Below are 288,358 nucleotides of genomic sequence, written 5' to 3'. Positions count from 1 at the left end.
ACCCATGGGCTGAGCTGAGCTGAAAGTTATTCAGTCATGCCTGACTCTTTGCAACCCCATGGACTGTAGCTCACCAGGACCCTCTGTCCATGGAATAATCCAGGCAAGAATACTGGAGTGAGTAGCCATTCCCTTCTCCAAGGGATCTTCCCAACCCAGGGATCAAACCCAAGTCTCCTGCATTGCAGGTGGATTCTTTACCATTTGAGCCATCAAGGAAGCCCCAGGGATAATAATTTTGCTACTGCCTAAGACAAGGTATGTATTTAACGGAGTATCTTTGTTGTTGTTGTTGTTGTTAGTTAATCACTAAATCCTGTCCAACTCTTTTGCAACCCCATGGACTGTAGCCAGTCTGGCTCCTCTGTCCATAGGACTTTCCAGGCAAAAATCCCGTTTCTCCAGGGGATCCTCCCAACCCAGGGATTGAACCCACATCTCCTGCATTGGCAGGTGGGTTCTTTACCACGGAGCCACAAGGGAAACATAACAGAATACCTAGCATATAGTAAATATTCAATTAACGTTCACAGCATTGTTAGCAGGAACACTGTTATAGCTAGATCAGTCGCTCATTTCCTACTTTGGTAACAGAAAACACTGATATTCAGGAAGATTAAGTGGCTGGCAAGCCAGGATTCCAACCCAGAGCCTCTAACGGCAGAACACATGCTGTTTCCATTCCCCTTGACTGCCTCCTTCCTTGGGAAACAGAGTCAGCGCAGTTCAGAAGGACACACTCACAGACCTAAGGAGGTAGTCTAACTGCCTCCATGCAAGGATCTCAAAACACAAGTCCGGGCACAGAAGAATGTATTCTTTCATCCTCAACAACATTATCATGGTCTCTCCTGTGGTGAGTACTGTGTCTGTCTCAATGCAGTGTAATAATACTCACTAGGATACTCTCAACTCTATTTTCTCAGCACCAAGGGCAGAAGTGAGAGCAAAAGTGATCATTCTTCTTCCCCTCCCCCCTTTTTTCTTTCTTTCTTTCAGTGGAAAATCCATGACCTCTGTGACCACCCCCTACCCCGCCCCGCCCAAAATCATAGCCCAAGGCTTGGTTATAGCTACGGGTGGAGGGGTGAGTGGAGGGCTCATAATGCTAGAGAAAGACGAACCAGGATCAGAAACAAAGGCCAGTAAACAAAGTGAAAGAAGCTCAGAAAGGGGGACAGGGAGGGGGGCCTGGAAGCAGAGAGCAAGACACAGAAAAAGGACTTGGAGAAAGATGGAATAAATTGTTTGCTTGTGCTGTTTAGCAAAATCAGCTAAACTTGGCTTTCAAAAAGTTTCACACAAAATCATTTTCACTGATTATTTTTTGGCACAAGAAATTTTGTAAGATTTGGAAATTCACAGTGACACAATTTGCTAAAAATGCCATTCAACACGATTTGATGTAAACTACAGAAATGTTATTATAATTCATTAGGAAAACTCAAAAATGTGATAGTGTCCTGAAAACTTGGATTGCTGCCCCGAGAATCACTGGCAGCTAAAAAGCAGCACAAGAACCAAAATGCTCAGTCGCTCTATTCACAGCGAATGTCATGTGTCTTTTATGTGGTTAGCTTCACTTTAATATCCTGGAGATATTTTGCAGCCATTTTTAGTCTTTCATTTTACTTTCTCCCAGGATTCAAATCCTAAAGCCCATTCCCATGTAGGCAGCTCTCTATAAAATCCATATGACCCATTTACCAGCAAGAAGCCGTGTTTACCGCGGCAGCTGAGACTTCAAATTCTCAGTTCCGAGTCTCCTACCCCATTGTTAGAAGCGGCCTGTGCCTTGTTTGTGTCTTTGTGTTCTGAATAGGATAACAGCGGCTAGTTGCCTAACAGAATCCAGGGCTCCTAACGTAATTCTGGGAAGCATATGTTATACAATGAAAAAAATCCTGAATGAACATCAGACAAACTAGAAGTCTACTGCCTCCTTGAGGAAAAGGATTTTGCTTTGATCATCTAAACCCAGACCCTAAGCAGATAGTAAATGCTCAATAAGTTATGGGAAAGAAGAAGGGAAGGCAAAGAGGAGGGAGAGAAAAGGGAAGAGAGGAACAGTAAAGTCAGCTTTGACAAATTGCTAATTTTAAAAACCTGTTTCCTCGAATACAAATAAGAACACCACCAGCTACCACCAGTCTCATTTATAGTCATGGCATCGAGAGTCATCAGAGGTTTTCACATGCATTATGTTATTAAATCTTCATATTATTATTTGTATTATCATCCCTATCATCATCTATGTCTATACAGCAATGAAACACAATTTATCTCTCTTCAGCACTCCGAGCCATTCTTTTAATAACTCTCCTAAGTTGATCTGCGCTTTAGGGCCCCATGTGCTCAATCTTCCCACTTCCAGTTACCAGCTTTCCTGCCAGGTGGGCTCCTTCGTACATCCTATTTTCTAGAATTCCCCTGAATTCAGTCTTCTTCCTGACCTGGACAGGGTATATCGATTTAATGGACCCATCCTTTAGAGTCTTGCTGTATACTTGATAATCTGATCAATGCATACCAAAGTGACTGAAATTGGGTTTAACCTCTTGACATCCATTGCTACCCCCACTTAGAGCTGGAAGTCCAGGTGCATACTGGATCTGGCCAAAGAGACGTGCTTGTGACAAATTTGAAACCCAGGTTAGGCAATGTTTCCATGGCAGTTGCACTTGACAAGCAAGTCATGCAGGCTGGCAGTGGCCAGGGTCCACGTTCTGCTCCCCTGGATGGAGGCTTGGATGGTAGCCTGAGATGCTACGCTGCTCTAACTGCTTAGTTGCTGTGGCAGGGGGCCCACCAGAAACCAGAAGTCAAGGGCAGCTCCCTGACCTCCTCTCCTCCATCCTCCCCCAGGGGTTTCATGAACGCATAATCCTCTGTATTAAGTTCCTTTCTGTTGGAAACACTCACAGCAGTTTCTTTTCTCTGCACTGAACTCTGACTGATACAGTGAGTTTAATGATAAAAACAGGTTACAGTCAATCATCCATCCTCCCGACTCCCTTATCGCTGTGTTTGTAACTATATACACATTATCCTGCTGTGTTTTAATTCTCTATTTACATGTTTGTATTTGTCTTCTACTCTATTATATGTCTTTATGTGAACATTAAACTTCCTCATCATTGCCACCAAACTGTGAATTTTTAGAGTCAAGTTTCAATGTCTCAGTCATTTTTCTATACCGAGTGCCAACAGCAATATTGCCTCGTAGGCAACTATGAACACCTTGAACCTCTTTTGGAGAATATGGATGCATTCCTCTTCTGCCTACAGGAAGGGCTGACCCTGTATGTTAAATCCATGAGTTGTTTGCATGATTTTATTTGTGCTCTAAGAAAAAGAGTCTTTTCAGAAATCTACATATATACACATACAAAATTTGTCTATCTTCATCCATAGCGGTGTGTGCAGGCAAAATGACATGAAACCCTAATGCAATTATCCCCCAATATCCAGTCTTTAGAGAAATTATTTTAAGTAAAAAGACAAACAACAAACTGGGGGAAAATATTTGCAATTTATTCTATTTACAATAGAGACAATGAACTAAACTCTCTAATCTATAAGGAGACCATAGAATTCACAAAAAAATTAGAAAGTGAGTAATAGTTCACAGAAAAGGAAATATAAATGACTCATAAACATATGAAAAGATGCTCAAATTACTCCTACATAGAAAAAAATGCAAATTAAGACTACATCAAGATACCATATTTCGCTATCATGTTGGTAAAAATCCAAAAATTTGACAACCCCTAGGGTTGGCAAGATACAGAGAAACGGGAACAGTGATTCATTGCTGGTGGGAGTGTAAATAGGTATAATCATTCTGGAAGGCAATTTGGCAATATTTATTGAAATTACAAATGCATATACTCTTTGACTCAGCAGTTCCAATTCTAGGAGTTTATTCTACAGATATATTCACACAGGCAAAATCATGAATGTGTAGGGTTATTTACTGCAGCAGTTCTTGTACTAGTCAAAGATTGGAACAATCTAAAAGCTTGTCAGAAACAAATATCGTGTATAATGCATACATGCAGGCTCTAGAAAAATGGTGCTGGTGAGCCTGTTTGTATGGCACAGTAGACTCAGACATGGAGAGTAGACTTGTGGACACAGGGCGGGAAGGAGAGGGAGGGGTGAATTGAGAGAGTAGCACTGAAACATATACATTGCCACGTGTAAACCAGCCAGCCAGTGGGAATTTGCTGTAGGACACAAGAGCTCAACCCGGGGCTCTGGGACAACCTAGAGGGGTGGGATGGGGAGGGAGCTGGGAGGCAGGTTCAAGAGGGAGGGGACATGGGTATACCTATGGCTGATTCATGCTGAGGTTTGGCAGAAACCAACACAACATTATAAAGCAATGATCCTCCAATTCAAAATAAATACATTTTAAAAATAAATAAATAAACAGAAGTTTGTCAGTAGAGAGCTGTTTAAATAAATCATGACATATGGAAATAATGAGATACTGTTCAGCCACAGTAAAAAATATTAAAGAATGGGGAAGTTCTATAGTGCTAATATGTAAAGATATGTAAGATGCATTGTTAAATAAGGGGGAGAACTCAAAGTACGTGTAGTATGCTACATTTGTTTTAAAAGTGGGGAAAGGAATGTGCTAGGCTTTGCTTATATATACTTTTTTTAAATATATGGAAATCTACACAAGAAATTAATAACAGAGGTCATCTATTTTGATGAAGTGTTGGAAACCAGCAGATAGGGGCATGAGGAGGATAATCTTATTGTGTTCATTTTTACTCTTTAAAGTTTACTCTTTAAACTTTACTCTTAACTTTTTAAACCACGTGAATCAACTACTTATTTTAAAAAATACATATATACCTGTGGCGGATTCATTTTGATATTTCGCAAAACTAATACAATTTTGTAAAGTTTAAAAATAAAATAAAATTTAAAAAAAAATAAAAAGATAAACATTAAAGACAACCACTATTAAGAAAAATTACTATTTCAGTCTTATTTACCCATTTCGGTCAATTTCTAGCATCTAAAGGCACAACCCTCCACCCTCACTAGATGTTTGCAAGGACAGGAAAGAGAGTCTGCAGAGTTTTAGGAGTAAAGATATTGCTTATTGAGCACTAATTTTTTTTTTTTTAATGTATTGGAAACACATGGATATCACAGTAGACATCAGAGCAGTGGAAATACCAGGAAGTCTTTTCCTACTTAGGAACATGCCCATATTAATTTTCCATTTGTTTGGTTTAATAATCTGGGTTTTTTTTTTTTTTAGTGCAAATTCAGAGTATATTTCATTACAAGTACCTTGAAACTCAGTATGCATTATTTAGGGACTTCCCTGGTGGTCCAGTGGCTGACTCAGTATGCATTATTTAAAATAATAATCTCTTAAAGAATAATCTGTATTTTCTGAGAGATGGGTATTTTCAATTGAAAGAAAGAGAAGGGGTGATGGGGAACAGGTATCTAAACGTGTAGAAAGGGAAGGTTGTGTGAAAGTAGCATGAGACAAGAAGACCGCTTAGGAGTCAGAGAAGGGAGGGGACCTGGTGGGACTTGGAGAGAGAAAGGGGCAAGGCAAGGGGGGTGAGAGGATGGCTCATCAACAGCCTGTTTGACTTTTGCCCGGAAACCTGCCGGTGGCAGCCACCTGGGTTCCAAGAAACTCACTGCTCCTGCAGTCTCTGATACACAGACCCTGCTCTGAAAATGCTCCAAATGATTAAGTCTGTGCTTAGTTGATGTAACAGGGAGTTAGCTTCTAGTTAGCCTCATGGGTTTCTTTTTCTACCTTTCTTTCTATCTTCCTTTTCTTTTCCTTCTTTAGCATACAAAAAGCTGTACCTATTTAAGATATACAATGTGATGAGTTTGGAGATAAGAATATACTTGATGGGGCTTCCCAGGTGGCTCAATGTTAAAGAATCCACCTACAAAAAGGGGACGTGGGTTCAATCCCTGGATCAGGAAGATCCTCTGGAGAAGGAAATGGCAACCCACACCAGTATTCTTCCCTAGGGAATCCCATGGACAGAGGGGCCTGCTGAGCTACCGTCCACAGAGTCACAAGAGAGTTAGACACGACTGAGTGACTAAAAAACAACCTCTATGATGGTTAAACCATCACCACAATCTGTGCCACAAACTGATACATCACCTCCAAAATGTCCTCCTGCCCTCTCTATTTTCTTTTCTGTGTGTGATAAGAACTGCTAATATACGTCCTCTTAGCAATTTTTAAAGAAATTTTTAATAATTCTTTAAGAGATTATTATCACAGTAACCCAAGTCTATGCCCCAACAAGTAATGCTGAAGAAGCTGAAGTTGAACGGTTCTATGAAGACTTACAAGACCTTCTAGAACTCACACCCAAAAAAGATGTCCTTTTCATTATAGGGGATGGAATGCAAAAGTAGGAAGTCAAGAGATGCCTGGAGTAACAGGCAAATTTAGCCTTTGAGTACAAAACGAAGAAGGTCAAAGGCTAACAGAATTTTGCCAAGAGAACACACTGGTCATAGCAAACCCTCCTTCCAACAACACAAGAGAAGACTCTACACATGGGCATCAGCAGATGGTCAATACTGAAATCAGATTGATTATATTATTTGCAGCCAAAGATGGAGAAACTCTATACAGTTAGCAAAAACAAGACCGGGAGCTGACTATGGCTCAGATAACAAATTCCTTATTGCAAATTCAGACTTAAATTGAAGAAAATAAAGAAAACCACTAGACCATTCAGGTATGATGTAAGCCAAATCCCTTATGATTTTACAGTGGAAGTGAGAAGTAGATTCAAGGGATTAGATCTGATAGACAGAATGCCTGAAGGACTATGGACAGAGGTTCATGACATTGTGCAGGAGGCAGGGATCAAGACCATCCCCATGGAAAAGAAATGCAAACAGACAAAATGGCTCTCTGAGGAGGCCTTGCAAATAGCTGAGAAAAGAAGGGAAGCTAAAGACAAAGGAGAAAAGGAAAGACATACCCATTTGAATGCAGAGTTCCAAAGAATAGCAAGGAGAGATAAGAAAGCCTTCCTCAGTGATCAATGCAAAGAAATAGAGGAAAATAATAGAATGGGAAAGACTAGAGATCTCTTCAAGAAAATTAGAGATACCAAGGGAACATTTCATGCAAAGATGGGCACAATAAAGGACAGAAATGACATGGACCTAAGAGAAGCAGAAGATATTAAGAAAAGGTGGCAAGAACCTACAGAAGAACTATACAAAAAAAGATCTTCTTGACCCAGATAACCACAATGGTGTGATCACTCACCTAGAGCCAGACATCCTGGAATGTGAAGTCAAGTGGGCCTTAGAAACCATCACTACGAACAAAGCTAGTGGAGGTGATCGAATTCCAGTAGATCTATTTCAAATCCTAAAAGATGATGCTGTGAAAGTGCTGCACTCAATATGCCAGAAATTTTGGAAAACTCAGCAGTGACCACAGGACTGGAAAAGGTCTGTTTTCCTTCTAATCCCAAAGAAAGGCAATGCCAAAGAATGTTTGAACTACCAAACAATTGCACTCATCTCACACACTAGCAAAGTAATGCTCAAAATTCTCCAAGCCAGGCTTCAACAGTATGTGAACCGTGAACTTCCAGATGTTCAAGCTGGATTTAGAAAAGGCAGAGGAACCAGAGATCAAATTGTCAACATCCGTTGGATCATCAATAAAGCAAGAGAGTTCCAGAAAAACATCTATTTCTTCTTTATTGACTACGCCAAAGCCTTTGACTGTGTGGATCACAATAAACTGTGGAAAATTCTGAAAGAGATGGGAATACCAGATCACCTTACCTGAATCCTGAGAAATCTGTATGTAGGTCAGGAAGCAACAGTTAGAACTGGACATGGAACAACAGACTGGTTTTGAATTGGGAAAGGAGTACATCAAGGCTGTATATTGTCACCCTGCTTATTTAACTTATATGCAGAGTACATCATGCAAAATGCTGGGCTGGATGAAGCACAAGCTGGATCACGATTGCTGGGAGAAATATCAATAACCTCAGATATGCAGATGATACCACCCTTATGGCAGAAAGCAAAGAAGAACTAAAGAGCCTCTTGATGAAAATGAAAGAGGAGAGTAAAAAAGTTAGCTTAAAACTCAACATTCAGAAAACTAAGATCATGGCATCTGGTCCCATCACTTTATGGCAAATAGATGGGGAAATAATGGAAATAGTGAGAGACTTTATTTTAGGGGGGGCTCCAAAATCACTGCAGATGGTGACTGCAACCATGAAATTAAAAGGCACTTGCTTCTTGAAAGAAAAGCTATGACCAACCTAGACAGCATATTAAAAAGCAGAGACATTACTTTGCCAACAAAAGTCCATCTAGTCAAAGCTATGGTTTTTCCAGTAGTCATGTATGGATGTGAAAGTTGGACTATAAAGAAAGCTGAGCGCTGAACAATTGATGCTTTTGAACTGTGTTGTTGGAGAAGACTTTTGAGAGTCCCTTGGACTGCAAGGAGATCCAACCAGTCAATCCTAAGGGAAATCAGTCCTGGATATTCATTAGAAGGACTCATGCTGAAGCTGAAACTCCAATACCTTGGCCACCTGATGTGAAGAACTGACCCATTAGAGAAGACCCTAATGCTGGGAAAGATTGAAGGTGGGAGGAGAAGGGGATGACAGAGGATGAGATGGTTGGAGGGCATCCCTGACTCAATGGACATGTATGAGTAAGCTCTGGGGGTTGGTGATGGACAGGGAACCCTGGTGTGGTGCCGTCCATGGGGTTGCAAAGAGTCAGGCACAGCTGAGTGACTGAACTGAACTAGCAAATTTTGATATATGCAGAACAGCACTGTTAGCTACATGCACCCTATGGTACAGTAGATCTCTAGGACTCATTCATTTTGCATAACTGAAACTTTACACCCTTTGGCCAATACCTCCCCATTTTCCCCTTCCTGCAGCAAATTGGTAACCACCATTCTACTTTCTGCTTCATAAGTTTGACAGTTTTGGATTCCTCATATAAATGGGCTAATAGGCTTCTAATATGTACTTGATTTCATGTGTGTTTGTGTTTAGTCGCTCAGTCATGTCCAACTCTGTGACCCCACGGACCATAGCCCACCAGGCTCCTCTGTCCACGAGACTCTCCAGGCAAGAATACTGGAGTGAGTGGCCATTTCCTTCTCTAATACTCGATTTCATAATAAGACCTAATACTGAACATTTGTTTTCTCTTAAATTCTACAGTAAAAAGGATAGCTATTTAGAGAGTAGAGAATGAGGTAAGGTTTTACATCCTGTTAAAATGTGTATTTTGGCCTTGGTTTGGTATCTCATAGAATGTACATGTATATAAACATGATTTCTGAACCAGCTGGTTCACTTCAAAGCCCAATTTCAAACTGTTCAGTGCTCCCATTAGTAGAAACTGCATATATTGTGACATCTGCTAAAGAAAACCAATGATAGTAAATAAAATGAGTAAAATCAGCTGTACTATTAGCATCTTAGGAATATCATGTATTTTCATTGTATTCTGAAACAGTCATTGTGCCTATATTAACCATACCAACAGTTATAGGGGATTGAACTTTTCTTTAGATGCTTTAAGAATAAATTGTCAGCTGTGGTGAATAGCACAAGGTCCTTGATATTACACCAGCAGGTGGGTATTTAGCCTGGTGGTAGAGAATAGATGATGCTGCCAGGGTTGAGACCTCACTTACAGTGGTCGCCAAAGTTCTTCATGTCTGTGTCAGTACAGATTTCATCATAACTTTAAAGTGTTCCATAGCATAGAGATTCTGTACTGCATGTGCTATGCGTATAGAAATACTCTTTCCAGCTTATTAAGATGATATGACGCAGTCACATTGGAGATGTATTTACGTTCGTTCATGCCAGGTTCCCATAACATTGTCGTTACCCAAATGCACGTGGTCTGGAATACAGGGTGGCTGGTTGGCCACCTGGCTAAAAAACAGGAGGTGTGTATCAGAAGGCCCTGACTCACAAAATTCGAGTATGTTAGAGATAGAGGGGACCTAGAGATTAGAGAGAACAAACTCAATTAGCCAAGGAGGAAACTCAGTCCATAATTACCATTATAAATGCTATTTATATTTTAAAAACTATCTTGAATTAAATCTCAGCTAAGCAGAGCCAGGTAAAAAATTATTACAGTAAAACTACGGCTGTAGGGGTGGGGGAAAGAAAACAAAGCAAGAAACAGGTGTTTCACAAGTGAAGAATGAAGGGTTTTGACAATAGGGAGATATCGACCTCTTTGTAGATCTGGAAGCGAGCAGACTTGTACTGTTTCCGGGAGCAGAAACCACGACAGGACAACATTGCCCTGTCTGGTGGAGGGAGGCAATTAACAGGCCGAAATGCCGGGCACTGAGCTCACTTGGTCCCACTGAGGCCAGAGCTGATCCTCTCTGCAGCCCATCCACAGCATTTACTTCCACACTCTGGTCTTCAGCCAGGCTGCCCTGTCCCTACCAAAGTCCCGAAGGGATGGTTGCGAGCAACAGTTGTTTCTACCGCTGATTCTTGAATTGATATGTTTGAGAATTCCCAAAGGTCCTCCAAGCAATGATTTCCTTCCTTGATAAGATTTTTCTAACAGTATAAGGTTTTTTAGCAAGAAATTTTTCTAGCATGTAATGTTACAAAAAAAAAAAAAAAGAATGTATACTGAAACCACTTCTCAAGGAGGGGTTTTAATAGATCTGAATCTACTGTTTGGCACTCCAGCCCTGATACTGAAGTGGTGGCCTTCCATTTCAGTCCGTACAGGAATTTCCTTTTACTTGCCATACTATAACCGCATAGTAACAGTAAAGCTACATTGCTTCTCCGAGGACTCATGCACGTTACAGAGCAAATCACTCAGCCTGCGTCGTGATGTGTTGTAGGGAAGAGGAGATCCTGTTTTCCAGGCTGGATTCTGCTTCTATCTTGCTCCATGAAATTGAGCAAATAACCTCACCTCTCTGAACCTTAAATTACTGAAGTATAAAACGAGGGGTTAGGCCAAACTATCTCTAACGTCTTCTGTAGTTTACAGACTCTGATGCCCTTTGGAGCCAATTCTATAAACATCCTATAAAATTATCACTGCGATTACCATTTTTATTACTTCAGGTTGAAATCTGAAACCTAGTTGTAGGGATCACACTCAGGCCCTTCAGTTTGGCAGAGTACCGTTAGCCTTCAGCGGTCTCTCTGGACGCGCACACTTGATGTAACCATCAAGATGTCTGAAGAAATACACAAAGTATTTTCTGGTTGATTTTGATAAGACAAAATGCTTTCTGCAGGGTGTGATTCAGATGAGCACACCAGGACACCCAGCCAAACTCATCTGAACTATCCACACCCCTTGATTCTGCAAACTGGGTTGCAGATCTTTCGAGAACAGTCTTCTTACAAGATTGCTGGCACCCTCTCTTCCAATCCCAGCCAGAAAAACAGTTAAGAACAGCCTTTCTCATATCATTTTGGCATTTCTGGTCTTGGTCCAGGCTGGAAAATTGAAGTGTAAAAGCACTTAACTGAACATTTCAGAAGGTAAAGAAATGTTCAGTTCAAGCTTAGCTCTCAAATGGACAAGGGGTTCTTCTTTTATTCACTTTATCAGAAGCCTGGATGGCAAAGAAATATCACAGTTTGCCTTCTGCTTTCAGTTATCTACTCTAAGTTCCACGTTAGAAGCAAATAAAACCCTTTATGTCTCTGTAAAGAGCTGGACAAGCTATTGTTTACAAGTGTTAGAATTTTGATTGGTATTCTCAATTCAGGTATTCCTACTTGAAGCCTTGAGTGACTAAATCATTGAAGAATTTTCATTAGGGAAATAACTTAATGAGCATTTGTTATGAGCCAGATGCTTTTTTTTTTTTTTTTAATTCCAAAGAAGCAGTAGTGAACAAAGTAAAACTCTGACCTTAAGAAATGTACAACTAATCAGGGAAGAGAGACAAATAGAGAAGCAGTTACCATATAGTATGACACCTGTCACCACAAGGGTATATGCAGAGTGCTACAGAAAAGCATAAAAGGGACATGATCAGACACAGAGGTTCAGACACAGCAATTCTTTTTTTTAAAATGGTATCAGGTGAGAAATAATAATCATAGCCACTAATGTTTATTGAGTGTCAACTAGAGCTCAGGCATCATTCTAAGGCTCACTCGTTTAATCTTTGTAATAACCCTGAAAAGTAGAAATTGTTACTAACATCACAGGAGAATTAAAGACTAGGAAATGGGGAGCCAGGATTCCAACCGAGGCAGTCTCACTTCAGAGCCTCTGCTCTTTACTATACACATATACTCTTCCTGAAGTGGAGAAAAGGGAATCACATGAGCAGATATCCAGAGAGCAGAGAGAAGCATATTCCATTTGAGAATTTGAAATCAGAAGTTCCATAAAACTCAGCAAAGAGCACTCATGAATTAGAGAGGGAGAGGAGACTGGAGAAGCAGTCAGGTCAAATCATGAAGTCATGTAAACCTCATTAAGGAGACTGGATTTAACCTGTTGCAGACTTTGTATTTCCATGGTCCCATTCAGTTTCAGTAACATAAGAGAAGTGATCTGTTGCCTATCTCAAACAGATATTGGTCAGGGAGGGATTAAAGAGTTTCAACGGGGAATTGATAAGGCCAGATTCACACTTCAGAAAATCACTGTAAGAGTGATTTGAAAAGTGGATTAAAGGGAAGCAAGACCCGAGGCAGGGAGATCCATTAAGACATTTTTGCACTAATCCACAAGAAAGGTGACAGTAGCCTAAGCAAGGAGTGATGATGATGGGCAGACAGAACGAAGAGATGTCCAAGGGAAAAAACTGATAAAAACTGGTGGTCAGTTGGCTGCAGGCACGAGAGAGGAGGCAGAATCGGGATGAGTCTGCTCTGTCGCTTGGCCACAGGGTCATGGGTGGTGCTCTTGAGAAGAGAGAACACAGACTGGGCAGAGTGAAGGGGCCAAAGCTCATGAGTTTGCGGATTCTGAGTGGCCTAGGAGAACCAAGCAGAAGGTCCAGTAGATCTTCTGATTGGAATGTTGGGGGTGAGAGCTGGATTAGAGATAGTGATCTGGGAATTATTGGTCTGTAGATGGTAACCTACGCTGTGAGTGAAGAGACCCAAAGGGAGTGGGTGTGGTAAGAGAAGAGGACCTAACACAGAACCCAGGTAGCATCAGCATTTAAGGGCCATGGTGCCACAGGGAATTTCACAAAGCTGAGCAGTCACCAGCAGAAGGGCAGCTGGAAGTCACAGCAAGTGTGATCACAGAACCCCAGGGAGGAGAGTACGGGGGAAAGATCTGTGAGACTTTTTTGTGGGAACCATCAAAACAGGCTATAATTTTCTTCCATCCCAGTAAATAAACTTTCTCATGCTCATAATTCACAGGAACCCATAGGCCTAAGATATTTTATAAAGCCATCTTATGAGTTACATTTGTAGGACAACTCAAGAGAATATTTGGTTCTATGAAGATGCTTCTGTTTGCTTAAGACATGATACTTCAGCCTTTGTTAATAAGAATTTTAACTCTTGCATTGTTCCTGACATTCATTCAGTAAACTGAAAAAGATTCTAAGTCAGTTCTAGACTTTCTATTTTCACGGTCCCATTTAATTGCAATAACTTGAGAGAAATGATCTGCTGCATATTTCTAATAGATTGATTATAATGCTATCCATATGAAACTAAAGAAAACTACTAATGATGTCTTATATATATATTTTAGACTTTTTCATTCTATTGTCAATGTTATTTTACTTGTTTCAGTCCCAAAGGATGACTGGTTAGGTTTAGCTGCATAAATTGTATCTCTGACGCTTTCAAACCTTCTAAAACAATGGAGGTGCTGTAGCAGCTGGATGGGGACGCATCTGGTTGATAATTCTGCCATTAAGTTACTGAACATTAAGACATTCTGTTGAGGTGTATTTTACACTAAAAATAGAAATATCAAACTGCATCAATTATACACCCCCATTCATAACTGTCATTGAATAACCCTGATGACTGTTTCATGGAGGAGGAAGAGAGATGATAAATACCTCTTCTTTTAATCACTAGAAATATAATTCACTATTTGAAAGAATAGGTAGTGTATTTTGTAAGTTGCGGGCCAAAAAAAAACAAAAAAAAAAGAATCATCCTTGTATTAAGATAAAAGTAAATCAAGACAGTTCAGTATAAACTTATTAATTTGTTAAAATATGTTGAAAAACTTTAAGATGGGTATGAGACAAGCATTTCAATACTTGATGATATGCTGGAATATTCTGAGCAGGAAGGGATGTGGGAAAACAGAAAGCTAAAAGATGTGGCTGACCTCTCTTTCTTCTACTTTTATGTTCAGCCTAATTCACTTCTCTTTGTTAAAAGTACCTATTTACCTGACTGAACTGCCATCCTTTTAAATAACATCCAATCTGTTGTAATGAACAGGGAATTTAATTCCAAACAGCAAAGTATGAAACAGTTGAGATAGACTAGAAAACGTAACTCAGAGAAACTACAAGGATGTCATGAAACAGCCAAGTTGCATAAGATAAAAGAGAAATGCTATAGGAAGGTAGAATATTAATTTGGTCTGTTATATGGAACAATTGTGCTTACTATAAAGTTAAACCTCTTTTAGCCGAGTGTTGAAATTAATGAACCTTTCTCTAATAAAACTACAACACATTTTTCCTTTAGTCTTGCACTTCCTGATCTTCCTTCAACTCTGACTTCCAAACTTATGCCTTCTTTTAGCCCTAATCTTCCTGTGACAGCAGTTTGTAAATTTCAGGCTCCGTCCCTTCATCTTTGCCACCCACCCTGCCATCAACACCTCACTCACTGATCCTTGGGTTTCCAGATCTGACCTGGAATAACCTTGAGGCAGCCTTCCATGATTGACAGCAGTTGCATTTATCATATTGTTTCTTAGAGACAGGAAAAGACCAGGAGATTTGCAGTGGCAACTGCCAAGGAATTTTATGTAAAGAATTGTGGGTTATAGGTGCTTTTCTGACTTGTACAGGAACCAAAATTCAGGTTATTCCTAATACCGATAAGCCACTCAGCATTCTGTGTGACCTTTCTGGGTCTGGGTTTTTTATTTCTTTCCCCAGCCTCTTCTCTTCAGACCATTATCATTTGATGTGGTGGGTGGTGAGCAGGAAGTTGTGGAGGTATGGGGAGACTTAACCGCACTCCCTTACTTCAACCCTCGACCCGAACTTACTGTTTCCCCTCCTGTCTTTTTCTTTCCATTCTTCCCAAATCCTTCTTTTGTCCTCCCCAAATACTGAAAGTCAGGGGACAAGGTCAGAGCCAGAAGATGCTATTAAATTGATGGGGACATTACTCCAGTTCTAACACACATAGACACACAAACCTTAATTTGTAAAGGGTACATCATAATTTCATGCTGAAAAAATTTTTTTTTACCTCTTCCTGGCATTTCAGCCAGGACAAAAGTCACTGAAATACAAACTTTTTCAAACCCAATTTGTTATCATTAACATTACCAGCAGTATCAGTTCAGCTTTCAACACAAATAAACGTTGCAACGAGTCCCATGTGTTTTCAGATATTCCATTGACAGGATGCTGCTGGGCTTTTTGGTAATGCAAAGAGCAGAGCTTACATCTGGGTAGACACAAATATTTTAGGTTATTCTCTTTTAAAATAAACATGTGACTGACAGCTCTAATTCTGACTGCATATATGCCTTAAACTCGAATGCTGACAGAAATTTTTAGACTGCTATTCGACTAGACTCATACTCTCCCATACTTTCTTGTGTGTTTCCTTTTGATCTAAGGAATCTTTTACAGTCTACAGAAGATGTCCTTCTCGGTGAAAAATCAGAAATACCAACAATCTCATCCTTAGACCCAAAGAATGGCTCCTGCTCAGTAATCAATAGAACTCAGCATTAGTAATTAGGTTCTCCTACGGGTGCTATTTTGTGTTAACAAGCAAAACTGCCAAAGTGAGAGGTGAAGCTGTATTTTCTCAGCACCACAATATGTTTACCATTTGTCCCTATCACAATCAAGGAAAAGAAAACTATTTTTATTTTTGTATATGTTTTAAGATTTTTCTCTTTGACTTCTAAGTGCTATCCTTCAGGTATTTTTTTGTTCCGCATTTCACAGAAGAAAAAGAAAGGGAATAGAAACGCATATCAAGACAGAAGGCAAACGGCATGAGAGGGACATGCCAAGCTGAGGGCTCTTCCTTCAGGTATTTTACACAATGCTCTGGCGAGATAAATCACTCTTCCTACTCCTGGACAACAAATCCTTTAAATCGAGTAGAGTTTGGATTTCTGTGCTGGATATACTATTTACTCCGAACCTTTTATATTGGTTTACCCAAATTTTACCTCTAATTACAAACCACCAGAGAAATACATTCTATTATTCTATCCCTGGAAGAGTGAATGACTGTTCCACTTCTGATTAGATCACTTTCTTCTGAATAAAACTCCTAGAGGGTTATGAAATCGGCTCACTCGATTTCAAAATTCTCTCTCATCTTCTTTCCCCTTCTCAGCATCATTTTAGGCTTCTCCATTTTGTCCCTCTCACTGGCAAAGCACCAGTGTGGCTTGGAATGAGGAGGCTGTGTGGTTGCCAGGGTGACCCCAAGGACCATGGTTCTGCAAATGGAAGCTCCTCAGTCAGACCCAATGGCATGAAAGAAGATTTGCAAATTCGCCCTGGGCAAAGCTGGTGTAAAGTTTCAGATAAATGTTCAGAATTAACCACCTCCTGTTACTCCGAAGGTATAAAAATAATTCCATGAAAAGAATTTAATTTTTTTATAATCTTGCTCAGTGATCTTTCTCTTCTTAAAGAAGAAAAAACACTCAAAAGAGGAAGAACATTTGCTTTGAGGGGCACTCATAACAGTTGATTAATACATGCAGGGAAGTACAGAGAGGCTTAACTACAAGAAGGTTTAAAAGTCCCCATTTTAATTATTGAAGAATTGGAATCAGCAACAAGTCAGCCTGGAGCTCAAAAGTCACCACTTCACATCGGGAGGTCCAAGACTGACTTGCAAAATCTTCTATTAATATTTGACTGTTTCTACAACTCTACATCTCCACAGATACCATATTTTTAAAACTCGATTGGGACAGTCTGGAGAAGGCAATGGCACCCCACTCCAGTACTCTTGCCTGGAAAATCCCATGGACGGAGGAGCCTGGAAGTCGCTGAGGGTTGGACACGACTGAGCGACTTCACTTTCACTTTTCACTTTCATGCATTGGAGAAGGAAATGGCAACCCACTCCAGTGTTCTTGCCTGGAGAATCCCAGGGACGGGGGAGCCTAGTGGGCTGCCATCTATGGGGTCGCATAGAGTCGGACACGACTGAAGTGACTTAGTAGCAGCAGCATTGGGATAGTCACTAGCTGGAAACACCAGGGAAAAGAGAGGTCAGATTACCACCATGCTGTGGGCAATCTGGGTCCCATGTTCCCTTTGAAGAACCACATGTTGCTTTGTGCTTTTTCTGGAATTTTTTACAGGTTGGCTGCAATTCTGTATTTCAGTAACAGAGGAGCAAAAGAAAAGCATTTGCCAGTTAGTATATATTGGGCTTTATTCATTGTTTATATTTGACAAGTAGTATTTCAATTTACACCGGGCTTCCCTGGTGGCTCAGTGCTAAAAACCAGCCTGCCAATGCAGGAGATGGGGGTTCAATCTTTGGGTCAGGAAGATCCCCTGGAGAAGGAAATGGCAACCCACTCCAGCATCCTTGCCCGGAAAATCCCATGGACAGATGAGCCTGGCGGGCTATAGTCTACAGAGTTGCAAAAGAGTCAGACACGACCTAGTGACTAAACAACAATAACAACAACTCCAATTTAAGGTGAACGGTTCTTTCACTATTACATGGATTAATGTTATAGAGTTATTTTGGTGAAACTTGGGCAATGCTTCTGTTTAAGAAAAACTTGAAACAGTCTATCAAATCACTGCAAGTTTTTAAACTCAACAAAAGACTACTTAACATGTCAAGATCTTTAAAAACCAATATGTTCAATTTTGTTATTTTTTATTTTATATGTTCAATAAACATTTTATTGATATATTAAATGTAAATTGATTATCAAACACATTTTAGCAAGGTGTTGATGGTCATTATTTCTCATTTGATGATTGGGTTTAAGATTAAATAGAAGAGATTCTTCAATTGATCAAGTACATCTGGTGTAATTTGCTTAGTAAATATATATTTCAAGGTCATTTTGATAAAAATCATTCATCATAGCCATTAAAAAATTATGCAGATAGTTTAGAGTGGTTACAGAAAGATTATCATCTGGAAATCCCCAATCATAATATCGGAACCCAAAATTAGTTGACTCCAAGCCCTACAGCAACTTCAAGAAGTCCAGTGTTCCTGGTGTTATATCAAGAATTTTCTTATTGACCTTCTGTCACATGGTGTTTGGAAAAAACCAAAGCAGAAAAAAATAGCTTTAAAAAGTAGAATGAAAATCATTTGACAGATGTTTCTAGTTTCAGTTTGGACAGTTGGTGTTCGAGATAAACATTCATAATCTATCTCATCTTGTTTGACAAATACCAAGATATGTTGCTTTAAATACCAAATTCTAGTATTTAGGAATTTTCAGAAGTGTGACTAATCTTTTGGTTCACATCAGACTAGAAACACACTTGTTCATTCTGTCCATTTTACTGGCAAAATACTGATAGATGGCAGATTCGCTATCACGTTATCCCCACTGAAGACTGGCCGTGTCACTGTCTCCTTTGCAACAGGCCTCCCATGGACCGCATCATCAGTCTACACCTGGGTATCTTCATTTGTAGAAACTACTACCAATTCTCTCCTAGATACCTACCCACCCCCCACAGTGTTCAGTGTGGAAAGTCTCCCTAAAATGATCAGATTCTGAAACCACCCACACTAATCGGATGAATTTCTTACCATCTAGGCACCAGTCAAATTTCCCCTCCAGGTTCCAAGATTTCAAGGTTACATTTATGTTTTAATAAATATTTGTATTTCAATTTACTGAAATTATCTGTCAGACATGCTAGGTTCCCTTGGTTTTGCTTCTCATCCAAGTTGTCACATTTTAATGTTCCTTCTGGAATATGTCTGTACTCTTTAATGTTCGTTCGAGCTCACATCTGGGCAGTAACCCTTTGTTTCCAATGCTACTTAATGCCTTCCATATTCATTAAGGCTAGACAGAACAAAGAAAAATTTGCACAGTACCGTTATGGCAGGGTGTCAGTATTTTCATTATCAATGACAATAATATTGGTTTTCTAGGAGGAAGCACTGGTAAACAAAAGATTAAGCTATTGGAGAACGTAAAATGGTATATATGTATATTATCAACATAATATACAGGTATTTGACATGAATCTCAATCACCAGCCTCTAAAGTCCACTTTCAAAAACAATTATTAGTGGTTCTACAAGAATAATAGCCAGTTCTCTTAATTTCATTATTCAGACCTATTTGTAATTCTTAAATATTTTTAAAAGAATTTCCTTATTCACCCATGGGAAATGGTTATTCTTGTCATATCACCAGTACCTCCTAGTTGACTAACTTCTTTTTGTTTACCTTTCTTGTTAGAGAAAGAAATTTTAAAGGAGTTATTTCATTTTTTCCTGCTTCATTTACAAGTGAAGTTATTTTTCTCTACAGTATCCTTTAAATGGATACATTGACCTTGCACGGATCTATCTTTTCCCTCTAGTTTTTTTCTGGAAACCACTCCTTTTTCCATACTTTTGTCTGTATGTCTTAGACAAATATGTATTTAAAATTTTATCACTTACAATTCTAGCATCCTTTTCTCTTGGATGTAGTTATAGAAGCCTCCTTTTATGAGAACCTATTCTTTCATTTTTATAGTATGCAAAAGGAGTTTCAGGGATAGGCTTCAAGAGATTCAGGAGCCCTCTGAAAGTTTTTGAAAAGCCTGTTAGGTGTTCATTTGTGGAGAAAACTCATCCACTTCAAAAATCCTCAGTGATCTAGGGGACAGATGAACATAAACAGCTGGTGTGGACAGTCCGTGGCACACAAGTACCCCATGTACACGGCCCGTCCGGCTCTGCCAGCCCTGGCTGTTCTGCTGCCTCCAGGCAGCAGCTCCATTTCCCTCTAAGAACTGGGAATAGACTGACACCAAGAGACACCTTCTCCTATGCAAGTGTCAATACGTAACAAGTTACTGATTCCAAGGTGTATCTAAAGTACTGAATTCCTATAGGAAGATGGGCTTTTCATGAACCATGACTGGTCTCAATTTTGCAGCCAGAGGAAGGGGAGGTAAGTTTTAGAATTGCAAATTAGAATTCAAATGAGCCTTCTCATTCTAAAAATTACAAAGAAAAAGTGATGTGGAGTCATTTTTATGCTTCCAGTGGCCTGAGAATCTACCAGTAGCTATTTCCAAGGAAAATGCACAAGTTCCAACCTGACTTCTACTTGGGTCCTGCCTATGTAGGTCATTTCTAAGAAAAGGCAAGGAAACATTTCATTTGGTTGCTTTTTAGCTTTTCCTCTTAAAGATCATCAGTTAGTCCAGCTCTATAACTCTAGGCCAAGTCTGTCTTCTGCTTTCCAGATTCATCTATTCAGCTATACGGTCTTTTTCCAACTCCATGCCCACAACGCCTCTGCTCTCACCTTGTATCACCGCCTAGCCCCACTCCACAAGGATAAGGACCCTCATGTTCATATTTGTTTTCCTCTCTAGCATCGTGCCTGCTCCATAATAGAGCTCTAAAAATGTTTGAGGATACATGAATAAATGAAACTAATTTTAAAACAGTTTTTATTTAGCCATTATTTATTATTAGACATGATTTTACTGCAGATGGTGACTGCAGCCATGAAATTAAAAGACGCTTACTCCTTGGAAGGAAAGTTATGACCAACCTAGATAGCATATTCAAAAGCAGAGACATTACTTTGCCAACAAAGGTCCATCTAGTCAAGGCTATGGTTTTTCCTGTGGTCATGTATGGATGTGAGAGTTGGACCGTGAAGAAGGCTGAGCACCGAAGAATTGGTGCTTTTGAACTGTGGTGTTGGAGAAGACTCCTGAGAGTCCCTTGGACTGCAAGGAGATCCAACCAGTCCATTCTGAAGGAGATCAGCCCTGGGATTTCTTTGGAAGGAATGATGCTAAAGCTGAAACTCCAGTACTTTGGCCACCTCATGCAAAGAGTTGACTCATTGGAAAAGACTCTGATGCTGGGAGGGATTGGGGGCAGGAGGAGAAGAGGACGACAGAGGATGAGATGGCTGGATGGCATCACCGAGTCAATGCACATGAGTTTGAGTGAACTCCAGGAGTTGGTGATGGACAGGGAGGCCTAGCTTGCTGCGATTCATGGGGTTGCAAAGAGTCGGACACGACTGAGCGACTGAACTGAACTGAACTGAACTGAACCTGAATTGTTAATACAGCAAGACATACAAACACAGTGTTAGGTCACTCTGTTCTGTTTTTGTTCTGTTGATGGATTTTAATACTTCTGAACACAATTTTTACTAAATCTACACATAGTGAACAGAAAATATGAATAATTATGCATTTCTTAGCTTGGTTCTACTTTATATACTAAAATGTTAAAAAGTGGACCATTTCACTTTCAGTCTCTGGTATGAATCAGAGAACACAGAGGGCATATATTCCAGGTTTCCAGGCTGAAATGTTGTGCTCCTTATGGGTGTAAGCAATATGCATTTTGACTTTATTACCCTTAGCCCACCCACTGAGAGTATAAAAATTTTGAGATTGAAAAGGTCATTAAAGAAAACATCTCTAGAGAAAGGCGTTGAAATTCAATGGACTTTTTCCTGCCACTGCCTGGGGGCAAGGGTGGGGACAGGAAGGAGGCTGCTTTCCTCTCCCTTTTGGTGGAGGAGCTTGGCCTGTCTCCTCCTAGAGCTTAGGGACTCAGTGAACTGCTAATTGAATCACACAGAAAAAAGCTCTACCAGGGAAAAATTGGCCAAAGTGGCTAATGGCAGCTGACAAAGAAAACTTTACTGGAAGTAAATTGTGATAACAAACAGGGCAGTAGAAGCAATGCTGTGTGCTTTACTTGAACCAGATGTTGGACATGAGGGAGAGAGCCAGCCCGGAACCATTTTAAGCTGTGTCCAAAAGGGCTTCATGAAAGGGTGTTACGACTCTCTCAGGGATGAAGGTGATGGACTACTGCATGCCCTGAGGCTGCGGTGAAAATTAAAAATAGTCAGCTAGAAAATGGAAGATTCATTGCCCAAATCACAGGAAGTTTACTCAGGTGTGCCAGAAGGGATGACTATCAAAGAGACACTTTAAAGCGCCCCCTTCAAGAGTCAGCCTCCAACAACCACTAAGCCCAGAGACCCCAGTACCCGGCCAAGGTATTTCCTGCCTATTCCCTCTCTCCCATCCCCCTCAAAACCCTGGAGGAAACAGAGGCAGCTAAATGGGGTAGGTTGGGAGAGAAGAAATAAACTATGAGAACACAGGGTGTTCTTCATACCTGCCCGCCCCTGCAAACGTCCAACCTAAACAAGTCCTAGCTGGAGGAGGACAGAAGATTTAATCTGATGGGAAATATAAAATTTTGCTATCACATGAGACTTGAAAAGAGAAATGGTTTTATGACTAAAGGGACTAGAAGGCTTTTGATTTTCTGGGAGTTACTGGGAAAATAATGGGACCTGCCCCATATTTCATCCAAAAGGCAGAGAAGATCTATTCAGGTTTGAATGAGCAATGGGAAGGGGAACACTTCTCAGTTTCACCATGCATTCGATGGATACTATTATTTTCACAAATAATTACCACCATAATCCAAAAGCATTCTTTGAATTTCAAAATGGTGATGCCTGTGATTTGGTAATGCTAGGATGCTTGAAATGTTGCCTCTGAAAGCCTGGTGGTTCACTCACATTACTGGAGTTTGCACTTCTAAACTACATTTTGCAATTATGGAGACAATTGATGAAAATATATCCACATTCATCCACAACTATCTTTTTCTTGACTTTAAAGAAATATTTTACAACAAGATAAATAAGTGTACCCTCCAAAATTTTTCACCAAAACATTTTAACATGTGACTCTTGAAAAAGTCTTATTTAAACTTGTTTTATTATTTAATTATTGTTGCTATTTAGTCACTAAGTCATTTTTGACTCCTTTGCGACCCCATGGACTGTAGCCTGCCAGGCTCCTCTGTCCGTGGAATTTTCCAGGCAAGAATATTGGAGTGGATTGCCATTTCCTTCTTCAGGGATTGAACCCTTCTTCCTACCCAGGGATTGAACCCATTTCTCCTACATTAGCAGGTAGATTCTTTACCACTGAGCCACCCAGGAAGCCCTTTATTATTTAATAGATTGCTTTAAATCAGATCAGATCAGATCAGATCAGTCGCTCAGTCGTGTCCGACTCTGCGACCCCATGAATCGCAGCACGCCAGGCCTCCCTGTCCATCACCAACTCCCGGAGTTCACTGAGACTCATGTCCATCAAGTCAGTGATGCCATCCAGCCATCTCATCCTCTGTCGTCCTCTTCTCCTCCTGCCCCCAATCCCTCCCAGCATCAGAGTCTTTTCCAATGAGTCAACTCTTTGCATGAGGTGGCCAAAGTACTGGAGTTTCAGCTTTAGCATCATTCCTTCCAAAGAAATCCCAGGGCTGATCTCCTTCAGAATGGACTGGTTGGATCTCCTTGCAGTCCTAGGGACTCTCAAGAGTCTTCTCCAACACCACAGTTCAAAAGCATCAATTCTTCGGCGCTCAGCCTTCTTCACAGTCCAACTCTCACATCCATACATGACCACAGGAAAAACCATAGCCTTGACTAGACGAACCTTTGTTGGCAAAGTAATGTCTCTGCTTTTGAATATGCTATCTAGGTTGGTCATAACTTTCCTTCCAAGGAGTAAGCATCTTTTAATTTCATGGCTGCAGTCACCATCTGCAGTGATTTTGGAGCCCAGAAAAATAAAGTCTGACACTGTTTCCCCATCTATTTCCCATGAAGTGATGGGACCGGATGCCACGATCTTCGTTTTCTGAATGTTGAGCTTTAAGCCAACTTTTTCACTCTCCACTTTCACTTTCATCAAGAGGCTTTTTAGTTCCTCTTCACTTTCTGCCATAAGGGTGGTGTCATCTGCATATCTGAGGTTATTGATATTTCTCCCGGCAATCTTGATTCCAGCTTGTGTTTCTTCCAGTCCAGTGTTTCTCATGATGTACTCTGCATATAAGTTAAATAAACAGGGTGACAATATACAGCCTTGACGTACTCCTTTTCCTATTTGGAACCAGTCTGTTGTTCCATGTCTAGTTCTAACTGTTGCTTCCTGACCTGTATACAAATTTCTCAAGAGGCAGATCAGGTGGTCTGGTATTCCCATCTCTTTCAGAATTTTCCACAGTTTATTGTGATCCACACAGTCAAAGGCTTTGGCATAGTCAATAAAGCAGAAATAGATGTTTTTCTGGAACTCTCTTGCTTTTTCCATGATCCAGCGGATGTTGGCAGTTTGATCTCTGGTTCCTCTGACTTTTCTAAAACCAGCTTGAACATCAGGAAGTTCACGGTTCACATATTGCTGAAGCCTGGCTTGGAGAATTTTGAGCATAGACTATTAAATTCACCAGTGGGCACAGGAACAAAACCATATTCTAAATTAGCTTCCACAAGCAGACCTATAATTCAGTAAGATAACATAGAATCTCAACATTTTATAGATTAATAATTAATAAGCATATTGGATGACAGTGATGGTTGGTAATTATCTAATACATGCTGAAAATATAAAAAAGATCTGAATAGAGAATTCAGAAATGGCATACAAGAAGGCCTGTCTTCCCATGACTAAACTTAGTCTCACCATCCACCTGGTTGGTCACATCCTAAGGTAGAAAGCAGACAGCCAAATGTAAAAATCTGAGAAATTTTCCAAAATTATTCTAAAAGGAGTGGGTCTTAAATCAAAGGATCCTTCCACTTACAACATTGCTTCCAAATATCATTCCTGGTATCAAATATGTCTACATGACAGAAACTAGACAGATAAAACAAAAATTTTCAGTTGGGTCAACCAGTAGACTGCCTTTTTAACAACACTACATTCATTATTAACTCTTCTCAATTTCCCCATGCTCTGACACCTCCACGTGTTACTTCTGATGGAGACTTTGTTCTTGATGATGGATGAGCCTTAAGAATCTCTTCCATTTCTTTAAGGTTCTAAGAAGACTTACATTTCTACAGATGAGGAGATGAAGAATATACACCAATTTAAGGAATCAATCATTAGAAATGAGTGTAAAAGAGAATAAGTGGAAATAGATCCTACACTTCTGTCCACTAAGACCCTGGGGAGGGCTGTGATAGCTGCCCCAATACCTATTTGAATTTTCCTTCGGCTACATCTTCTCAAGTTATTGCCACAGGTCAGCCGTCTCAAAAGGGTGCTCAAAGACCTCATATCAGAATAGCTGTTTCTCAGCTACACTTCTTCTAGTTTTATGCCAACAGTGCCACCCAGAAACTTTGACACTGAAATCTCCTTTGCTCCCATGCAAACATCTAAAGGCTTCTCAACTCTGATACAATTTGAGTTCCCCTTATAGGCTCTGTAACAAGCTCTTTTAGAGCGACAATATACCCTTCACTCTTCCATTTACTCATAGCCCTAGTTAATAGATCCCTGTTGGGAAATCAAACCCATGTATAACTTTGAATGTATCACTTGCACAAACACACACACACATGCACACACTCACACACTCCTTTCGCAGATATCCTAGTAACAAACCCAACTGAAGCACCTTTCATATCCTGCCTTCTCCCTCCAGCCACCTCCCCAAAGCTTCTGCTGCTTTTCTTGCTTTCTCCTAGGAGCTACCTTAGCAAAGGGATAGGCCATTCCTTTGGTGGAAAAGCAAAGGGAACCTCCAGGGACATCAACAATGGACAAGGAGAAACCTAGCTTTATCAACAGCTGTTCAGAAGTCTCCAGGAGTCAGTTTCTTTGATTTAGATAAATAAAATACAAGCGATGGGTAAGAGCTCAGATGAATGCCCACACCTCTGCAGAAGACTCTCCCAAGATACAGTGTTACACACAGCCTTTCCAGCATCATTCCACGTGACCTAAGGACCAAAATCCATTCCCTTTGTTGATGAATCACATTGGACTTCTTCTCCTTCCCTGCCTCCCTAATATATTCCCCTTACTCTTGCTTCCCTGAGATGCACCTTCCAATAATCCATTAGCAGTTACTCTTTTCTAAGGAATCTACGCAAAAAGACTATAAAATAGACTATTTGCCTTGGTCAATTTTTTTTTAATATCTAACAGTTTTTTTCTAGTAGTTAATGTCTCTATTTTATCACTAAATAAAGGGTAATTTTAGCATTTTACATATTTTACTTCATTCATAAATGTATATCCTATAATCTCAAGGTATCAGCGTAATATTTTATCACTGTAGCATATATTTTTAATCATTAAAAATTATTTTTCCAAGCTGACTTAATATCCTTGAATCTAACTAAATGAGCATGTTGGTTGGAGGATCAAGAAGAGGTTCTGAAATAATCAGAATCAAATCAAGACTGCATTTGCTAGAGCTAATGTCACTTCATAGTTTGGGATTTATTGTGTGAGGATTGAGCTGGACATTTCGCCTTTTTTTGTTGTTTTGAGTTGTTCTTTAAATTATAGAATTAAACGCTCAAAGATGAAATCTCTTGAGTTACAATGTCCCTGAATCAAATGCTGTGAAGATGAAGTAGCTTCGCTGTTATGTCTGTCAAAGCCTTCTAGCTATACTTCACATTTGGTGCCTTTATATTTGTTCTTCTATTTCTATTTTGTTAAATAAAATGTTGGAACATATACCAAGAAACACAGATTGTCCATAGCAGCATGAGACTTGGGCTGTGGTTGGAAATAATTTAAATTAAACATTACATGAACACTGAAGAAGTTTCCAACTTCCCAATTTAACTTGTGTATAAATTATACCCCCAAAAAATGTAATACAAGAATATTATATAAAGGAACCTAGGAATCTAAATATATGATTGATCCATAGTTTACATTTTTATATAAATTATATTTAAAATGTAAAAATTGAATATATTCTCATTTTTAACAAAAGATTACTAAATCCCACCAGAATAAAGTACTAAACGGAGAAAAGTCCCTAGAATCTAAATCTTACTTGAAAAAATTACCTTACCTAAAATAAATTATGCTCTTAAAGAGAATTCTTACCCAAAACATATATTCTATGACCAGATAAAGGGCATTCAATGTTCAGGATGTAAGTAATCATGCAAATGCTTTTCCAACTGGGCAACAAGAAACATTCATTTTATTCCACAATTCTCCAAAATGCTGTGTTGCTTATCAAGTTTTAAAATAACTGCTTCCGTGTCCACGTTTTGGCAGCCACAAACTATGGCGTGACTAGAACTTTGCTCATGTTGCTTTGGATTCACAGGCTGTGTCTAAATGCAGCCTCTGAGTTGGATAGCTGCACACAGAATCTAGCCAGATTGGTTGCAGAGATCATAATCAAATGTTAAGACATCAAAAAGATCCAATTATTAAAGACATTTGAAATCTATAGACACAGATAAAAAGAGTAGGCCAAGGCCCAAAGTATGCCAAAGAATGACTGATTGGAGGGTGATGTAATTCTTAAGAGTTGGTAACAGATGACCCTAACTATAGAGTAGCAGGTAGTAGAGCCCCCATGGACTGCAGCCTGCCCGGCTCCTCTGTCCATGGGGATTCTCCAGGCAAGAATACTGGAGTGGGTTGCCATGCCCTCCTCCAGGGGATCTTCCCAAACCAGGGACCGAACCCAGGTTTCCCTCGTTACAGGCAGATTCTTTACCAGCTGAGCTACCAGGGAAGCCCTTCTAAAAACCAGCCCTGACCTAATCACATATTGGGTTATCAGAAGTTTCCTGAAAAAATTATCTCCAGCCCAAAGTTGATTCACTCTATAGGGGCAAGATATCAAAAGAGAAAAACAGTAGATACACTAACAGGAAAATGCAATGAATCATTTTATGCCCATAAATTTGAAGACTTAGACTAAATGAACAAATTTCTAGAAAACAGTAACTTATCAAAACATACTCAAGAACATATTAACAACTGAGTACTACTGTAACCAGAAAGGACACTGCAGTAGAGTTTAAAATCTTCCCGCAAAGAGAAAAATGGGCCCAGACAATTTTACAGGCAATTTCTCCAAAACTTTCAGGGAAAAAATAATTCCAATCTTATACATACAATTCCAGAGTATAGAAAAAAAGCACAGAAAAGAGGACAACTCATTTTGGTGATTTGATAAAGCCTAGTTACTAAAAGTAAACACGGACAGCAAGAGAAAGGAAAATGACAGGCCAATCTCGTTCATGAGACTCTTCGATTCAAAAATCCCAAAATATTAATAAGCTTAATTAATCACTGCATACAAATACAGTATCGTTAATTCGGCTTCTATCAAGAATAATACGTTAAGACCTGTGATTTCAGCTCCAAGATATACGGAAGGAGCTTAGAAGTTGTCCCTCCCATCTTTACAACCAGGAAAAGGTGGACAAACTGAAAATGAAAAGAAAAAACAAATTGTTTCTCTCAGATAACTGAAAGATAAATGAAGTTGTCAGACAAACTGCTGCCCCCCAAATGTGGAGGGAGGCACATCAGAAAGATGATCGCATCCAAGACCCACCTCACTACCGCTGAGCTGTAAACCGATAGGATCAATTAAATGGTAATTTTGACAGAAGGCTGAGGGTGGACTGCTGTGAGAGTAAGAAACTTCTGAGACCACAGTCTTCAAACGGCCCCCCAGATTTTCACAGGCTTCCCCTCCAGGAACTCCAACAGGTTCTCACTTGAGGATCTGAGAACCAGAGGGAGTCCCTTGTGTCTCTGGTAAGGGGAGGGGAAGAGTTGTCCTTGTGAAACATTTTCAGAGACATCTCCACTAAAGAGGCTTACGCTTCAAGGCAAAGGACTTTGCCTTAGCATGATTCTGAAACCTTATCCTCAGTTCAGTCACTCAGTCGTGTCCAACTCTTTGCGACCCCATAGACTGCAGCACGCCAGGCCTCCCTGTCCATCACCAACTCCCAGAACTTACTCAAACTCATGTCCTTTGAGTCGGGGATGCCACCCAACCATCTCATCCTGTGTCATCCCCTTCTCCTCCTGCCTTCAATCTTTCCCAGCATCAGGGTCTTTTCAAATGAGTCAGTTCTCTGCATCAGGTGGCCAAAGTATTGGAGTTTCAGCTTCAGCATCAGTCCTTCCAATGAAAATTCAGGACTGATTTCTTTCGGGATGGACTGGTTGGACCTCCTTGCAGTCCAAGGGACTCTCAAGAGTTTTCTCCAACACCAACCTTATCTTAGGGGTCAAGAATTTCTCCCCATTCCAGCCACCTCCAGCCCTTCTGTCTCATTCGAGGGAATAAAAAACAAAAACTATAGTGAACAGGGAATAGGGCTTCAGGGAAGCAGTTTTTAAATGCTACCATGGGGGAAGGCAGGACAGGACAAGGAAAATGAGTGAAAACCACTGTAAGAAGGGCTGAAACAATTGTGAAGACCACAGCCACTAGACACAGGCTCACTAAAAGACTCGGAGTTAATCAGATTATGCAATGCTCTGCCTCTCTCACCCCTACCACCATACACACAGAGCTTCAGTATAATAATAATGGATTAGAGCTAAAAGAATTGTAAAACATTTACTATTGTAAAACATAGTAGTATGTAAAACATACTACACTGAGGAGCAGTACTTAGGGAAGACCCACAGCAAAGACAGGAGACAAAGGAAGGACGCTAGAGGAATCTGAAGCCTCTGGAGCCGTGTGTGCTCAGTCACTTCAGTCGTGTCCGAAGTGAACACGTGGACTGTAGGACCCCAGGCTCCTCTGTCCATGGAATCTTCCAGGTAAGAATACTGGAGTGAGTTGCCATTTTCTTCTCCAGGGAATCTTCCCGACCCAGGGATCAAACCCTTTTCTCCCACATTGCAGGCAGATTCTTTACTGCTGAGCCACCAGGGAAGCCCTCTGGAGCCAATAGCTACAGCGAACATTAAACACAGTCATCTTCTAGTAAGATAAGCATAAATCCTCACACTAAAGGCCTATTAAATTAGTTGCTATTACTGAATACAATATGTCCTGCTTACAACGGCAACAACAAATTATAAGGATGCCAAAAGACAAGGGAAAAAAAAAACAAAAACCTCCACCAGCCTACCACCACAATCTGAAGAGATAAAGTAATCATCAGAACCAGACACCAGAATCAGATATGCACAGCTGTTGGAATTATCAAACAAGGGATTTTAAATGCTAGGATTAATATGTTAAAGGCTCTAAAGTAAACAACATGGAGATTCAAATGGATAATGTAAGTAAAAAGATTGAAACCTTAAGTAAGAATAAAAAGGAAATGAAAGAAACCAAGAATGCCTTTGATGCATTCATCAGTAGACTTGATATGCATGAGCAAAGAATTAGCAAACCTGAGGAAAACAGGTCCATAGAAACTTCTCAAATTGAGATGCAAAGAGAAAACAGAAAGGAATAATAGAAGAGAACATCCAATAACCATGGAACAAACTTCAAAAGGTGTAACAAATACATAATAGAAGTACTGGAAAAAGTAAGTGAGAATGAAGCAGAAGAAATAGCTAAAGTGATAATAGCCAAGGACTTTTCATATTAATGACAGATAGACACCAAATCATAGAATCAAGAAGCTCAAAGACCACTAAGCCGAAACAAAACAAAAAGAAATAAAACTAAACAAAAACAAACAAATGAACAACAACAACAAAAAAACCACCTAGGCATATTATATTCAAGTTACAGAAAACCAAGCACAGAGAAAATCTTAACAGAAGTCCTCTTCATTTTTAACAGATGAAGAATAAGATAAAGCTTTCCACTATGACAGTTTCTACCTAAGAGCATATTGAGGTCTTGGGAAAAAATAAATAAAGGGGATTTGAAAGGAAAAAAGAAAACTACCATGATTCACAGATAATATGATAACACATATAGAAAACCCAAACTTTATTATATTAATTAAGATTTGCAATATTCCCATGGAGGAAATTATAATACTTGATTGGAAAACATCAAAGAATATTTTTTAAAAGTTGAGAAATATGCCATGTTCATGGATAGAATGACTGAATATTATAAAGATGTCATTTCTCCTCAAATTGATCAACAGACTGAAGGCAATTCTAATCAAATTTCTAAATATTTTTGGTGAAACTCAACAAGCTGATTCTAAACTTTGTGTGGAAAATCAAGGGTTGAGAATTGCCAAGTCTCCTTTCTTTTCTTCTTTTCTTTTTTTTTCTTCTTAATTGGAGGACAATTGTCCCACAATATTGTGTTAGCTTCTGCCATAGATCAACATGAATCAGGCATAGGCTGCAAAATAGACAGCCAGTGGGAATTTGCTGTATGGTTCAGGGAGCTCAAACCCGGTGCTCTGTGACAACCTAGAGGGTGGGAAGGGGTGGGAGGTGGGAGGGAGGTTCCAGAAGGAGGGGACATATATATACCAAGTCTCCTTTCTGACAAAGAATAACATGAGTGAATTGCCCTGTCTGACATCAAGAAATATTATAAAGTTACATTAATTAATACAGTGTAGGAAAGTGCACATAAAGAAAAATAAAGGAAAGGAATATAAAATCAAGAAATAAACACCTACATATAAACTTGAGTTATAAACAGTAGCATTGTAGATCAATGAGGAAACATTTCAATAAATGCTATCCAAACAATTGCTTATTCACCAACTCAATGGACATGGGTTTGGGTGAACTCCAGGAATTGGTGATGGACAGGGAGCCCTGGCGTGCTGCAGTTCATGGGGTCGCAAAGAGTTGGACACGACTGAGCGACTGATCTGAACTGAACTGAACTGATAGGGAAGAAAATAAAGTCAAAACTTGACATCACACAATAGACACAAATGAATTCCAAATGGATTGAAGACTGAAAGGAGAAAGACAAAATGATAAAACTTTTAAAATATAATCAACAGGTTGAGAAGACAGACATGGAAAATGTACTTTGAAGGCAAAATGTATTAATTAAGTCCAATGATGACATTAAAGGGGAGATCTCCCTGGAGTTGACAGGGTGGGAGAGTATTGTTCCAAGCAGAGGGAATAGCAAATGCAGAGGCACAAGGGCATATATTGGCAGGTGCTCTCAGGGACTGGTAAGCCAAACCATGTGGATGGCTCCATTAACATATGGGGGCAGGAGTAGCAGAAGCTAAACTGGAAAAATAGATGGAGGTCACATCCTAAAGGGTCTTGTTTACCCTGTAAAGGAATCTGAACTGTCAGTCGTATGGGCAATGAGGAGCCACTGAGGGACTGGAAATAGGAGTGATGTGATGTCATTTGCATACTAGAAAGATCTGTCTGATGTCAAGGTGGATGATAGGATGAAAAGGGGGTGAAACTGAGCTTTGGGAAATAAGCCGATGATGAAAGGAACGTAGGTACAACTAAGGCTGGCTTGAGTTAGGACAGCGGCCAAGGAGCTGAAGACAAGCAGAGGGAGTGTACTGGGATAAGGAGGAGTTGGAATCCACAGTGGTTCATGGATTTGTGGAGGAGGAGAGCCGATGAAGGTGACTCTCAGCCTTCCAGAATCACAATGGAGAACCGAATAGAGGGGAGTGTAAACTCATATTCCAAAAGAAGAACCAATGCAGGGGTTTGGGAGGGGAAGAAAGATAATGAGTTCAGTTCTGAACAAACTGAGTTTGGATAGTATTGTCATATCCAGCAGGTGATGCTCAGAACTTGTGGAAGACATCATAGATAGGTTAAAAAAAAAAAGTAGTTTTCATGGAGAAGGAACAAAATTAGAATATATTCTGATATTGTTAGAAAAAGTTTGGTGTCATTAATTTTGATGGTCAGGAATGATGACTGAAAAATGTGCTGTTTGGAAAAGAGAACGCTGAAAAACAAACTTCTGCTAAATATAAGTTTTAATTAAAAATAAAATAGTATTTACTGGTCTCAAAATAAGGAGATCCAAATGAGCTGGGGAACCCAAATTTGGAAAGATATTCTTTCACATTTAAATCATGGTGACTACTTTTTCTGACTCCAATGCATGTTTCTCTTTATTTGTTCTTTATGCTTAGAATGCAAAAATAAATTGTTAGAGTGGGTAATCTAGGGTCTCCCTGTATACAAGTGCTTCCTTAAAAACCAGAACAATCCAAACAATAGCAACAGTAACCTCAGATACAACGGCAAATACAGTCTAATGTTCCAGATTAATAGTATAGATTAAAACAACCCCATGTGGGCACTACCGGAGCTTTAGATCCCTCTGTAAATTCCTAATGAATTACAGTGATAAACACCGAATCAAGCTCGGGACCTGCTTCAGCTTCTCAGACTTCGGAATCCATACTGGAAACCATTGCCTCAGTGACCTAGACAAGCTTATACATTCAGAAAAATAAATACATTTAACTCAATAAATATTACAAAGAGCCTGAGAAACCCACCAAAGTGGAAAAAATAGGCTTTTAAATGAAGTAATTATAAAACTGGTATATTAATAGCTGAATTTGGTATTTTCTTGCTTTAACTTTTTTCTTGCTTTAACTTTTTCCCTGTCTCTAAACAGCAACATGCTTTTAAATGTGATAGGTAGTTTCCTTGGCACCTTTTGACATTAGCTGTTGTCTGTTCTGATTCCCTAAATTCTCTCTCTTTTCAGAGAAGTGAACTCATCACATCTATGCTATTCCCCCTGAAGCGTGTGCAGAAGTGAGAGACTCCCAGCCCAGGAAGAAAGATCTAAAGCTGTGTCCATATCGCTAAACACAGTACCTTGTATCCTGTGTTTTCTTCAGTTACAGAGACTCTTTAAGAAAATGCTCAAAACAATTATGCTTCATTTTATACAATAAAAATAGCTCTCTGTATTACATGAAAGCTTTCTGTGCAGCTTTCTCTGCACATGCTGAGGAGACAATGTTGGGTTTTCACTAGTATTTTTCTTGACTGAAACTCGGAATCTCATTCCCAAGATATTAAGAATCAGCTCTTTTTATTTTTCTCCTTTGCTTCCCTACACAGTATCAGTTAATTTCTCGTTGTTAGAAGATCTGAAATTTAGGAAGCCAAGGGCTGCTATTTCATTTCCCATGCTTCTCTAAAAGCCTAACGTTTAAAAACGCAAGAACCTTGACTAATGTAATGGAAGCTGTCCTTTGACTCAAACATGTACTTTTGCCCTGAAGGTGGATACACATCGTATTTATACAGTTAGTATGTACACTCCTATTAGGAATAAACTCTACCTCGTGATGTGGACATTCAAAGTGTGTATTCACATTAGTAGGTTTATAGGTTTGCACCCTTTACTACATATAATTTTAAATGAATAAATAAGCTTAAATGCTTGTGTTTGAAGGTGAAGCTACTACATGAAATCCCTTCACTTTTCATATTCTTACAGCAATTGATTGATTCTAATTTTACTCAGTATATTAACCTTTGCTGGGCTGATCCTAAAGCATGTTGATTCTTGTTTTCCATAACAGTGCAGTGATTCTCTACCCACCGTACTTCTATAATGGGTACACCTAAGGTCACACCTTTCTAGAAAAGGCTTATGCTTTACTTTCGAGCAGAGAAAGACTACACAGAAAGGATAAAGGGGGAAACACTGGGCTCAAGAAAGCAACTTCTCTTCGGGAAAGTGATCAGAGAGGCAATGAGCTTGCCTCAGCTCTCTACCCGTCACCTGTCCATTCTGGAGATCTGCTTCTGACCTCTTCCCAGAACTGACCGTTTGAAAACTATATATCCCTAAGCAGGCTGGATCTGAGAACCGAGGTATTGATTATCTCCTCTGTGAATTATCAGGGGAATATATTTGCTCTCTATGGCAACTGTAACAAATTGGCACAAATGCAGCGGTTTAAAACAGCACACACGTCTCATGTCATAGCTCTGGCAGGGCGAAGTCCAAGATGGGTCTCATGGGGACAAAAGTAAGGCGTCAAGCAGAGCCATGCTCCTCCAGGAGGCCATAAGTGGGAATCCATTTTCTTACTTTTTCTGATTCTATCTTAGTCCATTCAGGCTGCTATAACAGAATACCATAGGCAACAAAGCTTATAAACAGAATTTTTTTCTGTTGCTTGGTTTTTAATCAAATGAAGCAACTGGGGCTGAAAGTAGCTAAGTCACTTGCTGACAATTACCCAGAATATCTGAGACGGAACGCCGGTCTCTCTAGCCCCAGAGTTGTGGTCTTTACACAGCTCCGTGCTGTCTCAGGGCTCTGCATACTGCCTTGATCTGCAGAACTTGCTTTCAGGATTTTGAAAACCGTCAAGGTTGGATCTGCCTTTCCTCTGGGTTCTTCATTTCCCTATCTAGATATCCTCTCTACATTCTTTTCCTTTCACTGAGCAAAACGTACTCTTGAAATTTATTTTATCACTTGTCATATGTGTTCTGTAAAGTGCTGTGTACATTTATAAAATAGAGCCCTTCAGTTTAAAAGCAGACAATAGATCATTTTCTTATTCTCTTAAATTCAAAAAGCTTAATTCAAATTCATTTCACTTTTTCTGTTGCTGCACGTAAAGGCATTTGATTTCTTTCCCCACCAGGGCCCACCTGAGTGGGAGGAGTAACTCTTTGAAGGCAACAAGCATGGAGCCTGGAAGTTAATGATTAGACCCACCTTCTTGCACAGAAGGAAACTAAATCCGATCAACCAGAGGAGCCCGCAGAAAATGAATAAGTGGCAGAAAACCTTATAAAAAGAAAACAAAAAGTCTGCTGCAAAACCACAGCCCCTGTGACGATCAGAGGGGGAAGACACAGGGTAATCTCCCCCTTTATTGAAATATTCATTTGTCCTTTCTTTGCTGTTTTGGAAGCATTTACAGCAGCTTTCACAAGCTTTCAGCTTCAATTTAGAAAATAGCTCTTCAAAGAGAAGGATGATCTTTAATTTCTTCTTCACCTTTCTACAGCACTCTGCACACAGCTGGTGTTCAATAAATGTTTTGCACACGCAAATGTAAGAAGTATGAGTAAAAAGCCCTGGGTGAGATGTGTTTTCGCTTTCCTAGAGCCCAGAACAGAAAACGACCTCCTGTTGGTTATAAATCTGATGATAAGGTCCATGGAGAATGCCGGATATGTGCTCCCTGGCCGTTTGGGCCCCAACATAGTGGAGCCCTCCCCCACCAGATCTGGGTTTCCCATTTAGGTGCTGGACGTGGCAGCTCCCACCACCACCACCAGCAGCCCCCCCAACAAAGAAGCCAACAACAACAGTGCGTGTCCTTGTAAGCCTAAAGTGCTTTTTCTCAAAGCTGCATATCTTGTCAAAACTGTTTGCCCACATCACCGCAATCTGTGTGCAGGGAAGCCTGAAACAAGTCCGTGTTTGGAAAGCAATGGAAAGTACAAGAGGTTCTGAAATTCATAAGCCTGGAAAAGCAATGATTCAGAGAGAAGCTGCTCTTCTCTGTTCTTCCAAATTGAAAAGCACTCAAGGCGATAGAGCAGCTGCTGCTTGCCTAGGCTGGTTCCTATTGACCTGACTTGACCTTGTACCTCATGTTTGAATCGAGCCTCCAGCTAGACCAGGAAACCAGAGCACCCTCACCCCTCCCATGACCAAGTTTGACCTATACATCTCTCCTCCTCCCTGCAGAAGTACTGCCAGGGAGCCAGGCTGCAGAGAGAGAGCAGAAACTTAGGTCCAAGGAGATGCTTCATTAAAGGGTTAATATCAAAGAAGCATCACAACCCTCCTTCCTTCCCTTGCAGCTAATCTGCTCTCTGCTCATCCTTTACATTTTATAGTCTTTGGTTCCAATGGCAGGTGATTAATGATTAAGTGATTATTAATTCTTTTCTCCTGGAAGTCAGGATTACCTGGGTAATAATGATACAGTGGTAGCTCAAGAAGGAAAACATCAAAAGAAATTACAGTGTTTTCTTTCCTGGGTCAAAATTATAACATCCATCAAGGAAATGGGTTGTCATTTGTAGCCTTCAACCTATAAACAAACATTTTATTTTATTTCAAATTATGTGTTTTTTTTTTTCTTTTCCAAGTCACCTCCATATTTTCAAGACGAGAGAAAAAGCCACATTGCCCTTCAGGAATTATGAGCTTTCTTGGCTCCATCTAGTCAATTTTCAATATTTACTTGGCAGCTGATTGAAATTCAAATAAACCTATAGTTATTAGGTGAAATAAAGTGTGCCCCATAAGTCAGGGCACTCATAGCATGTGGAAATTTTTCAGCTGTCCTAATTTATGTTTCCAGTTTGGCCCAGAGTAAGTTGTGTCACTCATTACTAGGTGACATGTGGTCAAGGCCAACCCCAAAGAGCTCAGTCAAGGAAAGCCCTTTGATGTTGCTCTGATTTCCCAGAGTTTGTACAACTAAAGCCTTCCTGAAAAACAGTGACTCTGGATGAGGTGTGTGTGCATACAACTAAATGTTGATTGCCAAGCATGTTGTTAACTATTTTAGAGCCATTCAAAAAACTGGCCACTAGAGAAACCTCCACTAACCACCTCCACCTTATTTTCTTTGTACTCCCTCAGAGTGATCTGAACCACACTGTCCTACTCTTCTTTCATTTCCTCGTCCCTAACAGTGATTCCAAATCTGCAGAAGCTGGACTTTTAACCTCTTTAAAGAAAAGAGCCCATTAATTACAGTAGATGCTCAACAGATAATAATTGTTGTTGCTGTTTTGTCGCTAAGTTGTGTCCGACTCTTTGTGACCCAATGGACTATGTAGCCCACCATGCTCCTCTGTACAAGGGATTTCCCAGGCAAGAACACTGGAGTGCGTTGCCATTTCCTTCTCCAGGGGATCTTCCCAACCTAAGGACTGAACCTGTGTCTCAGCTTGGCAAGAGGTTTCTTTACCACTGAGCCACCTGCGAAGCCCTCAACATTTATTTAGAAATGAGCAAATGGATGAATGCGTGAAAGCCTAATTTGAATAAAGTCCCATAAAGTCCCATTCATTAGTGAGATTTCTTGCTGCCTACCTCCCTTCTTCCCTCCTACCCACACTGTTCTTTGGAATCCCAAGGTTCCGCAAGTACCAGAGAACATTTGGTTTGGGCAGACATTCAAGTACACTACCTACAGCAAGGATCAGCACACCTGCAGCCAGCTTTGTGCAGGCTAAGTAGCTTTAGTTGTGTCCGAGTATTTGCAGCCCTATAGACTGTAGCCCACCAGGCTCCTCTTTCCATGGGATTCTCCGGGCAAGAATACTGGAGTGGATTGCCATACCCTCCTCCAGGGGATCTTCCCAACTCAGGGATTGAACCCATGTCTCTTAGGTCTCCTGCATTGCCAGGTGGGTTCTTTACCACTAGCGCCACCTGGGAAGTCTACAGCTGGCTTCCCTTCATGGCAAATGAGTGCCTCGCACATATCCAGATCACAGACACCCTTAGTTCTTGTGTAAAGTTTGCAGAACATCTGATCTATTGTGCTGATAATGTGGTTTAAGAACAAACAAATAATGCATCGTTAAGGATTCAGTTTTAAAACAAACACTTATGAGTTCTCTCAAGCTCCCAAATAAGCTTCATTGAAGAGTATCCCAAGATTGCATGGCAAAAGACTTCTCTGTGAACCAGTATTTTCTTGATACTCTATCAGGCAAGCAAACAGAAGACAGAAATACCCTGGATTTGAGGCTGCTATATGTCTGCACCTGTCACAGTCCTGGATTTCAAATTTTGGTTTGGCATTATAACTGCTTCACTGTTATCATTGAGTAGTTGTAAAATAAGGGAAAGTTATATATTTGAACTTATTAATTTAAAACATTTTATTCATATATTCAAGTTTTATATAAAATTTCTGTCTTATATTTAAAACCACTAAAAGAAAACATCAGTGGCAAAGGTGATGAGATCTGTCAGGAACTGGCAGGGTTTTTAAGCAACCTACACAGTTCATTCATTCACAGTCATTCAGCAAATATTTCCCAGCACCTGAACAATGCCTGGCACTGTTCTAAGTGCTGAAGAAAGAGCTGTGAGCTGGAGAATCAAATTCCTGCCCATTTTGTAGAGAACTTGTATGTGTGCATGCTAAGTTGCTTCAGTCATATCTGACTCTTTGTGATCCTGTGGACTGTAGTCCGCCAGGCTCCTCTGTCTATGGGATTCTCCAGGCAAAAATACTGGTGTGGGTAGCCATGCCCTCCTCCAGGGGATCTTCCCAACCCAGGGATCGAACCTGTGTCTTACATCCCCTGCACTGACAGGCAGGTTCTTAACCTCTAGCACCACCTGGGAAGCCCAGAGAATTTCTAACTTATTAAAATGACTAATAAGAGTGCCTTGTCCCATATTTCAAATATGCCATGGAATGCTGGGAAAATGGACTTTGTAAGCCAAAATATTTCATAAATTAATTTTCTATTCATCAAAAATCACACAAATTACAATATTACTAATGCAAGTAAAAGCTTCTTTCTGAGCTAGATATTCACAGTCACTTCCACTGTTCTGGTAGTTTCCAGACCCTTCACAGGCCTGGCTCCCCCCTCCTGGGGCTCTCTAATTTGTGGACACCTCTAATTTGTGTAAGATGTCTGACAGTGTTGGAAGAGAACAGAATTCCAGAACTAGTTTAAGCACCAGTTTCAGGAGCCATGGGCAATTCTCTCCCAGTTCAAATAACTCCAAAATAAAGATCCTTCTCCCTACCCTACCCATTACTATTGCCCTGATTAGCTGTATGATGGCCAGATTTTAGAATCTGCTGCTCTTCATCTGGCCAGGGGAGGATGGCAGGACCTCCACGAGTTCTGCATGCCAGGGTAGAAAGCCAGCCCCCTCAAATGCTTTGCTGGAGTGCTGTGCGCAGAGAGGACACACGATTCAGCTCAGTTATCCAGCAAGTATAACGTTAGTACCTTCAGTCAAACTGGATCCTTGTCTCAAGAAACTTACACAAATAGGATAGCTTACAGGGTCTGGAGAATCCCATGGACAGAGGAGTCTGATGGGCCACAGTCCGTAGGGTTGCAAAGACTAACACACACACACACACAGAGCCTGCTGGGATGTCAGTCTTGACCCCATGTAGTGAAAGCTAGAGGGGAAGGCAGAACAGCACAGTGGTACCCAGCAAGGAGTCTGGACCAGGACACCTGGGTTCACGACCCTCCACATTCACACACTCCTTAACCTTTCAGAGCATCCATCTGAAAATGCAGAGAATAACCCCATGTTTCCTCATAGGGCTGTTGTGAGAACTGAGTGAGTTGGGACATTCAAACCAGTTAGCACTGAGCCTGGTGATGCATCAGGCAGTGTCTAAGCAGTCTGGGCTCAGAACATCCATCCATGGCTTGCTTATTTCTGGCCATAGGACTTTCCCCAAACAAACACTAAGAAACGCATGAAACAGCGGGAGAGATGGTGAAAATATCTACTAAAGATGCTAAACACTAGGTTCACACCTGAACTATTGACATTTAATGTCTTTTCCTCAGTCACCAGTACTAGTATATCAATCAAGGAGAGAAACTCATTCAGGTTATTAGAGTATCTCAGGGCATATGTGGCCTTTGTCTGTTTTACAAATTCCCCCAAATTCTTTTCTTAAAATGGATAGGACTATAATTCATTTTTAATGTGCAGAAGAATTGTAAGAAATGCAGAAGTCTCTTAGGTGATATAAAAATTGAAAATGCTCCATAAAAAGAACCCACTTAAATGTATGACTTGTAAAAGTAAATGTCTTTTTAGAATTTTTCATTTATCACACTCCACGAGGTCTCTTGGAGAAGGCAATGGCACACCACTCCGATACTCTTGCCTGGAAAATCCCATGGACAGAGGAGTCTAGTAGGCTCCAGTCCATGGGGTCGCTAAGAGTCAGGCACGACTGAGCGACTTCACTTTCACTTTTCACTTTCATGCATTGGAGAAGGAAATGGCAACCCACTCCAGTATTCTTGCCTGGAGAATCCCAGGGACAGAGGAGCCTAGTGGGCTGCCGTCTATGGGGTCGCACAGAGTCGGACACAACTGAAGCGACTTAGCAGCAGCAGCAGCAGCAGCACGAGGTCTTTCCTGCTTGCCATGCCCTTGCGAGGTACTCCCTGTAATCTCAGAAACGTGAGGGGAGCCGGCCCCCCGTGTTTCCGCAGATGTGCTGCTGGGCCTGTGCGAATCTGCCTCACCCCTCCACTCCCTGCCTACATCCCCAGTGCCCTAAGAAACTTTTGTCCATTGGCTGCATTTTATAGCTAAGCGTGGATGCTCATGGCCAAGGTCACACATCCGGGTAGATGCAGAGCAAGCGCCAGATTCCTGCCCCCTGAGGACTCCCAGTCCAGTGCTCGTACCACAAGCCCAGGCCTGCGCTGAGATGCACCAGAGAGAAGGCCGCAGTGCTGACTTGTAGCCAAAAGGTCTAAGGTTGGAACCTTGAAAAGCCTCTGGGTATTGGATCTAACTTGGGCCCCAGCACCTCTGGGACCTCTGTGGGCATATCCTCCACTCAGCAAGTCTCAGCCCAGGACTTCGGAAGTGATGCCTGGCCCACGTGGACAGAACACCTCTGAGAGCCAGCTGCCCGTGTAGGGGCAGGTCTGTGTCTTGTGCAGCCAGGTTGACCAGTTCTCTTGGGCGTCCAGTAACCACCAAGCCAGGGAGGGAGGGAGCAGGCTGCAGGCATTGTTGGCTGGGTGGCTGCCCCCAACCTCATGTCACGTGCTGAGCTGCATTTACTTAAGTGCGGCCAAAGTTCTTCAAAGTAGTTGAATGAAAGTTTTCATAAAACAGACACAGAAATCCATTACCTGCAGTCACCAAATGTTGGCGCCTTGACGTATGGTCAAGCGGCCAACCTCCAGAAAATACGCTGGGCTGATACGTGACTCTTGCAAAGGAGCCCTTTACTTACAAGAAGTATGTACCCACCATGGCAAAATATGTGGGGAAGTTCAGGGACCCATGAGGCTGCTCTTTAGAGCCGAGCATCCCTCTCCTGTATTCAGAATGCTTTCGGAAATCCAGTACTGTCAGCTCACTCAAGCTCTCTGAATCCAAGATTATAAAAATGAGTCAAGTTATATGTGGAAACTAGAAAATACCACAAACTGAGAATAGAACAAAAAAAAACAGAAGCAGACTCACAGACACAGAGAACAAACTAGTGGTTACCTGTGGGGGAAGGTGGGGGGAGTTATGGGGTAACGGGAAAGAGGGCAATACAAACAGCTGGGTGTAAGATAGGATCAAGGATTCCTGTACAACATGGGAAAGAGAGCCAATATTCCGTAATAATTGCAAAAGGAAATAACCTTTAAAAATTGTATAAAAATGAAAAAATAAAATATAAGAGCATGGCTTTAGAAAAGACCCTAAAGCTGGGAAAGATGGAAGTCAGGAGGAGAAACAGATGACAGAGGATGAGATGGTTGGATGGCATCGCTGACTCAATGGACTTGCATGTGAGCAAATTCCGGGAGATAATGAAGGACAGGGAAGCCTGGCGTGCTGCAGTCCATGGGGTCACAAAGAGTCAGACCCGACTTAGCGACTGGAAAACAACAATAAAATGGCTTGAGAGTATGTATTAAAAATTAAAAGGTAATTTATCCAATCACGTCCTTTGTGGCTCAGCTGGTAAAAAATCCGCCTGCAATGAAGGAGACCTGGGTTCGATCCCTGGGTTGGGAAGATCCCCTGGAGAAGAGAAAGGCTACCCACTCCAGTATTCTGGCCTGGAGAATTCCATGGACTGTATAGTCCATGGCATTGCAAAGAGTCGGACACAACTGAGCGACTTTCACCTTCACTTATACAATCACAAATGTATTCAAGAATATAAAGAAATAAATATGGCCAGACCATGGAGTGGGGGTGTGCAGGGAAAAAGGTCCAACTGAGCTGCAGACATTGGCCTTTGAGCTACTGCAGAGGCAGCAGGCATTGGCCAGGGAGGAGAGGGTCCCCGGGTTCCCATGCCACTGAGCCTGCCCAGCCAGGTACCTGTCCAGTAACCCTCCTGCAGTGTGAGGGGGAGAGCTCCCTGGGTATCAGAGCATGTGTGTAAAACCTGGACTCTCCTGCCCAAAAGGCAGGTGTGGAACCTGAAGCTACTGCCTAAGCAGACTAGGACAAGAAGTCTCCCTAATAACACAAATCTTCAGTTACTTGGGCTGAAATTCTGCAGAAACCCTCAAGGGAATTATTTTTTTTTTAATGATTTTTAATCATCAGTTATATAGAAAGTGATACCCTCTTTCTGCTGGATCCACATCTCCACAAAACACTCAAACTAATGCCCTCAGCAAGTTTTAATATCTTTTGCATTTCTTCTTTTACTTCCATTTTCAGTTTTAACGTCTTTATTGAAATAAAGGTTAGAGAATCTTTTGTTTCCAGGTTATTTTAAAAGCAAATATTGCACCCCTGGCTTATATGTGCATACATACAATATACTGTCTATATTTATATGAAATGTAGATAAAATAAATTATATTTGTATATGTTTGGTGAAGTCACTCAGTCATGTCCAACTCTTTGCGACCCTATGGACTCTAGCCCACCAGGCTTTTTCATCCATGGGATTCTCCAGGCAAGAGTACTGGAATGGGTTGCCATTTCCTTCTCCAGGGGATCTTCCCAACCCAGGGATTGAACTCGGGTCTCCCACATGGCAGGCAGACTCTTTACCATCTGAGTCACCAAATGATATATAATATATCATATATTTATGTATAATATTAATATCTAATAATAGGCATGGCATATTTATTATATATGAAATATATAATATATAAATTACATGTTATATATAATAGTGTATTTATATAAATATAATTTTATATTATAGAAAATATATATTATATTTTTAAGATAAAAATGCAACATTTATTCCATTCATATATGATATACACACGTAAACATACATTTTATATAATATTTATACATAATTTTAGTGTGTATTCCAATCCCTTTACAGTGCTAGGACACCCTCTGTTTCCTATCACCTTAGAGGATATATCAGGGAGCCCAGAGGAATGAGGCACATTCCCTAGTCTTTAATCTTCATGTTAGTAGATGGGTTTGAGTAGTTAAGACTTTGCAAAGCATAAACCTAAAATCCCAGCTGGTCCTGCAGGTGAAAGTGTACTTAGCTCGCAGACACAGGCCTCCCTCTGTGGGAGAAGTGGTGTTTTATACCATGTTGATGACTGATATTTCAAGTACATTGTGCAGACTCATTTTCCCAGCATTCTGTTGTTTCAGCTGAACTATTCATGCCACGGTATTTTTATAGGCTCTGAGGCTGAAAAACATTCCCATCCAGGCAGGATATATGAACCTCTTAGTTTTCTGATGCAAAAGTAGCATTTCATATTATCCTCTTGCAAAAGAAAACCACACGCCTTATGCTGGCAGGTAAATGGGAGAATGGAGATTTGAACAAGGAGATGAAATATAGGTAATATTTCTGTAGTGCCTTATGTTGGAGCTATGTGCACCAGCTGCCTCTATGCTCTGCCGGGATAAAGCCAGTGTTTCCATCCTGGGGGTGGAGCATGCAGGGGCTTCTAGAAGAAGCACAGACCAAGCCAAGGAGGCCTGCCCTCCCCTTAGGTGGCCACGATACTGTAGGGACCATATTTTATACTAAGCGTTGTGGAAAGGAAGAACTGGGGGTCTGAGAGCTGGACCTGAACCCCAGTTTGTGCCACCTGTGCAGGAGTTAGGCAAGTTCCTTAACCTCCAGTAGCCACAGCTTTCTAAATACACAGAATGAGGATAATAACTGTTTTGAATCCTGCCACTTAGCCATTGCGTAACTTTGGACAAGTTTCTTAACCTCTCTCTGCCTTAATGTCCTGTCCTATAAATGGGAGTTTTAACAGTGCTTATATTATTTGTTGTTGTTTAGTTGCTAAGTCATGTCCGACTCTTTTGCAACTCTATGGACTGTAACCCACTGGGCTCCTCTGTCCACAGGATTCTCCAGGCAAGAATATCAGAGTGGGTTGCCATTTCCTCCTCTGGGGGATCTTCCTGACCCAGGGATCGAACCCGCATCTCCCACATTGAAGGCAGCTCCTTAACCACCGAGCCAGTGAGGATTAAGTGGCTAAGAGAGGTAAAGCTCCTAGCATAGCGCTAGCACAATTCGGAGCTGTTTCAGATGGTTCAGAAAATCCGAACTTGAGAACGTCCTCCAGGAAAAGATGAAGAGGGGACAAAAAGAGCAAGGAGTTGGGGGAAAAAGAGGAAACAAGCAGACATTGTTGCCCATGCCTTTGAAAATGCTTGCCATTGGACTTCCGCAGAACCTGATCCTGGTGCCTCTGCTTCTGGATGAACTGTGGTGCCCGGTGACTGGGTCCCCAAAACCTGACAAGCACTGTGGTTACACAGTTGTTTCCTCAATTGCTTCACCCTACAACTACTTGAGAGCCCCTAAACATAGAACTTTTCTGTAGACACTGATATGGAGGGAAGGAGAGAGAGAACTGGCTGAGACTGAGTAACAACGAAAAATAGCTGTTAGACGCTTAAACCTAATCAGTGGTAACAGAAAGTGTCATTTTTTTATTAGCTTCCTGAAAGTTCTCCTGTAAGCTGCTGCTGCTGCTGCTAAGTCGCTTCAGTCATGCCCGACTCTACGCTACCCCATAGATGGCAGCCCACCAGGCTCACCCATCCCTGGGATTCTCCAGGCAAGAACACTGGAGTGGGTTGCCATTTCCTTCTCCAATGCATGAAAGTGAAAAGTGAAAGTGAAGTCGCTCAGTCATGTCCACCTCTTACCAACCTCATGGACTGTAGCCTACCAGGCTCCTCCATCCATGGGATTTTGCAGGCAAGAGTACTGGAGTGGGGTGCCATAGTCTTCTCCTGTAATAATAACCCAGAAAGTAGTCATTGCATATATAAAGGTTATATTAGTGTGTGACAGTAGGAGCTATTTGGATTTCCCAGGTGGCTCAGTGGTAAAGAATTTGCCTGCCCATGCAGGAGATGCAAGAGACACAGGTTGGATCCCTGGCTCAGGAAGATCCCCTTAGAGGAGGAAATGGCAACTCACTCCAGTATTCTTGCCTGAAAAATTCCATGGACAGAGGAACCTGGAAGGGTCACAGAGTCAACCATATCTGAGCAACTGAGCACACACAAAGATAAGAAAGAACAAGGGAAAGCTCAAAGAAAACTAAACCACCTCCATTTCATTAATGCTCTCTGATCTCATTCGTGAGATGGGGACGTACATCTACAACCGAGTCTGAAAGGGATGGGCTATCAGGGCAAAGACCAAAGATTCCAAACTAAAAATGGCATTAAACCTCCCTGTCATTTGCAGCTTTATAATTAGAAGGAGAAACATGGATACAGACCTCTTCCTATAAAGAGTATCACATTTAGTTGAAATACATTATTGGATAAACCTCTGGCAGGGCAGAGTTGATATCTAATGTCCATTTTCCCCTTCTTTCATGTGGTCAGGCTGGGAAGGCTGAAGTTTCTCAATTGAGTCATGTGACCAGGTATTGGCCAATGAGGTGTGAGCACAAATAAACATCTGCAGTTTCCAAACCATGCCCAAAGAGGAGGAGTGGCCTCTCCTTCCCCTGCCCCTTTTCTCCTTCCCACTGGATGGAATGCAGACATGGAAGAAAGCATCTTGGAGCATGAACATGAATATCCTTCTCTGGGGGAGGCACAGCAACAAGCTAGAGGTTGCCTGAATCTCTCATACCACAGAGAGACCACTCCAACCCAGACTGCTTACATACTGGACTGTTATGTTTCAATTTAGGTCTCTGGGGCTTCCCTGGTGGCTCAGTGGTAAAGAATCTGCCTGCAATGCAGGAGCCACAGGAGACATGGGTTCCATCCCTGGGTCAGGAAAATCCCCTGGAGGAGGTCATGGCAACCCACTCCAGTATTCTTGCCTGGAGAATCCCATGGACAGCAGAGCCTGGTGGGCCAGTCCATATGGTTGCAAAGAGTTGGACGTGACTGAAATGATTTAGCATGCATTCACGCAGGGCTTCATCTATGTTCTAACTACCACAGTCCCGTGTGCAGTGGAAAGGTAGGGTGTAAGCATGGCAAACCTCTCCAGTACTCTTGCCTGGAAAATCCCATGGATGGAGGGGCCTGGTGGGCTGCAGTCCATGGGGTCGCTAGGAGTTGGACACGACTGAGCGACTTCACTTTATTTTTCACTTTCATGCATTGGAGAAGGAAATGGCAACCCACTCCAGTGCTTTTGCCTGGAGAATCCCAGGGATGGGGTAGCCTGGTGCGCTGCCGTCTATGGGGTCGCACAGAGTCGGACACAACTGAAGCGACTTAGCAGCAGCAAGCACACAGGAGGTGTTCTTCAGTTATAATAAGTGAGCATAAGCTGCCTTCAAAGGACAAAACACCTAGGTAATGCAGGGTTTTGCTTTGCTTTTTGCAGCCAGAGAGGAATTGCTGTGAACAATGAAGTGGAAGCTGAGTCTGTGTAACATCTCCTTTCTCAGTTTTTCCCACCCAGTGCCCACTTAGCCTTTATAGAAATGTGACTAAATATCTCGAGAGTGTTAACTTGAAGGCAGAGGTCCTGGCTGCTCATCTCAGTCTTGTCTTGCCTTCCAGGCAAAGGTGTAGGATGTGAGATGTTTGTGAAAGCACTTAGGAGAGTGCTTGCCAAGTATCTGTGACTTAGTAAGTATTAGTTTCTTTTCTTCTTGACAGCTGCCTCCTCTTTCTCATAATGCATGGTGAGATTTCCAATAGAGGACCTCAGCTGGTATTCAAAATGCTTTGGAATTTCACTGACTATAAATGCATATCTTATCAAAGATATAAATGAAGCCCAAATCACCTGTGAATTTCTAGGAGGCCAAGTAAAGATTTTTTTCTCAATTAAAGTACGAGTGAGGCTTTCTGAAAAATTTTTTTGGCAACTAATGGGTGAAAGCTTAACCCCATGCCAGGAAACAATGACATTCTTGGGGACTTATAATTTAATTACCTTATTCTCCAATTTTTTTTTTCCTTACTGTGGTACTGAAAGGAATAGTCTGGGTCAGTGAACCCTAAAGTCCAACTTGAAACTGAAAAAGAAAATATATGACATAGAAGAGGGTCTTTTATTCATTTTGAAGATCATCTTTCCATCACTTCATTGATTCATCCCTCAGTCATCCCATCATGTCTCCCACAGTTCACCCAACAGACATTCATGAGCACTTCCTGGGACCCAGGTGCTGTTCCAGGCTCTAAGGGTACCAAGACAAATCCCTGTATACCTTCAGTCCACTGGGAAGGAGGGTCTGACAAGGATCAGAAACTGACTAGAACCCACCAATGAATGCAGTGCAGCCAATTCCTCCTCCGCAGAGAAGGGTTCCACATTCCAGATGGGTCTGAAGACTTGGAAGGACTTTGTGAAGGACACAAGGCATTCATTCTCAACAGTGACTGACTACAGGTCCCTTCAGAGCAGAATGATTATTGAAGAGGTTTGGAGAAGAGAGAGCAAGAATAAGGGCCTAGGCTAAGGAAGTGGCGATGAGGATGCCAAGGGCCCAGAATTACTGACTAATGAGACATGAAAGAAAGAAAAAGAGGTGATAACACCATGCTTCCTGGTTTGCTATATTAGGAAGATGAAATAAAACAAGACAAATAATGGAGGAGACACTATAAATCTAGGAAGTAAGACACTGAATCCTGTTTTGAGATGATGAGTCTGCAGTTCTGCAGGTCATATGCAGAAGGAGATACTAGGGAAGATTTTGAAAGTAAGAGCTTTCATTTCAGGAGGGAGGTCAGGCTGCAGGTTAGAACTGATACATCTTCCCCACATTCATGGGAGCTGAAGAAATGGGAGCAGAGGAGAGGACGCAGGGAGAAGGTGTGTGGAAATAAGAGCAAAAGACCAGAGGCAGAACCCTCAGTATTCTAACATCTGGGAATGGAAAAGAAATGAAGAGAAGACTCAGAAGGCCATATGACTCAGCAATCCCACTACTAGGCATTATACCCAGAGAAAACCATAATTCAAAAAGACACATGTAGCCCAGTGCTCACTGCAACACTATTTACAATGGCCAGGACATGGAAGCAACCTAGAGGTCCATTGACAGATGAATGGATAAAGAAGATGTGGTATACACAATGGAGTATTACTCAGTCATAAACAGGAACAAATTCGAGTCAGTTCTAGTGAGGTGGATGACTCTGTTATCCGAGTGAAGTAAGTCAAAAAGAGAAAAACAAATATATATTAACACATACATATGGAATCTAGAAAAATGGTACTGATGACCCTATTTGCAGGGCAGGAATAGAGGCGCAAACATAGAGAATAGATTGGTGGACACAGCAGGGGAAAGAGAGGGGGGAACAAATTGAAAGAGTACCATTGACATACATACATTACCATATGAAAATTAGCTAGTGGGAAGTTGCTATATAACACAGAGAGCTCAGCTCGGGGCTCTGTGATGACCCAGAGGGATGGGTGGGGGCTGTGAGTGGGAAGGAGGCTCAAGAGGGAGGAGATAAATGTACACACAGAGCTGATTCATGTTGTGGTACAGCAGAAACCAGTACAACACTGTAAAGCAATTATCCTCCAATTAAAAAAATTTTTAAGACTCAGAAGGGAGAGACATAGAAATGGGGACTTCAAAAAGTAGAGAGTAGTCAATATTCTCAAATATTTCAGGAGACGTCACTGAGAATAAGAACTGGAAATAGATCAGCAGGCTTGATAACTAGGAGGACCCTGGTGACCCCTGAGAGAGGTGCTGGTGGATCAATGGGAATGCAGCTCTGACTGCAATGGGAGGAAGAATGAGTGGATGTGGAGAGAGTAAGTTTGGCAGGACTGAAGTCCTCTTTCAAGAAATTTGGTGATAAATTGAAGGAGAGAAGTTGAGTGATGATGGATAGGATGTGCCAAAATTAAAAAGAAAGATCTCACATGTTTGTAGGCTGATCAAACAAGACCAAAACAGAAGAGGGGTTGATGATTAAAGAAGAAAATAATGGATGGAACAAGATCTGGAGCTGGTGAGAATGGAAGGGGTGTCAGGCCCCCACTTGACTTCTATTTCTATCATTAGTAGGCACAAGCCTTGTGTTTTCAAAGTTCTTTATGCTGACTGCTATTCATAATATTAACAACAAAAAACTAACCTAGGTTGGATCCTTGCCACCCAACATACCAGATTGAAAGGTACCACCCCAGGAAATCTAGCAAGTCTAGCTGCCTTCCAACTCAATGAGATTTATGTTTCTGACTTTAGAAGCCAATAGTATTTCCCACCTCTGTTGATACTGATCTCTTCTTAGCATCACCTTCCATTTTTTATTCTAGTCTAGTACGTGAACCGTGAACTTCCAGATGTTCAAGCTGGTTTTAGAAAAGGCAGAGGAACCAGAGATCAAATTGCCAACATCCGCTGGATCATCGAAAAGCAAGAGAGTTCCAGAAAAACATCTATTTCTGCTTTATTGACTATGCCAAAGCCTTTGACTGTGTGGATCACAATAAACTGTGGAAAATTCTTCAACAGATGGGAATACAAGACCACCTGACCTGCCTCTTGAGAAATTTGTATGCAGGTCAGGAAGCAACAGTTAGAACTGGACATGGAACAACAGACTGGTTCCAAATAGGAAAAGGAGTACGTCAAGGCTGTATATTGTCACCCTGTTTATTTAACTTATATGCAGAGTACATCATGAGAAACACTGGACTGGGAGAAACACAAGCTGGAACCAAGATTGCCGGGAGAAATATCAATAACCTCAGATATGTAGATGACACCCTTATGGCAGAAAGTGAAGAGGAACTAAAAAGCCTCTTGAAGAAAGTAAAAGTGGACAGTGAAAAAGTTGGCTTAAAACTCAACATTCAGAAAACGAAGATCATGGCATCTGGTCCCATCACTTCATGGGAACTAGATGGGGAAACAGTGGAAACACTGTCAGACTTTATTTTTTTGGGCTCCAAAATCACTGCAGATGGTGACTGCGCCATGAAATTAAAAGACGCTTACTCCTTGGAAGGAAAGTTATGACCAACCTAGATAGCATATTCAAAAGCAGAGACATTACTTTGTCAACAAAGGTCCAGCTAGTCAAGGCTATAGTTTTTCCAATGGTCATGTATGGATGTGAGATTTGGACTGTGAAGGAAGCTGAGCACCAAAGAATTGATGCTTTTTAACTGTGGTGTTGGAGAAGACTCTTGAGAGTCCCTTGGACTGCAAGGAGATCCAACCAGTCCATTCTGAAGGAGATCAGCCCTGGGATTTCTTTGGAAGGAATGATGCTAAAGCTGAGACTCCAGTACTTTGGCCACTTCATGCGAAGAGTTGACTCATTGGAAAAGACTCTGATGCTGGGAGGGATTGGGGGCAGGAGGAGAAGGGGACGACAGAGGATGAGATGGTTGGATGGCATCACTGAGTCGATGGACGTGAGTCTGAGTGAACTCTGGGAGATGGTGATGGACAGGGAGGCCTGGTGTGCTGCGATTCATGGGGTCGCAAAGAGTCGGACATGACTGAGTGACTGAACTGAACTGAACTGAGTAGGTAAAATATGGGCTCTGAGTTTCAATCCAAGCTTAATCACTTACTAATTGTGTGACAAATTATAGGCGTGTTATATAATCTCACTATACCTCACTTTCCTTATCTGTAAAACAGAAGTCCTTTTATTCCCCCAATCTGGCTCTTCTTAGTTTTCCTGAAAATTCATTTATAACTATGAAAACACCTTTATAGCCTAAATTCCTATAGGAGAAACAGTTATGTTTTTGTGATTCAAAAATTCCTTATTTCCCTCATTGAAACATTTGTTTTTCTATTACAAATTTTCACAAGAGCAAAAACAAAAATCTAGGAAAGGGCCCCCTACATTCTTAGAAAAGACTGAAAAAAATGTTGTGGTAGGCTAAATACAGGCTCCCCCAACTACCCAGATTCTGGAACTTGTGAATGTTACTCCATATGGCAAAAGGGATTTTGAAAAAATCATTAATGAGGGATATTGGGGTGGGGAGATTATCACGGATTATCCAGGTGTAACCACATGTGTCTTTATAAGAAGAAACCACAGAAATATTTGGTGACAGAAGAGAAGAGGCCATATGACAGAATCTGACAGAAGCAGAGGGAAGCCAAGTCAAGAAAAAAGATGCTAGTTGTTGGCTTTGGAGATGGAGCCAAGGAGTGCAACTCCAGAAGCTAGAAAAGGCAAAGAAGTAGACTTTCCCCTATAGCATGGTCCTGCTGACACCTTGACTTTAGCCCAGTAAAAATGACCTCCAGAACTGGAACTGAATACACTTGTATTGTTTTAAGTCACTAAGTTTGTGGTCACTAGGTATAATAGCAACAGGAAACACACAATTATTTTCTCCTTTCTGATACTTGGAAGGCAAGTTATCAACCCTTCTATCTTGGAGAGGAGAAGGCAGAAATCAAGTCATGATTTCTGAACCAGAGAAAAGCGTCTTCTGAGAGATCCTGCCAATAGTTTACTCCAACCCAGAGCAACCTCTCAGACTCTGTATCAGAGAATTATTCATCCTCCTCTAAGAGAGCCAAAGAGGAGATTCACATCACTAGGGTGAATGTTTTTATGTTTCCTTTGATTAAATTAAAATTAAAATAATCCTTTCAAAATTTACATACAATAAAAAGGTAATCAGACTAAGTTAAGATTGCACTTTTTATACGCCAAAGAAGCAGGGAAATTCAAGCTTACTTTTAAGTACTAATAAAACCTGCAGTGTAAGGAAGTGGTTTCCAAACACAGCCCATAAAATAAGGATGTATTTAAGATGCTGTTATTAGATAATTGCCATTCCCACAAACTTCCCCTCCTGCATCCTGTCAGCCGATCACACTCTGAAGTAAAAGGAAGAAATTGCTTTATGGATAGTTTTTTTTTTCTTGTGACATTTTGATGAACAATAAGATCATGACATCAAGAAAAGACTTGCTCCCAGAAATAAAAAACAGAATCATTTAAGTTTTGTCAGGACATCCTTAGGAAACTCATGAAAAATATATTTCTTCCAGGAGAGTCTGGACACCTTAAAGATGGGGCTAGAACGTGAAAGTCTGGAGATCTCTGTCTTTTACAGCCCACCTTCCTCACGAGTTGTGAGAAAATGCGGTTCATGTGTCCAGACAAGTGCCTATCTCTGTTTGTCCCTGATCCCACTTGGAGGAAAGCTACAACTTGAAGTCAGTGTATCCTCATTCTACATCCCAGAGATTTTTAGTGAAAGTTAATCTTCAGTTCAGTTCAGTTCAGTCATTCAGTCATGTCCAACTCTTTGCAACCCCATGGACTGCAACACTCCCCGTCCATCGCCAACTCCCAGAGTTTACTCAGACTCACGTCCATTGAGTCAGTAATGCCATCCAACCATCTCATCCTCTGCCCTCCCCTTCTCCTCCCGCCTTCAATCTTGCCCAGCACCAGGATCTTTTCTAATGAGTCAGTTCTTCGCATCAGGTATTGGAGTTTGAGCCAAAGTATTGGAGTTTCAGCTTCAGCATCAGTCCTTCCAATGAATATTCAGGACTGATTTCCTTTAGGATGAACTGGATTACTTATATAATTCTGTATAGTTAAAAATTTACCATGAACAGGGAGATTTGATTCTTACACATCTGAGTTCTATGTTCAATTTGATATATCAAACAAATATTGAACCCTTACTGTGTACAAGAAAATAATCTAGATGCTGACATTGGGGATGAAGCTCAATGATTAATAAATCACCTGCCTTGAGTGGTCTTAACAGAAACTTTTTCTAAGATAAAGATAGAAGGAAACATATAGTCACCAATACGCAACTCACACTTTGCTTTGCCATGGGGACATTATGGGCTCCACTGAGCATCTGTTGGCCTCTACGCCCTCTTCTTCTAGTAAGAATTGCTGGTAACAATGATTGCTGATCCAGTACCGTAAATAATGGAGAACTAACCTATATTTTTCAACTGTGTTGGAAAGGGACTTCTAATTCTTTGAGATCACAGTTCAAAAGCTAGCTAGATGGATAGAAATAGACATGTAGAGATAGATATAAATATTTATCTGTATGTATATACAATATATATATATATAGAAATCAAGTATGTAAATGATTTCCTCAAATGCAATAAGAATAATCCTAAAACCAACATTCTTCTTTTAAAAACTAAAAATTATAAGGTACACCTCCCTTTCCAGTGGGCATCTATAACCAGTCAATCAAGTTCTCATACTAACAGTCTAGCCCGGTGGTTGAACACTACATTCTCAATTCCAAAATCCAACAGCAAGCTCATTACAACTCCTCATGAAAAGCTAGGCTACTCTTTCTGTACACAGAAACGCAGCCACGTCTTCTTCCTGTTTCCTTTGACTGGATTCCAGGTTTCCCTCCATGCTCTTTTCTCCTGGTGGATGTGAATAACTTGTTCCTCAATTCCCAGTGTCCTCAGGGAACTTGTTCTCCTTTTTCCTTTTACTCATTTCCCCAGCCCTGCTAGACGGCAGCCTTTCCTTTTCTCCCTTCTCCACACAGGCGGTTTGTGACAAAGCCAGGCCTAGACTTGATCTCAGAGCTCCGGGCACGTGCCTATCTGATCATCAGATAGAAATCCTGCCTTTTAAAAAGAAAAAAGGTTGTTCAAACATCAGCTTTCTTGGCCTTAAATTTTTGAAAACATGTAGACAGTAGTGAAAGATAATCAGGCTCCTCTAGCGGTGAAAGAGCCAAGGTTAGGATTTCCATTTTATTTGTCACCAATTGCTCCTGGCAAAAGAGGAGAAATGTGTCAAACTTTGAAGACTTTATGAACTACTGTGAGGAATTCTAGATAACAATAATGAAACAACTAGTGAAAACATTTTTTTAAGAACCAAATGACGTTAAATTTGACAAAAAGTTACCTCAAAGAGAGGAAAGAAAGCAATGATTACTTTGGTTAGTCATGTATCATTCCTAGGGTTTTATATTGGGTTGGCTAAAAAGTTTGTTTAGGTTTTTCCATATCATCTTTTGGGAAACCTCAATGAACTTTTGGGCCAACCCAATATATCAATATAAAATTCTCTGACGGCTCAGACGGTAAAGAGTCTGTCTGCAATGTGGGTTAGGAAGATCCCCTGGAGAAGGAAATGGCAAACCACTCCAGTGTTTTTGCTTGGAAAGTTCCATGGACAGAGGAGCCTGGAGGGCTACAGTCAATGGGATTGCAGAGTCAGACACGACTGAGCAACTTCACTTTCAATATATCAATATACATTTTTGAAAAGGCATGACTCAGTACTGTAAATCTAGATACGCATAGAACAACCTTTGGGAGAATTTTGTTAAAGACAAGTATTGAAGTAAAATTACATTTGGTAAATTTTATGACATAGGAAAATACACATATATGTGTGTCATTTTTTATATTTTTTCATAATAAACAAAGTTATACATATGTATTTTTTGGGGTAATGATTTAGAGAAGTGACCCCAACATTTCTTTCATTTGACTAAATTAGAAGCTTAATTTGACTCTCTGTGCTACAAAGTATATATTAATTTTGTCTATCATCTTAATAACTCCCTGTTTATATATCCTATATTCTGAACAATTGTTATTCTAGAAAGAAGGTTGTGAGATGCTCAAGAACTAAAGGAAAACACAAATTAAGAGTATAACATTAACTATTTACAGAACAGAATGGAGTGGGGTACTACACCATATGATGCTGTGTGTGATTAACACACAACTTGAAAGCAAAAGTGAAAGTGAAGTCGCTCAGTCATGTCCGACTCTTTGCGACCCCATGGACTGTAGCCTGCCAGGCCCTTTGGTCCATGGAATTTTCCAGGCAAGAGTACTGGAGTGGGTAATAAACCTTAATAAGCATGCTTTCCTGGTGGCTTGGAGAGTAAAGCATCTGCCTGCAATGTGGGACACCCAGGTTCAATCCCTGGGTTTGGAAGATCCCTGGAAAAGGAAATGGCAACCCACTTCAGTATTCTGGCCTGGAGAATTCCATGGACTTTATAGTCCATGGGATCGCAAAGAGTGGGACACAAATGAGCGACTTCACTTAATAAACCTGTTGTTCAGTTGCTCATTTGTGTCCGACTCTTTGCGACCCATGGATTATAGCATGCCAGGCTTCCCTTGATCACCTTTTAAAATTATTTCTCAGGTAGTCTATTAATTAGAATGAAACAAGCTCAAAAAAATCTTATGGATAAAGAAGGTTATGACTTGATTTTATGGACTACTAAATGATAGATATTAACACTGCAAAATAATATAATTCAGGAAATTAAGTACCCTACTATCATGGCTTTCTGACAAATATACAAAACATACAGGACTCAGAAAGATAAACAGTTGAGGTTATAATCTCACCCCACCCAATGCATCCCACTGTACCTGAGTCAACAGAAATCTTAGTGATAAAACAAGATCACAGGGTGTGGGCTCTCTGTGTGCGTAGCTGTGGGAGGCCTCTCTTTCCTTTTCCTGTTTATGTTGTCAGTTACAAAATGCTGAGTTGGAATGTTCTTATATTTAAGACCTGTTCAGCGTTGTCTCTTTTTCCTCACATTTATGTTAGCCCTTTTCCTTTAATTATCTTGCTGTTGTTATTCTTGGCAAGGCTTCTCCTTGCCTTACGGTGTGTTTACCTTCTAAACAGCCCCTATTTCCTCCTTATCTTTGTGAGCTTATTAAAATTTCCAGCCCCAACTGCTCCCTTGCCCTCTTCAGCGTATCCTCACCCTCTCTGCTCACTTCTCATTCTCTCTTTTCAACCCTTCTTTCAGCTCTCACCCAACCTCTCACTCCTTTGGAATAACAAGTTATTTCCTCTTTCATTTCCTTTTACAGAAGATGTTTTTGGCCCCAGTCCCAAAAATCTTTGGCGTGGAACCATACCCATGCCATTATGAGTTTCCACTGGGCACATTTCCAGAGGGGTTTCATCGGCCTGGAGCCTTCACACCAAGTCAGGGCTGGTTTTGTCAACCATGTTCCTCACTGTCCGGCATTCCAGACAACCTGCACTTGAGGTAACAGGACCAGTGGGTCTTGCTCCCTCTGGCAACAGCCTCATGTCTTCATATCATTTTTCCAAAAAAGTCTGTTTGGGGTATGAAAATCTGAACTTGGTTTTTATCGCAAGTGAAAATGGGATTCGATGAAGCGAGGGAATGCTGAGTCAGCAATATTGGCCCAGCTGCAACATGTTTCTCAGTTTATGAAATAACTGTATTATCCAATTACTTTTCATTCTTTATAGGTTCAATCCAGCAGCATCCGAGCTGGAGGGAAAACTCTACCTAAAATTACGTGTTTTCTATTTTGGGGTCAAAAATATTGAGGTGGGGAGAGTCATATTGATTTGTCCTTTAATGGGGAATTAACTGTCATGAGTAAATTAAACAGACTAAAAACTTTACTGTTCATTACTTGATAGTGTGTTGAAGTAAACAGTTTCATAGCATATTTTGTTCTTAATATTTATGTATTTGTTCTTAATATTTATGTATCACTAATACGATATACTTAAGAGCTAGAGTACTCTACATTGAGATGATGGTTTTTCATGCACTGAAACACAAAGGCAAGAAGCCAAGACCGTGTCCCACATAACATAATCCTAAGCAGTCTTCTCCACGTTTGAGACTTTGTGCTCTGCCAAGCACGTAAGTATATACCCATGAAAGCACACATTCAAAACAATGGCACTGGAATCCAGTACCATAAACAGACATACTAAAAGTGAACAAGTAAGTTATTTCTTTCAATTCAAAACACTCTAGATTCAAAACCCAAACCTGGTCTTTTGGTGAAGTTTGGCTTGGTTTGGCTCAAAGGGCAAAGGGAGATTTAAGGATGAATTTTAATTTTTCAATATTTTTTAGTAAACAAGGCCTCAACTAGGTCAAGTAATAAACATTTTTTAAGTCACTCCAGTCCACTGTTGTTAATACTATTAAAAATGCAAAGTCAAAGAGACTTCCATTTAAACATGGTTATTTGCCAAGCAGTTCCAATAGTGTCTCCCTTCAATCGGACGAAAGTGCTGATGAGAAACATCATGTTGCTTGGAAGACATTAGCTCAGTACACAGGCAGGGAAGGAGGAAAAGAGAATGTCTGTAGACCACAGGGGCCACTAGTGAGCAACAGCTTGAAGGAGAATGACTCAGGGCTGATAAATCCACCTCGTGGCCCTGGAGCTGAGGAGGAGATCAGACCCCACAGAAGGGATGGAGAGCAGGGCTGGGACAACCCTCTCAACTAGCAGTGTCCAGTTTGCAGAACTTGCTACTTGTGAGACTAACAGAAAAAGGGTGGGAGAAATCCTGCAGAACAAGGAAAAGGAACAGCTTCTGCAAGACTCAGCGAAGAGAAGCCGGGTTTGTGCTTAGACTTGCTGGCCATCTGAACTGGGATGAGGTACTTAAAACTCTCTAATCTTCCCTTTCTGTGAGAAATGATGTATAAAAAGCCAAAGATGGTATGCCTAAGATATGGTAACTACTCAATAATTGCTGGTTAATATAATGATTATGATTACCAGATAGGAAGACGTACCTTCAAGTTATTATTCATTTATTCAGCAAATATTATTGAATGCCTGTTCCAGTCTGACATCAAAAAGACATATCAGGCTCTCTGTACTCTATAACCTCATGCTGTTTGTATTCTGTTATAAAAATAAATAATTAACCTAGTTCTACTCCAAGAATAATAAAGTAAATGGAAAGAAGTATAATAAGAGTATCAGCTGAGTTCTAGGAGAAATGGTCATGGAAATCTTCAAATCGGAGTCAGTCAGACTTTAACTACTCAAACTATGCTAAAGTTGGATTTAATATAAGCTTATGTAAGGTCTGTCTAGTCAAGGCTATGGTTTTTCCTGTGGTCATGTATGGATGTGAGAGTTGGACCGTGAAGAAGGCTGAGCACCGAAGAATTGATGCTTTTGAACTGTGGTGTTGGAGAAAACTCATGAGAGTCCCTTGGACTGCAAGGAGATCCAACCAGTCCATTCTGAAGGAGATCAGCCCTGGGATTTCTTTGGAAGGAATGATGCTAAAGCTGAGACTCCAGTACTTTGGCCACCTCATGCGAAGAGTTGACTCATTGGAAAAGACTCGGATGATGGGAGGGATTGGGGGCAGGAGGAGAAGGGGACGCCAGAGGATGAGATGGCTGGATGGCATCACTGACTGGATGGACGTGAGTCTGGGTGAACTCCGGGAGTTGGTGATGGACAGGGAGGCCTGGCGTGCTGCGATTCATGGGGTCGCAAAGAGTCAGACACGAGTGAGCGACTGAACTGAACTGAACTGAACTGAACTATGTAAATAGATGTTTGCATCTGATGTTTAAGAACATAATTTTTATTGTCTACAAAAAATACAAAAATAGTATCAGTACAACAGTCTCTTAACATTGACAACACATAGTTATTACATACTTTTTGATAGCAAATCTTAATAAATTAACTTATTAATATTTGCTATCAAAAAGCATATAATTGATATAATATCAATTCTAAGATAATAACAATCCTGATGTTGTAATAGCCATTACATTAGAATTGCTTTATCTTCCCCCATGCATAACTCTAATTTTACTATCAGAGGTCTTATCATTTCATTTAGTGTTATCAAATTTGTCCTTTTACAATAATTCTGCTAGTATTAATATATTTAGATTTTCTTGGGGGAAACCATAATAAGAACACAATTTACAAGCTGACTGTTGGAATGTGGTCTAAATTAATTGATTTTTTTGGTCCATATCAGGGCTGAAGAAGTTATCAAGCTTAGATGATCATGTATTGGCCTCAAAGTAAACCCATTCTTGGGTTTGCTTAAAGTGTCAAATCCTGCTATTTCTATTCCTAACTAATGTAACAGAAATAGCTGATTTTCCCCCCTTTTGCTCTGTGTGTACTGACTCCTCAAACAGCTAGCCACTGGCATCTTGCCGTCAGTGTTTTTGGGGTAAGTCTGCTAAAATAAACTCGAGTTCTCATCCTGACTAGCTCCTTTGAGAGGAAAAACAGGGATTTTAACTAATTGTGAACATTCAAACTACTTGATTTTATGTTCCCTTATAAATTTTGACTAAATAGATACTCATTAAAATATATCAGAGTATACAATAATTTCCAAGCCCAATACTGCATCAGATGCTGAAATAGAATCCTCCTTTGTTTTCTAATATGATCTGTCTATCCTTATTTAGAGAAGCCAAAAAAGAAAAATAACTTTTCACCCCACACTAAGTACCTTTAAACTCATGAAAGGCAGGGCCCCCTTGGACTATCTCCTACCATTCTGGCTCTCTCTCCGCCAGTAAAGGCTTTTAAGAAATGGAAAGGAATATCTTTATGTTCTTCCTAACTGCTCCCCACTGCCTCCTTCTTTTTGATGGCTAGGTTGGTGCTACTGTCAGCAGTCTAATTCTCTAACAGCACATTTTAAACTACACTGAAAAAAAAGCAAAAGATGAGAGGAGGTATGTCAGAATCCAGAAAGCTGAGCACACTGGCCTCAACTTTGCTAATTGAAACACGACTCCCTGGAGCCCTGTGTCTACAAGCTTTGTGTCCATAATTGTGTCTGAAGAGTTTGGAGAAAGAAAAATAGCAGGAGAAGAAATACCAAATACTCAGATACAAGTATCTGACCACAAAAAGTTTCCAGAATGACACCAGCTAACATCCTACTGATGTACAGAGTAGCAGGCAAAAATAATCTTTGGAAGCAAACCATGCTGCATTGTAACCATGGTTCTGTCCCCAGACACATTGCTTAGCTTTTCTGAACCTGTTTCCTCATCCATGGAATACAAATGATAATACCTTGCTATTTCCATTGTTACATAGGTTAAACTGAAGTAAAATATGCAAAGTGCTTAGGTCGGTAACTGACCCACAGTAAGACTCAGTGAGTACTGGCTGTTGATATCATCATCATCATTTCGTTTACTCATCTTTCTGTTATGCATTTCTCCTTTTCCCCAATTACATCAATTATTTCAATAAGCACATTTAAGTACATGTCCTGTGCCAGACCAGCACTCTAGATGGAATTGTGACAAAGAATAACTGAAATGTAGAGACTCTGGCTACAGAAGCTTACATTCCAGGAGACAGAACAGAGATTAAACAGATAAGCACTCTACCTGCCAACAATCAGAGGACACCACTGTGCCCTTTTTTCTGTATATGTCTGCATTTGCTAACAAACTACATACCCCTCAAAGTCAAAGCCACATCTTAGTCTTCCCTATATCCCGAGTGTCTCGTCTGGCCCACAATTACATGTTCAATAAATGTTTGCAAAATAAACATATGAATAAATGAATGCTTTGCATTCGAAGCAAAGAGAGCTGACACTACCTGGGAAAACTGGGGTGGCCTCACCAAGAAGGTCACATTTGAGCTGGGTCTCAAATGTGAGAATTTTTTTAAGAGAATAAATTGAAATGCAATAGGCAGTATGTGAAAGGGCTTTCTGGGGAAATGGAATTATATGAAAATTTACTTATAAATTCTCAGACGCTTAGACCCCCTCATTTTAAATTCCCTTATAACAGCACATAGGACCTGAAGAAAATTTATCCATAGACTACTATCAGCAATAACTAATATTTGTAGAGCCTAAACATGCCGGACACTGTCCTAAATGCTCTGCAGTATCTAATCCTCACCACTGTCAGGTGAGGAAGATACCATTTGACTGAGGGACAGATACTAGGTGACTGGATCAAGGTTACATAGCCAGGAACTAGCAGAGTCAGATTTCCACCGAGATAGTCTGGATCAGGAGTCTCCAGGCTTACTCACAGGCGCTTTCCCAGCTATATTCACTCACTCCATCTTTGGATACATGCTGAGTACCCGCTTTAAGCTAGGCACCGTTCCTGTGGTCATCCTTGTGAAGCTTGCATTCTAGTGTGAGAAGACAAACAATAAGCTTAACACGTAAGTAAATGCTATAAAGTATGAGGAGGTGATGTACTACTAAGGAAAAAGCATTAACAAGAACAGGGGAATTCAGAGTGTCCAATAAAGCGGAGATGTTCGATTTTAACTACTGGGGTCAGGGAAGGCCTTGTGGAGAAGATGGCATTTGAACAAAGACTTCGAAGAGATGAAAGAGTGAGTTCCATGGTTATCTGGAGGAAGGGAATTCGAGGCAAAGCAAGTGCAAAGGCACTGAGGTAAGAGCATACCCGGCCTGTGGAGGCCAGCATGATTGAAGTAAAGGTGAGTAGAAGACATTTGAAAGATAAGACATAGTGAGATCATGTAGAGCCTTCTAAGACACTAGTCTGTACTCAGTAGAAGAAGATTGTAGAGTGATTTTCCTTGCATCAGCACCTACCCAGCCTTCTTCCCTAGCTTGAGCCAAGCAAAGAGACAGATTTGATAACTGGTCTCTACTCATTCTGTTCTTTGCACCCAAACAGAATGAGTCCACTTTGTTTAACCCACCTTCTTTAGATCCCTTTTTTGCATTCAATAAAATAGAACCATGGACTACACAGAACCATTACTGACATGGAAAAAGCCCCTGGACCTTTGAATAAGATCACTGATCTTATAGATCAGATTAGAGGTGGAACTGAAAAAGGATGCTTGTTTCAAATAGCTGCTCTGCACTTGTTACCTTTTTTCAATGACAACTTCCAGGTATTTATCAACTCCCTCACAGTGCTTGTGGGTAAGGTTCATACAGATTAAATGTTTTTTTTCACATATTTTACAAATGTTCCAAAGAAATGCCAATTTTTCAGCTCTGGAACTTAGATTATGTTGTTTTATCTTGATTTCCAATTTACAATTTGACACCAGAGTCCCATTTTGGGTGAAAATACTCTCCTGTGAAGAAACCCATTCAAATTTCAAACAAAACCACAAAGATTAAATTTGACAGGGAAACTTCATAATAAGATAAAAGCAGATGTTAGTAACCAAGCAACTACTACTCTTTAAAATCTAATATCTTGATCATTGTTACAAGAAATGTGAAATCTTTAAATCAATGAAAGTTTTAATTTTATTTAGGTGAAATCTACATACTAGGAAATCCTTAAGTTAAATACATTAATGTAAACACACATGTTCAGTTCAGTTCAATCGCTCAGTAGTCTGACTCTTTGCGACCCCATGAATTTCAGCATGCCAGGCCTCCGTGTCTATCACCAACTCCCGGAGTTCACCCAAACTCATGTCCATTGAGTCAGTGATGCCATCCAGCCATCTCATCCTCTGTCGTCCCCTTCTTCTCCTGCCCCCAACCCCTCCCAGCATCAGAGTCTTTTCCAATGAGTCAGCTCTTCGTATGAGGTGCCAAAGTATTGGAGTTTCAGCTTTAGCATCAGTCCTTCCAAACACACATGTAACCAACAACTAAATAAAAATATAGATTTTCATCTCTCTATGAAATTTTCTCATACATCCTCCTGCCACAAGACAAGCACGGTTTTGATTTCAAAATCTCACAATGTTAGTTTTATCATTCCTTAAATTTCATATACATGGAATCACACAGTATGTACTCTTTTGAGTCTGGAATGTTTTGCTCCACATATTGAGATTCACCCATATAGTTAAGCACCATTAGTTCATTCTATTTTATTTTTTGCTAAGTAGTACTCCATTGTAGGAAAATACCACAATTTATTTATTTATTCTTCTGTTGTTAAACATTGAGACATTTCCAATTTGGGGCTATTATGAATAAAACCGACAAAGGTCTGTCTAGTCAAAGTGAGGGTTTTTCCAGTAGTCATGTATGGATGTGAGAGTTGGACCATAAAGAAGGCTGAACGTCGAAGAATTGATGCTTTTGAACTGCGGTGTTGGAGAAGACTCTTGAAAATCCCTTGGACTGCAAGGAGATCAAATCAGTCCATCCTAAAGGAGATCAACCCTGAATATTCATTGGAATGTCTGCTGAAACTCCAATACTTTGGCCACCTGATGCAAAGAACTGACTCATTGGAAAAGATCCTGATGCTGAGAAAGACTGAAGGCAGGAGGAGAAGGGGACAACAGAGGATGAGGTGGCTGGATGGCATCACTGACTCAATGGACATAAGTTTGAGTAAGCTCCGGGAGTTGGTGATGGACAGGGAGGCCTCGTGCACTGCATTCCATGGAGTCACAAACAGTCAGACATGACTGAGCGACTGAAATGAACTGAACTGAACTGGTGAATAAAACCACTATGAACATTCTTGTACAAGTCTTTTGTGGATGTGAGTTTTAATTTCTCTTGGGTAGGAAACAATGGAGTATAATTATGCAAATATAGGTATTATTTATGTTTAACTTTGTAAAAAGGGTACCAGACAGTTTTTGGATAGGGAGGCCTGACGTGCTGCGATTCATGGGGTCGCAAAGAGTCGGACACGACTGAGCAACTGATCTGATCTGATCTGATACCATTTTATACCCCTCCTGTAATGCTTAGAAGATCCAGTTTCTGCATATCTCACAGATATTTGGTGTTGTAAGTCCTTTTTAACAGAAGCCATTCTAGTCATTTTGAAAGTCTGTCTTGTTGTGATTCTAATTTACATTTCTCTGATGGCAAATGATTGGATCCCATTTTCACGTGTTTATTGTCCAGTTGCCTGTCTTCTTTTTGAAGTGCCTGACCTAATCATTTCCTCATTTCCATAAAGTTGCTTGTCTTTTTTTTATTGATATGCAGGAGTTTTTTATATCTTCTTGATAAAATGTTTGCAGATATATCTTTTTAAATAATTTATTTCAGCCTGTTGCATGACTTTTCTCAGTGGTGTCTTATAACACACACACACACATATACACACACAATACCTAGTATATGCATTTCATGAAATTATAAAACCAATTTACCAGTCTTGTAAAAGACTAGGATTTATAAGCTACTTAACAAATATCCATTTCCCCAATTTCTGTTTTTGTTTTTCCTTCCTTTCCTTAAAGTCACTGATAATTACACCGAAAAGCATATTTAAAGAGTTTCTAGGGAATACTTTTTCACCTAGTAAACCCTCTATTTAAAAGTTTTAACCTTTCTTTTTTCTCGGAGCATTTGAAGGTTGTCTCGAGAAACATCATGTGGGGAAAGTGCAACTTTTCCTTGCATTAAGCATTTTTGATGAAATATTTTTAAACTTCATGTAGCCCTTTCAGATGATCTAAAAGAACCCCAGAGACAATAAAAGAAGAGCACATCTGTTATCCTCTCTGCTAATATAAGTGTCTGATTGTTTCCTGTCCCACAAGGCATATTCCCACATAAAGCATGACAGGGAGAATGAGTAGTAATGACTGGAGTGCAGGGACTGGGTTTGTGAACATCCCACACAATGACCATAGGTTCACTTATGAGACAATGTGATAACAACACCAAAAATGAGCAATGACAACCACATAGGACTATTAAAAAGCCGAGGGGGACCCTGGGACACCGAAGGCTTGTCGGAGAGAAGGCACTGACTAAGCATGCTCCTAGGGGACTTCTAACGCCTCAGAACAGAGTTCACGGCACATTTTTCTCTTCCACTGCGTGCACGGAACACCAGTTTCAGGACAACTCTTGAGAACACCATGAGAATTTTTAGGTGTACAGTTTTTTGAGATGGAGATATTTTGAGGTTGGTTTTAAATATGTAGGTAAAGGAACATTTCTGGATACTGATAGTCTTCGTATTACATGGTGTGAGATGATATAAATGACCATGCAAGTCATCTTAATAATCAATGAGAAATTCTGATTGCTTCGTCACCTCTGGAAGTTTTTGCCAAGATGATATATCACCTCTTACTGTCAATTATAAAAACATAGGGAAACTAAAACAAAAGAAAAATTAATATTTATTTTATACATTGTAATTTAAAACACTAGAAATAATGTGCTTAAATGTGTATAAATGTGTTTAAATGTAAATACATGTGTTTAAAATTTTTGTAAGAATCTCATCAAAAGTAGTTTAAACAGTGCTTGCCTTTTCATTATATGATAGGATATGGAGCAAATACCTTTTCTGTCTTACTGAGTTATTACATCCTTTTCTAAGTTTGGATCAACTTCTAACCTTTCATTCTTTGTTCCTTGATTTAAATATCATATATCTCGAAGAGTTCTTTAATGTGAGCTTTTTTGTTTCGAGCTTTTTTTTTTTCACCATCGTCACTTCCTCTGAGACATCGTCATCCTATTGTTCACAACCACTTTCCAATTTTACTTCCAGAGTCTTTTTGTTTGTTTCTTCGCTGCACTTTCATCTTTGTTGGCCAGTTCCCTGTTTCAAGGATCTAGTTTTGTAAAAAGTCATGCGAGCTTATCACTGGATGACAAAGACACAACATCACTATGCACTTTGCTATCTGTGCATGAACTGAATAACAGATGCACAGTGAGCCATCGGTGACAAGCACTGAATAAAGTGATGTGATTGTCACTGACCATGCTGCTGCTGCTGCTGCTGCTGCTAAGTCGCTTCAGTTGTGTCCAACCCTGTGCAACCCCATAGACGGCAGCCCACCAGGCTTCCCCATCCCTGGGATTCTCCAGGCAAGAACACTGGAGTGGGTTGCCATTTCCTTCTCCAATGCATGAAAGTGAAAAGTGAAAGTGAAGTCGCTCAGTCGTGTCCGACCCTTATCGACCCCATGGACTGCAGCCTACCAGGCTCCTCCGTCCATGGGGTTTTCCAGGCAAGTGTACTGGAGTGGGGTGCCATTGCCTTCTCCGGTCACTGATCATAAGGTTCATCTAATCAGTGACTCATCACGTGATTAGTGTCACTAATCATAGTGTTCATATATATATATGAAAAATTATAATTTGACATCTATATATACTACAAAGTGAACATCACCTGAAGTCTATCACCATACACTTAACCTCCTCCACCCATTTTGCCCACTCCCAACCCCTTTCTCTTCTAGTAAACACTAGCCTGATCCCTTTGAGTTTGTTTTCTTTGTTATGTTTTGTATTTTGAAATTCCACATATGAGTGAAATCATATGATATTTGCCTTTGTCTGACTTATTTCACTTAGGATAATACCTTCAAGGTCCATCCACATTGTTGCAAATGGCAGGATTTCATTCTTTTTATGGCTTAGCAGTATTCCATTGTGTTTATGCACCACATCTTTAAGCAATCATCCATCGAAGGACACTTAGACATACAGATGGCCAACAAACACATGAAAAGGTGTTCAACATCACTAATTATTAGCAAAATGCAAATCAAAACCACAATGAGCTATGACCTCACAGATATTAGAATAGCTATTAACAAAAAAATAAAAAATAATTGCTAAGATCATGGCATCTGGTCCCATCATTTCATGGCAAATAGATGGGGAAACAGTGGAAACAGTAACAGACTTTATTTTCGGGGGCTCCAAAATCACTGCAGATGGTGACTACAGCCATGAAATAAAAAGATGCTTGCTCCTTGGAAGAAAAGTTATGACAAACCTAGACAGCATTACTTTGCCAACAAAGGTCCATCTAGTCAAAGCTATGGTTTTTCCACTAGTCATCTATGGACATGACAGTTGGACTATAAAGAAAGCTGAGCACCAAAGAACTGATGCTTTTGAACTGTGGTGTTGGAGAAGACTCTTAAGAGTCCCTTGGACAGCTAGGAGATCCAACCAGTCCATTCTAAAGGAAATCAGTCCTGAATATTCATGGGAAGGACTGATGCTGAAGCTGAAACTTCAATACTTTGGCCACCTGATGCAAAGAACTGACTCAACAGAAAAGACCCTGATGCTGGGAAAGATTGAAGGTGGGAGGAGAAGGGGATGACAGAGGATGAGATGGTTGGATGGCATCACTGACTCAATGGGCACAAGTTTGAGTAAACTCCGGGAATTGGTGATGGACAGGGAGGCCTGGCGTGCTGCAGTCCATGGGGTCGCAAGGAGTCAGACATGACTGAGTGACTGAACTGAACTGAAAAAATAATAAATGTTTGAGAGAGTTTGGAGAAAAGAAAACACTTGTACACTGTTGATGGGACTGTAAATTAGTGCAGCCACTATGGAAAACAGGATGGAAATTACTCAAAAAAAAAAAAAAAAGAATAGAATTGCCATATTACCGAGCTATTCTACTTCTGCATATTTATCTAGAGAACCTGAAAACATGAATCTGAAAAGATATATGCACTCCTATGTTCACTGCAGCACTATTTACAATAGCTAACGTATGGAAACAATGTAAGCATCCATCAATGGATGAATGGATAAAGAAGATATAACATATATACACAATGGAATATTGTGTGTGTATGCTCACTCTTAGTCAGGTGTGACTCTTTGAGACCTCATGGACTGTAGCCAACCTGGATCCTCTGTCCATGGAATTTTCCAGGCAAGAATACTTGAGCAGTTTGCATTTCTGTCTCCAGGGGATCTTCTCAACCCAGGAATCAAACCTATGTCTCTTGTGACTCCTGCATCATCAGGCAGATTCCTTACCATTGCACCACCTGGGAAGCCTAATGGAGAACTACTTCTCCATAAAGAAGGGTGCATTTGTTTTTTATGTCATGATTTGTGAGCTGGAGAGCTAGCAGCAAAGTTTATCCTGTGGACAAATTACTTGAGATTAATACTGAAATTTGAACCATTTTGTTGGGGGAGTGACGGTAACTGAAACTCACACATACCTAGACCAGGCAAAATGAGGATTGCCAGTTCAGAAAACTGGTTTTCCCGCTAATTTATTTGACCTCAATTGAGCCATCGGGTATTTTCTTCCTGCTTTAATAGTTTTTATAAGACTTCTAGGCAAAGGACTTTGTAGACTCACTGGAGTTCAGAGGGAGTTACTCTCAAGCAAAATTCAGGTGTATAAGATATAGGACTTTTCTACTTTTTAGAGAGTTTAGTATCTATCTCAAACCCTTCTTTTACAAAGTGGCAAATCCGAGCATTTTATCAATGGCTCTCACCCCTGATTTAAGACTCAATCCTCAGATTCCCTTCTCAAAACCTACCCTTAAGGATGAAGCATCCCTCCAGCTTCAGCTTGATTCCCTTTTCTTTTACACATGGTCCCTCCCTTATCAGCAAACATTATAAGAGTGGGAGGTCCTGACTCTAACAAAGTATCCTTAGTACCATTCCACATCATCCAATCTCATGCTTGAATCTTTCTGAAACTCTAAAGTCAACCATTTGACTATCTTCCCATGGCTACTCTCCTAAGGGGTTTGACTATAATGACCCCTTCCAAGCAGCAAATGCTACAAGATTCCAACTTGAATGGGAGAAGGACCGTGGGATAAAAATAAATGGAAAAAATAAAAGCCAATTTGTTTTCTAAATTTTACCCCACAGCATGAGAAGAAACACAGTATGGTGTTTAAACAAAAGTCTGTCAGCTTCCTGAGTTTAAATCTAGGCTTCATTGTTAAATATTACTTTATCTCATTGGGCCTCAGATTCATCTATAAAACTGAGATAGTAAAAGTTCAGACCTCTTAAGATTTTTGTGGAAATTAAACTCCCTTTTTCATGAAAAGCATTTATCATAGTGCCTGGCAGATAGTGCTCAATAAATGTTAACCTTTGTTACTAAGGGAAATGGTCACCTGTGGATGATGGAAATAATTTTTTGAGCTTATATATTCCCCTAATACCCTTAGAATTATGCCACTTGTTCTCAGCTGGGTTGTGACTGCCATGAGCTTTTCAAAAAACAGTTAGCCAACAATTTTATTTTAAGCTAAAAAACTAAACCTTGCTTATAATTACACAAAATTAAAATAAGAGGATTTTCCGATTTTTAAAAATGACTCTATGTGATTACACACTGCATACATCCTGCAGACTAGGATAGGGTAATGTGTGTCTGAATTCCAATAAAAAAGCATTTTTTCTTTATCATCAACTACAGAGTTAAAACTGCCAGCAGGGCCAATCACGCTAAATCCATTTGGCCTAATCAATTGCAAGCAAAGGCTCAAGAATCACAAAAATTCAGATTTTTTTCCTTCTCCTCTTTGATGATTAATATGCTCATGGCACCTGGGAAACAGTCCTGTCATCGCCTTCACTGTTTCCACCATGTGTCTGGAAACATTTCCCAGAAGTGTGTGGCGTGTGTATGTGTGTGTGTGTGCACGCACATGCATGCATGCAACTGTGAATGCAAAGGTTGGCCAAGGAGAAGGAAATGGTTTTGAAATGACCAAATAAATATTATTTATTGGAGCATTAAGCAAGGTTATTGACATCTTTCCTTAGTTTTCTTTACAAGGGTGGCAAATCCCCAGGATTCAAGATGGAAATCAAATTTAAAAAATAAATAAATAATCAGCATCTCCTCAGCAATGGTACCCACTGAGAAAGCAATGCTTATTAAAGCTGAACACATGAGCAACACAGTTAAAGAGGCCTGCCCTCAGAGCACAACAACTAGATTATAGACTCAAAATCCCTCCTGCAACAGAAAGAACTGACAAAGAACCATCTTCTCAGTCCCTGCTTATTCTTTGCAACTTTGAACATCTGTTTTTCTCACCCACTTGACTTCCTTCCTCCTTCTATGACTGCATCTCAATTTTGTGTTGGGGAACTATTGCTCCCCCAAGGCATAAACTCTTTGGGGAACAAAGTGTCTTCCACCATCTTTAGCTAAAGGGCTAAGGACATGCTTACTTTTGTGGGAAGTGAGTCTTGAGCAGGAGGATTCAAGGAGCCAAGTCAGATGGGCTCTCTTGTTCCAGCAATGATGCCATGAGACTGCTGCCCAAACCCCTAGAGCTGCTCTGGGTCTATCCTTTTCCAAGTTTGGGAGTTCCAGACTTCCTGCTGAGCTTTGCCTCTTCTCACATTTTTCCTATAAATTCCCTATTCCTCAAATAACCTAGGGTTAGTTCTGTCACTTGCAACTAAAGAACCCCACTCATAGGCCACTCACCCTGCCTTCTGCCTGCATACACGTGTGTGCATGCTCAGTCGTGTCTGACTCTGTGTGATTCCATGGACTGTAGCCCACCACAGCCCTCTGTCCATGGAGTTTTCCAGGCAAGAATACAAGAGTGGGTTGCCATTTCCTACTCCAAGGGATCCTCTTGACCCAGAGATTGAACCTGCCCCTCCTGTGTCTCCTGCACTGGCAGGCAGATTCTTTACCACCGTGCCACCTGGGAAATGACTTGCTGCTGCTGCTGCTGCTGCTAAGTCACATCAGTCGTGTCTGACTCTGTGCGACCCCATAGACGGCAGCCCACCAGGCACCCCCGTCCCTGGGATTCTCCAGGCAAGAACACTGGAGTGGGTTGCCATTTCCTTCTCCAATGCATGAAAGTGAAAAGTGAAAGTGAAGTTGCTCAGTCGTGTATGACTTCTAACGACCCCATGGACTGTAGCACACCAGGCTCCTCCGTCCATGGGATTTTCCAAGCAAGAGTACTGGAGTGGGGTGCCATTGCCTTCTCCGGGGAACTGGCTTAGAGCCTGTTAAAACTGTCTGGGGTAAAGAGAGAGTCCTTCCTTGATCCTTCCTGTGAGTTCTATGGCTCATTTAGGGACAATGCCATAAAGAGAAGAAAGAGGTTAAGCTTCCATTTCAGAGTTCAGCCAAGCATGGAAGTCAGAAACAGGAAGTAAACCTATATGGTAACAATTACGTACAAATGAAAAAGTATATTAAAGACATAACACAGAGGCTAACTTTTGTTTAATAAACCTAGGTTATGATATAATTTAAAATCAGTTCTTAAAAGTTGGCTTTGTTATTTTCTGGTCTTTAAATATTACTTGCTATAGATTGAATGTTTGTATCCTCCCAAAATTTATATGCCAAAACCTAATGGTGGCTCAGTTGGTAAAGAATCCACCTGCAATGTGGGAGACCTGGATTTGATCCCCCTGGGTTGGGAAGATCCCCTAGAGAAGGGAATGGCTACCCACTCCAGTATTCTGGCCTGGAGAATTCCATGGACTCTATGGTCCAAGGCATTGCAAAGAATCAGACATGATTGACAGATTTTCACTTTTCAGTCTCGTATATGATGGTAGTTCAAGGTGGGGTCTTCAGAAGGTGATTAGGTCAAGAGGGTGGAGCCCCCATGAATGGGATTCAGTTCAGTTCAGTTGCTCAGTCGTGTCCAACTCTTTGCGACCCCATGAATCGCAGCACGCCAGGCTTCCCTGTCCATCACCAACTCCCAGAGTTTACTCAAACTCATGTCCATCGAGTCGCTGATGCCATCCAGCCATCTCATCCTGCCCCCAATCCCTCCCAGCATCAGGGTCTTTTCCAACGAGGCAACTCTTCACATGAGGTGGCCAAAGTATTGGAGTTTCAGCTTCAACATCAGTCCTTCCAATGAACACCCAGGACTGATCTCCCTTAGGATGGACTGATTGGATCTCCTTGCAGTCCAAGGGACTCTCAAGAGTCTTCTCCAACACCACAGTTCAAAAGCAGCAATTCTTCAGTGCTCAGCTTTCTTCATAGTCCAACTCTCACATCCATACATGATCACTGGAAAAACCATAGACTTGACTAGATGGACCTTTGTTGGCAAAGTAATATCTCTGCTTTTGAATATGCTATCTAGGTTGGTCATAACTTTCCTTCCAAGGAGTAAACATCTTTTAATTTCATGGCTGCAATCACCATCTCCAGTGACTTGGAGCCCCCAAAAATAAAGTCTGACACTGTTTCCATTGTTTCCCCATCTATTTCCCATGAAGTGATGGGACCAGGTGCCATGATCTTAGTTTTCTGAATGTTGAGCTTTAAGCCAACTTTTTCACTCTCCTCTTTCACTTTCATCAAGAGGTTCTTTAGTACTTCTTTGCTTTCTGCCATAAGAGTGGTGTCATCTGCATATCTGAGGTTATTGATATTTCTCCCAGCAATCTTGATTCCAGCTTGTGCTTCTTCCAGCCCAGCGTTTCTCATGATGTACTCTGCATATAAGTTAAATAAGCAGGGTGATAATATACAGCCTTGACGTACTCCTTTTCCTGTCTGGAACCAGTCTGTTGTTCCATGTCCAGTTCTAACTGTTGCTTCCTGACCTGCATATAGGAATGGGATTAGTGCCCTATAAAAGAGACCCCAGAGCACTCCCTCACCCCTTCTGCCACGTGAAAGGCCAGCAAGAAGATAGCTGCCTATCAACCAGGAAATGTGCCCTCATGAGGCACTAAATTTGCTAGTGCCTTGATCTTGGACTTCCCAGCTTCCAAAACTGTGAGAAATAAATGTTTGTTGTTGAAGACCCCCAGTCTATGGTATTTTTGTTATACCAGCCCAAACTAGCATTATCAGTTATTACTCTAACATTATGCTTCCTTAAGAAAAACACAGGTTGTTTTCCACATTAAAACAAACAAACAATACCAACAACAGAAAACAGTACCTGCTAGAGATTCACGGTTTGTGGCAACTTGGTCAACCATCTGGACTAACTGAAATAACTGTAGCAGCAGTTTATGATTCACACACACTCATGTGAAGAAAAGGATGGCTTTGGGGTCCCTGATTCTTGTATTATCTTCCCGGAAGGATGTCTCTTTGTGGCTCTTTTTGCACAGGCACACTTCTGTCACATAGCTTGACTCCCAGCAGCTCCCTTTCAACTGGCCAAAATGAGACAATCTTTCACCAGCCCCCTATGAGCAGCCCATACACTGAAAAACCAGAACAGCCTCTCTTTCAAACAGCAAGAGGAGCCCTGGACAGTAACTTTCTAATCATTCATTCCAGAACGCTTTGAAGCTATAAAAGTTACCATTATTCCCATAATAGTAAAGATTACTAATTAACTTCTCTAGAAACTTCTTTCAAGCCTTTTTAAAGGGGCTATCCCTTTTCCTAAACTTTCAACAAAATCAAACAAAGCAAAAGTTGAGGTTTGGTTTTTTTTTTCTTTTTAAATAGAGTTATGCATTAGTTTTCTCACGTTTTCCAGGGTTACTGCCTTTGGCAACTAATTCTGATGTTTAATACCCCTCATCTTGGCTTCTCTCTTCAACATGAAGGACAGTGTGGGCCAGTATTTAACTAACATTTAAACTACAACAATCCCCCAGCCCTGCTGGGTTTGAAGAAGTGAGGCGCCATGCCAACCTATTCTCCCCTAATAGGGAGAATGCTATTCCTTTAATGCACAGACCTCACATCCTCCTTCAGAACTGTTTTCTAGTGCAAATGAGCATTCTTATATCACTGTAGGAGTCAGCCACCAAATTCTGTATTAAACAACTCCTATGTATCTGACACTATTTTAGGCACTCTGGTATAAATAGAAATAGTAGAAGGTAATGTATGCTTGTAAACAACCCCCCTCCCCCCGACACACACACACAAAACCACCAAATTTTAGGGCAGATACTGGTTTTCCTATGAAGGCTACATCTTTCTCTGAGCTCGGAACCTCCTTGGATCTTGCAGCCTGCGTTGTCTTCCCAGCCTTTGTGAAAGAAACCAAACATAGAAATGGCAGAGGCAAAGTAATGGTAATCACAATAGTGAATAATGAATCTTGGGAGAATGGAACCACAACGCAGAAGAGCTGACTCAGACACACTTGCTGTCCCGAGAGACCGCAAACTATAGTGACTCAAGTATTTATCGTGAGACTTGTATTTACCTATGTGATTATTTGTTTTATCATCCCTTCTCACTGACTTCAGTTGCACCCTACTTTTGGCATACAGAATACCCTGTAGAGTTTCTGAGATGGGTAGAAGTCACAAACAGGAAGGGAAGTCCACAATCTTGATGTTTCCCAGGACCAGCAGCGTCAGCATCACCTGCGACTTGTTAGAAAAGCTGACTTCCAGGCTCCACCCCAGATCTACTAAATCAGAATCTGCATTCCAACAAGATCCGCTGGGTGACTTCTCCACTCATTAAAATTTGAAAAGTTCTGGTCTCCAGCATTTAATAATTTGAAAGAGCTTTCAACACTACCTGAAGTCCCTGGTTGTAATTTCTAGAATGTGAAAGAGAATTTATAATGCATGCACACGTCTTCTCGGCAGTACAGCACGCAGCCTTTCTGATTTGTAGCTGAAATAAGAAGACATCTTATGAGATCTGTCTCTACTGATATGAATTGTCCGACAGTGAAATTTTTCACGGCATATATGCTTCCACTGAAAGAAAGAATTTATGTGCTTATCAAATTTAAAACAGTTACATTTATTTTAATAACACTTAACATGAACATGAATTATGCAACCACATTAAGGAAAGACTAAGGAAAGTAAAACCAGTTCCTATAAAATAACTTTGTCACCTAAATATGCCCAAAACAAAATTTGGGCCGACATGACTTTTCTTTTTCTTTTTTCCAAAATATCCCACTAAATAGATGGTTTCAAACTGCCCTTACCAAAGAATGATTTTGCCACAATGCTTATATCCATATGGTTCCTCCCGTTATAAAATAGTCATGAAAAATGAAGGGGAAGAACTTCGATTTTCTTCTGAAGAATTTACTTGAGGTGACAAAATAGACTAAAATGAGGCTATTGCAAGGGTTAAACTTACATTCCATGTCCTCCAAAAATCTAATGAAATTTGGGCCTTCTGGGAAGGATGGAGAAAATTTTATAGAAAATGAAGACTCTAAGGAAAACAATCTCCATGGGTAGTTCAAGAGGAATGAGAACCTATCTATAGCATTCGGGATTTAGGTTAAAAATGAGGAAACGTTTCCTGACAATTAAGATCACTAAATGCATAAATTAGCATTATATGGAAATTTAAGAGGCCATGATATTAATGGCATTAGCTTCCTTGAAGTCATTAAGTTGATTCATTCTTATTGGGTCTATAGATTTAAAAATAATAGTGTTGTTGCTGTTATCTTGGACTGTAGCCCACCAGGCTCCTCTGTCCATGGAATTCTCCAGGCAAGAATATTGGAGTGGGCAGCCTTTCCCTTTTCCAAGGGATCCACCTGACTCAGGGATCGAACCCTGGTCTTCTGCATTGCAGGCAGATTCTTTACCATGTGAGCCACCAGAGAAGCCCATTAGTATAAAAAAAAAAAAATTACAAATGAGTGCTAACAATATACCAGGCTCTGTGCTTTGTACTCTACATGCATTGTGGGTGCTATTATTACTCTCATTTTATAGTTGGAAAGAACTGATGCTATGAGAGGTTAAGTGACTTATCCAAGGTCCCCAAGGCAGTTTGAGGTAGGACCAGGATTCGTACAAGGCAGCTTCCCTTCAGAGGCAGCATACTGACCCTCTCTATTACACTATACTGTCTCCTGATACCCGTACACAGTGACAAGCCAGACTGGGCCCCAAAGCTGGATTCACCTGGAGCTGTGGCAAACAGCCTTTCAAGGAAACTAGAGTCCATATTGGGAAAGGAGTATAAAGTTAATATCTAGTTAACCGGGTGGTTGAAACCTCGAATTTACTCCTTGTCTGTTCATTGTGTCCTCAGTCACCAGGCCCAGCCCACCAAGAGCTGACTTAGCTGCCCCAAGCTTTCCATATGCCATCCACATGGCTCTCACCATATCAACACTCAGAAACAAAGCCCTTCTGGAGACATTCTGACCCCCATTGCGCTAACCAACCATGATCTGTCAACATGTAGCACTAGAACAACAAACACATCCCCCTGCCCCCAACTCTTTATCAATTATACACAAAGCAAATGACAAAAGTTTTCATCAGAAAGACCATCAGAAGAGCCTGAAATTGAGCTGATGCCATCATCAGCATACTATAAGTGCAGTGGATTTAAGGTCTCTAGGGTCTATCTAGACCAAATAAGATAACATATGTAAGGCCTGGCCAGCATGCAGGTCACAGGTACTCAGCAAATGTCAGTTCTTTCCTTTCCCTCTCTTTAATTATACGGCTCTCACATCTTTTATTTTACTTCTGAATTCGAGAGTAGAAGATCTGATCCCTTTAGAAAAAGCCAGGACATATCCCATGGTGAAGGAAACAGACTGGAGTCAGAAGTGACAGGGCAGCAACAGAAATATTTATAAGGTGCCTCCACTTTATAAAAGGCAGCTCAATTCCCTGAGAGAAAAGGGGAGTGCACATCAAGACTTAACACAAAATAGCAGAAAAGATCTGAGAGCTAACGCAGAAATTTAACACCTGACCACTATAAACTTCCCTGTGCTCTAAGGAACCATGAATCATTTGAAGACACTAAATGCCTGGAGTTTAGTGTACGGTTACCAGTAGCTTAGGACAAATAGAAAACACTGAACTAACTAAAAGCCATGAAAATGGCCCAAGTGTTCACGGGAAGATTCAAATGGACTAATGATTAAAATGGGTTCAGGTAACCTTCTACCTTATAAGGTGCTTTACTTGTACTTAGAAGTTTCAACATGGATTTCTTGGTTACAGGAGAAATTATCAATTGATGTATTAACTTTTCAAACTGTATTTTATACCGTATTATAAAGGCATTGTTATTATAAGTAAGATGCTTGTTTTTCCTAGTAACTCACCCTAGAAGCAAGTCTACCATAGAGGCCTCTGTGCTCCAGTAAGTCAGCAGAAGGCAAGCAGTCTGAAAGGAAGAAGTTTCTTCAGCAAAGAGTTTTTCAAATTTTTGAAACTCATATTGTCCTTTCATAGGTACCAATATCTTATGCCTCCTTTGAATGTTATATTTGATTCAAAGCAAAATGAATATTATTATTTTCATTGAATCAAAACAAAGGAAATAGTAAGATTTTGCTTTCAAACCACAGGGTCCTGTGCCGCCATGACACTGGAGCTAGCAAAACCAGGGAGAGTATGCTGCTGCTCACTTGAAAAATCTATACTCATGCCAAAGCAGTCTCATTGATCAAATTTCAGAGTTCTAATCTGCTTCACACTCACCGAATACTCATGATCTTTAAAGAAGCCTAAGTAAATCACAGAGAGAAACATGTGAACTCTTCTAGTTTAAAAATAGTTAAATCTTAGCAATTGTCTCTGCAACTTTTGCCAGGTATTTGTTAGTCATTCTAAGTCATGAAGCTTTAAAAGCAACACCCATGTTTTACAAGTTGTTGGAACATTTTATAGGCTGTCATTTTTCTGTCATCATCTGGATTTAGGCTTTTTTTTCCCTTCTTCTTCTTCTGAAACATACTCAACACATAATGTGTCTTGTGAGCTACCATCATTTGTTTACATGGAGGGAGAAGGCAGCATGGCATTCTGGAAGATTTCAAAGGCTTTGACAGTCAGATACACTCACGTTCAAATCCTGAATCTGTTGCTGACTACCTAGATGACTGTGAGCATGTTCCTTAAATGAGCTTAACAATTCCCCTCTCTCAGGACTGTTGTGAGACTTAGAAGAATACATTTAAAGCCCCTTGCACAATACTTTGGCACACAGTAGGTACTTAGTGTAATTTTTTAGTAATTATGACGTTTATGTAAAGATTTTTGTATTTACATTATAACTTTTAATACATATAGGATTGGGTATTCCTCTAAAAAGAGAAAAGATTTTGAAGTCTTAAAATGAAAAGTATGATGTGTCTAGATTTAATGAAATTTGATCTTTACTATCATAATAGTGATCATTTTGAATGAAATTGAAATATTGTTACCTAGGCAATACCCAAAAGCTATTTACTCAAGATAGTGTGAAAGGAGATGCAAAAATTACTTTAATAATTACCAATATATTCCCAAATACTAGTTATCTTGTCATATTATATAAATTAACCACACTGTGCCTGCCACTAGTGTATCAAATCTTTTTTTCTGATATACCAACTACAGTTAGTTTAGAACAGCCACCTAATATTATCAAGACATCATAAGATTCAGGAACTCTGATTATCTTTAACTCACCCATTCATAGGGTTTGGATGCTCTTTGGTCATGGGGTAACTAATTCTCCTGGCATGAATCCTTCCCTTCTCCCCTAACTTGCAGTCAGTCATGCTCTGCCCAAGAGCAAGGCAGAAAATACTCACTGAAGGAACAAGGCTCTGCAATTCCTGCTTACCACACTGTAAAGTACTAGAAACAAAGAAAGCATGGCAAAGATAGAATCTAATTGTTTTAACCAGTGAGAAAATTTTAAGCAATAATGTTGAGACAATTTCCCAACAACCCAGATAAACTATGATTAAGTCTATGTTTACATATTGATAAATGTCCAGAAGAAAAATGACAAATGCAATCATCTCGATATTTTATTCTAGGAAATTAACCATTATATAGCAAAATAAAAGCAAAACAAAAATGCCTTCAATTCTACTCCACACTAAAAGACAATACCATACAAGGGATGGGGAAATATGCTAACATTTGATTAAAACACAACAGAGAAATAAATATCATTCAGATTTCCTTAGAATTTAGAATTTGACATAGGTGAAAGTTCCTGGCAGAGTACCTAATGCAATTGCTTAACAGATAATATTTGAAGAGCAACCCAAATTTATCTTCAACTGGTGTCTCATGTATTAATTTATGTAATTCATCTTATGACCATCTAGATAGGTTTTATTTATATTCTGGTAAGGACCTATCCATATTCCTGGGCTCTGAAAAGAACTCTCAGAACAGGAAGTAAAAACCACTAATAGATATGTAATTTCTTCTGAACATGCACAAAATCATGATACAAACATGCACTGATAGCTCAGTTTGTAAACAATCTACCCACAGGAGACCTGGGTTCAATCCCTGGGTCAGGAAGATCAGTTGGAGAAGGGATAGGCTACCTGCTCTAGTATTCCGGCCTGGAGAAGTCCATAGACTGTATAGTCCTTGAGGTCACAGAAAGTCAGACATGACTGCGTGACTTTCACTTTCACTTCATGCACAGAATCAGAAATGTACTGGGTGTCCCTCAAACTTTATCTCAGCACTATGATGCATACAAAATAAAAATCTAAGTACATAAAACACTAAAATATAATGGAAGTTTTTATTGTAGATCTGGAGTTAGTAGCATGGAGGAATTGCCTTATATAATATGCAGCAAGACCTAATTCCTTAAAAATCTTCCTAACATATCCCAAAGTTCTAAAAGGCAGCTCTCTCTCCCTTTCTTTCTCTTCATAAATTCCCCCAAACTACTTCCCCATCTTGCCTTGTGCTAATTCGCTTCACCTCCTTACCTCTCTCTCTTCCCTTTACCCTCTTTAGAAGAGAATGAAAAAAAAAAAAAATTGCAAACATTGGTCTGCACTCCCTTATCTGACATCCTTAGGGCTAGATGTATTCAGAAACTCAGAACTTATCTTTTTTTTTTTTTTTTTAATTTTATTTTATTTTTAAACCTGAAACACTGTATTAGTTTTGCCAAACATCAAAACGAATCCGCCACAGGTATACATACTTTTCAAATTCTAAGATTAGGATAATGCACAAACTGCATGGTGCATTCAGTGTCTGGAAAAGCACCCTGCAATCAAGCGCATTAATATGTAGGCAGTGAAATATAAGAAGAGTCAAATTGAGTTAAATAACTATTATACTTACACTATACAAGCTCAGGTCAGGTTTGGGGCAAATGAATTTGCTAGAAAAGAAGAAAACTTTTATAAGAGGTTATAAGTCTATACTTATAAATTAACATTTTCCCTTTTATACCTGACACATTTATCAACATGTGTTAATTCATAACCAGCTAAGGTTATCAGGAATGATGGAATTGCGTTACCATAGGGTAGGGTGAGGGCTTCCCAGGTGGCGCTAGTGGTAAAGAACCTGCCTGTCAATGTAGGAGACATAAGAGACATGGGTTCAATCCCTAGGTCAGGAAGATCCCTTGGAGGAGGGCAAGGCAACCCACTCCAGTATTCTCGCCTGGAGAAACCCATGGACAGAGGAGCCTGGTAGGCTACAGCCCATGGGGGTTGCAAAGAGTCAGACACGATTGAAGCCACTGAGCACACAGGGAGGGTGATCCACTGAGCACCTACTAGCTTCCAGTCCCTATTTGAAGTTCTGTGCCTGAGTGAACAAAACACAGAAAAAAATCTTGCTCTCAGGGGGCTTGATTATATTCTGGAATGGAGCCTGAGGGTGTGGGGGTGGTGGATATAGGTAATAAACAAAAAGCAAGCAAATGAAAGTATAATTGAATATCTGCTAGTTAAAGGTATGATGAAAGAGAAGAAAATAATAAAGCGGAGAAAAGGCATGAAGAGTGAGGAAGGATGGGAGGCGGTCCAGGAAAAACCTCTCTGGGAAGTTAGAATTTGAATGGACACCTGAAAGGCCTGAAAGACTTTCAGGAGGAAGCCTATTGCAGGTTGCAGGGACAGCGAGGGCAGAGTTTAGACAGGGAGGTGATGGAGGTGCTGCTGGAGGAAGCGGGAGGCGAGCACACGGAAGGATCAGGAGAGACAGGGAAGCAGGGTCAGCAAGAAAGGATGGGATCTGGGCAGGGCTCTTAAAAAACGGCAGGTGACTCGAGCGGTCGTGGACCGCAAGTTTGGGGAAGAAGACAGCCAGACAGTGACTGAGGGCGAGAGGTGCCAGGCAAGCGGGGAGAAGGAGGAGGTTGGTGATGGGCCGCTGTGCTGCTGGGGGCACCTGGCTGAGACTCTAAGCCACCACGGTGGAGCAAGTGCAGGGGGGCAGGAACATAGGAGGCAGAGACCCGAGCCCCTGCCCCGCTGCACAGTGAAAGGACAGGGCGGGAGAGAAAGTGATCAGACAGCTTACAGAGCCCTTGCACAAACTGAAGCCTCGGCAACAGGAAGCAGGAAGGATCCATCGCCCAAAGGTGGGTTCTCGGGGAGAACAGGTCTGGCGGGGAGGAGAAAATCAGTACTGAGGCAGCCAAACACGAAATGTCCTCCGAAAAAGAATCCTGCCAGCTCCAGCAGAGCTCAGGCACGTGGGGAAATCCGCTCTCAGGCTTCTGACACCCGGGATAGCGTTTCTTAATATTTGGTTCTTTCACATATCCAAACAGTCCAAAGACAGCCGCAGAGCCCTGGGAAGATTAAAAAAAAAAAAAAAAGTCTTCCCTTTCCACTAATGAAAAATGGCCCTTGATAACAAGGTAAGGAAACAGCTGTCATAGTAATACAGAAGGAAGGGTGGATCTTGGGAAACATTATGCTGGTGCACAATAATATAGGAAAGAAAAACACTTGCCAGCCCACAGGACTAGTGACGCGTCCATGACCCATTAATGATGGTAAGGAAACAACTATGACAGGGATCCTTACCATCAACTTCCATTTCTTTAATCTCCACTATTTACCAGGCACAGGGCTAGGCACTTCACATATGATTGTCTAACCTTATAGCTTTGGAGGAGTTAGAATCACAAATAGACGGTAATATTTCTCGGTATTGTTTACTGGCTACTGTCACTCTGAGTGCGGACCCAATTAAGAAATAAGACCCAAGGATCACAGCAATGTAAATAAATATGTCAGTTTTAGGACTTCCCTGATGGCTCAGGGGATAAGGACCCACCTGCCCGTGATACATACAATGTCTGTTATCACATCTTTGGGCGGGAATATGAATAGATGCACCCCAGTTTTCATTGCCGCACTATTTATAATAGCCAAGACTTGGAAACAACCTAAATGCTCATTAACGCACACAATGGAATACTATGCAGCCATCAAAATAATGAATGATGCCATCTGCAGCAACACGGATGCAGCCAGAGATTATCATATGAAATGAAGTGAGTCAGACAGAAAAAGACAAATATCATATGATATCACTTATATGTGGAATCTAAAATATGGTACAAATGAACTTATTTACAAAACTGAAGCAGACTCACAGACATAGAAAACAAACATGGTTACCCAAAGGGAAAGCGGAAGGGATAAATTTGGAATTTGAAATTAGTAGATCAGATCGGATCAGTCACTCAGTCGTGTCCGACTCTTTGCGACCCCGTGAATCGCAGCACGCCAGGCCTCCCTGTCCATCACCAACTCCCAGAGTTCACCCAGACTCACGTCCATTGACTCAGTGATGCCATCCAGCCATCTCATCCTCTGTCGTTCCCTTCTCCTCCTGCCCCCAATCCCTCCCAGTATCAGAGTCTTTTCCAATGAGTCAACTCTTGGCATGAGGTGGCCAAAGTACTGGAGTTTCAGCTTTAGCGTCAGTCCTTCCAAAGAAATCCCAGGGCTGATCTCCTTCAGAATTAGCAGATACAAACTACTATATGAAAAAATAGACACACAAGGTCTTACTTGTTGTGGGATTTTATTCAATATCTTGTAATAACGTACAATGGAAAATTGTTATAAATATGTACATATGTGTGTGTGTGTGTGTGTGTGTGTGTATGCGTGCACGTGTGCTAAATCACTTCAGTCATGTCCAGCTCTTTGCGACACTATGGACTGTAGCCCTCCAGCCTTCTCTGTTCATAGGATTCTCCAGACAAGAATACTGGAGTGGGTTGCAATGCCCTTCTCCAGGGGATCTTCCCAACCCAGGGACTGAACCTGCATCTCCTCCCTATCCTGCATTAGCAGGCAGGTGATTTACTACTGGCGCCACCTGGGAAGCCCATATATATCTGATCCACTTTTCTGTATGCCAAAAACTAACACATTTTAAATCAACTATACTTCAATAAAAAAATAGAATACAGAATGGAGTTTCCTAGAAAGATTAAAAACAGAATTACCATGTGTGTATTATTCGCTCAGTCATACCCAACTCTTTGAGACCCCGTGGACTGTAGCCCACCAGGCTCCTCTGTCCATAGGATTCTCTAGGCAAGAATACTGGAGTGGGTTGCCATTTCCTTCTCCAGGGGATCTTCCTGACCCAGGGATCGAACCTGAGTCTCCTGCATTGCAGGCAGATTCTTTACTATCTGAGCCACCAAAAAATCCTAATCATCACATGATCTAGCAACTCCACTATATATCCAAATGAAATAAAATCACTCTCTCAAAGAGAGATATGCACCCTCATGTTCATTGTAGTTTTATTTACAATTACCAAGACATGGAAACAACGTGTCTATCAACAGAGGAATGAATAAAGAAAATATTACACACAGAGAGGAATATTATTCAACCACAAAAAAGAAATCCTGCTATTTGTAATAATACAGATGGACCTTTAGGACATTATGTTGAATGAAATAAGTTAGACAAGGAAGACAAATACTATATGATCTCACTTATTTGTGGACTCTAAAAAACCCAAATACATAGAAACAGAGAACAGATTAGTGGTTGCCCCAGGTGGGTTTGGAGGTGGGAAAATTAAGTAAAGATGGCCAAAAGGTACAAATTTCCAATTATAAGGTAACTTCTGGGGATATATTGTGCAACATGGTAACTATTGTTAACAATACTGTATTATATATTTGAAAGCTGCGAGAAATAGATGGGGAAACAAAACTTTATTTTGGGGGGCTCCAAAATCACTGTAGATGGTGACTGCAGCCATGAAATTAAAAGATGCTTACTCCTTGGAAGAAAAGTTATGACCAACCTCGATAGCATATTGAAAAGCAGTGACATTACTTTGCCAACAAAGGTCCGTCTAGTCAAGGCTATGGTTTTTCCAGTAGTCATGTATGGTTGCGAGAGTTGGATTGTGAAGAAGGCTGAGCGCCAAAGAAGTGATGCTTTTGAACTGTGGTGTTGGAGAACACTCTTGAGAGTCCCTTGGACTGCAAGGAGATCCAACCAGTCCATTCTAGAGGAGATCAGCCCTGGGTGTTCTTTGGAAGGAATGATGCTAAAGCTGAAACTCCAGTACTTTGGCCACCTCATGCCAAGAGTTGACTCATTGGAAAAGACTCTGATGCTGGGAGGGATTGGGGGCAGGAGGAGAAGGGGACAACAGAGGATGAGATGACTGGATGGCATCACTGACTCTATGGACATGAGTTTGAGTGAACTCCGGGAGATGGTGATGGACAGGGAGGCCTGGTGTGCTGCAATTCATGGGGTCGCAAAGAGTTGGACATGACTGAGCGACTGAACTGAACTGAACTGAAGAGAATAGATCTTCAAAATTCTCATCACAAGAAAAAAATTTTAACTAGTAAAGGATGTTAATTCATTGTGCTAATCATTTAACCATATATACATTTATCAAATAATTATGTTATACATCTTAAACCTATACAATGTAATGTTATATAGAAATTAACTTGAATTTAAATTTTAGACTCTTACAAAGGTAATAAAGGATCACTGTACAGAATACCAGTAACAAATGAAAAGAAAATTAAATTCACCTACAATTTCCCTTGACCTTTGTGTATATTTGGGTGCAGAGACTTCCTGCCTTTGTATGAGGTGGCATGTCTGAGAAAGGCTTAAATCGGGATGCATATGTGCTCAGTCGCTAAGTTATCAGATTTTCCAGGCAAGAATACTGGAGCAGGTTGCCATTTCTTTCTCCAGGGAATCGTCCCTACCCAGGGATCAAACCCACATCTCCTGTGTCTCCTCCATTGGCAGGTGGATTCTTTACCACTGAGCCATCTGGAAAGCCCCTTATATCAGGTTATTACTGGGACATTTCTGAGGGAGTTGGAAGACAAGAACCGTCAGAGAGACAGGGCTCAAGGCACAGAGAGGGAAGCTGGTAGGCAGTCCTTGCAGTCTCAGGTGCCCCGGTTCTCAACATCTGCCTTCCAGGAGCCAGGTCTCACCTTGGCACAGCCAGCATCCAGTTCCCTCCCACTTTGGCCCACCTGTGTATCTGACTAAGGGTCCTCCCTATCTCTGGCACCTCAAGTCAGAAAGCTGCCTCATCCATCATAGTCCTTTCTGTTTCCAAAGCTTCATACCTGTGCCCCTGCCTGTTTGGCCATTCCTCTTTCACTCTCCAGGTACCGGGTTGCTGGCGATTGCCTGGTTTGGGACCACTTCCTCATTTGGCCATCTGGAATTAGAGGCTCCCTTTTCCTTAAATGGACTTCCCTGGTGGCTCAGATGGTAAAGCGTCTGTCTACAATGCAGGAGACCCAGGTTCAATCCCTGGGTTGGGAGGATCCCCTGAAGAAGGAAATGGCAATCCACTCCAGGGCTATTGCCTGGAAAATCCCATGGACAGAGGAGCCTGGTAGGCTACAGTCCATGGGGTCGCAAAGAGTCGGACACGACTGAGCGACTTCACTTTCACTTTCTTTCACTTTCCTTAAATATCTACCTGGCTCCCAGCTCGCTTGCTTGCTCTAATCCTTGTTCTTTTTTGTTTTCACAGATAATTCTAACACCTGGCTTTCACAACTAGGACATCCCCATTCCAGCCTGCTGATCTCTCAAAATCAGGTTTTACGCAGAGTCTAACCACACCTACCATCTATGAGGACTCTTACCCAGATCTGGATTTCACAGTCCAGTTCATTCAATGTTCGCAATCGATAGCTATCAATGTCCCCAGGTTGACACCAGTCTCTTTTCCACTTCTACCGTAGCCTGGTTGAAACTGAGGATCAAAGACATTTCCCAGCCCTTCTAATCTTATATAGTAATCTGTTCTTATTGAGAAGTAGTATCTGTTGCTTTTCACCAGGAGAAGTTAGAACACCACTGCCCACTGCATCTTGGTATCTAAGTCACCAAGGAACATGCAACGCAGCTGGGCATTGGACACAACGACACTTGACTCACATAAAGAAGAGACAGAGCATCGTCAGCTTTGGTAGTTGGCATTGGCCCCACATGGCCAGTGGTCATGACAGAGCATCAGCAGCAGCCACAGCGCCACTGCCTGCACGAATCCCTCTTGTGCTACGGAATGAAGAGCCCCATCCTCTACAGGGATAGACATAGTGGTGAGGTTAGCGGGTACCACATGGCACACACGTTTGAGCAGAACAAGGGAGCACATACTGAGTGTGAAACAGGAAGAGATGTGCCCTACGAGGTGGCCAGTCCAGCACATGCTGCAAGGACTTCATCTCTCTTGGGAAGGAAGTTTCCAGGTCCAAGGTCGCTCTTATGAGGGTGAATGAGGTCCACAGGAGAATGCCTTTCCCAACAGTTCTACTTTCAGAGTTACTCTACTTAGAAATATATAATTTGTATTGTCTCTAAATGTGTTATCATCTTCTTCCAACAGCAATATAAATGTAGCTCAGTGAGTCGAATCTTTTTATAAGATACAGATTTAAAGAATATTTTTTCTGAATTTGTTTTGAGCTCCAACTCTATCCTATAAATTCATTTAAACTTGCCTGAGGCCAAACCTTCTCCTTTTCCTGAAAATAAACCACCAGCTTGTCATGAAACGGTAACCCAAGTAGACTGTCACTTATAAGATTATAAACACTAAATTACAGAAATCTTATTGAACAATTAGAGCGACTAGAATCAGAATGACCATATTAGAATCAAATCAATCAAGTTAAAACTACTGATGAAAAATTAGCTGTGAAAAAATGTTCAAATCAGTGCCTGCATTTAGAATTTGATGAAAATATCTACACATTTTCTACAAAGAACTTAAAAAGTCAGTCCCTGAGCCCCGACCATAACTGTTCAATGCCATTGCTATATAGCAATGAAGAACTCCTCTGTTGGGCATTTCTAATTATAAGCAGGTAGGCAGACAATGCATATAAACTGCCCTCCCCTCTCTGAGACATACTCTTGTCCAGATAGCGAGGGAGACTGGACCACAGATCTGAATCCAAGTGGAGGAAGGGCGACGAGTCTCGAATTCCTTCACGGTGCAAGTATTCAGATTCAGGTGGCTTTGGGATGTTTACCAAAGATCTTAAGAAACCTGGAAAAGATCATTAAACCACTGGAATGCACTCTGTTTTAAATTCAATTTTGAAACCATTTCTTGGAACGGCACTAGATAGGAGGAGCACCTTCGAACCTGCAGTATATAAGCACATATAATTAGGTGAGTACCAGATTTGTTCAGGCCATAGCAGAATAAGTGAATCATGTGATTTGACTGAGTTAATGCATGACTTAGTAAAACCTTGGTCCCCCAAACATCACCAGCAGTGTAACCATCTCCAGGATGGTTATAAGTTAGCAAAGAACTAAAAACACAGGTTCCTGAAACCAGTGACGAATCAGAGATCTTGCAATCTAGCAGGAGATTAATTTGTCATCAGGCACTTTTGAATTGGGGCTTCCCTGGTGGTTCAGAGAGTAAAGATTCTGCCTGCAATGCAGGAGGCCTGGGTTCGATCCCTGGGTCAGGAAGACCCCCTGGAGAAGGCAATGGATACCCACTCCAGTATTCTTGCCTGGAGAATCGCATGGACAGAGGAGCCTGGCGGACTACAATATATGGGGTCTCAAGTAGTCAGACATGACTTAGTGACAAACACTTGAATCACACCATTGAATCAAGCTGAAGAAGGACCTCAATCGAGGTCCTGTTTATCACTCCTGCAGTGTTCTTTAAACGCAAAGCCCATGACCCAAGAGACAGCTGGAGTGGAGCTGTAGAAAATCATGTGGTCTTCCTGGCCAGGAAAGTGGCCCTTGTCCCCTGACCTAACACCAGCCTCACAATATTCACTCACAGAGGAGGGACTGATTTACAAAAGAGGCTTTTCTTTGTGGCACACACACACACATGCACAAAAAATAGATCTGCTTTTCTTTCACGCTGTTCAAATGTGTGGGATTTCATAGCACAGTACTAGACCAGCTCAATACCTGATTGAAATAACTCAAGAGGAGGATACGGAGGGAAGACTGAATTCAGAATGCTCTGTGAAAATACATCTGTTTCATATGAGACACACAATCTGTCTCATTCCAACCTGCATTTCTGGGTCACTTGAGACATTTAAACTGCACTTATAATTAACAGCTATTTTTAAACAGCGAAAAAATAGAGCACTGGTAAGGTACAAAAGCATTAAAATTGCCCCAGTTTCGCTTTTCAATAGGACACACCACCGCAATATGCTTCAAGATCAAAGAGAGCTCAGAAAAAGAGAGAGAGAGAAAAAGAGAGACAGGCCGATCAGTGGGGATAAATTGTTCCCATTATGATGGTGTAAGAATAGGGTTCTTTCAATTGAAACAATTTAATAACCACATTCATTACATTGGTGTCCACTTGGTTTTATCTGAGCAGTTTTTGCATAACTGGGGAGCAAGTTCAATTGAGCTTATTCTCTAGAAATTAAGATGTGCAGGGTTTGACATTCAGAAATTAAGCACTAATAGTCGCCCAAGCAGTTGTCTGGAGATTCCCCCTGGATGTAGTGAGATCTGCCTGCCACTAATTATGGCAAATGCAAATGCATTCTCTAAAAGACCTGCCCCACATTTTCATTAGCTCATTTAAAGGCAGTTAAGGTTATATTAGGGTGATGATGGGATAGCAGAGTCTCCTCTTTGGAATATGTTTATAGAATCACTTTGCAAAGCATCACTTGCCTAGCATAAGTATAGCATTGCCATCTGTAAACTTGTTTTTCCCTCAGCTATCAACAGAGGAAATCTTTCAGAGCACTCTTCTAATATTCTGTGAGATCAAGACAACCAAACAGAATCACCACGAACACTGGAAGTGCTGATTTGATGAAAAGGGGAATCATTGATTTAGAAAGGAAAAAAAAAAAAATCACTAATTTTCCAGGGTTAGCTTCAGCTTTGGATATCTATATGCTAGGAAAAGCAGTGGAGTTTTTGCCAACCAGCTTTCCTGAGATTGGTTACATTTGCCAGTTCTCAACTGCACTATGGAGCATAATGTGTCATTTGAAATGTAGTTTATCCAAAAGTGCTATTAAAAAAAAAAGGTATTAGGAAGAGCTGTAGAAATGCATACAGAAGAAAATCCAGGGTTTACATGTGATGTATAAGACATACACAATCCATTCCTGTTTGCTACCCTCACTAGGATCTAAATCATGCAGAGGAAAATTTAGAAGACATGTCTCAGTGTACACTAAATTCTTCTTTGTTTCCCTAGTGCTGCCAAACAAGTGGAGAGTAAAAAGAATTGCCGAAACATATATTGGGTGGCAACTTTGTAATAGCTGTACTTCTTCTTTCCTTCTTCTTTCCAGAAGACAAAGTGTAAAAACTGAGCAGTTACCCTTACCTCTACAAAAGCTTTTAAATAATGGCTTTTCCAGGAGCAAGTGTACTTCCCTCACTAGACCATTTCCCCAGATGGGATTTGCAATATAAAGCCACCATAGATTGGTTTATTGAGGAAAGAAGATAGACTTGTACAAATCACTGGGAAGATAAATAAGCTATAGAGATCAATAAATAAAAGCTGGGCGGAAAAAAAAAAATCAAACTCCGGCATTCCAGACCAATTAAGATGTTATTTACTGCCCATGTGATTGTAACTTCGATGCTTGCCTTCCTCGTTTTCACACCATAGGCATTTGTTTTGCTGAGAGAAAGATATATAACTGATGTGTAAATAGAAAATGATATAGATAGATTTTATGTCCCATAAAACTGTTAATCTGTGCTCCACATTAAATATAAAGTACATTTTTTATTTAGACACAGCACTGGTATAATTAAAATAAAGTATGCTAGCTTTATTTTTTCAGTAAGTCATTTCCAACCATAGAGATCAAATAACAGTGAAACAGCAGCATGAAATGTGGTTATAATAGCCTGAGACCACATTTCCTGAAACTAAAACATTGGTGATAATAGTGTGAAGGTACAAATTAAATGCAAATAAAACAGATTCCCTATTGTTGCTAATCCCTGGATTGGGTTTCAGTGGGGAAATTTAGCTGTAATGGTTAACTTCTTTGTACAGTAATCACTGATACTTTAGCAGTTACACTTTGAGACCACTGATGGAAACCAACAGCGAAGGATTTAAGGAGACTACCTGTCCATCTTTCCAGAAGAGAATGGAAGTGGCCTGGGGCAAATCAAATAAAAATATACTGCCCAGACTGCCTCCGGGACACTTATGGCACTTGGCAAACACTTGTTGACTTGTTTCCTAATTGATGTACATTTTTGTGGCAACCTACTTTCTTTCACCAGCAGAAGCTCTTTTTGATTTCAGAGGTGCATCAGCATGTCTTAGCCATATCCCGTTTTCTAGGCTGACTGTTCTGAAAACATCTCAGAAAATAACACAACGGGACTTAAATCGTTGGCCTGTGTTACAATATCTGGTTTTCCTACACTGAAATAAACCTACGTGCCATGGAGATCAAATGTGGCTGGTGTAATAGAGACATTTTTCAAAGTTGAAAATATGACTTAAAGTGAACTTAACAGAATCACCTTTTCCCACAGCCCAGTTTCATACAGACCTTGCTACAGGTGTTCAGAACAGCCATTGGTTTCTTGAGATTCTCAAGTGCACTGACATGAGTAGCTCTTCTGATGAGATCTGGCCTTATTCTAAACAAGTGACTAACTCATGTTTTGGAGATTTCTGGTAAACAACATCTTTCTAGTCTTTCATAAGATGGCATTTGTCTCATAATTCTATACTGTGCATCTCTCAACTTTCAGGACAGTTTTGGGCACGTAATTAAAACAAATAACTTTTTTCCTCACTTTGAAACACCGTTAGAGACTACCATAAAGGTCTCTGCTGTCTCTTCCTCACATTGAAGCCTTACATGTCTGAAAGAGTCAAGAACTACATTTTTACAAGCTAATCCAAACTTCATCCTTTTCCTTTCTTTTCCAAAATTAAGTGTTACATGTAAGGGCACACAAATTGATGCACTGGGGTACAAAGAAACCATTAGAGGATCTGCTTTTATTTACTATATGTATATATAGTAAAAAGAAATGGAAGATTTACTACTAGTATATACACTATTAATATAGATAATATTATAGTTTAGAAGGAAATGTGTACATATTGAAATGCATACTCAAAAACTTTAAACTATTTTTGTGCTTGATTTTTATTGCTTAGAGGCTACCAGGCTGGTGATTGCTATTAACCTTTCAAATATTAATATGAGAAAGAATTCTGAAACTTCAAGTGGTAAGCGGACTACTGCCCTGCTCCCTCTTCAAGAATTTCTGGGTCCTCTTCTCCAGAACCTGTGACTATGATACCTGTGTGGCAGGAGGGATGTTGCAGAAGCCACCTAGGCTATGGGTCTTGAGGTGGGAAGAGCATCCATCCTGGATTACCCAGGGGGGTCCAGTCTAATCACATGAGTCCTCAAAGGAAGAGAGAGGACATTTTTCTGGCTGTGGTGAGAGAGAGAGAGATGTGACAATGGAATGGGATCAGACCGATGCAACATGAGAAGAATTCGACTCAGCATTGCTAGTCTTAAAAAACCGGAGGAAAGGGCCACAAGCCAAGGAAGGCAGGCCGTCTCTGGAAGCTAGGAGAGGCAAAGATGGAGAGTCCCCTCTAGAGACTCCAGAAGGAATGCAGCTCTGTCAGCAAGTGATTTTAGCCCAGGGAGACCACTGACCTATTGAACCGCGAGATAATAAACTTGTGCTGTTTTACTTGTGACAATGTGTGATGGCAGCAGTGAGAAATTTACACACTCACTCCCTCTGCCCTGATTCTGAAGATTAAGACACATCTCAGTACTTCACCAGATTCAAGCTGCAATCACTTAAACATTTTTTGATGAACAACTCCTATTTGTTCCCCTAGTGCCCACCACTAGGGAAACAACTAGCAGCAAAACTGATGAAATATTGTTTGCAAAAATGGAAACAGAATAAAAACAAGCTATTTGGCCAAGAAAAGGTGAGAGTTTTCAGATATGATTTTTGCCCATTAACGGAACATCATCTGTGCAGTGCCACCAAATGTCAAAAAAAGTTTTAAAAGTTGCATTTGCAATAAGTTGCATTTTCCCCAAATCTAAAGCACTGAGAAAAATTTTAAACTCATGCCTCAATATTTGAACTTCAGAAGGTAAAATTTCCAGGAATAAACGTAACATGCTGGAAACATTAATGTGCCAGCATGAAATAATATCATTCTGTAGGAGGTAATAAAGGCATAAATTCTGTCAAATTGTATTTGGTTCATGGATGTTGGTGTGCTTCTTATGGGCAGATACAGCTAACAGGCAAAGAACACCTGCCCAACTCCCTCAGAAAATTAAAGTTGTGTGCGCAAACATCAGTCTAAGGAATTAGGGGACCGTTTGTGGCAAAATGAAAATGTGCCATGTTATAGATATACCTCCTGAAGATACGAAATATCTCTTGTTACAGCAGAACATAATTTTTCTCCTGGTCTTGGTCATCCTAGAAGGAACTATTAAGCCATTGACATTACAAGTGGTGGCTCCTCCTCCCAGTAGGTAATATAATACACTAAATGAACTTGCTGCTAAGCCATCTCGTGCTCCATTATGGACTCTAGCTATTAATTGGTTTGGGGTCATTGATCATCTCAGTGAATGTGAGGACTGTATCCTTTAAGCAAAATGTTCAAGCATCTCCTATTAAAGTAGGCCAGATTCAAATGATATGTATCATTATACACATGCCAGTGTCCATGGGTATGGGTTTTCCTGCATTTATTTAGGATAAGTAAAGTCTAAAGAATGCAATTACAGATACTACCGCATACCAAAGTTGTTTAAAAGTCTGAAAAAAATGTGGCATGGGGAAAATGCAAAACTCTATTAGCTCTATTGGAGCTAAAAGCACTAAGGTGGGGAAAGCCGCTTTTCTCTTTCTTTGCCCCTGTCTGAAGATGCATATAGATGACACTGCAAACGGAACCATCTCTTTTGCTACAACCTGGGTAATAATGTGCTCAGTTAATCTATACAACATAGAGTCATCCTCTCAAAAAGTAATTTACTTCTTTAAAAACTGGAAGGAAAATAAATATGGTGCTGTAAAATTGTTGAGTAGAGGAATCTATCTGGACATTTCACAAAACATTTCATTATGCTGACAATTCCCAGAAGTGCTCTCAAGAGTGCTTTAAGCTGAGGATTACTGCACTGGAGCTGATGGACTTTTTTTGTAGCCCCTTTAAAAGGCAGTGAACCGTTTTTCTATTTTATTTAAATAATGCCCCTTAAAATGGATTTTTAGAGGTATAATAACTCCTTAAGAGTCAGTTATGCTAAACAGTTTCTCTTGATAGAAATGTTGTAAAACTCGTTAACTGCACAATTTCAGATGCCGGCTTGGTGAACACTAACTGACATGTGAATGACCAGAGTTTGTAAAATAAATTGCAATAGTTGTTGTATCACACAGCTAGCATTGCACAAGCTGGAGGCCACAAGGGGCTCCAACCTGACAGAAAATTACTTCAAGATGAATGAAAAGTGCTTGTTTCTCTTTATTAGTTTTTAGAGAACAATGAAAACGTTGGATTGTTTACAGAGAGCTGATTAAATGTGGTCAGTGGGGCCACGTCCCTACTGCTAACTGTTGGCCTCCCCCTCCCCCAGCTCCCCACCCACATACTCACACCGCACAGCCCTCCACGACCGGCCCCCACCCTGCGCTCCCTGCCACATGCATCTCCTCACGGGCTATTATGGTTGCACATCTGTGTGTGAAGTGTGCTCATTCTGACATTCCATGGCTGCCCAGTGCTGCGGAGGCCTTTGTGAGGCACAAACACTGTTGTCAAGCCCTAACAAGCAGGTCATGCAATTTGCTGGACACTCTGGCAGAGAATGGCCCAGGATGAATTGCTTCAGCTTCAAATAATGCCCAGGTCCATACTGGAATACATATGTATTTCTTTCATTGTGCAGCACTACAAAAAGGCATGACATTTCGCTTTTTCAGGCTTTGATTAAAAAAAAAAAAAAATATATATATATATATATATATATATGCTCCTAGGCTTAGATACCACAAAATAGCCTGTTTGTTGTATTTACTTCGGATAACTACTGTCTCATGGCTAAAGGGAAAGGCATGAAGTGCTTTAATTGGTCATTTGTGGTTTAAGTCCCATTTATGTTTTACCAGAAAGCGCAGTGAGAGGAAAGGCACTGGCTACTTTTTTAGCTGACCGCTTGGTGTACTTAAAGCAGTGGTCAAAACCAGGGCATTTAGGAGGACGTTGTGGGGAAAGACTCTCACTTTGTATTTCCACAAAGTAAACAGCCCTTGATGAAAAGAAATATGAGAACTCATTAATAAGCATATGCCAAGCAGGAAGAAAAGTCCTTTTAAGCAGACCAAGGTAAATGAATCAGATCCAGAAGATGTTGCGGTTAAGTAAAAAATTAAGGAAAAGCAAATCACTGCCATTTCAGCTCAACCAACAGCCTTCCACCGACAGTCCCCTTCCTCACTCCTGAACTCTCCCTCTCCCCCCCCCCCCTCTCTCACACACACACACACACACACATCAGGGAAATCAACAGTAATCGGCAGCAGTTCAAATGCTATTTGTGGCATTCTGACACAATACAGAGCGCACACCCCTAATGTGCAAGCAGGGTTCTCTTCCCCTCCACGCAGAATGTGCATTCAGAGCCTATTATGTGTATAAACAATGGCATATGTAATTACCTTTCTAGGGTGGCAATTATTTCTCAGCATCAACAACCAGACTTAAAACATGCTCCCCCAAAAGACATATGGGGATCAATTCTGGGTCAATTAAGTCAGGCTTTGATTTATCACATGGTGTCAGGCTATGTTAAAAAAAAAAAAAAAGAAAAAGAAAGTTTACCAAGGAAAAAGGATTATGAGGTAAAGGCTAAAGGTTTGACTCAAATTGGTTTGTTTCCAACTTTGCTTTCTGCCAGTTGCTCTGCCCTCCCCCATTCTCCAAACAACTGTGATTCGCTGAGTTTTATCTGTTAGACAGTTTGCTGTTGAGGAATACTAAATGCAATGAATCTAGGTCTATAACCAGATTTGAAGTGCCCCCGCCAAGCCCAGGCAGTGGGAGTTTCCCGTGGGATGCAGCAGAGGGTAGGGGTTAATAGTACAGGCTCTGGAATCTAAGAGATCTGGATTTAGATCCCATGATTTAAGATACATGTCTCTGAAATGGATAATGTCCACTTCAAGTGGTCATTGTGTGGTTTAAATGAGATAATTAAGTAAGAAGACACGTGAAAGCACCGAGCTCAGCCCCTGGCACACCATGAGGACCCAGTGAATAGAGTGATTGCTCTTCCCCTGTGGACAAGCCAGAGGAGGAGAAGCAGAACAGCCCTGCCTGCCCCCCAACGCCCCCAGTGCAGAGTGGGGCAAGGGTCAGGGGACGCAGAGAGGAGGTTGGTACCAATGACAGGGCTGGACTGGTGAACCCTAGACACCAGTTAAGAGACCAGTGGACTAGACGATAAATCAAATCCAGCTGATTTGGACTCATTCTAAGTACACTGACTGTAAACTCCAAACCAACAGAGGTGCATACTCTGTTAGCAAGACCCCTCTGTCCTTAACAGAGCTTTACAAGTCATAGGTGAAGAAAAGCTACTTTATATGCCTTGATCACCATATAGTCGCTGAACAGGTATCTATGTACCAGGCTCTGTCCTAGGCACAAGGAATACACAGGTGGTCTCTCTAGATCTCTCAGAACAATAAATAAACATCTACAGTCTAGTACCATACAAGTTTACAACTCAGACTTCCTGGAAGTTAGTTCACACAAACTGAAAGTGACACATCAAATATCCAGTATCACCATCAGGAGTTCAGGGGTGTGACAATACATTGTATTAAGGATGAATCATATAATTAAAGTCATTGGTCAGATTAGGTTTATTCCTTACTCAGGAGCCAAATAAAAGTTTTTAGAAATTAAATAAAAAAGAATGATTTGAGAATTCTCATCAAATTTTTTAGGCACTGATATAATGCTCCATTAAAAGAACACTTTAAATCCATTTTATAGGGAGCAACACTGTTTATTAAATGAGAGAAACAGCACTTACACAATTCATTTGACACACAGCACACAATGCTATTGATGGCACATATTGGCAGCTTAATTAAGAAGTCTGTTGATGATGTTAAAGAAAAAAAAAGCTGGCACATTTTCAATTCAGATGTGGACATTACTCAAGACAAAGACATGTCTATTGTTGGCTCACACACACGAAAGTGTGCCACAGACACTATTGGTGTCTACAGTCATATTAGCATCTTGGCACTGGAAAAATCATGACTATTCCCAAATCAGAAATAACCTTTTGGAAAAATTATATAGTCATCCAACTCATGGAATACAGACAACAATGCAATGAATACTGAAATGGCCAAATTCTTATACACAGCCTTTGCTTGGGTCTGTTTTGCACATTCCTTGCCCTTTCTTGGGTCCATGAGCAGCACCCACAAGTTTGAGCCAAACCTTTCCCTTCTCTATGCTAATAACTCACTCAGAATGGCAGGCCCCGAGGGCATGGTAGGCAGAGGCCTATAGAGACAACAGGTATAATTCACCTCCCAGCTCCCCAAGAAATGTATGAACACAATGTATTTCTCCAATATACAGTCTACACCTAAGGAGGGGGAAGGGATTTATTCAAATTTACTCCAACTATAATGTATTAATACTTCTGAAGCCTACTGAATGTATATTAAATCAATAAATTGGGAACTAACTATCAGAAGACCAAAAAAATGGAATTAAGATGCCCTGAGTTACCCACATTAAGAGTTTTGTTTTGTATTAAAGAAATTTAGGGCTTCCCTTGTGGCTCAGCTGGTAAAGAATCTGCCTGCAATGTGGGAGACCTGGGTTTGATTCCTGGGTTGGGAAGATCCCCTGGAGAAGGGAAAGGCTACCCACTCCAGTATTGTTTCCTATTTTAGGGACACACTTAGGAGCAGAAAACCCCCCCAAAAAAACTGTCTCTTGAAACTAATTGTAAATACATTCAAGGTCGGGACCACATCTTATTTGCCTCCCTAATTTTCCCTCCCTATTCTGCACAGTGATTCACACACAGTAAGCACTCAGTTAAGTTGAAAAGGCAATGACTGTTTCAATTCACTTGAATTTGGAGGGGTTGCATTGATTTAAGAAACAGCTGAGACAAAAAGGATAGTTCAGCCTTTCCTGATTCCTGGCTGGTGAAGCACACGTCTTAAAAAATTCCTTTGCCAAAGCTTGCATTACTCAGGCATCATTAACTGCTGGCCACGGTGGCATTTTTAATGTCTTGATCTGTTTCCATTTTTTGCTGATGATAACAAGAAGACTCTCCAACAGTTGTCTTCCCAACAAGAAAATATGAAAGGTGATTTGAAGCCGGTATCCGGTGCAGCAGGTCTTTGGTCCACCTCCACCCTACAGACAGTACACCTGTGAACAAAATGGAAACAAATTATTAATCTAAGCCTTTCAAAGAACAACTTTTCAGAGGTACAATGGTTGGTCTTTTGCTGATTGCTAAAATTATTTAGCTCAACATTTCAAAAACACAGCCAGGATCTTTCAGGATAATGTTGTTTAAAGTTTTATTTCCTTACCTTAAGTAATGACTTTGAAATCCATGCCACCCCCAGGTGCAGATCCAAGCCTAATAAAATCAGAAATACCACAAATTTGTGCATTTTGAAAACAAAGGTTTCCTACCCAGGTAAAGATTCTGCGTGTTTTTCTTTGCCTTGATAAATGGCAATAAAACCTCTCCTGAGGTTCAGAGCCCTACCCCTCCATGAACAGTGCGTTCCCACCTGTGTCCCACGAGAAGCACCAAAGTGTCTGGCTGGGACACAACAGTTACACAAAGAGAAGCCCATTGTGAAGTAGTGTGGGCAGGCAGGAAGATGCTTTCTTCAGCAAAGCTCTGAACTAACTTAAGGTGTGTAGAAGTAGGACGCACGCACACTTCAAGGATCGGCTCTACGGCAGAGGCCCCGTGAGAACAGCCTGGGAAGATGCAGGTAGGTCCCGCCTTGGGCTTTTCAGTCATATCCATGCACGTGTATATGAGAAACACAATCTTACACCCAAAAAGAAAGACATCTTTGCAAGAAATGTTTACTCATTTACATGCTCAAGTGTGACTGTTGCTCTGAGATGTCCCACTGCAGTGGGATAGAAAGCCGATCAACACGCAAGTAAGCTTAGCCTTAACACACTCAATTTGTTAACTAATTTATTTATTTGGGTTTCTAAAAATTGGCCAAAAGTAATTGCACATGTGTTTAAAACACACTTCAGCTCATGCACAAAAATGTCATACTACATGAGCATTTAAAACCCACCGAGTCATTTCAGGTCCTTCCTTCTCTGTTACATCAACCTTGTCACTGAAGCCTGTTACTTCTTAATCTGAAATGTCTTTTGCAGACCCCTTCTCTTCTGAATTGCTACTAAAATTCCCCTGCTTTGATAGGCCTATTCTCCTCTGCCTGGACTATGACAAGCTCCTGGCTGTGCCTCTGTCTCCTCTGCTGACGTCTCAACTCCTTCTAAGTCATGCTACTTCCACTGGGCCTCCTCTTCAGCCATTCATCCCAAGATCCCTGAGTTAGGGCCCTGAAATCTCCACCTAAGAGGTTTAGCATAATATTTGAAATGGGTGACCAATAAAGACCTACTTTACAGCACAGGGAACGCTGCTCAATGTCATGTGGCAGCCTGGGTGGGAGGGGAGTTTGGAGGAGAATGGATACACGTATATGCATGGCTGAGTCCCTTCGGTGTTCTCCTGAAACTCTTACAACATTGTTAATCAGTTATACCCTAATACAAAATAAAAAGTTAAAAAAAAAAAAAGAGGTTTAGCATAGCTATGACCTCCAGTCCATCAATAGGTAGGCAAAAGAGAAGCAACTCAGTCCTCCGTGGCCACAAATGCGCTGAATTGCACTGAGTTCACGCTAAACTGCTTCATCATAATATTTCCTGTGGTCTCCCTACCAAGCCCAGACACGCTGGTCCAATCTTCCGAGCTGTTTCTGCACTAGCTTTCCCATTTCCAACAAGGCTTTGTGTCTTTCCCAGAACCCAAAATCTACTTGATGAAGACCCTGATACAACTTTCCCCAGATTCTACTGCAGGACTCCAGTTGCTGGCCGGGATTCGGCTGTGAATAGACTGCCCACTGCCATGATACCACCTTTCCTGACTCTGTTATCTCACCTGCTATCTACCCTCTAGTTGCCCAAATCTCCTGCTGAATTGGCTTTCCTCATATCCAGCATCTTCCCTGAAACCATCCCAAGACATCCTCCTGGTCTCTGAGGACTGATCTGCTAGCTAACCCTAGTGAAGCCAGGCTCGCAGACCCTCACACACCTCATCTTCACTTCCTCCTGCTTCCTGGCAACCTGTGTTACTGAGGTCCTGCATAGGAACCCCCTTTTCCTAGCCTAGACAAATTCTAACACTAAAATGTCTTTACAATATTCATTCATTCATCACTTACCAATTTATCCTTACTTCATTCCATTAAAAATGAGGTCAACAGTTTTAAAAAAGAAAGGGAAAAAAAAAAAAAAAAAACCTTACATGATTACCCTTGCCTGATTTTTGAAGTATTCCACTCTCCTATTTCACTTCATTTCCTAGTCTCCACCATGAGGTCTGTGCTTCAGACATACAAGTCTACTGACCTCTAAGCTCATTTTGAGTCTTTGTTCGCCCCTTCTTTTCTTCCTTCCTAATTAGCTCCTTTCATCTTCTCACTAGTGACATGATCTAAGAAGCCTTCCCCAAGAAACAAATCCACATTGACTTATCACTTATCTGGATTCCTCTGGAATGATCAATATCACACAATTTAAGTGCTTGGTTTTCACTACATGTTTCATATACACTAGCTTCCCAGACTGTTAGTCTTTGAGAACTGGGATAAAGGCCGCGTCTTAAGAGTTGCGATGGAGCCTCCAAAGTACTTGATGTTGACCTTCTAACAGGAGAGCAAAGCTCTAGTTCCATCTTCTTTACCTCTAGTTCACTTCCCAGCCCCACAGCCTAGGAGGGAAAGAGACAAAGTGACTCAAGTTACTGGGTTCAACTAAACTTAAAAGGGGGTGGAGCTTTTGCTATATTGAGAAGAACACAAAGTTCTAACCTGCAGGCTTCTGTGGTTTCTTTGCAACTACCTTCTAGGATTCTCACTCTGGACTGCTTCTCTCTACTTCCATGTGGCGGGTAAGACAAAACAGGTCACTTCAGACATGGTCCCCAACTACCACCTCCACCCACCTAGATAATACCTGCTGCTACTGCTAAGTCGCTTCAGTCGTGTCCGACTCTGTGCGACCCCATAGACGGCAGCCCACCAGGCTCCCCCGTCCCTGGGATTCTCCAGCCAAGAACACTGGAGTAGGTTTCCATTTCCTTCTCCAATGCATGAAAGTGAAAAGTGAAAGTGAAGTCGCTTAGTCGTGTCCGACTCTTCGCGACCCCATAGACTGCAGCTCACCAGGCCCTTCCGTCCATGGGATTTTCCAGGCAAGAGTACTGGAGTGGGGTGCCATTGCCTTCTCCGAGATAATACCTAGGCCAGAATAATTAGACCAGCTCTAACTTAAACTTTCCCTTTCTTTTTTTCCTTCTGCCTCATCTAGCCACTAGTGAAACAGGATCTAAAAAGCTGGACCCAGGAGAAAGGCACCAATGAGGACTATCTGTGTGCAAGACACAATATTTCTAGGCAACTCCACATGGATAGCTGAGCACATCAGAAACTGCAGTAGTTTTGGGAGAGAGGTGACGGCAGGTGGTAGGGCAGCACTCAGGTAACAAATAAGAAGATCTGTGTATGTGCTGAAGGTCTAACCTATTGTTATCTCCTCCACTACCTGTAGCCCCAGGAGATACCTGGATAAAAGTCTGTGGGTCCATCTCACATAACTGCTAAACACAGTATATACTGAATAAATATTCATTAATTGATTTTTCTATAGTAAATATCTAAACTTTATCAGAAGAGACCAGAAATTTTAGGAAAACTTGAAATTCTGGGTCAGAGTTGTTTATGATTTATGTATGATACCTGCCTCACTCAAAAGCTTAAGGTAATTTTATTTCTATAAAGCCATTTCTCTACAAATACACCTCTTACAACATAGATCTCTGCATGTGGGATCTTTGTGAGAGTAAGAATGCAAGCAAGACAAATTCTGAGGGTTTTGCAAGGCTTTCTGCCAAAAATTAAAGCAAGTGGCCTTGTTCTATTGTGAAATTTTGTAATTAATACTTACAGTTGATGACTAAGTCCCACTGTAGAATCATGTAATATTCATGATATCTCACGTATTTTGAACATTTAAATATATCATGCACACTATACACATATATACATATACATACACACACACACACACACACACACACACATACAACCTTGATATATTACTTGGAAAGAAATGGAAAATGGATGCAAAGTCATGAGATCATTGGTCACTTGTCCAAGTCTGAAACAATGCTCTCAATTATCATATGATACAGAGACTGACAATTTGTCCTGTTATATCCATTCTCCCCTTTTTCCCTTTATTAATAGAACCTCTGAATTTTGAGATGTATGTGACCATAAAGATTATATTTTCAAGCCTTCTTGGCAGTTAGGTATGGCTAGTAGGATGTGAGTAGAAGTTAGGGGTGCAACATCTAAGGAATGCCTTTAAAGCAAATGCTTATAAAAATCTTCAGACACATGAATGAGGCTCATGCCGAGGGATAGCGTAATAGTAAGAGAGAAGTTTACTTCTGCCTTATTCAACAGCCTATGCATAAGCAGTCCACAGCTGATATGGCTGAAATGGCTCCCCTACTGTGTCAAGGAGCTCCTTCTAGCTTGTTTAAGTCACTGCAGAGTGGAGCACAGGTTAGACCACTGCAACAAAGACAGCACTGTAATTCGAACTCTGCCACTTACTAGCTATCCACCTTTGGACAAATTATATAAACTCTGTTAACTTGTTTGAGCTTCCCTGGTAGCTCAGCTGGTAAAGAATCCACCTGCAATGCAGGAGACCCTGGTTGGATCCCTGGTTTGGGAAGATCCCCTGGAGGAGGGCATGGCAACCCACTCCAGTATTCTTGCCTGGAGAATCCCCATGGACAGAGGAGCCTGGTGGGCTACAGTGCATGGGGTCGCAAAGAGTCGGGACATGACTAAGCACAGCATGACATGAACTTGTTTATTTATCTATATATACTTCATAGGTTGCCGTTAACAACATAAGGCTGTGTCTTTTTTTTATTTTTTTGCTTCCTGCTATATCCCCAGCTTCTAGCAGTGTCTGTATACAGCAATCATTCAATAAATTAGTTATTACTGCTGTTCCTTTTGCTATCTAGACAAATAATGCCATACCTTAACAACCAACCATTAGGTACTTCCAGCAAATATCCGAAATAATACAATTAATCAACAGGGAGTACATTATAGCAATCACATTTTCTGGCCCAAACTTAGAAAACGTGGTCTGACAAAAGTCAGAAAGAAAGGTTTTCTTTCTGACTTGTGAATTTATTATTGTGAAAATTTTTATATGTTAAACCATATATATTAAACCATTGGTTGTCAATTTAATGAACTGACTTTCCTTTTCTAAAAGTATCTGCTTAAACTGAGCAGCCCTGGAAAGTGAAAGGCATGTAGCCCAAAGAGTATTATTGGTTCTATCTCCTCTAGCTTTTATTACAAGGTTCCATTGTGCATGCATATGATGCACAAAAATACCTGATTTTTAAAACTCATTCAAGATTGTGAATTTGTTATTGTAATCATTCAGAATCTCCAAAAAAATAATCCTTTTATTTTCCCCAAGGAAGATGAACACTGCTTGCCTCTACAAAAATAGCATGGATAGAGTTTTCAGTAAAATACATTTCTCCTATTGAAGAGCACTTAATACACACACACACACACACACACACACACACACACACCCTTAGCTGCTTGCATTTCGCCACAAGTGGTACTGTTTGCCAGTCATTGAAGTAATTCAGTCTGATCTGTTGAGATGATGGATTCTGACAAACTGTGTAAGCCTGTCATCAAGGGGAGGATAGATTATAGTCTCCTTGCAGGACATTATACTGCTTACATTTCTCATCCACATAGCCTATGAAACATAAGGGAAAAGAAAGAAGATGGAAATAAAGTTGAACAAGGACATACTGCTTCTCTCACCAATGAATGATAGCTGATCGCCAGTCCATACTTTCTACTACGTCTATGTAAAGCTCTGGTTCTAATATAAAATACCTTTCACGATGAATGCAAAGATTATGCACAAAAGTGATTATGACATAATTTAAATCTAACTTGAGACCTTATGCCCCCACTTTTAAAATATTATTGTTTGCTTTCACCCCACATATTTAGCCATTTTCCTTCTCCATAACTTTTTTTTTTACTTACATATTTGAAATTTTCATCTAAAATGGAGATTGTCTCGAATGAAGTTCATTAATTAAGTAAACTGAAAAGATAAGTCTGAATTAATGAAAAGTCTACATAAGGACTACTGTCCAAAAAATCATGATAATAGCAATATTAGCTGATAATAGCAATATCAGCTGATATTTGAGAGTTTACTACATGAAAATCACTGGCTGAACACTTTATAAGCATTATCTCACCAAGTCCTTACGAAAGTCCTGCAGCAGGCATTACCATCCCATTTTTACAAATTAGAAAACAAAACCTGAGCGATATTAAGTAACTTGCCTAAGGCCACATAGCTAATGAGTGATAGAATTACTTTCACACCTCAGTTTGCCTGGCTCCAAAGCTCATGTTCTTTACCACCACACCAATCTGCTGGGGTTTTCCTTTAATCAATTAGAATAATAAAGCAATATCTCAGATTAGGTTAACAAAACTCTGCCTTAGTGCCAAGGAACCCTGCATTACTTAAAAAAATGAGAAGTATGTGAAATTAGCTCACTAATTATTTTAGATTGGTAATAATTATCTGCCACTTATGAAGCACATACCGGACACCAGGCACTTTACATTAAATCTAACCTTCGCAGCAACCCCACAAATTAGATAACTGTCTCCATTTTATAGATGAGGGAAAAGATACTCAGAGAAGCCAAGTAAGTTCAAGGTCACACAGCTAGTATGTGGCACAATCTTTGTACTAGGCCATCTCCACACTACCTTATTGCCTCTTCTGCAAAGCCTTTTCTCTAGTGTGCTAGGAAAGGCTGCTTTTGAAAGTAAGAGTGCCATCCCCCTGTGATTATATGTACACTATTTATTAGCTCAGCAAAGCTTTAGTTCAGAGACAATCCAAAAGTAAACTTTAACTCAAGCCCTTATTATCATAAATTCCAAATTTAGTGAAGTCCATGTTAATGAGTTTTACTGCCTATAGGAAAGAGTTTAATAGTCACTTAGCCCTGCTCTATCTCCATGAACAAATCTGAAAAACCACACAAAGGTGAAGGAGGGAGAAATGACCTCAAAACTAAAACAGATAAGAAGTGCCTGTAATTTGTAGTCCAGTAAAAAGTCACAATATGCCATATGCCAATACCATAATACATTACACATGCCAATATGTATCAACAAATGCAACCTTACAAGTGTAAGCGCTCTATCCACCAATTAAAGAAAATTAATCCTAATCAGATGTCCATATTAAGGAATATAACCATAGCAAATCGGCAATAATAATTAAAAGTCCATTTCAAATCTCTTTGGTGAGCAGTGAAATGTCTAACATAGCCAGGCTGCCTGATCCTTTTTGCAGTGTTGTACAAATGTGCAATTAGGTGAAAATTCCTGGCTGTTTAACATGGTCGTCTTTACCTCTCACGCTGCTCTTGTTTCTAATGAAGACATGCTTCCATGTGCACCCTGAGTGGGAAAAATATACAAGCTGTGACAGTCAAGCACATGTCCACTCTGGGAGCCGAGTTCATCATACACAGAGTTTTGTCATAGAAGTCATCACAGTGTTGTAAAGATTTTAAGCAAGTCCTACTTGCATCAGAGGGGGCTACCTGAAATGGGATCCCAAAACTCTGTCATATTACATCATGTTTTTTTCTTTTCTTTAAATCAGCTTGTAAAGAAGCTGCCATGTCCCTCTCTGCAAGGGAAACAGTCTTGAGACAAAAGTGAAGGGCAGCCCAACTGTTCATTCAAGCATGATGCACTGTTGAGCCAGATTTAAGTTCACGTTGTAGTCTGGCTAGACTCTCAATAGGTCACCTGCTTCCTAGGGATAGAGGCAAGGCTTAGAGACAGTGTGGGTCAGCTGAGAGCCATCTTAAGGGATAGACCAGCAGTCTCAGAAACTGAGTGAAGTAACTTCCTGTTGCAAGATACTAACTACACTACTATATGAATGTTAATTGATCCAACTATCTGCAACTGACGTAACTCTGATAATCCTGTATCTTGCGATGCTTGACAGGCTCACCAAAGTATTTAACCTGAGGAGTCAGTCTTTCACTTCTAACTCACTCAGCCAGAGCATCATAACTATTACTTTTTCTTTCACAGTCAATTTCAAGTGATTATAAGGCATTCATGATAAAGAGCATTGTTTCTCATTCTCTGAACTTTTCAAAGTCAGAGTGAAAACAAAACATCCTTCCTGGCAACGTGTGATGAACTCTGAGTTCTCAGAATTCTTCCCAACCTATGAGTCTCTTTAGTGGTAATCACTCAGTCGTATCTGACTCTTTGCAACCCCACAGACTGTAGCCTGCAAGGCTCCTCTGTCCATGGAATTCTCCAGGCAAGAATACTTGAGTGGGTTGCCAGTCCCTTCTCCAGGGGATCTGCCCTACCCAGGGATTGAACCTGGGTCTCCCACAGTGCAGGCATATTCTTTACTGTCTGAGCCACCAGGGAAGCCCTATGAGTCTCTGATTGTTATCAATCAACTAAATGTTATGAGATACATAGCAAGTCCACTTCCAGTAATCTTTCCTACAGAACTACTAACACGTTTATACAAATTTAAACCCCTACCATTTTCACTATAGCACTGCTTGTAATTGCAAAAATGTGAAATGAGCTAAATGGCCAGCAGTTGAAGAATGATTTCTTAAAGACCTTTCAAGCCATAGACTGCTATTCAACCATTAAAAATAATAAGATAGGTCTCTACTGACATGAAAGGGTGTTCAGGGAAAAGAGGAAGGTGCAGAGCAAAACATATAGTGCGTTACGACGGGAAAATACAATGTATGTATATAAATACTGGGGGGAATATACATACAATATATATAATGTATGTATACATACATTGAATATACAATGTATGTATATAAATACAACGGGAAAATACTGTGTATGTATATAAATAAATAAATGTATATGGAGAATATGGAGATATATGAAACAAAAAGATCTGTTTTAAAGAAATGTAAATATATACCTATATATATATATTTGTTATGTGATATTTAAGTAAAAACATTTATTTTACATACATATACACACATTTGTACATGCATAGAAACATCAGGAAGAATAAGTCAGCTCAGGCTGCTGTAACAAAATACCATGACCTGGGTGACAGAAACAACATTTATTTCTCATAGTTCTGGAGACTGGGAAGTCCAAGATCAAAGTACTAGCAGATCTGATTCTTGGTGAGGAACTGCTTTCTCGCTTATAGACAGCCACCTTTTTTGCTGCGTCCTTACAGAGTGGGGAAAGAAAGAGAGAGAGAAGAACCAAACCTCTGGAAAGTGAGATCAGGAAAGAAGGACTTTAAACTTTTCACTTGCACACATTATTGTATTTATTTAGATTTCTAACCAATTCCCCAAAATTGAGATACCCTTCCTTTCCTGCATTCCAAACAAGTTTATAAGTAGTACAAAATTTTAGATGAGAGGCTTGAATACAACCTGTATTACTGATTGAGACCAGGGTGAAGGAAGTAGCTTAGGGTGAAAGCCAAACCAAGCCTAGCTGTCTAAACTACAAAACTTGGGCATCACCACAAGCCAAGCCAGTGCTGGGCTGGGGTTCAGGAGAACGTGGCTCTCAGTGGACAGGCCCTTCTACAGCTAGAAGGAGGGTGACAGGAAGCTGAGCTGGCCCACTTACTTACTCCAAATTTACTAAATAGGGAAGTTGCTCTTCCTCTAGAGCAGAGTAAGAAAAGTGGTCTGGCAAAAAAGAATATAATCTTTGTCTGAGAGAGGTGGCTCAATCTACTTTGCAAGAGGTTAAAGTGTAAATGGTGAGAAGACAGAAGGGAGAAAGTAGACAAGTCAGGAAGAATTGAAAGAAAGGAAACAGAGTAGGGAATTTAAGAAAGAGTTATTAAGGACGAGGCTAACAAGATGTCAAATATGGAAAGGTGAAGAGTCAAAATAATTTATACCAAGAATCTAAGCACAGACAGTGATGGGACCATTTACACAAGGGAAGGTGGACACCTCCTCAGTTCAGTTCAGTCGCTCAGTCGTGTCCGACTCTTTGCGACCCCATGAACCATAGCATGCCAGGCCTCCCTGTCCACCAACTGCCGGAGTCCACCCAAACCCATGTCCATTGAATCCCCTTACTGAGACACAAATAAAAGGGGAGAAAGAGTAAAAGTCATGGTGATCTGAGGCAGAACAGAAGGAAGAAAACTGAGTTCATATCACAGGATTAGTTTTATAAAAAGGTGGACAGATTCTCGGGCTAAAGCCAGACAACAGAATTAAACTTGCAAACTACCACAGGACTGGCTGTACTAAAGTCATGACAAAACTCAGAAGAACCAAGACCTACTTATAAATGTTTTATCACACTGTGAAACTTTTGAGAAATTATGTGCTCTATTATTTATAAGACATTGCTTAGATTACTATTGATGTATATATACTCTATATCATTCAACATCATGCATCATAATATTAGTAGTTCATGTGCTCCTCTGTCCCTGGGAACACTAAAGAATAAAGGTTTTGATAAATAACAATGGTTTAAGCTTGACTGGCCCTGTGCAGTTTTTCATTGCAATTCTGGCTACTATTACACCATATTCCCCAAATCACAGTGCAGTATAAAGTAAAATCAAACAGACCAAAGAAACTGCTGGAAAGATTCATAGTCTAAAAGTCTGGCCCCATATTTTTAACTGATGGAGACTGAAGTTTCTACACTGGAAAAGTTTCTGTTATTTCCACTGATCTGTGTTCATGCCTTGGTTTCCATGGCCATAGAAGTCCTTCTAGCAAACGGGTTCCTCTGGTAAACAGTTTTCTGTGAGTTAAAAAAAAAAAAGTCAAAAAGTTCCGTATCTTTCAACAGTCCCCCAAGCTATATTCTTTATCAGGTTTTTAAGTTCTGTTCCAAGACTCCAGTCCTCAATGTGGTTTAGTTTTACCAGTTGCCACCTCTTAACTAGCAGTTTTTGACATCATTCAGGTTCAGTTTTGTAAAGTGGGGGCTACAGCCCTTGCTTGGGCTTCTTGGCTGCTATTAAAGTTATACTGGCATTTGGTTAAGTGTGGAGGCTGGCACCAGGGAGGATCCATGATGGTGATTATCATGCAAATCAACCTCCTGCAAGTCCAGCTCCTCCATAGGCCTTCCAGCGCTGCTGCCCCCAGTTGCTTCATTGTCTCCAGGATAAAGCGAGCCATCTTAGCTGCTGACACTGGACGCAACTGGGACTGGCTCTCCTGACAGAGATTAGTGGGCAGCAATGAATCTTTCACTGGGAGTAGAAATACGATTTTATTTAAGAAAATAACCATACATAATTGGGCCGCTGTCATTTTAAATTTTAATGGTGAGAGTAATATGGAGGCTTCTGGAACTTTAAATTACGACTTTCAGAAGCTTCACACTGAATCTTTCAATTATTCTCTGTGAGTACTTTCTCAAAGCATGTGCCACCATGACATTGATATCACAATTCAAATCTACATTCACATCCGACTGCAAGGCTATGAGCTATGTGCCGGCGTGCTGGCTGCCTTATTTTATCTTTGAACATCTGACGAGGCGAATCAAGAGGCCCTCCCAGAGCCCAGCCAGCTGTTTGCCAAATATTCAAATGCCCTGGCATGCAGAAGGACCTTTCAGATTTCCCCCACATCAAAATGAGCAACAACCCCCTATTTTTCCCATTAGTTTCTGGCTCACCTACATCCTTTCACACAAGCCCGCCTGACTCACTCGGCTAAGTGATCGGTCAGTCGGTCTAGCTTGCTCCCTCCACTCGCCTCTGGGATTCCCCCAGCCCAGCAACTGGATCCCGTGTGTGTGCGGCAGGATGGCAGCCGCTTCAGACAAAACCGTGGGGGAGAGTCTTTCAAGTCTGTCTTTCCTTGAAGTGGATCTGAAAGAGGGGCTGTGCTGATATTTGCAGTGGTAGGAAGACAGCAAAGGGAGTGTGAGAATTTTATGTAAAACGCATTCACTAGACTGGAGTGAAAAATGGAATTGGGAAGACGGTAAGGGAAATGTGGAAAGGTTTTTTTCCTCTTCTACTTTGGGGTCTTAACTTCCTTGTTATATAACTATTTTCTTTAACCGTTTTAATATTTTTATCTTCATATTAAAACAAGTCAAAGTGAATAATTATTTACAAATTTAGCTTTATATTGCTTCAATTCTTTTAGAGAGTCCCCTACCTCAGTAAAAAAAAAAAAAAAAAACTGCCAAATTTACAACTGTAAATAACTAAATCCATTGGCACTAATGAATCTACAGTAAAAGACAAGCAAGCCTTATTTCACAATTTAAATGTCCTGAAGCAATTTTCCTCAGCTGGATGACTTAGAACAAGGCTATAGGAAGCATGTGGGAAGCTTACAAGGAGAAAGGGACTAAGGTGCCACAGACAACAGCCTCTACCCTAAAGGCTGGTCAGACTTCCTGGACACTGCAACACCGCAGGTCTCCAGCTGGGAGAGGGTTCTCCGTTCCTTCCGGAAAAGTTGAATCTGTACTTGTTCGTTTCCTGTGATGTGTTTACACTGTGGGACAGAAGGGGCCCAGTGGGGAATCTTTCAGGGCACAGCCAGAGGGAAGCCAATCTCACAGGAGGCATGGATGCCAGATGTCAAGCCGGTGTGTGCTGCTGAGCGTGCTCTGAGCATCCCACGCAGGCACCAAACCGTGGTCTGAGCAAACTCTGCTGTCCTGATCTGGTAGAAATGTATGTTGTTTTTAAAGCACAACAGCAGTGATAAAAGGAACTGCTCTTATGAATGGAAAACCTACCTGTGATACAGATAGGCTGATGGCATTCCTGGTCTGCCAGGCAAGTCTATTCACTCCATCAACCCAAATCATTGTTAAGACAAATAATTTACTCCTGGGCGCCATCGCTGTGGGGTGGCCATGGCAAGTGCCGACTGACACTAGTTCTGGCAAACAGCCTCAAACATCGCTTTGCGCTGAGATCAGGACCATGGTGCCCTAGTGAGCATATTTCTAAGTCACCGATCGTGGACAGAAACACAGAATTTTCAAACCCCCACATTGATTTTGGAGCCCAAAGCAGTACAATTATTACACATCCTGTCTGCCTTGGATATTTAAGGCCTGTGAAGTGTTTCAAGCACAAAAGAGTTCTACATAAGTCATTCACCCAAATATTTAACTGTGCTCTTATTTTATGTCCAGTACTATACTGTGATAAACCAGTTTTACTTAAAGAATCATGCTCCTGAACTTCTCTACAGAATTCAGTACCATGGCCCTTTGTCTTTAGGTCCCTTCTCATATGTGAAAGTTCTCTCCCTCTTAGAGGACCTGACTTCTTAGCCGCTCTGTCCCTTTCTACTGATTCCTCTTCTACACCGCTGTCCTCATCGCTCACTCTAAATCAAGGAGTGGAGGGCAGTATATCAGAATCATATGGGGGCATTATTTTTCAAGTGAAACAAGTACTTTCTACCCCCATCTGAGAATCATCACCTACTTGAATCACTGTTTATAGCGGGAGTAAATCATATCCCATAAAAGTTCGGGGGTGAAAAAAACAAAAACAAGCTGAGAATCTCTGTACTAAACAGTTCCTCTTGATGATATTGTCACCTATATGCTGGTGATTTCGAAAGTAACATTTTAAGGGAATTCTCTGGTGGTGCAGTCACTAGGACTCAACACTTTCGCTGTAGTGGCCCAGGTTCAATCCCTGGTTGGGGAACTAAGATCCTGCAAGCCATGCGGTGCCAAAAAAAAATTGTAAGCCTCTGTTTTCAAATGACATATTAATTCAAACTCATTAAGTACCTCAGATCTATTACCTTTTTTTTTTTCCCCTTTTCTTCCCTTCTTATTATCTACTCAGTGGATACTTCATACTCCCCATTCCCACCCCACATACCACAAATCTGTTTCCAGGTATTTTTTCTTCTTCCTCAGGAATACACCTTCGTCTGTCAATCATGCACCATATTCTGTCTGGACCACGGTAGCCTCCTCACTTCTCCTTGCCAGCAGCCTCTCCATACTCCAGATTCTTTGCCTTGTGATCCTAATTCCTACTGATTACAGCAGGAAATCCTAGAATGTGGCAAGCAAAATATACGAGATGATTTTTTGATACCAAAAATTTGATTTTTTAGACCAGCTTTTTTATATTTATATATTTTAATAGGCTTAGAAAAGTAGGAATTATTAAGCTTACTTTTAAAGTAAGCTTTTGGTATAAAAATTGGACAATTTAAATAAAAATCTAACTGAGGGAGTATGCAGATATTTTTTAAAAGATAAAAATGGTACACTAGTCAATGAAGTTTGGGAAACCTATTACAAAATAGGTCTGAATTTCTTACCATGATATTGCAAATGTTATACATCATCTTCAGTCACTTCTTCTTCGTACATTCCCTGCATTTTACTCAGATCTTTTGTGGATTAGCTTAGCTAGTAACAAAACACCCCAAACCTAATGGCTGAACACTTTATTTAGTTCCTAATTGTGCAACTCAGTTGGGTTATCCCGTCCAGGATGACAACAGATTTCCCTATGACTATGGGACTCTGTCCATAGTCAATGGTGGATCAGCTGGTAGCTAGGATGATCCAAGATGCTCTCACTCATAGGTCTAGGGGTTAGCTGACAATTAGCCAGAGCTTCTGCTCTCCTGCAGGTGGTTACTTATCTCCTGGCAGTATAGACTGGCCTCATTCACAATATGGTCTCAGGGTTCCAAGCACAGAAGCCCCAGTGCCTTACCATAACCCAATACACATCAAAATGCAGAGTTTCCTACTAGGAAAGCAAATGACCTGAGATGGTGTAAGCTCAAGCCTTTATAATTAACATCTGAGAAAAGTGGCCGGTGGAGGGTGGGGAGAGGTAAGAAGAAGAATAGTGTGGAAATAAAGGAAGGGGTAATCCAGGCCTGTGGCTAGTAATTACATAATTATATCAGTTTTTAGGGGCCACATGAAGGAATAAAAGTTTCCAGAACATATAGTCATTACATCTGGTAATATAGGACTTAGGACTCTGTATATTTTGCTGGGCATCAATATGGAGTCAGCATTTACATATATACTTAGGCAAGACGACTGGGGAGAGAGTTAAGGAAGAATCAGTTCAGTTCAGTTCAGTCACTCAGTCGTGTCCGACTCTTTGCAACCCCATGAATCGCATCATGCCAGGCCTCCCTGTCCATCACCAACTCCCGGAGTTCACCCAAACTCATGTGCATCGAGTCGGTGACGCCATCCAGCCATCTCATCCTCTGTCGTCCCCTTCTCCTCCTGCCTCCAATCCCTCCCAGCATCAGAGTCTTTTCCAATGAGTCAACTCTTCGCATCAGGTGGCCAAAAGATTGGAGTTTCAGCTTTAGCATCATTCCTTCCAATGAACACCCAGGACTGATCTCCTTCAGAATGGACTGGTTGGATCTCCTTGCAGTCCAAGGCCTCTCAAGAGTCTTCTCCAACACCACAGTTCAAAAGCATCAATTCTTAAGTGCTCAGCTTTCTTTGGATGTCCAACTCTCACATCCATACATGACCACTGGAAAAACCATAGACTTGACTAGACGGACCTTTGTTGGCAAAGTAATATCTCTGCTCTTTAATATACTATCTAGGTTGGTCATAACTTTCCTTCCAAGGAGTAAGCATCTTTTAATTTCATGGCTGCAATCACCATCTCCAGTGACTTTGGAGCCCAGAAAAATAAAGTATGACACAGTTTCCACTCTTTCCCCATCTATTTCCCATGAAGTGACGGGACCAGATGCCATGATCTTCGTTTTCTGAGTGTTGAGCTTTAAGCCAATTTTTTCACTCTCCTCTTTCACTTTCATCAAGAGGCTTTTTAGTTCCTCTTCACTTTCTGCCATAAGGGTGGTGTCATCTGCATATCTGAGGTTATTGATATTTCTCCCAGCAATCTTGATTCCAGCTTGTGCTTCTTCCAGCCCAGTGTTTCTCAAGATGTACTCAGCATATAAGCAAAATAAGCAGGGTGACAATATACAGCCTTGATGTACTCCTTTTCCTATTTGGAACCAGTCTGTTGTTCCATGTCCAGGTCTAACTGTTGCTTTCTGAGCTGCATATAGGTTTCTCAAGAGGCAGGTCAGGTAGTCTGGTATTCCCATCTCTTTAAGAATTTTCTGCAGTTTATTGTGATCCACATAGTCCAAGGCTTTGGCACAGTCAATAAAGCAGAAATAGATGTTTTTCTGGAACTCTCTTGCTTTTTCCATGATCTAACAGATGTTGGCAATTTGATCTCTGGTTCCTCTGCCTTTCCTAAAACCAGCTTGAACATCTGGAAGTTCACAGTTCATGTATTGCTGAAGACTGGCTTGGAGAATTTTGAGCATTACTTTACTAGCGTGTGAGATGAGTGCAATTGTGCAGTAGTTTGAGTATTCTTTGGCATTGCCTTTCTTTGGGATTGGAATGAAAACTGACCTTTTCCAGTCCTGTGGCCATTGCTGAGTTTTCCAAATTTGCTGGCATATTGAGTGCAGCACTTTCACAGCATCATCTTTCAGGATTTGAAATAGCTCAACTGGAATTCCATCACCTCCACTAGCTTTGTTCATAGTGATGCTTTCTAAGGCCTACTTGACTTCACATTTCAGGATGTCTGGCTCTAGGTGAGTGATCACACCATCGTGATTATCTGGGTTGTGAAATAGAGTTGTTTAAAATAATATTGTGCTAATAGTGTTAATTCCCTCATTTTTTTCCTTTGTGAGGGCTCCCACTCATAAACCACTGGGGCTTCTCTTGTGGCTCAGCTGGTAAAGAATTTGCCTGTAATGTGGGAGACCTGGGTTCAATCCCTGGGTTGGGAAGATCCCCTGGAGAAGAGAAAGGCTACCCTCTTCAGTATTCTGGCCTGGAGAATTCCATGGACATGGGGTCGCAGAGTCAGACACGACTGAGCCACTTTCACTTTCACTTTTTTCCTTTTACATTTATTAAGGACATTCTGGTTGCTGGGAGTAGGGAGAGGTAGATTAGGAGAATCCTGGGGATTGGGAAGTTCACAGTGAAACTGGGGTGAAAGATAGCAGGTGGATGTTGGGAAAAGGGTGGTTGTGGCAAACAAGGTTTTTTTTCCTGCCTACTTAAGGAAAAAGGGAAAGTGAAAGTCCCTCAGTTGTGTCCGACTCTTTGTAACCCCATGGACTACATAGTCCATGCATATAGCCCTTCTATAAGAGTGGGTAGCCCTTCTCCAGGAGATCTTCCCAACCCAGGGATCAAGGCCAGGTCTCCCGCATTGCAAGCAGATTCTTTACCAGCTCACCAGGGAAGCCTAAGAGTGGGTAGCCTTATCCCTTCTCCAACAGATCTTACTGACCCGTGAATCAAACTGGGGTCTCCGGCATTGCAGGTAGATTCTTCACCAACTGAGCTGTCAGGGAACCCCACTTAAGGAAATAATGCTTAAGTGGAAAAAAAAAAAGCACATTTTAAATACAATTCTAAACTTCAAACTATATCACTTCAAAAGAAAATATGACCACTGAAATCAATATAAAGTGAATTTAGACACACTGAAGTCCTGTTCCAAAGTTAAAGCCAAATTTAATACATTTTAATAGAATCTTGAAACTTCCAAAATCCAAATAGGAACTTGTCTCCCGTAAGAAGTCTCTACAGCTGTCCCTGTTGAGGCTGTTCTCACAATGCAATGGCAGCTCTGAAACACTTTGGCACTAAATGTGCACTAGATCAATCTACATTTGTTGATATTAAGCTCCATAAATGAATCCCCAACATCCTCCTGCTATCTTTCACCCCAGTTTCACTGTAAACTTCCCGATCCCCAGGATTCTCCTAATCTACTTCTCCCCACTCCCAGCACCCAGACTGTCCTCAATAAATGTTATTGCTGACAGGGAAATGTAGCTTTGAACATATATGCTCAAAGTAAAGTAACTTCTGCTGGCAAAATTTTAGGTAAGCTCAACAAAGGCTGAACTCTTCTCTCATTCCTTCCCCTGTGAGGTATGTGTGTGAGGCAGAGACAGAAAGAGAGAGAGAGAGAAATCGGGTTATCTCTGGTGCTTGGTCTGCCTTAGGATATTCCAGTTCTTGGTCCACTGCACAACACCATGTCAGAATATTAATTATGGATATATATGGTTATAGAGTTAGAAAAATGAATCAGATAATTGCCTAAATCCATATGTATATTAGCCATTTCCTTGCAAGGTCCAAATTCTACTACAGATATGTAGCAGGACAGCTTAGCATAATATGAATAGAAACAACATATATATTGTTTCGTCTGCTGTTGTATTATAGTTGTGTATGGAAAAGGAGGTGTGATACATGATTGTCAGTAAGGACTCAGAAGGGCTTCCCTACTGGCTCAGTGGTAAAGAATCTGCCTGCCAATACAGGTGATGCAGGATCAGGAAGATCCCCTGGAGAAGGAAACCACTCCAGTATTCTTACCTGGGAAATTCCATGGACAGCAGAGCTTGGTGGGCTACAGTCTATGTGGTAGCGATAAGAGTAGGACATGACTTAGCAACTAAAACAACAACCAACAAAAGGACTCAGAAGCACAAGTTCCTTGCATTTTATTTCATCAGACTTCAATATCCGATAAAAGCAATAAGCACCAAATTATATTTGAATGCTGCTGCTGCTAAGTCACTTCAGTCGTGTCTGACCCTGTGTGACCCCATAGATGGCAGCCCACCAGGCTCCCCCGTCCCTGGGATTCTCCAGGCAAGAACACTGGAGTGGGTTGCCATTTCCTTCTCCAATGCATGAAAGTGAAAAGTGAAAGTGAAGTCGCTCAGTCGTGTCCGACTCTTAGCGACCTCATGGACTGCAGCCTACCAGGCTCCTCCATCCATGGGATTTTCCAGGCAAGAGTACTGGAGTGGGTTGCCATTGCCTTCTCCATATATTTGAATAAACCTTCCATAAATAATGTTTTCATAGCCATCATAAAATCTAGAATGCAGATGCTAATAATTACAAGCCAAAGTAAAACCTCCATAGTTTTATAAAACTATACAATTAAAACTATTTTCACTTATACTGTGATTCTCATAGTCATAGAAACAGATATTGGTTAATATTTCCATTAAATTTGAACATTTTATGTTTAAATATAAATGTTTCAGCTAAAATTTTCCCACTTTCATATTTTAAAATCTGAATGTGTTCCACTGAGTTGAATACTTTATTTCCACATAGCCAAGCTATGCTATGCTATGCTAAGTCACACAGTCGTGTCCGACTCTGTGTGACCCCATAGACGGCAGCCCACCAGGCTTCCCCGTCCCTGGGATTCTCCAAGCAAGAACACTGGAGTGGGTTACCATTTCCTTCTCCAATGCATGAAAGTGAAAAGAGAAAGTGAAGTCGCTCAGTCGTGTCCGACTCTTAGCGACCCCCAAGGACTGCAGCCCACCAGGCTCCTCCGTCCATGGGATTTTCCAGGCAAGAGTACTGGAGTGGGGTGCAATTGCCTTCTCCGACATAACCAAGCAGACCTTTCCAAATGTTTGGATACCTAGGAAAATAGCACAGAGAAATCAGAAAACTCTTGCGAGTGATTATAAAGGTAATGTATTTCTGATTACATAGGCACCTTAAAAGGGGTTCCCTGGTGGCTCAGTCGTTAAAGAATCTGTCTGAAATGCAGGAGAAAATGGGTTCAATCCCTGGGTCGGGAAGATCCCCTGGAGAGGGGAATGGCAACCCACTCCAGTATTTTTGCCTGGAAAATTCCATGGAAAGAGGAGCCTGGCAAGCTACAGTCCATGGGGTCGCAAAGAGCTGGACATGTCTGAGTGACTAACACAACACACACACACACACAGGCACCTTAAAACAGTGAGTTCTTTAAATCCTACACAGCCTTCAGAATGGGAGAAAATAATAGCAAATGAAGCAACTGACAAAGAATTAATCTCAAAAATATACAAGCAACTCCTGCAGCTTAATTTCAGAAAAATAAATAACCCAATCAAAAAATGGGCCAAAGAACTAAACAGACATTTCTCCAAAGAAGACGTACAGATGGCTAACAAACACATGAAAAGATGCTCAACATCACTCATTATCAGAGAAATGCAAATCAAAACCATAATGAGGTACCATCTCACGCCGGTCAGAATGGCTGCTATCCAAAAGTCTACAAACAATAAATTCTGGAGAGGGTGTGGAGAGAAGGGAACCCTCTTACACTGTTGGTTGGAATGCAAACTAGTACAATCACTACAGAAAACAATGCGGAGATTCCTTAAAAAGCTGGAAATAGAACTGCCATATGACCCAGCCATCCCACTGCTGGGCATACACATTGAGGAAACCAGAATTGAAAGAGACACGTGTACCCCAATGTTCATCGCAGCACTGTTTATAATAGCCAGGACATGGAAGCAACCTAGATGTCCATCTGCAGACAAATGGATAAGAAAGCTGTGGTACCTATACACAACGGAATATTACTGAGCCATTAAAAAGAATACATTTGAATCAGTTCTAATGAGGTGGATGAAACTGGAGCCTATTATACAGAGTGAAGTAAGTCAGAAAGAAAAACACCAATACAGTATACTAACACATATATATGGAATTTAGAAAGACGGTAATGATGACCTTATATACGAGACAGCAAAAGAGACACAGACGTATAGAACAGTCTTTTGGACTCTGTGGGAGAAGGTGAGGGTGGGATGATTTGAGAGAATAGCATTGAAACATGTATATTATCATATGTGAAACAGATCACCAGTCCAGGTTCGATGCATGAGACAGGGTGCTCAGGGCTGGCGCACTTGGCTGACCCTCAGTGATGGGATGGGGAGGGAGGTGGGAGGGGGGTTCAGGATGCAGAGCACATGTACACCCATGGCTGATTCATGTGAATGTATGGCAAAAACCACTACAATATTGTAAAGTAATTAGCCTCCAATTAAAAATAAAAAAAAGAAATAAATCCTATACAGACAGTAAAATACAATCAGAATGCAAATTTAGGAACAAAACTGAATAATTTAGTAGCTTGTTACATGATCAGATATGATTGGTCTTCTCTGTGTCCAATTAAAAAAAATAAGAAAAAGATTGCCCTTGGTGGCTTTGGTCTAGGAGTGGATGGTGTGTTATGTCCATTAAATAGGAAGTCAAGATTACATGAACAAATAATTTCACAGCTCTGTGGAAGGACTGATGGTCTTTGCAAAGGCCTAGATTGGTTTCATCTTTCTTGAGATTTTATCACTGATTTGTTCTTAGTCATGTGAAGGCATTAAAGCCAGCAGAGGTGACAAGTGTTTGATATACAATACTTGAGCCACTTTTGTCAGACTGCATTTATTTTAAGCTATGCTCATACTTAGTACCCTTACATGTTTATGTTCCTGGGTTTTAGTTTTGTTCTTATTTCCAGTGAGGGGTTGAATATGTATGCCAATTGTAATAACACTCTCCTCAAAGCTCTACAAAAATAACACATACCTGTTTTGGTGCAAGGGATGCCTTTTCATTACATGAACGTAGAGCAAGCTCTTTAATATAAAAACTTAGCCTTTGTTCATTACCTTACTTGCACAGTTTGTAACATATCCCTTACCTTTTAGCATATATTATCCACTTCAATTCAATCCATTCTTTACAATCTGCAGCAAGCCACAGAAGTTTCCTCTTAGTTGAAAGGAAATTTGAAGGGAGAAGGAGCGTAGAAAAACACAGTTAATTTATCCTATTGAAAAGGGACCATTCTAGATGATGTCTGAGCACTTCTGCATTTCCTTACACACTGCAAATCAGCTCAGATATCTTAATCAGTGGCTAGAAATGTATCCTTATCAGTAACATATTCATGAAAGATGGTATGTGTATGAGCTGCAAAATGTTTGGCAGAGACCCAGGAATAAAAAAGAAAGAAAGAATATGGTAAAGAGTTGATGGAATAGCTTTGTGTTTCAACCCTATTCATTCAGGGAATTTTCTATCATCTCTGTTTGTTCTGTATGGGAGGATAATAGACAAATCAGCAAAATGTCAGATTTCTATTACTTGATTTCATCTATATTTAGATGTATTTACTGTACAGTAATCTAGGATGGAAGCATATCTATATACAGTTGTGTATATACGAACATACATACGTTCTCATGGAGCTTTCTAAATCCTCCTATTTATAATACTATCATACAAAGTTTCTGTTTTGACAATCTAAGCACTCTTTAAATATTATTTCATAAAATCATGAGCAATTCCTGACAATTAATTTCTGCAGTCAATGGTCTACTCAAACTGGGCAACTCCCCTTGGAACTTAGAAGCCACAAGAGCCGACTGTGTGCATGAAAAAGCAAGACAATTCATTAGCCGATTCTGCAGCAACTCAAAGTGGCGGGGGATGTCAGCCCCTGCTCTGGTGCTTCAATACTAATGAGAATCATTGCATATTCATAACCTCAAATACAGTCAGCTTCTTGTAAAAACTTTTGTCACCCAGGCTTCATGGCAAGAGCAAAGCACTGCACAATCCGTGTCGTGGCACTTCCGCCAAGTGAGTGCAAGAGCAAGATTGATTGTTTTGCAACGGTGCCTGATGTGGAACTAAAAGATGCTGCCCCAAGGGTCCTAAAACTCTGCTTAGTTTGATTGCAAAGTCCTAAGTAATCAAAGAAACAAAAAGGAGGCAGTGGTGGTGAATGTGTTTGCCTATATATACATATACCCACATATATCACTGCACATGAAAAATACGGAAAAGAATACTTTAAAGTTGGCTTATTGCGTGCTCAGAGTAATTATCTGTGAGGAATGTAACACCATCACATGAATTCTTACCATGTTGAAAGAAAAATGTTGTGCCCCAGTAAACTTGTTCTCAAGTTGCAGAAACACCACAGCATAGCTTAATAGAAACAGACTTCTAAAACTGTCTGAAGTTTCCCGTCATTATCAATACCAAAGCTCAGAGAACTGAACCTGTCAGCTCCGCCAAATCTAGAGCTACCTGGAATCCAGCTCCTCAGGCAGCTTTTTATGTTGTTGTCACTGCCTCCCTTGCTTTATCATCATCATCATTATGATTAGTTTCCAGAAGTGAGCCATTCAGTGTGCTTGCCAGGAAATCCTAAGGGCCTGGCACTACACCATTTGACCCCAAAATACCTGTCTGTTTGGGGTAGCTACCAGCATCCCCTGGAGTCAGAGAAAGGAAATGTATGTTTCAGCACCCACTTTGAAAAAGCCTTGAGCATTTTTCCACTCATAATGATGTCTTCAGCGGGAATGCCAGCACACTTCCTCATTTTTCTGACAGGCATACAATCTACAAACTACCCATAAAAATTAAATGAAACAGGACAGTGAAAGAAAAGTTTCTAAATTTGATCACACTTGAGTCGTTAAAAGTTATTTCCAGATGCAAAATGTGTATAAATATCTGCATAGCTAAAGACAAATCAGGAATATTAGGAGGCTGGCGAGGGGTTGGGGGGTAGATGATGAGGTATTGTGGGGGAAGGGGCTCACCCAACTGTCTTATATCTTAGTCACAGACACACAAGCTTCAAAAATAGAAGGATTTGTGTTTATGATTGATTGAGGTAACTGATTATCCACAGATATTTTAAGTGTTGAGACATTAAATTGTCAGCTCTATCAGTTTGATTGCAGTAAAACATGAAAACATTGACTTTTGTCTAGTTAGAGAAATTTATTTTTCCCAGAATGACAATTCTTTAAGTAGAAGCCAGGCAACTTGCCAGCTTTCCGTGTCATACACTGAAGTTTGCAAATGCAACCCATATTTTCGAGTGCTTTTCAAGGTTCAACGAACGGTGCAGAGGTCTTTTGCAAATAGTCTGATAATAAACAGATTCCTGCAGTACTCTTCCTTCTTTAAACCTGAGAAAAGTATTTAGTCATTTAGAAGGAAAAAAGAAGATCGTGGCTTTGTACTCGTGGAAGATGTGTCACATGCTCTTCGGTTAAAGTATCTCAGAAATAATATAACCCCCTTTGGACCACCATACTGTGAACAAGCATGATTAATATGTTTTATAAGTCTGAAATAAAATGCTCATCATAACTGTCAGTAAGCTGCCAGCTTTCAAAAGTCTTTGTTCCCAGAATGAGTCATTTGTCTGATCCTCTTTAAGAAAACATATTCCAACCTAAAAGGAAGATGTTAAATCAAGTAAATTCTACTAAAATTGATTACCGTTAAAACAGCCTGATATTCTAGATCCTTGTGTGTACTATACACGTCCATACTGTTTTACAAAATAAAAACACCACGTCTTATTTGCTATTATTGCTTGTTAGAACACCTGTGCTTTTCACTGGGTAGAACTGTAGTCCCAGTGTTTAAAACCTAGTCCATTATAATAACAAAAATGTCAGATGTTATATATAGTCAAGCTTTTAAATAAAATCTGTGACTGGGAAATCACTTAAATGATGATTAAAATGAAAACACCAATCAGAAGACATGTAGTCATTAATTCCACAGAAACACCATATCTATATTCTTTAAGCATTTATCATGATCATTAAAACACAAGATGTTCTAGAGACCAGCAAACCACTGAGCCCTCCATGTTTGAGTTCTACAGATAGCAGCAGATAATATCTGGAGAAAAAGGTTCCCTGAACAGCCAAGCAAAGGTCCACCAACTAGGACATCTTCCCAGCTGGATTTGGTTGCTTTTATCATATCTTAGAGGGTAACACCTATTATAAGTGGTCATTAAATTACCCATTCTCCTACTCCTTTATTCCAACCACCATTATACTGTATTGTATAGAACCATTGTACTGGTGGTTCTATGGCAAAGCTTCATAAAGCACCCCGTCTGTACACTGTCAACAGCCCCAGGTCCTTTTGTTAACATGTTTTCCTCTTTGGGTTAGTTCTATTTATTTTAATATCATGCCCATAAAGATTAAAAATGCAGATCATTTTCCATTTAACATCCCTTTTTAAGTTTGTATTTTCCAAAAATCTAAGAAAAATTCATTTTTATACCAATTGTCAAGGCTATGGTTTTTCCAGTGGTCATGTATGGATGCAAGAGTTGGACTGTGAAGAAAGCTGAGCGCCGAAGAATTGATGCTTTTGAACTGTGGTGTTGGAGAAGACTCTTGAGAGTCCCTTGGACTGCAAGGAGATCCAACCAGTCCATTCTAAAGGAGATCAGCCCTGGGTGTTCTTTGGAAGGAATGATGCTAAAGCTGAAACTCTAGTACTTTGGCCACCTCATGCGAAGAGTTGACTCACTGGAAAAGACTCTGATGCTGGGAGGGATTGGGGGCAGGAGGAAAAGGGGACGACAGAGGATGAGATGGCTGGATGGCATCACCGACACGACGGACATGAGTTTGAGTGAACTCCGGGAGATGGTGATGGACAGGGAGGCCTGGCGTGCTGCGATTCATGGGGTTGCAAAGAGTCGGACACGACTGAGCGACTGAACTGAACTGAACTGAATACCAATTGTGCTTCCCTTGTGACTCAGCTGGTAAAGAGTCCACCCACAATGCAGGAGACCTGGGTTCAATCCCTTGGTTGGGAAAATCCCCTGGAAAAGGGAAAGGCTACCCACTCCAGTATTCTGGCCTGGAGAATTCCATGGACTGTATAGTCCACGGGGTTGCAAAGAGTCAGACACGACTGAGCAACTTTCACTTCACATATCACCTTTATCCATAAGGAGCCATTTTTCATTTTATTATTTTCCAAATCGCCAAGAAACCACAGGTTATGTATATATAAGCATCAGTATATTGTAAGCATTACTGCTCTTCTTCACTTTGATGTATGCATAATTTGAGGGGCTTCCCTGATAGCTCAGTTGCTAAAGAATCTGCCTGCAATGCAGGGGACCTTGGTCCAATTCTCATGTCAGGAAGATCTGCTGGAGAAGGGATAGGCTACCCACTCCAGTATTCTTGAGCTTCCCTTGTGGCTCAGCTGGTAAATAATCTACCTGCAATGCAGGAGACCTGGGTTGATCCCTGGGTTGGGAAGATCCCCTGGAGAAGGGAACAGCTACAACTTTTAACAAAGTTTATTTTCATTCTTTCTTTGTCTGCTTTCTATGCCAAAACCACCCCCTGGTAGTTTCAATATATTGTGGCAGGTCTAAAAACAATGTTCTTTCTTATCTTATACACTAATTTTCCGTCTTTTGCCTTTCCTCATCTCTTACAAGGTTTTAGTATTTAGCTCACAAATAGGTGAAAAGTAGATAAGTTATTTTGTTCTCCTTTGTTGGTTTTATTTTTCCATTCAGAAAACTAGAATTCCCTTGCAGCCAAACTGAAGTGATTCATTTGCTGCTTGCATCTTAAAACAATTCCATAATTTCAGTGGCTTCACAATGTTTTCTAGACCTTCAAATTCTGTCCTCTCTAAAGTACTATCTACCATAGAGATTACGTTGTTAACTTTACAAGGAAATACCGGGCTCAGGTAGGGCTTTTCTCTGACATTATGGATATTGATTCTGAGGAGGACTAACTAGTACTAACTCAGTACCACAGCTAAAGTGGCCTCAGGTATGATACTTTTCACACTGCTCCTTTGATTGCTCTCATATCTATCCTGAATCTTTTTTTCATCATCTGTCCTCAGACTTACAAAGTTCACTTTAGTGATAGCAGCTACATTACCACAATCATAAACATAAACTAGAATTTACATGCTCTGAACCTCCCTAAACCTCATTTCAATTGTAAATTTAAACCTAAAAAAAACTAAATTTTATTGTAGCTATCTTAAAAATCTTCTTCCTAACTACCTACAAGTAGTCTCTCCCTTGAACCCTTGGGCCAAATATAGACTTTGCTCTACTGCCTAACTTTTTTCCATATGCTCTTTTTTTAAAAAACTGTCCATCAATAATTACCAACAATCTCTGCAAATAGCCTCTTGCTAGAGCTAGATATGGAGAAGGCAGTGGCACCCCACTCCAGTACTCTTGCCTGGAAAATCCCATGAATGGAGGAGCCTGGTAGGCTGCAGTCCATGGGGTCACTAAGAGTCGGACACGACTGAGCAACTTCACTTTCACTTTTTACTTTCATGCGTTGGAGAAGAAAATGGCAACCCACTCCAGTGTTCTTGCCTGGAGAATCCCAGGGACGGGGGAGCCTGGTGAGCTGCCGTCTATGGGGTCGCACAGAATCGGACATGACTGAAGTGACTTAGCAGCAGCAGCAGAGCTAGATAACTGAAAATATCAGTTATCCTCTTGCATATATAATATCATTATTATATGTAAAACTTTCCACTTTCTCTGTTTTCATAGCTGGAAGGAATGATCATTTTAAGAGCAGTGATTTTCAGATTGTATTCAGGGGTGCCTCAGACGTTCTTTTTAGAAGAAAATTAATGAAGGAGCAATATCATATAGAAGGTGTTCCAGAACTAATTCATCCAGAACACCATCACTTTTTGTTTACAACTTTTTTTGAAGTAATTTTAAATATACAGGAAAATTACAAGCACAGTACAAAGAACTATTGTATGTGTTTAATCCAGACTTTAACATTTTGCTACAACTGCTTTATCATTCTTTCCTATCCTTTCTCTCTTCTTTTCTCCTCTTCTTTCTCATTTTACACAGTATACATCTTTTATTTTCTGAACTGTTTGAAAGTTACAAAACCTTGTTCCATTACCTCTAAATACTTCCAGGTAGATTTCCCAGGAACAAAGATATTCACTTATATTATTACAGTATGATAATCAAAATCAGGAAATTTAATACTGACACAATTCTGTTACCTAATGTATACAATTTACTTAAATTTTTTCAACTGTCTCCAAAATTCCTTTTACAGCAATGTTTTCTGGTCCCAAATCAGCCTTTCTTTGCCTTTTGTAATACTGACATTTATAAATAGTACAAACAATTTTCTTTGTAAAAGGAACCTTCAGTATGGGTTTGTCTAGTTTCTCATAATTAGATTTAGGTTATACATTTTTGGCAGAAACATTATATAAATGATATTGTGTTCTTTTCAGTGTATCACATCAGGAAACATATAATATGGTTCGTCCAGTTATTGGTGATACTGACTGTGCTTACTTACTTAAGTAGTTAAAGTAGTATCTACAAGCTTACGCCACTGTAAAATATGCTTTACTTAGTAATTAAAGAACAATTCATGGAAAGATATTTTTAAAACTTTGTAAATATCTTAGCCCTCATCTATTTCTCACTCACTGGTTTTAGCATCCATGGACGACCCTTGCCTGGTGGTTAAAATGGTTGCAAAATGGTGATTTCCTAACACTATCATTCCTCCTACATTTATTTATATGGTATCCTATCCCCTGGAATGTGAAGTCAAGTGGGCCTTAGAAAGCATCACTACGAACAAAGCTAGTGGAGGTGATGGAATTCCAGTTGAGCTATTTCAAATCCTGAAAGGTGATGCTGTGAAAGTGCGGCACTCAATATGCCAGCAAATTTGGAAAACTCAGCAGTGGCCACAGGACTGGAAAAGGTCGGTTTTCATTCCAATCCCAAAGAAAGGCAATGCCAAAGAATGCTCAAACTACTGCACAATTGCACTCATCTCACATGCTAGTAAAGTAATGCTCAAAATTCTCCAAGCCAGGCTTCAGCAATATGTGAACCGTGAACTTCCTGATGTTCAAGCTGGTTTTAGAAAAGGCAGAGGAACCAGAGATCAAATGGCCAACGTCCGCTGGATCATGGAAAAAGCAAGAGAGTTCCAGAAAAACATCTATTTCTGCTTTATTGACTATGCCAAAGCCTTTGACTGTGTGGATCACAATAAACTGTGGAAAATTCTGAAAGAGATGGGAATACCAGACCACCTAACCTGCTTCTTGAGAAACCTGTATGCAGGTCAGGAAGCAACAGTTAGAACTGGACATGGAACAACAGACTGGTTCCAAATAGGAAAAGGAGTACGTCAAGGCTGTATATTGTCACCCTGTTTGTTTAACTTATATGCAGAGTACATCATGAGAAACGCTGGGCTGGAAGAAACACAAGCTGGAATCAAGATTGCCGGGAGAAATATCAATAACCTCAGATATGCAGATGACACCACCCTTATGGCAGAAAGTGAAGAGGAACTAAAAAGCCTCTTGATGAAGGTGAAAGTGGAGAGTGAAAAAGTTGGCTTAAAGCTCAGCATTCAGAAAACGAAGATCATGGCATCCGGTCCCATCACTTCATGGGAAATAGATGGGGAAACAGTGGAAACAGTGTCAGACTTTATTTTTCTGGGCTCCAAAATCACTGCAGATGGTGACTGCAGCCATGAAATTAAAAGACACTTACTCCTTGGAAGGAAAGTTATGACCAACCTAGATAGCATATTCAAAAGCAGAGACATTACTTTGCCAACAAAGGTTCGTCTAGTCAAGGCTATGATTTTTCCTATGGTCATGTATGGATGTGAGAGTTGGACTGTGAAGAAGGCTGAGCGCCGAAGAATTGATGCTTTTGAACTGTGGTGTTGGAGAAGACTCTTGAGAGTCCCTTGGACTGCAAGGAGGTCCAACCAGTCCATTCTAAAGGAGATCAGCCCTGGGATTTCTTTGGAAGGAATGATGCTAAAGCTGAAACTCCAGTACTTTGGCCACCTCATGCGAAGAGTTGACTCATTGGAAAAGACTCTGATGCTGGGAGGGATTGGGGGCAGGAGGAGAAGGGGACGACAGAGGATGAGATGGCTGGATGGCATCACTGACTCGATGGACATGAGTCTGGGTGAACTCTGGGAATTGGTGATGGACAGGGAGGCCTGGCGTGCTGCGATTAATGGGGTTGCAAAGAGTCGGACACGACTGAGTGACTGATCTGATCTGATATGATCCCCTTATTTATTCGCTTGTTTACTGTAAGTATGAACTAATGGATGTTTTAATTTAATAGATTAGCATTTATTAATTTCATTGGGCTTCCCCACTGGCTCAGCGGTAAAGAATCTGCCTGCAGTGTGGGAGCTGCAGGAGATGAGGGTCCCATCCCTGGATCAGGAAGATCCCCCAGAGTAGGAAATGGCCACCCACTACAGTATTCTTGCCTGGGAAATCCCATGGACAGAGAAGTCAGGCAGGCTACGGTCCACGGTGGCACAGAGTCGTATATGACTGAAGCAACTTAGCACACACTCAATCTCATTATTTTGAAGCTGAATTCTCTCAGATTTGGCCAGTGGGAGTCCCTCTGATCTGACTACTGAGGCCTTTTGACACGTCCCTATACTTTGTGTGCTTTAACATCACTTTTATTTTTATTTTGGGATTTGTTTCCAAACAATGCTTTTAAAAATTTGAAACCCATTTTTTCTGCTATAATATTTTTTCCTCCAATTTTCCTTATTTCAAGTCAGGTTTGTATAAAAAGTATCTAGAATACAGAGAAGATGGAGAATAAATGATGGTAATCCTTTTGTTTCTGTGGCTGTACTGGCTACCACGCCATCCCTCAACCTGCCAGGCATGCTCCTGCATTAAGGGCCTGGCATCCCTTGTGTCCTTGGCCTGGAAGCTTCCTCCCCAGGCAGCTCTGTAGCTGTTCCCATGTCTCCTTTAAGCCATAGCTCAAACATCCCTTTCTTAGGGAGGCCTCCACTGACCACTTTTATTACAACAGAACAAAGGTTCTGAAACTTTTTAAAACACCCTTTGAAAACTCTTGATGATAACCCCTTCATTCCCAAAGCTCCATTCCAAAGCAAGATATAAAATAACAATCGGTTTAACCCATCAATGGTTATGTCAGAAACATGATCTTAACCCTCACTGGTTTATTTTACCGCAGTCAATTGACAAACTTTCTAAAGTGTTTACTGGTATACGCATAGTCCTTCTGGGTCATTGAAACAAAATAGATGCTACCCACTCTGCTTCTTCTGAGAGCAGAGAAGAAGATTCCTTATTGATCCACTTATTCAGTTCACTTCCTTATTACACACAGCATATCCACATCTATATCATTTTGCTATGAATCAGTCTCATTTTTAAAACTGTTTACTCCTAAATAAAAGTATCAATAAACTAGAATAATGCAGAACTATTTGCCTTACAAAACTGCTCTCTAAAAAAATATGTTTTAAAGTATGTAACATTTAACATTTGATTATCCCAAGTAAGTCTTTAAAAAACAAGCAAAAAACCCTCAACAAAGAATCACAGATAATAATCACCATCAAAGAGATATCCAAGACTTTATAAGTCAGGTGCTTTCATTCACATTCAGCAGAGAAACTCACTTTTCCCTGAGTATGTTGTTTCAATATACAATTTAATATGGTTGCATTTCACAGATCAGGGTTAAAAGTGTCCTTGCTAAAATACAAGCAAAGTCCATGACTTAACAGCACTTTTCCAAGGCAAATTTGGTAAGTCATTACTATGCATCATCAGTTTCTTAGAAGATCTTAAGTTTGTCAAGCTACTTACCTAGTCTTTTTCTAAAACTACTAACATACTTCAGACTTTCCAAAGTATATTATTTCTAGCTCCTATACTGAAGGCATATAGACGGCTTACCTTTCCCCTCAACATCTATTTTTCATTAAGTTACATAACAGACATCTTTTAGGTTTCAAGATGCTTCTGTATAGAGGAATCAATACATTTTTCAACACGGCAAATAAGTAAATGCTTACAGGCCACAAAATGATGAGATGCCTCATTACATAATATAATAGGATAGAATAACTTCTCCTAACATGTAACTGATTTTTGAGGAGTAAGTCATGTACCCCAAACTATACTTTAAACCTCCTGGCTACCTAGTCCATCTAGTAAAATCCTTGAGTGATTTACCAATGATACATCTAAAGACCTAACTCACTTACAAAGATAACTATTTTAAGCACTGCAAGAACTGATTTTAAGTGAAACTCACGATCTCTAAAATATATATATCAGATCAGATCAGATCAGATCAGTCGCTCAGTCGTGTCCGACTCTTTGTGACCCCATGAATCGCAGCACGCTAGGCCTCCCTGTCCATCACCAACTCAGTGAACATTTGCTTTTTCATTATAATGTTAGTTATCCTATAGTACTCAATTATCTAAGATAAAAGGCACAGCATAGTATTCAGTCTTCTAACATACAAAGAAGAACTATATTCATCACATATGATGAAATACAGCTTCTTGTTCTTGAGGGCTAGACCTGAGCTGTCCAATATGGTAGCCAGTAGCCACAAGTGTCTGTTGAGCACTCTGTAATATATCTAGTCCAAACTGAGACACATATCAGTGTAAGATACACATTAGATTTCAAAGACTTAGTATGAAAAAAATATAAAATATCTCACTAATAATTTTATGTTGCTTGTATGTTGAAACAATATTTGACATATTGGGTTAAATAAAATATTAAATTCATCTGTTTCTTTTTACTTTTTTAAAGTGGCTATTAAAAAATTTAAATTGCATACATGTCTCACATTTTATTTTATTTGAATTTTTGACTGTCCTGAGTCTTTGTTGCAGTGCGCAGGCTTTGCTGCCTAGCAGCATGTGGGATTTTAGCTCCCCAAGCAGAAATCGAACCCATGTCCCCTGTACTGGAAGGCAGATTCTTAACCACAGGACCACCAGGGAAGTCTTGCTTATATTTTATTTTTATTGGAGAGGACTTGTTTAGACTAAAGTGGACAAAAGGCACAGTCAGAGGCCAGCTCCACAGTGTATCATAAATATCCTGCAACCATACTACTTTCTAAGGTTTTGAGGTTATTAGCAGATAATCAAATCCCACAAGCAACAGAAGACTAAGTCTATGTGAACTCAGTTTGTAATGAATACAATAATAAATTTACACATTTAATGATAGCATAGTGTTTAATTAGGTAACTTGGTAACCACCTGCTGTAACTGTCTTTAAAATTACTATCAATAGTATTGTTTTGACATAGCTAAAGTTCATAGATTTTATTTTTTATTATCTCACTTCTACAAGTACTATACTGAATATTCTTATAAATAGTTAACTGTCTACTGAATACCTTGATTTAGATATAATGGGCATTTCAAATTCATTATGTCAAAACTGAAATCATTATCTTGCTGTTAGGAGTCTATTCTCTACGGTATTTCTGTGTGTCTCAAAGTAGGAATGGTTTATCCCTCCAGGTTAGAGGGCATACTGTTCCCTGACAAGGATAATAAAGATAATGTCATCCTCCGAGACAAGGTTGGCCAGTTTTGCTAGTAGGCTCTTACAAGCCTGGGAGGACACAGATCCACCTGTGTCTGAGGGCACGGCATCACCCTGAGCCTCATTCTGTACTACAGGACTTGGGGAACCAATATGAACATGCAGATCATACTGACTACTTTGCTATGAGCAATAAACTGTCTAAATCTGACTGGGTTCATTGTTTCCTTCTTACAGGAATCTACAGAGTGTGGTGAGCCAGCCTAGCAGCTGCAGCTGCTTAAGAACTCCTTAATGCTCCTCCTTCCTTTGTGTCCTCAGTCTTCACACAAGCACCTCTGTCTACTCCACTGCCCAAGTCAGAAACCCAACCATCAGTCTTGACTCCTGCCCCTCATTCACCATATCCAGAGCGTCACCATGTCTGAATTATTCTACCATCTAAATTTCGACTTCCCCTGCCTTCATCCTGGTTCGCATCATTACCCGCTCTCACCTACATGCCTAATTTGTGTCAGCATCCCTAGTGTTCCCCTACTTCACCCATTCTTCACGTTGCTGCTATAATGATCTGGTTATGTCATTTTATTGCCCTCAGGATAAAGCCCAAACTTGTCAAAATTACGAAGTATTTTAAGGTCAGAATTTATGTCGAATGTTTCTTGTAATTCTATTTGTGATTATATTACTGGGAGGAGGGGGGAAGGAAAACAGAAAGAAAGATTAGCCCACTTCTAACATTAAAAACTGTGGAGCAAAATGTAAGTTGGGTGGGGTAGACCTTAGTTAATTCATCAAAACTTCTCTCTTCCTCATTCATGAGCATAGCTGAACTCTAAGACTTTCCTCTGTTAGAACTGGTAATGAAAAGGGGGTCCAACACAGTCAAGAAGGGCCATTTTTATTTTATTTTTTTGCCAGCCACATTTATTCTGATGAAGAGAATGCTCAGGTTATAAGCAAACATGCCCTTCCTGTTACTAGACTCAGAAGAGGTGATTGGTGTCAAATCTATCTTTTCTTTTGGTTCAGGGCATTCAAAAAACAGGCCTCTTTTCTTTTTTTTTCCTTTTAAATGATATTTTAAGCATGCTTAATTCAGATATATCATGTTGACTGAACTGGGGAAAATTCAAATAAGATTATCCTGCTTCTCGTTTGGTCTAGCTCCTATTTTTCATGACTTAGCTCAAATTTTCTTTCAGGAAACCTTCTCTGACTCCCAAAGTATGGTTACATGTCTTTCCTATGTGCTTACTCATGTTTTAGCATTTAATTTCTTGTTGTTGCTATTTAGTCAATAAGTCGTGTCTGACTATTTGAGACCCCATGGACTGTAGCCTGCCAGGCTCCTCTGTCCATGAGATTTCCCAGGCAAGAATACTGGAGTGGGGTGCCATTTCTTTCTACAGGGGATCTTCCTGACCCAGGGATCAAACCCCACATCTGGTTGGCAGACAGAATCTTTAACACCGAGCCATAATACTCAGTATTAATCTCTGGTAATCTCCTTGAAGACAGTGTGTTTAACTCATTATCTATACCCTCTATGCTATACCATCATGCCTGACATATAGTGGGTACCCAATAAATAATTATTTACTTTAAATATATAATCAGATCACACTTTCAAAAATCAGAAAGGGAATTGTAATCTTGAAGGGAAAGAAACCAAAACAAAGGGATTTTAATTGTAGAGTTTTTCTTATCTTCTAACACATACTCAAACACACATACACACATACTGACATGCCAAAACACTAAAGTTTTCCTAATTTCAGTACCCTCCTACTCCGAGGTTTGAAGTTACAGAGCCATTAGACACTTTCATGAGAAAAAGAGAAAAAAATTTTTTTTCAAGGATTTATTCATGTAATGCAGATTTTGATGTAATCTATATGTAACTCAAGTCTGCTTCCAGGCCAGGAGCACAAAGATGGTGAAGCTAAGATGACAGTTTAACTGGACAATTACTTCATCCAACACTTTAGGATGAAAGATCCTCACATCTGCTTACTAGCCTTTCCAAGAGGTATTTTTGGCCCCTGGTTTGAATTTTGAGAAGAGAAATTTTAAATGCTGCTAAGCTTTCTTCCAAGACTTTACCCAGGGCAGCCAATGTAGCCCCTCAAAAAACAAAAAACACAGATCTTTAAGGCAATTGGTATAGCACAGTAGGTTTTAAGAACGTCTATAATCCCAGCAGTGTGAATAGCTTAGGGAGACACTGGTGTCCTGGTAATCACTAGTTGGTTACCCTAATTTAAATTTTCAGAGTTTTCTTTGGCCAATAGCTGAATTATAGGTTATAAAATGATTTTCAGTAAGATCATTGTAGCACAACCTTGTATTTTAATGACCTGGTTCTTTTAGATTATTGAAAGCAAAGTTCTTAAACGCACAGAGCATTTTCCTTCATATAAAGAGTAAGTATATCAAGCCCAGGTGCCACAACTACTGAGCCCACAGGCCACAGCTAGAGAGTCGGCCTGTGCACCACAATGAAAGACCCCACATGCAGTAACCAAGACTCATGCAGCCAAATAAATGAATACTTCTAGAAAGAAAAACAAAGACTACCATCACACTCACAGATAAATCTGGGTTCTAGTAATGATCCTGCAATTTGCTGTATGAATTTGGAGTAATAATTTTAAAACTTCTGAGCCTCAGCTTCCTTTTTGTGGTGAGGATTAATTAAATAACAATACAGTGTATCCATAACATTACCCACTACTCTGTTCATGCTCAATAAATGGCAGTCATAATTTTCACAAGATTCTTAATAGCATGAGTTAGCAGGCCAAACCTGTCCACCCCTGTTTTATAAATAAAGTTTTATTGGGCCACAATCACAATCATTAGTTTATGTTATGTCTATGACTACATCTGAACTACAATGACAAAGTTGTGCAGAGTAACAACAAGAGTTAAAACAGAGACCATATGGCCCACAAAACCCAAAATATTTACTATCTGGCCTTTTACAGAAACAGTCTGCTGACTCCTACTTACAATAAATTTCACTAAAACTTCTAAAATAATATTATCACCTTGTAGACCATTAGTAAACCATTAATAAAGCTTTCCTGGCTTTAATATACTCAAAACTTTGTAATAAAGTGCAGTGCATTTAATCTCACAAAGATAATGGCTCATCTTATGGCTCTTTCATCTATCCTCAATAGTGAATGGCTGTGGCTGGGAAAAGTCTGACAGGATTGGCTATACAAAATAATAAGCAAAATCTAACTCTTTGTAACAAACTGATAAGCTTAAGTATATTACTTGCACTTCTATATTCTAGGCTTAATGAAAAAGATAGGAAGGCAGGATATTAGGTTCCCCGTTCAGCCTCCACTGACTTCATTTCCACTGGTCTCTAGAAGTACTAATTAATAAAATCTTTCTAGGAAAACAGTACCTTACAGCACTGTAACATTCTTCCAAAGGTAAAACAGAACTTGAGTAGTGTTATCCAGTGGAGGCTATCCCTGAACAACTACTTCCCATCCCAACCAAAGTGTTTATATTAATAAATGCAACTGGATAAGAATTCTCCTGCAACCTAAGAATTCTCCTGATACCCTGCATCTCTATTTTCATTTGAAAAAAATACTCCTCAAGGGAAGTGAGTCCACATTGCTTCCCTGCTCTCGACCCGCTAAGAGTAATGACTTGCCATCACACTTAGAATAAAGTTCAAGGGCTTCACTGGGGTCCCGATCAGGCTGTACTGTGCCTCTGCCTAACTCTTAACCTCATTTCCTACCACTCTCCTCCTCTACCCACTGTGCTTCTTACTAACTCCTGAAGACATCAAACATATGCCTCTGCATTTGAGTCATTCCACTTCCAGCTACACACTTCCCATATGTAGCTGGTCCGGGAAACTCAGCTACATTTCCGATATGGGAAACTCATATGATTTGTTTCCTCACTTCAGATTTCTGTTCAAGTATCACCTCCACAGAGAAAACTTCCTTGACTGCTTTTTCTAAAGTGGGATACTATGTTATTCTCTACCCATTTAATCTGCTTTTTTTCCCCACAGCAAATCAAATACATATTTACTCATCTGTTGCAATATATATATGTGTGATGAGGACCAAGATTTCATCTCATTAACTATTTTATCCCCAGAGCCTAGAACACTGCCTGGCAACAGTGAATTATCACTGACAGGGAATCTACTGAATTAACTATGTGAAGGATTTGACTATTCAAGGAAAGCTTTCAGCAAATGCAACTGACGGTGGAATGAGAAGACCAGTAATAGTAATGGTGGCCATGTGAATCTAGAATACTCACAGATGGAAAGGTAGAAGGCTGAAGGAAGTAGATTAGCATCGGAATTAGAGTAAGATTTTTAATAGCTAGAGGATAGTAGGCAGGATGGAAGGTAAAAGAATGAGACCAGGCCTCAGATGGCGGAAGCCTGAGAAAAATGGAGAAAAATCTCTTTTTATAATCCCATTCACTCCCTGTCATTCTCCTTCCTCTCACGTTTCCTCTAGCAATATTGCATGCTAAGTCACTTCAGTCGTGTCCGACTCTTTGTGACCCCGTGGACTGTAGCCTGCCAGGCTCCTCTGTCCATGGGATTCTCCAGGCAAGAATACTGGGGTGGTTTGCCATGCCCTTCTCCAGGGGTCTCCCTGACCCAGGCACCGAAGCCATGTCTCTTATATCTCCTTCATTGGCAGGTGCGTTCTCTACCACTAGCGCTACCTGGGAAGCCCTTATGCACCCACTTTTGCCACCTCTCTTCCTCCTCCTCTTTTGCTTCCTCAGTCATAAATTGTTTTTCACTTGTATATTGCCTTCACAAGGTTTTTTCTTGTGAATCAGTGGCCTGAGTAAAAGAAAAGATCTCTAATGAGAAACTCTTAAAGCGTATTTGATATTCTTTAGATGCTAAGAACACCAACATCAGCATCAACATCAGTATCAGTACTGATGATCAGTGCATTGATGACCAGTATCAGGTACTCATCATCAATGCAACAGACTGAAAAAAAGAAACGTGAAGCCACTCCCTTTCACCTCCTACATCAAGAATCCCGACTGTTTTGGGAATTCATCTGTTTAATGTTCTTCTCTTCCTTCTCCAGAACATATCTTTAAAAGATAATCATCATTTTTACTTTTACTGAGGTATAACTGACATATATATAATTGCACATATTTAATGTATATATTTTGATGAGTTTGGACATATGCGCACACATCACCGCAATTAAGGTACTACAAACATATCTAGACTCTCAAAAATTTCCTTGTATTCTTTTGTGTTTTTGTGCTGTTGTAAGAGCACATAAAGACAGTGAAAGTGAAAAACATGAGATTTATCTTCAACATTTTAAAGCGCACACTATCATATTTTTAACTATTGGCACTGTGTTGTACAACAGACTCAACATATTTGACTTCTATCCTCAAATTGCTTTTAAAAACTTACGACACATCCACTAAAGTATGTTTGCTAAAACCCTAGGCCTAGCATTACCTTGTTTTATTAAGTTGACCCCAGTGCTGATACAAGTTAAAATAAAAGAAAACTGACAAGCAGTCTCATCAGACTCATAAATGATTGTCTACATGTGCCTCTTTTCAGCTCTCATCAAATGGCACTGGGCTCGGTGTTCAACTCGACTCTTTGAAGGATAATTTCTGACACATTAGCAGCAGCCAACATAATAATATATATTAATTTCAGTCAAATACCTCTCAAAATATAATACCCCAGAACATCAACTTACTCATTTTAAATTCTTCCATAGGAATCTACAGGAAGAACATGATCTCTGTAATCCAAAAGGAGTCTTGAGAAAGTAAACTGTAAGAAAAAAAAAAAAATTTAGGAGGAATTCATAATAAAGTTCATGTTTTGCCCATTAATTTTAGATACCAAAGAAAAATCAAAGCGAGGAGAGATGTTTTTAATACCAAGCATATTTACAAGCAATAAGGCATTAAGATTTATAAACTAACATGATCACCTACTTAAAGCTAATCAATATATTCAACAACAAACAAGATACTTGTCTTAAATGATTTATTCCATTATTTTGGTACCTATGCTTAAATTAATTCCAATTACAACTCTATATTCAAGACTTGAGAGAGAAAAAAGTTAATTATGCAAATTAAAAATCAAAAGCCTAGAGTATTAATCTCCTCTACACATATCCCTGTTTCATCTGTCCAACTCTCCAAACCCACACTCCCTGTCTCTGTCCTTGTACATTCAAGCCCATACTATCAAGTCCAATAGGGTTGGTGTGAAGTTAGTGTAAAGTATGTATAGCTAGCAGTGTGACTTTATTATTTGTTTTGCTTAGTTCCAGGACTGAAGAATGCCAATTTCAATGCAAAGGGTGGTCATTTGTGCATGTATATCTTTCTTCCCACTCCTCAATGAAGCTCTGACTTCAGTGACGTTCAAGAGCGCAAAATACAACAACTGTTTGTATTTATCCATATTAATGTCACAATATATTTACTTTGGAAGGGATAGGTTCAAATTTAGGTTAGCAGCCTACTCTGGCTTAAAACAGAACATATCTCCCTAAGGCACTCTCCTTCTGAAATAATTCATTACCATAAAAGTCAAGTATTTACAGGACAAAAACCTGAAACAATACTAAGAGCAACAAAACATCCTGCTTTTCATTTCAACTAACTTGGTGTTAATGAAAATGACACTGCTATTAGCATAGTATAATATGAAAAGGTGTCCAATGTACCAAGATAATATGCAAATTCCTTCCCTTGTGGTTCAGACAGTAAAGAACCCGCCTGCAAGTTCAGGAGAAGCAGGTTCGAGCCCTGGGTCAGGAAGATCCCCTGGAGAAGGGAATGGCTACCCACCCCAGTATTCTTGCCTGGAAATTCCAAGGACAGAGGAGCCTGGCGGGCTACAGTCCATGGGGGTCACAGAGAGTCGGACACAATAGAGCAACTAACACTAATGACAAAAGCAAAACAAAAATAGTTCTCTTTCCTTTTCATATGCCCTTTGTGTTAGCTGAAAAGCATATGACCTTGTTATCTACATACTATAATAAAGATAATATATATATATAAAGATATATATAATAAAATTGGTTGCCAGTGTGCCTAGAAGGAGGCTTCAAAAATAACCAAGTAAAATTATTTTTCCCAGTGCCCCATAAATGATACATTATACAGGACTCAGTTCTTACTTCTCTGTGTTAGAAGCTGTACTAAATGCAGTTAAACAAGAGAAAAAAATATCTAAATAACTCTCAGAAGTGGCATACATAGATATTAGATCTTTGTTGAAATCTCAAAACTTACATTATCCAAAGGTTTAAATCACCTTTAAAACAGTATTAAAACTCTAAACTCATATTGTGTTTATCTTTTTTTAAGTAGATGTATATTCCTAGCAACATGTTTGTATCTGATGTTACTCATATACATAAAAGTATATAGTCATTTTAGGGATTAATAGAAAACCAGACATCTGCACAGAACATTTCCCTCATTAGATATTATCATGTTAGCATATTTTCCCTATTTTTTATTTTACTACAAAATAAAATGAGCTGATTTTTACCCTCAAGTTTCTCTATAATGTATACTGCCAATAATGCAAATATTTTAATTGCACATTAGAAGAATCTCATTTTCCTCTAAAAATCACTATAGCATTTAGCCCTGAAGAGACCTCATAACACATACAAAAAAATCAAGATATGACTATGGCACATGGCATACCAGTTACCACTTAACAAATATTACTTTAATCATTACTTTTAAACTAAAAGCCACCTTTTCTTAAAATCTCAGTCAAGATCCCATTGGTCATTAGAATGTTATTTGGCCTCTTCCTAAATAAGTGCCAAATTGAATCAATTACACAAGAATCAATTAGCAAAAATCTATATACAAATCAAGTGTCTTAACTACCAGCCAAACTGTATATTCAAAAAAGTAACTCTCATGGAAGCAACCTAGATGTCCATCAGCAGATGAATGGATAAGAAAGCTGTGGTACATATACACAATGGAGTATTACTCAGCCATTAAAAAGAATACATTTGAATCAGTTCTAATGAGGTGGATGAAACTGGAGCCTATTATACAGAGTGAAGTAAGCCAGAAAGAGAAACACCAATACAGTATACTAACGCATATATATGGAATTTAGAAAGATGGTAACAATAACCCTGTGTACGAGACAGCAAAAGAGACACTGATGTATAGAACAGTCTTATGGACTCTGTGAGAGAGGGAGAGGGTGGGAAGATTTGGGAGAATGGCATTGAAACATGTAAAATATCATGTATGAAACGAGTTGCCAGTCCAGGTTCGATGCACGATACTGGATGCTTGTGGCTGGTGCACTGGGACGACCCAGAGGGATGGAATGGGGAGGGAGGAGGGAGGAGGGTTCAGGATGGGGAACACATGTATACCTGTGGCGGATTCATTTGATATTTGGCAAAACTAATACAATTATGTAAAGTTTAAAAATAAAATAAAATTTAAAAAAAAAACAAACAAACAAAAAAAAAGGAACTCTCTTCTGTCAGAATGTCATATTTGGGGTTCATGGGGGTATAAACTGATACCTTTCTAGAAAGCAATTTGGAATAACATTTATAAAATATTACTGTTTATTCTCTTTGACCAGTAACTCTATTCCTAAGAATTAACCTAAAGAAATAATCAGAAATAAAGTTTTTATATATATAAAGATGTGTATTCCAACATGACTTACTAGAGCAGAAGGACAAAAAAAAAATGCAAAGCTCAAAACAAAGCTTAGATTTAAAATAAATACCATGCAGCCATTTAAATCACAATTATGAATAAAATGTTATGACTTAAAATTCTCAGCACACATACATAAACCATACCAAAATATTTACAGCAATTACCTGTGGTTGGCATCATTATAGGTTATTTTTATATACCTCTTTTGTATTTTCAGGAGCTAATACTGCTATTCAAGAATATTTTAATATCCTATACTGAACTATTATAAACTAAGGGGTTTTGTTAGAAGTCATTTCAGTGACAGTCATAGAACATTTCACAAGCACAGAGAAGAAAAGATGGCTGGTCAAAAGTAGATGACTGTCATCAGCTAGCTTTTCCTCAAGCACCAGAAACATTGCTACAGTTCCCCTGCTAATATCCATCAGTAATCACATTAGTAGAGCACTCATGTTAACAATTTGTATTTCCATCTGAGGGTGAATTTATTTAACAGATAGCTGTTTTTCCCAGTAAAGACAGTTAGTACAACAAACTTGCATGGGATAGGAACAAATATTTACTGAGTAAGTTAACTGCTGCTGCTGCTAAGTCACTTCAGTCGTGTCTGACTCTGTGAGACCCCACAGACGGCAGCCCACCAGGCTCCCCCGTCCCTGGGATTCTCCAGGCAAGAACACTGGAGTGGGTTGCCATTTCCTTCTCCAATGCATGAAAGTGAAAAGTGAAAGTAAAGTTGCTTAGTCGTGTCAGACTCTTCACAACCCCATGGACTGCAGCCCACCAGGCTCCTCCGTCCATGGGATTTTCCAGGCAAGAGTACTGGAGTGGGGTGCCATTGCCTTCTCTGATAGGTTAACTGACATGATGCTAAATGCTTTTCTGTTGTTGGTGGTGTTCAGTTGCTAATTCTTTGAGACCTGACAGACTATAGCCCGTCAGGCTCCTCTGTCCTCCACTATCTCCCAGAGTTTGCTCAAATTCATGTCCACTGAATTGGTGATGCTATCTAACCATCTCATCCTCTGCCGCCCTTTCTCCTTTTGCCTTCAATCCTTCCCGGCATCAGGTTCTTTTCCAGTGAGTTCGCTCTTCAAATCAGATAGCCAAAGTAATGGAGCTTCTACAACAGCTCTTCCAATGAATATTCAGGACTGATTTTCTTTAGGATTGACTGGTTTGATCTCTTTACTGTCCAAGGGACTCTCAAGAGTCTTCTCCAGCACCACAATTTGAAAGCATCAATTCTTCGGCACTCAGGCTTCCCTGGTAGTTCAGACAGTAAAGAATCAGCCTGCAATGCAGGAGACCTGGGTTTGATCCCCCGGGTCGGGAAGATTCCCTGGAGAAGGGAACGTCTACCCACTCCAGTATTCTGGCCTGGAGAATTCCATGGACAGAGGAGCTTGGTGGGCTACAGTCCATGGGGTTGCAAAGAGTCAGACACCACTGAGTGACTTTCACTTTCAACCTTTTTTATGATTCAACTCTCACATCTGTACAAAACCATTGGAAAAACCAAAGCTTTACATATTTCAACACTACAGATTTCATTTAATCCTTGCAATATTGTAATGTAGGTATTATTATTTTTCAGAGGAGGGAACTGAGGCTCAGAGAGGTTAGGTAACTTATCTAAGTACACAAAGCTAGTAAATAGTGACACTAGAATTTGAACAAGTTTTTCCATATGCAGAACCTTCTAAAAATATCAGTGAAGGAAATAGTTAAACTGTAATGATGGGATTATTCATCCTGCATAAGATAATGCCCTTGAAAATATTTCAATTGTAAAACACTAAGTAAATAATTTTGAAACAGCCAATAGCTAATTCATTGAACATTAATAATAAACAGACTCCACATAGCCAAGAGAAAAGCAAATAAATGCTTCAAGTAACATTCAATAAGATAATGCCTAACATTAACTGTGTCTGGAAATTATAGGTGTTCAATAAATACAGTATTGAACCAAACTAATTGAGATTGGCTGATAAAAACAAAAATAGAAACAAATATCTATCACTTTCCAAAAGCTATATGAACACACTCAAGTTACAAAAAATTAAATTTATTAAATTATAATATAATAGGGACTTCCCTGGTGGTCCAGTGGTTAAGAATCCACCTTCCAAGGCAGGGGACATGGGTTCTATTCCTGCTTGGGGAACTAAGATCCCACAGGCCTCAGGGCAGCTAAGCCCACATGCTACAACTACCAAGCCCACGCACTCTGGAGCCTGCATGCCACAAGTAAGACCTGACACAGCCACAGATAAATAAATATTATAATATATAATTAATTTATGCTAGACAACTGTTTATCATTAGGTAGAAAACAGAGAAGGGATTATATATTACAGAGTAAACATAAATCCCACACACAATGATGCATTTAGCTCCTAATAAAATCAATACAACTTGATTAAGGATCTAGAAAGGAGATAAAATAATTGAGAAAGTTTCTATTTTAACTCTTAAAATCTAACCACTAAAAATTTTAACCTCAATGTTACTTTCCTTTAAATGAAGCATTCTAGGGACTTCCAGAAGGTTCCTGTTTGGATAAAACTATTAAAAATCATAGCTTTTAATAATTTAAATAATCTGTTAAAATTCTGCTAACAAAGTCAGAGTTAAATGGCTATGGTTTTGATTCACAAACACATGATGTGAATAATTTTTGCCTATTTTTAACAATATATAAAACCTCTACCACTATACCATTAAGATAATTAAACTAAGTTAAAGCCCATGTGTTCTATAAACTTCCTAAGGTCAAAAAAGATGATTAAACTAAGTTAAGGCCCATGGGCTCTATAAACTTCCTAAAGTCAAAATCGTTGCTGGCAAAACACTAAGGGTCAGTTTTTCATAAGCTAAAATAGACAAAGGAATTTAAATTGCTACAGATAATCAAGGAGCAAATTTGGACTAAAGTAACATACTAAATACATAAGTATATTTAAGCATATGTATATTTATATATTTATTTATATATTTATGAGTTTATGTATATATCTATAAATATATATGTAAATATTTATATTTATTTATATTTTTATATATTTATTTAATAATGCTATAGTACACTCTTAAAGACCAAAAATATACCCCTTTTAAGATAGAATGGAATTAAGATTGGGTGTGTTGATATTCCTGGAAAGTAGACCTATCTTGGGCTTTCCAGGTGGTGCTAGTGATAAAGAACCCGCCTGCCAATGTAGGAGACATAAGAGACACAGGTCCAATGCCTGGGTTGGGAAGATCCCATGGAGGAGGGCATGGAAACCCACTCTAGTATTCTTGCCTGGAGAATCCCATGGACAGAGGAACCTGGTGGGCTACGGTCCACAGGGTCACAAACAGCTGGACATGACTGAAGCAACTTAGCACACACAGCACAGACCTTGCTCAGCCACTATTCAAATTTAAACCCTGGCACAGTGTGGATAACCTATCATGCATAATCAAGAAATTAACTAGCACCGCCACCCAAGATCATTAGCAACGGTTTATTTTAAGCTTAAATGAGACCAACTCATAAAAATGATATTAGTATGCTTTATGTCTTCTTTGTAAATAACTGTAAATTATATAATCTAAATGAATAAACAGAAATAAAAGGGGGGTCCAAATTAGGATATTAATATTACCTATGATTATTAAACAAAATAGAATTATAAATAAGATTAAAAGGATCAATAAAATCTGTTGAGTTAAAGCCATAAAATTAACCTCCACTAATGATCTAGTAATTATATTTTTCAGGCAATTTTTAAAAATAATTTTATTTATTTATGGCTGTGCTGGGTCTTCATTGCTGCATGGGCTTTTCTCTAGTTGTGGCAAGCAGGTCTACTCTCTAGCTTCAGTGCTTTGGCTTCTCATTGCGGTGACTTCTCTTGTTGCCGAGATGGGCTCTGGGGTGCACAGGCTTCAGTAGTGTGGCTCCCAGCCTCTGGAGCACAGGCTCAGTAGTTGTGGGGCGTGGGCTAAATTGCTCCACAGCATGTGAGATCTTCCCAGATCAAGGATCAAACCTGTGTCTCCTGCACTGGCAGGCCGATGCTTTACCACTAAGCCACCAAGGAAGTCCCTTTGTCAAATAATTTTTATGTAAGATTGTTTGTCAGATTGAATACTTGTGCAAGATTTGTAAATACAGATAAAACTTTAAAAAGTTCAGAGAGTAAAAGTGGTTAAAATAAGAATCATACAATAATTTCTGAAAATGTGCTAATAACTTGTCACAGTGAGTCAGATGCTAAGGTTTTATCTTACTCATTGTTAAATTTCCAGAACCAAGTATAGGGTCTGCAAAACTACAAGTTGTTAGTTATAACAAACTAAGGTTACATCCTTTAGCAAGTTTTGCCAGATTATTTTTTAAGAAGTTAAGATTTCCCATCCTGAATATTTTAGTGCACGTATGAGTATGTGAATTTTTCTGGGAAGAGGATTAATATCTTTCATCAGAGATTCAAGTGACACCAAAAAGTTAAAAGCTACAGATCTAAACAAAATATGGACATGCTGAATGTAGGTTGTCACTGTCAAACACAGAGAGGTAAGGTAGTTCTAGAAATAGTTCAGAAGAGAACAGTCAGCTCTGGAAGAAAAAGAATGGAGTTTTTTGGTAGTATTTTTTCATTTGTTTATTGCCCTTGTTCTTTTGCCTGTGTCGATCAATATTAGAAAATTACTACAATTCTTCATTTAATTCAGTTGCACAAATGTAACCACTGAAATAGTTACAGTATAGCATACTTTAGAAAGGTACACTACTGTTATGAAGTTAAATGTACCTACAATAAGATGAACAAGTTGAGGTTACACATAATATCTTACTAGATAATTATCTTTAGAATCTCAAGTTTAACTTATTAATATTCTTTTTATTAATTCCTGTAACCCTTGCTTGCTATAACTGAGTAAAATAGTGACTAAACCTCACATGATAAAGTAAGCTGGATCTCCTATTAACTCTCTCTTTACATATAATTTAAAATCTTCTTTTAAAATTATAAGTGTACCTATTCTGTAGGTGAACACCACACAGCCCTGCCCCACCAAGCTTATTCTATGTGCCAATCCTCATGCCAACTGTAACTAAAATGCTGTAATTCCACATCATTACATTAAGCAAGAGCCAAGTTGCGGATTTTACACTGTCTGATTACTAAGATCGCATTAGCTCACTACCAGTGGTTTAGTCACTGCATCAACTATGGGTATTAAATCTCTGGATGCAATGAAAGTTAACAATGCTATTTTTATGTCATGCAAAAAAAATTCATTCAGTCTGTTTTCCCTTTTTGATTACAGTTCATTTAAGGGAAAAATGTTGCTGTATGGCTTGACAATGTTTTATGTGTCTTCGGCTGATAGAACACACAAAACGTTTGAATAGGCCCATTTATTTGAGCAGACGTATTAAATAATACTTTAAATGTGAACATGCATGTCATAAATTTTGTAGTCTCTTTAAAGTAGGATAAATCTGGTATTTAAAATAGTCTTTGTTCAAAGCCATTTTTTTTTCTAACAGTCATAAAGGGACTCTGATTTGTGCTGCATGAACAATGCCAGCATCATCATTTTAATGTTATCCATATGGGCTTCTAATAATAGATAAGAGTCTACATTTGTATTATATGTCTTAGAGACATTTAAAATCTAGATAAGGAAAGGCTGATTTCATTGGCCCCATAGTTAAAGGAAAGCAGACCCTAATTAAAAGAATTCTGTTCTGAATTAACTAGTTTGACATGTGCTAATTGACAGTTCCTGTGAAATGGTTCTAATTAAAGTCAATATGTCTTTTTCAATTAAAAGGAAATTAAGAATATACTAATATACATTAACAACTTAATCTGCCTTCAATATCCCATACATCAGCTGCTTTTTTCCCCCCTAACGTTATTGAAGAGCCATCTGACATGAATCATCTACTGTTTGCTTATGGTATCTCATTATTACTTCACACAAGCGCAGGGGTAGTGTATGTCCCCTTGAGGAAGAGGATAACCTGCACATGCTTTAATTTTAAGATCTCCCAACTCTTAGTTCATTAAAAGTAAACCCACCTTTTTGAATTCAAAAAATGGACACTCTTAGTAAGAATCTTTGCTAACTGAAAACAAAGACAAGTGTTCTCAATTAGTTGGTCTTTTACTATAGGCCTTAGAGGTAATTGCATTCTGCTGGAAAGAAGGCTGGACTGTTTTCATCATTTGGCTTGATTCAATGCAAAGCTTGATCTGAGCAACATACAACAGAAAACATCTTTCAAATTAGGTTCTGTTTCCCAAGAGAAACTTCAGGGAAATCTCAGGTGGGAATACTTTGCATTGTATACGTAACAGAAAAATAGAAAGCAAGATCGCTCAAATGCCAGCACTAACAGAAGGCCCATCATATTCACTGAAAATGTAGCATTAGAGAAGCTGTTTATAGAAACATAATTAAATATTCAAATGTGCATTACCAAAGCTATGGTATTGGCAATGTTAATACTAGAGAAAGTAATATTAAACTCAAGCATCAATGTGAGTGAACACCGCATTAACATCACAGAGAGAACTATGGAAAAGATTAAAACTATTTGTTTCTTAATAGATCATTATAATTTCGATATTTTAAGTATAATAAAAATATTTTTAAAGAAATTTTTTATACTATCCAGATACTATGTTCAGTCCTCTCACATGATATAGCTAATATTTTGATAGGCATTTTTTCATAACCCTCTTTTTCCAGCATTTAAAATTCAACTATTGCAAACTATTTCACCTAAGTTTACCAAAATTAGTCACGAATGTTTAATACAGATCAAAAAAAGGGAAACAAGTCATTTTCATTTTTATTCACTTACATTATTAAAGATTAAGTTTGTTAATACCTGTAGCATTGAGTATGTGTAGAAGAGCTGGACAGACAGTCAGCCTGCAGATCTCTTACTGAAAGTATTTTTTCCTAATATACTCTATTATTCTCTTCTGAGTAGTTACCAAAAACTTTGAGGAGCATCACCATTTGTGGGATTCAACGGCTGAAGTCTAGTGAATTTTCAGAATCAGTAAATACATATTAACCCATGTTCAAAAAAGTACCTCCTTACATTATAATCAGATTCAAAAGTCCAAAAGCAATGCCACTTATCACCAAATATCAAGCCCCTGGTTTGATTTTCAGTCCTAGGATCCTGCTGCTCAAGCTGGTATAGGCTGGAAAGGCTGCAGTGACATCACATACTCAGCTTCCTGAAACGGGAGAGAAGCCAATGCAGCAACTTCTCGGCCCAATTAAAGAGCATTGTCTGTAAGAGGCCTCCACAACATAAGGCCCGCACACAGCCATGAAGCAGTTGTTCATGACCCACCCACAGATATGAGAAAGGGGAGCAAGTAGAAAGACAGACAATATGGCGCCCATGTCAGCAGCAAGAGATGAGGCTGCCCCACAGACTCCACATCTCAGTTCACATGCTATAGTGACAATACTCCACATCTAAATTCACAGTGGAAATCAATGTCATCTGTCAAGCCTTCCAACAAAGGCTTTCATTCACAGTATTGATGCTAGACTAGAATAAAAATCTCTTTAAAGGGAGGAGCTATACGGAACTGATACTAGGAAAACTCTGTAGCATTCATCTGACAGTTTATACTGTTCGAGCAAGTGATATTTATTGATGATTCTCATGGCTTATTTCCTCTGTAAGAACTTGTTTTCATCTTTTCCCTTGCTCCTGTCGTTTAATTACCAATAAAACGTATTGCTCAAACTGGAACACTTTTAAGAATGACCATGGAAGGGAGTGATATTATGGAAGATCACAGAGTATAAAGCTCTAGAGTCAGCCCCTTCACCAAAATAACTATTGAGCTGCAAGAACTGCTAGAATTTAGAACTCTGGCATCTAATTGAACACATGGAGCATCCCGGGAAGTGCTTGACAAACAAAGAAGCCAGCAAATTTTCATGAATTGCAACATTATGCATAAGCAGCAATAATACTCCACTCCTGATTCAACCTTTTAGCATCAAGGTGGACAGTAAGATCTTCTCCTTCAAAAAACCAGAGTTCTGTGTTTTGTGACCTGGCGGGTCACTAAGTGGCCAGCACAGAGGCTGGCCATTAATTCAAGCTTAATGGTTTGAACTGCTTCCCTGGCACCATTGAAGGAAGTTAAAGAGACAGAATTCCTTTTACACTTTTTAAACTCTTATTGTATCCAGGCATTTAAGGAAATTTCTGTCAGGTCACTAGCTGACCACAGAGATAACAGAACATAGACTTCAGTGACCACACAAGACTAGGAATATAGGCTTTTCAAAAAAAAAAAAAAAGGTAGAAAAGTCACTAAACAAATGAACAACTGCAGACTTCATCATATAATAATAGTCTTTGGTGTAGTAGGAGAACCAGATTTTCAGAATTAAAATATTCAAAATGTCCAGATCTCAACAAGATAATTACAAAACACACAAACAAGTAGTAGGAATGCATCACTCATTCACAGGACATAAAAAGTAAGAAAGAAATTGATGGAGACCATGCTGAGGAAGCCCAGGCATTAACTTACAAGACTAAGACTTGAAAGTTACTGCTTTAAATATGCTAAAAGAGCTAAAAAAAATCATGGACAAAGAATTAAAAGAAATTAAATTATTTTTAAAAATCAAAGTAGAAATTTGGTAATTGAAAAGTATTACAGGTAAAATTTAAATATTCACAAGACACATTCAACAACAGATTCAAGAAGGAGTCTTCAAATTTGAAGATAGGGCAACTGTTAACTGCCCAGTATGAGGAGTAGAAAGAAAAAAAGGAAAAAGCCTTCAGAGACTTATGGGATGCCATCAAACATATCAACATATATATTATGAGAGTCCCAGAAGGAGAACAGAAAGGAAAAAAGGCAGAAAAAAAATATTTGAAATACTATCCAAAAACTTCCTAAACTTTATGAAATACATAAATACACACATCCAAGAACCTCAACTGGAGAAGAGAATGGCAACCCACTTCAGTATCCTTGCCAGGAGAATCCCATGGACAGAGGAGACTGCCGGGCTACAGTGCATGGGGTTACAAAGAGTCAGACACAACTGAAGCGACTGAGCACAAGAACCTCAACAAACTCTAAGCAGGACAAACTCAAAGAAATCCACATTGTGATATATTATTATCAAACTGCTAAAAGACAAAGATGGAGAGAAACTTGAAAGCAGCAGGAGAAAAGTGATTGATCACGTTAATGGCTTCTCAAATGGCTTCTCAAAAAGATTAACAGTGTATTTCTCATCAAAAATCATGGAGACCAAATGGCAGTAGAACAATATATTTAAAGATTGAAAGGAAAAACATGTCAACCAGGAATTCTGCATTCAGCAAAACAACCCTTCAAATATAAAGAAGAAATTATGACATTCTTAGCTAAATGGAAGATAGGGGAATTCATTACTAGTTATCTGCTCTATGAGACATGCTAAAGGGAGTCCTTCAGGTTGAAATAAAAGGATATTAGACAGTAACTTAAAGCTACACAAAGAGATAAAGAACAATGGTAAAGGTAACTACACAGATAAATATAAAACCTAATAATGCTATATTTTTGCTACGTAACTTCTCTTTTTTATTTCCTATTTAATTTAATAAACAAATGTATAAAACAATAATCATAAATCTATATTGATGGACATACAATGCAGAAAGACATAATCTATGACAGTAATAACATAAAGGAGAAGATGGAGCCAGTTAGGAGTAGAGTCAACGTATGCTACTGAAGCTAACTTGGTATCATTTCAAACTAGAGTTTTATAAATTTAGGATGTTAACTGTAATTCCCATGGTAACCACTAATACCTAAAAATATATGTAAAAAGAAATGGAAAGGGAAATGATATACAGAAAAAAAATCAATCAAACACAAAATAAGTCAGTATTAGAGAAGCTGAGGAACAACAAAAAATAATACAAAAAACAAATAGCACAATTGCAGATATAAATCCTTCATTATCAGTAATTACTTTAAAGGTGAATGAGTTAAACTTGTCAATTAAAAGACAGATATTGGCAGAATATTTTTTAAAAAAACATAATACAGCTATATGCAGCTTTTAAGAGACACATTTGAGACCCAAAGACACAGACAGGTTAAGAGTCATGGTATGGAAAAAGAAACTCCATGCAAAAACAGTAACCAAAAGGAAGCCTGGCTACCTATATCAGACAAAATTCATTTTTATAAACAGTAACCAAAAGGAAATCTGGCTACCTTTATTAATATCAGACAAAATTGATTTTACATACAAAACTGTTGCAAGAGACAAAGAAAGACATTTTATAGTGAAGGATCAATGCACTGCTGCTGCTGCTGCTGCTAAGTCGCTTCAGTCGTGTCCGACTCTGTGCAACCCCATAGACGGCAGCCCACCAGGCCCCGCTGTCCCTGGGATTCTCCAGGCAGGAACACTGGAGTGGGTTGCCATTTCCTTCTCCAATGCATGAAAGTGAAAAGTGAAAATGAAGTCGCTCAGTCGTATCTGACTCTTAGTGACCCCATGGACTGCAGCCTACCAGGCTCCTCCGTCCATGGGATTTTCCAGGCAAGAGTACTGGAGTGGGGTGCCACTGCCTTTAGAAGATATAACAATTTTATATATATATATATATATATATATATATATATATATATATGTATATATATATATATATCAAACAATACAGCCTCAAAATGTATGAAGCAAGCAGTGACATAACTGAAGGAAGAAGTAGTCTCCAATAATAGTGAGAAACTTCAAAAGCCCACTTTCAATAATGCAGAGGACATGTAGACAGAAAATCATAGTAAAAGACTTGAATAACATTATAAATCAACTACATCTGACAAACCAACATAGAACATGCCACCTAACAATGGCAAAACATATATTCTCACCTGCATGTAGAACATTCTCTAGAATAGACCATATGTTAGGTCATAAAAGAATTCTCAAACTTCAAAATACCCAAAATCATACAATGAGTGATTACAATGGAACCAACCACAACGGAACAAAGCTAGATATCAACAACAAAAGAAAAACTGGAAAACTCTAAATAACACTCTTAAGCAATATAAGATCAGGGAAGAAATCACTAAGGAAATTAGAAAATACTTTGCTATAAAAACACAATACACCAAAAACTTAGAGGATACAGCACAACCACTGCTCTGAGGAAGTTTGTAGCTATAAACACCTCCTCTAAAAAAAAAGATTTCAAATAAACAACCCAACTACACACTCTAAGGAACTAGAAAAGAAGCAGAAACTAAACACAAAGCTATTAGAAAGAAATATTAGGGATTACAGCACAGAGAAACAAAATAGAGAAAAGCAATAGAGAGAATCAATGAAACCAAAGCTTGTTTCTTTGAAAAAAAAAATCAACAAAAATTACAAACCTTTAACAAGATTAAGAAAAAAAGAAAGAAGATGCAAATAACTACTACTAACCTCACAGAAATCAAAAGGATTATAAGAAAATACTGTGAACAGTTTTATACCAACATGTTAGACAATCTAGATGAAATGGACAAATTCCTTGGAAAATGCAAGTTATCAAAAGAGAAGAAAGTCTTTTTTTCCTCACCATATGGCATACAGGATCTTAGTTCCCTGATCAGGGATGGAACCCATGCCTGCTGCATTGGGAGTACAGAGTCTTAACCGCTGGACCACAAGGGAAGTAAGTCCCAAGAGTAAAAAACCTTAACAGACTTATAACAAGAGAAGAGATTAAATCGGTTAATAAAAATCTCCCCAAAAAGAAAAGTCAGGACCATATGACTTCAGTGGTGGGTTCTATCAAATATTTAAAGAAGAATTAACATGATTCCTTCTCAAACTCTTCCAAAAAACTGACAAAGCTAGAACACTTTATGAGGTCAGTAATACCAAAGATAATAGTAACTAATACCAAAGATATCATAAGAAAACCACAGATAAATATGTCTTATGAATAAACACACAAAATTCCTTAACAAAACACTAGCAAACCAAATCCAAAAGCACATTAAAGAAAACTATACACCATCACCAAATGGGATTTAGGTCAGGAATTCCATCGAGGTTGAACTTCTGAAAATTAATAAATGTAAAACAAACCCTATTGAGACAGTGAAAGGGGAAAAAATGACATTATCATCTCAAAACACACAAATGGAACACTTGACAAAATTCTACACCCTCTCACGATAAAAAGACCTACAAACTAGGATAGAAGGGAACTTCCCTAACATAATAAGGAGAATTTATAAGGAATTCACAGTCATACTCAATAGTAAAAGAAGGAAAGCATTTCCTTAAGATCAGGAATATGACAGAAATGTCACTTTAACCACTTCTACAGGACTGGAAGAAGCACAAGCTGGAATCAAGATTGCCAGGAGAAATATCAATAACCTCAGATATGCAGATGACACCACCCTTATGGCAGAAAGTGAAGAGGAACTAGAAAGCCTCTTGATGAAAGTGAAAGAGGAGAGTGAAAAAGTTGGCTTAAAGCTCAACATTCAGAAAATGAAGATCACGGCATCCGGTCCCATCACTTCATGGTAAATAAATGGGGAAACAGTGGAAACAGTGTCAGACTTTATTTTGGGGGGCTCCAAAATCACGGCAGATGGTGACTGCAGCCATGAAATTAAAAGACACTTATTCCTTGGAGGGAAAGTTATGACCAACCTAGATAGCATATTCAAAAGCAGAGACATTACTTTGCCAACAAAGGTTTGTCTAGTCAAGGCTATGGTTTTTCCTGTGGTCATGTATGGATGTGAGAGTTGGACTGTGAAGAAAGCTGAGCACCGAAGAATTGATGCTTTTGAACTGTGGTGTTGGAGAAGACTCTTGAGAGTCCCTTGGACTGCAAGGAGATCCAACCAGTCCATTCTGAAGGAGATCAGCCCTGGGTGTTCTTTGGAAGGAATGATGCTAAAGCTGAAACTCCAGTACTTTGGCCACCTCATGCGAAGAGTTGACTCATTGGAAAAGACTCTGATGCTGGGAGGGATTGGGGGCAGGAGGAGAAGGGGACGGCAAAGGATGAGATGGCTGGATGGCATCACTGACTTGATGCACATGAGTCTCAGTGAACTCCGGGAGTTGATGATGGACAGGGAGGCCTGGCGTGCTGCGATTCGTGGGGTCACAGAGAGTCGGACATGACTGAGTGACTGAACTGAACTGAATTCAACATTTTACTATAAGTTCTAGTCAGAGCATTTAGTCAAGAAAAAGAAAGAAAATGCATCCAAATTGATAATGTCTTTTAGAAATAGGAAGAAGTAAAACTGTGTTTGCAAATGACATGATTCTATATATACAAAATCCCCTAGAAGCCACAAAAAAACCATCAGAGCTAATAAATGAATTCAGTAAAGTTGCAGGATACAAGATCAACATACATAGGTCAGTTTGCTTTCTATACAGCACAATGAGTAATCCGAAAAGGAAATTAAGAAAACAATTCATTCTACAATATCATTTATAAGAACAAGATACTGAGAAATAAACTTAACCAAGAAAGTGAAAGACTTATACTTTAAGTATTACAAAATATTGCTGAAAAAAATTAAAGAAGACCTAAACAAATGGAAATATATACCATGTTCATGAATGGGAAGACTTAACACTGTTAGGATGACAATATTCCACAAAGTGAACTACAGTTCCTTAAATTTATATGAAACTGCAAGGAACCTCAAATATCCAAAACAATACTGAGAAAGAGAAACACAGTTGGAGGACTCACACTTTCCAATTTCAAAATTTACTACTTAATACAAAGCTACAGTGACCAAAAGACTGTAGTATCAGCATAAACACAGATACAGAGACCAAAAGAATAGAATTGAAAGTCCAGAAATAAACCAACTCAACCATAGCCAACTGACTTTTGACAGGACCATTCAACAGGGAAAAACTATCTATTCACTAAATGGTGCAAGGAAAAATAGATAACCACATACAAATAATGATGATGCACCCACACCTTACTTCTTATACAAAAATTAATAAAAGTAAATTAATGAACTAAAGCTAAGAGCCAAAACTGTAAAGCTATCAGAAGAGAACACAAGGGTAATCTTCATAACCTCAGACTTGGCAATGAATTCTTAGATTTGACACCAAAAGCATGAGCAATAAAAAATAGACAAATTATACTTCATAAAAATTAAAATATTTTTGTACATTAAAGAACGTTACCAACGATGTGAAGGAATGGAGGAAAAAAATGGCAAATCACATATCTGATAGAGGATTAATATCCAGAATATGTAAAGAACTCTTACAACTCAACAAACAACAGTAGTCCAAATTTCAAAATTGGTGAAAGACTTGAATAGACATTTTTCTAAAGAAGACATATAAATACTCAACAAGCACTTCATTCCCTCTAGGACAACTTCGATCAAAAACTAAAAACTAACAAGTATTGACAAGAATGTAGAAAAATACAATGAAACCTTGAATATTACTAGTGACCATGTAAAATAGCATAGCTGCAGTGGAAAAAACATTTGCTGTTCCTTAAAAAGTTAAACACACAATTACCATATGACTCAGCTTCTAGGTACATACCTAATAGAAATGAAAACATATGTCCATATAGAAACTTGAGCATGAATGTTTATAGTAGTAGTATTCATAACAGCCAAAATATAGAAAAGCCCAAATGCCCATCAGTGGATAAATGTATAAACAGATTGAGAAATGTAAGTATTGTGTATGTATGTGTGTGCATTGAGCCTTATGTGTATGTATGTGTGTGTGTCCGAGTATTCAGACATAGAAAGGGTACCTGCTACAACCATGATGAATTTCAAAACCATTATCCTAAGTGAAAGAAGGCAGACACAAAAGGTCACATGTTGTACGGTCTACTTAAATAACTGCTTTTAAGGTGTGTGGGTGTTTTCTTTGATCCTTTCAAACACCACACACTGTTCAAATAGTCATACTGTACTTACACAGATTTAAACTATAATCTCCAGAGAATTTCATGTATGTGGCTTTTCTTTTCAGTATTTTAGCTCTTTCTTTAATTCTGCTTTAATCTCATCTCTAATACTTGATTTTTGTCTTTTCCCATTAAGAAAAAGTACAATTATACATCCAAATCTAGTTATAAACTACAATTATTTTAAAGTAAAAAAATAAGATGAAGTACATGGGGAAAATGCACATAGCATAACAATCTCTTGAAAAAATTTTTTTTCTTTTTTTTTTAATTTTACTTTATTTTTAAACTTTACATAATTATTAGTTTCGCCAAACATCAAAATGAATCCGCCACAGGTATACATGTGTTTCCCATCCTGAACCCTCCTCCCCCCATCCCTCCCCATACCATCCCTCTGGGTCGTCCCAGTGCACCAGCCCCAAGCATCCAGTATCATGCATCGAACCTGGACTGAAAATTTTAAGTAAGATAAACCTGTATGCAGGTCAAGAAGCAACAGTTAGAACTGGACATAGAACAACAGACTGGTTCCAAATAGGAAAAGGAGTACATCAAGGCTGTATATTGTCACCCTGCTTATTTAACTTATATGCAGAGTACATCATTAGAAATGCTGGGCTGGAGGAAGCACAAGCTGGAATCAAGATTGCCGGAAGAAATATCACTAACCTCAGATATGCAGATGACACCACCCTTATGGCAGAAAGTGAAGAGGAACTAGAAAGCCTCTTGATGAAAGTGAAAGTGGAGAGTGAAAAAGTTGGCTTAAAGCTCAACATTCAGAAAACGATGGGCAAATAAATGGGGAAACAGTGGAAACAGTGGACGACAGAGGATGAGATGGCTGGATGGCATCATCAACTCGATGGACGTGAGTTTGAGTGAACTCTGGGAGTTGGTGATGGACAGGCAGGCCTGGCGTGCTACAGTTCATGGGGTCGCAAAGAGTCGGAAACGACTGAGCGACTGAACTGAACTGAACTGATGACCCTTAAAAGTACACAGTTTCCTAAATGAAATGTAAATATTTATATGCTTTTCACGAAAAGACAGGAAGGAGAAACTAGGCTTTTAGTCAAGTCCAGGTAATAGAAGTAAGTTAGGAATCCTAAGATAATATGTACTTTTGTCTTCTATTTGGAAAAAACAATTTATTCCCATCATTTGTAATCTTATAATATATAACTATGTAAATTTGTAAAATAAGGCATATTTGTGTATACAAATATGGCTATTATTGGCCATCTAATTTTTAAGGGAAATAAATTCATTTCAAAGCACTCAACTAGTTATAAATTATTTTGGAAAGTTCTCCTCAGGTTCTCTAAATTTATTTTACAACTTTAAAATCAGGAAGAGTGTTTTTTGGATACTAGAAATTAAATACAGTATATATTTCTCAAAACTGTTGTAGAAGATAGACAGTATCATTGCTAAATTTACATCATGACTATGATCTGAAGACTACAATATGAAGAAGAAATTCAATATCCCCACGCTGAATAATTAGAAGGAAAAAATGAATGAATTATTTCTCTAAGACTAAATATCAATTTTTCAAATATTACTAGGTATCCTTGAAAGTTAATAAAATCAAAGTGAACAAATAGAATTCCTCTAGTCAGTAATATGAAATAAAAACAAAACCCACATATTATCTTTGTCTTTATATAAATAATTATCAAAGCATTCTAACAATTTATGTCTTACTTTGATCAAGCAGGCTTGTCTGTGAGGAAAATAAACTGCTGTGATGTTAATGATGCTAGTAAGCCCAACCTATGAATTCTCCAATCCAAGGGAAATTTTTTTCATATGGCATCTACTCAAGAAATCAGAGCTGGGGGCATATCATGGCTTGAAGCTTACAGGAGAAACCCCACCCTCAACTTTGTCAGAACTGCTTTTATTCAAGTAATTCTGCTATTATTCCCTTCTCTTTTTACTGTATCTCTTTATCGTGAGTATTCTGAAATAGACATTCTCTTTCAATATATGCATTATGGAAACTGTTTGTCCTGCTAAACCGATAAACATGTTTTCTACATTTATTTGTTCATGGGTTGAAAACAAAAAAACATAAGGTGTTTTTAATGTCTTTCTAGCTTTGCCATTTAAATACTTGTTCCCAGGCAGTCTTAATTTACATATCATGACTTTTGTGTTATTTTTCTCTTGTTGTTCTTGTTAATTGAATATTCATCTTTGGTATCTCAAAGCATAACAACTTTTCAACTACTTCTGATCCCTCTAAAGGAGTCAAAATCTATGGGTATATGAAAAAAAGATGACTGTCTCTTCCTTACCAGCAAAAGAAAGATACCTTATATGCAGGTACAAAGGTTACTGTTTGCTATAGTTAGCTTCCTTTTTACCATGGGTATACATACCTGCATTAAATGGTGCCAATTCTCAATAAGGCAGCTTACATACAAAGAAAACTACATGAGAAGAAACTCAATGACTCTGAATACTCTGCCTAAATGATGAGACTTCCAAGATGTAGCACTTAAATTTTTGTAATACATTTAGTATCTTTTAAAAGATATAATTCTTCTACACTGCTCCTGTGATTAGTAGCTGCTTTATCTAGTCATTCCTGTAGACTGTGATAAATGTCAAATAACTCGAAGCCCAATTTTCTTGATAGAGTTTCTATTAATGCAATGTGTAGAATGTGCATGAAGAAGACTGAAAAGCAGGAAATTACTAGGATAGCACTGGAGATATTATGCTATGTTTGTTAAAGTTGCTGTGTGAAAGGCAAACCTTTCCGTTCCCCTCATCACCAGAACTGTGATTAAAACTCCAGCTACCTGAAACCAAATATAAGGTTGTGTTCTCTTCACTCAGCAGTCAATCTTTCAACTAGTTGGTTTACAGGTTTTGAAAAAAGACGTGCTTCTGGTTTAAACATGTGGATAAAAGATTGGCTTTTCCATATTCAATCAGAAGAAACATTTAGTTTTTTCTCTTAACTGCATATCACTGTGGAATAGTGACAACCACAGGATCTGGGTTGTTACTTTGTTGAACTCCATTTTTCCTTATTAATTAACGTGTTTCATTGTCTCCACCTAAATTCATTTTTAAATGTATACACTAATTTCAAGTAAAATTAATGTAATACATATTCATAAAAGTTGATATAACTTTGACACAGATGACATCGATGACACAGATGACACAGATGAATATATAAAGAAAGTGACGGTGAATGTCATAGCCTGAAGTATGAAAAAAGTCAATATTAAGATTCTCACCAAGTTTCTCACATTCCTCATGTCTTCATAAATATGCCAGTAAATGTCAGTTAGAGATTTACTGACATCAGTAAACCTCCAATGACCTCAATTAAGGGTCAATTAGAAAACATTTCATTTTTAACTTTGCTGATCAGCACACAAGTTTAAATAGCATTACACCATTTTCACACTGGATTTTCTAAGTAGTCTTTTATTTTTTTTTTTTTTAATTTTATTTTATTTTTAAACTTAACATAACTGTATTAGATTTGCCAAATATCAAAATGAATCCGCCACAGGTATACATGTGTTCCCCATCCTGAACCCTCCTCCCTCCTCCCTCCCCATTCCATCCCTCTGGGTCGTCCCAGAGTGCACCAGCCCCAAGCATCCAGTATCGTGCATCGAACCTGGACTGGCAACTCATTTCATACATGATATTTTACATGTTTCAATGCCATTCTCCCAAATCTTCCCACCCTCTCCCTCTCCCACAGAGTCCATAAGACTGTTCTATACATCAGTGTCTCTTTTGCTGTCTCGTACACAGGGTTATTGTTACCATCTTTCTAAATTCAATAACTGAATATTATGCTTCAAAATTTCTTTAAAAATAAGCCTTATAACACAAAAGAAAACCATAGTATTAATAGTATTAATATCTTTTAGGGTACATTAGAGTTGTTACTGAGTTCAAGCTTGCTCTGCTCACTGCAAGATAAGTCAGTAAATCCTAGATGAAGTGTTGGAACTAGAAAGGGAGCCCACTGACCAAGAAAATGGCAGGCTAGTGCCTCAAAATAACCATCTTGTCAGGGCCTGGATGTCAGATTATTTTAAGGACTTGAAATGGGGGGAAGTGAGGAAACAAAGTAAAAAGACTATTTAATTTCTGCAAAATTATCTCCTAGAATGGCAAGCCTCAGATAGGGGGATGTGTTTGTTTCACTTCCTTACAGTTATTTCATGGGTGGTGTAAAATGGAGTATCTCCTGCCATATCCACAAAGATGTCACAAGTTTATGTGATTTCTACCTCCCCAAATGTGAATTTCTGGGGCCCTGGGCTTTATTTGCCACACAAAGGACTCAAGAATGTCACAGTCCTTCACAGGTGGGTGGGGTCAGGTTATCTCCCTTAGGCCCTTATGTATGCTTATAATAACAAAAAGGGTTAAAGTCACAGAAGCAAATCCAGTGTAAATTCAAAATTAACCCTTTCTGGTTACACAGTCACTTTAAGTAGTCTAAAGAAAGATTTAATTGTATTTCTTCCATTGTTTTTCTCTCAGGTTAAAATGTTGTGTGTAACAGTTACAAGAAAAAAGCTAACAAAAATAAGTAGCAATAAAATTACTACTACTTATATCACTTAAGAAACTCAAAAATGAGATTGAAGAGGTACAAGATGATGTTTAAGGAAGACCCTAAGTTCACCTCCCATGGAACATCAAATCCATACCCACAAATAGAGCAATTCCTCCTGGAAAAGACTATAGGCTGACTGAACGACTACTGCACGTAGAAGGACCACATAGAAACGAGCAGGAAAGACAGAAACACAGGATCCATGGGAACCCCATTCCTGACACAGCAATTTGCAGAAGGGAGGGTAATTACTTAGGGCCCTAAGCACAGAAGCACACACCCTGGGAGACAGTGAAAAAAATAGCAGTTTTAAAGGGCACTCAGAGTGCACAGGAAGAAATTCATTGACTAATCCTAGAGCTGCTGCAAAATGGAAAGAGAACCGCTGGAGCTCTCTCTGAGACCAAAGGATCAGTGAGAGCCATCATTTAGTTTCCCTAGGACTCGCGTGCCCACACCTGCTCCAGGCTCCAGCTGCACCAAGAAAACTTTGGCCTAGAAACTGGCCCTAGCCAGGGTACACTTCAGACCCAACTGCCCTACCAATATGATCTTGGGCACAGCACTCCCCAAGGAATAACCCCAACCTAAGCCTGCGGAGAAGGTAATGGCACCCCACTCCAGTACTCTTGCCTGGAAAATCCCATGGACGGAGGAGCCTGGTGGGCTGCATGCAGTCCATGGGGTCACTAGGAGTTGGATACGACTTAGTGACTTCACTTTCACTTTTCACTTTCATGCATTGGAGAAGGAAATGGCAACCCACTCCAGTATTCTTGCCTGGAGAATCCCAGGGACGGGGGAGCCTGGTGGGCTGCCGTCTCTGGGGTCGCACAGAGTCGGACACGACTGAAGTGACTTAGCAGCAGTAGCAAGCCTGCTCCAGCCCCAGCTGCCCTGGCAAATCAGCTTCAGAGGCAGTGCTCCCCAGGGCCTGCCCTTGGCCACTCTTGCTCCAGCAAGCCTGCCAAAGCCATCAAGTTCTAGTCTATTCTACACAAGGGGTATTGCCAGACAGGGCCACTCCTTCAAGACCAGGAGAAGAAGCTGTTTCACCTAACTCAGAGAAACAAAGTTTCAAACAAACTTTTGTTTGTTTGTTTCAAACAAAATAACAAAACCTGATGGGGGAAAAATGCTAAAGAAATGGAGATAAGTAATTTACCTGATAAAGAAGTCAAAGAAACTGTTATAAGGATGCCCACTGAACTCAGGAGAAGAGAATTTCAACAATAACTTAGACAATATAAGAAAGAATCAGTCAGAACTAAAGAATACAATAATTGAAATAAAAAATACACTAGAGGGAATAAACAGCAGATTAGACAACACAGAAGAATGAATAATCTGGAAGACAGAGGAGTGGAAATCACCCAATCAGAACAGCAAAAGAAATTTTTTAAATGAGGATAGTTTAAGGAACCTACCTCTGAGATAACATCAAGTATGCAGATATTTGCATTATAAGTGTCTTAGAAGGAGAAAAAAGAAAGAGACAAAAAAAAAAAAAAAAAAAAACTTGCCTGAAGCAATAATGGCTGAAAACCTCCCTAACCCAGCGAAGGATACAGATATCTATCTGATCATAGAAAGCACACAGTCCCAAACAAGATGAACCTAAAGAGACCCACACCAAGACGTACAATTAAAATGGCAAAAGTTAAAGAGAGTATCTAAAAGGTAGCAAGAGAAAAATAACTAATCACACACAAGGGAAGACTACCAGATGATTTTTCAGCAGAAACTTTACAGACCAGAAGGGAATGGCAGGATATACTTAAATTGCTGATAGGAAAAAACTTATAACGTAGAATACTCCACCTGGCAAGTTTATCATTTAAAATTGAAAGAGAGATAAAGAGTTTCCCAGACAAACAAAAACTAAAGGAGTTCAACACCACTAACTTGGACTTACAGAAAATGATAAAGGGTCATCTTTAAGCAGAAAAGGCTATAAGTATAAATAAGAATATATGGGGAAAAAATCTCACTGGTAAAGGCAAGTATATAGCAAAGGCAAGTTGATCTGCCATTTAAAAAGCTAGCAAAAAAAGGACAAAAGAGGAAAGTAGTCCCATCAACTATGGTACAATGTTGTGGCAGTTAAGGGATAGACAAAATTTTTTAAAAGATGTAAAACTTGGTATCAGAAACATAAAATGGGTGGAGTGGTTAAAAAATGTAGGACTTTTAGAATGTCTTTGAACGTAAGTGCCTATCAACTGAAAACAGATGGATATTTATACAGGTCAGTATACATGAACAACACGGTAAACACAAACCAAAAATCAACAATGGATATACAAAAAATAAAGAGAAAAGAATACAAACAAAACACTAAAGGAATCCACTGAACCACAAGGGAAGAAGAGAGAAAAAGACAGGAACAGAGAAGAACTGTTAAAAAAAAAAAATCAGAAAACAATTAACAAAATGGCAATAAGTACATCCTTATCGATAATTGAGTATAAATGGACTAAATGCCCTAATCAAAAGACACAGGGTAGTTGAATGGATAAAAAACAAGAGTCATCTTTATGCTGCCTGCAAGAGACTCAGCTCAAATATAAAAACAGACATAGACTAAAAGTGAAAGGGTGGAAAAGTTATTCTATGCAATGGGAGCAAAGGAAAGCTATGCATCCATACTCGTATTAGGCTAAATGAACTTTGAAACAAAGACTGTAACAAAAGAGAAGGGAAGATATCACACAATGACCAAGAATTCAATCCAGCAGAAGGATATAACATTTGAAAACACAGCACCCTAACATAGGAGCACCTAAATATGTAAAGCAAATGTAAACAGAAATAAAGGAAGAAATGCACAGCAATACTATAATTCTAGGGAGCTTTAGTATCCCCATTCCATCCAAAAGCGGCAGATGTACACTCTGTTCAAGTGCACATGGAACTTTCTCCGGGACGGATCACATGTTAGGCCAAAACATAAGTCTCAATAAACTTAAGAAGACTGAAACCATATCAAGCATCTTTTCTGACCATACAGAATGAAACTAGAAATTAATCTCGGGAAGAAAACTGGAAAAAAAGAACACAAGCACATGAAGTCTGAATAACATGATAGTAAACAACCAATTTCAACAAACAAATCAAAGAGAAGCTTAAAAAAACAAAAAATACCTTGAGACAAAAAAAATGGAAACACAACAGTCCAAATCTATGGGATGCCACAAAAGCTGTTCTAACAGGCAAGTTCACGGTGATATAGCTCTATCTCAGGAAACAAGAAAAATCTGAAGTAAACAATCTAAATGTACATTTAAAGGAACTAGAAAAACAACAAAGCCCAAAGTTAGTAGAAGGAAGAAAATTATAAAGAACAGAGTAGAAATAAAAACTAAAAAATCAATAGAAAATATCAATGAAAGTAATAGTTGGGTCTTCGGAAAGGCAAACAAAATTGACAAATCTTTAGCCAGATGCATCAGGAAAAAAAGCCAAATAAATAAAATCAGAAGTGAAAGAGGAGAATTTGCACCTGAAATCACATAAAAACAAGATCAAAAGTGAATACTATAAATAATTATATGCCAAGAAATTAGATAACCTAGAAGATATGGGAAAATTCCTACAAAGATATAATCTTTCAAAACTGAATCATGAGCAAATAGTAAATCTGAATAGGCTCATTACTGTTAACAAAACTGATGCTCAATCGTGTGCAACTCTTTGCAACCCCATGAACAGCAGCCCACCAGGCTCCTCTGTCCATGAGATTCTCCTAGCAAGAATACTGGAGTGGGGTGCCATTTCCTCCTCCAGGGGTCTTCCAGACTCAGGGATCGAACCTGCATCTCTTACCTCTACTGCACTGATGGGTGGATTTTTTACTACCAGCACCACTTGGGAAGTCCTACAAAATTGAATTAATAATCAAAAAATTCCAAAAATACAGAAGTCGAGGTCCAAATAGCTTCATAGATGAATTCTACCAAACATCTAAAGAAGAGTTAACATCTGCCTTCCTCAAATTATTCCAAAAAATTGCAAAGGGAAAAATGCTTCCAAACTCAATTTATAAGAACAGCATCATCCTGATACCAAAACAGATAACCACTTATATGTGGAATCTGAAAAACTAAACAAATAAACAAAACAGAAATATAAACATAGAAAACAAATTGAAAGAGATTATTAAATACAAGCTTCCAGCTATGAAATAAATGTCATAAGGATGTAATGTACACATAGGGAATCTACCCAATAATACCATAACAACTTTATATGTCACTGTTGGTAACTGGCCTTATTGCAATGATCATTTCATGATGTACAAAAGTATCAAATCACTATTCTATTCACCTTAAACTAATATAATATTGTATGTTAATTTTAACTGAATTTAAAAAAATTCTTTCAATGGAAAAGAAACTGGAAAATGGTTGAAACGATTTTTTTCATACTTTTGCAAAATTTTTGTGCTCATTCACTTCAGTCATGTTTGACTCTTTGCGATCGCATGGACTGTAGCCCACCATGTTCCTCTGTCCATGGGATTTTCCAAGCAAGAATACTGGAGTGGGTTGCCATTTTCTTCTCCAGGGGATCTTCCCAACCCAGGGATTGAAACAGCATCTCTTATGTCTTCTGCATTTGCAGGCAAGTTCTTTACCACTAGCATCACCTGGGAAACACAGGTGGCAAAGTTCTTACCTCTGCTCAAAATTCTAATAAATGTCTCATCCTCAAAGGAGAATTATTCTGAAAGCTACAGATTTCTTTGAGGAATCTGAAAATTTAACTATGACTTTACACTTCTAAACTATTTAATGCATATTCATACTGCCTCCATATTTTAACTTGCAAAAACATACTGTAAAAAATCCAGTTCAAATGTATTAAATACAAAAGATCTTCTATGTGACATGCTAACACTAGATATAGTTTTAATGAGAGGTGTAAAAGAAAGCAACAGGAAGACACAAGTAGAAGATAATTTAAGTAAAAACAGAAATAAATGTCATTAGATAAAGTTTTTTCAAACACTCAAGAAATACCCTAAACCAATAATCTGTACTAGAGTCCACAAATTATACTTAGGCAAATGTTTTCTATTTTACTAAAAATAATTTATATTCACCATAATGCTGTTGTCTAAAAGCCCTGTGACTTTATTTCTTGGTATTTTGAAAGAAGCAATAAGACTAGTTGACCTAGGTTCCTTACATAAATTTTTCTTTGACTAAAAGAAAGAGAAAAATAAACAAGGCAGAGAGGAGAAAAAGGAAGAGAACGTACTAAAAATACCTTAAAATAACTACAACAGAACATCAATACTTTCAAGTGAAAGAAAGAGAAGGTTTGGTAGGAAATGTCATAATTTTAGTTATAAGATATAGTTTATAAAATTGTTTCACATGTGTGAATGTGTATGTTCCTTCAGCCAGCTAAGTACAGGAAAGGGATGATAGACATGGGTGACAGAAAATAAATGTTGTCGATCTACTTCTGGCAAGATGAAATATGAATTACTCCTGTTCCAAACACAAAGAAGGTCTGGATGAAATACAAACAAGCAAACAAAAAATACATACTTTAGAAATATCCAGGCACCAGAAACAAAGAGAACTCAAAGCCAGAGTGACAAGAATATAAGCTGACAGCATGATAATTTAAGAAGTACAGAGTAGAAATAGGGCCTAAGAGCCAGCAGCTGAGGCTTTAAGGTCCTTATGTAGGGAGGATAAAATACACAGTTTGGGGCCCACACAAGTAGGAACATTGGAAAAGAACTAAGATACTTGAGTAAAAAATTCAGATAATAAGAGATTGATCACTCCATAAAAAGGGGTATTAAAAACAAAAACATAATCTCTACTCACAAGCCTTGGAGAGCAGCAAGGAAGCTGACTCTCTGCCAAAAGCTCAAAATAAGAAAAAAATTTCCTATGAGAGAACAAAACTTAAAGATAGGTTTGGGGTTCAAATTTGCATTACATGCATGGTATGGTAATCCCATGCCAAATTAAAAAAATAGAGCCTAATAAGAATTTTCATATACTATACTATTATGGTATGACATCCAAGAATATTATTAAATTTTAAAAAAGCTGGGCTCTGAACATGTGAAGAGTATGTATATGTTTATCTAAGAAAGAACACACATTTGGTTCTCTTTTCTTTAAAAAAAAAAACGGGGCGGGGATCACAGGTGATTAAATGATTTGCCTGTGGGAAAGGAAAAAAGAGTGGAAGGGAGAAGAATAGAAGCTAGACTTCTCCAAATTTATCTTATTTTCTATATTTGACTTTGAAACTATGTAAACATCTAACATCTAATTATAAACCAAATTGAATCAAGAATTTTTAAAAGTGATTCCCAAAATATACAAGTAAAATGAAACAAACTAATCTAGGTATCAAGTTGATGAGGCTCAAACACACAGAGAGCAATTATTTCAAGTGGTTTCAAAACCGAGTAATTTGATCATAAATCCTTAATGTGGTTTAGTTGCTAAGTCGTGTCCAACTCTTGCAACACCATGGACCGTAGCCCATCAGGCTCCTCTGTCCATGGGAAATCCCAGGCAAGAACACTGGAGTGAGTTGCTATAATAGGATACAACAAAGACCAAAAGAACTACAAAGAAATTTTAAACAATTTCAATAACCATGTTATTAATGGCATTGGTCTTATTATACTGATTAACATAGAGAGAGCAAATAATTATATTAATATCACAAGAAACCAATGTTTTCAGCATATGAGTCAACAAACAAAAATAAAAGAAGCTAAGTAAAAATCCTGTAATCTCAAATTTGAGCAGAAATATCAGGATAAATTCATGAGACATATTTCTCTAAAAAAAAATTCACCTTGCCTAGCTCTTCATATTACATTAAAAAGGCCTAGATACAATGACAAACCCAGAACACCAAGCACCCCTTCATCCAAATTGTGATCTCTAAATACCATTTTGCACGAAAAGAACTACGTTTACTTAGAACAGCTGATATCAGATCTAGGGTAGGAAACACACAAGATGAACCTGAAATATCTTACTATACCAGAAAATAGTAAGATAAGTAAAGGTTAATGATATTATGTAAAAGGGCTCAATGGTGGTGGTGGTTTAGTTGCTAGGTCATGTCTGATTCTTGTGACTCCATGGACTATGGCCCACCATGCTCCTCTGTCCATGGGATTTGCCAGGCAGGAACACCGGAGTAGGTTTCCATTTCCTTCTCCAAGGGATCTTCTCTGACCAGGAATCGAACCTGTGTCTCCTGCATTACAGGCAGATTCTTTACCACTGACCCATCAAGGAAGCCCATTCAGTTCAGTTCAGTCGCTCAGTCGTGTCCGACTCTTTGTGACCCCCATGAACCGCAGCACTCCAGGCCTCCCTGTCCATCACCAGCTCCTGGAGTTTACCAAACTCATGTCCATTGAGTCGGTGATGCCATCTAACCATCTCATCCTCTGTCGTCCCCTTTTCCTCCTGCCTTCTATCTTTCCCAGCATCAGGGTCTTTTCCAATGAGTCAACTCTTCGCATGAGGTGGCCAAAATATTGGAGTTTCAACTTCAACATGAGTCCTTCTAATGAACACCCAGGACTGATCTCCTTTAGGATGGACTGGCTGGATCTCCTTGCAGTCCAAAGGACTCTCAAGAGTCTTCTCCAACACCACAGTTCAAAAGCATCAATTCTTCGACGCTCGGCTTTCTTCACAGTCCAACTCTCACATCCATACATGACCACTGGAAAAACCATAGCCTTGACTAGACGGACCTTTGTTGGCAGAGTAATGTCTCTGCTTTTGAATATGCTATCTAGGTTGGTCATAACTTTCCTTCCAAGAAGTAAGAGTCTTTTAATTTCATGGCTGCAGTCACCATCTGCCGTGATTTTGGAGCCCAAAAGAATAAAGTTTGACACGGTTTCCACTGTTTCCCCATCTATCTGACATGAAGTGATGGGACCAGATGCCATGATCTTAGTTTTCTGAATGTTGAGCTTTAAGCCAACTTTTTCACTCTCCACTTTCACTTTCATCAAGAGGCTCTTTAGTTCTTCTTCACTTTCTGCCATAAGGGTGGTGTCATCTGCATATCTGAGGTTATTGATATTTCTCCCGGCAACCTTGATTCCAGCTTATGCTTCTTCCAGTCCAGCGTTTCTCATGCCGTACTCTGCATATAAGTTAAATAAGCAGGGTGACAATATACAGTCTTGATGTACTCCTTTTCCTATTTGGAACCAGTCTGTTGTTCCATGTCCAGTTCTAACTGTTGCTTCCTGAACTGCATACAGGTTTCTCAAGAGGCAGATCAGGTGGTCTGGTATTCCCATCTCTTTCAGAATTTTCCAGTTTATTGTGATCCACATAGTCAAAGGCTTTGACAAAGGGATTCAATAGCTAACTTGAAAAGATAGCAAAAGATAGAACAATTTTAGGAAAAAGATACTATTTAAAAGTATTGAAATACTAAATATGTTGAAAATCCATGTGCTCAAAAAATTTTTTAAAAATGAAAACTTCTATAACCTTTTGGAGAATAGAGGACATGAGGGAACCAATCTATTATTATGAAAATCAGTTAAGTAAAAGGAATGAATCCTGCATTATTTTTACTATCTTTTCTTCATTAACTATACCTGAAAGTAACTGAATAGTTGATGAGGACAAGTTCTTTATAGAAATTTTTCAGCTAATAAATAAAAAAGAAGTTAGATTTTGCAGCTCTTAATGGCATAATCAGATGCATCAATGGGTGCTAAAATCATTAGGCAAACTGTAGGTGGAAGGTGAGGAATGGAAATTGTATAAGGTATGGATCAGACTGACAATAGCTGAAACTTCTCATCAATCTAACCTTACCATTGCATGAGAAAAAGAGCAACCAGATGTTACATGCCTCCTTGTATGACGTAACAGAAAGTATATACCACCACCTACGAAATTACTCTTGCCAGAAAAAAAAAAAATCAAGCCTGAGTTAAGTCTTTACATCTAACTACTGTTTAACAGAAACAGGAGACAGAATAACATATTTAACAACACCTAGGATGCAGTCTGTCTGGCTCTAGGTGAGTGATCATACCATCGTGATTATCTGGGTCGTGAAGATCTTTTTTGTACAGTTTTTCTGTGTATTCTTGCCACCTCTTCTGAGTATCTTCTGCTTCTGTTAGGTCCATACCATTTCTGTCCTTTATCGAGCCCAACTTTGCATGAAATGTTCCCTTGGTATCTCTAATTTTCTTGAAGAGATCTCTAGTCTTTCCCATTCTGTTGTTTTCCTCTATTTCTTTGCATTGACTGCTGAGGAAGGCTTTCTTACCTCTCCTTGATATTCTTTGGAACTCTGCATTCAGATGCTTATATCTTTCCTTTTCTCCTTTGCTTTTCACTTCTCTTCTTTTCACAGCTATTTGTAAGACCTCCTCAGACAGCCATTTTGCTTTTTTGCATTTCTTTTCCATGGGGATGGTTTTGATCCCTGTCTCCTGTACAATGTCATGAACCTCCATTCATAGTTCATCAGGCACTCTATCTAACAGATCTAGGCCCTTAAATCTGTTTCTCACTTCCACTGTATAATCATAAGGGATTTTATTTAGGTCATACCTGAATTGTCTAGTGGTTTTCCCCACTTTCTTCAATTTAAGTCTGAATTTGGCAATACAGAGTTCATGATCTGAGCCACAGTCAGCTCCCAGTCTTGGTTTTGTTTACTGTATAGAGCTTCTCCATCTTTGGCTGCAAAGACTATAATCAATCAGATTTTGGTGTTGACCATCTGGTGATGTCCATGTGTAGAGTCTTCTCTTGTGTGCGTCTAGTCAAGACTATGGTTTCTCCTGTGGTCATGTATGGATGTGAGAGTTGGACTGTGAAGAAAGCTGAGCACCGAAGAATTGATGCTTTTGAACTGTGGTGTTGGAGAAGACTCTTGAGAGTCCCTTGGACTTGCAAGGAGATCCAACCAGTCCATTCTAAAGGAGATCAGTCCTGGGTGTTCTTTGGAAGGAATGATGCTAAAGCTGAAACTCCAGTACTTTGGCTACCTCATGCAAAGAGTTGACTCATTAGAAAAGACCCTGATGCTGGGCGGGAGGAGAAGGGAACGACAGAGGATGAGTTGGCTAGATGGCATCATCGATGCAATGCACATGAGCTTGAGTGAACTCCAGGAGTTAGTGATGGACAGGGAGGCCTGACGTGCTGTGATTCATGGGGTCGCAAAGAGTCAGACACGACTGAGTGACTGAACTGAACTGAGGATGCAGTCATCAAAATCCTGAATGTAGGTGTACAGAAAAAAGTTAACAAAGCACGCCCAAAAATCCTATCCTTAGAAAAACCTGTTTGCAAGGTTGGACCTTAGCTGGTATCTGGGAACTCAAGATTTCAGTAGGGCTCCCGCCATTCCCCAAACTGGTAAGAGTGCTCGATGTGCTTAAACTATTTGTACAATGTGGTTTATGGTGAACACCTGCTCTCCTTCTCAGAGTCTTAAATTTTGGTACATTCCAGGCAGAGGATACCTACATAGTCAACCTCCAATAAAAACCCTGGTACTGAATCTCTAACGAGCTCCTCTTTTTAAAGTATTTCACACATGTTGTCACAATTCTTTCCTGAGGGTTAAAATTAAGCACATCCTGTGGCACTCTACTAGAAGACTCTTAGAAACTTGTACCTGGTTTCCTCCACACTTTGCACTCCATCTGTCTTTTCCCTTTACTGGTATTACTTTGTATCCCTTTGCTATAATAAATACCCATGAATAAAACTATATGCTGAACCCCTGAGTCCTCCTAGTGAGTCACTGAATCTAGGAGTGGTCTTTGAAAGCCCCAACACAGTGGGAAATTTAACAGATTAATAAACTGAATTCATTAACAAATAAACTGTATACGAAAAAAAAGGGGAAAACTGTAAAGAAATGTAATAATAAAAGTTTAATTTTAATGTTTTATTTCAGTTCCTGTGATTAAAGATTAAAAACTCTGGCTGGAAAAAAAAAAGTTTATTCATGATTAAAAAACCATAAAACTTACAATACATTTAAATAAACTTCCAAGTAATTGTACAAGTCTGTTGCATTTATACTCTTGAAGTTATTCAAATTTAAAATTACAGTAAGACTTTTGGAATAGCCTATATAAGCAACCTAAATTTGACACAAGAAGAATATCAAAAACCGGAATATATTCATGAATATCAAAATATTAAATCAGCACTCAAATATCTATCCACAAGAAAGCATCAACCCAAGGCTATTTATAGAAAGTACTATCAAATCTTAAAGAAACAGGTAACACTTATTTTAAACAAGACATTTTAGAGAACAGAAAAACAGAAAAAGCTATTCAGCTCATTTTATAAGGCTAGTATAACATTCCCTGGAGAAGGGAATGGCAACCCACTCCAGTATTCTTGCCTGGAGAATCCCATGGACAGAGGAGCCTGATGGGCTATATAGTCCATGGGGTTGCAAAGAGTCAGACACAAAACTGTAAAAGAAAAAACTATAGGCTAGTCTCATTTACTAACCCAGATTTTTTAAATTCTACATAAAGTATTAGCAAATTTAATCAATTTAATAATGCAGACTATGTGTCTGTGTACATCAGCTACCTGCGAGTATGAGTGAGTAAAAGTAGCTCAGTTGTGTCCGACTCTCTGCGATTCCATGGACTGTGGAGCCCACCAGGCTCCTCTGTCCATGGAATTCTCCAGGCAAACTGGAATGGGTTGCCATTTCCTTTTCCAGGAGATCTTCCCGACCCGAGAATCTGAGCCCAGGGCAGGATGGCATTGTTTTGAGGATCAAACAGCAGATTTAGGACTTTTGAAGTCAGCAGAAGCAAGCCCATTTAGGTTATCATGATCAAGTTTATTCCAGGAACTCAAGGAAAGACTAACACTTAAAAATCTATTTATAACATGGGTAAACCTATGGCTGATTCATGTTGATATTTGGTAGAAACCAACATAATACTGTAAAGCCATAATCCTTCAATTACAAATAAATATAATTTTTAAACCTATTAATATAATTGTCACATCAACATATTAATAAAAAAATCATATGATCTTTTTAAAAGATCAGCAGGATCAACATGAAAAAAATCAGCATGCCTATATTACCTTTTGTTGAGAACCTCTTAGCAAGCTAACAATACAAAGAAGTCTCCTTAATCTAATATTAATAGTAAAACTTATATTTGAAGTCAGAAACATGATGAAAATGTTTGCTTTATTCAACCTTATACAAGAAAGCCTATTAAAGATTTCTTAAACAGTTATTATTTGCAGATAATATAATTATATAGAAGATCCAAGAGAATCTAAAAATTGTCAAGACTAATAATACAGTTCAACAGGTTACTGGATATAAGATCAATATACAAAAAATTAACAGCATTCCTGTACACAAAGAACAATCAAGTAGAAATGTAATTAAAGATCTCATTCACAATAGAAACAAAATCATAATGTACTTAAGAAGATATCTTACAAAATCTGAGTTAGACCTCTATAAAGGAAATCATAAAACTTTATTGTCAGGCATAAAAAGAAACATAGATGAATGGAAAGATACACCATGTTGGTGGATGGAAAGACTGAGTTTCATAAAATGTCTATTCTTACTAAATTACTCCATAAATTCAATTCCAATAGAAATCTCATGAAGGGTGTTAACAGATCTTAACAAAATAACCCCATAAATCCACACATGAGAGTACAGACTGAAAATAGCACAATTCTGAAGATCAACAAGTCTTACCCACCATCCACTGTCATATTAAAAAGTTTTGTTATTTAGATGGCATGATACTGGCACAGAGATGAACAAACCTAACCACACAAAATAGAGAACCCAGAAACAGATCCACCCACTGATGGCAATTTGGAAGATGAAAAAGTTAGCAAGACAAGTCACTGAGGAAAGGAGAAATTACTTTTTAAATGATGCTGAGAAGTTAATTTATACAAATGGAGGAAAAACTAGATCACTGTCTCATAAAATAAATCCTAGGTGGGTTTAAAAAAGCTAAATCTAGAAGGCAAAATTATAACACTATTAGAGGAAAAAGGAGGAAATTAGCCACATGCCATCAAAACAGGAAAAGCCTACTTAAACAAGAGCCAAAAAAGTACAAGTATTAAAGGGAAGGCTAAAAAAGTTACACAATAAATTGTAAAACTTCTATACATCAAAACATTACTAACAAAGTGAAAAGATAAGCCATAAAATGAGATATTTTATAATAGATATAACCAAAAATAATTATAAAGAACTTCTAAATCAAAAAGAAAAAAACATTTTTTAAAAAGGAATACAAACACAAAATTAACAGAAAAGGAAACCCAAACAGCCAATAAACATATGAAATGTTGTTCATTCAAAATATTAATATTAGGAAAAATGTATATTAAAACAAAATAACATTTGACACTACAGTCTAATAAATTTAAAAATCAGCAAGTATGCAAGAAAATCTTTATACTGGTTGAAGTATAAATTGGTATAGCTACTTTAGGGATTGAGTTGGCAACATCATGTAAAGTTGATAATGATTACAACCAATAAATGCATGCCCCAAAGAAACGTACACCCATGTGTAAAGAAACAAGCAGAAAAGGGCTCACTGCAGGTTAGGTTGGAGATAGTCTAAATGCCCATAAACCAGTGTGTCATTATAGATAAATCTCAAAAACATTAGACTGAGTGAAACAAGTTCCAGAAAATGAATAGCATGATATCATTTGTATGAAGTTTAAGAACATGAAAGCAATGGTATATATCAGAACTTTCTGCCATGATGAAAATGTTCTGTATCTGCACTAACACAGTACTCTAAGCCACGTGTGACTACTGAACACTTGTAATGTAGTCAGTGCTCCTGAGGAATTTCATGTATTTCATTGTATTTTAATTCTAATTTAAATGGCTGTTGGCCACCATATTGGCAGAGCAGGTATACATCGTTTATGGGTACATACATACATAGAAATATAAAATCTTAGAGGAAGAATACATACCAAATTCAGGATAGTGCTGGAGAAGTGAAGTGGGCTTAAACGGTATGTGAAGGGATTCTGCAGTCTCTGGGACCTTTTATTTCTTAAAACAACAAAAATATATACAATAAATATGTCAAAATGCTAATATATGTTAAATTAGTCTGATAAGTGTATTTTTTGCATGAAACACTTCCTAATTTAATTTTTCTAATATTTCCTAATTTAAAAGTTTCATTTTCGTTTCTTAGAAATATATATTAATTTATATTTTTAAATAACTTTTTGAAAGTAAACAATATTTAAATCTTTATCATATCTAGAGAGCTAAAACTAATACAATTATGTAAAGTTTAAAAAATAAAATAAAATTAAAAAAAAAACAAAAAAAAAACAGGAGATCAACCATCATATATTCCCTGATAGCTCAGCTGGTAAAGAATCCACCTGCAATGCAGGAGACCTCAGTTCTATTCCTGGGTCAGGAATATCCCCTGGAGAAGGGAAAGGCTACCCACTCCAGTATTCTGGCCTATAGAGTCCATAGGGTCTCAAAGAGTCAGACACAACTGAGTGACTTCCACTTTTACATGTTAGTTTCAGTGAATATATGTAACACTGAAAAAAGCAGACTACAGAGCAAAATTGTGACATAATGTTAGTATACCTGTATGCAGGTCAGGAAGCAACAGTTAGAACTGGACATGGAACAACAGACTGGTTCCAAATAAGAAAAGGAGTACGTCAAGGCTGTATATTGTCACCCTGCTTATTTAACTTATATGCAGAGTACATCATGAGAAACGCTGGGCTGGAAGAAGCACAAGCTGGAATCAAGATTGCTGGGAGAAATATCAATAACCTCAGATATGCAGATGACACCACCCTTATGGCAGAAAGTGAAGAAGAACTAAAGAGCCTCTTGATGAAAGTGAAAGTGGAGAGTGAAAAAGTTGGCTTAAAGCTCAACATTCAGAAAACAAAGATCATGGCATCCGGTCCCATCACTTCAAGGCAAACAGATGTGGAAACGGTGTCTGACTTTATTTTTCTGGGCTCCAAAATCACTGTGGATGGTGATTTCAGCCATGAAATTAAAAGATGCTTACTCCTTGGAAGGAAAGTTATGACCAACCTAGACAGCATATCAAAAAGCAGAGACATTACTTTGTCAACAAAGGTCTATCTAGTCAAGGCTATGGTTTTTCCAGTGGTCATGTATGGATGTGAGAGTTGGACTATAAAGAAAGCTGAGTACTGAAGAATTGATGCTTTTGAACTGTGGTGTTGGAGAAGACTCTTGAGAGTCCCTTGGACTGCAAGGAGATCCAACCAGGCCATCCTAAAGGAGATCAGTCCTGAGTGTTCATAGGAAGGACTGATGTTGAAGCTGAAACTCCAATACTTTGGCCACCTCATGCAAAGAGCTGACTCATTGGAAAAGACCCTGATGCTGGGAAAGATTGAGGGCAGGAGAAGGGGACGACAGAGGATGAGATGGCTGGGTGGCATCGTCGACTCAATGGACATGGGTTTGGGTGGACTCGGGGAGTTGATGATGGACAGGGAGGCCTGGCGTGCTGCGATTCATGGGGTTGCAGAGTCGGACATGACTGAGCAACCGAACTGAACTGAACTGATGTTAGTATAGCTCCTAACTTACATTATTTTAAAGTTAATTTTCAAAGACCAACAAATATCTTTCAAAAATGTGTTATTTTAAATTCTAAATGCAACAAAATGGAGAAAATCAAGTATTTATCTTATTGATAAATTAGAACTATTATAAATATATTGAATAAAATACTGAAAATAGCATTGGACCAAGGGTGGTCAAGGTAGTTTATATTAACTTTCTAGTACTGGTTTACATTTGCATTCTGTGTTCTATTTACCTAAGTTTCCTCATTTGTACAGGATGAACTAGGAGACTGAAATCACTGTCAATTTTTTTTAAGATTAGAAATTTTGAGTTTTCTTTCTTCTTTCAAATACATACTTAATAAGTAATTTAGAATAATCATTCCTTTGTATCAAAGCGTCAAAATATCTGCACACCTGAAATCCACAGTACCTTATCGCTGTCTGATCCTACCTCCTATTGTCCATAAAACAGAAAAAAAAAGTAAATTTATGATTAGCCAGTTAATGATACATGGTTTTCAAAAAACCTCATTTTTATTTTTATTGAGGTATAGTTGATTTTAAAAATTGTGTTAATTTTGATGCATAGCAAAGCAACTTTTATATATATATATGTGTGTGTGTGTATATATATATATATCCTTTTTTATATTATTTTCCATTATGGTTTATCTCAGGATATTGAATACATTCCTTGTGCAATACAGTTGGACCTTGTCATTTATCCATTCTCTATATACCCAATCCCAATCCAACCCTCTACCATCCCTCTCCCTCTTGGTAACCACAAGTCTATTCTCTATATCCCTGATTCTGTTCTGATTTCATAGATAGGTTCATTTGTGTCATACTTTAGATTCCACATATAAGTGACATCATGTGGTATTTGTCTTTCTTTTACTGACTTACTTCACTTAATATGATAGTCTCTAATTGCATCCATGTTGCTGGATGCAATGGTGCTGCAAATGGCATTATTTTGTTCTTTTTAATGATTGTGTAATATTCCATTGTATATACGTACCATATCTTTATCCATTTATCTGTTGAAAGGCATTTAGGCTGATTCCATGTCTTTGGCTATTGTGAATAGTGCTGCTATTAATATAAGGGTACATGTTTTTTTTTTTGAATTATAATTTCATCCAGATATATGCGGAGGAGTGAGATTGCTGGATGATATGGTAATTCTACTTTTAGTTTTCTGAGGAACCTCCATGTTTTCCATAGCAGCTATCCCAATTTACATTCCCACCAACAATGTAGAAGGGTTCTATTTTCACCACACTCTCTCCAGCATTTGTTATTTGTACACTTTTTGAAGATAGCCATTCTAACTGGCATGAAGTGGTACCTCACTGTAGTTTTGATTTGCATTTCTCAAGTAATTAGTGACACTGAGTGCCTTTTCATGTGCCCATTGGCCATCTGTATGTTCCCTTTGGAGAAGTGTTTGTGTAGACCTTCTACCCATTTTTTCACTGAGTTGTTTGTTTTTTGCTATTGTTGGGCTGTGTATTTGGGAAGAAAAACTCACTTTTTAAAGCCTGAAGCTTTTCTGTTGCGTGGTTGCTTTTCTTTTCCTCAACAGAAAATCACATTTATCCCATATCCTCAACGGAAAATGTGATTCTCTACATAAGCTACATCTTTGCTCACATGAATTTTCTTCAACTCATAAAAGTATAAAACTTATGCCTAGTTCCAGTGCACATTTGCTTCATTTTACATTAACCAGAGATCTCAATTCATTCAGTGTTTTCCCCATGTCATTATGCATTCAGAGAATGTGAAAGAATTGGGTCCCTCTATGCTGTATCTAACTCTGTGAAAGAAATGTCCAGATTGGAGAAGTTTAACCTGCATGACTATTACTAAATTGTGAGGTTCTGGGGTTAAATTATTTTGAATAATGGTACAAACAGCAGGAAATGGTAGTAATAATCTCTTGCTTTGGGGTTTATTTTGTGGCAAAATTATGGAGACATTTCTGACCTTCATCACCTTTCATAAGACATGTACAGAACTTAACAAATGTCTCCTGTGATTCACTTCTCAACCATGATGAGGGGAAGGGCAGTATTCTTACTGTACCTAAGTATTTTTGTTTTTTAGCATAAGGGAAAATTCAAGCTTGGAGACTGCAAGGATTGAGAAATAGGGAAGAGTATGTCCTCTACACAAAGAGGAGAAGAGCATTTTATGTTCATTAATCCTAACTGTAACAGTTGACCCTCATGGAGACCATTATAAACTAGGAGTTTATAGATAAGATTACAGTGAATTTGAATATATACAGTTTACTTTGAAACACTCAACTTTTCTTTCATGTTCTACTGTATATTCAAAGCCAAAATAACACAGCTGAATGTTGAATTCAAGACTACTTAAAGGAACATTTGTTTGAAATCCAAGGACTGAGAGAGAAGAGAGAAGAAAATATTTCAGTTTGGTATTTCTAGTAACACCCAGTACTGAACATTCTATACCAAAAACTATAAATGCGGTAAATTGCTACTTTTTGATAAATCTAAATTGAAAATAGCCAAAAGGGGTGGGGTGGGGGGGAATGAACATAAATGGCACTATCCTCATGATTAAAATATACAATCCAAAGGCATATGTTTTTCTTCTCTCAGCTTCCAACCCACCAAGGGATTTTTACCTCCAGCATCCATTAAAATATGAAATTCATTCAAGGAGTTTGTGTAATGAAAACGAGAGGTTCTGTGCTGTCATAAAGTCTGGCCAGTTTCCCTGAAAACAGAGGAAATGCTAATAGTATATAAATTCGAGATTATTTGTAAATTACCTACCATTCAGTAACTAGTAAGAGGTTAAACATTGTTATACCCCTTTTTTTCCCTTTAAGCAAGAGAATATTTTACTAGGGGCAATTCTTTCTGATACACTGAATTAAAAACTTAGGGAGGCGTATTTAACATTATATAACAGTGTAACTAGAACTCTCCTTTAGGAGTGACTGGCAATCAAACCAGTCATTTCAAGGAAATCAGCCCTGAATATTCACTGGAAGGACTGTTGCTGAAGCTGAAGTTCCAATACTTTGACTGCCTGATGTAAAGAGCCGACTCATTGGAAAAGACCCTGATGCTGGGAAAGATTGAAGGCAAAAAGAGAAGGGAGCGGCAGAGGATGAGATAGATAGTATTACTGACTCAATGGACATGAATCGGAGCAAACTCTGGGAGACAGTGGAAGACAGAGGAGCTTGGCGTGATAAAGTCTGTGGGGCCACAAAGAGTTGGACACAACTGTGACTGACCGACAACTAGACCTAAACAATGCTACAGAGCCAGTTTTAAGGAATTTTAAATTTACACTTTGATTGTGAAAATAAAGAGAAATATTTTATAAAACTAAAAGTCATTTTTAATTTTTTAAATTTCTTATAGTAAATGCAATTTAAACAACATTATGAATAGTTCATGTAACAAAGCAAAACTGACAAATTTAAAGTGAAGCTAATGGCTTTCCTTTATAAAGTTAAGTTTCAAAAAAGTTAAAAACCTCAATGAAAAAATGATATAAATTTTAATGTTTCCATTAAAATCTTAAAAAAAGGAATTATATTTTGGCTATCTTCATAGTTTCCAAGTTGCTATATTTTCCTGTATTTCAAGGCAAAGAAACACTGTATAAGAAAGTGATGTGTAAAAAAATAATAATTTAACATATGAATTTATTACACCAATTCCAAGCATATAAAATAAAGCCATGGGGTTTTCTATAATGGTCCAGATTTTATACTTAACATCACTTTTATCTTCTATTTTATATAGTTCTTTATTACATTAAAATTGTTTAAGTTCACTTAGCCAATGGAAAATTACTCCCACCCATAATTTTATCGAAACTCTTACCACTAGAACTCTGGGATATATGACGCATGTAATAATTGTTATCAATTACTAAGGGTAGTTTCCTAATTCTTTTATCATTTTTATCATTCAAATATGTACCTATTATTTTTATATTTCTCTCAAATGTTGTATTTTCTCATAAGATCCCACATACCTCTCCTTAGGAATTAATTCAAAATTTAACTCTCAAGTTATTTGACTAATGTCGATCTCTTCCACTAGATTATAAGTAAGTATAATTTATCCTCAGCATCTAGCACAATATCTGACTGAGAGCAAATGATCAATAAATACGTGTTAATCAATGGGTGCTATTAACAAAATGTTTTTTTTCACTTTTAGAAAGTCTATCCATCTCCTATAAATAAACTGGTCCTCAATATATAGGTGACTGAGTGGAGATAATGCTGGAAGACTTCCCTCAAAGCACAGCTAGATAGCCAAGAAATATATCACTTTTATCTCTTTTGTATACCAATTTTGTCTCTTTATATTTAAACATAAGGTAATAAACTGAAAACAGAATGCACCCTTATTAATATCTATATCCAGCGATTTCTGAAATCTGTTGAAAAGGCACATAGTATGAAACTAATAATTATGCCATGAACAAACTGATGACCAAGTTTTCATAATTCATGTAGTGCAATACTAGACCCTGGGCAATTAACTTGTACCTGACACAAACAGCACACAAAGGAATGAAAAAACGAATGACATTTTCTCCTCAAAAGGCACTACGTCTTGGTATGCCTACTGCAGTGTTTTGGTACGCACAAAGTATATACACATTACCTGTACATATATTGCCACCACAAATAATAATATAAAGTTAGAGATACTTGAAATGCAAGGCAGCAATACTAAAATTAAACTAGCAGGATACCTCTGTGAAGTTAAGAAACTAGAACGGAATAATCTGAGTACTTCACATCAAAACAAGAGATCTCACTTTTTATTTAGAGTTACTACGTTTCTTTCACTACACAATGCGCTAGTTAATAAAAGATTCACAAGAACAGCACATATCTACCAAACTACAAAAAGAAACCATGTAGCAGATTTACTCAATTACGCAGCTAACACAAACCATCCTATACTTAGTTTGTAAAATTTAATGGGAGTATTTTCCTGAATCTCTAACTGATAGAATACAGTCTTTTCAATTAATTTACATTATTATTTGATATATGCTCTTCATGAAGTCTTTTTACTCTTATTTTCCCCCTCCCTAAAACTCCAGAAGCTTTTCAAAAACTTCTAAAGGTTCTAAAGCACAGTAAGCAATTGCTTGATACCTTCTTTCCACCCCTTTATTTTTAAGTGTTGTACAGCTGTTAATGTATGTTTGTGCTGGCATTGCAGAGTGGAGCCTTGGGAATACAAAATCTGATTTCAGAGAAACCAGAGCTAGCTTCAAAGAAAAGAGTAACCCTCTCCAGCTGATAAGATTTTTCCTAAAAGAAAACAACTACCAAGTAAGAAACACACTGATGATGTCTCCTGTTAGTCCTCTACAATCCTTATTTATTCAACTACGTATTTCCATTTCACATTTTCTTCTGTAATGCTTTAATTTTTTTAATTAAGAGTCTTTTTATTTTATTTATTTATTTAGTCACACAATGCAGCTTGCAGGATCTCAGCTCCCCAACCATGAATCAAACTCGGGCCACTAAACCCTCAAGGAACTTCTTGGTAGTTTAGCTTTTGTTAATTTATTTATTTACAGTAGGTTTCAGAGTACAATCCTATTGTTTCAAAGTACAATAAATTGGATATTTAAGGCAAAGAAAAAAAGCTATGCAATTGCACAATATCCTCAAAATATCTCAGGATGAAATGAAACAAATTTAAGAAATATGCAATATCTTTTATAGATTTACAATGTTACTAGGTAATAATAAATAGGTAATTTATTTTCATACACTCATATTATAAAACTTAACTGTCATAACTGATTAGTTATTATTAAGTTTATTTTAAGTCTTCTTTTCAGAAGACAGGAATGAAATAAACAAACTGGTCACCAAGAATTTTATCCCTTATTCTGGGAGACTTCAGTTAAAGAAGGAAGAATGAAATTGTGTGGACAACCTATTACATAACTCTTCGTAGTTTACAAATATAAGTTTGAACTGCGGTTGGAGGGGAGAAGAAGAGAAACATTCATTCAAAGGACTTCTATAATATATTATAGACATAAAATGACCTTTGAAGTTTGAACAAGAGTTTTGCAAAACTTAATTTATGATAAATATTAATAACATGAAGCAGACCTAGTAGTAAGTAGACCGAGTATCTCCAGACCTGAAACTGTGTAAGAACAGTAGAAAAAGCACTGAGCTGGTCTTTTCAAACATATAATTAAAATGATGGATTTATGAGTAGTAGTGCAGTAGAATAAGCTTCCCTGATAGCTCAGTTGGTAAAGAATCCACCTGCAATGCAGAAGACCCCGGTTTGATTCCTGGGTTAGGAAGATCCCCTGGAGAAGGGAAAGGCTACCCACTCCATTATTCTTGGGCTTCCCTTGTGGCTCAGCTGGTAAAGAATCTGCCGGCAATGCAGAAAACCTGGGTTTGATCCCTGGGTTGGGAAGATCCCCTGGAGAAGGGAAAGGGTACTCACTCCAGTATTCTGGCCTGGAATTCCATGGACTGTATAATCCAAAGAGTCAGACGCAACTTTACTTTCAGTGAAGAAGAATACTGTAATCCTGACTTTGTATTTGATGGAACTTTACAGTTTAAAACATTTTCACATAAGTGATTTCATTCAATCCTCCCAGTTATCCTCAAAACCCCATTTTACAGGTGAAAAAACAGAGACTCAAAAGAGTTTTTTCCAAATCCTAATCCACATAATTTCAGAAATGGAATATGAACCCAGATCTTATCATTCCAGGGTAATACATTTGTCTTCACCTGTACTTGTTTCTTCATCTTTAAAATGGGAACCATGTGTCCATGCAACAGTTTTTCATTTACTCCTCAAAAATTTCATAACAATTACATGACAGGCAAGGTTAAATGACATGCATGGTGAAAGTACTTTGGATGCTGTATAAAAATAAAAGCAAAACATCCATACACAAAGGTAGGGTGGTAGCAGTAAAGAAACTGGTCTGGGCTTCAAGATCTCAGAACTAATCATTTAACCCACAGCATTGTGTTCCTGTGGGCTCCCTACAACATGTATGTGAGAAATAATCATGACAGAGGCTGGTGCAAAAGTCTATTAAATTAGATTTAAAGTAGATTAAAATAGTCTAGTAGACTATTAACATTTTAAATGAAGCAAAAAATCACTAGCTAAGTGACTTCTCTCTCAGGGATTAGGATCTAAAGTCAGCATATAAGGAAAATTTGCATATGGTCAATGGCACACTGAAGATGGACACACTTTCTCTCGTAGTCAGTTTTTTTCTTTGATTGAGTACCAGAAGAATTAGTTAGCTTGCATTTCATGTTACATTGAAAATATATACACATCTTTATGGGAAATAGATGGGGAAACAGTGCAAACAGTGTCAGACTTTATTTTTTGGGCTCCAAAATCACTGCAGATGGTGACTGTAGCCATGAAATTAAAAGGTGCTTACTCCTTGGAAGGAAAGTTATGACCCACCTAGACAGCATATTCAAAAGCAGAGACATTACTTTGCCAACAAAGGTCCGTCTAGTCAAGGCTATGGTTTTTCCTGTGGTCATGTATGGATGTGAGAGTTGGACTGTGAAGAAAGCTGAGCACCGAAGTATTGATGCTTTTGAACTGTGGTGTTGGAGAAAACTCTTGAGAGTCCCTTGGACTTCAAGGAGATCCAACCAGGCCATCCTAAAGGATATCAGTCCTGGATGTTCTTTGGAAGGAATGATGCTAAAGCTGAAACTCCAGTACTTTGGCCACCTCATGAGAAGAGTTGACTCATTGGAAAAGACCCTAATGCTGGGAAGGAGTGGGGGCAGGAGGAGAAGGGGAAGACAGAGGATGAGATGGCTGGATGGCATCACCGACCTGATGGACATGAGTTTGGGTAAACTCCGGGAGTTGGTGATGGACAGGGAGGCCTGGCATGCTGCAATTCATGGGGTGGCAAAGAGTTGGACACAACTGAGTGAATGAACTGAACTGAAACGGAACTCTAGAACCACACTCATCCCAGCTCGTATTAAAAAAAAAAATGAGACTGACAGGCAAAGAAGATTTACATCTCACATTCACTCCCAACTTACATTTATTGGGGAGAATATTTTAATTTCTCTTTTTGACTAAATTTCCATATATGTATTTAAGTAAAGTAAATTTATACTATAAATTTAGTAGAAGTCACTAAGATAGAAAGCATAAAGGTATATACCCATACTAATATTCACATATGTGTGGAAATAATAACATACTCAAAAAATTGCCACACTTTATGATGCTGAGAGAACCCTTAACTTCTATTTCTACACTGCATATTTCAGTAATAACTTACTTGTTAGGCTATATGTTATCCCCATTAAAGAATATGGATCTATACATAAATGTATATTAAATTTTCCAAAAGAATACCTTATAAAACCATACTTTCTATTTAGACAAGCATGTTAGAGCCCAGGTCTGTTGTTATCGTCCAATGATTCTTAATGTTTGACGTAAAGGAAAGTATCCACCTTGATTAAAAGAAATGTGTGATATTTTATAGAAAATGATTCTACAATCAGTAACTGCTGCTACATATTTTGTTCAATGTAACACTTAAATATAATGCGTCTGAAAAATTAAGACTAAAATAACATTTAAAAAGTCTAAACTAAGAGAAAAAATTCTAGAATATTACTCATCAGTGATGACTAAGTACAAACTGACATTTCTCCTAGCTAAGATTTTTTAAAATACTATTTATAAAAAGACAAATTGAGCATTACTATAAAGTCTCAATGTTAAGATTCATAGGGTTTTTAAGAAACAAATTCACATTCATCATTATTTATAGTAATAAATAGATCTTATTAAACTCTATGTAAATCACATACTTCAAAAAGAAAAATGTGGTCTACCTATTTAAAAACCAAATTACATATATATATTATATTATTTTCCACATTCTCAAAAAGTAAAATTGTTTAAAATTTTATTTTTTACAAACTCATAGAGAACAAATCAGTGGTTACCAGCAATATAGGTGTGGGGGAGTGAGACATACAAACTGTTGGCTTTAAGATAGTCTGCAAGGATATATTGTACAACAAAGGGAATATAGCCAATATTTTGTAATAACTGTAAATGGAATAATCTTTAAAAACTGTATAAAACTACATATGTAAGGAGGAAAATGAAATTAAAATTTTTAGTTTTAGTTGTTTATTTACTTTTGCCTCTTTTAAGTTGGAAATAATTTGTTTTGGTTACTCTTCACTCTCAGACAGTAAAGAATCTGCCTGCAATGCAGGAGACCTGGGTTCAGTCCCTGGGTCAGAAAGATCTCCTGGAGAAGGGAATGGCTACCCACTCCAGTATTCTTGCCTGGAGAATTCCATAAACAGAGGAGCCTGGCAGGCTACAGTCCATGTGGTTGCAAAGAGTCAGACATGACTGAGTGACTAACACACATATATATAAGCAGGGAAAGAAAGTTAAAATTTTTAGTTTTAGTTGTTTACTTTTATATCTTTTAAGTTGGAAATAATTTGGTTAGTCTCCACTCTATGGACATTTCCATATTCTCCTTTTTCTGAAGAAAGAATGTCAGATCTACCTGGAAAAGCTGTCAACCCACCGTGTCATTTTCACATATTTAACATACTCAATTAACCAAATAAAAATGCCTAGACAAGTAGACTAACCATTGAAATTTTAATAAGATCGAGAAAAAAATACTGTGTTAATATTCTCCTTTTCATTCAACAGAAGAAAAACACAGGTTCTCCTGACTGCAGAATCAGTTCAGTTCAGTTCAGTTCAGTCGCTCAGTCGTGTCCGACTCTTTGCGACCCCATGAATCGCAGCACGCCAGGCCTCTCTGTCCATCGCCATCTCCCGGAGTTCACTCAAACTCACGTCCATCGAGTTGGTGACGCCATCCAGCCATCTCATCCTCTGTCGTCCCCTTCTCCTCCTGCCCCCAATCCCTCCCAGCATCAGGGTCTTTTCCAATGAGTCAACTCTTCGCATGAGGTGGCCAAAGTATTGGAGTTTCAGCTTTAGCATCAGTCCTTCCAATGAACACCCAGGACTGATCTCCTTTAGAATGGCCTGGTTGGATCTCCTTGAAGTCCAAGGGACTCTCAAGAGTCTTCTCCACTTAGATAATAGAAATAGTGAAAAATTTGGCAGTTATCTTGAGACACAATTGTACCAAAAAATTTTTATTCCTCATTTTCTCCTTAATAGTTTATTTATTTCAAAGTATCTACAATTCTCTACTTCCCTTTTCTGGGGGAGTCAAAGCCAAAGTGATCATAGGTGAATTCATTAATCACATGATGCATCATTTTCAATAATATAAATTAATTTATATTATGGAGACACTGAGGAACCAGGAATCTTAGCTCTGAATCTAAAATGCAAACCTCACTTTTATTCATGTAGATCTGTTAATATAAAATATAAACAATAAATTGCTATGTTTCAGAAAAGGGGGTAAAGTTACTTTGTACAAATATTCACAACTTTCATACTTATGAAAAACAGGTAACTCTGTAATAAGTTTATAGTTCACAAGATTCTTTTTTGAAAAAATGACTCGCTGTATTCTTACATCAGCCCTATATTCATTTTACAAATTAAAAACTGTGATTCAAATATGTTAAATTATTTGTCCAAAAATAAGTCATAGAATTCATAACTGACAGTCTGAAATTCAAATTCCAATATCTGGAATAGCTATAGTTTTTAACAGGGTTATCAACAATAGCCACTATGTTTATATTAGATCTTAGGCATTACATATTTCACAGCTGACATCTTGTGACCTTTTATCAACCTCTCCATATTTCCCTCACCTTCCAGTTCCTAGTAACCACTTTTCTATTTTTTGTTTATATAAATTTGAATTTTGTTTGTTTTACTTTATGTGTAAGTGATATTATAAAGTACTTATCTTTGTCTGGCTTATTTCATTTAGCAGAATACCTTCAAGGTCCATTTTATCACAAACGGCAGGATTTCCTTCTTTTTAATGGCTGAATAATATTCCATTGTGGGTGAATCCCACTGATGGACACTGAAAAACAAAAACTGCTGACACTCTGAGCTTTGCTACAGAGGAATTGATCCAGCTGGAGCTGGAAGCAGGATGAAATACCAGTTATGTATCATATAGATGATGTCCAGAACCTTTAAATTTTCTAATAAAACTTATTTCTGAGTTCTAGTCCAAATGACAACATAGGAGACTCCTGAACTCACCTTCTCCCACGAGCATACCAAACTCAGTTATACCCAAAGTAATTCCCTCTGAAAAAATCCAGTAACTAGCTGAGTGACACTCATATCAGGTACACAAGAAAATATCCACATTAAAACAGGTGTCAGCACATCCTCAAACACTGGGAAGCACTAAGAACAAATAAAGCAGGTTGAATGATCACAAAGGTTTGAGCAACAACCAAGAACTTGGCCCAGCAGAACAGTAAGGTTTATCTTCCTATATGGGGCCACTCCATCACTGGAAGGTATCTGTTCTAAGACCAGAATCAACATACAGAGTAAAAAATTTTGAGGAAGCAGCAATATGTTCCAAACTAAATAAGAAGATAAAACTCCAGAGAGGTATTAATGAAACAGAGATAACTGATTAGTTCAAAATAATGATCACAAAGATGTTCACCAAGGCCAGGAAGACAATGCATGAACTGAGTGAGAATTTCAACAGATAACACAAGAATATGCCAAATAGAAATCACGGAGCTGAAAAATACAATAACTGAACTGAAAATTTCAATACAGGGACTAGATGAAATGGAAGAAAGGATCAGTGAACTTGAAAATAGGGCAGTAGGATGCATCCAATCAGAGGAGCAAAAGAAAAGATAATGAAAAAGAGTGATGACAGCTTAAAGGACTTATAGGGCACCATCAAGCAGACCTAATAAACAGCCTAAGTTTATACCTCAAGGAACTAAAAAAGAAGAACTAATCCCACTGCTGGGCATACACACTGAGGAAACCAGAAGGGAAAGAGACATGAGTACCCCAATGTTCATCGCAGCACTGTTTATAATAGCCAGGACATGGAAGCAACCTAAAAAAAAAAAAAAAAAAAAAAAGAGTGATGACAGCTTAAAGGACTTATAGGGCACCATCAGAAGGAAATAACAAAGATCAGAGCAGAAATGAATGAAACAGAGACTAAAAAGACAATAGAAAAGATAAGTGAACATTTCTCCAAAGAAGACATACAGATGGCCAAGAGGCACATGAAAAGATGCTCAACATCACTCAGACCAATTTATATTCACCCCAATAGTGTGGAAGTGTTTCCTTTTCTCCACACCCTCTCCAGCACTTACCTGTAGACTTTTTGATGATAGCTGTTCTCATTGGTATTAGGTGATACCTTACTATGGTTTTGATTTACATTTCTCTAATAGTGATGTTGAGCATCTTTTCATGTACCTCTTGGCCATCTGTAAATTGGTCTAGCCACTATGAAAAACAATATGGAATTTTCTTAAAAACAAAATAGAGCTACCATATAGTCCAGCAATTATCCCACTCCTGGGTATATAAACAGAAAAGATTAAATCTCTAATTCAAAAAGATACATGCACCCCAGTATTCACAGAGACACTATTTATAATAGCCAAGACATGGAAACAACCCAAGTACCCATCAACAGATGACTGGCTTAATAAACATGGCATAAATGTACAATGGAATGTTAGCCACAAAAAATAATGAAATATTAGAGAAAGATAAATATAGTATCACTTACACATAGAATCTTAAAAAAAATGATACAAATAAATCTATATACAAAATAGAAACAGACTCACAGACACAGAAAACAAACTTATGGTTGCCAATGGGGAAAGGGAGGGGGGGGAGGGATAAATTGGGAGCATGGGGTTAACAGATACAAACTACTAGATAAGCAACAAGGACTTACTGTACAGCACAAGGAACTAAGTTCAATATCTTATAATAACCTATAATGGAAAACAATGTGAAAATGCACACCTGCTAAGTCACTTCAGTCCAACTCTTTGTGACCCCATGGACTATAACCCACCAGGCTCCTCTGTCCATGGGATTCTCCAGGCAAGAAATTCTGGGGTGGGTTGCCATATCCTTCTCCAATGTGAAAATCAATAAATATATATCTGTATAACTGAATCTCTTTCTGTACATCTGAAGCTAACACATCAACTATACTTCAATAAAGTAAATCAACTATACTTCAGTAAAAGAAAGGAAAGATCAGTGAAACTAAGAGCTGGTTTTTTTGAAAAGATAAGCAAAATAGATAAGCCTTTAGCTAAAATTTACCAAGAAAAAAGAAAGAGGAGTCAAACAAATAAAATAATAGGTGAAAGAGGAAATATTACAACTGATATCAAATACAAAGGATCATAAGAGACTTCTGTGTAGAATTCTCTGGCAAAAAATTAGACCACCTAGACGAATAGAAACATACAACCTACCAAGACTGAATCACAACTGAAAATCTGAACAGACAAGAAATCAGTAATCAAAGCCTCCAAAAAAAAAAAGTCTAGGACTGAACAGCTTCACTGTGAATTCTACCAAACATTTAAGGAATTCATACCAATCCTTCTCAAGCTCTTCGAAAAGACAGAAGAGGAATGAACAATTCCAAACTCATTCTATGAAGCCATCTCTACCATGAAACTGAAACCAGACAAGGACATTATAAGAAAAGAAAATTACAGGCCAATATCCCTGATGAACACAGTTGTAAAAATCCTCAACAAAATACTGGCAAACCAAGTCCAACAAAACATTAAAAGGATCACAAACCATGACTAAGTGGGATTTATGCCAGGGGTACAAGAATGGTTCAATGTCTGCAAATCCATCAATATGATGCACAATATTAACAAAATGAAGGATAAAAATCATATTATCATCTCAATAGATACAGAAAAAGCATCCAAAAAATTTAACATCAATTAAGGATAAAATTCTCACAAACGAGGTATTAAATGTGCATATCTCAAGCTAATAAAGGCCATCCATGACAAGCCAAAGCTAACATCATACTCAGTGACAAAAAAAATTGAAAGCTTTCCTCTAAGTCCAAGAACAAGACAGGGACGCCCACTTTCATCACTTTTATTCAACACAGTACAGGAAGTCCTACCCAGAGCTATCTGGCAATAATTAGAACCAAAAAAGACATTCAAATTGGAAAGGAAGAATTAAAACCGTCTCTGTTTGTAGATGACATATTACATACAGAAAATCCTCAAGACACTATACACACACACAGTTAGGACTAATCAATAAATTCAGTAATGTTGCAGGAAACAAAAATTAATATAAAAATAAACTGTATTCCCATACATTTTTTATATCAGAAAGAGAAATTAAGAAAATAATCCCAATTGTAATTGCATCAAAAGACTAAAATACCTAAGAATAAACTGAACCAAGAATGTGAAAGATTTTATACACTGAAAACTATGAGACACTGATGAAAGAAACTGAAGAAGACATATAAAAATAGAAAGAATCTCAGTGTTCATGGCTTGGAAAATTAATATTATTAAAATGTCAACACTACTCAAAGCAATCTACAGATTCAATGCAGTCACTATGAAAATAACAATGGCATTTTTCACAAAAACAGAAAAAACAGCTAAAATGCATACGGAACCACAAAGGACTTCAAGTAGCCAAAGCAATCTTGAGAAAAAAAAAAGGACAAGGCTGGAAGAATCCTCATTTCCTGGTTTCTAACAATATATCTATAGTAATCAAAACAGTATGGTTTGGGCATTAAGTACATGCAAAGAATTAAACTGGACCCCTATCTTCTACCATACACAAAATCAACTCAAAATGGATTAAAGATTTGAACCAAGACCTGAAACTGCAAATGTCCTAGAAGAAAACACAGAAGGTAAGCTCACTGATGCGCCAAAGAATTGATGCTTTTGAACTGTGGCGTTGGAGAAGACTCTTTAGAGTCCCTTGGACTGCAAGGAGATCCAACCAGTACATCCTAAAGGAAATCAGTTCTGAATATTCATTGGAAGGACTGATGTTGAAGCTGAAACTCCAATACTTTGGCCACCTGATACGAAGAGCTGACTCATTTGAAAAGACCCTGATCCTGGGAAAGACTGAAGGTGGGAGGAGAAGGAGACGACAGAGGATGAGATGGTTGGATGGCAGCACCGACTCGATGGACATGAGTTTGGGTAAACTCCAGGAGTTGGTGATGGACAGAGAAGCCTGGTGTGCTGCAGTCCATGGGGTCACAAAGAGTCAGACACGACTGAGCAACTGAACTGACTGAAGCGCATTGACATCAGGTCTTGGTAATGAATTTCTGGATTGGATACTGAGAGAGTCAATTTCTAGGCAGGTTGATGAGAAGTGCGGGGTCCGCGAGGAGATAAAAGGGGTCTGGGGCTCTCAAGGAGGAGATAGGGTCTAGATTCTCAAAGAGGAGGAAAGGACAAACTTTTTTTCTACATTATTTAGTAAAGATTATATATAACAACAATGTACCCTGCTTGAGGACAGTTTCTCCTTCTTGAAAACCTTCTGACTAATCCTGTTATCTTAGAATGTATATTATGAGAATGGATCTAAGTAAGATCTTTCTATTGTTAGTTCTAACCCTGTCATCTTAAAATGTAAATTGTGGGAGTGGGTCTAGTAAGATCTTTACAACCTTGAGACATTCTTTTGATTTAGTGTAATAACCAATTTAAAAAGTATATAATTCCCTTGCTAAGACTAGCCAGGGGGCACTCTCTGTCCCTCTTCTGATGTCTATGTAAGAAACTTTCTCTGTCCCTTTTTCACTTTAATAAAACTCTGCTACACCAAAGCTCTTGAGTGATCAAGACTGGTCCCTGGTCCCGAAGCTAAATCTTCTCCTTCAGAGATCATAAATCTGACACGGTTCACTATAAGCTATCAATATAAGAGCAAAGGCAAGAAAAGCAAAAATAAACAATTGAGGGTATTTTCCTGGTGGTACAGTGGTTAAGACACCATGCTTCCATTGCAGGGCACGTAGGTCTGATCACTGGTTCAGTTCAGTTCAGTTCAGTTGCTCAGTCGTGTCCAACTCTTTGCAACCCCATGATCACTGGTAGGGGGAAATAAAATCCTGTCTGCCACACGGTGCAGCAAAAATTTTAAAAAAAGTATTAAATAAAACTCAAAAGCTTCTGCTCAGCAAAGGAAACTATGAACAAAATGAAGAGGAAACCAATGAAAAGAAAAAAATATAGTTGCAAATCATACATATCATAAAGGGTTAATATCCAAAATATATAAACAATCCATACAGCTCAAAAGCCAAAAAATCTGATTTATAAGCAGGCAGAGGAACTGAACAGACATTTTTACAAAAACATACCAACAGCCAAAAGGTACATGGAAAGACGCTCAACATCTCCAATCATCAGGAAAATGCAAATTAAAACCACAGGACATCATCTCACACCTATTTAGAATAGCTATCATCAAAAAGAAAGGTAATACCAAAGAATGTTCAAACTACTGCACAACTGCACTCATCTCACTAGCAAAGTAATGCTTAAAATTCTTCAAGCCAGGCTTCAACAGTATGTGAACCATAAACTTACAGATGCTCAAGCTGGATTTAGAAAAGGCAGAGGAACCAGAGATCAAATTGCCAACATCCGCTGGATCATCAAAAAAGCAAGAAAGTTCCAGAAAAACATCTACTTCTACTTTATTGACTACGCCAAAGCCTTTGACTGTGTGGATCACAACAAACTATGGAAAATTCTTAAAGAGATGGGAATACCAGACCACCTGACCCGCCTCCTGAGAAATCTATATGCAAGTCAAGAAGCAACAGTTAGAACTGGACATGGAACAACAGACTGGTTCCAAATTGGGAGAGGAGTATGTCAAGGCTGTATATTGTCACCTTGCTTATTTAACTTATATGCAGAGTATATTATGCAAAATGCCAGGCTGGATGAAGCACAAGCTGGAATCAAGACTGCCAGGAGAAATATCAATAATCTCAAGTATGCAGACGACACCACCCTTATGGCAGAAAGTGAAGAACTAAAGAGTCTCTTGATGAAAGTGAAAGAGGACAGTGAAAAAGTTGGCTTAAAACTCAACATTCAGAAAATGAAGATCATGACATCGGGTCCCATGCTGCTACTGCTGCTGCTGCTAAGTCACTTCAGTCATGTCCGACTCTGTGCAACCCCACAGACGGCAGTCCACCAGGCTCCCCCATCCCTGGGATTCTCCAGGCAAGAATACTGGAGTGGGTTGCCATTTCCTTCTCCAATGCATGAAAGTGAAAGGGAAGTCGCTCAGTCATGTCCAATTCTTAGTGGCCACATGGACTGCAGCCTACCAGGCTCCACCATCCATGGGATTTTCCAGGCAAGAGTACTGGAGTGGGGTGTCATCACCTTCTCTGCGGGTCTCATGACTTCATGGCAAATAGAAGGGGAAATAATGGAAACAATGAGAGACTTTATTTTCTTGGACTCCAAAATTACTGCAGATAGTGGTTGCAACCATGAAATTAAAAGAAGCTTGCTCCTTAGAAGAAAAGCTATGACCAACCTAAACAGCATATTAAAAAGCAGAGATATTACTTTGCCAACAAAGGTCCCATATAGTCAAGGCTATGGTTTTTCCAGTAGCCATGTATAGATGTGAAAGTTGGACTATAATGGAAGCTGAGCACCAAAGAATTGATGCTTTTGAACTGTGGTGTTGGAGAAGACCCTTGAGAGTCCCTTGGACTGCAAGGAGATCCAACCAGTACATCCTAAAGGAAATCAGTCCTGAATATTCATTGGAAGGACTGATGCTAAAGCTGAAACTCCAATACTTTGGCCACCTGATGAGAAGAACTGACTCATTTGAAAAGACCCTGATGCTGAGAAAGATTGAAGGTGGGAGAAGAAGAGGATGACAGAGGATGAGATGGTTGGATGGCATCACTGACTCAATGGACATGAGTTTGAGTAAACTCCGGGAGTTGGTGATGGACAGGGAGACCTGGCATGCTGCAGTCCATGGTGTTGCAAAGAGTTGGACACAACTGAGTGACTGAACTGAACTGATCATAAAAAAGACAAGAGTTGGCGAGATGTAGAGAAAGGGGAACCCTGTGCACTATTGGTGGAAATGTAAATTGGTGCAACCACTATGGAAAAGAGTATGAAAGTTCCTCAAAAAAATTTCAAGTAGAACTACCATATGGTCCAGTAATCTCACTTCTGGAAATATATCCAGAGGAAATGAAAACAAAGATATTGAAGAAATATCAGCACTCCTGTGTTCTTTGCGTTATTTATAATAACCAAGAAATGTAAGAAACCTAATATTTGTATTTTTAATTAGAATCAAGGTCCTTCCTGATTTGGAGGTTTTCAAGTGGTCATTTCATTCATGACTGAAAGTTCTATACCAGAAATATGCATCTCTGGTTCCACCAGAGATCACCTAGCCTTCTCCTTTAGGCCCTAGAGAAGTCCACTTGCTGGCCTTACCAGCCTAGTCTTTCCTTCTCATCAGAGGCAGCAGCAGCAGGACCAATGGTATTAGCTCCAACAGTAGTAGAAGTGTCAAAGGGAAGCAGGCAAACAAGGGAATACAATGGTAATTGCCTTTTTAAAATGGATTCACAGCATCTTTCATACTTCAAGGTCCTGATTCACTTTCTCCTTAACATTTTATTCACTGAGAAAAGTGACAGAAATACCAAATTTAGCAAGTCAGTTCCTCAATCTTATAAACATTTGGTAAGATGCAACTTAGTTTGGAGTTGGGGAAAACCTTAAAGATCAAATTCTAGACTCCATGACAAAATAGATTCAAGTAGACTCAGTGACTTGTCCAAGATTACTCTTCTGAAGTTAATATTTTTAAAAGAATAAATAAACATTTTTCAAGTTTTTCTTTGACAACCTTTATATGGGAAAAAGAAGTAAAGATCTGTCTAAACTTTCAAAAATAAGTTCTTTTAAAAGTTGTCATTTTCTAATTTTTCCAACACAGTCTGATTGGAAGTCATTGTCCTCTTATTTAATAAAAAACAGAAAACTGTTTATCAACATATGTAATACCTTATAGTGCAGCATGGTCCTGATATTAAGGAATTCAAGGTAAAGAAAAAGGCAAATGACTTACAGAACTTCAGAGAAATTTTTTTCCTGAAGAGAGTAAAAACAAGACCACCTGTGAGTTAAGATATTCTCAGAAAAATACTGTTTAAGAGATAAATGTGTTTGTTCCACTGTAATACAAGGGGAAAAAAGAAACTGGACTTATGAAGCACACTGGAAAGTCCCATGATTCCCAAGCCTATCCTCATCAGTACAATAAAATAATGAAAGCCAAGCTATCCCTGGTTAGGATCCAAACTGTGTGCTTTGGTTTCTACTAGGAGTTACACTAAGTTTCCCAATGAAATGTTTTTATTTTTTCCTTTATCTGGGTTATTTCTTTGTAACTGTTACCACCCCACAGAAGAGTGATTTTACAGTTCAAATGACCTATGGCTCGCACTCTGTCTTTGGGAATAGTTCTTCTGCCATTTTTTCATTGTCCCTTGCCCTACCTTTTTCTACCTTAAGAATATCCAGTGCCCATATCTTTATTAACAAAATATTTCAAATCCAAGGAAGAATGAATACCAAAATTGACCAAGATAAAAATTGTAAATCTATAGTGGTGTGCAAACAGAAGGAAACAAATAATGTAGACAAATATGATAGCCAAGAAGCTGAAGAAAGCTCTTAAAGCCAAGATTTAATGTCAAAGAAGGTAAATCTAATATTCACTTTGTTTTTTCTGTTCCTGGAATGAATTCCTACTCTGAGCAAGAATAACAATAGCAATAAATCTAAAGGGAAACAAATATTGAGGAAGCCTAATTATACCTTTTTCTTCATAATACACAGCAAATCTTAACACTCAGTAGCATAACATATAATAGTAGGAGAGCTCATTCGTTAAAATATCTCACTAGACTGTTTAAAGACTGCCTCTGGTGGCTTAGGTGGAACAGATATTTATTGCCTCTTTAAAAAAGCCTACAATTGCCCCAAGTTTTTCTGCCAATACTTTTAATCTTATTTGTTATTTCGATATACTTATCTTTTTTCAAAAATGTATTTGGCAATTCATTTTCCAAGAATTTATCATAATAAATTCAGTTTGTGGACCTCTGTCCCTAAGGAAAAAAGTCATTCTAGATTTACTTCTAAAACATGAATTTATTTGGTTGCCTCACTTATATACTTACTTTTTAAAAATTCCTTGCATTTTTATAAATTTCAGAAGGCAAGATTCAGACAGAAAGAGAGAGTGAAAGAGAGAGAATTTTGTAATAGAATCCTGCCTGAGCCAACTCTCAGTAGTCTTTTGGCAAAAGGCCTGTGTGTGAACTACTTCCAAGACCTCAGTCTGAAAGGCAGCCAAAGACTCCATAAAAGAACAGGCCCAAAATGACTTATTACCTTTAACCTTTGACCTTTTACCCAGTTGCCTCATACTTTGTGAACTTGAAATCTTGTGAGAGAATGCTTAGCCATGCTGTTTACAAACAGCCTATTTATTCCACAGGAACAGCTTGGCAGGACATATCCAGGTCACCTGACCTTAGGTTGTCACAGAAACCATGAGACTTGGGTTCTTTTTGCAATTAAGCCAAAACTGCAACATTCTGACTGATGAAATGACTGTAGAACTATACAGCAATCCTCAAACATTTAATTCACCTGTATATTGTATACCTCACCAAAGTATTAACACACAAAATGTGAAAGCAATCACAAATGAACTACAAGGAGAATAAGCCATGCCTTCTGCAGAGAACAGAAAAAGCATAAATTTTTAACCTCAATGTTACAAGTTGATCTCAACTATTATTCTGCCCTAGATCTTGCTCAACTTATCAGCACACAACAAAAATTCACACAATCTTTAAGTTATTCATATATTTTCAAAACTCTAACCTGTGTGTGTATTTAACTCTAACCTCTGTTTTAGTCAGACTTTATATTAAACATTTACCTGAAGAAATTACTTCATTAATTTCATTATCTCCAGCATGTTTTAACTAATTCTTCAAGGCTGCTTCTTTGATCATTTCAGTGATCCTTTTCAAATAGATTACATAATTAATTAATTCTCACAAATAATTAGTGAGTATAAATATAGCCAGATTTCCTTTTTTAAGTGAAAATTGATTTCAAGAATGAATAAAATAGTGAGTAATCACATTTCAAAGGGTCCTTTATTATTCAATGAATTTATTTTCAGGAGTTATTTTCTGAATTTCCTTACCATACCCAAAATACAAGAGAAGGAAATGGCAATCCACTTCAGTACTCTTGCCTGGGAAATCCCAAGGACAGAGGAGCCTGGCAGGCTACAATCCATGCAGTCGCAAGAGCTGGACACGACTGAGCAACTAAACACAGACACACACCCAAAATATAATTACATTTGCCAAAATATGATATGCACACAACTTATCAGGTATACCAACATTTGAAATAAAGTTAATGAGTTTTCTTAACTGAAGAAAACTGTAACACTGTATTCACATATATATCTGCTGCTGCTGTTGCTAAGTCGCTTCAGTCGTGTCTGACTCTGTGCGAACCCATAGATGACAGCCCACCAGGCTCCGCCATCCCTAGGATTCTCAAGGCAAGAACACTGGAGTGGGTTGCCATTTCCTTCTCCAATGCATAAAGTAAAAAGTGAAAGTGAAGTCGCTCACTCGTGTCCGACTCTTTGCAACCCCATGGACTGCAGCCTACCAGGCTCCTCCGCCCATGGGGTTTTCCAGGCAAGAGTACTGGAGTGGGTTGCCATTGCCTTCTCCACACATATGTATCTACTACTAAGGAAAAATTCAGTTAATTGCTTGGATATGTCACAACAGAATGGCCACTTGAAAAATGGTAAGGATGATCATTACTTTATGAAAAGAGTTTCTTTTTTAAAATCTAAGAATAATAATGACAATAGGTAACATGTATTGAATGTGCTGAACACTGATGGAAGGATTTTGACATGGATTAGATAATTTAATCTTCACAACAACCCTATGAGATAGATACTATTATCACTCTCATTTTATAGATGAAGAAAGTGAGACTAAGAGAGATCAGGCCACACTCCTAGCAAGAGGAAGATTTGGAATTTGAACTTACAGCAATGTGACTTTACTGTCTCTAAAACCATGGCCTTTAGAAAATAACTCACCAAGTACACAAGTAAAATAACACATTATTACTTAGAATATTAGAAACTTAAATACCACTTTACACTTTATAAAGTACCATCACAAATATTTCATTTAAGTCTTATAATAATCCTGTGAAGTAATAGCATTCCTATTTTGCAAATGAAGAAACTAAAGGTAAGAAAGGTAAACTGACTTTTCCAAAGTCACTTGGCTAATAAATAATAAAATGAGGATGCCAATCCCGGTCTTTTAATATTATGTCTTGTGTGTGTGTATTAGTTGCTCAATCGTGTCCGACTCTTTGTGACCCCATGGAGCCCCACCAGGCTCCTCCATCCATGGAATTCTCCAGGCAAGAATGCTGGAGGGGGAATATTATGTCTTACATTTTTCCAGCTATAATTACTCCCCTTATTCCACACTAAAATCTTTCCTAAGATATTATTCACTCAATGACAAGTAGAATGAAGACTTTCTAATAAGAATGACATTTAAAAAAAAGAAAGTAAGGGTTTTCTCAATTTAACATTAAAAGAAAGCAGTATTATAGTAAAACATTTTAGTGAAAATAAATCTCATTTCCATATTTTAAAATCATGTAATTCTTAGTAGTGAGATTTTCATTTTCCTTACTAAGTAGTCACAAATACATTCTTAATCCAAATAATGAGGAGGAAGAGCTAAGAGGGCCTTATACCCAAAGGATACTCCCATGATCCTACCAAAGAGGATCACCCAAGAAATAACTAAGTTAGAACCAGGATAGTATAAAAGCTGTACTAAGCGTTTGACTTAGAACCTCTACCAATCCTCCTCCCATGAACATTTTTAAGGGATTCACCATCACCTGGATTACTAGCAAGGTTAGGTTAGGCATATTACATGGAAGATCATTTCCCAAGAGGTACTCTCCCAGCTCTTGGTTCTCAATTTGTCTAGAAGCCAACAACTGTTTCAGTAAACATAGATTTTAAAACAGATATCTATAAAAGTTGGATGGTATGCAATTTTAGAAAGCAGTATCTTTTCTGAAAGACTGAATATGACATCTGCAGAGCAGGAAGTACAATAAGGAAAGTCAGATGCTACTAGAATGCTACTAGAATAAAGAGTGTTATGAGGCCATCCTTAGACAGAGAGACCTATTAGAAATTGAATGAATAAGGCCTGAACTTTTCTCATCTGTGACTCTCTTTGGCCAAGTCTGTGCATAGTTGCAGTCATTACCCCCTCCAAAAAAAGCAAAGAAAAATATAAGAGGGAAAAGAGAAAGAAAAGAAAAAGAAAAGAATGTAAAAATAAATAAATGGAGAACTTTAAAAATTTAAAAATATAAATTTTTTAAAGAAAATGAATGAATAAATACGAAAAAGAAATAAAGATTTTTAAAGGAAAATTAGGCTGATGTCAAAGTATCTTAAGACCTATATGGATTAATCAATGATAAACTCTTTTGGCAAGTCTATAATGTGCAATCTAAAAAGCTTCTCAAATATGCCTCATGACCATGAATGTACTCTGGGCTGCCAATTAACTTACTAAATAACTGCTGTTGCTGCTGCTAAGTCGCTTCAGTCGTGTCCAACTCTGTGTGACCCCAGAGACGGCAGCCCACCAGGCTCCCCCGTCCTTGGGATTCTCCAGGCAAGAACACTAGAGTGGCTTGCCATTTCCTTCTCCAATGCATGAAAGTGAAAAGTGAAAGTGAAGTCATGTCCGACTCTTCACGACCCCATGGACTGCAGCCCACCAGGCTCCTCCGTCCATGGGACTTTCCAGGCAAGAGTACTGGAGTGGGGTGCCATCGCCTTCTCCGTACTAAATTGCTATGTGATATATTTATCTTTAAATATTCACTGGAATATTTCAAAAACATATATTATAGTTGTTAATAATTTTACATACAGGAAAGAATGGCATTTTGGGAGCTAGGGGGTAAATGTGCCAAGAAAAAAAAATGGGAAGTTATCTATGTTGAAAGCCCTCTTCCACCAAGGAAGAATATGCCTGATGAGTGTGTGTCATCTGTTTAAAAAGGAAAAAAGATAAGATATTTCACAGACCTATAGATGTTTCTGGATTCCCTTTCTCTTTATTTCAAGGGCTGTAGCTCACTCCACAGATACTGATTATAAAGCCCATCATTCTTTGTAGCTCTGATGCTCTATCAAACAGGCTCAAGGGGTTGTCCTTATGGAATCCTATCTGATTGCTAAAATTCCTTTACTTCTCTGACATTTCAGCACTAAAATTTGTTTTGAAGACCTTAGTGTTTCCTCTATAATGCAAACAGACATTAGTTTAAACAGATTTATGACACGAAGTGACAACTAAAGAACATACCCTAGAAATGAACATTCAGATAAAGAATTTTCTTTCAAAATAATTTAAAACACACGCATTCACAAGTGGACATTTTTTTATCCACTGAAAAAAATGCAATAAAATTTTTGTGACATGACTGGAATGGAGAGATTCTAGAGGGAAAAACCTGGGAACATCAATAAAGGAAGACAAGTCATTATTCCACTGTATATGAAGGTATATGAATGCTTTGATGACACATGATTGGCTGGTTTAATAAAATAAAATGGGTTTCTCCCTTTAACAATTTAGAAATAAATGCCTCAAAATGCCTTCCAATAATACCTCTCACTTCATTTGTTTTGCCTCAGGTTTCCCCAACTCTTCATAGGGGTTCAACAATGCTCCGACCCTCCACCTGCAGGCTCTGTCTTACCTTGTATCTTGGTTCATTTTCACTAAGGTAAAAAAATTCTTAAACTGATAATATGTTACTAAAGAACCAAAGGATACTATAGAAATCAATGAGGAAATTAAAAATATACCCAGAGACAAATGAATATGAAAACACGATCCAAAACCTATCAAAGCAGCGAAAGCAGTTGTAAGAGTAAAGTTTACAGCAATACAATCTTACATCAGGAAACAAACAAACAAACAAAAATATCTCAAATAAACAACCTAATATTATATCTAAAGCACCTAGAAAAAGAATAACAAACAAAACCCAAAGTTAGGGCTTCCCTGGTAGCTCAGGGGTAAAGAATCCACCTGCTGATGCAGGAGACACAGATTCGGTCCAGGGTCCAGAAAGATCCCACAGGCCGCGGTGCAACTAAGCCTGTGTGCCACAAATATTAAGACTGTACTCTAGAGCCCAGGAACCAAAACTATTGAGCCCATGCATGGCAACTACTGAAGCCTGTGTGCCCTAGAGCCCATGCTCCACAAGAGAAGCCACTGCAATGAGAAGCCTGCGTACTACAAAGAAGAGCAGAGCCCACTCTCCTGGACTACAGAAAAGCCCCTGCAACAACTAAGACCCAGCACAGCCAAAAGTAAATAAATAAAATTTTGTTTTAAAAAGTTAGTAGAAGGAAAGAAATCATAAAGATCAGAGCAGAAATAAATGAAACAGAGAAGAAGAAAACAACAGCAAAGAAAGTAAAAGCTGGTTCTCTGAGAAGATAAACAGAATAGATAAACCTTTAGCCAGACCCATCAAGAAAAAAAGGGAGCAGACTCAAATCTGTGAAATTAGAAATTAAAAATAAGAAGTTACAACAGACACCACAGAAATATAAAGAATCATAAGAGCCTACTACAAGCAACTATATGCCAATAATGGACAACCTAAAAGAAATGGACAAATCCTTAGAAAAGTACAACTTCCTAAGACTGAACCAGGAAGAAAATACAAATAGACCAATCACAAGTACTGAAATTGGAACTATGATTAAGAATTTTTCAACAAATAAAAGTCCAGGACCACGTGGCTTCAAATGCAAATTCTATTAAATGTTTAGAGTCTAGTTAACATCTATCCTTCGGAAACTCTTCCCAAAAACTGCAGAGGAAGGAACACTCCCAAGCTCATTCTACAAGGCCACTATCACCCTAATACCAAAACCAGACAAAGATATCACAAAAAAGAAAATTATATACCAATATCATTGCTGAACATGACACAAAAATTCTCAACAAAATACTAGCAAACTGAATCCAAAACACATTAAAAGGATCATAGGCCATGATTAAGTGAGATATATCCCAGACTGATCTGATCTGATCTGATCTGATCCCTGGGATGCAAGGATTCTTTAGTACACATAAATCAACCAATGTGATACACCACATTAACAAATTAAAGATTAAAAATATATGATAATCTCAATACACTGAAAACCTTTTGACAAAATTCAACACCCATTTATGATAAAAATATCCTCCAGAACGTGGGAATAGAGAGGACCTACCTCAACATAATAAAATCAATAAATGACAAAGTCACAGCAAACATCATGATCAATGGTGAAAAACTGAAAGCATTTCCTCTAAGCTCAGGAACAAAACAAGGATGTCCACTGTCACCACATTTATTCAACATAGTTTTGGACATTCTAGCCGTAGCAACCAGAGGAGAGAAAGAAATAAAAGGAATACAAACTGGAAAAGAAGTAAAACTGTCACTGTTTGCAGACAACATGATGCTATACATAGAAAATCCTAAAGATGCCTCCAGAAAACTACTAGAGCTCATCAGTGAATCTGGTAAAGTTGCAAAATACAAAATTAATAGACAGAAATTTATTGCATTCTTATACACTAACAACAAAAGATCAAAAAGATAAATTAAGGAAACAATCATATTTGCCATCACAATAAAAAGAACAAAATACCTAGGAACAAACCTATCTGATGAGGCAAAAGACCTGTACTCAGAAAACTATAAAATACTGATGGAAGAAATCAAAGATGACACAAACAAATGAAAAGATACACCATGTTCTTGGATTAGAAGAGTCAACATCGTCAAAATCACTGTACTACCCAAAGAAATCTACAGGTTCAAGGCAATACCATCAAACTATCAATGGCATTTTTCACAGAATTAGAACAAAAAATTTACAATTTGTATGGAAACAGAAAAGCCCCCAAATGGCGAAAGCAATCTTGAGAAAGAAAAACAGAGATGGAGGAATCGGGCTCCCTGACTTCAGGCTATACTACAAAGCTACAGTTATTGAAGCAGAATGATACTGGCACAAAAACAGAAATATAGATCAACAGAACAGGATAGAAAGCCCAGAAATAAACCCACCCATCTATGGTCAACTAATCTATGACAAAGAAGGCAAGAACATACAGTGGAGAAAAGATTGTCTCTTCAATAGTGGTACTGGGAAAAGTGGACAGCTACAGGTGAAAAAACAAGAGTAGGACACACCCTAACACCACACACACACACACACAACTCAAAGTGGATTAAAGACATAAATTTAACACCAGAATCTATAAAAGTCTTAGAGGAAAACATAGAACATTCTCTGACATAAATCGAAGCAGGATCTATTTTGATCCACCTCCTAAAGTAATGAAAATAAAAACAACAATAAACAAATGGAACCTAACTAAACTTAAAGGCTTTTGCACAGCAAAAGAAACCATAAGCAAAGCAAAAAGACAACCCACAGAATGGGAGAAAATATTTCAAACAAAGTGATCAACAAGGGATTAATCTCCAAAATACACAAACAGTTCATGCAGTCAATATTAAAAAAAAAACCCAATCGACAACCCAATCCAAAAAAAAAAAAAAAATGGTCAGAAGTTCTAAACAGACATTTCTACCAAGAAGACATTCAGATGGCCAAGAAACACATGAAAAGATGTTCATCACTAATTACTGGGCTTCTTGGGTAGCTTACCTGCTAAAGAATCCACCTGCAATGCAAGAAACCCCAGTTCAGTTCGTGGGTCAGGAAAATCTCCTGGAGAAGGGATAGCCTATCCACACCAGTATTCTTGGGCGTCCCTGGTGGTTCAGACAGTAAAGAATCTGCCTGCAATGCAGGAGACCTGGGTTTGATTACTGATTTGGGAAGATCCCCTGGAAGAGGGCATGGCAACCCACTTCAGTATTCTTGCCTGGAGAATCCCCATGAACAGAGGTACCTGGCGGGCTACAGTCCATGGGGTCACAAAGAGTTTAAAAAAAAAAAAAAATCAACAAGCCAATCAAAACAAAAAAAAAATGGTCAGAAGTTCTAAACAGACATTTCTCCAAAGAAGACATAGACATGGGCAAGAAACACATAAAAAGATGTTCAATATCATTAATTATTGGAAAAATGCAAATCAAAACTACAATAAGGTATCACCTCACATTGCTCAGAATGACTATCATCTAACAATCTATGAACAGTAAATGCTGGAGAGGGTGTGGAGAAAAGGGAACCCTTCTCACTGATGGTGAGAATGCAAATTGGTATAGACACTATGGAGAACAGTATGGAGGTTCCTTAAAAAACTAAAAATAGAACTACCTTATAATCCAGCAATCCCACTTCTGGGCATATATACAGAAAAAACCATACTTCAAAAAGATACATGCATCCAGATGTTCAGTTGAGCTTAGTCACTCAGACATGTCTAGCTCTTTGCAACCCCATGGACTGCAGCACACCAGGCTTCCCTGTCCATCAACAACTCCCAGAGCTTGCTCAAACTCATGTCCATCGAGTCAGTGATGCCATCCAACCATTTCATCCTCTGTCGTCCCCTTCTCCTCCTGCCTTCAGTCTTTCCCAGCATCAGGGTCTTTTCTAAAGAGTCAGTCATTCACATCAGGTGGTCAAAGTATCAGAGCTTCAGCTTCAGCATCAGTCCTTCCAACGAATATTCAGGACTGATTTCCTTTAGGACTGAAGAGTCTTCTCCAACAACACAGTTCAAAAGCATCAATTCTTCAGTGCTCAGCTTTCTTTATACTTCAACTCTCACATCCATACATGACTACTGGAAAAACCATAGCCTTGACTAGACGGACCTTTATTGACAAAGTAATATCTCTGCTTTTTAATATGCTGTCTAGGTTGGTCATAACTTTCCTTCCAAGGAGTAAGCGTCTTTTAATTTCATGGCTGCAATCACCATCCGCAGTGATTTTGGAGCCCAGAAAAATAGAGTCAGCCACTGTTTCCATGTCTATTTTCCATGAAGTGATGGGACCAGATGCCATGATCTTAGTTTTCTGAATGTTGAGCTTTAAGCCAACTTTTTCACTCTCCTCTTTCACTTTCATCAAGAGGCTCTTTAGTTCTTCTTCACTTTCTGCCATTAGGGTGGTGTCATCTGCATATCTGAGGTTATTGACATTTCTCCCAGCAATCTTGATTCCAGCTTGTGCTTCTTCCAGCCCAGCGGTTCTCATGATGTACTCTGCATAGAAGTTAAATAAGCAGGGTGACAATATACAGCCTTGACGTACTCCTTTTCCTATTTGGAACCAGTCTGTTGTTCCATGTCCAGTTCTAACTATTGCTTCCTGATCTGCATACAGGTTTCTCAAGAGGCATTTCTCAATCAGACATGAGTGAAACAAATATTCATAACTGAAATTATGACCACAAATGAGTGGTGATTATTTTCTTATGCTCCTCTGTCCATGGAATTCTCTGGGCAAGAATACTGGAGTGGTAGCTATTCCCTTCTTCAGAGGATCTTCTCGACCCAGGGATCAAACCCAGGTCTCCTGCACTGCAGGCAGATTCTTTCCTGTCTGAGCCATCAGGAAAGCACTTATATTCTTATAATATGTGCTAAATATTTGTGTCCACCCCACCAAAGTTCATATGCTTAAGTCCTAATCCCAATTTGATGGTATTTAGAGGTAGGACCTTTGTGAGGTAATCAGGTCTTGAGCAAGGAGCTTTCATGAATGGAATTAGTGCCCTTATAAGAAGAGACATGAGAGAAAGAATCTTTCTTCCTCACCATGGGAAAATACAGCAAGAAGATCAGATCAGATCAGTCGCTCAGTCGTGTCCGACTCTTTGCAACCCCATGAACTGCAGCACGCCAGGCCTCCCTGTCCATCACCAACTCCTGGAGTTCACTCAGACTCATGTCCATTGAGTCAGTGATGCCATCCAGCCATCTCATCCTCTGTCGTCCCCTTCTCCTCCTGCCCCCAATCCCTCCCAGCATCAGAGTCTTTTCCAATGAGTCAACTCTTCGCATGAGGTAGCCAAAGTACTGGAGTTTCAGCTTCAGCATCATTCCTTCCAAAGAAATCCCAGGGCTGATCTCCTTCAGAATGGACTGGTTGGATCTCCTTGCAGTCCAAGGGACTCTCAAGAGTCTTCTCCGACACCACAGTTCAAAAGCATCAATTCTTCGGCGCTCAGCCTTCTTCACGGTCCAACTCTCACATCCATACATGACCACAGGAAAAACCATAGCCTTGACTAGACGGACCTTTGTTGGCAAAGTAATGTCCCTGCTTTTCAATATGCTATCTAGGTTGGTCATAACTTTCCTTCCAAGGAGTAAGCGTCTTTTAATTTCATGGCTGCAGTCACCATCTGCAGTGATTTTGGAGCCCAGAAAAATAAAGTCTGACACTGTTTCCACTGTTTCCCCATCTGTTTCCCATGAAGTGATGGGACCGGATGCCACGATCTTCGTCTTCTGAATGTTGAGCTTTAAGCCAACTTTTCACTCTCCACTTTCACTTTCATCAAGAGGCTTTTGAGTTCCTCTTCACTTTCTGCCATAAGGGTGGTGTCATCTGCATATCTGAGGTTATTGATATTTCTCCCGGCAATCTTGATTCCAGTTTGTGTTTCTTCCAGTCCAGCGTCTCTCATGATGTACTCTGCATATAAGTTAAATAAACAGGGTGACAATTTACAGCCTTGACGAACTCCTTTTCCTCTTTGGAACCAGTCTGTTGTTCCATGTCCAGTTCTAACTATTGCTTCCTGACCTGCATGGCCATCTATAAACCAGGAAGAGGGTCCTCATCAGACACAGACTATGCCAGCTCCTTGATATGAGACTTCCCAACCTTCAGAATTGTAGGAGATAACTGTTGTTTAAGCCACCCAGTTTATAGTATTTTGCTACAGTACTTTGAACTGACTTGAACATGTTGCAAAGAAACAACTAACTAGTTACAGAATCTAAGAAAACAAGATACAAGTATATGAAATTGTGATATGCTTTCTTACAAAGATACATGTGAGACTCTACATCAAGCAATGCAATTCAAGAAATGTTTGCCAGATCCTTTGAGAAAATCATAAATTTCTAAGTGATTAGGGTCAATATGACCAATTAATTCATTAATTATTATTAAGGCATTAGTAGTATATTCTTTCTCTTCTAGTGGTACATAAATGGTACATCTTAAAATTGATGATATTTTATATTCAATTAAAAAGAGATAAGAGAGCAAGAAAATTTTCCAGAACTGATGAAAAACATCAATCCATGTATGCTGCTGCTGCTAAGTCCTTTCAGTGGTGTCCACCTCTGCGACCCCATAGACAGCAGCCCACCAGGCTCCTCTGTCCACAGGATTCTCTAGGCAAAAATACTGGAGTGGGTTGCCATTTCCTTCTCCAATGTATGCATGCATGTTAAGTCGCTTCAGTCGTGTTTGACTCTGCGACCGCATAGACAACAGCCCACCAGGCTCCTCTGTCCACAGGATTCTCTAGGTAAGAATACTGGAGTGGGTTGCCATTTCCTTCTCCCAATCCATGTATACAGGAAGCCAAAAGTTCCCAAGCAGTATAAATAAAAGGAAATCCACACTTAAAACACATTATCATGAAACTGTTTAAAACCAAAAGGAAAGAGAAAGACTTTAAAAGCCATCAGGGCACAGTAGAGGGAGGGACAGAGAAGGATGACCTTCAAAAGAAGCTCAGATACCAGGTTCATGGAGTGGAAAGTTCAATAATGTTCAGAATAGTAATTCTCCCCAGGTTGATTCATATATCAATTGCTACCAGATTTTCAGCAGTCTTTTAGCAGATATTGGCAAGATGATCCTAAAATGTGTTTAGAATTGCAAATCACATAGAATTACAAAATTTATATAGAATTCATACAGAACACCAAAACAATTTTGAAAAAGACAAAGCTGGACAACATATGCTTCCCAATTTCAAAACTTGATATAAAGCTACTTCAGTAGTTGTGAACACAATGTAGTACTGGCACAAGGACAGACATGTAAATCACTAGAACAGAACTTATTTTCAATAAAGGTGCAAAGGAAATTTACTGAAGGAAAAGATGGTCTTTTTCATTAACAGTACTAGGAAAGCTGTATATGCATATGCCAAAAGATAAAGTTACACCTTTATTTCACACTATACAAAATAAATCACAGATTTAAATGTTACAGCCAAAACAAACTTTTAAAAGAAAACACAGGTGATTATCTTCAATACCTTAGGTTAGGCAAAAATTTCTTTGATATGACACCAAAAACATGGTGCATTCTTTATAATCTGGTAAATTAAACCTCATCAAAATTCAAATCCTTTACACTTCAAAAGATGCTATTATGAAAATTAAAAGATAAGCAACATATTGGGAGAAAATATTTGGGAAACATATATCTTATAAAGAATTTGTGTACAAAATATGCAAAGAACTCTTTGTATACAAGACAAACAACCCAATCAAAAATTGGGTAAAATTTTTGACAAAAGATTTCACCAAAGAAGATATATGGGTGGCTAATAAACACACCAAAAGGTATTCCATGTTAGTTTAGGAAAATGCAAATTAAAATCACAATGAGAAGCAATTTCACATCCATTAGGATGACTGTAATAACTTTTTTTAAAAAAGGATAATAACAAATGTTGGCAAGGATGTGGAAAAAAGGAGTCCTCATACTTTGCCGTTAGGAGCACAAAATAATGCAACTACTTTGGAAAGTTTGAAGTCTCCTTAAAAGTTAAAAATAAATTTTCCAAATGACTGAACGATTTTACACTTAGGTATCTACCCAAGAGAAATGAAAATATGTATTTACACAAAGACTTATACATGGATCCTCTTAGCAGCATTATTCATATTCATAGTCAAAAACTATAAAAAACTAAATGTGCATCAACTGATGAATGGGCAGACATGATGTAGTGTATGCATACAGTGGAACACTGCTCATCAATAAAAGAACAAACTATTAACACATACTTCAACACACGAACCTCAAAACTATTATTCTAGGAGAAAAGGGTAGGGGGAGGAATAGACCAGGATTTGGGGATTGATATGTGCATGCTGCTATATGTAAAATAGTTAACCAACAAGGACCTACTGTATAGCACAGGGAATTCTGCTCAATATTCTATAATAAGCTAAATGGAAAAAGAATTCGAAAAAGAGTAAATGTATGTATATGTATGACTGAATCACTTTGCTGAACACCTGAAACTAACACAGCACTGTTAACTAACTTCAATATAAAATAAAAAATTTTTAAAGAAATAAAAATTGAAAATAAATAAAAATGTTAATATTAAACAGTAACAGTAACATTACACAAGTCAAAGCACAATAAATCACCCTAATGAAATTATCATATATAGAAGTATTGTCATACTTAAGCATATTTTTTCAGAAGCTTTCATAATTTTCATAAATGAATGATGATAGTGAATACTTACTGAGTACACCAAACAGTTAGACATCAAAGATTTCCAGTGTGAAAATATATGTATTATTCTAAGTCAAAGAATACCAACATAAGAGACCACATATTGTGTGATTTGATTTATATGAAATTTCCAGGAAAGAAAAATCTACAGAGAAAGAAAATAGATTAATATTGTCCAGGGTAAGAAAAATGGATAGAAGTTACCAAAGGGAAAGTCATGGGGGATAAATTAGGAGTTGATATTAACTGATACACACTACTATATACAAAATAGATAAAAACAACAAGGATCTACAAAATAGCACAGGAAACTGTACTTAATATCTGGTAATAATCTACAATAGAAAAGAATCTGAAAAAGAATATATACATGTACACACATAACTGGATCACTCTCTGTACACTTGAAATATAACATTGTGAATCAACTATACTTAAACTTAAGAAAAAGGAGAGGGAATGGACATTAACAATTAATGAACATAAAGGATCTTATTTGGGTGACAGAAGTGCCTGAAATCTGATCAGTGGTGAAGGCTGCACAATTTGTTAAATTTACTAAAAAAAAAAAAAGTCATTGAATAAATACTTGCAATGGGTGAAAGGATATACTCCAAAGCTATATATACAAACATATATATATATATAAACATATATGACTATACATACATATATACATATATGAACATCAGACTGGTAATTCATGTCACAAAAACAACAGTGAAAACCAGAAAACAAGACACTGAGATCTTATACATGATGACAAACAAAATTGCCATCCCTGAATTTTATTCCCAGTGAAATATATTTAAAGAATTAACACAAAACAGAGACTTCTTTGGGCTTCCCTGATAGCTCAGCTGGTAGAGAATCTGCCTTCAATGCAGGAGACACCAGTTCAATTCCTGGGTCAGGAAGATCCCCTGGAGAAGGGAGAGGCTGCCCACTTCAGTATTCTTGGGCTTCTCTGGTGGCTCAGATGGTAAATAATCTGCCTGCAATGTGGGAGATCCTGAGTTGGGAAGATTCCCCTGGAGGAGGGATGGCAACACACTCCAATATTCTTGCCTGGAGAATCCCCTTGGACAGAGAGGCCTGGTGGGCTATAGTCCACGAGGTCGCAAAGAGTCAGACATGACTGCGTGACTAAGCACACACACACACAGAGCCTTCTTCAGAACAATGAAACTGGAGTTTGTGATCAGCAGATACTCTAGAAGAACTGCTAAAGAATAAACTACAGGTAACAGGAATGAGCGACTAAGCTAACCATCGGACAATCACATTCATCTCCCATGGTAGTATGATCATGCTTAAATACTTGCATGCTAGGCTTAGCATTATGCAAACCAAGAACTTTTAGGTGTCCAACCTGGGTTTAGAAAAGGAAGATGAACCAGAGATCAAATTGCCAACATTCACTGGATTATAGAGAAAGCAAGAGAATTTCAGAAAAACATCTATCTCTGTTTCATCGACTACACTAAAGCCTTTAACTGTGTGGATCATGACGAACTGTGGAAAGCTCTTAGAGAGATGGGAATACCAGACCATCTTACCTGTCTCCTGAGAAACCTGTATGCAGGTCAAAAAGCAGCAGTTAGAACCCTGTATGCAATAACTGATTGGTTCAAGATCAAGAAAGGAGTTCTACTGGGCTGTCTGCTGTCACCCTGTTTGTTTAACCTATACGCTGAGCACATCATGAGAAATGCCGGGCTGGATACAAGTCAGAAATGCAAGTCGAAATCAACTTAGGCAGGAGAAACATCAGCAACCTCAGATATGCAGACGATACCACTCTAATGGCAGGAAGTGAAGAGGAACTAAAGAGTCTTTTGATGAGGGTGAAGGAGGAGAGTGAAAGAGCCGGCTTAAGACTAAATATTGAAAAACTAAGATCATGGCATCCGGCCCCATTACTGTATGGCAAATAAAAGGGGAAAAAGTGGAAATAGTGACAGATTTCCTCTACTTGGGCTGCAAAATCACTATGGACGGTGACCGCAGCCATGAAATCAGAAGATAATTGTTTCTTGGCAGGAAAGCAATGACAGATGTAGACAGTGCATTGAAAAGGTGTATATAGTCAAGACTACGGTCTTCCCAGTGGAAGCTGGGACTGCAAGAAGGCAGAATGCCAAAGAACTGATGCCTCTGAACTGTGGTGCTGGAGAAGACTCTTGAAAGTCCCTTGGACAGCAAGGAGATCAAACCAGTCAATCTTAAGGGATATCAACCCTGAATAGTCACTGGAAGGACTGATGACGAAGCTGAAGCTCCAGTAGTTTGGTCATCTGATGCAAACAGATGACTCACTGGAAAAGTCCCTGATGTTGGGAAAGACTGAGGGCAGAAGGAGAAGAGCACATCAGAGGATGAGATGGCTGGATGGCATCATCGAGGCAGTGAACATGAACTTGGGCAAACTCTGGGAGATTGTGAGGAACAGGGAGGCCTGGCAGGCTGCAGTCCATGGGTCGCAAAGAGTCAGACATGACTGGGCAACCGCACAAGGCAACAACAAGCAGGAATGAGCTCCCAGACGAAAGAGCTCACATGCAAGAAAGAACCAGCAACAAATAAAGTGACAAATATGTGAGTACACGTACATAAATATCAAGTATAAAAGTTAGTAATAATAAAGTTTCATGGGATCAAAAACAAACACAAAACAATTTTCAGGAGAGGGGGAACTGGGGTTAAAGTGTCTTTATATTATCAAGAAGGAATCTAAAAGTAATAATAATAACTTGCTGCTGCTGCTGCTAAGGCGCTTCAGTCGTGTCCGACTCTTTGTGACCCCATAGACGGCAGCCCACCAGGCTCCGCCGTCCCTGGGATTCTCCAGGCAAGAACACTGGAGTGGGTTGCCATTTCCTTCTCCAATGCATGAAAGTGAAAAGTGAAAGTGAAGTCGCTCAGTTGTGTCCGACTCTTAGCGACCCCATGGACTGCAGCCTACCAGGCTCCTCCATCCATGGGATTTTCCAGGCAAGAGTACTGGAGTGCGTTGCCACTGCCTTCTCCGATAATAACTTAAGACTCTGATAATTATGTTTATTATAACTTCCAGAGTAACCAGTAAGTGAATAGAAACAGAATATATAACTTCTTTATTAGAGGGAAAATAAAATCATTTTAAAAAATTATCCATTGTCGGGCTTCCCTGGTGGCTCAGATGGTAACGAATCTGAGAGATGCAATGTGACCTGCCTGCAATGTGGGAGACTTGGGTTCGATCCCTGGGTTGGGAAGATCCCCTGGAGGAGGGCATTGCAACCCACTCCAGTATTCTTGCCTGGAGAATCTCATGGACAGAGGAGCCTGGCAGGCTACAGTCCATGGGGTCTCAAAGAGTTGGACACAACTGAGCGACTAAGCACAGAAGACAGAACTCTGTATTAGTCAAGGTTACCCAGAGAAACAGAACCAAAACCAGTAGGGTTTGTCATGTGTGTTACATGTGTGTGTCGAGAGAGAGAGAGAGAAATACTTATTATAAGAAACTGGCCAATGCAATTATGGAGGCTGACAAGACCCAGGATTTACAGTCAGCAACCTGGAGACCCAGGAGAGCTGATGGTATAGCTCCAGTCCAAGTCCAAAGGCCTAAGAGGCAGGAAAGTCAATGGTATGATTCTAGTCTAAAAGCCAGTAGGTTTGGGACCCAGGAAGATGTTTCAGGTTGAGTCTGACTATGGGGAAAAAGCAAATGTCCCAGCTCAAAGGCAATAAGGCAGAAGGAGTTCCTTCTTACTCATCCTTTTTGATCTCTTTAAATCTTTAACAAATTGGATGAGATGCACCCATATTGAGGAGGGCAATCTGCTTTACTCAACCTACCAATTCAAATGTTAATCTCATTCAGAATGTTTGATAAAATATCTGGGCACCCTGTGGCCTGGTCAAGCTGACACATTAAATTAATCATCACATCAATCCAAAAGAAAGCAAAAATGGAGAGCAAAACAGAAAAGATATGTCAAATAGAAAGTGAAAAACAGGACAGCAAAGCCTACCACATCAGTAAATGCATTGAGTGTGATCTAATTTAAACCCTTAGAATCAACTAGATGTCTGATAGAAGGTACATTAATTCAATCCACTGATTCACTAACATCTACTATGTGTTATCTACTATTTTAAGTATGAAGACACAACAGTGGGAAAAAAACAATCAGATTACAGAATAATAAACAACTGTTCTGTATTCATTTTCATCTATCTATAATCCCTGCTGCTAAGTCACTTCAGTCGTGTCCGATTCTCTGTGACCCCATAGATGGGAGCCCACCAGGCTCTGCCATCCCTGGGATTCTCCAGGCAAGAACACTGGAGTGGGTTGCCATTTCCTTCTCCAATGCATGAAAGTGAAAAGTGAAAGTGAAGTCGCTCAGTCGTGTCCAACTCTTTGCGACCCCATGGACTGCAGCCCACCAGGCTCCTCCATCTATGTACCTCCCTTTTAAAAAGACTGTGCTGATTTATAATTGAAAAAATTTTATAAAACAGGTTAATATAAAATTAAAGACAAAGGAAGCTCAATAATTACATGAACAAATTCAGGGGTAAAGAATTCGCCTGCCAACACAAGAGATGTGGGTCCAATCCCTGAGTCAAAGATCCCCTGGAGAAGGAAATGGCAACCCACTCCAGTATTCTTGCCTAGAAAATCCCATGGACAGAGGAGCCTGGTGGGCTACAGTCCATGGGGTTGCAAAAGTTGAACACGACATAGCTACTAAACAGCAACAAGAACATGGTTAAACAAGCAACCACACATGAGGAAATTACTAAAAGTAAGTAGTATCAGTGTTAAAACTTGAGCTAATAGGCATCCAAGGCAAAAAGGGAAATAGCACATTTTAGTCACCTACCTACCAAAAATTGTATATTCAGTAGAACACACAAATTTTCATTTAGCCCTAAAGTATAATGAAAATGAACAGAGATCCTTATATTCTGAGAAATATATAATTATATAGGCTGTTCCAAGAGATCCAGTAGCCAACCTAAGAAGCTTCATACAAAGACAACTTGGGTACGATAGAAGAAAAACGTGGGCCTCATATTCAGACAGAATTGAATTTCAGACATGTTCCATGCCAGGCTGGATGAATCAGAAAGTGGATTCAAGATTGCTGAGAGAAATATCAACAACCTGAGATATGCAGATGATAGCACTCTAATGGCAGAAGGCAGAAAGCAAAGAGGGACTAAAGAGCCTTTTGATGAGGGTGAGTGAGGAGTGTGAAAAAGCTGGCTTAAAACTCAACATTCAAAAAACTGAGATCATTACATCCTGTCCCATCACTTCATGGCAAATAGAAGGGGGAAAAGTGGAAATAGTGACAGATTTTATTTTCTTAGGCTTCAAAATCACTATGGACAGTGACTGCAGCCATGAAATTAAAAGATGCTTGCTCCTTGGGAGAAAAGCAATGGCCAACCTAGACAGCATATTAAAAAGCAGAGACATCACTTTGCCAACAAAGGTCCATATAATCAAAGCTATGATTTTTCCAGTAGTCATGTACACATGTAAGAGTTGGACCATAGAGAAAGCTGAGTGTCAAAGAACTGATGTTTTCGAATTGTGGTGCTGGAGAAGACTCTTTAGAGTCCCTTGGACTGCAAAGAGCTCAAACCAGTCAATCCTAAAGGAAATCAACCCTGAATATTCATTGGAAGGACTGATGCTGAAGCTGAAGCTCCAATACTTTGGCCACCTGATGCAAAGAGCTGATTCATTGCAAAAAAAGACCCTGATGCTGGGAAAGACTGAAGGCAAAAGGGAGACAACAGAGAATGAGCTGTTTGGGTGGAATCACCGACTCAATAGACATGAATCTGAGCAAACTCCGGGAGATACTGAAGAACAGGAGAGCCTGGCGTGCTGCAGTCCATGGGGTCAAAAAGAGTCCGACACAACTTAGCAACTCAACAACAACAACATGTTTCATCACCTACAGTCTGTACAAACCTGGCAAGTTACTTAACCTTTCTGAAATCAATTTCCTCATCTCTAAAACAGAAGTATGAATGAAGGAACTAGAGAGATGTTTTACAAAGTATCTAGCATATAATAAATTCTCAATTTTAAAAAAGTTATTATTATTATAGCACGTAATCATAAACATAGGGGCAATGTAAATTGATACAGAGAGGAGTTTCTATTTATAGATCAAAGTGTATGGTGCTTAAAGAATAGTTAGTTCCACAGTACCAATGAACTAAAATATGAACAATATGGAAGTAATATAAATGAAGAGAAAGTTGACTATTGTACACAAATCATAAGGTTTGTGTATATACATTTACATAAGGCAAGTCAAAGGAAAACTGGGCTTTTGTCAAGTGGGTTCATCTTTGGGTTAACAACCACTTTTTGCCTTTTTCCTAAGCATCAACATTAACCAGTAAACTACATAAGGGTCCATTCATGGTTTTCCATGCCATTCTTTCCCAGTATAGACACATTCAGAGCACTTGATATTTGTTAATCAAAAAATGGGTATCAGCTATTAACTCTGGAATTGATAATTTTCATTTCAAGAACGTCTAATATATTTTGCAGTGATAGTTTGACTATGCATTTCTGTGACTTGTGACATAAACAGGTTTTTTAAATGACCAACTCTGACGGCTAATTTTATGTGTCAACTTGGCTATGCTATAATACTCAGTTATAGATGGGGAAACAATGGAAACAGTGAGAGACTTTATTTTTGGAGTCTCCAAAATCACTGCAGATGGTGACTGCAGCCGTAAAATTAAAAGGCGCTTGCTCCTTGGAAGAAAAGCTATGACCAACCTAGACAGCATATTAAAAAGCAGAGATATTACCCTGCCAACAAAGGTCTGTCTAGTCAAAGCTATGGTTTTTTCAGTAGTCGTGTATGGATATGAGAGTTGGACTATAAAAAAAAGCTGAGCGTCAAAGAATTGATGTTTTTGAACTGTGGTGTTGGAGAAGAATCTTGAGAGTCCCTTGGACTGCAAGGAGATCAAACCAGTCAATCCTAAAGGAAATCAGTCCTGAATATTCGTTGGAAGGACTGATGTTGAAGCTGAAACTCCAATACATTGGCCACCTGATTCGAAGAACTGACTCAATAGAAAAGACCCTGATGCTGGGAAAGATTGAAGGCAGGAGGAGAAGGGGATGACAGAAGATGAGATAGTTGGAAGGCATCACCGACTCAACAGATATGAGTTTGAGCAACGCTCCAGGAGTTGGTGATGGACAGGGAAGCCTGGCATGCTGCAGTCCATGGTGTCAAAAAGAGTCAGACACAACTGAGCGACTGAACTGATAATCAAACACTAAGTTAGGTGTTACTATGAAGGTATTCTGTAAATATTGTTCCCATCTCCAATCAGCTGACTTTAGGTAACAGAAATTATCCTCAGTAACTTGGGTGAGCCTCAAACCATGAGTTGAAGGCCTTAAGAGCAAAAATTTAAGGTCCCAGGCAAGAAGAAATTCTTCCTCCAGACTGCAGCATTATCTTCTCCCTATCTTCTGCAAACTTGCCCTACAGAATTTAGACTTGACAGTCCCCTCAATCAAGTGAGCCACTTTCTTAAAATAAATCATAAATGCATGTGTGTATACGTATACTATATATATATATATATATATCTATTGGTTCTGTTTCTCTGGGGAGCCCTGACTAGTATACCACTGAATTGAATGATTTGTTTGAGGCTTTAAAGTACTAAGTCAACATCAAAAGTAGAATACACCAAAAATAATATTGTGTGTTGCCTTCAACCTATAGTTTTAACTAAAACAAAATATGTCTTTTCTATTCTTCTTTGATACCAATGCTAAAGTACTGATTCCAACCAGCATCTATCATCTTTAAAATTCAAGTCCCTTGAATATTTTTGCATAATAAGATAGAGATTTCTCAGTATCAAAACCATGTACTATTTTTTAACCATATATCATTAAATCCAATAGAAAGGAATTTCTTTAAAAATCCTTTTAAAGATTATCCATAACATTAATAGCATAAGACTTAAAATCATACAACATGCACTAATACCCTATTAGTGTTCATATAATAAAAAGTAAGATATAATTGTGTACTCCACACCTATTTTTTGTTTGTTTGTTTGGTTGGTTGGGTTTTTTTTAATTTATTTATTTTAATTGGAGGCTAATTACTTTACAAAATTGTATTGGTTTTGCCATACATTGACATGAACCCACCAAGGGAGGTGGGAGGGGATTCAGGATGGGGAACACATGTATTCCACACCTATTAATCCTTAGTTCCACTCCTTAGCATATACCTACATGAGAGAAATAAAGAGCTTATCAAATCTATGCCAAGGAAGGATTTAACGAAAAATAATCAAAAGGGTCATATATTTTAATATATCAGATGCTAAAGATTCACTTTATATTATTAGGATAAAAACTGCTACTTTTATTGTACAAAACTAGAAAAGGTACACCAATGTAATGTTGATATTGAGAAATGCAATATATATTTATATAATATGAGACACTTGGAACATGTTACAAAAATGCAAATTTTATTTTCCTATATATACATTTAGTGATAGATGGAGATTAAATGTCAAGGATTAAAGTGTAAACTGGAACAAAAGCCTTTGGCATATTTTATTTACACTGAACATTCTGACCCTGTTAAATACTCACCTAGAAATGTAAATACCAGAAATTTATTCTTATTATTTTGCTTCAGTTTTCCCATAATTTACAGACACTTCCATTCTCTCTCACTCTACTAATGCTAAATTTTTCAAGTGAATCAATTAATAGAAGCAATCAGGTTATATATCACAAAATGAAGACAATCTAGAAATCGATTTTACTTAGTCAACATAAACAAATGATTAAAATAATTCAGCCCATTTCTGTGACTTTAAAAAATGTTCTTGTGTCCTCCTTTCCATGCTAGTCTTCTTCTGTTCCCAAGTCTTATAGCCAGGTCACAGCAACAAAAGCCCATTTTACCATCTATTGCTTACTTCAATATACCTAAAGAAGTACAATAAATGTTTCTAGATTTCAAATGTACAGCTATGTCACAGAGGTAAAAAGAACTGAGCCAGGCTGGAAAATGACAGTATTTAATGGTCCCACTTTAGTTCATGGTCATTATACAAAATATACCAAAGTCATAAAAGATTTAAAGTTTGTTTCTCCACTGATAAAATTAATAAGTTGATCCTTTGTCTTCTCATTTCTAATTACTAATTCTGCAATTTCAATTCTACTAGGATGGTTTATATTGTTAAAAACATCTTTGGAGAATTAATCTTTTGGTCATAATTTTTAAATGAATAATTGATTAAATATATAATTCATTGCCTAATCAGGAATAAAATTTTAATCCCATAAAAGATGTTTAATAGCAATTTTAACTACTAAGCACATAATTAATGGTGTTAGGGGACAAAAATTAAATTTCAAGGTGACTAAAGCATAAATTCAAGAACTGCAGACAATTCTAGAGTAACACAACATTAAAACTAAAAGATGATAGCTATGTTTATAAAATTATATGTATTTATAAGTTACTATCCACCTTTCCACATAAATTAATATAGTGTAAGACTTTATTCAGAAAAAAAACTTTTGTAAAACATTTTTAAAGGCAATGAAACAGCAATAAAACAATTTTTGGTTCTAATTTAAATAAATCTTATTCATAAAAGAAAGCAAAGAAAGTTAAAAGGCATTGGAACTCTTAAGATATTAATTACTGTGCATTTACATAGAGAGAAATTATGACAGTACAATTCCATGACCCTTCTATATGCAAAGCTCCCATTAACTTTGATTTTGCCTTTATAAGCAACAAAGAATTACTTTATCATATATAATATTTTTATTAGTAAGAGAATCTCATAATAATACTGTTAAGCAATTGAGGTCCTACATTCTCAAGCCTCAGAGTTTTCAATGAAGGGACCATATTTTTACTATGGCAATGACTGAATTTGGTGCAAAATTCTCAAATTTTGAATATATCACATTATGGAGCATCCATTTTATTTTTCAATTGCTTGGGTGGATAGAATCAAAGGAAATGCAATTATACTACAGGAATTTTCCACCATTCAATTGCCAGTGTAGTTATGCATGAAGAACTCTAAGTCAAAAGAAAACAGAATACATTTGAAAGCAGAATTGACCCTCTTTATTTGGTTTTACAAATGAAAAGATTCAAGATTCAGGTCACTTTTCCCTACTCAAAAAGAGACCTATTAATAAGCATTAAAATGCTTCACATTTTATAGTCTGCAATATCATTGCATCATTATGAATTCGGTATTTAGGGGAAAACACATTTCCTACAAAGGAATTGTACAAAAATATACAATTCCTCCAACATGCATTTTTTAAATACTAAGAAAGAAATGTAACTGTTGTTTTCTGCAACCTAGGCTCAGGCAACTGCCCAAGCAGCCTATGGGGAACTGATATCAATAGGAGTTTTATGCCTGATGGAAAATCATTCTAAAGATTTTTTTTTTATCTGAAAAATAACGTCATCACTATGATTTCCACCCTGGGATACAGAAGCGGGAATTACATTGTGTTGTTAAAATGTTAGCAACCGCATTTCATTTTTTGAAAAGGCAATTTAGTTTTCCTGAAGTAAAGAGTTGATTATATCTCTTATTACTGTTACAAGAATTTGATATATCACAAAGTATGAGTTACAGCATGTGCCAACTATCAACCAGGAAAAATGAACCTGATTCATAATTCACTTTGAGAATGTCTAGTTAGTCAATCAAGTGATTTGTAATCATGAAGGCTGCCAGAAATGGAATGAATAATGAGCCACAGTAAAATCCCTGGATTTTTTTTTTAGTATTCTTATTTCGTTATGTGACTTTTATTGCCATTTTTGATCGCTGTTTCTCAGCAGCACAAATTAAATCGTACATATTTACTTAGAAGTTTTTGACTATTAAATAGGCTAAAGGATACACAAGTTGAATGACCAGAGTATTTAATGTCTCCCTACAAAATTAAAAGTCTTAGTGATTATAGCTTTAGCACAGAAAATTTCATTATCTTCCAACTCCCTCAACACTTGCCTTATTTTATTTAAATTATTTTGTGAATATGCTATTTCTGGATAGCTTATTGTAGTTCAGAATACTTTCTCAAGTTGTTTCTATATAGTCTAAAATCATTTAACAGAATTTTGTTAATATCAGAAGCCTTAAACCTCCTTTAATATCTTCATCGCATACTATTTCCTCAGTTAAAACTATAACATAAGCTGATGGCCAAAGAACTTTTGCCCTCTAACATATGTTATTAAATAATATAAATTTATTGCTAAATATCAGACACAACTGAGCGACTGAACTGAACTGATACAGTCATATTGAAGTATATATATAGTCATATTGAATTATATAATATTAATTATTATAATATACAGTCATATTGAAGTATATAATAGATATATCTATAGTTATTAGTATAATCTTATTAAATTACAAATATAAAAAATATAAACCAACTTACAGCTTGGCATATCACTAAAGGGGTAATATGATAAATTGGTGTTTTTCAAAATGTAAAAATACTAAATTATGTAAGAATTTGTCACTCTGATAATATTAGCTATTATTAGCATGTTATGAAGATGGCATGACAGAAGAACTACACAGTTGTAAAGCAAATAAAACTATAAATGTGATAACAAATAGGCTCATTCTTTGTTGTATTTTTCATAATTTTCAAGCAAAAAAGTCTTTATCCAAATTTAGACTGATTATAACACCAGACCAACCGTGGCTCTCCTTATAAGTAATAAGTCCTTAAGTCAAGACCTATTCTATTCATTATTGAAATCTAATACTTATGAAAAATTCAACTATTTAAATTTTGTGGATTAATTTCCAATAATAAATGCTCAACATAACAAAATTCCATGCATACACTATACTGACTCCAAGAAGCATGGACAATTACGGTGAGACCTCAGAAAAGATACTGTTTTTCATTCTGGATAGTCCCTGAAAAGTATAGCAGCACTCTACTTTGGAATTCAATTTATCACCATTATCACACCAACTGTGAGAATCATCTTCCCTTTCCTAAAGAGATTAACCATTCATTCAACAAATGCTTATTAAGCATCCATTATGTGTCAGATACTGTGCTAAAAACGGGGGATGTAAAAATTAATCAGACACACAGCCTTTGTACTCACCCTTGAGAGATCCATAATCTAGTTAGAAAGATTCATACAGGTAAACAAATAAAATAAAGGTTCTAGAATAGATCTATGTACTGGAAAGACTCAAAGAATGTAAGGTACAATGACAGAGGTCAGTAGTCACAAAAAGCTTGAGACAGATAACAAAGTTGAATCTTATATGAAAAGTCACTATTCACCAGGAAGCAAGGAGAAAAGATCAAAATGGTAAGAAGGAGAATATTAATAAAGAAGTGTCAACAGCTAATTACCATAGGGTGACCACCAGCTACTCAGTTTAACTGAAGTTGACATGTAAAGAATATATATGAAGTTGGGTGATGAGGAAGAAGGCTGCCAGAAGTAAGCCTGAAGTAAGCCTGAAGTAGTATGTAACAGATCAATAACAAAAGTTCTATTTGTACACTAACACAATATATGTCTTATAAACAATAGAAACTTTTGAAGAACTTTAAGCATAAAAATCACAGGGCCATAGGTTTCCATTATGTCTAAACAATTTATGCATTTGGCTTCCTTCATAATGGTCAAATTAACATTTTACATTTTATTATGTAACTGATAGAGAACTAATACCACTATTTTGGCCTACTTATTTTATATTCATATGTAAATAATCTCCCAAAACAAAGGTCTCAGCCTCTAGCAGACTTGTGAATTGAACAGCAATTCTGAAGAGTGTGGCAAACACTAAAAATATACCAAGTTTACCAAGGAAGCATATCAAGATTCTACTTAGAGAAGTCATACATGTGATATACGTATATGCATACACATACAATACAGATAATATATTGACTTTCAAACGTTATGTCCATGTAAAGTTACGATAGCAAGTGTTTAACATAGACACATTTTGGTGTACCTCAATCAGTAGTACAAAATCACTATGAGCTAGCCAGACTATGTTTCAAAAATAAAGTACCCTAGTCCTGAATTGCATACGTAAAAGCTTCATGTAGCTTAATGCAGCATTTATAAACAGGAACTCTGAGGTCAGAGAGTCCAGGGTTGGAATCCTGGATTAGCCACAATCTTATACCCTGGAGAAGGAAATGGCAACCCACTCCAGTACTCTTGCCTGGAAAATCCCATGGATGGAGGAGCCCAACAGGCTACAGTCCATGGGGTCGCAAAGAGTCAGACACAACTGAGTGACTTCACTTCACTTTATACAAATTATTAACCTCTTTGAGTCTTAGTTGCCTTATCTATAAGCCTGGGATAATTATTCCTGTCCCACAACACTATTATGAAGATACAATGAGTACAGAAAGCACTTAGCACAGGGCTGAGAAAACATTAATTATTCAAAAATAGTTGCTTATTATTACAGATAGAAATTATTCTAGTTATGATAAACTCACTTATACACTAAAAAAATTTGGTTTATTTGCATACACTATTAAAGAAATTTCCAAAGTCTAGTCCAACTAAAAATATTTGATGTAGGCTTAATGTGAAAATAATAATATGAGAAAATCATCTAAAAACAATGTTTTAAGGGAAAAAGATTTTGAAAAATGCATCAAGTTATACTTAGTTATTTCCAGAGCATAGGAAGGATGAGTCCAATCGCTATAGGACTATTGGGAGCCTCTTTCAGGAAAAGGAAAACTACAGTCAAATCTTTTCTCCAAATACAGTGTCATGTCATTCCTTTTTTGAATTTCATTGCCTCTTACTAAAAGATTTAGTACAGATGATGAGGCTGGTTATAATCACATAATGACATGTACCTGTAGTATAAGGATCTTCTCCCTAGAGTGAGGTCTTTCTTTGACTTCGGTGAGCATCAATCCTAACAGTCTCTGATCTTGGAATTTGTTTATAACCTGAAAAAACAACAACAACAACAAAAAGATAATAACAATAAAGCAACAAAAAAGTAGAATACTAATAAAGCAAGATTGTAAAAGAAAATTTATTTTGACAGTCTGACAATAGAGCTGACTCAAATGAAAATAACTAGAATAGAGGGCCAAAGCAACATGGTAACTGTATCAAGTTACTTATACATATACTCAGTTCAGTTCAGTTCAGTCACTCAGCGGTGTCTGACTCTTTGCGACCCCATGAATCACAGCACGCCAGGCCTCCCTGCCCATCACCAACCCCTGGAGTTCACTCTGACTCACGTCCATTGAGTCGGTGATGCCATCCAGCCATCTCATCCTTTGTCGTCCCCTGTTCCTCCTGCCCCCAATCCCTCCCAGCATCAGAGTCTTTTCCAAATGAGTCAACTCTTCGCATGAGGTGGCCAAAGTACTGGAGTTTCAGCTTTAGCATCATTCCTTCCAAAGAAATCCCAGGGCTGATCTCCTTCAGAATGGACTGGTTGGATCTCTTTGAAGTCCAAGGGACTTTCAAGAGTCTTCTCCAACACCACAGTTCAAAAGCATCAATTCTTCGGCGCTCAGCTTTCTTCACAGTCCAACTCTCACATCCATACATGACCACAGGAAAAACCATAGCCTTGACTAGACAGACCTTTGTTGGCAAAGTAATGTCTCTGCTTTTCAATATGCTATCTAGGTTGGTCATAACTTTCCTTCCAAGGAGTAAGCGTCTTTTAATTTCATGGCTGCAGTCACCATCTGCAGTGATTTTGGAGGCCCCCAAAATAAAGTCTGACACAGTTTCCACTGTTTCCCCATCTATTTCCCATGAAGTGATGGGACCAGATGCCATGATCTTCATCTTCTGAATGTTGAGCTTTAAGCCAACTTTTTCACTCTCCTCTTCACTTTCGTCAAGAAGCTTTTGAGTTCCTCTTCACTTTCTGCCATAAGGGTGGTGTCATCTCCATATCTGAGGTTATTGATATTCTGAGGTTATTCTCCCGGCAATCTTGATTCCAGCTTGTGCTTCCTCCAGCCCAGCGTTTCTCATGATGTACTCTGCATAGAAGTTAAATAAGCAGGGTGACAATATACAGCCTTGATGTACTCCTTTCCCTATTTGGAACCAATCTGTTGTTCCATGTCCAGTTCTAACTGTTGCTTCCTGACCTGCATATAGGTTTCTCAAGAGGCAGGTCAGGTGGTCTGGTATTCCCATCTCTTGAAGAATTTTCCACAGTTTATTGTGATCCACACAGTCAAAGGCTTTGGCATAGTCAATAAAGCAGAAATAGATGTTTTTCTGGAACTCTCTTGCTTATACTCAAGATTAGGTAAATTTGGGTCAAGTCAAAAATGTAATTACTATAGTAAAATGAAGTTATGATTATTAAATATGCATTAAATGATATCAACCTGAACTACAGATTGCTATACACTACTAATTCTTGTGATAATATTAAACTTACATATGGAGTCATTCACTGTGTTTCTGAGATAGAAAACGTGCGGCAAGCATTAACATCAGGTACCCGTTGAAAAATCATAATCTATATATTTGAAAATGGAAAAGAATCTTTAAAATTATACTGCATTTATTCTGAAATTTCCTAAAATCAGTAATATATTTTAAAATAGGCATGTAATACAGGTGATTCTATTCTACCCATATTTATTCAAATAAAAGTCATGAATTATAAGTCAGCTGCTGCTGCTGCTGCTAAGTCACTTCAGTCGTGTTACCATGTGTTATATAGAAACAAGAACAGAGGTGAGAGAAAGAAGCTAATCAAACTACTTTTATTAGGTATATTCATAAATAGCAAATTATTACTTCCATTCCAATTTTATGCAATCCTTTAGACACAAGTAATGAAGCACTATGGTTTAACATTCTAATGTTGTTGTTTAGTCACTCAGTCATGTCCAACTCTGCAATTTCATGGACTGCAGCATGCTAGGCTTCCCTGTCCTTCACCATCTCCAGGAGTTTGCTCAAACTCAAATCCATTGGGGCTTCACTGGTGGCTTACCTGGAAAAGAATCTGCCTGCTGATGCGGGAGACCTGGGTTCAATCCTTGGATTGGGACGATCCCCTGGAGTAGGGAACAGCTCCCCACTCCAGCATTCTGGCCTGGAGAATTCCATGGATTGTATAGTCCATGGAGTTGCAGAGTCCCACATGACTGAGCGACTTTCACTTTCAAGTCCCTTGAGTCGGTTATGTCATTCAACCATCTCAGCCTCTGTTGCCCCCAAAATACTAATAATGTCTCACAAAAAAAGTTTAAACCAAATAGTTGTTTGATAACACTGAAAATATAAAATAATGCTAGTATGATCTTTCCTGTATGAAGATGACACTGACTCACCATCAACAAAGACGAGCTTCAAGCTGATTTTCCACAGTGAAGATAGACTTCCTGATACAGCCATTCTCTTGCCAAAGCTCCCTGGTGAATAAGAGCTTGTATCTGCAAGATAAGTGTTACCAATAGTCACAGAAAGTAACAAAATAAAATTATCAATATAGAAATGAAACCTATGCCTTGGTCCCAACCACTGTATTTTAATGAACTAAAAATGAAGTCACAAAAATATATAAATGGTGTATAATACTTAAAAACAAAATTGCATATGCATTTACTCTGATACATTAATTGTATTCTATATATCACTGACCTAAAAATACAAATAACCACAGCCTGACCTCTATCCCTAAGTAAAAATGTTCTCAGCCATCTTAACTAAAACAAAAATTGCATCTGACATGTAAAACCCGAAGTATATAATGAAAATGCTCAAAACATGAAAGCATGCCAACTTTACATCCCTCATCACCAGTAGCAATAACTGAGGAAATTACAGAATATTTTTGTTAATGTTAGCAATATTCTCAATAGCATTAAAAACAGTATGACTACAACCAAAATTATTTCAACATTTCCCAGAATCCTGAAAAATACTTCTTCTTTTCATGAAGAAAAAGTACTTTCGTTACTAGCTTCAGTGTTCATTCATGTTAATGCAGAACAGAGGTTTTGTAATTAAATATTCCTGATACGGAATTTAATCAATTGCCAGATGAATCTCCTTCATAAGAGTTGAGGAAGCTAGCTAAATGTTGCTGAAAATATACTTTATAGTAAAAGTAAAATTAATGTATGGGCTTCTTTGTTATTTAAGGAAGTAAGAGATTAATATTTGTTAAAAGTCAGTAAGAAGCAGAACTTCCCTGGAGGTCCAATGGTGAAGACTTTGTGCTTCCAATGCAGGGGTTGTGGGTTTGCTCCCTGGTCAGGGAATTAAGATCCCACAAGCCACGTGGTATGGCCAAAGTAGCCAAAAAATTAAAATTTTTTAAATTTAATAAAAAAAAGAAAAAAATGAGTAAGCAGCAGCTAACAACTGGATACAATTTAAACAAAAGCATGATGCTAAGTACCTATGATGAGCAGTGTTAGTCGCTCACTCATGTCCAACCCTGTGCAACCCCATGGACTGTAGCCCGCCAGGATCGTCTGTCCGTGGAATTCTCCAGGCAAGAGTACTAGAGTGGGTTGCCATTTCCTTCTCCAGGGTGTCTTCCTGACCCAGGGATCAAACCTGGGTCTCCTGCATTGCAAGCAGATTCTGAGCCACCAGGGAAGCCTCTGAGTCTATTTGGGGGTTCTGTATCAAGTATAAAAATAACAAGGCATAGTACACAATCTCAAAGAAATCATAATATCAGTATTATTGAAACGTTCCCCACTTCCACTTCTACATAGTTCCTGCAATAGTAAACAGCTAAATTCCAACCCAGGTCCTCTGCTAGAACAGAAAGCACAAAGTAGAAGAGCACAGCACCATACCAGAACAAGTTAGCTACCACAGGGATGAGGCTCTGGGGCTCCTCCTGCAAATGGAGATAAGAAAATTCCAATAGGAATGTTGAGAAAATCTGCTACCACCTGTGATGGGGGTCTACTGCCACCTGTAAACAAATAAACTGTTAATTCTAAGGCACTAGACTAACTGTTTCCAGTCACAATTCTGTTTTAAAAGGTCATTCTCCTTATCAACTCTTCATTATTTTCCTTACCATCATCTCTCACCCAACTCATCAAAATTGAGAATTGGGCTGCAAACTCCTAAACTTCCTTTTCATTGTGGTTCCCATTTCCACAATGCCTAGCAGAGCACCTTCCAATTTTTAAATGCTTAATAAATGTTTGGTAAATTGAACTGAACTAGTCATCTTACTTGTCCACTTGTCACCCACAAAATCATCATTAATGCTAACTACACCCATCCCTTGGACTGCAAGGAGATCCAACCAGTCCATTCTGAAAGAGATCAGCCCTGGGATTTCTTTGGAAGGAATGATGCTAAAGCTGAAACTCCAGCACTTTGGCCACCTCATGCAAAGAGTTGACTCATTGGAAAAGACTCTGATGCTGGGAGGGATTGGGGGCAGGAGGAGAAGGGGACGACAGAGGATGAGATGGCTGGATGGCATCACTGAGTCGATGGACGTGAGTCTGAGTGAACCCCGGGAGTTGGTGATGGACAGGGAGGCCTGGCATGCTGCGATTCATGGGGTCGCAAAGAGTCGGACACAACTGAGCGACTGAACTGAACTGAACTGAACTGAACACCCATCATTCTTGGTAGGACAGTATGAGATGAAAAGATAAAATGATTTATTAATTCAACAAATGTTTTGCTCAAACACCTACTAGGTACCATGTTAACTTCCATGGATATTAGTGTAAATGATCACTGCCCTTAAATAACTCAGTCTAGTAAGAAAGATAAAGATGGAAAATAGCCATTATAATACACTGAAATCAGTTTATAACAAGTTCAATAGAAAGTGCTACAGATACTACTAAAAGGGAGGAAAACTGGCTTAGAACAAAGGCTTTAGAGAGGAGATGTCATGTAAGATGAGTACTAACAAATAAGTAGCTGCTGAACAGAAAGATAAACAGAGAAAGGGCATTCTAAGCAAGAGAAAGGGTGAAAAATTATCAATATGCAAAAGAGTACATGATATATTGAGAATTTGGAGAAGCTTTTGGAAAAGTAGCAAATGAGGGGAAAAAAAGACATACGGAAGATCATACAGATGCCTTATGATACTAAAAGGCTACAGCTCTGTCCCAACTAAAGGAGATAAGCCAAGAACATGACATGACCATTAAAAAGATCTTGGCAGCAGTGTGAAACATCAGAGGGAAGACAAGACGAGAGAGGCATGGGACTAAATTATGAGACAAAGATGACTTGACTTTAATGGTTTATGAAAACTATGGTGACCTAGTTCATGGGTGACCATTAGGTTTGTTACCCAGTGGATCTTAAATTTAGATATACATTTAGAGACTACTACAGATTCTTTTTTTTTTTTTTTAAGATTTTTTTTATTTATTTTTTTAAATTTTATTTTATTTTTAAACTTTACAATATTGTATTAGTTTTGCCAAATATCGAAATGAATCCACCACAGGTATATCTGTGTTCCCCATCCTGAACCTTCCTCCCTCCTCCCTCCCCATACCCTCCCTCTGGGTCATCCCAGTGCACCTCAACCAAACAGCAGAGTAGGAATTTCAAAGAAATTATATCAAGATACCAAAATATAATGACTAGCTCAGGGTACTGGGATTACAGGTTATACTTTTCTTCTTGTTACTGATATATTCAAAATTTCCCACACATTAGAATTAAAAATAAATTTCAGGGCAATTTCTTGAAACATAAAAGCTACAACTGGCATTAACCCTAAATGGCCAGTGCCAGGATTGCTTGACAACATAATTGAATCCAAAGGCTCCCTTCACGACCACAGCCCACTAGACATAAAATACTCACGCCTACATTAGAACATAAACCCATTCCCTTTCTGCTCCTGTAATTTCCTCTTACCCTGAATGCCTATCTAAATCCTAACCTCATTATTTGTTGTTGTTCAGTTGCTAAGTCATGTCTAACTCTTTGCAACCCCATAGACTGCAGCATGCCAGGCTTCCCTGTCCATCACCAATTCCCGGAGCTTGCTCAAACTCATGTCCATCGAGTCAGTGATGCCATCCAACCATATCATCCTGTTGCCCCCTTCTCCTCCTGCCCTCAATCTTTCCCAGCATCAGGGTCTTTTTCAATTACTTGGCTACCTCTTCACATCAAGTGGTCCAAGTACTGGGGCTTCAGCTTCAGCAACAGTCCTTCCAATGAATATTCAGGACTGTTTTCCTTTAGGATTGACTGGTTTGATTTCCTTGCAGTCCAAGGGACTCTCAAGAGTCTTCTCCAACACCACATTTCAAAAGCATCAATTCTTTGGTGCTCAGTTTCCTTTATGGTCCAGCTCTCACACCTGTACATGACTACTGGAAAAACTACAGCTTTGACTAGATGGACCTTTGTCAACAAAAGGACATCTCTGCTTTTTAATATGCTGTCTATGTTTGTCACAGCTTTTCTTCCAAGGAGCAAGCATCTTTTAATTTCATGGCTGCAGTCACCATCCACAGTGACCTGGAGCCCAAGAAAATAAAATGTGTCATTGCTCCCAATTTTTCCCCAACTATTTGCCATGAAGTGATGGGACTGGATGCCATGATCTTCATTTTTTGTATGTTGAGTTTTAAGCCAGCTTTGTCACTCTTCGCATTCATCCTCATCAAGAGGCTCTTTAGTTCCTCTTTGCTTTCTGTCATTAGAGTGGTATTATTTGTCTATCTAAGGTTGTTGCTATTTCTCCCAGCAATCTTGATTCCAGCTTGTGCTTCAACCAACCTGGCATTTCTCATGATGTACTCTGCATATAAGTTAAATAAGCAGGATGACAATATACAGCCTTGATATACTCCTTTCTCAATTTTGAACCAGTCCATTGTTCCATGTCCGGTTCTAACTGTTGTTTCTTGACCTGCATATAGGTTTCTCAGGTGATAAGTAAAGTGATCTGGTATTCCCACCTCTTTAAGAATTTACCACAGTTTGTTGTGATCCACCCAGTCAAAGGCTTTAGCGTGGTCACCAACAGCTATAATAATATTATACATGCATAACCAAAAGCTCATTATCTGCCCCTCACACTGTGACATCCAATCACATTATTTATTGAAACCCTTCTTGAATAGTTCCCCAGTTTGGGCTTCCCTGGTGGCTCAGAGGTTAAAGGGTCTGCCTGCAATGCAGAAGACCTGGGTTCGATACCTGGGTCGGGAAGATCCCCTGGAGAAGGAAATGGCAACCCACTCCAGGATTCTTGCCTGGAGAATCCCATGGACGGAGGAGCCTGGTGGGCTACAGTCCACGGGGTCGCAAAGAATTGGACACAACTGAGCGACTTCACTTTCACTTTGTTCTTCCTACAGTTTTCTACGATACTAGTGAATAAAAAAACAATGCTAGAGCAAAATCAGTCCTATTCTAAAACAAATATGCAGACATGACTCATTTATGGATATATGTGCATATAATTATACCAATGACTTAATAAACTGAAAATTTATGTATATAACCACTACAAAAGAGTTTTCAAATCTATTATCTCAGAAGAAATTGCTTACTATTATGAGTTGCACTGTGCCCTCTACAAGATGTTGAGATCCTAACTCTCAGTACCTGTAAATGCAACCTTATTTAGAAATAGGGTTTTTGCAGATAATCAAGTTAAAATGAGGTCATTAGGGTGAACACTAATCCAATATGACTGATGTCCTTATAAATAGAGGAAATTTGAACATTGACACAATAATACACACAGGGAGGATATCACATGAAGATGAAGGCAAGATTCAGGGTTATGCATCTACAAGTCAGAGAACACCAAAGACCGCCAGCACACCATCACAAGCTACAGAAGAGGCATGGAATAGATTTTCTCCCTCACGGCGCTCAGAAGAACCAGCCCTGCCAACATCTCAGTCTTGGTCTTCTAGCTTACAGAACTGAGAGACAGTAAGTTACCGTTACTTAAGCTACCCTCATTTGTGGTGCTTTGTTACAGCAGCCCTAGCAAAACAGCACATCCACTAAGGGAAACTATGACTTTTTCCTTTGAAAAGTCACTAAAGATGAAAACATTCTGAAGAAAGAATGCAAATCAGAAATAATTTCTTCCTGTTCACTTTTAAACTTTATAGCAAAAGTGCTATTTAGCTAAACCAACCTGGTGCCAAAAAATTCTAATGGGATATGATTCAATCTTCATCCTATATAGTACCTTTATACATATAGCATTACATTGGAGGATGATAGCATCCCATGGGGCTTCCCTGGTGGCTCAGCTGGTAAAGAATCTGCCTGCAATGCAGGAGACCTGGGTTTGATACCTGTATTGGGAAGATACCCTGGAGGAGGACATAGCAACCCATTTCAATAGTCTTGCCTAGAGAATCCCATAGACAGAGGAGCCTGGCGGGCTACAGTCCATGGGGTCACAAACTGTCAGACATGCAAAGAGTCAAACTACCTTTACAACTTAGACTGACATCAGGTTAACTCTAATGGTATGGCATTATCCATTATAACTTTCCATCAGGTATTACTGATGTATTTTTGCCTTTTTTAAAATAATGCAAAACCTAACTGATTACCAAAATTCAAAAGAATCTTGTTATATCATGCAAACACTCTTCACAAGATATAAATTATACCTCCACTGCTCACTGCAATCAGTTCAGTTCAGTCACTCAGTTGTGTCCGACTCTTTGCGACCCCATGAACCACAGCACACCAGGCCTCCCTGTCCATCACCAACTCCCGGAGTTTACCCAAACTCATGTGTATCAAGTCGGTGATGCCATCTAGCTATCTCATCCTCTGTCATCTCCTTCTCCTCCTGCCTCCAATCCCTCCCAGCATCAGAGTCTTTTCCAATGAGTCAACTCTTCACATGAAGTGGCCAAAATATTGAAGTTTCAGCTTTAGCATCATTCCTTCCAAAGAAATCCCAGAGCTGATCTCCTTCAGAATGGACTGGTTGGATCTCCTTGCAGTCCAAGGGACTCTCAAGAGTCTTCTCCAACACCACAGTTCAAAAGCATCAATTCTTAGGAGCTCAGCTTTCTTCACAGTCCAACTTTCACATCCATACATGACCACTGGAAAAACCATAGACTTGATTAGATGGACCTTTGTTGGCAAAGTAATGACTCTCCTTTTGAATATGCTATCTAGGTTGGTCATAACTTTCCTTCCAAGGAGTAAGCGTCTTTTAATTTCATGGCTGCAATCACCATCTGCAGTGATTTTGGAGCCCCAAAAAATAAAGTCTAACACTGTTTCCAATACTTACACTTAAATGACACTTACACATCTATATATTAAGAAATAAAAAGACAATTCCCTGGCATTCCAGTGGTCAAGACTTGGCATTTTCACTGCCATGGCCAAAGTTCAATTCCTGGTTGGAGAACTAAGATCTTACAAGCCATGTAGCATGGCAAAAAAAAAAGAAACCAAGTCTAAAAAAGACTGAAACTACTACAAAGAGAGTGGTGGTATTTTTTTGTTAACCTTTTCACCTAAAGTAGCTATCATCTGTGTTGTTGTTGTTTAGGTGCTAAGTCATGTCCAATTCTTTTGTAACCCCATGGACTACAGTCCGCCAGGCTCCTTTGTCTGTGGGATTTCGCAGGTAGGAATACTTGAGTGGGTTGCCATTTCCTTCTCTGGGGTATCTTTCTGACCCAGGAATCGAACTTGCATCTCCTCTATTGGCACACAGATTCTTTACCACTGAGCCAGCAGGATCTACATTGGTCAAATTTGTTAGAAAATGTACCAACAACACACTTCTCCCTGTGAGAAGGCCAAATAGTAAATTATTCTATAGTATTCTTAATAAAATTTGGTAAAGTATAAAAGTGTGATGATGCTGGGAAAGATTGAGGGCAAAAGGAGAAGTGGGCGACAGAGGATGAGATTGTTGGATGGCATCACTGACTCAGTGGACATGAGTTCGAGCAAACTCAGGGAGATGGTGGAGAACAAGAAAGCCTTGCATGTTGCAGTTCACGGGGTAGCAAAGAGTCAGACACAACTTAGTGACTGAAAAACAACAAATAAAAATATGTTCAATGCTGTAATAAATTTAATAATATTAAAGATAACATGAGGTCCAGACCAAACATATGTATATTTCTAAACATTTATAAAAAAACATGTTTTGCCTTCATACTTAGTATATGTCCTAATGTTAATTCAAATAGACTTTGCAATTTAGTTTCTTTAAAAAATGAATCTGCTTCTTGCCAAATAAGGAAATGGAGGTCACCTTTCAAAAAATATTATTATGTAATTATATTTTATTTAGACAGATTGGCGTATTTAATATAAACAAAGCATAAAGAAAAATTCTTAGATCTTATTTTTTAACTTATTTAAAGTTAGCTAATGCCATATTCTATTGATTCAAGATAGTATATTAAAACAGTATTTTTCTTAGCTTATTTTTGTGTATGGTGAGAGAATGTGTTTTAACTTCATTTACATGCAGCTAGCTAACCTGCCCAACACCACTTGCTGAAGAAACTGTCTTTTTCCCATTGTATATTCTTGCCTCCTTTGTCAAAAATTAATTGACCATAGGTGTGTAGATTAATTTCTGAGCTCTCTATTCTGCTCCATCGAGCCATTTGCCTGCTTCTGTGCCATGCTATTTTGATTACTGTAGCTTTATAGTACAGTATTGTCTGTGATGGCTACGCCTCCTACTTAGTTCTTTTCCTTCAGGATTGCTTTGGAAAAATGGCTTAAAGGCTTAAACATAAGACATGACACCATAAAACTCCTAGAAGAAAACACAGGCAAAACATTCTCTGACATAAATTGTACAAATGCTTTCTTAGATCAGACTCCTCAGGCAATAGAAGTAAAAACAAAAATAAATAAATGGGACCTAATCAAATTCACAAGCTTTGGCACAGCAAAAGAACCATAAACAAAATGAAAAGACAATCTACAGAATGGGAGAAAATATTTGTAAATGATGCACCCAACAAAGGCTTAATTTCCAAAATATACAAACAGTTCATACAACTTGACAACAACAACAAAAAATGTTTTTAATGTGCAGAAGACCTAAAGAGATGCTTCTCCAAAGAAGAAATACAGATGGCCAACAGGCACATGAAAAGATACTCAACATGACTAGTTATTAGAGAAATGCAAATCAAAACTACAATGAGGTAATGCCTCATACCAGTCAGAATGGCCACCATTAAAAAGTCTACAAATAACAAATGCTAAAGAGGGTGTGGAGAAAAGAGTACCCTCTTACACTGTTGGTGGGAATGTAAGTTGGTGCAGCCACTGTAGAAAACAGTATGGAGGTTTCTCAGAAAATTAAAAATAGAATTACCATACGATCCAGCAGTTCCACTCCTGGGCATATATCCAGACAAAACAGTAATTGTAAAGGCTACATGCACCCCTATGTTCACATTAGTACTGTTTACAATACCCAAGACATGGGAACAACCTAAATGTACTTCAACAGGTGAATGGATAAAGAAGACGTGGCACATATATGCAATGTAATACTACTCAGCCATATAAAAAGAATGAAATAATGGCATTTGCAGTAACATGGATGCAACTAGAAATTAACATACTAAGTAAAATAAGTCAAAAAAGAGAAAGACAATTACCATATGATATCACTTATATGTAGAATCTAAAATGTGACACAAATGAACCTATCTATGAAACATAAATAGAATCAGGGATATAGAGAATAGACTGATGGCTGTGAAGGGGAGGGCATGGGAGGGGGTTAGATTGGGAGTTGGGGATTAGCAGATGCAAACTGGTATATACAGAGTGAAGAGACAACAAAGTCCTCCTGTATAGAGCAGGGAACTATATTCAGTATCCTGTGGAAAACCATAATCAAAAAGAATACGAAAAAGAATGTGTATATATGCATAACTGAGTCATTGAGTTGTACAGCAGTAATTAACACAATATTGTAATTCAACTGTAAATTCAAATTACAATTTTATTGTAATTCAATAAAAAATAAAGAATAACATAGTATTAAAACAAAGTGGAGATCCCTCAAAAAATTAATAATAGAACTACCATATAACCCAGCTGTTCCTCTTCTGGGTATTTATCCAAAGAACATGAAAACACTAGTTCTAAAATAGGTGTGTACCCTTATGCTCATTACAGCTTATTTATAATAGCGAAGGTATGGAAGAAATTGAAGTGCCCAATGATACATGAATGAATGAAAAAGATGTGGTGCATGTTTATGTGTAATGAAAAATTAATCAGTCATAAAAAAAGAGTGAAATCTAGCCCTTTGCAATAACATGGGTGGTCCTTGACAGTATTATGCTAACTGAAATAAGTCAGATGGATAAAGACAAATATCATACTACTTCACTCGTGTGCAATCGGAAAAAAAAAAAAACCAAAATAAAACAAAAACAAGCTAATAAATACAGAAATCAGATTAGCGTTTATCAGAGAGGAAGTGAGTGGGAAGAGGTGGGTGAAATGGATGAAAGGGGCAACTAGACTTATGGTGGTGATCACTTTGTAGTGTATACAAATGTCACATTATAATGCCATACTTGTATAATAAAAAATAATAAAATATTATTTTGGCTGAGCTCAAATTATAATCTAAGAATCTTCTCAAAAGGTAAAGAACAGCAACAGAAAACTAAGCATATTTTATTTTTCTTTTATTTCCTAATATAATAATATAAAATCACACAAATTCATTATATTAAGAAAATATAATATATTAAATTATTGGCAAAAGACTATCAATTATTATCCCCCTGAAGACAAGGACTATGCCTTTATCTACTTCACATGCTTAAGCAAAAGAACTCAATAAATGTTAACTATACTTCAAGCTAGCGGAGGTGATAGAATTCCAGTTGAGCTATTCCAAATCCTGAAAGATGATGCTGTGAAAGTGCTGCACTCAATATGCCAGCAAATTTGGAAAACTCAGCACTGGCCACAGGACTGGAAAAGGTCCGTTTTCATTCCAATCCCAAAGAAAGGCAATGCCAAAGAATGCTCAAACTACTGCACAATTGCACTCATCTCACACGCTAGTAAAGTAATGCTCAAAATTCTCCAAGCCAGGCTTCAGCAATATGTGAACTGTGAACTTCCTGATGTTCAAGCTGGTTTTAGAAAAGGAAGAGGAACCAGAGATCAAATTGCCAACATCTGCTGGATCACGGAAAAAGCAAGAGAGTTCCAGAAAAACATCCATTTCTGCTTTATTGACTATGCCAAAGCCTTTGACTGTGTGGATCACAATAAACTGTGGAAAATTCTTCAAGAGATGGGAATACCAGACCACCTGACCTGCCTCTTGAGAAATTTGTATGCAGGTCAGGAAGCAAGTCCAGTTAGAACTGGACATGGAACAACAGACTGGTTCCAAATAGGAAAAGGAGTATGTCAAGGCTGTATATTGTCACCCTGTTTATTTAACTTCTATGCAGAGTACATCATGGGAAACGCTGGACTGGAAGAAACACAAGTTGGAATCAAGATTGCCGGGAGAAATATCAATAACCTCAGATATGCAGATGACACCACCCTTATGGCAGAAAGTGAAGAGGAACTCAAAAGCCTCTTTTTTTTTTTAATTTTTTTTAAATTTTATTTTTAAACTTTACATAATTGTATTAGTTTTGCCAAATATCAAAATGAATCCGCCACAGGTATACATGTGTTCCCCATCCTGAACCCTCCTCCCTCCTCCCTCCCCATTCCATCCCTCTGGGTCGTCCCAGTGCACCAGCCCCAAGCATCCAGTATTGTGCATCGAACCTGGACTGACAACTCATTTCATACATGATATTTTACATGTTTCAATGCCATTCTCCCAAAAGCCTCTTGATGAAAGTGAAAGTGGAGAGTGAAAAAGTTGGCTTAAAGCTCAACATTCAGAAGACGAAGATCATGGCATCCGGTCCCATCACTTCATGGGAAATAGATGGGGAAACAGTGGAAACCGTGTCAGACTTTATTTTTGGGGGGCTCCAAAATCACTGCAGATGGTGATTGCAGCCATGAAATTAAAAGACGCTTACTCCTTGGAAGGAAAGTTATGACCAACCTAGACAGCATATTCAAAAGCAGAGACATTACTTTGCCAACAAAGGTTTGTCTAGTCAAGGCTATGGTTTTTCCTGTGGTCATGTATGGATGTGAGAGTTGGACTGTGAAGAAGGCTGAGCGCCGAAGAATTGATGCTTTTGAACTGTGGTGTTGGAGAAGACTCTTGAGAGTCCCTTGGACTGCAAGGAGATCCAACCAGTCCATTCTGAAGGAGATCAGCCCTGGGATTTCTTTGGAAGGAATGATGCTAAAGCTGAAACTCCAGTACTTTGGCCACCTCATGCGAAGAGTTGACTCATTTGGAAAAGACTCTGATGCTGGGAGGGATTGGGGGCAGGAGGAGAAGGGGACGACAGAGGATGAGATGGCTGGATGGCATCACTGACTCGATGGACGTGAGTCTCAGTGAACTACGGGAGTTGGTGATGGACAGGGAGGCCTGGTGTGCTGCGATTCATGGGGTCGCAAAGAGTCAGACACGACTGAGCGACTGATCTGTTCTGATCTGATCTGATACTTCAAGAACAATAAACACAACTGTAACATAACTCTTCTAAGAATCAAGTAATAGGAAAATTCTAAAGAGCTGGGAATTCAAAACAAGCCGTGAACAAAATTTTACAACATGCAAACTCTAATATTAGTAGAAGAAAATTCTACCCCCTGTAACCCACAGACAAATTCCAAGGTCACAGATGGAAAGTGTATATTGGCTGTGTCAGAAGCTATACAGTCAATGCTGGTTTTATAATAATCCTAACTTGGCCTAAAGCAAAGTCTTTCTCCTTCTGATTTACTTCACTTAGTATGATACTCGCTACCAGATTGCTGCAAATATTATTTCATTCTTTTGTGGTTAATACCACATGATATCATGTATATGTGGAATCTAAAATAAGATACAATGAACTTATTTACAAAACAGAAACAGACCCACAGACATATAAAACAAATTTATGGTTACCAAAGGGAAAAGGGGTTGGGGAGGAATAAATTAGGAGCTTGTATTTTTGCCTGGGAATCCCATGGACAAAGGAGCCTGGTGGCCTCAGTCCACGGGGTTGCAAACAGTCGGACCCGCCTGAGCGACTTCACTTTTGGGATTAGCAGATATAAACCACTAAATATAAAACAAACGATACTACTATATAGCACAGGGAACTATATTCAATATCCTGTTATAACCCATAATGGGAAAGTACATATATCTCTTTCTTTTCTGGACACCAGAAACTAACACGACATTGTAAATCAACTATACTTCAATTTTTAAAAATCTTAATAAATAAAGTGAAATCATTAAGAACAGAGGAGAATCGGTGCAGACATCGAAGGACCTAAATATAATCCCCAGCCCAGGGATCGAACCCGGGTCTCCTGCATTGCAGACAGACACTTTACCATCTAAGCCACTAGGGAAGCCCAATAAATAGCCCAATAAATAAAGTGAAGTCATTAAGAACAGAGGAGAATCGGTGCAGACATCGAAGGACCTAAATATAATCCTGGTAGACCATATGGCCAAAAAAAAATTATCTTTTTACCATATTTGGTTGATGTTTTTGCAAACAGCACATCACCTGTCTACTATTATAAGTAAGGTGATAACTGTGGACTATACATAGACTATATATCCTTCTGTCTACTGGGATCTTTCTGATATTAGCATTGTTGGCTTGATGGTTAAAAGTCTGTATACTCACCACCACCAACCAGATTTATCCTGTGGTCAGGAAGAAAATGGGTTAGTCAGGAGCTAGTTTCCTTAACCTACACCTTTTCTCTTGAGTTTCACCTACCTGCTAAAGCAATATGGGGGATTTAACCAGTATAGAGAATTCTTTATACTACAGACTACATATGTTCACCAGAACTTTCAATTAGATAAGAACTGCCTTTTGAAATACACACACATATACACAGGGGTTTCCCTGTTGGCTCAGATGGTAAAGAATCTGCCTGCAATGCAGGAGACCTGGGTTCAATCCGTGGGTTGGGAAGATCCCTTGGAGAAGGGAATGTCAACCCACTCTAGTATTCTTGTTTGGAGAATCCCATGGACAGAGGAGCCTGGCAGGCTACAGTCCATGGGGTCACAAAGGGTCAGATATGACTGAGCAACTAACACTTCATACACACATACCACAGCTCTCTCTCTAGATAGAAATGCTACAGAAATTAAAGAAATCATATTGTGAGTATAATCACATGAAGCAATGGCTAAATAAGAGGTACTAAATGCTGGTGTCTGATCACATTGGGTCTCTCTTACCCAACCTAACATACTATGGGAAATTTCCTACAAGAAGCTGCTGAACACATAAGCTAATTAATCTAAAATACTCAGAGAAAAATGTGTTACCTGGCTTATTGTTAAAATACAACCACCTTGAGAATATTTATAGCACTGACAAAGCTACTATTAGTAGTTTCATTGGCCCTAAAAAGAATTAACTACTATTACAAGTTTCCAAGTATGTATTTACAGAAGGAAGCAAACAATTTATTAAGCCAACTTTTTGGTCTTGAAGCAACAGATTTGGGGAAAGATAGTTTTACAATTGGACACAGAACTCACTTCTAGTTACACTGCTATTTTTTCATAGGAGAGGCATGGCACTGTCTGTGTGAATATTATGACTCAAGCTTACTCATCTTAACTAAGAATGAATTAAATTTGTTAGAGTAAAAACCTGAAAGAGAAGGAAGATGCATGTAATTCAAAGTTGCCATTTTTAGAATGGGGTTTTGCTCCAAAGAGATTTTAAAAACATGTTTCTACATTATTCTATTTGCACTACTTTCACTTTAGTGCTCTGGTAAGTTGGCTGCTAAATAGAAACAAGAAATGAACTCATTTTCCAAAAGAAAGTCATTTGTGATGACCATAGCATAAGCAACATAAAGAAGGAAGAAGTAATTTGTTAAGGTCCTGACTGCCAAAATATATTGAAAAGTAGATACAAGTGCATGCAAAGAGACACTTGTGTTTGTGCCCCTCCCTATTTTCCTGGTGCAGTTACCCCCTGACAAAAATCAGATAATTAACGATAGGGTAAGGAGCCTATTGAAAGTCTCATTATATCCAAACTGTCATTCTTTCCAGGGAAGTCCAGAAAATATAGAAGGGAATCACAGGCACTGCAGGGCACACATTCTTTCATTCTATAAGTAGCTTTCAGGGTGATATGGCTTCAATGTTTTTCCCCACAGAAAAGATAGTCTAAGAGAAAAAAAAAAAACTTTCCTGCATGCACAATCAAAATCATGCAAGCCTGTGGATCGTCTTTAATCACAGGCTAGAGCAGCAGTCAGCCAGCCTGTACCCAAAGAAGACAGACAATGTGAACCGAAGAAAGGAGTTTGAATGGAAGTGAAAAGAACTGAGTTTTATTCCCAGCTCTGTGATTCACCTGCATGGTCTCAGGCAAGTTACTTAACCTCTCTGGACCTCTATCTCTTGTTCATTATGTTTTATTTTGTTTCACAGGGAAAACAAGAGGAAATCAAAAAACTTTTTAAAAATTATGCCTAGGAAAATATTAGAGATCACACAGACCCATTTCCAACTTCACAGATGAGGACAGTAAAGCAGAGAAGTATACCCAGCCATAGGCAATTAGATGAGAAGGGTTCTAATAGGCATTGCAGCTCCAATTTTTAAAATTTACTTAAAATGACAAGTAACTTATGTCAAATTTTTAGGCCATGTGAAAAAAGTAAATAAAAGGCAAAAAAGGTTGATAATTATCAAATTTAGGATGATAATTCTCTCTTCAAGAAGCCATAAGGGAATAGAATCAGGAAGAGCATCAGTTGTTCTGGTAGCATTTTATTTCTCAAAATGAGTTCAGAGTACAAGAATGCTTGTTTCTCTTTATATGTCATTTTTTGTCTAGAATGTTTTCTAGTAATTTTTTAAGTAACCACCAAAAACATCTTTAACCAAAATCTGAGTGAAATAAATGAAATATCTCTGGAAACTATTTTAAACATTCTCCTGTTGAGTTTAAAAGGTAAATATCACTATGCCCCCTAATATAAGAATACAAGAGTAAAATAGGCTATATTTCCAGCCTAGTAAAATATTAAAAATACACAAATGGCACAAAACATAAAAGGAACTGTATTACTAGTAGATTGATTAACCCATTTAAGAACAGCGAGTGAAATACCCAATAATTTGTATATGCCTAAGAGAAACAGATTCAAGAGTCTCACCTAAGGGTCTACTGTTTAATCATCAGGATTTTTTGTTTATTTGTTGTTAATGAGACAAACAGGAACTGAAATGGCTTACCAAAAGTAAGCTAAGGCCTTTCTAAACCTCAACATGGAACCTACTCGTAAAAACTAAGTGCTTCTGAAATCTCTGAAATTTTCCAACAAGAAAGTGTAGGTCATTCAGCAAAATATATTTACTGTACACTACTATAATAGCTATTTAGTTGTTATCATTATGATGCAGATATATAATGGAAACAGATGTTCCTTCTTCCTTTCAGCAAAGCACAGGAAAAGCATAAACTTGCTGATACTGCATGGACTACTACCATAGCACAATAGAGGAAAAAAAGACATTAGCACATGACAATATTAGTTTTTACTACACAACTAATTGCATAAAAAGTACAACTTGAGATCATTAAATCAATATAATTTTCAGCACTACAGAAGGGAAACAAATAGATTTGTATAACCAGCCTATTTCACATCTGCAGTTGGGAAAATACTTCTGAGAGACTAAGTATATGCAAAATGCTACCACTGCTTTCAGAACACAAGGAAAAGTGTGGTTCTGTTTTCTTTGCTAATGTAACATGAATTAAAATGCTGCCTCCACAGAGAACATTTTTTAAACAGTACCAGTATAAACTGGAAGAACCTTTCCAAAAATGATTTGGCAGTTCATATCAAGACTTTTAAAAAATAGCCTATACTCTCAATCCAAGTAGTTTCTTTGCTAATAATATATTGTAATGAAATTAACCAGAGGGATGATAGTTTTATTTTAAATGCTATTCTTCATAATTCTATTTATAATCATGGAAAAGTAGAAATGTAACTAATAGTAGACCAATGGTTACTTAAATCATATATGTGAAAAAATAAAGTGATATAAATGACTTGAATAATTTTAATTATATAAGAAAATTTTCATTGTATAACACCAACTGAAGAAAAGCAGGACAGTTTATGTCTATAGCTACACTATATATATAAAATGTTTGGGGCGAAAACTCTTAGAAAAACATACAAAATGTCATTTCTAACTTTTTCAAATTCTCTGAGCAGATACTACCTTTTTAATCAGAAAATGATAAATTTTTCTTTAAACAGTTAAACAATTCTATTTCTATGCTCTAATACTCTCTGTCCTTGTCCAAAGTTTCTAAAAATTCTTTGGGTCAAATATTCTTACAAATATTTATAGGTAAATGGACTTAAAGTTATGCTGACACGTTGTTCGATCCCAAAATCTAGCATAGAAAGGAAAGTATTTGTCAGTCACATAGACATTGTATTTTTCCTGAGTTAAATATTTTTTTTCCTCACAAATTAAGGAAAAGTTTTATGGAACAAACATTACAATCACTTACTTAAGAGCTATTAAAATGATGTATTTTAAGTCACAAAATTAAGGAAATTTTTCAATTAAAAATAATTCTAAAGCATATTAAGTAGCCTATTAACTGCTCTCCCAAAATGCAAATCAAAAGTTTGCCATAAGCTTTTGTAGGATTCCTAATTTCAGGATTCTATTTTTACAAGAAAGAGCTGATTTGTCTTAGGCTATTACTGTCTATTACTTCTAGAAGTCTTGAGGAAAGGTGGGAAGCAGCAAATTCTGGCAATCTGCCTAAAGAGAAATCAATGAAACAAATTAATCCTTCGCAGGCTGCAATGACACAGTAATCCATCATTCAGAGCTGCTTTTATATACCAAATCAGAGAGCAGAGCAGAGAGCCCTGGGGGACATCACAGACAACAACTTACACCAACACTGGGAAAATACTGAGGAATCAGTTTATTTAAAGAGGATAGATTTCAGTTGATTGCCTATTTCATCAAATAAAGATTTTTTTTTCCTTCACAGTGTGGTGAACCCAAGGCCTGATGACTGTATCTTCAGAATTCAGTACCATATATGCTGGCTGACATCAATAAGGGATGGGTGTTTTAAAATAATTAGCATCATTAATCAGTATGAACAAATATTACTTTTTCCATCAAATTTCTAGGTGTTAAACACATTCTGTTTGCAGTAGGGACTAACTGTAAATTCACCTATTAATCTATAACTTAACTGACCAATTCCTGGTAAACCACATTTGAGGTATAAGATACATACAACTTCCTAAGTATTGCGTTAAGTCTAAAGGCATGAAAACTTTAATTTCATTTCTTATGGTATAAAGTCCAATAAGCCAACCAGATTATAAATAAATAACTTGCTTTATCATGATAAATAGCTCTCTGGCTTATATTAGAAAATGAAAGATAAATATGGTTTATTTTTAAAAATAAACTTATAATCAATGTACAGCAATACATTTACACTGTGTATTTGTTTATATATACACAAAAACATATGTATCTAAATTTATTTATGCCTATGGAGAAATTTATGCACCTGAGTGTGTCATCCTAGAGCAATGTATTCTGAGTGAAGTATATTCCCTAGATGAAAATTAATGACAAGAATTATAAAGTCACAGTGTATTACTATTGTTAAATGCATGCATCTTTTTCACAGCTAAATGAGAGAAGTTAATGAAAGAAAAGAATTTTCAAGAAATAAAACAGAAACAAACCTGTCACAATGGTCCCTGAAATGTTAAAACCCAGAATATCTAATCATGAATCAGAAAAAAAAAAAAAGTTAAATAAATGCTAACTAGTCGATTTCTGAGTGGCATCTTCGATTCTGAGGTCCATGGCCATATGACTGCAATTCCTGGACCTGCTGATGCATTTTTAATTCAATGCATGGATCTAGTATTTATTGATTTAATAAGGTTAGAGGTATTACATTGTTGCTGCTACTGATGAACTGTCAGCAATTTAATCTAGTGAAATCCAACAGAGGAATATATATTTTAGGCAAAAGAGTGGGTGGGGGAAGGGAGAGATGGAGGAGGGAGGCAATAGCTATGTAAATGTTATCCCTTCAATACCCATGATGGTGACAAGACCAAAGCCCCTTCTCTCTCACACTGATTTGGGCTCCAGATATTTACTAACGATGTTGGCCACCAGCTAGCTGAGGTCACAATGAAGAGACTGCAACAAAGTCTTGCAGGTAAACCTTCAATATTAGGGAAAGTAAGGACTTATCTCCCATACCCATCTCTGGCCTCTCCTCGAAGGTTTTTAGGCGCCTGCAGGCACACACATGCACTCACCCCCAATGACCTGCGCCTTTACCTCCTCACCTCAGGGTTTAAAGGAACCCTTCAGCAGTTTGCTTTTTGGCCCCCAACATTGTCCAGGGCATCATTAGCATGCAGGCAGACAGAAAAGAAAGGAGACAATTCACTTTCTCAAAAGCAATTCTGCCAAAAATACAACCAAAAGAGAGAGGCTTTACAGGGTATGTCAAAAAATGGAGATACAGAATAGGAGATAGGCTCCAGAATCAGAGAGGAGGAGAAAAAGCCACCAAAGTTGCTGAAACAGACACTTGGGGAATATTAAAAAGCTTTCTGCGCTGCTCCGCTACCCTGCTTGTGGGCTTCTTTCCCCAACCTGGACACCTGGGAAGCGTGTTGTGCTCCAGCTTTTCCCCGACTTTGAAGAAATGGATAATCTAAGGAGCAGTGCTGCTTCTGGGGTCAGTAAAACTATGCTAATTGGTGAACCTAATTGCTTCAAGCAGTCCTGCCTCCAAACAGGGAGAGCACAGTTGATGGAGTCGGTCTGTTCCTAATAAAATGAAGAAGCACTGAATTAAATTCCCAAAGAAGGCACTATAAAAGTTTCCACAGTGTAACCAAATGACTTCACCTATGCTATTACCCCTAAGATGACATCTTTGAAAGAAAGCAGACCCCAGTCAGGCTCCATATTCATAAATTGGCTGAGTTTTAGGCCAGTGAATCTGGATTGATTTAAAAAGGCTTTTTCATCCTTCCAATCAAATGAAGTCATTGTTAATTAGATGCTTTCTGTTAACAATGTCACTCTTCTCCGCATTACCTGCTCACACTTGCAGCGCCTCTAGTGCAACATCTGGACTTTCCCTACCCCCCTCCGCCCCCCATCAGTCCAGGAAAGTTCGGTCCCAGGGTGGTGGTGTTTCCGTTTCTCCATCCCTGTCTGAAGGAAGATCCTATTCAGTGTACCAGAGGCGAGATACACAGCAATTCTGTAGACTGAGAGATGATAAAACAATCTCTGGGAACACTCCCCAGATACGGGGCTTCCAAAAAAATTCATTTTTAATTAACTACGCAGAAGTTTCTCTGTGCTGTTTCCCGCCTTGTAGACGGATGTTTTCCACGCTGCCGAAGGCCACAACGTAAACTCCCAGTGACTGTCCAACTTCTTAAAATCAAGCTCCCCCTTACACTAGAAACTGGGGTTTGAGGTCTCCCCGCCTTGCCCCCCAGGACCTTGCTCCCTATCCCCTTGTCTCTACACCCAACACCTAAAGAGGACCAGCGGGCCGAGACGGGCAACCCGTGGGGCAGCCCAGGGCGCTCCGGGCCCAAGAAAGGAGAGAAGCGGGAAGCGCAGGGAGTTAGCCTCGCACAAGGCGTCTCGCTCGACGGTAGGTCTCCCTCAGAACCTTACAAGGCTGGGCGGAGGCCGGCTCCCTCCCTCCGGGTCCATTTCGGAGAGGCTGGCGGCGCGGAACCGAGGGGAGATCAGCCAGAGCCCGACCGAGGGCGCGCGCCCGGGGTTCGGGGATGTGCACCACCCCCCGGTCGGGCCTGGCTTCCTTCCTGAACCTTCCACGCCGCGCGGGCCCGGGGCCTCGGTCGCTCCGGCCCGCCCACGAGGTGTGGGTGGCCTTCGGCGCCCGCGAAGGCGCGGCTCCAGTGCTCGGAGGAGGGCCCGACGCGGCCCATCCCAGCACGGCCCGGGCCCCTCGGCCGCGCGGAGTGCCCCCGGCTCTCGTCGAGCGCCCGGCCGCCCCACCCCGCGAGCGGGCCTTTGTGCCCGGATGTGGGCCTCGCCTCCAGGAAGGCCTTCCCCTCACCCCACCCCACCGCCCACCCCGGGCCCGGCTCCGACCCGAAAGCACGGGCATCGAGGGAAGGAACCCGAGGGGCCCCTGAAGGGAAAATGGGTGCGCAGAGCGCAGAATTCGTTCTCCGGGGACGCCCCTGTGGGGCTGAAGAATGTGAGGCGACGGGCAGCGAGGGCCCTAGACGGCCGTGGGGACGACGCGGGCTTCCGGCAGGGGCCACCCTCCCCTGAGGCGGCGCCCGGCGTCGGCAGCGCCAAGGGCCACGCTAGATGGCGGACGAAGGGGCCGCCGCCATCACTTTAGAACCCCGGCGGGCCCCCGAAGGCCTCTCGGGGACCCGCCGCCAGGTCACACACTTCACCCCGGTGCAAGGAGGTCCTGAGCGGGAGTCGCCTACCTACCAGGACACAGACCTCGATCTGGGACTCTCGGTCCCTGAGGCACGCACTTGGGGGCCAGACGGCCTTGGGGGCGCCCAACGGCCTTGGAGACCGCGGCCTGGCAGTCCTCCTCGCCTGGGGCTGCGGAGGGGTGGCGGTCAGGGGGGGGGCTCGACGGTTAGGCCACCGTGAGTCCCGAATTCCTAGACATCACAGACGGCAGAATCACAGCAGACGAGGTTAGACAGTGACAGTGGAAAGACAGAAGCACTCCCCCCCCCCCTCGCCCCGACACAGGCACACTTCTGCGAACGAGGACACCTCACTGCCCTTCTTCAAATCTTTTACCTCAGAGCTTTGCCCTGTGACAACGCCCGCCCACTCCGCGAGACGGTTCAGGGAAAGGAACTTTCCCCGGGACTCTCTACTCCTGTTACGTCTGCTCTGGGAGGAAGTCCGACAAATAATACCAGCAGCTGAAACACCTGCGATCTCTCAATACCATAAATATATATATATATATATAGACGGTGATTGGAGTCATCTCTCCTTCCGCTTCCAGAGGGAGCTCAAACCTGAAGCCTCAAGGTTACCCCTAAGTGTGAAACAGGATGCTGGGAACACCGCCGCCCCGCACCAGAAGCGGGGGAGGGGGGAGGGGCGAGGGGGGAGGGGGGTGTTCCCCTTTGCCAACAGAAGAGACGACCCGATGGTTCTCCTTCTCGTGTGTTTGTGTATGAACCTATATTGGGGGCTTGTGCAGTGTAACACCCTCCTCTGACCCTCTGGAGACTAAACTAGAACCGAGCGAAGGGGGATGGGGTGAAGGGGAAGGGAAAGTGCCCTGGAGACAGTGGCTGGCAGAAGTCTGACTGGGTGGTTGCGCAAGGGCGGCGGGACCCAGGTGCGCGCGGGTGAATCCCAGAACCGCCAGCCACCGGGCTCTGGGCAGACCCCGCAGAATCCGGCCACGTGCTGGGGCTGCTGTACTCTGACTCTGACTTTCGGCGATCTACACACACACACACACACACACACACACACACACACACACACCCCCGACGCGTGCATCTCTCTCTCTCCTGGTCCTGAGGTTCCTCCGAGGTTGTCCAGGCCTGGGAACCCTGCGGGTGTCCGCGTGGCACCGCCACTTGGCCATTTCGCTCTCAGCTGGATGCAGGGGTAGCTGCAGCCGGGGAAGGAGGGCAGACGAAGGCGCCCGTCTCGGTGGGCACCCAGCCCCGCGCAGGGTAAGGGCTGATCGAGGGGCCGCGCCCGGGGAGGGGCGGCGTCCTCCATGGCCCAGGGCTCTCCTCCTCGCCACTAGGTCGGGTCACCTGTCATCCCGAGCTTCCCGGGTGCTCTCCACGCTCCGCTCTCCGCGGCCACGCGACAGCACCCTACCAGCTGAAGCTGCGCGCCCTGGCGGTTCCCGGGTGCCCCAGCCCAGAGAGCCAGGGCTCACCCCTCACCGCGAGCCTCTAGACACAAAGAGCACTGGCGTCGCTCTTCCTGCCTCCAGACCCGGGTCTTATCCTCCCAGCGGGCAATGACTCGCCGGTGTTTGGGGGGGTGGTTGTTGTTTCTTTTAAAAGTATATTAAAGGCTCATTGGCATCTCCCCGTCCAGTCATTATGCCTTCATCCCCCGTCAATTAACCACACCTCAGAGGGCTGCTATTAAGAGCTAAATTGAGCTGCAGAAGTAGGTATCCCGTTTCGGGCAGATGTCATCTCCCGCGGAGATAAGCGGCGGGCGGGCCGGACCCGCAGCTTCCGCAGCCGCCGGAGCTGCGCTGGACCAGGCTAAGGACTCTGGTTTCCGGGGGCTGGAAGGGAGGTTCCCGCCCAACATTGCGCTGGCGCTCCAGGAGCCGCGGGGAACGGGGAGGGCCCTAGCCCTCGGACCTCAACTGCTGAGCCGTCAAGGGGAAGTGTCTCCTGAGTTACGCCAGGAAAAACGCCAAGAGCTAGCCGTGCGTCTTTACGCAGAAAATAGAGTGCAGAGTGTGAGCGAAGCCCCAGCTCCCCGGCCGGAGACCCGGAACGGGGACAGCGGAGTTGTGGCAAGAGGGCAAAGTAGTGACTTTGGCTGGCAGCCCTCCACCGGTACACCCCACTTCCTCTTCCCGCCACTCCAGCCTCCTTCCTCCCTGGTGGCGGGCCCCCAGGACCCCTTGTGGAGGAAGACGCGGTGCTATGGAGATGCTAGAACTGGAACTAGGGAATCCTGGACGGAAACGTGGCGTTTAGGACAAAGGAGGTGCACTAGAGACCGCCCGCAGTGATGTGCCTTTCCACTCTTCCTCACCCTAGTCATTCCTGGGGACTTGGAACACGGCTGTCCTGCCGCATGCGGCTGGGAGACCCTGGAGGGCGGAGGAAAGGGGGTGGGGAGCAAGGGGACGTGGCCCTCGCTGCAGTTACAGGGCCTTCCTCCCGATAGTGGACACAATAAATTTAGCCAAGGCTAGAGGATATTAATTTCCCAGCATAATCCAATTAAAAGATTTCTAAAGTAATCTTTTGCGAAATGAAAAAAAAAAAGTGCGTGGCTAAAGAGGGGACTGCTTTTGATGACAGTGATTTAACGCCTCGGCACAGCGGGCCCTGGCCGCTCGCTCTCCTGCACGCGATTTGACCAGGGCCTCCCGTCGGTGCCTCCAATCCAAACCTTAGCCTTTCTGAAAGATAGCCATCCATCACGCCGACCTGGGCAGGAGAAACAAGTGCAAGGGATTGGGGTTGCTTACAAGCACCATAGACTTTTTAAAGTGCTATTAGATTTATGGTCTCTTTTTCGACGCCCATCCAGAGTAATTAGCACATATGTTCTAAATAGATGATAGTTTTGTGAGCAATAAAGCAATTACCCATCGTTGTAGCTGACAGTTCCTCCAACTAAACTCCAACCAGCAGCTAATTGGAAAAGTCATTTCAGCTCCATTGTCTGCAATTAGTCCTGCTAAACTACTACACCCCAACTAGCTGGTTTGAGGTTAATTTATTCAGTGTTGTATTTGCACGGACGAACTATTGCTACGAAGGGACTTGCCTTTTGCCCCCACCAGACTTCGCACTGGGTCTAGAAGAGCAGGTGGGAGTGAGGCCGGTGTTTGGGGAGTCAGGATGGTTCCCAGGGGAGGAAGCGCCTGGCCGGGCCTCAGCTTCAAGGTCAGTGTCCAGCGCACTAAGCGCTGCCGCCGACAGAGAAAGCCATTGTTTCTTCTGCTGGGCAGTAACTGAAAGAAACTGCTCAGTTCTCAGTTTGTGCTACCAAAAGCTGAGTGCTAAAAAAAAAAAAAAAATCAGCATAGAGGAGGTGACTGCGTTCTGCGGGCACACCTTTCCTGCTGCACACGAAGCTGTGACCCTGGGCCACCTAACTGTCCCTAAAGGATAAAAGTAGACTCAGACTCCAAAACAGCAAAACCCCGAGCCCTCTTCCAGGTCGGGGGAGAGGGATCTTTCAATTCTTTCAATTCTCAGAGCGGTTGGTGAAAGAAAAGACTAGAAAGGTCAGGCAGACTAGAAAGCCCTGCTTTTGCCTGCTTTTGCACTCTCTGAGTGCAAAGTCCCCTTGAAGCTGGTGGGTTTACATGAATTCCTTTCTTTGCTTTTTCTTTTTCCTTTCTCTCTTTCGTACTTTGCTTACCTTTTTTCTTTTTCCTTTCTAAAGTTAAGCCCAACAGGTCCAAGATTTGTGCACAGTGAGTGGAAAAAATGTGTTAAACGTCGGTTTGACGCCCCACCGGAGCTTCCAAATATCCAGCGGCTGGGATTCTTCTACTTAATTTAATCTTTATTGGACAGGGCAGCTCCTACGCTCCTATTCACCAGGAAACCCCAGGAAACGATCCGTTGGAGTTCAGAACTGAGGGCGGGAGGAAGAGGAGTTAAAGAGGGATTAATCCTCTCCCACCCAAGCTCGAACTTTGGAACTGCGATCTCCGCTAGGCTGGGGTGTTAGGGGAGGGGGCCCAAGGTCCCAGCTGTGACAGCCAAGGGCCTCTGCAGTCTGGAGCAGGGGGCGGGGAGGCTGCCAGGCTAGATGGGAACTTGTAGCCCTGGTAACCGAGTATTCCCTTAAAGGAATTTACATTCTGAGAGCAATGCGAATTTTACTTAGAAGAATATGGGATGGGGGGGGGGGGGGGGCAGAACAGTTTCTTAGGAAGTAAAGCCCAGTGCCTTCAGCCCTAGAAATCAAATGTCCTTTTCTTGATAGCCATTCATACCTAACAACCTGAGACTGTTTCTCCTTTATGAAGGACATGTAACAATGGCTAAGAAGACAATTCAAATAGTATTGTAGTCAACATGTGAGACTTACTATAACAGTTCTCATTTCAGAACAAATTATAATCAGTTATTCAGCTTGAAAGATTTGGAAATATCTATAGCAAAAAAAAAAAAGCAAACTTTTAAACTGCCTAATGTCAGGCTCTTGTTTTCCAGTTATTTTTGTTTTAGCCAATTTAATTCCAATAAAAACCAAAAAAAAAAAAAATTACTGGGGAGAAATCGAAAGTAATGGTCTCATCTTACCCCATCACTTCCCACCTGTCATACACTCTGTACCCTCTAAAGAGAAATTCTCCCGTCAATGTGGCTTCCAGTTGAAAGTGGAAAGGAAATAAGATGTCTTCACTAAAAGACTGCTCATCGTGTTCTCAATTACTTGCTTTTTTATTCAGGACTTAAATATGACATCCTAGAGAGTGGGGTGGGGGGAGCTGAAAAAAGAATAAGCTGACACTATCACCTGGACTTGGTAGAGAATCCTAATGTGTGTATGCATACTTATGTGTATGCATACTTATGTGTAAGGGCAAAAAAAACCCCACCCAAACCCAGAATGTATGGGACACATTTACATATACATCCTTACACCCCCAAAAATCTCTAAGCACATGTGTACAGAGATGTAGTCCTGTGCAAGCTCAGCTAGCTGTCCACACACATGGATTCACTCCTGGAGTAAAGGCATTTTCATTGCTCCCCATAGTTTCTTTCCATTAAGTGCGATTAGATGATGTCTATTCAAAGTTGCTGATCCAGAGAGAAAATAAGAGTAGATAAAAGGAGATTTCAAGTGACCTCCTCGTCCCTTTCACACCAACCTGAGCCCTAGAATAGCCAAGGATCAACCAACACAAAAGCCCTGTCCTTTCTCTTTTCAGCTTCAGAAGATTTCACGCAAATGGTTAACAATAAAACATAGAACTATCACCAAGTTTGTTAGATCACGCATTGGGAATACTTTATTAACTCCTCCCACAGATGGGCTAGGTTTATTATCCACCTCTGAAGTGGGTAAATAAAATACACACAGCAAAACAGGGCATAATTATTTACTGCTCCATGTGGTTTGTATCAGTGGTGTACTATGCTCGTTGCTTTTTCATTTGAACTTTACCTAAAGCCCCTCTCCCCCACTAATGGAGGACACTGTAATAAACATATCTTTCCACTGACAGTTTAGAGAGAAATATTAGGTTTTTATTTACATCAAACTTCTGATGGGTAAAACAGGATTGCAGCATGACCTTAGTTACCGACAGATCTGCTGGCTCTGGGAGCCAATACTTTTCCACTACTTTGGTTTACTTTATAGGCGGTGAAGAAAGTGGCATTGAAGATCTAAACATATTCCAGCAGCTTTTAATCAGTGAATGTCCAACTCAGATCTACTTCTGATGGGCTAATCCTGGAGTAAAAGAAATAGGTGCTCTGACAGGTAACTATTAAGAGAAGGTATTACAGAGTGTAGTTAATTGTGTTGCCAATGTACTCTAAGAAGTTTCAAACTTATTTCAAACTTGAACTTTTCTTCCAAAGCCAAGTCATTTTCCCTAGGAAGAAGAGCCACACAGTTCTTCTTCACTCAAGCCGGACATTTAAAATAAAGAAATATATTTCCTAACACTAAGTCTCCAGTTCTTAATTTTTGCATAAATGCATTCACATAGCTAAGGCTTGATTTTTACAAAAAGTAAATATTTGTCCCTGGCTTCACTGGCGCTGGGAGTGCTAGAAACTGTTGTCACATTTCCTCCTACAAAAGGCTTGATTTGCATCCAAAGGTCAACACTTGCTCTCCTGCCATTTTCCTGAGGCTACTCCTGGGCCCTTTAACTGGGGGCCCAAGCAAAAAAATGGGAAGTGCTTCCCTTATGTCTCTTTTCCAAAACACAGGCTTTAACTGGCCAGTTTGTGATAGAAAACTAAACTGCTTTTTAAGGTAAAGCACTTTTGTCTGGGCATTTCGGCCCAAAGGTGACCAAGAAGTAGTACCCGGACATTACCAGCGTGCTAGTGAGTACAGAAGCCTGCTGGATCCCTGGTTCAACTACAGAGGCAGGCTGAGAGCAGGCAGTCCATCAGAAGTCTGACTCCCAACTTGGCCTTTCCACCCTTGTTTTCACATTGACAAAGGCAGACCTTTTTACAGCTGGGCAGCCACAATACAGACTGAGTTCAGTCTTGCAAGAGGGGGGTGGTTTCTGACATAGGCAAGGCTTTTGTTTGTTTGTTTGTTTGGGATTTTGTTTTTAAAACAATCACAAAACATTAGGCAGGCATTACTATGCCTCTCTTCATCCTTTTCTTCAAAAGACCTATGCAAGATCATTTTAAATACATCTTTTTCAACTTCATTTTTCACAGCCTTAATCTCATATCAAGGGAGACTAATTGATTCGGCACCTTTAAAATCAGCTCTTTGGGAAAGGTCTGCAGTAAGATCAGAAGAACTGACCTTCCTCCCAACAATTGCAGGCATGTTCATTTCTCCAGATGGGCCTGATAAAATGGGGTCATTGCTGTTCTATGGTTTCTCAAAACAGAAGAGTACCATTTGTAACGATTTAGGGGATAGGGAACACATACAGGAGAGAATTTTCTACACATATCTGGTCATTTGTAGGGGCTCTTGAACTAGATTGAGAAAAGGTTTTTACAAGGCCACCTTTTTTTTTTTCAGTATGATTTACCAAAAAACCAAAACAAACGATCCATTGAGTTTGCGAAAGCAAAATACCAATATCAAAGAGGTCACAGGATTAGTGAAGAATGATTCCAGCCTTAGTGGAAAGAAAGATAGTGGGGAGGGGGGTTGTTCATCAACTAGAAAGTCTGTGTGGATCTGGACTCTGGGGCCTGGAATGCAAGTCACGCTGTATGTGAAGCCACTGCGTCTTTCCTTCTCCCACCAGGTCACAACTGTTTATTGGCTGTTACACTAAAAGAGAGCAAGTGTTGTGTGGAAGGTGTTTAAAAAGTGAATAAGGCTGAGCTCTGATGCTGCCAATCCACAAGAGGTATTAATAAGCCTGATTTCTCTCCCCAAACGGAGAGTACCTTCTCATGTCCCTTGGGGAGACACACGGAGACTGTGCATTGAACTAGACCATGAGGACTAGGAGGACAGAGGATGACTTTAGAAGGGAGACCTGGGAGAGGGCTGACTATATATGGCCACGACGCTGGCAGTCTCAAGGAGGGTGCTGAGACAAGGGCCACAGTGGGTCTGGATCCAGGAGCCAAGTCCACACGCTGAGGCTCAAGTTAGAGTGCCCCCCCCCCCTCCCCAAACAAGGCCTTGGTGGAGAACGGAGGGACAGAGACCTGGGAAAGAGCCTGAGTGGAAGAAAGACGCAAATTCCAAATGTTTTTCTGCCCTTGCAGCTGAGCATGTCTGAAAATCCCGTGGGTGGATTTTTCACACTTTGAGGACCTACCTGCTCCCGCAAAATATGATCACTTTCTCTTAAGTGCCCTCCCCAACAACAGATACCATTATCTCCTGGTTGAGTGTGGGGCGCATCCAGCCTCAGGACCAGAGTGCCAAATTGAACTAGGAACAAACTACAGCCTCGCAGAGACAAAGCCTAAGCTCCCCTAGAACCTGAGCTGGGGGTGGGGTGTTGAGCCCGAGTGGAGGCGCTCTGCCGGCGCGCAAAGGCGATAGGAGAACGACAGGATCCAGAAGAGAAACTGAGCCTAGAGTGCCGCTTAGGCTGGAGTCCAAGAGGGGGAGAAGTCTCGGACTTCTAGAGTCCAAGAAGGGGAAAGCGCCTCTTCTCGAAAAGCTTCGGTTTCTTCTTGCCCCCTCTCACGACAAGTTGGCGCATATGCCTTGCAGGAGCGGGATCTGTCCCCCTGCTTTGAAAACCCGAGGGTTTCCACGGCTCAGAGCACCATCTCCAACAGCCGCCCGACCCCCTTTCCGTAACTGAGGCCGGGGCGGGGGAGGGGGGGCGCACCCCTCCCTCCCTTCCTTCCGGAGAAGCAGGAGGCTTCGCCTGAAGCCGCTCGAGGTCTCCACTTCTTTCCCAGCCCCCCGGGGGCACGCCTGATCCCCCTGGGCCTCTTCCAAGTCTGGAAGCTCAGGGTAGGGGGGCCGGCAGGAAGAAGCCCCTTAGAGAGGGTGAGTGGGCCCCCACGGCTCTCGGGGAGCCGCCGCTCGTCCTCTGGCCCCGCCTTAGCCCCTAGCCCGCCCGGCCAAGGGAAGGCCAAGGCAGCTCCGCGGGCTCCTTCCCGCGCCCACCCAGCCCTCGGGCGCGGCCCCCGGCGTCGGCTCCCCCCGCCCCTCGCGCCCGCCCCGCGCGCCCTCTGACGCAAACGCGCGCCCCTGCCCTGCGCGGAGGAGAGCTCGCTGGTCGGTTTTAATTGCGGCTCTTCCTTTCATGCACTCGGGCTCAGTCCTCACCCCTGGGGGAAGTGACCCCTCCCCGCCCCCGCCTCCGGCACTGGCCCGGTCCCCGGGTTGCTGAGCTGGCTGCAGATCTCGGGCTTTCTCGCCGCCGCCGCCGCGGGTTCTCCGCTGGGCAGAGCGGCTTGCGGGTCCCTTTTAATCCGCTGACGCTCTCACCCACATCAAACAGGCAGCCATCGATCGCATTACATTAGGGGGATCCCGTTGCAAACGGCGTCCGCAGGTGGGCAGCGGAAGCCGAGCTCACCCGGGCCTGGCTGCAGCCGGGCAAGGCGCGGGCTACGCGCCAACTCCACCGCGGCTCCGGCTTGGCACCCGCCAAGGGGAGTTGTGGGGGTGTTGAGGGGCGGCGGCGCGGATTGCCCAACCTGCGGACCCTCCGCCCGCCCCCCCCTCCAGGCTGGAAGCTCCGCAGCCTGTTCCCGCCGGTGGGGGAGGAGGCTGGCGAATGGGGATGGGGGGGCAATCAGTTTTGAATATGGACCGAGGCTCGGTGGGGCGCAATCCTCAGCTCCAGGGCGGCGCCGCGGGCCGCGATCCCTGTTCTCCACTCCGCCGCGGGACAGAGGCCGGGGGGAGGGCGGCTCCGGAGCAGGCCCCCCTGCGGAAAGTTCTTCTCGACCCTCCCGGGCTGGCTAGACCGAGGGCACCCCCCCCTCCGCCCCCTGGCCTGCGGAACCCGTGCGAGCAATCGCTGCCTCCCGGCCTGTCCGCGTTGCAACAACCACCCCGAGTTCAAAAGAAACGATAATCATCGCGTTACTTGCCTGGTGGGGCAGAGATGGGCCGGCTCTGGCTTCTGGAGCCTAAGACTTCCGGTCCAGGGTCCGAGGGCGGCCGGGCCCGAGAGCCGGGCGTCCTGGCGGGGGGAACCTCGGGTTCCCTGGCGCTTGCTTCGCGCTGCCTCTTGCACTCGCTCCGTCTCTCTCCAAGTTCTCTTTTCCTTCTCCCGGTATCCCTCTCTCTCTGCCTGCTTCCTCTGCCCTCGACTGCCTGCCTTTGTACTCTAGGAACATTTAGAATTCATATGAGAAAACTCATTCTTTTGCTTCCTTCTTTTTTTCTCTTTCCTTCCTTCTTTTTTTTTTTTTTTTTTGTTCTTTTAATCGTGTTCTCGTTTCACCTTTTAAATGACCAGGAGACTTCGGCGCGATTATTTGGGGAGACGAGAAAGGGCAAGGAGCCCTCGCCGGCCCCCGTCGCCTCCCCTGCAGCGTACAATGGGGCGGCTGCTTGCAGAGTGCATGGACTGTGTCCCTTCATTATTCGAACTGGAGGGGCTGCGGGGCGGCGGGGGCGGGGGGCAAGATACGGAAAAGCCTTTATTCTGCTCTTCCGCGTCGTCGCTCGTCACTAAGCGGTCGCCGGGTTCCTGACTCTCAGTAGGACTGGAGACCGGGAAGCGCAAAACGCACCCCGAAGGCACAGCGCTTCCCCCAAACCCCCTCCCTGATGACATTTAAAGGGAGAACGAGTATTAAAACACACAAACCCTACCTCCGGCAATAACAGCGTGGCCTTTTTTTTTTACTCCCACCTTCACCTGAGGGCGTGTGGAGGCTCGGGGGTGCTGGAGCTGAGACAAACTTTGACGCTCTCCGGAGTCGAGGGGCGGCGGGCAGGCGCGCAGCTCCGCACCGCCAGGCGGCTGCGGGCGGCGGCTTTGTCACTCGGCGCCGCTGCGCGCCCGCCTGAGCCTGCCTAGGGGAGCGATCGCAGAACGAGGAGGTGGTGGGGTGGGGGGGAAAGATGCGAGTGTGCGATTGGAGAATATGTAACTAATAGAAGTATCATTTTCCCTCAGTACGATCTTTCAAGGAAGAAGGAGGAGGGAAAAAAAAATCCATTGAAAGAATTTTCAAAGTGCTGTGTCTTGGTTTGCAGAAAAGGCACAGGGCTGCGTGTCGGGAGGAGGAGGCGGGGAGGAGGAGGAGACCCGACCGCGCGTCTCCGGGACGCGGCTCCCGTCCGCTAGGTGGCAGCCGGAGCCAGCGATTCCTGCAGGCCTCGCGGCGGGACCCGCTCCTCCCGCCTGGGCCTCCTCCGGCGACCAATCGCCTTTGGGAACCGGGGGTCTCTCCCGTCTCTTTCCCTCTCTGTCTGTCTCTCTCTCTGCCCCCTCCCTACTCCCCTCTCTCTCCCCCCCGTCCTTTCTTCCCTCTCTTCCTCCCCACCACCTTCCTCCTCCCCACCTCCCATCCCCATCCGCATCTCTTCTCTCTCACCCCTTTCCCCCTTTTCCTGGGACTCGGACTCGGCCCGCACTGACCGGCCCCCCACCCTGCAGCAATAGAAGAACTTACTACTCTTTTATTAACAATTATTGGAGCGTTCTTTGGAGGTTAGATCAGCCTGAGGATATCAAAAAGGGGAAGGAAAAAAAGGAGGAAAAATCGGGGGGGGGGAGTTTATTTTAAAAATCACCTTTGGGATGAAGAGGAACCATTGATTCGGACTGATTTGGGGGGCGATTTCTGCTAATTCCAGGAGTGCGTTTTGTCGTAATTGAACCTTTCATTTTAAAACCAAAATATACGTTGGACCGAGGTGGGGGGGGGGGTGCGGAAAACAGCAAGTCCCTACTTTGTTTCTTAAAGGACTATAAAATGAGCAGAATCTACTCTAGGGCTGTGCTTGTATGTGAAAAAACAAAACAATACAAACCCAGAATATATTTCAGGACTCGTTAGAACGGTAAGAGTTTTAATTCCCATTTAAAATTTTCCTAACATTTCCAATGATCGTGTTCATGCTCATAAAAGCTAAATTTAAAAACTTTTCAGATGAAAACAAAATAATGCCTGATTCTCTTTTTTACCCATTGGAAGGCATTCTTCCCCTCGCCGTCCCTTCCCCCTCTGGTGTTGGTGTATGTGTGCGTGTGCGTGTGTATGTGTGTGTGTGTGTGACCATAGACGACCCATACTAATCAGGTCTCAGAGTAAATAGCAGCGCAGGGCGATCTCAATGTAAATTGCGCTTGTCAGAAGCACACAACCGGGCCCCCCCCCCCCCCACTTTCTTTCCTCCTCCCCTCTCCATCCCCGTCAGTAGGTAGCTGAGCGGGAGGGGAAAGAAAAAAAAAAAAGAAAGAAAGAAAAAGAGGAGGGGGGAGGGGCTCTCCAACCAATGGCGTGCGGGAGGCTTGGCTAACCTTAGCCTCCCATTTTCTCTCCCCCCGATTCAGGGCTCTGACCAGTCAGTCGCCTTTGATTATCAGTTGCCAGCAGCCCTTCTCTTGGCTCCTTGACACGAGCTCCATATAAGGCAGCGATCTCCATAGAAACGTGTCAGTTTCAATAGTAGTGTCAAAGTTCACTATATACAGACATTCGCACAGATCCCCCTTTCGGAAACACTGCTCTGCGAGTCCTCCCGTTTAAACGCATTCAATTTTGGGGTCTCTCTCTCTCTCTCTCTCTTTCTCCTCTCTCTCTCTCTCTCCTCCGCCTCTCTCTCTCTCTCTCAATCTCTCTTTCTCTCTCCTCTCTCCCCTTTCTCTTTTCTTACATATTAGTTGTTCCCCGTATTCTTCTTTCTCTCCTTTTTCTCCCTCCTCCTTGTCTCTTTTACTCCATTCCTGCAGAAGAGTGAGGGCTAAACTTAAAAAAAAAAGAGAGAGAGAGAGGAGGAGGAGGCACCCCCTTCGTATTCTTCTTATCGTTATTTTATACATATATGATTTTTTTTTGGAGGGAGGGTGTTGGTTCCCGGCTGAAGAGCACTTATTTAAAATACTAAAAAAAGAACATTTTTGGGCGATCTCCAGGGTTTTTTTAACTAGCTCTGTGTGTTATAGCAGAAGAAGCAGAAGAAGGAGCAAGAAAGAGGAAAAGAAGAGGATTATTTATTCGACCTACTTTGGATGTCTCTCTCGCTTTTTTTTTTTTCCCCGCAATTCTTTTTCTTCTGATTTTGATTTTTTCTGTTCCGCTGTGAATTCGTCGCCGGCGTGAATTATTTCGTGTTTTTCTCCCCCTCCGTCACCTCCCGAAAGAAGAAGGCAGCGAGAGCCCGGCGCCACCGGTACAACAAAAAGAGCAAAGTGTGTGATCCTCCTCGCTGGCTGCCTCCCGCTCTCCAGCGCTGCCTTCCTGAATGGCTGGCTGCGTCCGGCCCTGGACCTGGCCGCCCGACACCAGCGCGCCCTGATCGCCGCCGGCCGCCTCGCCTCGCGCCCGGCTCGGGCTCACCGCGCTCCCCTCAATCCCGAGCCCAGCGAGGGCTCCCGCCGGGACAGCGGCGGCGGCGGCGGCGGCGGCGGCGCGGGCAGCCCCGATCCCCGGCTCGCGCTCCGACTGCGGCCCCGGCTCCAGCTCGGACTCCGGCCCGGGCCCCGGCTCCTCCAGCGGCGCTCGCCGCTGCAGCTGAGACAGCGGCTCCAGAGGCGCCTGCGGCCGCGACCTCCTCCTTCGCCGCCGCCGCCGCCGCCGCCGCCCTCGCCGGCTTCCTCTATGTCTGCTCTGCAGGCGCGCAGCGCGTAGCCCGAGCGGCCGGCCGGCCGGCGGGCGGGCGGGCGCCCGGCGAGGGTGAGCGAGTGTGTGTGCGAGTGTGTGTGCGTGTGTGTGTGTGCGCGGGGGTGCGGGCAAGGCGGAGGGTGAGTGTGTGCGCGCGCCGTGGCCCATGCCCGCCGCCCCCGGCGCTGCGCCCCGCGCCGCTCCCGGCTGCCGCCTGTGCCATTTCTGATTTTGCAACTTGGGGGAAGAAGAAAAAAGCGAGAGAAGGGAGCTTGCTCGCTGGGGGGGGGTGGGGAGGGGGGGAAGGAGAGCGGGCCCCCCCAAGATCGGAGCGCGGGGGGGAGCGGGCGAGGGGAGCAGGGGTGTTGGGGGGGGAGCCTGAGAGCCTGGGGGGGCTGCAAAAAGAGAGAAAGAAAACAGCAGGAACCACAACAAAACGCCAGCAGGGCGGGCGGGCGCGCAGCAGCAGCAGCGGGGCGGCCGAGGCAGTAGCGGCGGCGGCGGCGGCGGCGGCGGCGGCGGAGGCAGCAGCCGGTGCCCAGCTCGGGCTCGGCTCCCGCGACCCCGGGGCGCCGGGCGGGCCCCCCGCCCCCGCCCCCCCCCCCCTTCCCCTTCCCCTTCCCCTCCCAGCGCGCCCGCGCGCCCCGCGGCCCTCGGCGAGCAGCTCGGCTCCCCCCCAGCGCTCCCCGGGCCCAAAGATATGGCAATGGTAGTTAGCAGCTGGCGAGATCCGCAGGACGACGTGGCCGGGGGCAACCCCGGCGGCCCCAACCCCGCAGCGCAGGCGGCCCGCGGCGGCGGCGGCGGCGCCGGCGAGCAGCAGCAGCAGCAGGCGGGCTCGGGCGCGCCGCACACGCCGCAGACCCCGGGCCAGCCCGGAGCACCCGCCACCCCCGGCACGGCAGGGGACAAGGGCCAGGGCCCGCCCGGCTCGGGCCAGAGCCAGCAGCACATCGAGTGCGTGGTGTGCGGGGACAAGTCGAGCGGCAAGCACTACGGCCAATTCACCTGCGAGGGCTGCAAAAGTTTCTTCAAGAGGAGCGTCCGCAGGAACTTAACTTACACATGCCGTGCCAACAGGAACTGTCCCATCGACCAGCACCACCGCAACCAGTGCCAATACTGCCGCCTCAAGAAGTGCCTGAAAGTGGGCATGAGGCGGGAAGGTGAATATTTCTTCCGTGCTTTTTCTCCCGGAGCTTCGCCCGCCTCCCCGGCCCTCTTTCTCTCTCTCTCTCCCTCTCTCGCGGGGGTGGCTGCTGTCTGGGGCTGGGGCTCCTGCGGTCCCGGCCCGTCCCAGCTCCCCCCATCCCCGCTGCCTTCCTCCCCCGGCGTCTCGTCTCCCCCACCCCACCCCCTACCCCCACCCCAGCTCGCTGCCGCTGTCTCCCCCTCCCGGCCTGCGCTCGTCTCCCCGGCTTCTCCACCCCGCCCGCTGCCTGCTCGGGACGGTGCCCCTAGGATCGTGAGCTGTGCTGGAAAATCCCCTCCCTCTGTCTTGGATGTGCTCGGTGTGTGTCTCTTTCCCGCGTGTGCGTGAGGATGCTTGGAGCTGTGCTGGCATGAACTTGGGGGGAGGGCTGCTTATTGCCCCCAGAAAACTCGGTTTCTGTGGTTTTTGTGTTTTTGTTCTTTTTCATTCCCCTCTCCACGTCTTCATTGCCCTTTATTTGAGATGGGGGAGGGCTGGAGGAGACTGGAGGATTCTGAACCATAGATCCCTGACTGCATCATCCTTTTGGAAGCTTAGCTTGGAAAAAGAGGAGTGAGATTTATTGCACTTGTAGGTCTAATTAGGAGGGAAGGGGGGCGAGGGGGGGGCTTCTGGCCTGTTCACTGGTTCCCTCTCCTCTCCACCGAGCTGGGGCCGCCTCCTCCAGAGCTGTGGCCTTGTTTTCACCCCTCTACTTTCAAAGGAAAGTTTGTGACTGAACCGTGCTTTCATAGTCGTGTCATTTTTTTTTAAAGCATGATACTCGTTTTATTTCTTCATCAAACTCCACCCTCTGTTTAAATACTGCATACAAATTACAATTTACAACGGCATTTACCGATCCTTCTGATTTGGCTATAATGCATAGACTGCAGCTGGCATGAGCTTCGACATCATTTAATCCCTGTGTTGTATGGCTTTGGTTTCTTTTAACACAACTTTTGATGTTGTATTTAGATATGCTTCATGTTCATGTGGCAAGAAATGCAGCACTTTTCTTATAAATATATCTAGCCATTTACAGTTAAAGTTTATCTCCTGACAATCATTAAAGATGTCTTATAGTCAAATTAGCAAACCAGTCAATTTTGCAGAATGCAGATTACTTCTTCTTGTAATTGACTTTAAAATTATATTTTATATGCCACAAGAAAAGAAATTGAATTTCTTCAGATCTCAAGGAGCAGGCAAATATGACGACTTCATTTCTAGCTCCAGGGAGATTTTATAGGCATCTGAAGAAAAAAAAAAAAAAAAACTTTGAATTGTACTCTCATTTAATTGAAAAATAACTGCCAAGTTCAAAACTATAATTAGAAAAAAGTATTCTAGCCAGTTATGTTTTAAGAGTTTAAATTGCATTGAGGCTTGCATTAAAATGAGAATCAGTGCAAACTTAAGAAAACAGTGTACAACCTGAATTAAGAAAGCTACGTCTACATGGACATATCTATATTAATTTGTTGTGTGTGTGGGGGGGGAGAGTTCAGTAGCCCTAACTTTTCCTAAAGTTGTCTTTGTTTACATGGCAATTTAAAACGCTGGCACTGTTGAAGTAAAACATATACATAAAAAAAACTTTGGTCAGCTTTAAGAACTCAAAGCATGCTTACGTTCTGCATTCAGATGGTTAATGAATCCAGTGTTTTTGCAGTTGCAAGCTCGTGCATTCACTGGGCAAAAGCTGGCTGCAGGGTGCTGTGGTACCTCACAGGACAGACATTAATTATATTTTCCACTTTTTTCAATAATGTTTGGCTACTGTAAGTTCAACTTCTTTCTTGATTTTTTTTTTTTTCAATTTTCTGTTGCTTTTAACAGTGAGAACTTTGTGTGGGGTGGTGGGGAGGAGGGGATAGGGGAGGGGTGCAGGATACTAGTTTGCTATTCCAAAGTTGTAAGTGGTGAGTAGGGTATGTAACTTCTGTCTGTTTTAAGGATAATTCCATAGCATTTTTAGAGAATATGGAAATGTTTTGAACAAAACCTGCTTGCTTGCAAATGAAGAGGCAGCTAGGCATGTGCCTAGAACCACAACCTTTTCTCTGGTTTCGCCTGGTTTTTGTTTTTGTTTTTGTTTTACCCTGATTGGGTTCCTTCTGGAGGGGTGAGTGGGATGTCATTAATCTGCGTGTGACCTGGTGGTGGACGAGGGGTTGGGGTGCACTTTCTCGGTCAGGCTGGGCTGGAGCGGGGAAGCCCTTAACTCAGGCCTAGTTCTGCCTGGGTCTGGGGTGGACAAGAGCGCCCGAGATGGCCGGGCGGACCGAGCCACGGAGCTGGAGGGCTTCACCCCCACGCCGTCTTCCTCCGGGTGTGGGCCGGGAGTGAAGGCCAGCGCCAAGGAAGATGCTCGGCGCTGGTGGCCGCGGAGACCAGCCTCCGCATTGTGTCGGTGCGCTGCGGGGCGGCCCGGGCTGTTCGCAAGCCCCCTGGATGCACATTGCCTCTTTTCTCTCTTTCTTTTTGTCAGCGGTTCAGCGAGGAAGAATGCCTCCCACTCAACCCAATCCAGGCCAGTACGCACTCACCAACGGGGACCCCCTCAACGGCCACTGCTACCTGTCCGGCTACATCTCGCTGCTGCTGCGCGCGGAGCCCTACCCCACGTCGCGTTACGGCAGCCAGTGCATGCAGCCCAACAACATCATGGGCATCGAGAACATCTGCGAGCTGGCCGCGCGCCTGCTCTTCAGCGCCGTCGAGTGGGCCCGCAACATCCCCTTCTTCCCGGATCTGCAGATCACCGACCAGGTGTCCCTGCTCCGCCTGACCTGGAGCGAGCTGTTCGTGCTCAACGCAGCCCAGTGCTCCATGCCGCTGCACGTGGCGCCGCTGCTGGCCGCCGCGGGCCTGCACGCCTCGCCCATGTCCGCCGACCGCGTCGTGGCCTTCATGGACCACATCCGCATCTTCCAGGAGCAGGTGGAGAAGCTCAAGGCGCTGCACGTCGACTCGGCCGAGTACAGCTGCCTCAAAGCCATCGTGCTGTTCACGTCAGGTGAGGCTGCGGCCGCTGGGAGGGCCAGGCCGGCGCCGGGAGCGCCCGCCCGCCGGCCCCGCTCCGCGCCGCGGCTCCCGGGGCGGCCCGGGCCCTCGTCGGTCCGCGGGAGGCCGGGCCGAGCCCGGAGCCTGCGGTGCCCGCGCGAGGGAAGCGGCCGGTAGCGCCGCTGCCATCTTGGGAGCGCGGCGGTGCGGGAGGCGAGGCGGTGCGGCTGCCGGCCGCTCGGTGGCCCGGCCCGGCCCGGTCCGGCGGCCTGGAGCCCCGCGCGGGGCGGCGGCGGTGGCGGCGGGCGCGTGTCTGGCCGGGTCGGAGTTGGGGCGGGGGTGGGGGTGGGTGACGGGGAGGCGGTGCCGTGGATCCGTCTGGCTGCGCGAGTGTGTGCGGTGTGCATGTGTGTGCGATGTGTGTGCGCGCGTGTGTGCCTGAGCTCGGCGTTTCTGGGGGAGGAGAGGAAAGGAAGGGAACGTGGGAACGTGGCTTTCTCCTCTGCGTGGCACGCTCCCTGGCTGAGTTTCCCGACACAGTGAGACACACACACACGGAGAGGTGGCAAGAGAAGAATCCGCGCAAATAAATCATAAATAATCCCGCTTTATGGCTGCCTGATTTTCCCTTATCGGAAACCATTCATGTTTGCAGTTGCTGAGGTTATTGAGGGTCGTAAAAAATGGATTCGATCTAAACAAGAAAGATAAAAAACAAAAGCAATGCCGGAGAACCCGCAAGTATGCGAGGATTCCCGCCCGGAGATAAATCTCATAGCCCATGCGAAGCGCACGAACGTTGGAAATTTAACAGAGTGCCTTAAAAATATCAAATTAAATGTAGGCAGTGGTAACATGCATGTTAACAATTTCTCTTATGATAGATGGTTCAAATTAAGTTCCAGGAAAGTGCATTAGCGTAGCCTTTGAAGGCTCTCGTCTGAGCCTCTGAGAACACTGCCCCCCTTTTATTATTGTAACCTGCAAGAGGGAAACATATAAACACCCAGGACAGCAGGTAATGGGGGGAAATATAAACAAAGCCAGAAAGGACGCTGGTGGGGAACAGAGCTGCTCAGACTGGGTCTCCGGCCTTGCCCACTGTGAGTAGAGTTAGCTGCCGTTTTTACCACCATTATTGGCGCTATTGTTTTTAATTCCTCCATTCAGAGAACAAATAAACCATCCTAATAAATCTATCCTAGAGCCAGGACCTCCAAAGGCCAAATTAAAACCATTCTTGAGCAGGGATGGCAAAACCCCTCTCCCAAGGCCTTGCTGAACAGTAAGCAGTGGTATAATCTATCAATATTTCCTGGCTTTCATGCGTGAAGAATCGTATTTACATTGTATTAAAATGACTCTTAAATTTGCACAATATTGTAATGTGGCAAATGTAGTATTAATATCGATCTGAACAGCAGATAATTTATTTAGACAAGAGCATCTCATTTGTATGCAGGGTGGCCTGAGCCGTGGACTTGGACTGCCCCCCTTTTACTTTCAGTGCAAATGCAGGTCTGCTAGTGGGAGAGGGAGTTATTCTTTGCAAGAGGATAAAGTGAGAACCTTAAAACAAATGGAAGATTTATTGAATCGCCTCCTCGGTGTTTGAATGCGTTTTATCTTAATAAGTCTTCTTGATGGAAACGTGTTTTTCAAAAGTGACAAAGAGCCTGGGAAGTAGCGACCCGGCTGCTTTAGTTCTGGCAGGCCTAGGGCCTGGCTGGCTCTCCACTACCCAGCTCTTTAGCCAAATTAATCAGGAAGCAAGCCAGTGTCGGGGAAGCTGGGGTTTTAAAATCTCACCCAGTGAGGTGTCTTGAAGCAGAAATGTGACTTGGAGCTGGACAGAGGTCTTCTCAAGCAAAGTCTCCCTCCCTTTTCCTTGTCCCCTCCTAAGGTTCTTTGAACCCCCTTGACTTTTCTGATCTCCTGCCCTTTCCCAGAGAGAGGCGAGGACCGTGCAGGCTGCAGGGAAGATTGTGGAATTATTCATGCTTTTCTTTCAACTTTCCATCCTAAAATGTCCCTGTGAAAAGTCTTCCTTTTTTTAAAAAAAGTTTTCCCAAAGACATTTCTTAAACCAAGTCTTCAAGGTGCAGGGGAGGCCGAGAAGTGAACAATGACATTATTTTGTTGGGAAAATTGCAAGAAGACTATCTGAAAATGGAAATAGAGCTGTCAGTAGTAATTCACCCCCCCTCCTCCATATAACACATTTCCACTTTTGACTAAACTTGTTTTGATTGCTAGCCAGAAGGGAATTCATGGGAAGCCTTCTCAAAGTCATCCAACTTTTAAGCAAACTTTGAATGATGGAAAAGACAGTTTTAGACATATTGTCCAACGAGGTTTGCTCCGGCTAAGTATTTGAAGCTGGCACGGGGGTTCCCTGTGGTGGTTTTCACATTTGGCCTCCGGATGGTATGTTTAATCCTTAATATTCTGGACGGCATCCAAGGACTAGGTCATGACCTGAACTTACTTAAAAAAAAAATTCATTAATTCATACACCTAAATATTCTCTCAAATAAATGAGACTTTCCCTGAAAGGAGCCATCTAGTTAACATAAATACAATAAATCCATTTTCAGCACAATAATAACTTTGATTTCTAGTTATGGCAGCTGATTACATCTATATTTCCTGAACACTAAACTCTTCTGAATGCACAACATGAAATACATTCTCTGCACTACAAAGGCTAAGCCGGGAAGGCCTGAACGGTAATGGTTATTTATTTACATAATTTCTTTTCCATACACTGTAGAGGAAATATCGAGGGTTCCTACATTGACACTCCCATATAAAAAGCAAGACATGGATTTTGCACATTCTGCCTCCTTTTCTTATCTGGGGTATAACTCATGGAGTATAAATATATACTGGATCTCACCCCCTGCTCACCTAGTTTTGCTGCCTCAACCACCTACTTGGTCTGAGAGCTCACACTGTCACTCCACAGTTGGAATCCTGTGGCAAAAATATATGGAGTAGGAATGAATATCTAGAGTGCAAAGCCAGACCCAGTCTAGGGCTTCTGCCCTGGAGGAGGCCACAGTGCTGGCCGGCTGGCACTTTGCAGCAGGGGCCCAGCTACAGGCATCCTACCTTCAAAGCAGGAAAGAACTCTGACAAGGAGGCCAACACAGGGCCCAGGCATGCCTTTCCAGCTCCCTGGGAGTTGCCTAGCTGGGGGACAGGTAGTGACCTTGCACGCTTGGGGCCCTAAGTGTAAACATCAGATACATATTTTACAGATCCAAAGAGATGCCATGTGGGCTTTTAAAAAAAAAAAAATCTGCTGGGGTGCCAGTGAGTCCCTTGCATGCTGCATTCTCTAAGGCTGAGTGGGATCCTGTGCCATAAGGGGCAGATAAAGCCTGTAAAGCAAGATATATGTAAATATGAGTCTGCCCAGGGGTCATAGAGCAGGATCAGGTTAGCCTGCAGAGCTAAGGGCAGACCTCAGGGTCCCGTCTCCAAGCACTGAAGCACCAAAGTGCTCCTGCCCCCAGCCTGCTAGCCATAAAATCTCCCTGACTTCCCAAGTCAGGCTAGTGTGGATGCACCCGAATGGCTGGCTAGAGTCATTAGACATCTGAAAGGAACCCAATCTGGATCTGGGGTCAAAGGAGACCTGCCTCAGAAGTTCTTGAATTATCACTAGTTTTATTTGTATTTTTGCTCAAGGCCATAGCCTTGTAGATGAAGGTGTTAGAATGCTTTGTAAGTCCCAGTTCTTGAAATAGAGACATAAAGCTCAAGAAACTCAGCAGACACAGGTTCCGCTTTGAATCATTCTCTGTGTCTTCTTTGGGTTACACTTGCCCATTCACAATTAGACAGAGTCCTTTGGGGGGGGCATCGCCATGCATTTCTTCCCAGATCTATCTATATATTAGCAAACTCCGCCTTTGATCTCTAGTCAACCTCCTGACTGGCTAAGGGCTCCTCTGTGATCTTCCTGTTTTTTTTAAATATTTATTATTAATACAGGAAACAACATGGGTGTTTGAACTAGCAGAAGAAGCCTTCGCTTCCTCTGATTCCACCTTCCCCTCCACTGGCTTGCCTCTGATTAGTTGATACAGTATAAGCTGCTGTCTCAAAATATTTTTAGTAGACCAAGAAGAGCCGCTGGTTGACATGAGATTAAACACACAGGTTTTCAGACGTTTCCTTGCATATAAGTGCATTTTTCTCTCTTAGTCCTGTGACAGGAAGCCTGTTTCCCCAAATCCTCCTTCAACCCCCACTGCCCAATTCTCAAGCAGCAGCAGCAGCAGCTGCCCCCAGCCCAGCTTTGTGTCTGATCGCTGAAGTTGTCTCCTTTCTGCAGCCTAAAGTAACTAAGCCATATTCCTTCTGATTATTATACAGCTTACAGAGATGTGACCAGTTTTCAATTACTTGATCTAAGGCACCGATAGAAGTGTTCACCCTCACTAAGGATTTGCTGCAGACTTCTTGCTTGCATAGATAGTGGATCGCAAATCCTATCTTGCTAAAGCCTGGACTTGATCTGATTGCAGGCACTGCCAATCTACGATTCCTTACCTCCTCCAATGCGTCTCATCACTACACAATCTAGGTTCTCCTGCTTGGGGTCGTTTGGGTTTGAGAGAGGGACTCCCAAGAAGTGTTTTAGAGCCGCCTCCAGGCTGCATATTTCTTCAGGGCTCCTGGACACCCCAAAAATCCGGGGCAAAGGGGGCAGAAGTCCTTCCTTTAATGAGCACAGCGGAAAAGATGCTCCCCTGCAGGCGGAGGCCAGGTTGCTCCGTATAGCAAACATGGCTCCAGCATCGTACATTATTTAACCCAAAGGTGAAAGAGGAAACACAAAGGAACTAGAGAGAGTGTGTCTGCAAGTGTGCGCTCCTCTCTTTGGCTCCCCTAGGCATGGTGGGGGTTTGATTTATATTTTTATTGGTCTTGGGGGCTGGGGGAAGGAAATAGGGAAGAAGGAGTAGGGAGCCACGGGGAGGATTTTTCTTTTTCCTCCAATTTGTTTTTTCCCCCTTTGCTTCTTATTTAAAAAAAAAAAAAAATGGAATGGCGTGTTGTTTGTGACCTTGCTGGTGGCTGACCTAACCGTGTGCCCCCTCCCCTGGTCTCTCCTTGCTGTGGCCGCGCGGGCAGATGCCTGTGGCCTGTCGGATGCGGCCCACATCGAAAGCCTCCAAGAGAAGTCGCAGTGCGCGCTGGAGGAATATGTGAGGAGCCAGTACCCTAACCAGCCCAGCCGCTTCGGCAAACTGCTGCTGCGGCTGCCCTCGCTGCGCACCGTGTCGTCCTCGGTCATCGAGCAACTCTTCTTCGTCCGTTTGGTAGGTAAAACCCCCATCGAAACTCTCATCCGCGACATGTTACTATCCGGGAGCAGCTTCAACTGGCCTTACATGTCCATCCAGTGCTCCTAGACCTTGGGCGCTTCCCACCTGCCCCCAGCCCCTAGAGACTCACAGCACCGGCGGGGGGCCGTGGACTCCAGAGCCGCGGAGACACCAGGCGGCCCATGCTGGGTGCGGCAGGACCGGGAAGGCGGGGAGGAGGGCCGGGGGGCGACAGGAGCCGCCCACCGCGCAGACAGGCAAACCGAAGCTGCAAACCTGGAGGAAAAAAAAAGAGAGAGAGACTCTTTTTAGTATCAGATCCGGGAATACGTTGGAAAGAAAAGAAAACAGACCCTTGTGTCTGGTGAGAAAAAGAAAACCAATTTGGGAAGAGAGGACCATGAAAATTTTAATAAAACAGAAGGAGACTAAAGGACCTTCCAGGATTTATTGTGGACGGATGTGGATATATTCTGTACAGAAAACAACACCCATGAAAGTGGACCGAATCCTATGTAGAAACACACACACAGACACACACACCACACACACACAGACATTGTTATTCATTTTGTAAAATACTAGTCTTTATTTTCATTTTTTTGTAAAATTTAAACATCGTATGCACATAAAAAAAGAAACAAGAATTAGGGGAAAATAACATTTTCCAAATAATTATAAAAAAAAATTGTCCTGTGTCTATGTATCTATATCTGTTTTGTATTTTTTTCTGGTTCCAAACCAGATTTCCTGTGATTCTATACTAATAATTTTTGATATAACCCTTTGCTTCTTATAATGAGTGCGATATATGTTGTCGAGGCTGTTCTTCAAGAATTAAAATCGAAGTGAAAATTTAAACAAAAAATAAAAAGAATTTAGCAAAACCCACGTGTCTGGTTGCTTGACAGATGTCATCAGTGCAAGAGAACCCTCCAATTAATTTCCACTCCAATTATTATTAGAATGGCGGGGAGAGGGGGGCAACTTTAAGGTCCATTACCAAGTTGGCTAGATATATTTCCTAAAACCAAGGAGCTGCTTTGGGATTGTAAGTGTGGAAGCCCAGGCTCTGCGCAGGACAGAGTGGGCAGGGAGATCACCCTTCTGTGCGGATGCGGGCAGCAGCCACGGTGGCCTTGTAGGTGGTGGGCAGCCAGCACCCAGCTGGCTGGGAGGCTGGGACGGCCCTGGTCCCCGTAGGGTCAAGTCTCTGTGCCGCCAGCTTCAGCCTCTGCAGGTGGGAACATGCCTGGTTGGAGAGGCATGGAGCCCTGGACATAGGGGTTTCAGGACAGAAAGATGCCTCTGCGCTTGGCTGTGACTAGAGGCTCAGCCTCTTCCTAGCTGTTCTCTAGAGAGAACTGGGGTCTCAGCTGTGAGCCCTGGCTTTGCTCCCCCTATGGTTTGCTAAAGAGCTGGCTATGCTTTGCCCTTCACTCCAGACCCTGTGACAGGGGTTCCCTGGAGGGCCCTCCAAGCTCCATTGGACATCTGGAAGGGCCCCCCTGTGGCACTTAGACTTGTGGACCTGGAACCTGGGGGTCTGGGAGCTGGACTGGAGCTGCTGATTTTTTTTGAGAAGCTTCATTGGAGTCCTAGTGGACTTTTCAGGGCAGAAACCTCCTCCTGAGGCCTCTCCTTGGGGGGTGCAAGGGAGGGTGCCCTCTGTAGCCGCTTTCAGAGCATGAATGTTTTATAGGATCTGAGTTGGCGCTGCAAGAACACACATAGCCAAGGGAGCTTTTTCTTAATGTATTAATAAAGCCAGGTCTTTTAGAATAACACCTCTTTGCTTCTCCCCTCACCTTCTCCCCCAGCCCCAAACAGCCATGGATGAGGCCAAAGCTATACTTTTAGAAGTCAGTGGCAAAGTTTGCTCTCAGTTTGCTGTCTAGAAGTCTCCAGGTGGCTCCAGTCCACCTAAAGTTTTAATATTCCGGGTGTGGTGCAGCCTGGCACCACTTTCTATGAAGAAGCCCCTGCAGGTCTGCCTGGGGACAGGCCTGAGCCCTAGGACAGCTAGAATGATGAGGTGTGTGGGGTGTAGAAAGCCCCCTTCAGGCCACTGGGTCCCTCCTGCCTTCCTGCAGGTCCCACCCAGCTCTGGGCCTCATCCTTTGCACCACACCCAGGGACAATGTTTTGGGGGCCTACGCTGAATTGTTTGCAGGTTGGGCACCCAAGGCAGGAGGGGTGTGGGAAGAACTCATATTCAACCGCAGACCGCCTCCCAGGAAGTCTCACTGGGCCTTCCTGGGGGCAATGCTGGGGGTGGGGGAGGGGAGCTGAGCCATCTCCAAGCTCTCACCCATCTTCCCTGCCTTTCTTGAAATGAGATGTAAATATATTCATTACAGTGTGATCCCTCTGATGAAAACAGATAAACATTTTCCTAGGTCAGAAACATATTTTTCAATTAATTTCTATATGAGGGTACAAGGCACCCAGTGTGGGACTGGTCGGGGAAACCAAGGTCCGGGTGTAGGAAGCACTTGTTCCAGGGGGTCTGGGGCTGACCCCCGGACTTGGCTAACTTGGCTCTTGCTGGACAGAGCCAGGAACATTGCCTACAGCTGGGGGGATCCCAGTGACCTTTCTAAATAAGACTGGGCCTAAACTGGGCAGGGGTGGGTGGGCAGAGGACCAGCACAGCATAGGAAGGAGACCTGGCCTTCCCGGGGTCTCACAGAGTCCCTCACAGGCTTGGTCTAGGAACCTGGAGGGAGGTAGAAGAGATGCTCTGCTCTGTTCTCAGGCAGCCCTGCCTGGAGGGGCTGCAGGTAGGGGGTTTCTATCTGCCGTCTCCTGGGTGGCTGAGGTGGTCCCTGCCTGCATTAGACACACGGAGACAGTCATCCTAAGAGGTCTCTGTATCTCAACCAGAAACATGGAGCCTCCTGGGGACTCCGAGGCCCTGTGGGCGCCTCCCGCAGAGCCGGACAGAGGGTGCGATGTCCGCCCGTCGAGGCTTTCATCTCTCAGGGCGCGCGCAGTCCAGCCGCAGGAATCTGCTCGCACTAAGGAAGGTTTAGAAACTGAGACGGAGGCATCTAAGCCACCGGTTGAGGCTTCCGACGACCAGGAAGCCTTGTCTCTGCTCCCAGCCATCTAAACGCTCCTTGGCCCAGCTGACCAGTGGCCGGTGGGGGGTGGGGGTTTCGGGGAGCTGTTAGGGGATGCACGGGGAGGGGGGAGGTAAGGGCCGGTTGCCCCACGGAGGAGCAGCCCAGGAAAGGCCGGGGTGGCCGTGCTCCGGATCCTGGACGTCCTCAGACCCTGGGAGCCACTGGGCAGAAGGCCGCCTGGACTGGAGGCGTCTTTGCCTTGGGTGGTCGCCTGGAGGCCCCTCAGCAGCCAGCCGCGTTGGAGCAAAAGGCGCCAGGAGGAGCCCTGGGCCCCGGGTGTGAGGCCCGCGGGCAGGTGTAGGCCACACCGGCCGCTGGGGGTGCATGGGGAGCGGAGCTGGTCTCACTGCGGGGTGGGGGGGGGGGTGGTGGTGTGTAGAACCAACAGTCCCCACCCCACCCCCACCCCGACCCAGGGCCTGAGGAAAGCCATCTTAACAGGTGGAGAGTGGCCCACACAAGGTGACTTCCCTCTGGAAATTACCTGTGACATCTAAAAGTCAAGCGTTCCCTTTTCTAACCCAAACACTTGCTGGGTGATTGAGAATCTGAGGGGCCTTTGAAGTCGATTTAAACTACTTTAGCCACCCAGCTTTGCTGAAAACATAAAAAAAAAAAACTGTCTTGGGGCTGGCTCTCCTCCAGGAATCTCTAGGGCCCCCGGGGCTGCGGCCCTCAGCCGCCGTGGAAGGATAAGGACGGGCCCAAGGGAGTTAAAATCTGACCTTTGCCCCCGACACGCACAACTCAACCTGCGACCAGGCCTGGCCGAAAGCCCTGGGGTGGGGGATGGGGCCCCCCAGGACCACCTAGGGCTTCTGGAACTCTGCCCCCCGGGGGGTTCAGGGTCACGGGTCTCTGGCGGCTGCAAAGGGCATCGGTCCGCTCCTGGAAGCCCCGCGGGCCAACTCTGCGCCAGGAGCGCCGGGGATCTGCAGTCCCCCCGCACCCAAGGCTACCTGAGCTAGTCTGCTTGAAACAGGCAAAAGTTGATTTTTATTTATTTATTTTTTGAATCCTCCTCTCCACCTCCGCTGGTAAGCAGTCCTTCTACCTCCTACAGTGGCAGCATCACCTCGTAAGCTCCTCGATGTCTCAGAACACATCACCTGAACGTCTCCGCAGTAGGAAACCACGAAGGAGCGTTGGGGAGGGGATTGCGGGAAAACCCAAGTGGAGAACTAATAAAACTCTTGTTAGAGGGCCTGCTCGGGATCCGTGGCGTCACTGGGCCTTTTGCTCGGAAAGCCAAAGAGTTGTATTCCTAAATGAGTTAAAGACCCATTTACCTCTGTCGTGTTCTATTCATCAAGCCCTAAGTTGAGAGTTCCTAACATGAAACTATTTGTTTGCTTACACAACCAGCTGGGCGCAATTTCACGTCTGAGATATCTATCTGAAAGCGCCCCTCATTTATTATCTCTCCTTGTCAGCGAATCCATTTTCCAGCTCCCCTCCCCCCTTGAACTTTATTTATTTATTTAGGGGGTGGGGGGGGCACTCCTCTGCCTGGGAGGACCTGGGTCTGGAAGGCTCCCAGGGGACTGGCCGCTCCTACCCGGTGTCTGCGTGGACCAGGGGCGCGGAAGGCTCGTCCGCCGCCACCGCTGACCCCAGCGGCCGGCGGGTGGGCCCTCCCGGAGACGACAGAGCTGCCTTTCTGCCTGGATGTCCTCCCCGCTGGCTCGTCCCAGAGTCAGCCACAACCACCTGTGCGAGGCAGGGGTGGGCGGAGGCCGGCCCGGGGAGTTCACGAGCCTCTCTCCCGGAGTGGGGGGCCCGAGATACGAGATACGATCCGGATTTGAGAGATGCTTTACTCAAAGCCTCACCTAGTCCCGTGGGGCCAATTTCTTCTCCGGGGGCCCCGGAGCGCGGAGTGAGTAACCAAGATGTAAATAGTTGTGTGATGGGCTGGGGGAGGAGGTGCGGGGTGGGGTGGGGGTGGGGGACGCAGCACATTTATTGTGTGTGCTGAGGGACGAAGGCTGCACGTGGTTTCAATTTTGAAGCACAAAGAAATAACAGGCAATGCAGAAAATAGGTTTATGAATGTAATTGAGAGGAAAGAAAACAATTAACACAGTGCAAGGTTGCACACTCGGTTGGCCACCCCTCGCCTTCTCCTCTACCCCAATTTTGAGCAATCCGGGATCATGGGAATAGAGTGGATCCAGGCAGTTGGAGCCAGCTGACAAGGCAACCCCTGAAGGAGATCACAGTGATGGGTGGATAATGTGTCTATCCATCTCCTAGTCGGCTGAGGCCTCCTCCAACCAAGCTCAGAGAAAGAGATCAAATCCCCAAGCCCAAGGTATAAAAGAGCCCCAGTAGTGAAGGTGGAAAGGAGAAAGGGGTGTCTGTAACAGAGAGGAGGGAGGAAGAGGGAGAGATAGCCAGGGATTTCTTTAAGACAGACCAGGCTGGTCTCCGCAAGCTATCCTATTGTGTTGATTTAGGAAGACATTTGCTGTATATAACGTTTAAGGCTGATAATATCATTGCACAGCCAGATAAATAAAGCGTTGGCCCAACAGTGGGGTCAGCGATCGATCTCTAGGCTCAGAGGAAAAAGGAGAGAGACAGGGTCGTGCACGAGCCTCTGTGTGCTTGTCAGTCGGCATGCATGAGCCTGAGTGTGTGTGAGCGTGAGGGTGTGCGAGAGAGAACCGAGTCTTCAGCTGGCCAAGAGGCTCATTAGCATTCCTAACCCATGGACCTGCGCTGACAACTAACAGAGATATCCCGCTCACCACCAGGCCTCCTCTCCTTTTGTCTTCAGATCTGGAGGAGAAAAAGATTTCTCCGTGGAAGCTGGAGCCTGAACTTATATTTGGTTGTTGGAGATTCTGGGTATTAAAGAAAAGAAAAGATCCTAGGATCTCGCCTGATCTTTTACTCTGCTTTTAGAAACTTTCATCCCCAAGAAGGAAAGTTTTTTGCTATAATAGTCTTGTTGAAACTCCAAGCTTAAATGAGACAGAAAATCCTCTGAAAAATATTTTGCCTTTTCTCCTTGTTGACATGCAGAGAGGTGGATGTTTATATGTTTGGCTCACAGACACATGTAAATCTGGTACTTGTAGTTAAAAGATTTCTAGACTATAGCAACCAGGGGTTGTTTGGGCTTTTTGTTTCTCTTCTTTCTTCAGCTTGCTTTTGTGGGTTTTTTTTGTTATGATGAAATTCATTTTATTTTCTATAATAAATACCCTGCTTATTACTTTATCGCTCTTCATTGTTTAAATGAACTTCTTTCAAGATTAAATAAGATCTAGTTTTTGTACTATCAGAAATAAGCAATTTTAGAGGTCTCTGCTATTTTAAGAAACATTTAAAAATAATATTCATTCAAGCAATTTTAATCACCTTACACCTATTTGGGAGAAAAGTGTGTTTTCACCATATTTCACAGGGATAAATATGTATCTGCTTTGCTTTCCTAGATCCTCTGCCTTGAACCACCATCAAAGGAGGCAGATAGTGTACAAATTATCCCATGTTGACAGATGTTTGTCACTTAGTAACTTCTTTCCAAGTTTTTTTCCCCTCCCCTAAGCCTTCTTTCCAGCTTGCTTTGTTGTTTTAAAATATGCATGTCTCTCACTGGAATGCCAGTCACGAGTGCAAACTTTGTGTCCAACCTCCCACATGAAATGATCCTTTTAGAGGGAACTCGATATGTCTCAATCTGCACTTCACTCAAAGCCTCTGAGTACCCGCCACTCACTCACTGGTCCTGGCTCTAAAGTAACTCAGCAGAAGCGAGTTTCCTACTAAAAAATCCCCTCGAATATCTCCCAGGGAAGAAATATAGCTCCTATAATTAAAGGAGGCAACGGCCAGAGGGGAAATGCAGCCGGCAGCCAAAAAAAAAGTAAGAGTTTTATTTATTTGCTGATTGAACTTGTGTTGTCATGACCAGCGGGTTTATCCACACTTGAACTCCTGGAGGTGTGTGCACAAGAGGGAGAGGTGGAGAGGAAGGGGAAGATGACACAGAATAGGAAGAATGGAGTGAAGAGGACAACTGGGGGAAAGGAAAAAATGATCTGTGGGACAATGTAGGGAAATTTCTTTGCACAGGCTTTGAGTAAAAACGTGTAGTGAGAAAATTGGGGGGGGGGTGCCTCAGAGGAGATGAAGGGGTAATTATGGTAAATTCTTGAAAGCAGGGTATCATCAGGAAAAGGAGGACTCTCACTCTTTTCCCTAGAAAAGTAATGTGATAGCAGGAAAATTATTAGCTGTGCTGTGTGTGGCGGTTTCGGTATGTGGGGGGTGGAATTATGAAGAGAGGAACCAGAGAAGAGGGAAGAAGTTCCAGGACTCCAAACAGAAGTGTCAGGGAACCAGAAGCCCTCCACCCTCCTTGGCAAAAGTTTGCCTAGGAGGTGTGGATGTGAAAGCTACTCTAGAAGACATCATCTTTGCATCTCCTTTTTTTAATTGGTTTCATCAATTGGCGCTCATTCTGGCCTCAGACCCGCTTCCAGGATGATTCAGCCCCTGAGATGAAGAACACCTCCCAATCTCTTGGACCACCCCCCACAAGCTCCAAATCAGAAGGAGTACTCAGCCTGAGCAGCTCATTTCTATTAAAAAGGCAAAACTTGAGCACTGATGAAAAACAGATGATTTTTTTTCCCTCTCTCTCTCTCTGAAACAGTTACTCTCTTCTACTGATGTGAAGTGACGTCAGCAAGGCCTGTCCTATCCCCTTGGAGAGAAGGGAGTGAGGAGGAGGGGATGGAAGGAGGGAGCTGGGAGAAAGAGCTAAAGAAAAAGAGAAAAAGCAAACCGGAGGAACAGAGGACCGCATGGGAATGAGTCTTCTACACTCGGGGGCCCCAGTTCCACCAACAGTGGGCAAAACAATGCTTGCGAAGTCGGGGGTTGGTAGAACACCTTTCTCTCCTCTCCCGCGATCTACATATTCTAACATATGGAAAGCTTACAGGCCCCGAGCACTTATAGAAGCCGATAATGCATTAGCTCTCAGCAATATTTACAGCACCACTTTTAATACACACCAGATGGTTCGCGACTGTGCCGCCCCAGCCAGCTCACTCCTCGATTTTACTCGGCGGCACTTTGTTGCAATTACGCTCCATGCTGAGACCAATTTTATTGGCGACCTATTTTTCATATTTTGTAGCATTTTATGTTAAAAAAAAAAAAAAAAACAAACCTCCTCTCTGGCCTTTTTGTAAAGGGCAGCGCGCAGGAAGGGAGAGCTTAGGAGGACGGCGGGACTGTCTAGGTGGATATTAATATTTATCATGATGTTCCATACCTCGGGTTTAAGTGAGTCAACCGGATAGACATAAGTACTCCGGTCATTATGTTTGTTCACTCACCCCCTGTTTGTCAGACCCCCACGGACTGTCTACACGGCGCGCTTGCCTCCGAGTCAATACATCCGACCATAAATATTGTATTCCATTAATTATCACGCCACTGGCTGATCCCGGGCGCCGGCGTCCTCGAGCGACGCAGGGCAAATGAGGACGCTTCCTGAACAGATTTCTAGGCTGGGAACCCCGCGCAAATTGCCGCAGAGCCTGGGAATTCCTAGAGCCCGAGCGCCCGGCTCGACTCGGGCTGGGATCGGACCGGCTGGCGAGGAAGGGAGGCGGCTGCGGAGGCCCGACGCCGCCAGGAGCGCTCAGTACCTGTTATCTTGCCACGCAGAAGGCCACAGGGAGAATCCCATTTGGCACGCCGGGAAAGGCTTTCAACTTTATCTCCCGTCATGTAAATATCCCCAAGTGCCCGACTATGGACTTTGTTTTGCACCGAACAATATAAATATCCTATTTGCTACCACACAGGTGTGCGCTTCCTAGTCGAACTCTTTTTTTTTTTTTTCCCCTCCCTCGTTTATAGTAACTCTATATACCCCCCATCCCCTGGTTTAAAGAAGAAAAAAAAATCACAGATGTTTACTTTATGGATATAACCTATACCATGGTTAGGCTGAGAATAATATGCCTCAACTCACAGTCATTTAGCAAATAATAGAGGCGTTCTGGATGCTTTCCAACGTTACACATGTACTTGGTCATAAAATGATACGTGAAAAAATTAACATCTGCTTTCCTAAAATAAAGTGTGCCAAGTAGCTTTTTATGAATGCGTTCCTCATTTTAAAAAGAAATATGGAGAGATAAACTGGCACCCAGATGTATAGCATATTTATAATGGTTTTCGGATTTAAAGGTAGTGTATTCATTGCACAAGGCATTTTAAAACTGATGGTTTAAAAAGCTACTTAACCCCAGACATCTTTGCATCCTGAAGAGTCTTTCACATTTTATTATTTAAAAAGGAATTTGTCATTGTGTATCAAGGCAGAACTCCGGCAAGTCGGGGCACTGCAGCCTGAACTCAACAGAAATTCCAACTCGCCTTTTATTTACCTAATTTCTCAGCAAGGTTCCCAGGCCCTTAAGAAGGCAGAGCTGGAAAGTTTAGTTGGGCTCTTTTTTGTTGTTGTTTAATTCCACTATTAGGAAATGAGGCCTACCTTTGAATTATTTCATTAGGGTTTGGCCTTTTGGGGGAAGGGGTGGGAACCATAATCATTAGTGGCTTTTTATTATTTCTACAATAAATGGCTAGATTCTTTGTTGAATAAGCTGCTTGAATGTTTTGCAGATGTTCCACTTAGACCAAATCTGACCCCCTATTTCCTCCTAAATAAGTCGCTTAAACTCTCCCACCGCTCCGGAGCATACTCCCCCATCCTGGCAACTTTATAAGTGCGGGGCATATTCTTATGAAATTTCCACCTAACTGCACACACACATACATTTACACACACACACACACACACACACACACACTCCCACCCACTGAGCCTCTGAGCGTGGAAGAGGGTAAGAGAAGAGAAGAGAGAAAAAAAGACGAGAAACTGGTGAGGCGGATGGGGTGGAGGAGGGAAGTCAGCACAGTGGTTACAGCCCTGTGAGGAGCGCACCCGCCCTGGGCCCCTCACCCCCTCTTTGTGCCTCGGGTTTGAAACATGGGGGGTGGCCCCGGTCCGAGGGCCCCAAAGTGCCAGGAATCTTGATCTGCCCGGCGCCTGGGGCGTCGGCCTGGGGCCGGCCCCGCGGTCACCCCCCGCCACCCCACCCCGAGCATCCTTCCCGCGGCGGCGGCCCGTGGGTACCCGGGCCGAACAAAGGGCTCCGTGGGGCGCGGGGCGCGGGCGCGTGAGCGGCCGGAGCGCCGCGGGGAGGGCCGGCTTGCCCCGGGTGCCCAAGGGCTTCGGGACATGGAAGGCGCGCCGGGCCTCGCGCCGGGCCGCGCTCCGCGAGCTGAGAAGTACTTGTCTGGCTCCGCGTTGGAGAAGCCGCACCTCTCATCTCTCCAGCTTTTACTTGAAAAAGCACTTGGAAGAAACTCGTGTGTGTGTGTGTGTGTGTGTGTGTGCGTGCGTGCGTGTGCGCGCACGGGGAGGGCCGCAGGGTGGGCCGGGGCCAGGCGGCGAGGCTGAGGGGGGCCGGCTGGGTGGGTGGATGGGGAGGAGGTTGGAGGCACAGCTCCTTTCTGAGTGACAGGACTCCTTTTCAAAGAGCTGAACGGCCAGGGAGGTTGGGGAGAAGCTCCTAAAATGAAGGGGAGAATTTTCAAGGTTTCTAAGAGTTCCTTCCCCCCTCTTCCCCCTCCTTAAAGACAGAGATCTCTCTTTCCTTGTCTTGTCTTTCCCTTTTTCTTTTTAAGGTAGGAAGCGCGCGTGCCAACGTGTCTCACTGTGTTTCAGGAGGAGAAAAATAAAGATCCATTAGCTTAAAAAAAATCTTCTGGGGTTTGTAAAAAACTACTGAAACATTTTAACATGTTTTTGTGGACTCACTGACCGGAGTGGAATGGTCAAGCTCTCAGACTGAGGTCTTTAAAGATGAGGTGTTTGTGAGAGTAAGAAAGTTTTCCCTCATCCCAATAACAAAACCCATCACAAGTTTACTTCTTCCTAGAAAAGAGTGTGTCCTTATTTGAACACTTCGAAGGTGTTGGATACCTCTGAGAAATCAGGCTGGAAAAGTAAAGCTCATCATCACACACGCACCGAGTTTTGCAGCCTGTCTGGATTTCCAGCTTAACCTTAGAAACACGTTTATTATGTCCATTCTCAACCTCAGCTTTTTTTTTTTTTTTTTTAAGTGTTGTTGAAGGACCATGCCTTAGAGAGGAGAAAAACCTTCTTTAAAAAAAAAGATTTAAACCCACAGTTCCAGTTGTTTGTTGTTGTTATCATGATTATGATGGTTATTATGTCATCCCTCCTTTTTGCACTTGATCTGATGAGAGAACTTTTTTAAAGAGTGTGAAATGAAGGACACAAAGACAGTATATCAATGAAAAGAAGAAAGTGGCCCTTTTAATGAGAACTAAAGAAAACCCAAATGTAGATGAAGTGTACCGTAAAAGCTGCTTCAAAGTCCATCTTAATTCCCTTGGGCTCAACCATCACAAACATGTGATAATTGGGAGTTCTGCAGGGAGGTAAGGCGGCTGTGGGGTGGGGAGCCTACACATCGCAGTTCCCTGCCCTCGAATTCCAAATATATTTTAACCAAGAACTTGGAGACCTTATAGAACACAGATTTGGCTACTCAACTTTCAAATGCTATGTGCCCATTAGAATATATTTTTTTTCTTTTTGAGTGACTGGGCTCACGGAGGGAGCTTCATCCTTCACCCCACTTCATCCCCCAGCAGGTCAGAATATGCTGGGCCATATTCTAGGTTTTGACTATTATTTTGTGATCAACTCTGTTTAATTTTCTATTTATTTTCGGATCTCGGCCTTTCTGGATCACAGAAGTCCCCACAAACAACCCAGCAATAAATCTGAACAAAAATAAGACAGATTTCCTCATCGATGTGTAATAAAGTTAAAGGACATTGTTTTGTCAGACAAGCGCTAAGTAGAAAATAAATCTCAGGGTCTGGGGAAACAAAACGGAGCGCTGCTGGCATGTGTGTAAATTTACTTTTAAAAGCAATAAATCAATGTTAAATTAAACAGCTGGGTACCCTGTCTAGGAGAAGCTTCCGTGTTTAAGAAGACCTTGATGGGAGAAATGTGCTATTTAATTAGACACCAATAACAAAAAAAAAAGTTAAATTTTTATTGTGATCTGAGGCAAGACTGACCTGGGAACTTCTCTGAACTTCAGAGAGGAAAAGGGGAAGAGGAGGCAGTGTGAATTGTACCTACATTTTCCATCTTCAGATCTTTACATGTGTTTTGAGGCATAAGAAGACAAGGAAGTTTCATAGAAACGTTTTAGATGTTTTGTAAATTATCGCTTAAGCTCCTTACTGGCTTGGGTTTGTTAAGTGGGTTATGATTTTAGGGGATTTTTTTCCCTGTAAATACTATAACCTGTGGAGATGTTTTAATGAACATTTTGAGTATATTCTTATCTAGCAGTTCCTTGATTCTCAGTGTGGTTGTTTTGCACAGTAAATAGATTAGCAGAAAATAGAGAATTGCTATTTCATATCTATTATGCCATGCCTTTTTTCACTGAGAAGCAAACCTCAGATTGGGGTAGCATTTAAAACTCATTTGGAATATTTTAATATTCATTTCCTAAGGTTTTTGTTTGGTTGGTTGGTTAGGTTTTTTTTTTTTTTTTTTTACAAAACACTTCACTGGGAAAATTTCTATGTGTGGGGTGGGGTCAGGGGACAGAACAATAGAAAACCCAAGCTCTGCCTTCTGTATTCTCTGAATCAATGAGTTATTATAAAGACAATATTCAGTAGCAGGAAATTAGGAGTAGTTTAAGGCTAACATGTATCTACATGGATTTCCCCCACCACCAAACTGTAAATGAAATTCCGGAAAGAACCAACAGAAGTACTTTAGAAAGCAGACATGAGATGAACCCCTTAATCTTCTGAATTCAGACCGACTTAGTTTAAAGGAAAAATATGGCATTTTTGCTTATCCAGAAACCAGTGATTTTTTCTTGATTTTCTTCACATCACAAATCTCAGAAGCTGTGTTTTGTTAGCTCAGTTCCACAGAATATTCATATAATTAGGTAACATCATTCAAACCCTTAAAGATGGAGAAAGTGCTGTTTTCCTCCCTCAAGCTACAAGCTAACAGGGCTATTTGGCAGCATGCTGGCCACCTTTGGACTTTGCTTCAGCCAAAGGAGATATCAAAGACCTGGTTGCCTGGAGAAGAATAAAGTTATATTATTTATATTTTAAAGGCAGCATCCAGTTTCTATGACCAGCCGTGCCTTGTTAAGGAAATCTGTGTCTCATGCCACTCAGAGATGGCTCGAATCGCCTGTCAGGAGACGTCTAGGCAGCCTTGTAAACTCAGAATGACTTCTCAAATCCTGCTAGGATTTCCCAGCGATGTGCTTTCCTCTGCGCCGAAGCCCTGGGAGTCATGTCAGCCCAAGGTGAGCCTTTCAGGCACTGATCTTTGTCCCCATCTGGAGAGGAAGGTGCAGAGTTAGCTAGCTGCCGCGCTGGTTTTGGAGGTGGGGATGGTGGAAACGGCAAGGCCGCTTGTTCTAATTAAAGACAATAAGCAACCTTGTCTTTAAGGTTGAGGAGCTGTCCTTTAGCCTTAGCTTGAGGCAGAAAGGGTCTGTCTCACCTCAGTAGTTAAGTCTGTTTGAGCTGGCTGGTGGGGCGAAGAGCAGAAACCCCGTGAGCAGCGCTGGGTTCAGGTGAGACAGGGCCAGTGGTTAAGTCGCAGCGAGTGCCTCTCAAGCCCCCCTTTACCTCCCAATTCCCTAGCTGCTCTGTGCTCTGTGCTTGACTTTGATTCTAACTTTGCTTGCTAGATGGCGCTCGGTGTCTCAGGACTTTGCGTTTCAGAATTAAAGCAGCTTTTTAGCACCGTTGTTCTCAACTAGTTGTGGGCATTTGATTAGCACAGTGCTGGTAATGCTCTTACTGTCCTTGTTTCTGTCACCCTTGTTCACTTTTTGTTTAAGGTAGCACCCAGATGGGAGCTGCCCACCTTCATCTGTATAATAATAAAATTTAGTGCAACTCTGCACCTGAATTTAGGGCACATTTATGGCTCAATTACCAGTTCTGATGCGTTTCAAAAAGCACTTGGGTAACTTTTCCTCCAGTAATCTGATTGAGGTTTTCAGGAAGAAGATAAATCAGCAGGTCCAGACAGTTAGTTACAGCCCTTGAGGTTTACCACCAAGAGTTAACCTCCCGCTCCCACCACTAATACCTATTTCCATTTCAAGATGAGTCAAGCTAGTCTTAGGAAACTTACTGCTTTGATTTATCATTATGGTATACCATGCATTGATTTTAAAGTATTATCATTTGTTTAAAGACCAAATACTAAATTTCAGGTCCATAAAGGAATGTGTTTCAGTATTAGTCATAAAAGCTACCATAAAGCTTGTGAAGGGTGATTTGTGGATTCTAAATGTATATTTATTTTAATCACGAGGTGATTCTTCTCAGATATTCAGAACACTTATAAAAAAATCCTTTGTGTGGAAGCACAAAGAGAATACCAACAGTTCTGTTTCTGATGGGAAAAAAATTAAGATGAGCCAAAAGGACCTGTATATTGTTTTGTCGAATGAAGATGTCCCTTTCACAGCACTCACTGCTCTCAAACCGTGTGTGTCCCTCAAAGAAAAGGTTGCAGGTGAGGAAGGCAAATGGGGGGGGGGGGACCCTCCATGTAGGTATTTTACAAACACTTTGACAAAAGAGAATGTAATTTGTTACTTGTCTTTTGGATTCAGAGAACTAATTTGTATAGAAATGTCCCATCTTCAGGAAAATCGGTAACACTCAGAGCTGGGTGGTTTGGAAACCTTTTGTCAAACCATGGCTGCTTTGGTGGAGAGCCCCGCAAAGCCTCTCTCTAGGTGTTAGGCTGAACTAGCAGGCGCTGAAAACCTAAAGCGGAAAATTTACAACTTGATCAGCCCCAACCACAAACCAAAAAACCTGCTACTGGTGCAAACATACGTTCCAGATTAAGTTAGGCAAATGGCTCTCGTTTTCTCAGGGTTGAAAGTTGATCAGCAAAATTCAAAATTGAGTAAACTGTGCTTCCAGTGGATCACCGGATCCTCAAATGCTTATAAATCCCTCCCAACCACTTACTCAAGAGAGTTAATATATTTTATTACCTTCTTGAAAGCTTAGTTTACAATCTCCGGCAAACTTAATCCAATCAGGTATTACTTTCCAGGAACACATATAGTTTTAAAAGTTGGGTAAGTTGAAAAACTAGGTGTATTTTCTTATCTAATGTTAAACTACTAGATAGCTAATGTGTAACTCAGTTGCTTTAATGCCTTTTCTATTTCTTCACATACACACTAACTTTAAGAAGCAGAAATTAAACTGTTGGATTTATTTGAAACTTTCTTTAAAGTTTTATTCATCAGAGGTGCAGGTGAATTTTTTTCACAGCATGAGACAAAATAAGAGAGTGTTACCCACACCTTTAATTATGTCAGGAAAGACTGATATCATGCTTTTTTTTTTTTAATGGGGTAAATGTATTTTGCAACCTCCCTGTGGTCATACAACCATCTCCCAGCTCAGTCATTTGATGACCAGTCTAGCTGTTAAGATTCCAGGTAAGCTAGTTTAGAATTACCTCTGGATTCTCCAAGATGGCTAGCTCTCTAGGCAAGTTGCAGAAGACACCTTGGGTCCTTTCTTATCTCGGGATAGGAAATCACTCCCTATTACCTACCCTGAATTTGAATGATCATCCTGCAGATTTTAACTGATATTGTCATGTTGAAGTTTGGTAGTTATTGTTTACATGGTTTCCAAGACCCCCGTCTTGGAAAGTATTTAAGAGATTACTGATTTCCAAGAAACCAAAGAAATCTGTTCTTTTATAACATGTGAAATACACACTTTTCTTTAACTAAATAGCGTATATTTGACATTGACAAATGCGCAAGAGACAGGAAACTTATTTTAAATGACTTTGAAGGAGAACAAATAAATAGGACGGAAGCAATCCTCTAGAAGAGTGGGCTTGGAATTAAAGAAAAAGTTTGGAATAAGGTGTATGGGGGTGGCCATCTATGCTGTAAAATGTTAAAGTTTCATCGAACGCATACAGGTGGTGAGCAAACATCCCTGGAGAACCTCCTTTCCAGGGACCTAATCATTTCACTCAGTGTCTTGATTGTGATTTGTCTCCTTAAAAGGAGGTTTCTTGTACTTCTTTTCACCATGTTTTTCTCTGGCAAAGGTGGTCCTGAAATATCCACCCAGGTCTGGGAGTTTCTGATTTACTTAGACTAACCCAGAAAAGTCATTCTGAAACTGTGTCAAGAATACACTTTTTTTTTAAAAGTAAGAAATTCCTGATTAATAAATTAGGAATCTTAGCCACTCTGTCCCCAGGTCATAAGGAAAAATCTCCAGTCAAGGAAAGAGGTTCCCCAAAACCCAGACTGAAGGAACAAATGTTAGGCACCCAGGAGTTCAGTAACTGCTCTGTACTTCCCCCAAATCTCCACAAGTCCCCCGAACCAGCAGAGGAAAGCCCCATGTCCTTCACACCTGATTCCCTTTCTTGTTACCGAACCTCGGTAGCTAAGAATGAATTTACCCAAAGATGGAAGCTCAATTCAGAGAATAAGCTCTGGGAAAATACACCAACCAAAGACATTCAAACATTATCGTGATATTTCAGTTTTAGTCTCACCACGGGGAGGCGGATCCTGGTCAAGAATATTTGAATCTCTGAGTCACGATTATTCAACAGGTGCCCTTTGCTATCCTGCACACTTCAGCTGCCAGGCTGCCTTTGCCTGGTTTTGACAGGGTCATGCCGCTAGTGTGAAACAGCTCCCAGCATGGCTGAGTTTCTCTTGTAGCACGGACTTGTCTTAGAGTTTGGACAAAACGACTCTTGAGACAACAAAATTGACCAAACTATGAGAAAAAAAAATTATCTTTGGGGATAACTCAGCAGTGACTTTGCACACCAAAAGGGGAGCAAACATTTTGTGCAAGCAGCATTGTGTGAGAAAACAGACTAAATTGTTAACCTATGAAATATTTAATATTTGTATGTCTTAAGAGATAGAACAATAGAGTTTTGAAGCTGACTGACTGCTAAACTGAGGAATTCACAGAAAATTTTCATTGTAATACTGTGGCAAATAGAGGATCATTTTATCCTGAAACGTATTGTAATTCACGTTACTATACAAAGGCAGTTTTGTAATCAGTTTATCGAGGCTATTTTAGAGGAAAGAAACCCCCTACCGTAAGATACCAAAATCTTTCCCCTTTTTACTTTCCTGGCCCTTTCTGATCAAGTTTGGATCAAACTGATTTATAACGATTTTTGTACAATCAATATTTTAATAGAAATTTGGTTTGGGCCATCTTGTCTACTCACAATGAAATACTTTCGTCCTCAAAGTCGATTCAAGAGAGTAGATGATTAGAACAGGGCTCAGGAGGCAGGGAAGAGATTTCACTCAAAGTCCAACAAGTGAGGCAAGTTTCAGTAAAGGAAGGTGCAGTTAGAAATCTTTAAAAACTAGTCTTAAGCGTGCTGACTTATATGTTGCTAGGGAGATGATGCAATGAAAAGACACCAGCGGAAAGTGATCTTTATCGTACTTTGCTTAACCCTACGGTAAAACGGAGATCCAAACAGGGAGACCTGCGGAAATTTGGATCTTGGAGTTGAGGTCTGAAAGTAGGAAAAGAGGTAATGGTGGGTACTGAGCCAGGCGCGCCCCCTCTTTAGTGCTGTCAGATAAGTTTCTGGCAAGCTCTTTAGCACGCCGCGGACCGGGCGCCCGCTGCAGAGCCACCTGCTACCGGGAGGTAATAAACCAGCACCTGGGCGCACCCCGGGGAGACGGCTCTAGCCCCAGACAGAGCCGTGCGACCGAGGGCCCAATGGGTCTGGACGTACAGCCCTCGGACCACAGGTCTCTCCTGGCTGAGATCACCAGCCCAGGGAGGATGAAGCTCATAGTACAGAGCTCTTAAAGCGGTGAGCCGGTACAGCTCTGGCCAGCTTAGAGGTGGTAGTGAAAAGTTGGTCAAAGTTGCGGCCAAGACTTCTACCACAAGCGACTGAGAGTGGCGCTGCTTTCATGATAAAGTAGATGCAAATTCGGGGAGCAGGCAAATGGTGTGTCAACTCTGGGGCACTCTAGTTAACACCGGGCACGGAGCAAGCAAGCCTCTCCACCCACGAACTGTAGACTTTTAAAACCCATTGTCGCTTTGGGCTCAGATCGTAAGATTTTGAGCCAGTTTCCTACGGTGAGGGGGTGGTCGGAGAGAGGAGTCAGGCGAGGGCTGCAACTTCGGGGT

At 40.4% G+C, this 288,358-nt stretch overlaps 1 protein-coding gene, 2 long non-coding RNA genes and 2 other non-coding genes across 6 annotated transcripts in view; 4 read left to right on the top strand and 1 right to left on the bottom strand.

The window, feature by feature from the left end:
• Positions 1–86,161: 86,161 nt before the first annotated feature.
• On the top strand, positions 86,162–86,233 carry TRNAC-ACA. The gene has a single exon. It is a non-coding gene; the product is annotated as a tRNA-Cys (tRNA).
• A 10,757-nt stretch (positions 86,234–96,990) lies between these two features.
• Positions 96,991–227,796, bottom strand: LOC102404636. 2 transcript variants are annotated; one of them, XR_006553152.2, is made up of 7 exons: positions 227,342–227,796; positions 225,860–225,961; positions 223,385–223,480; positions 174,015–174,096; positions 137,365–137,441; positions 98,582–98,631; positions 96,991–98,414 (listed from the first exon to the last, which is right to left on the bottom strand). It is a non-coding gene; the product is annotated as an uncharacterized LOC102404636 (transcript). The 2 variants fall into 2 exon arrangements; XR_006553153.2 differs by lacking the exon at positions 227,342–227,796 and adding an exon at positions 226,933–226,971.
• A 33,150-nt stretch (positions 227,797–260,946) lies between these two features.
• Positions 260,947–270,772, top strand: NR2F1 (nuclear receptor subfamily 2 group F member 1). Its single transcript, XM_025292222.3, has 3 exons — positions 260,947–261,508; positions 264,029–264,556; positions 269,692–270,772. The coding sequence occupies exons 1-3, from the start codon at positions 261,043–261,045 to the stop codon at positions 269,970–269,972; spliced, it is 1,275 nt and encodes a 424-aa protein (XP_025148007.1). The 5' UTR covers positions 260,947–261,042; the 3' UTR covers positions 269,973–270,772.
• A 3,233-nt stretch (positions 270,773–274,005) lies between these two features.
• LOC123466140 lies at positions 274,006–278,203 on the top strand. Its single transcript, XR_006641369.1, has 2 exons — positions 274,006–274,892; positions 277,683–278,203. It is a non-coding gene; the product is annotated as an uncharacterized LOC123466140 (long non-coding RNA).
• A 4,675-nt stretch (positions 278,204–282,878) lies between these two features.
• Positions 282,879–288,358, top strand: part of LOC112586818 — a 28,513-nt gene continuing 23,033 nt past the window's right edge. The window contains exon 1 of the long non-coding RNA XR_006553151.2: positions 282,879–283,452. This is a non-coding gene — a long non-coding RNA (uncharacterized LOC112586818). The remainder of the gene's footprint in view (positions 283,453–288,358) is intronic.

Source organism: Bubalus bubalis, chromosome 9 (genome assembly GCF_019923935.1).
Source record: "Bubalus bubalis isolate 160015118507 breed Murrah chromosome 9, NDDB_SH_1, whole genome shotgun sequence".
Taxonomy (NCBI): domain Eukaryota; kingdom Metazoa; phylum Chordata; class Mammalia; order Artiodactyla; family Bovidae; genus Bubalus; species Bubalus bubalis.
This window is presented reverse-complemented; position numbering and strand designations above follow the sequence as displayed.

What these genes read in the sequence shown, in the direction of transcription:
- NR2F1 (XM_025292222.3), top strand. Translation starts at nt 261,043, where the DNA reads ATGGCAATGGTAGTTAGCAGCTGGCGAGATCCGCAGGACGACGTGGCC. An exon ending in AGTGGGCATGAGGCGGGAAG is followed by an intron (nt 261,509 to 264,028) that starts GTGAATATTTCT and finishes TCTTTTTGTCAG; the next exon opens with CGGTTCAGCGAGGAAGAATG. An exon ending in CATCGTGCTGTTCACGTCAG is followed by an intron (nt 264,557 to 269,691) that starts GTGAGGCTGCGG and finishes CCGCGCGGGCAG; the next exon opens with ATGCCTGTGGCCTGTCGGAT.